Source organism: Canis lupus, chromosome 23 (genome assembly GCF_011100685.1).
Source record: "Canis lupus familiaris isolate Mischka breed German Shepherd chromosome 23, alternate assembly UU_Cfam_GSD_1.0, whole genome shotgun sequence".
In the NCBI taxonomy this organism is placed as follows: domain Eukaryota; kingdom Metazoa; phylum Chordata; class Mammalia; order Carnivora; family Canidae; genus Canis; species Canis lupus.
Window position 1 is genome coordinate 1,738,920 of NC_049244.1, and position 288,358 is coordinate 2,027,277.

The following is a 288,358-nucleotide window of genomic DNA, read 5'->3' on the forward strand; positions in this document are numbered from 1 at the left end:
CCCGGAGAGGTATGGTTGGCATTTGTGTGAGTCACCCAATCCCCCTCCTTGGGACCTTTGCACTTGCATTCCTGCTGCACGTGTAATTCTCTGCCTATCCTATGGCCCCACCTGCACATGGTTTATTCCCTCCCCACTACAGGTCTGTGCCTTCTCTGAACACTAACTCCAAACCCTCAGATCCTCTCATCATCACTGACTACAGAATTATTTACCTGCCCTGGCTTATTTTTCTTAGCACTAAACTAATAAATTTATCATCAATATATCTGTATCCCACACTGGAACATAGACTCTGAGAACAAGAACTTTGTTCACTACTTTATATTCAGTGTCTAGAACAATGCGCAGTATATAGTAGGCACTTCATAAATATTTGCTGAAGGAGTAAAGAGTCATTACAACCCTTCAGAAGTCCATACCGTTGGCCCCATTGTATAGGTAAGGACCTGAAATTAAAAAGGTTTATGACACAGGAAGGTTGTGGATACTGGCGATTTTTGGCATGCAATCCTGTAGCACAGTCCATTACAGATCTGTGTATTTAATAACACTTAGGTAAGTTATGCCTTACTGTAGAGCTGAAAAGGAAATTTCACTTAATTTAAAGATTCAAAGGCTTTGTAGGCCATTCCCATGCTCATTCTCCAGATTACACATCTATTGTATATATATTTGCAAAAGAGAAGGTTTCTAGAGTTAGCTGGAATGAATCCAGTAATATTACCTTTTTAAAAATATTGCTTTGTAAAAGGTAGCCAAGTAAAACAAATCGTTTGTATAGCAGTCATTTCTTTGATAGAATCAAATCTATGCGGTTATGAAAATTTCCGTAATCATGTAGGTAAGATTATGGCTGTGTGAATTTGTGTTAATCTAGGGTATTTTCCCCTTCTGTAGACTTTGTGATTAGAGTTATTTTAAAAGCGTTTTAAAATTACTCCTTGGGCAGCCCAGGTGGCTCAGCGATTTAGTGCCTCCTTCGGCCCAGGGCCTGATCCTGGAGACCCAGGATCGAGTCCCATGTCAGGCTCCCTGCATGGAGCCTGCTTTTCCCTCTGCCTCTCTCTCTCTCTGTGTGTCTCTCATGAATAAATAAGAATCTTAAAAAAAAATAAATAAAATTACTCCTTTAACATCAAAGGTGGTACTGGGAGTTGCAATCTTAAATCTAAAGTCTGACTGGGCAGCCCCGGCGGTGCAGCGGTTTAGCGCTCCCTGCGGCCCAGGGCGTGATCCTGGAGACCGTGGATCGAGTCCCGCGTCGGGCTCCCTGCATGGAGCCTGCTTCTCCCTCTGCCTGTGTCTCTGCCTCTCTCTCTCTTTCTGTGTCACTATAAATAAATAAATAAATAAATAAATAAATAAATAAATAAATAAATAAATAAATAAATAAAACATCTTTAAAAAAATAAATAAAGCTCTTCTTTAAAAAAAAAAAAAGTCAGTAACTTGAGAAGCGGCGTGACCTTGGAAGTTCTGTTGTTGGCTCCCTGGCTGAGTCAGTCCCGGGTGCGAGCCCCCAGGGTCGGCTCAGAGCCTACTCGAAGAAAAAGAAGTTACATATCTTGCTTTCTAATCAGTACCAAGAGTCTTAGAAGCACCACCTGACGATTAATCATGAGAATTAAATGAATGTCACAGCCCCTACCACACAGGAGATACCCAATAAGAGTTGGTTCCCCTTTTCTAGTTAACAAAAACCCACCTGCAAAACTAAAACGAAATGCTATGTCCTAAGATTAAAGCACACCCAGTTTCTGAGCGTTCCTTCTCAACCTCAGAGTGAACCCCCTTGGTCATAAATAAAAATGAATGAATAAATGGAAAAAAGAAGTTGCGAGATAAGCATCCATCGCGAGCTGCGAGTCTGCTCAGACCAGGTGGATCGCAGCCGGGGAGCCGGCCTGGGGCAGTACGCGGCACCCACCCCCCGCCTCCGCCCCTCCTAGAGTGCGGCTGCGCGGCGGCGGCAACTGTCCCTTGGCCGCCGCCGTAGGCCGCGAGGCCCAGAGCGCGTTTCTATTGGTTGGGCGTGTTTGGCGCCAAAGAGCCGGGCGGAGGCGAGTGTCGGCCGCTGTGGGACCGGGAACCGTGGGAGCCCCGGGCGGCGTGCGTGACCCCGGCGACTGTTGGCGTGAGAGCCGGCGGTCGACGTGGGCCTCGGGACCGGAGCGCGTAGGCTATGTTCTGCGAGAAGGCCATGGAACTGGTCCGCGAGCTGCATCGCGCGCCAGAAGGGCAGCTGCCGGCCTTCAATGTGAGGGAGGACGCGGGGAAGCGGGCTAGTCTTGCTGAGGGGCCGGGGCGGGGGCGGGGGCCGGGGCCGGGGCCGGGCCGGGGCCGGGGCCGGGGCCGGGGCCGGGGAGGGGAGGCGACCCTGGGGTTCTGCCCTGTCCCTGCAGACCCGGATGTGGGACTGGATCCTGAGATCTTGGAGGCCGGGTTTTCTCGCGGGGCCTGCTCTGAAGTCGGAAACAGACATTTTGGAACACGGGAAAGCAAGATTTAGCAGGAAAAAGAGAGCACCCCTGTTTTTGCCAGCGAGTTGGTGAATTCTCTGGGTCTGTTTCCCCCCGTGTTTTCCACGCAGAGCAGTACTGCGGGGCTTTGTGTCTGACCGAGCGTTTCTCGGTGCCGGTGACAATCCAGATTTGTTGCGCGCTCGGGCGGGAGCGAGGCCTCTGCGCCAGGCGGGGACCCTGACTGCGTCGTGGGGCCTCGGGCAGTTCCGCAAGCTTTCGGTGCCGGCTTTGTCTTGTGCAAAAAATGGGGAAGCGTGAGGGCTCCTAAGGGCGGCGCAGCCCAGGTTCTCCGGCCTGTGCCCGACAGTAGCGGCGAAGTCCGTGTTTTGTACTTATTTCTACCACGGCTGCTGCTACGACTTGTTACTAATAATATGTGTCTGTTACTTACCCCGACAGGGTACTAAGCACCTGGCCTCTGTTATTGTTATTCTCCTAAGAACCCTTTGAGATTTAAAGCATTTCTTCCAGCCCTGTACACAAAGGCTTGGGGAGATTGAGTATCGTGCCCGTGGCCAGCAAGAAGTGGAACTAAGATTTGAACCCTTGCAGTCCGGCTCCGGATCTGGACTCTAAATTCTACACTTGTCTACCTTCCACAGCATAGGGCAGCGGCTGGGTGGATGCCAGGGCATGTGCTCCCCTGCCAGGGACAGGGGCACAAAGAGTATTAGGATGCACCGTGAGGACACCAGAGAGGTGTACATAGGAGCACAAGGAGGAATACTGGGATGAACCTGGCGTCGAGGAGGGGGCATTTGGCCCACGCCTGGAAGGATGAGATCCCCACCCTGAGAAGGAAGATAGGCATTGCATCCCAAGGATACAGCCGCACAGAGACCCATGGTCACGTAGGAAGGAGTGACTGAGGTGTGCAGAGGCTACAAAGGTGTGTTCTAGGCGGAGGAGCGCCGGGTATTCACGTATAAGGCATTTGGAAGCCAGTAAAGGATTTTAGACAGGGGAGTGTTAGGGAAGGTTTTATGTTTTGAGGATAATGATGGCAGCACGATGCGGAACAGATTGGAAACAAGGAAGAATGGTGGCAGGGAGATGGTTATGGGTGGTTCTGATCGCTCTCAGACCTGCTGTAAGAGCTGGGTGTGATCCAAACTATGTCTGGTCACTGGGCCCACAAATCAGTGTCTGGGTTTCTGAGACAAGGCAAGTAGGACTTACACCTGCTAGAACAGGAGTGGAGATGGGGTGGGTAATGAATGAAAGGGAGAAATCAGAGGGTCTTGGGGGGATTTTCTCTGAGTTACAACATCAGAGTTCAGGAGAAGTGTTTAGGGAAAGGTGAGGTTTTTTTGTTTTTTTTTTTGTTTAAGATTTTATTTATTAGAGACAGAGAGAGAGACAGGCAGGCAGGCAGGCAGGGAGCCCGACGTGGGACTCGATCCCGGGTTTCCAGGATCATGCCCTGGGTTAAAGGCGGCGCTAAACTGCTGAGCCACTGGGGCTGCCCTGAGTTTTGTTTTGAACGTTAAAAAGCGCCTGGTCAAACAGGTCATTTTGCAGATGAGACTGAGCCAAGAGAAATTAAAGATCAATTAAGGGACTGTCTGAACATACAGCATATTGGAGCAGAGCCTCACCTCCGACACAGGTTTCCTAGATTACTGTTCTTTTAGAACAGTTACCTCATTTAAAAAGCTAGGAGACAATAGTGGGAAGTTCAGAGATTCTGGAATGCCAAGGTGTGTAGGCTGTAAAATATGACTCCATACTGCAGTCAGACAGCTGGGCACTTTGAAGGTCATCTAACATAAGAGGAAATAAGCCCAAAGAGGCACAGGCTTGTCAGCAGAAACTGGCCACACCAGCCCTGCAACTGGCTCTTCAGACCCTTAGTCCATCCAGCTCTCTGTTTCACACAAATTTTAAGTGTTGGTTTACCACTTTTGGGAGAGCTGGGGCGGGACTTAGAAGTTATAAAATCACTCCTTTTTCTAGGTCTTAGTTTGGCAGAGCACCTTTTGCACATGCACCTTCTACTGACAGACCCACCTGCCAGCCAGGTGACTGACTCAGTAGCCTGGAAGACTCAGCCTAGGGAGGCTGGCTGCTCTGACACAGCCAAGCAGGGACAGGCCAATCCATCTGATTGATCTGAGGGCTGATAGGCCCATTACCCACATGACTCTTCAAGAATCATTCCTCCCAGGAAGATGATAGTCACTGGATTTAGAGCAGGAACTCTGCCTTGTTCATTCCAGGATCTCTCAAGGTTAGTTGCTGTGTTCAGCAAATTGAAATGATTGTCCACTTTCTATATGCAGAACTGGTAATAGTTTAAGTGAGTTTTTAGGAAAATTACCGTAGGCTCCCAGCCTGACATGGGAATACAAAACAGTGCAATTTTTCACTACAGATTTAAAAAAAAAAATTAAATATGAAATCATTTTTATAAAATTGTCTATTTTTATAGAACTATTTTACACATCTTTTGTATACCTGTAGATCTATTAATCATGCAGGAGTTTCAGCTATTCCTTAAAATATTATTTGCTGATAAAAGAAATATTTAACAATTCTTTTTTTTTTTTAAGATTTTATTTATTTATTCACGAGAGACACACAGAGAGAGGCAGAGACATAGGCAGAGAGAGGTAGCACCAGGCTCCTTGAGGGGACCCCAGTGTAGGACTGGATCCTGAGACTCCAGGATTATGCCCTCAGCTGAAGGCAGACACTTAACCACTGAGCCACCAGGCATCTGTGTGTCTGTCTCTCTTTTTTTTTTTTTTAATATTTTTTTCTTTTATTTTCAATTTATGATAGAGAGAGAGAGAGAGGCAGAGACACAGGCAGAGGGAGAAGCAGGCTCCATGCACCGGGAGCCTGACGTGGGATTCGATCCCGGGTCTCCAGGATCGCACCCTGGGCCAAAGGCAGGCGCCAAACCGCTGCGCCACCCAGGGATCCCTCTCTTTTTTTTTTTTTTTTTAAGATTTTATTTATCTATTTGACAGAGAGCACAAACAGGGGAAGCAGCAGGCAGAGGAAGAAGGAGGAACAGGCTTCCCACAAAACAGGGAGCCCCATGCAGGGCTTGATCTCAGGACCCTGGGATTATAACCCGAGCTCGAGGCAGATGCTTAATCGACTGAGTGACCCAGGCACCCCTATTTAACTGAATTCTAATAAATCAGACTTCTCCATGCTCTCTTTTTAACTACTTAATGAAAGGGAAGACAGAGGTCATGCTTAGGTTTTTTATTGGGAATTATGTATTTTCTTATGTTTGAACAGGGTTAAGTTGTTTTGTAGTTATATTAATAATGCTAAAATGTTTTTGTTAATACATATATGTTGGCCCTAAAAATAGTTGGGTCACTTATCTTTGGATTGCTGACTACCTACTGTGTAATGTTTTTGAACTCCAAAATTTTAATGTTTGTATCCTTCCAAAGGAAAATCTTTAAAAAATTTGTCCAAGATAGGTAGTAGAGAAATTCCTTTGGTCCTTCCATTGTTGCAAACCAAAAGTGTTTTTTTTTTTTTTAATTTTTTTATTTACTTATGATAGTCACAGAGAGAGAGAGAGGCAGAGACACAGGAAGAGATAGAAGCAGGCTCCATGCACCGGGAGCCCGACGTAGGATTCAGTCCCGGGTCTCCAGGATCGCACCCTGGGCCAAAGGCAGGCGCTAAACCGCTGCGCCACCCAGGGATCCCAAGTGTTTGTTTTTTGTAGTAATCTTTTGAGATCTGTTTTCATTAAAGTTATTTACATACTTTTGTCATGCCTTATTGCTTCTATATAGGACTGTTGTGTGGGTTTTTTTGTGGTTAATTTTATTGAGATACTAATTTATAACAACAAAATAAAATTTAGCAGAATGTTTTAATTTTACAACTGTGTACGTCCTTGTAAGCAGCACCACAGTCAAGATTTCTGTCACCCCAAGAATTCCCTTCTCCCTTTCTGTGGCTCCCTACCACCTCCAGCCTTAGGCAACCACAGATGTACTTTCTGTGACTACAGATTATATTTGTCTTTTTGAGGGGGAGGGTCTAGATTCAGTGTGCCAGGAGATGCATACTTTTTCTATAAAGGGCCAGCAGGGATCATACAGTATGTATTCCTTTGTATCTGACTTCTTTTGCTTAGTACGATGTATTTGAGAATATCCTTAATCAGTATGTTGATGGTGTTGTATTGTCCGTACTTCATTCCCTTTTATAATGCTTTTTTTTTTTTTTTTTTTAAGATTTTATTCATTTATTCATGAGAGACACAGAGAAAGAGGCAGAGACACAGGCAGAGGGAGAAGCAGTCTCCATGCAGGGAGCCTGACATGGGACTCGATCCCGGTACTCCAGGATCACGCCCTGGGCTGAAGGCGGTGCTAAACCACTGAGCCACCCAAGGATCCCTATAATGCTTTTTTGGTCTATTTTTTTATTGTAGTAAAATATATATAACATGAAATCTTCCATTTTAACCATTTTTATTTTATTTTTAAAAGATTTTTTTATTTCTTTATCACGAGAGACAGAGAGAGAGGCAGAGGAAGAAGCAGGCTCCATGCAGGGAGCCCGATATGGGACTCAATCCTGGGACTCCAGGATCACGCCCTGAGCCAAAGGCAGCTGCTCAATCGCTGAGCCACCCAGGCACCCATTTTAACTATTTTTAAGTGTACACTTCAGCGCTTTCAATTACATTCATATCCTTGTGCAACCATCACTCTTCTTCGAAAACTTTTTCATCAACCCAGACAGAAACTCTGTAACTATTAAGCAATAGCTCCCTACTTCCCTCTTGCCCCAGCCCCCAGTAACCTCTAATCTACTTTCCATCTCCATGAATTTGCCTATTTTAGATATTTTAGGTAAGTGGAATCACACAATATTTTTCCTTTTGTATATGGTTAACTTCACTTAGAATACTGTTTACAAAGTTCATCCATGTTGTTGCACACTGTACTACATTCCTTTTTCTCTACAGATAATAGCCCTTTGAATGGATATACCATATTTGGTTTATTGGTTCATCAGTTGAGGGATATATGGGTGTTTTCACTTTGGGGCTGCCATAAATAATGCTGCTCTGAACATTTATGTACATAGTTTTTTTTTTTTTAAGATTTATTTATTTATGATAGAGAGAGAGAGAGAGAGAGAGGCAGAGACACAGGAGGAGGGAGAAGCAGGCTGCATGCCGAGAGCCTGACGTGGGACTCGATCCCGGGACTCCAGGATCGCGCCCTGGGCCAAAGGCAGGTGCCAAACCGCTGAGCCACCCAGGGATCCCCCTATGTACATAGTTTTTGAATGAATATGTATTTTCAAGTCTCGAGTGTTTAAGAGTGGAATTGCTGGGTAATATGGTAATTCTATGTTTAACTTTTTGAAGAATCATACTGCTTTTCATAGGGCTGTACCAATATTCCTACCTCTAATGTATGAGAGTTCTAATTTCTCCTCATCCTTACCGACACTTGCTATAGCCACCCCTGTAAGGCATAAATGGATTATTGTTTTTTAATAAGAAATGTAGAGTAGATCAAACGTTGCTATAGACTTGGAGGAATTAATGGATGTGTATCGATATCATTTTATGTGTTCTAGGAGGATGGACTCAGGCAAGTTCTGGAGGAGATGAAAGCTTTATATGAACAAAACCAGTCTGATGTGTAAGTTTTATGAGATTGATATTTTTTAAAAGCTTAAGAAATATGATACTGAAATCAGATAATGTCACATCAGTTTTTAGATACGATTTTTAAAAATTTCTATTTACTTATTTTTTAAAGATTTTATTTATTTGAGAGAGAGAGTGAACATGAATGAGCAGAGAGAGGGAGAAGCAAACTCCCCACTGAGCAGGGAGCCCAATGCGAGGCCTGAGCCAAAGATAGATGCTTAACCGACTGAGCCACTCAGGTGCCCCATGATTTTTTTTTTTAATTCTCTGTGAGCCTGATCATACTGTAGCTATACAGGACTGAAGGGATTTGTGTTGACCACCCTAAATGTATACAGATTCGAATCATGCGTGGTACATAGTAGATGCTCAATAAATATTTGTTATTTGAATGATATCACTTGCAAGGAATTAGAGTGAATCTAGAAGAGATGAGATAGGAGCAAATAAAGATCCTAACAGTGAAACAAAATAGTTTCCACTGCTCACTTTCACTAAGAGCTGCCTTAGTGCATTAAAGGGAGAACATTCAATTTATAGACTTGGTAGGAGCAGCAGTGATTTCCAAGCTTGTGCACGGTTCACCAAGAACCAATGCTAATGGAAGGCTACAGCCTGGTGAATGAGAGAGCTCTAGGTTTAGAGAACATTTGGAGCTGAGCATGGTGGTGGCCCAGTGAAGACAGTGAGCTGTGTGACAGAGTTGATAGGTTCTTATGATTTGGTGAAGAGTAAGACAAAAAGAACCACCAACTCCAGGATCAAAGGTGAGATATTCAGATCTCAGGCTAGAGAGAAGTCTGTCTGTGACGTGAAGTTCCATCTTTGGCCTTGTTAGGTACAGTGTTTTTATCAGTTACTTGGGCATAGAAATCAGTAACGTGCTGGTAAGATCTGGTGGAACACATGAACAATGGGAGCATTTTCCAACTGCGATGTTTAAGAAGAGATACAGAAAAATTTTCACAGATGGAATGAGAACCAGAATTGCAGCCAGTTTACAAAAAGTATAAGGCAGAAGTAAAGTCCTAATCTCAAGTTCCCAAGCAATTTGTTTATTATTTCATGCAATTACAGTACTCATTGACTGTGCTGATAAGTGGCTCTGGTATTTCAGCTGTAAACAACACAGTCAAGATGTCTGCCCCCATGGCCTTCACAGTTCAGTGCAGAAGACAGATGTAAATACAGATACACCAAATTGGGATACATGCCGTGAAGGAAAACAACAGAGTTCCAGGGGAGAGAATAATGAATCAAAGATAGGCTTAGATTGAGGAATCCAGGAGTTCTCTCCAAGGAAGAGACATTACAGCTGAGGTCTAAAGGAGAAGCTGGTTTCAATAAGGCAGTGATTGTAGGCAGAAAGCATCCTAGGTGGAAGGAGCAGCATATGCAAAGGCCCTGAGCTGTGAAGGAGGGTGGATGATCAGGACAATGATAGATAAAGAAGGCCAGTGTGGCTGAAGCTTAGCAAGCAGGCAAAGGGTGACATCAGGTGAGATTTTTAAGCGTGTGGCATGTTTATGTTTTCAAAGGTCACCCTGTATTAAGCTGAGTGAAATAAGCCAATCAGAGAATGACAATTATGGTTTCACTCATATGTAGAATATAAGAAGTAATGGAAGGAACCATAAGGAAAGGGGGGAAGCTGAGTAGGGAAAACTGAGAAGACAACAAACCATGAGAGGCTCCTGACTCTAGGAAACAAACAGTATTGCTGAAGGGGGAGGTGAGTGAGGTGATGGGGTAATGGGCATTGAGGAGGGCACGTGATGTGATGAGCACTAGGCGGTATACTATATGTTGGTAAATTGAATTTAAATAGATAAAAATAGGGGATCCCTGGGTGGCTCAGCGGTTTCGCGCCTGCCTTTGGCCCAGGGCGTGATCCTGGAGTCCCGGGATCGGGTCCCGCGTCGAGCTCCCGGCATGGAGCCTGCTTCTCTCTCTGCCTGTGTCTCTGCCTCTCTCTCTCTCTCTCTCTATGTCTATCATAAATAAAAATAAATCTTAAAAAAATAAAAATAAAAAATAAATAGATAAATATAAAAGATAACCCTGTCTGCTATATGGACAGTAGACAAGGGGGACCAAGAGGAGAGGGAAGCATGCTGGTCAGCCAGTTGATAACCAGGTGATAGCATCCTGGTCTCACAGGTGATAGCAGAGGTGACCTTGACTTAGTTGAAAGTGAACAGATTAAAGACAAATTTATTTAGGAGGTAGCTTAATAGGCCTTAGTCCAGTAAGGGAATGATTTTCCTGTATTTGCTATATTTGTACCATTTGCAAATTTGTGATCCAAAATTCCATGCCCCATCCTCCTAATTCCTTGGTGGGTGATGGAAGGCACTCATTATTACCAGTTTCTGTTAAAATTTGTCAGAAAAGATCTATTCCTTTTTAATTGCTGATGTAAAAAAACGGTTTTTTAGGAAGTCCTTATGTACTTAACAAAATACTCTGATGTTATCTTTGTACTTTTTATTTTTTTAAATATTTTATTTATTTATTCATGAGAGACACACAGAGAGAGAGGCAGAGACACAGGCAGAGGGAGAAACAGGCTCCATGCAGGAAGCCCGACGTAGGACTCGATCCGCGGTCTCCGGGATCACCCTGGACTGAAGGTGGCGCTAAACCGCTGAGCCACCCGGCCTGCCCTGTACTGACTGTTTCTTTATAATCCAGAACACATGGTAAACAATGTGGAGAACAAATCTTTCAGAGAGTGACAAGTGTACACAGCAGATCTAGAAGACTTGATACGACAGGGACATAGATTTTGCCTCTATTTTCAAGGCCTAGAGCAGGCACTGCAGGAAGGAATCCTTTTCATATTCATCCAATTCCTTTTAAAACTCCAAAGTAGAGTTTTCCTCATTCTGTACATCTGTCTTTGTTTTTTTTTTCCCCATCATTTTTGTTTTGGTAAAATATAAATAACATAAAATTTGTCATCTCAGTCATTTTAAGTGTACAGTTCAGTAATATTAAATATGTGCATAATGTTACACAGCTGTAATCACCATTCATTTTCATAATCCTTTATTGTGTAATTCTGAAACTCTTTGCCCATTAATTATACATCTGGTTTTTAAATGTGATACTTGTCTAATACCTAAGAGGATGTGCATTTTATTTTTTTTAATTTTTATTTATTTATGATAGTCAAACAGAGAGATAGAGAGAGAGGCAGAGACATAGGCAGAGGGAGAAGCAGGCTCCATGCACCTAGAGCCCGACTTGGGACTCGATCCCGGGTCTCCAGGATCACGCCCCGGGCCAAAGGCAGGCGCCAAACCGCTGTGCCACCCAGGGATCCCGAGGATGTGCATTTTATAGAGTAAAACCAAAATTTTTCCCTCTCTATGTGAAGAACACTGCAGTATAGGACATGTACATAGTTGAAGATCAATAAATATTTGTGGGATAAATGAAGAACCATTTTGACTCCATTGTAACTCACTTTATTGTAAGGATTTGGAAAAACCTACAAAAGAGTAGTACCATTTCAAATAAAAACATGACATAAGACCATAAACCTGTGAACCATGATGTTAAGTTTGTTTCTTATCCCATCATGATAAAGGAATTCCAAAAAGTAAGTAAGCATAATGCTTATCTTTTGAAAATAATGGAGATTAATCAGTGTGCAAAAATTCAAAATACCAAATGCTTAAACAAAACATTGACAGCATGATCTTAGTAGATTAGTTCACTTTTGGCTTTTGGCTTTTTTATCTTTTAATATACTAGTAAAAGCTCTGATGTGGAGGCAGGTACTATTTGGTTAGATTAACTGGTAATTATAAATAGATACAAACATGCAAATCAGTTGTTAGTTGGTTTTGAAAATTTTCCTTATGCTGAAATACACATATTTGTTCTTTTCTTCTTATATATTCTTACCAGGAATGAAGTAAAGTCAGGTGGACGAAGTGACTTGATACCAACCATCAAATTTCGACACTGCTCTTTGTTGAGGAATCGACGCTGTGCTGTAGCGTATTTGTGAGCTTCTCAGTTTTTGCTTGGTGTGGCAGGAAACAGTGGAGGGCTTTCCATGTAGCTTCCTAATTAACTACTTCAAATGGATGACAGAAATTCTTAGATTTATTTTTCTTACAGAAGCATTCTAAATACTTTTTTTTTCCATTAATTTTTTTTATCATGAAAAATCACTGTATTCATAAAACTAGGGAAAATAATATTATGAGCCCCTATGGAGCCATCATATAGGTTTAACAATTTTTAACATTTTGCTGTATTTGCTTCATCTTGTTTTATTCATCTGTGTTAAACTATTCGAAAACATGATGGGATTTTACCATTGAATATTTTAGTATGCATCTCTAAGAAATAAGGACATTTGGGCCTTTTATCCTGTGACCATGGCACCATTCTCAACCTAGAGAAACCAAGAACCCTTCCCCATACCCATCCAGTCCATACTTAAGTTTCCCCATTGTCCCCAAGGCGTCTCCTAGGGTGATGCAGTCTCATACCTTCTTTATATCCCAGGTATGACCGATTGCTTCGGATCAGAGCGCTCAGATGGGAGTATGGCAGTGTCCTGCCCAACGCTCTACGGTTTCACATGTCTGCCGAAGAAGTAAGCTCGTGCTGTTGTTCCCATTTCTGAATGTGAAAAAATGCTTCTGGCATTGTTCTGAAATGGCATTTATAGTATTACTCTTTGTCTTTAACATCTGTTTTTTTAGCACTTTTTTGGTCTGTATGTATTTAGTATATACTGTGATGAGAATGGAGTAATTCTAAATGCTACATGGAAACCTCTCTCATTAACAAAAAAGTCCCATTATGTTACTTATTAGCGATCCATCAGTAGGAATAAAAAACTGGCATTATTATGTAGGGATTTCCATAAAGAGAGAGAGACTGTTGTGTGTATGGGAGCACATGTGCATTTTTCTAATTAGCGTGAATATCTGTAACAAAACTCTTCATTTTTTGAAACAGCTTTAGAAGAATAGGGACTAATTCTTCTTTAAATGTTAGGTAGAGGGGCAGCCTGGGTGGCTCAGTGGCTCAGTGATTTAGCGCCTTCAGCCCAGGGCATGATCCTGAGGTCCCGGGATCGAGTCCTATGTTGAGCTCCCTGAGTGGAACCTCCTTCTCCCTCTGCCTGTCTCTCTGTCTCTCTGTCTCTCTCGGTCTCTCTCTGTGTCTCTCATGAATAAATAAATAAAATCTTTTTATAAATGGAAAATAAATAAAAATAAAAAATAAATAAAAATAAAAATAAAAATAAATAAATAAATAAATAAATAAATAAATAAATAAATAAATAAATAAATAAATGTTTGGTAGAATTCCCCTGGGAAGCCACTTAGTCCTGGAGATTTTTGATGTCTGTTTCAATTTCCTTGCTGGTTATGGGTCTGTTCAGGTTTTCTATTTCTTCCTGTTCTAGTTTTGGTAGATTCAGTTGTGTTTTTTTTTTTTTTTTTTTAAAGATTTTATTTATTTATCCATGAGAGACACATAGAGAGGCAGAGACACAGGCAGACGGAGAAGCAGGCTCCATGCAGGGAGCCTGATGTGGGACTCGATCCCAGGACTCCAGGATCATGCCCTGACCCAAAGGCGGGAACTCAACCGCTGAGCCACCCAGGAATCCCTGGTACATTCAGTTTTATACATCTCTAGGAATGCATCCATTTCTTCCAGATTGCCTTATTTGTTGGCCAATAGTTGCTCATAATGTGTTCATATAATTGTATTACTTTGGTGTTGGTTGTGTTCTCTCTTTTTTCATTCATTATTATATTAATTTAGGTCCTTTCTTTTTGATAAGTCTGGCCAGGGGTTTATCAATCTTATTCTTTCAAAGAACCAGCTTCTAATTTCATTGATCTGTTCTACTCTTCTTTTGATTTCTATTTCATTTATTTCTGTGCTAATCTTTGTTATTTCTCTTTTCCTGCTGGGTTTAGGCTTTATTTGCTGTTCTTTCTCCAGCTGCTTTAGGTGCCACATTGCGTTGTGTATTTTTCTCATTTCTTAAGTAAGGCCTATATTGCTGTATACTTGCCTCTTAGGACCACCTTTGCTGTATCCCAAAGGATCTGTCTGAACAGTTGTGTTTTCATTTTCATTGGTTTACATAAATTTTTAAAATTCCTCCTTAAATTTCCAGGTTGACCCATTCGTTGTTCAGTAGCATGTTGTTTAACCTCCATGTATTAGAGTTCTTTCCAAATTTCCTCTTGTGTTTGAAAGCATTTTAGTCTGAAAATATGCAGGAAATGGTCCCAGTCTTTTGGTACTGGTTGAGACCTGATTTGTGACCCAGTGTATGATCTATTCTGGAGAATGTTCCATATGCACTCGAGAAGAATGCATATTCTGTTGTTTTATAGAAATGGAAGGAAAACTTCCAAAGTCTATGAGGCCAGCTCTACCTTGATCTCAAAACCAAACAAAGACCCCACCAAAAAGGAGAATTACAGACCAATACCCCTGAAGAGCATGAATGCAAAAATGGAATACTACTCAGACATAGAAAAAAAAAATGACATCTTCTCATTTGCAACATTGTGGATGGAACTAGAGGGTATTATGTTAAGCAAAGTAAGTCAATCAGAGAAACAATTATTCTATGATCTCACTCATGTGGAATTTAAGAAACAAAACTGGGACACCTGGGTGGCTCGGTGGTTTTAGCACCTGCCTTCGGCCCAGTCTGTGACCCTGGAGTTCCTGGATCGAGTCCCATGTCAGGCTCCCTGCATGGAGCTTGCTTCTCCCTCTGTGTCTGTGCCTCTCTCTGTGTCTCTCATGAATAAATAAATAAATAAAACCTTAAAAAAAAAAAAAAAAGAAAACAGGATCGTACGGGTAGGGAGGGAAAACTAAAGCAAGCTAAGATCAGAGAGGAAGACAAACCATAAGAGACTCTTAACAAACAAACTGATAGTTGGTGGAGGGGAGGGGGATGGGAAAATGGACTAATTGGGTGATGGACATTAAGGAGGGCATGTGATGTAATAAGCACTGGGTATTATAGAAGACTGATGAATCACTGAACTCCACCTCTGAAACGTATAATACAGTATGTAATTAATTGAATTTAAATGAAAAAAATTATATCATTTAAAAAAAAACCTCTTCATTTGTCTAGTCACTAAGGCTCAAAGCTAGCCCAGTATTTAAGGACATAGGCCTAGAGTCACATGAACTTGGGTTCCTATGTTGTTTCTGCCACTGTCTAATCTTGGGCAAGTGACTTGAGTTCTCTCTATGCCTGCATTTCCTCATTTACAGAATGAGGATGGTAATACCTACTACAGGCTTGCGATGACTTCGATACTATCTAGAGTTTGACTAAATAAACCTCACAGGCTAAGACTGCCCTTAACTGCAGACACCAACCGCAGGTTTGGGGGTTCCCAGGGCTACCCCCCTTCTAATTCACTGGCTTCAAACTTGAGGGTTCTTGCTATCTTAGGTTTGGAGCTTTGAATCCCTTGAGGTCAGTCAAACTTCCAGAGAGCTAGAGATGGAGCTGTCACATGGATAGTGATTGAGCAATGATCCTTGTGTGATGAACACCTGGTAAAAATTCTGGACACGAAAACTTGTGTGAGCCTCCCTGGTCGATGGTACTTTGTATATATTGTTACACATCATTGTGCCAGGTCAGTGTGTCATGATTCCTTAGGGAGAGGACACTGGAAGTTTCATGTTTGCTTACTGTCAGGGAGCAAGAATATCCTGTCCCCATCAAGGTCCTTTTAGCCAGACTAAGAATCCAATTGACTTGATACTTTTTTTTAAAAAACCTTATTTATTTATTCATTAGAGAGAGTGCGTGCCCTTGCACAGTTGGGAGGAGGGGAGAGGGAGAGAGAGGAAATCTCAAGCAGTCCCTGTGCACAGGGACTGGATCTCACCATCCTGAGATCATGACAGTCAAAATCAAGAGTCAGACCTTTAACTGATTGAGCCACCCTGGTGCCCCAACATGAAACAGACCAACAGGAGAAAATCAAATTTCATCATACAAGGAATCTACACATGGAAATTCCAAAAACGGGCAAAATGATGTGTGTGTGTGTATGTATGTATATATATATACTTTTTTTTTTTTTTTTAATGTAAGCTCTGTCCAATGTGGGGCTTGAACTCAAAACTCTTGAGATCAAGAGTCATATGCTCTACCAGCTGAGCCAGCCAAGTGCCCCAAGGGTTAGAGGTTTAGGACTTCAAAGGAAAGAAAGAGAGGACTTTGAGTAAGCAGGCCTTGCTAGGTTCCTGTCTATCTTGTTTGTGGTATAATGTAGTTGTCTTTGGTGATCACTCTTTTCCTAGAGCAAGTCCTCTAAATTGTTTTAAGGCATTTGTAAGGGAGGTAAAGAGCTTTTCCTGAATCTGCTGGGTTTTGATTGCTTTTTAATTCAAAACAGTCTTTATGCCAAACTGGCCCATCTTGGGGCTACCCTGTAGTACCTTCCCAGATCTCACCCTGTGTCTTCCTTCGATTGGTTCTGATTCTTACCCTTTCACTATGGTAAAATTGTGATTGTAAGTGTATTGCTCTCCAGTTCTGTGAGTCATTCAGGTGCATTATTGAACCCAGGGACACAAGCACATGCACACGCACGTACACATACACACACTTTCTAATGAGGTTATGAAGACATTTTTCTGTGTAGTCTTTTAGGAGCTGTATTGCTGTACCTTTCATGAGAAGATCTATGGTACTGGCATTGATGTCTGTGTATAATGTCAAGTTGCATTTTAAATATAGATATGGAGATGATCCACTACCACTTAATTGAAAAGGTCCTCCTTTCCCCATTGCTCTATGTGTGGTACCACTTTTGTCGTAAATTGAGTGTCAATATATCAGGATTTGGGATAGGGAACTTTCTCTTCTATTCTCTTAATCTATCCTCTCACCAATTCTACACTGTTTTTTTTTTTTTTTTTACACTGTTTTAATTATTGTAACTTTATTGTAAGTCTTGTGTAAGTCTTGCCATCTTGTTCTTTTTTAAGTGTCTCAAATATTTTTGTCCCTTTGCCTTTCCATGTAAATTTTAGACTCAGTCAGGTTCTACTGTTTTTTTTTTTAATTGAGATTAAATTGAATCCATAGGTGAGTTGATATTATTATAATACTGAATCATGAATGTGGTATATCCCTCCATATATTTAGGTCTTCTTTAATATCTCTCAACAATGAAAAAGTAACAGATTTACTGAGATATAATTTCTGTACCATCAAGTTTACACTTCTAAAGTATACAGCTCGGGAAGCCTGGGTAGCCCAGCGGTTTAGCACTGCCTTCGGCCCCGGGTTTGATCCTGGAGACCTGGGATCAAGTCCCACATCGGGCTCCCTGCATGGAGCCTGCTTCTCGCTCTGCCTGTGTCTCTGCCTCTCTCTCTGTGTGTCTCTCATAAATAAATAAAAATCTTAAAAAAAATTTTTTTTAAGTATACAACTCTGGTTTTTTTGTACATTCAGAGTTGTACATCTATTACCATCATCTTATTCCAGAATATTTCATCATTCCCAAAAAAAACCTTGTATCCATTATCAGTTACTCCATATTCTTTCCCCTCTTCCTAGCCCCTGAAAGCTAATAATCTACTTTCTCTGTATATAGATTTTTTTTTTAAGATTTTATTTATTTATTCATGAGACACAGAGAGAGAGAGGCAGAGACACAGGCAGAGGGAGAAGCAGGCTCCATGCAGGGAGCCTGATGTGGGACCCGATCCAGGGACTCTGGGATCATGCCCTGAGCCAAAGGCAGATGCTCAACCACTGAGCCACCCAGATGTCCCTCTCTGTATATATAGATTTACATATTAGATTTTTCATTTAAGTGGAATCACGCAATATGTGGCCTTTTGTGCCTTTCACTTAGCATATTTTTAAAGTTCATCTATGTGTTGACATGTACCAGAACTTCATTGATATATGGCTGAATAATATTGATATATGGCTGAATGATATTCCATTGTACAGATAGACATATCCACTCATCAGTTGATGGACATTTGGGTGTTTTTCTCAGCAGGTTTTATAGTTTTCAGAAAATCTGCCAATGCAGAGTTTGAAGAGATCATAATTCTGAAATGGTGTATTTTTCATGGTTCTGTACCTGGTGGAATATTCCTTAGGTCTGTGATTATGCTAGGATGTAACTTCTGTGAGAATAGAGATTTTTATTCACTTTGTTAAATGATCCATCCTAAATCCCCAGACCAGTGCTGTTCATAGCAGGCAATCAGTAATACTTGATTTAAATGAGTGCATGGTCAGTAATGATCTATGTGGGGAAGTGTGCTGTTTATGAAAGGATGAGTATACAATTTCTGCAAGTTTGTTTTCTTATAACTTTGTCAAATGACCATCTTTATGTTTACAGGTGGAGTGGTTCAATCATTATAAAAAGTCCCTTGCTACTTATATGAGGTCACTGGGAGGAGACGAAGGTTTGGACATCACGCAGGATATGAAACCTCCGAAAAGCCTATATATAGAAGTAAGTATACCGTAAAGACAGATTTTTCGGCCAGCCCTGGTGTTTCAGTGGTTTAGTGCCGCCGTCTCTCTCTTTCTCTCTCTGTCTCTGTCTCTGCCTCTCATGAATAAATAAATAAAATCTTTTAAAACAATAAAAAATAAAGACAGATTTTTCTTGGTGTGCCTGCCTGGCTCAATTGGTAGGGCATGTGGCTCTTAATCTCAGGGTGGTGAATTTGAGCCTTGTGTGGGGTGTAGAGGTTACTTAAAAATAAAATCTTTAGGGCAGCCTGGGTGGCTCAACGGTTTAGCGCCACCTTCAGTCCAGGGCATGATCCTGGGGACCTGGGATTGAGTCCCATGTTGAGCTCCCTGCATGGAGCCTGCTTCTCCCTCTGCCTGTGTCTCTGCCTCTCTCTCTCTCTCTCTCTCTCTCTCTCTCTCTCTCTCTCTCTCCCTCTCTCCCCCTCTCTCCCCCCCATCTCTCATGAATAAATAAAAATAAAATCTTAGAAAAAAAAGAAAAAAGAAAGAAAATGGATTTTTCTTTAATGCATAGATTATGCTTAGAAACTGTTGTCTAAGAGGGAAGAGTATATGAATATATATTAATACACATTAAGAAAGAAAGGAAACATATATCCAAACCAAAAATACTACCTCTAAGGGGTGGTGTGAATAGGGTAGAAGGTTTCTCAGTGTGCATATTTTTAATAGTTGTAAATTTGGAACTATGTAAATATTTTACATATTATTAAAAATTAAAACAAAACGGAAAGCCAGCCCACAGATTTTGAAAGCACAATGAAAGAAATGAACCTATGTTTCAAGTTGGTAGATTAGTCAAACAGGAATTACTTTAAATTACTTTAAAATACATAAATTGATTGTATATACCTAGTAGATACGTCCTAGGGATGAAAAGAGTTACAGAGAAATCTTAACCTGTTTTTAGTAATCATATTATTAGTAATAATATCAGTGATAATAAGAGTAATAATATTACTGTTACTATTACTGTTATTTTGAAACAGTTTATATATTGCTAAATCAAGCAAAAAAGTAGTGGTACCAGGAGCCAAGATTTTCAAAATAAGGGACTAGAGTTTCGAATATTAAAATGAAAAAGTTAAATGAAAGTCCTATATTCCCAAACTGGAGTTTGAAAAATCAGCATGGACTCATGTTGAATCATCTCTCTTTTCAAAAAAGTGTTTTTTAGCTGTGTCCACTAGACAGACCTAGAAACACCAACAGCCCAGAGCCACAAGCATCCAAATTCTGGAGTCTAATGCCATTTCCCACTAAAGAAAACCAGACTTAACTAGAGGGGAGATAAAAGGCTGATTCCAGATCCTAAATAAAAATGCACAAGCTGTGCTTGGAATACTTGTTTTCCTAGAAAGCACAGTGTATTGAGTATTAAGGACTTCAGTGGGGAGTGCCAAGTAAGTGGGAGCAGTGAATCGAATCACATTGGTTATGTCGAAAGCATGAATGCATAATGAGACCAAATAATAACAACGTAAGAAAAATCTTTTTGGTCCCCCTTAGAGAATAATGAGGGATGCAGCTATTCTGAAAAGCAGTGAATAAAAAGTATGGGATCAGGCATCCGTCGGCTTTTACTGTACAAACTGTATCTCAGGGTAACCAAGTTGTTTACAAGGGAAATTTCTTCTTAATAGAAGAATTCCAGCTTACAAATGCAGTAGGAATAAAAGAAGTTAATTAATGCCGTTTTGTAGCCATAACTCATGGAGGCAAATAGATTCTAAAACCAGTAGGTAGGTAAAAAGTTAATGGAGATAATGGTGAGGTTTATGGATGGGTACAGGTAACACCTAGACCTACTGATCAATCTTAACATCCAGAAAGGAACAGTCAGACATTTTGTGCTTCATGAGGTCTTGCAAGAGGAAGTGTATAACACCCTTTGTCAGAAAATCAAACCTGATTTGATGTAGCCTCTAGATGTAACTTCAGTGTATAGGAACATGTTAAGTGATCCCACAAGGACCCAGAAGAAAATCTAGTTTGTGGGAAACTCCCAAAGTACCCATTTTATTTAGCAATACATTGCCAAGGGGAAGGGGGCAAAGGGAGAAAACTACTGCATAGATTAAAAGACATGGAGACCTGTCAGAAATGTGTCTGTGTAGCTTTTGTTGGATTCTGATGTAACATGGCAGCTTTAAAGAAACAAAGGAGGGACTGTGGATACTAACTGGATATTTCATGATAGTAAATAAATTATTAAGATGTGATAACAGTATTACGATTATGTTTCTTAAAAAAGAATCTTATACCTGAAAGTAACATAACACTACCTAGAATTAAAATAAAAACTAAAAAAAAAAAAAAGAAATTCAGTGAAACCAAAAGCTGATTCTTTATGAACAGAGAATAAAATTAATAAACCTCTAAAAAATTAAATATAAGAGATCTTATTTTGTAGAAATAGATACCAAAATATAGTTGAAATGGTGTGTAGGATTTGCTTCAGAATAATCCAGAAGTAGGCTGGCCACATGTTGATACTTGTTGAAGCCAGTTTTGGAGTGTTTGAGATTGCCCATAATTAAAGTCTATATTATTAATAATAATCCTTGATTATTAATGATTCTTAATTAGTATTATTTATTATCAAGAAGCAAAAAGGTGGTAGTAGTGGTGGGATTTTTCTTAAGTGGTATTTCTTGAACTAAGAATACCCTTGGAGGTCATGTTAAGATTCCAGAGGTGTCATAGGACATGAAATTACCTAGGAAGAGTAGAAAACCGGAACTTACTGTTGGGTTGGCTTCACTCATACCAGTGCAAGCCCTGGGGCACCAACTCCTGTCCTGAGTTCCCATGGGACTGGAAGCTTGCCCCTCTGGTGTCCTGTGGCAGCCTGAGAGCCAAAGGCTGTCGGTGATCTTGGCTGGTAACAAGTGGTTACCAGAAGGCTGCCTTCGACCCTTCCCACCTTCAACCAAGAACTTCTCTTGATTCTTATGACGTGTTTGCATCTGTTCTTCCATGATATACTTCTATGTATTCCTGGGAAAGAACTTGAATATTTAAGGAAATTGGATGAATCTTTTTTTTTTTTTTAAGATTTTATTTATTTATTCATGAGAGACACAAAGAGAAAGCGGCAGAGACACCAGCAGAGGGAGAAGCAGGCTCCATCTAGAAAGCCTGATGTGGGACTCGATCCCGGGACTCTGGATTATGCCCTGAGCCAAAGGCAGACAGTCAACCACTGAGCCACCCAGGCATCCCTGGATGAATCTCTTTAAAACAGAAATTGTGGAAACTTACCTGTGTCCTAATCTCAGATACTGATAGTTTATAGAAGAATCTCTAAGAGGCAAATTGGAGTCGATCTAAAGCATTCTCTTTTAGTAAGTACATATTTTGATCAGGATTTGCAGAGGGAACACAGTACGTGACACTGTCTTCCCCCACCAGCTCCCTGAGTCTCCTTGCTGTTGACACGAACATACACATACATTTGGAGATCCTGCCATTCTTCTTCCTCACCATCCAAACAGGACAATCAGTACCTCAGTAAGGAGGCCCAGGCCCAGGTACACAGAGATGGAATAGACAGGCAGAAAGCCTAGTATTTGTACTGTGGGTACTTTTATAACCCCTATTTACTTTATGGTGACTACATATTAAAAATTATTTAGATAAAACACAGTTTTTCTTTTCAGGTGCGGTGTCTAAAAGACTATGGAGAATTTGAAGTTGATGATGGTACTTCAGTCCTATTAAAAAAAAATAGCCAGGTATTTCTCATCTTGAGATACTTTATTTTTTTTATTTATTTTTTTAAAGATTTTATTTATTTATTCATGAGAGACACAGAGAGAGAGAGAGAGAGGTAGAGATACAAGCAGAGGGAGAAGCAGGTTCCACGCAGGGAGCCCGATGTGGGACTCAATCCCGGGACTCCAGAATCACACCCTGGGCCAAAGGCAGGTGCTAAACTGCTGAGCCACCCAGGGATCCCTACATCTTGAGATACTTTAAATCTTATGAGAGTGTTGAATGATAGAGATGCTAGAATCACTAGCAAGATAAATGTTACTTTGTTTATAATATATATAAACACATATAACAAATGCAAGCTATAATAAATAGTTTCCTAAACAAAGGTTGAGCATTTTAAAAGCAAATTTTCAGGGGACCCAAAATCTTTGGTTATTAGAGCAAAATTTCCCTCCCAGGTATTCTCTTAGAAGTAGGATACTAATGAGTAGAAAGCAGATGGTCAAGAAGTGCTCTCATACAAATCTGTATCTCTGGAGGACTCTGCAGGAAGCTGTGGTTCACAAGAACAAAGCTATCCTCATAAAGCAAGATAGAAGAAAACTTCGTCTCAAACACCATGCTATGTTTGAATTTCCTTCTCAAGCTCTATAGCTGATCTCCCCACCAGAGTGCCCAAGTGGGACTGGGGCAGGTAGAAGCCAGCTGAGGCCCTCTTCCTGCTCCAGTGCTAGACAGTTGTCACTCTGTGGACCATGCAGAAGCCTTCCCTTTGAGATGTTTTTAACTTGTCTCTCAGTATTGCCCTACCCTCAATTATAAAAATAGAGGACAGTTTTATATGTCTTTTACCTAGTATATGTTCATCTACTTCTCAAATGTCTGATCACATCTAAAACAAGTTTTCTTTTTTTTAAGGATTTTATTTATTCATGAGAGAGAGGCAGAGACACAGGCAGAGGGAGAAGCAGGTTCCATGCAGGGAACCCGATGTGGGACTTGATGCCTGGACTCCAGGATCATGCCCTGAGCCAACAGCTCAGACACTTAACTGTTGAGCCACCCAGGTGTCCCTACATTTCACATTCTTAAAGCATTTTAAAAATTTATTTAACAAATTAGGGTGTCTTCAACAGCCCTGTGTCTTCCTGATTGGTCAGGAGGGATTTATTTGGTCCTGGGTCCCACAATAGGCCTGTGAGCTGGTGTGGAAGGCCCATTAGGTGCGTAGGGCCGCTGAGCCACAGCACGCCTCCCTGAACAAGTGTGACAATCCCTCATGCTACAGTTCTTCTCTCAGACTATTTGCTCTGAACTTCCTAATATACCATTTTTTGTTTTTAGCCAAGTATGTCCATCTTTTCTTTGAGATTTTTTTGGTTACCTGTGAGCTTGGAAAGTTTTTCTGCCTTGCTGCCTACACTTCCCCCACCCCAGACTTCAGGAAATGCTTCATTTTAAGCCTGTGTGTTTTGAGGGAATCTGACAGGGAGGCTCCTTTAGGTCCCAGAACGAGAGTGGTTTCCTCTTGGGAGGACACAGTTATGAGCAGTAGCTGGGTATCTTCATGCACAGCATATGAACAGCACCCGTGTCACAGATTACAGATACTTTTAATCCTTGAAAAATACAGGAGGAAGGTGGCCACTCTTGTTATGACAAGAATAAATGTTCAGGCTAGTACTAGAGAAGGCTTCATGGAGAAGATGCTCCTTTCTGATCTTCCCAACCAGGTCTTGTCCCACTTGTGACCCACTGCTGCGGAATCTCACCCCTGGGTTTACTGTTCATAAATCCCAAAATGCAGACACTGAGCAAAATTCCTACTGGAGTTAAGCTCAATGGAAGCAAACTGAATTTGTTTATAAAACTCAGAATTCAGTATAGTTTTAAGTGGCTTCAATTTCAGTTGACTGAAGTAGCAAATATCCTTAAGTTTAGCTTTCAGCTACTTAGCTGTTGAAAAATATGTAATCGGTTGCAGCTTTTTAGTGATGCAAAATGTCACTTTAAATTCCTTTCTAATCCTTTCTCCCCATTTCCCCTCAGCATTTCTTACCCCGATGGAAGTGTGAGCAGCTGGTTAGACAGGGAGTTCTGGAGCACGTGCTGTCCTGATCTTGTACTATGGCAGCACAAGGAGGAACCACACCATGGAAAGTTCTACGCGTCCCTCCTGACCTCGCCTCTTTGGCTTTAAAAGTTAAGACATTCTGTAAGATTACCAGAAGTGTGTGGCTGAGGGGTGAGGATTCATCCTCCGCTTTGTAATGAACTGAAAGCTATATCTGTATTTATAATCATAGCATTCTTTCAGTTACTGCAATATGGTTTTTTGACCTTTTTTTTTTTTTAATGAAAGTAAACATCTGTTATGTTTGATTTTCTTTTATTTTTTTTCTCCCCAGTAATGACTTTATTTTTTCAGTGAATGTCTCCAGCCCACAATATAGCATACCGCCTTAAAGTACAAATCCAAGGAAGGTAATACCTTTCTTAAGTTACAAAACTGGCAAATTAATACAGTACTCTTTAATACAATAAAATCCTTTTTTGTTTTTGGAGTCCTGTATTACTTTATTAATAATTTTCACTCCAAAAGTGTCAGTTAAGTACCAAAACAAAACTGTGGTTTATAATGGTGGTTTATAGCAGGACAAGTTATTTTATACAAATTAATATGTCTTTCTTAAAAACTACATAATTTCTCCTTTTATTTATTTACTTTAGAGAAGAAGTGGGTGGGGGGGATGAATCTTACAGGCTCCACACCCTAGTGTGGAGTCTGAGGCGGGGCTCAGTCTCAACAGCCCTGAGATCATGACCTGAGCTGAAATCAAGAGTCAGATGCGCAACCACCTGAGCTATGAGGAAGCTATGCTTCCTTGTAGGGAGCATTCCCTCCGGGTGCCTGGCGGGCTCACTTCCTTGTTCTCAAGGTTGTGAGTTGGAGCCCTACAATGGGTATAGAGATTAAATTGAAATAAGACTTAAAAATAAAGAACATTCCCTCATACAAGTTTGTGAGGTTTACCATAGCTGAGTAATTGTATGTATTCCGGTGGCTCTGCCTTGTAAGAGTTCTGATGAGTGACAAGCTTTAAAATTCTACCTTAAAGATCAATATACCAGTATGATTTCCAGGTACTTTTCAAAAAACATGAAATTTCTGCATAAATACTGGAATCATCAAAATTAGGTGGTCATTTCAAACAATACCACTTTCAGATGGTCCCTTTTATTTAGAAAACCTATACCTCTTTGTTTTGATGAAAAGTCATATAGCTTTTCTAAAGTTTATTTAAAAAAAAAAAACCTACCTACAATATGGTTGTTTTTTAAATTCAGTTAGCCAACATCAATATAGTTTGGGTTTGTTTTTTTTTGTTTGTTTGTTTGTTTGTTTTTTAGATTTTATTTATTCATGAGAGACACAGAGAGAGGCAGAGACACAGGCAGAGGGAAAAGCAGGCTCCCTGCAGGGAGCCCGATGTGGGACTCGATCCCGGGACTCCAGGATCATGCCCTGAGCCAAAGGCAGACACTCAACCATTGAGCCACCCAGGTGTCCTGGAATTTTAAATAATCTCTTGCTGCATAGGGAAAAGGTAGGTCTCTGCATCTTGTGTTGTTTCTGGTGGTGTGTGTTGTACAAACCCGGAAGCTGGGTTCCTGGGATACCCTGGGATACCTGTGATGTTTCCACATCACATGGGCAGATGGAGATGATGGTCTATCCAAGTTTTCAGTGTATGTGTTTTTTTAGAGTGGTAGGCAGCAAAGTTTATTGAGCGATAGTAAAGTCCTAGTACAAAGCTCGTGAAAAAGGAGGGGACCTGAGAGGGTTGCCCCAGTATACGTAACGTTTAATGATCTATTATCTGGCTCTTTGGGAAGGCAGAAAAGGACACTGGATTTTCCCATTTCCAATAAAATTGATCTGGCTCTTGCCTGCAAGTTTGTGGGGTGGGAACCAGCATCATCATGTGGGAGAAGGGAATAGAAATGGGGGCTAAAACAGGAACTTTGTACAGTTTTCACCCCAGATTCACACTGTAAAGTCACATGAAGCTGGTTGGCAAGGTGGGAGGCACCTTCTGTTGTCTGGTGACCTCTGGGCAGTTGGGGCTGGAAAGGCAGAGTGCTCCTGCCTGGTGGGCAGTGGCCTTTCCCCAGCCCCCTCCACGGCCCACAGCCAGTACAGTAATCTGAAAGAGGCATTCTGTGTAAAAGTCCAGATAAGCCCAGGACCTGGCATGTATTAAATGTGCAGTTTCATTTTTACATAGGGGAAATATCTGGTCAAAATTATATAAAGAAATCAAGTTATAGAAAGGCTTTACTTGGGATATGGAGTTGTATGTTTTCATACCTACTGAGGTCTGTAGGTATGAAAGATTATTACAGATTATTTTCATTATTGAAAAGAATTTCTCGATACTTTTTGTGGCCAGATCAGATTTTCATCTAAATCTCTGCAGATAAACAATAAGGAAAACTTCCCAAGTGAATGGGATGGATGATGTTGATATTTTAACTGTGGGTCTGTAGCCACTGCCCTCATTCTACTCCCCAACATGTGGAAACATGCAGCCAGGTGAGCCCTGCAGTCCACAAGAGTCCACTGTGAGGATAAGCGGCTGTGAGGGACGTTGCTGTGTTGCCAGCCCAGCAGCATTCCCAAACTTACATTTAATTTCCTAAATAGAATAGTAAGTATATTCCTTATTTGAAATCAATGTATAGGAGTTGGAAATATGAAATTTTGGATGTTTTATTGATTTATATCAACTGCCTCTCTATTTAGAATTGTGGTTAGAATTTTAAGCATGATTATTCTTTTTGTTTTTTTAAGATTTTATTTATTTATTCATGAGAGACACAGAGAGAAAGAGGCAGAGACCTAGGCAGAGGGAGAAGCAGGCTCCATGCAGGGAGCCCGACGTGGGACTTGATCCCGGGACTCTAGGATCATGCCCTGAGCCGAAGGCACATGCTAAACCGCTGAGCCCCCCAGGGAGCCCCTAAACATGATTATTCTTACATATATGTTTATTATATATGATATATATGCTTATATATATTACATATATGTGCAGTTAGAAAACGTAGGAAGTGAGAAAGTAAGTGCCCCCTTCCCTGGCAAACCTACTACCCAGTGTGTACACTGTTAACTGATCACACACAAAGTCCAATTCCATTTCCTTCTAAGCAGTTTCCTAGTTATGTTCTAGATTTTGTTCCTAATGTGAATGCAATCTTTTTTTTCTATTTTATTTCTTAACCAACTTTGGCTGATACATGTAAAGAGCAGCAAATCATGATGACCTGGCCACATTCTAATATTTATATAACCTCATTTTTCATTTTGATTTTGTTGACCATGTGAACACACACAGAAAAGGTGGGTGTCAAGAGGCCCTCAAAAAAACAAGAACCACCTGCTGACACTGTAATTAATGTTTGAGTTCCAGCATTCAGAGCTGCAAGAAAATAAATTTCTGTTCAAGCCACCCAGTCTGTGATTTTGTTAGGGAAGCCCTAAGCAAACTAATACAGGATGTTAAATAGTTTTTCTTAAAAATTAATTTCCGGGGCAGCCTGGGTGGCTCAGAGGCTTAGCATCGCCTTGGGCCCAGGCCGTGATCCTGGAGACCCGGGATCAAGTCCCATGTCCAACTCCCTGCATGGGGCCTGCTCCTCCCTCTGCCTGTGTCTCTGCCTCTCTCTCTCTCTCTCTCTCTCTCTGTGTGTCTCTCATGAATAAATGAATAAAATAAATAAACCTTGAAAAAAATTAATTTCTATTGATGGACACTGAATTGTACCCAGCCTTTTGCTACTCTAACTGACAAAGCTAATGTAAGTAACCTGGTACATATATCATTTTAAACATGTGGCTTAATCTGTAGGTTAATTATAATTTTTATTGCCTTTGCCAAAATATATAGGAATTCTAATAATTTGTACTATCACCAGAAATGAGTGATGGTAACTGTGCCCTTCCCCATTCCATCCTTGCTAGTAGTGCATTTTTTCCCATTTTGGGCTGTTAGAAAAAAATATGCCAGGCACATCTGTGTACAAGTCTTGAATGGACATATATTTTCTTTTCAGCAAATGATTAGGAGTAGAAGATATATAAATATATTTAACTTTTTTTTAAAGATTTTTATTTCTCTGAGAGAGGGAGAGAGAGAGCAGGGGCGGGGCAGAGGGAGGAGGAGAAGCCGACTCCCTGCTGAGCAGGGAGCCAGATGAGGGGCTCAGTCCCAAGACCCTGAGCTCATGACCTGAGCCAAAGGTAGGCGCTTAACCAGCTGAACCACCCAGGCACCCAAATATATTTTTAACTTTTTAAGAAACTGCTAAATTCTTCCAAGGTGGTTGTCCATTTTGTATTCACACCAGCAATGTATGCATTATTTTTCCACACCCTAGCCAAGCACTTGGTATTGGTTAAGTCTTTTTAATTTTAGCCATTCTAATAGTGTGTGGTGTCTAATGCCATCTCGTTGAGGCTTTAATTTGCATTTCCCTAATGACTAATGTTGACCATCTTGTGATTATTTGGAATCTATCTTCCTCGGTGAATTTTATAAAAATTTGTCCTTTAAAAACAAAAATCTGTGTTTTCTTAGAATTTTGAGCGTTCTTTATATATTCTGAATACAAGTCCTTTATAACTAATGTATGCTTTGCAAATATCTCATTTCTGGCGTCTTTTCATTTTCTTAACAGTATGTTTTAAAGAGCAGACATTTTAGTTTTGATAAAAATCTGATTTATCTATTTTTTCTCTTATGCTTTTGGTGTCATATCTAAAAAAATCTTGTCCCAGCCCAAGGTCACAAAGATTTTCTCCTTCATCTAGAAGTGTTATAGTTTTAGGTTTACCCTTAGGTCTAGGATCCATTTTGAGTTCATTTTTGTATATGGTACAAGGTATTGACCAAGGCTACCCAAGGCTACCAAAGTGGAAGCATGTGGTCATCCTCCTCTTCTAGCATCATTTATTGGAAAGGTTACCCTGCGGCGCCTGGGTGGCTCAATGGTTGAACGTCTGCCTTAGGCCCAGGGCATGATCCCAGTTGGGGGATTGAGTCCCACATCAGGCTCCCTGTGAGGAGCCTGTTTCTACCTCTGCCTAGGTCTCTGACTCTCTCTGTGTCTCTCATGAATAAATAAATAAAATCTTTAAAAAAAAAAAAGTTTTCTACATCTATGGTAATGTTTTCTGTGAAGTTTTACTCCTTCCTCTCTACTATGGAGGACTTGTCTCTCTTTGTTGCCTGATTGCACTGGTTAGAACCTCCAGGAGAGTACTAGATAAAGGTGGTCTACATCTTGTGTCTGATCTTAAGAGGAAAGCATTCCATCTTTTACTGTTAAATATAATATTAGCTTAGTTTTTTGTAGGTGTCCATTATCAGGTTAAGGAAACCTATTCCTAGTTCCCTGAGCATTTTTATCAGAAACAGATAATTGGATTTTGTCATATCCCCCCAATGCATCTACTGAGATATTTGTCTTTTGTTAGTGTGGTGAATTTCAGTGGCTGATTGATTTTCCAGTATTAAACCAACTGTGCATTCGTAGCATAACCCCAATTGGTCATGATGCACTAATACTTTTTTGTAGGATCTGATTTGCTAAAATATTGAGAATTTTTGCATCTGTGTTCATGAGGGATATTGGTCTGTGGTTTTCTTGTCATGTCTAAGGACCATGCAAAGACCCTATCATAGAATGAGTTGGTAAATACTCAATTTTTTGGAAGTTTGTATAGCCTTGGCATTAGTTCCTTCTTAAATGTTCGGTAGAATTCACTTTTAAAACATCTAGGCTAGGAGTTTCTTTTTTGGAAGGTTCAATTTCTTTTATAGATCTAGAGTGATTTATTCCTCCAGGATGAGCTTTGGTCATTTTTGTCTTCTGCATTTTGTCCAAGTTGTTGAAGCTATTTACATAATGTTATTCATAATATTGCCTTATGCTTCTTGTAGATTCTGCAGTGATGTCCCCTGATTCCTAATACTGGTAAATTTTTTTCTCCTTTATCCTGATCATTCTGGCCAGAGGTTTATCAATGTTATTAAAAAAAAAAAAAAAAAAAACAAAAAACCTTTGGCTTCAATGGCCTTGGCTTTTTTCCTGTTTTCTATTGTAGAAGTCAACAAACTTTTTCTGTATCTTAGTCTTTGCAGGCCACATGGTCTCTGATGCTGATCGCAAAAGCAGGCATAGATGGTACATATGCAAATGGGTGTGGCTGTGCCAATCAAACTATTCACAAAAACAGGCCCCCGGGCTCGGCTTAACTTGTAGCCTGCAATTTCCTGTTCTATTCCTCGACTTTTACTGTGGTCTTCATTTTTTTCCTTTCTCCTGCTTACTCTGGGTTTCACTCGTGTTTTTTCTAGTTATTTAAGGTGGAAGCTGAGGTCATTGATTGAGACCTTTTTTCTAATACAGGAATTTAGTGCCAATGAATCTTTCCCTAAGTAATGCTTTAGCTCCACCCCACAATTTGGTATTTTGTGTTTTCATTTTCACTCAGTTCAAAATATCTTCTGATTTCCCCTGATTTCTTATTCGGTTCATGGATTATTTAACTGTATTATTGTTTCCAAATATTTGGGGGATTTCCCGAATAATCATTCTGGTCTTGATTCCAAATTTAATTCCTTTGTGATCAGAGAATATACTTTGTATGATTTAAATCCTTTTAACTTTTTTGCAACTTTTTTAAAGGCCCAGAATATGATCTATCTTGGTAAATATCCTGGTGCACTACTGCTATTGTTGGGTTCTATAAATGTCAGTTGTTTGATAGTGTTGTTCAGGACTACTAGATCCAGTCTCCTTGTTGCTCTAGTCTCAGCCAGAAGCCCACAGTGAATGAAGTGTGCCCTTGATAAATGTATACAGCCATGTAACCCAAACTTTATTGAGACTGTTTTAATAACTAGTAGAACTAGTTCCCACTCATTGGTCTTCTTTTTTCAGTTTTCCCTATTATTCATTTATCTAGCTATACATATAAATTTTAGAACTGTCCAACTGGACAAGGGGTTGATTGGGGCAGGGGATATCCACTTTTATTTTATTGGGGCTATGTTACATCAACCAGTTAGTTTAGAAGAACCAACTTCCTATCCAAGAACTGATCTTCCCACCTATTCTGGTCTTTTTTTTAGTAGGTTCCATGCCCAATGTGAGACTTGAATCACAACCTCTAGATTGAGAGTTGTATGCTTTACCAACTGAAACAGCCAGGTACTCCATTCCAGTCTTCTGTGTCTTTCCATAGTGCTTTAAGGTTCTTCTCATACGAGCACATATAATAAATGTACAGACAGAAGGGGAGTGGCTGCCTCCAGGAAGGGGGAGGAGGTTGAGAGCAACAAACAGCAACAGGGTCTGCACCTGTAGCTATAATGTAGCAGAAAGATTTTAATACATTAATTTTTTTTATTTTAATACATCTAATTCATAGGCACAGGAGTGTTTTTATAAAACTATTTTTCTATTTGAAAGATTTAATAAAAAAAAACTCAGAAGGTAGAACAATTTTAATAGAAAAGTTTTTGTTAATACAGTGACTCTTCATAGTACAGTAGTTTATTCTCATTAACCAAATGACCATAACTTATATATATATTTTGGATATAAAACTATAGTTTTTTTTCTTTACATATAGTACAATTTCCAGTGTGATGACATTTCATTGAGGAAAAGATTGCATTTGCAATACATATAATCGTCCCTGAGTCTACAGACCTACAGTACGCACTCTCTAAACATCCTCCTGTGGTGGAGCAGGGTTGACAGTCACAGCGAGTAGTCCTTCTAGAAGGTCTGTACCAACCCAGATAGAGAATGCTAATGATCTAAACCCAAAGCAGTAATGGTGAAAGGGTGACACTGTCCAGAGCACTGATTTTCCATTTTACTCTCTGCAGCTAAGGTCAGGAGTACAACATTAACGCTGATTTTACCATTTTCTTTTCGCCCTTCTTCAGTGAAAGCTGCCATAATGGGTTTCACCCACTGGTAGCAAAACTGGGAACTTTACCTACAGAAATTACCCAGGACCACTAATAAAAATGTAGACTTTTCCAGCACAACTGTTTCCTGAGCATCTGGCACAACAGACATGTTTCAATGTGTATGAGGTGAACAAACAAAGACTCAGAAACCTCCTATGTCCAGTACACAGCAGATGAACATTAGAAAATTATGGCACCACGGTGGCTTGTTTTTAAAAGATTTCTTTCGAAATGAGCTCCCGGAAAGCAAGCAACCATCACACAGAGAGGGAAGCTGAAGCAAGCATACTGACAAGTCTGTTGAGAGCTCTAACTTTTTCTTCCAGGATGCGGTTTTTCTTCTCCGCACCTCGTAGCTTCTCTTCAGTGACCTGAAGTGCCTTTGTCAGGTGAGCATTTTCCACATAGAGCTCCTTGAGCAGCAAATCCGATTTTGTGTTCTTTTCAAACTAGAAAGGAAAGAACCAGACTTTCCCGTGAATCTACTGCAGAAACACTGCATGGGAACCTGCCTCCCTCCCCCACTTCCACCTGTGCTTAGACCAGCATCAGGTTGTTATACATCTGAGACAAACACTGGGTGTAATGACAATTTGTTACCCTGGCATGAAAGAGGAAATGGAGAATCTGACGAACTATGTGGTAGAGAACATTGAACTCAACTGTGTAAGAGTTGATTTTACCATGAAATGAAGATATAAATAAACCAAAATCACCAACCTTAAAAAGGACTATCCAGCATAATGTCAAAACATAAGACTTGTCATTCTGATTCATCTCAGTGTGCTCAGCAGGCCCACCGAGTGACCCGGGATGCACGGCGGCACCGCATCCACCCTCAAAGCCCTGAGTGCGGAGACCAGTCCCCACAGACATGACAGCCACAGTGATGCAGATACAAGGCCGCTCTAGTTATGAGCCTTTGCTCAAGATACAAGGGCCTTGGGAAGTCAATACTGCATGTATTCATTCAATGTAATGCCAGCGCCTCGAGGTGGCCCTGCCTGCAGGAGACGGAAGCAGACAGACCAGAAACAAATATGGGTGTCGAGGCGAGACAAGTGCTAGGAGGACTGTGTAACCGGGTCTGAGTCCGCCTGTTCGATGTGCAGCAAAGATAATCACTGAGGGAGTGCGTGGCAAGAAAGGAGAGCAAGCTAAATGGGGAGGGAGGGGGAGATGGGAGATGGGAGGGTAAGACCCAGACCTGCCTCCCCCAAGGAGAGGGGTCAGGTTGTTTACACGAGAACAAAAGAGGTCTGGGTGAAAAGTTACAGCTACACGCTTAGCAGTCCTACTAACTCTGGTTACTGGTTTCACTGGGAGGGGACAGAGAGCAGAGGAGGGAGTCCCTACTCTTGTTGGGGTGAAGAGGGAAGGCTTCTCTCTTGACATGTGAACAGAGATCTGAGTAAAGCAGGGAGGAGTGTTGAGGCTGTCCAGGCAAAGAGAGGCTGGCCAGGCTGGGGGGCGGGAATGTCCAGAGGCCTGTGGCTGGGGGTATGGTGCCGGAGGCCACTGACAGGAAGTCAGAGCCGCCACACTGGCTGGGCACCAAGGGGAGGGGACGAGAGCCTTGGAGGCCCTTCTGCCTTGTCCCTGAGAGCTGTGGGAGGGCTGGAGGGTAGAGGAGCCAGCCCCTCAGTCACGCTGGGAAAGCACTGCTGTCATGCCTGCACCGAGAACAGAGCACAGAAGAGGAAGGTGGGACTGTGGTGCAGTGTTCACGTCCCTTCCTAAGGCTGAACTGACGGGCCCTCTGGGGACACGGTGGGGGACACATCTACCACAGCCTCCATGGCTTGGACCTGAGCCAATGGCATGGGTGGGCATATGGGAAGGTGGTGAGGGTGTACAGACAAGCCGTTGCGGGTACTTCTGTAAAGGGGGCAGAGGCAGGGCCAGGCCCCTTAAGCTTGAGGTTCAGGGGGCAGTGAGGGCCCCTGAGGGGAGGGCCTGGGCCCGGGGGCACACACACAGGCACAGGTGGCTGGCTCCCTCCACTATGACGCCTGCTAGCTCTGGGAGCACTGGGCCTGGCGTAGGGCTGTCGATGGGCCTGGACCGCACAGGGCCAGGTGTGCAGGAGCCAAAGGACCCAAGCAGGATGGAGGCTGTGCAGGCAAGAGGAAGCACAGCGAGGGGCCGGCCAGAGAATGACTGTAGGGTCAGGGTCAGGGTCAGCTAAAATGTACAAATCTGGGGGCACTGAGAGTCTGAGACACCAGGCCAGGGCCACCAGAGAAGTCAGTGGACGGTGGGGAGGGAGCTGCAAAGCCAGGAAGATGGTCAATGGGGGGGGAGGACTCCCACTGAGAACAAGAAGGTCACAGGTGTTTCATGCTATTTGGGCTCAGCTCAGGAGCCCTCTAACACACTTGATTACTGTAATAAGCATATTTCTACAGATTTGCACAATTTCTACAGATTCCTTCCAGGTCTGAGGAGAATGCTGTTGGAGCAGCTGGTGTTCAGCAGCTGGTGTTCAGCTGAGCCTCTTGTGCTCCTGCTTGTCTGCCGCCTTCCTCCCCGCCGTCGTGCTGGCTGCTCAGCTGCTGGTTTTTTGCAGCCCAAGGAGATTGTAATCTTTCTGGAGCACAACAGCTAGGGCCTCCTTGTTTGGTCTCTGCTCCCTGTAGCAGCCCACATGTGCCCTTTGTCCCCTAGAGTGGTTCATTCAAGAACACAGATCATACATATCATGCTCTTGCTTAAAGGACTGCTTCTAACTGCAACTAAAATAAAAGCAAACTCCTGACCTGGAAGGAGCCTGTCTGCCAGCCAGTTCACAGGAGCTGCAACTCCGCAGCCCCTGCCTGAGTCCTGCACTTGGGGCCCCACCCAAGGACATGTGCCTGCACCGCTCCTCTGCCGGGATGCCCTCCTCTGAGCTTCCGGCATGTCCCCCAATACACATGGAGACGCAGTGCCTTTTTATGGCCGTCCCATCGACTGGAGGCGCTGAGGCGTTCAGCCCCACACGGGATGGGACAGACACACCCAAGCAGCACCCATCCCTCCCAAAAAGCGAACCTGGTCTCAGCCAGACCCTCCATGGCTGTTCCTGGTGTCTGCTCCCACCTCATCTGAAGAGGGCGGTCCCTGGCCACCCCCACCACTTCCCATCCACCACCATCTATCTCCTCTCCTTCAGGGTGAGCATTTCTCGCCACCTGAGGTCCTTCATCTTGCTACGGTCTGTCTCCATCTCCAGAATGTCAATCTTCCTAGGACAATAAATGCTGTGATGCATAACAGGCGCTCGGCCAGTATCTGCCCAGTGACTGAATGAATGACAGGAGACTGTGTGAATGCCTCTTAAATGTACCCTAAAGAATCCCCAAAACAAAATAAACACAATGTACAAATATAGCATAGGGTGTGTATTTAACAAAATCAATTTTTCTGCTGCTTTTAACTGTTAATTTTCTAAAAAAAAAAAAATCTGTATTTTCAGATTCTCAGAGTTTAGATGGAGCTGCAGGTTGTAGTCAGTGTTCCCTGTGTTCTGTGAGGACAATCTCGCCCCAGAAGAGCTCCTTGAACAACCACAAAAGGAAAAAGTTCAGTGCACGTGGCAGTGACAGATGTCTACCACTGACCTGCTCTTTCAGCTGGGCCACTTTTTCTTGTAGGAGCATTTCCACATTCTTCAGAACTATTCCCACCTCTTCTAGGTGCTCTTTGGTGTCTTTAAGCTCCTTTTCACGTTCCTCCTGCCAAAAGAGGTTACAGATCAACAGTTTACATTCCAGAAAGAATCATCTCAGGCTTGCTTACTTCAGAATGGAAATTACCTAAAATGTGTAAATCTGGGAGGGACTGGGGATAACCCTTCATTTGGAAAGAGAAACAAAGAATGTCCTGCCACAAGCCACAGGGCTGACCGTACTCTTGTAGTTCAAGGGGAATCAGTGGACCGCTTTCCTGGCAATTTCTAATTTGAATTTATTTGAGAGAGAAACAGCAAGAGAGCACGGGGAGGGAGGGACAGGGACAGGGAGCTTGATCCCAGGACCCCGCAATCGTGACCTGAGCCGCAGGCCAATGATCAACCCACTGGGTCACCCAGGCACCCCTGCTTTTCTGGGAACTTAATCAATGGCTCCAAAGTGTGTTTCCCCAAATGTGCTCCTGCGTACTTCTAAAGGATTTCTGGTTAAATTTCCCCATTTTGTCAATATTCTATCATGGCTGGTCTTATCTCCTAACATTTTTGCACAATGCTGGAAGATTATTCTTCCAGAGAATGTGTGCTTCACAACCATCGAATCTTACCTGCCTTTCAAGGCTGGCTCCATTTCTTCCCCATGGAGGCCCCCCAGCCCCAACCTCAGGCTCTGACCTCTGTACCCTCCTGCCTGATGGATGCTTCCTCAGGAACTGCACTGTGACATTTCAGGGGGCACTTTCTCAGTCTTTGACACCCCGATGTACAGTGCACGCGTGCCAGGCTATTCAAGCACTTCAGATGTGCTAACTCGCTGATGCCTCACACGAATGCTCCGAGGTGGGGACCACTGGTACCCACCATTTACAGATGAGGAAACTGAAGCAGAGAGCGGATGAGGAGCTGGTCAGGCTTGCTCAGCTGGGAGGTGTGAGGCCTGGATCCCAACTGTGGTCCTGACCTGAGCCGCACGGTCCTGCTCCCCTTTAAGGCACTGACTGTTTCTAGGTCTCTAGATGCCTAGAGCAGGGCCTGGTGTGTGTGACTCTTCAGTGGACTCCTGTCCCACCACCTCCTCCTCCCTCCTCCTCATCCTCGCTATCCTTAAACATGCCAAGTACGAACCCATCTCAGGGCCTTTGCACATGCTGCTCCTTCCACCTCTCAAGCACTCTCCCCAGGTAAGTGGATGGCTCACTCCCTCAACTCCTCAGGTCTTGGCTCAAGGAACACATTGGTGAGGCCTTCTCTGGCCCCCCATTAAAAACTGCGAGGCGTCCTGCCCTGTAGCACTCAGGGACTCACCACCATCTGACAGGCTATCCTCATGACTCGTTTTCTTTTTTTTTTTTTTTTTTTCATGACTTGTTTGCATTTGTCTTCCTACCACCAGTGGAATGTAGGCTCAGGAGGGCACCGGCTTCTGCCAAATGTGTTCATTTCTGTATCTCCATACCCCAGACCTGTGTGCACCCAATAAACAACTTCTGCAGTCCTCGTGTGGGCCTGTGGGTAGGTTTTTTTCCATTCTGCAAAATGGTTTAAGATTCTCTTTAAATTAGATGCATCGTTTGTAAACTGGAAGTGTTCACGTAAAAACTTAGTTTCTGGCTTTCCTTTGAAATCGGGAGAACTGGCAGATGGGGCCTGCACTCCCCCAGGGTGACATAGGACCTCGCCCACAGCTTTAATCTAGGCCTCTACATCATCACATTTCTGGCACTGTCAGCAGAGGGAGCGTGTGGTCCCTAACCATTAGCCACGTGGCCTCCACAGGCACGCGCAGCCCCTGCTGGAGACGCCCTTCAGGTCAACTGGCTCATCGTTGTCCAAGTGGGTGGGTGACACCCTCCCCAACGGGCTTGCCGCCCCTCCCTCTCGTCCCACGCTGTTCAGACTGGAATTCGGGAACCCCTGGTAGCTGTACGACCCGACCTCTGGGAGCTGGGAGGCAGCTCCTGGCTGAGTGGCCAGATGCCCTACCTCATCACCCCGCGCCCGGGAGGAGGGCCTCAGGGCCTGGTCCCCACTCATCCGCCTCCCCCTCTCCTCCTGCAGGACACACTCCTTAGGGAGCCGCGGAGCTACCTGCCACTCCTCTTGCAGCAGCCGCTGCGGGCCAGCCACACGTCCCGAGGCCCCAGCTGCTGCACCAGCTCCTGCAACTGCGCAGCCTCCCCGGCGTGCGGACACCACGCCACCTTCGCCTCCGGTGGGCTGCGTGCAGCTGCGCCGGGGAGAAGCCCAAGATCACGCCGCCGTGGCGACACAGCAGGCAGGTGACACTCCACGCTCACCGCAGCTAACAGCCGGAGAGCACGCACAGGTCCCTGCCCCTGCGGCCCAGCGCCTCTGCACAGGCGCCCTGAGAGGTGATGCTGCGCCTCCACGGCCCAGGAGGATGGCGCTCTGGCTGGCTGGGTCCATTTAACCACCGCCACTCACGCAGTCATGCATGGTGACTGTCCCTGGGGCAGAGAGCTCACACTCCTGAGACGGGGCCAGGGCCACAGGGGGCAACCAGGACGCGGTGGAGGCCGGAGGGACCCCAGCACCCAGCCCACCAGCCACGGGGCAGAAGGCTTCCCTGCACTGGTGCCGTGCGGGACCATTTTTACTGGACCGTACATAATCCAGCCAGTCCTTCTACGGGACACCACTTAAATCTCTTTGGTTCTGGAGGCTTCCCCTAGAACACACAGGACTTCCTTGGCACCCTCCCTGGCCATGTCAGCCCTCACACACCCCTGTGGCCCCACAGATGGCAGTCTTGACTCTGTCAAGAGTCACACCCAAGGCAAGGGTCAGAGGGATGGGGAGGGTACAGCTCTGGCCACTCAGGGGCAAGAGCAAGCTCGTACTGTGTGGCTATTCCAAGGACAGGGGTCATCCCAGAGCGGCACACCGCACACAGTCTCCAGAACCACTCCCGGGCTCTTCTGGGAAAGTGCCATGTGATGACCAGGTCAGATGACCAGGACACACTCTCAGAGACGCCTAGTCTTCATCCACAGACACTGAAGACTCTTCAGAGGCACGGACGTGAAACAGGTATCTTGTTATTAGCAAAGCTGAGACCCTCACCTCCCCCGTGGACAGGTGAGGGCTGTGCTCCCCACCCCCCCAGTGGACAGGTGAGGGCTGTGTGCCCCCCACTTGCCGTGGACAGGTGAGCTCTGTGCCCTTCCCATGTGGACGGGTGAGGACTGTGTCCTCTCCCCATAGAGAGGCTCTTTGCTCTCCCCCTGAATCCAAGCTGGACCGAAAGAACACGGGGCGGGGTGGGGGGTGGGGGTGATGCTCTGTAATGCTGTGAGCCTGGCAGCTGTTCCTCTAAGGACATCTGGTGGCCTCTCCTGTCAGAGCTTCAGTGCTGTGCTCCGAGTGCCCCCTGCCACCGTGAGGCCAGGTGTGGGTGCTCCTGCTGACAGCACCACTGGGCCCCCATGCACCAACATGAAGGACAGGCTCTGCGACCTGACCCAGCTGTACCTTCAGGTGACACCCGCCCCAATGCCCCTGGACTGCAACAGCAACCCGAGCCACCAGGTGAAGACAGCCAGTGAGCCCACAGCCCTGAAGGAGAAGGGTAAGCAGTGCTACGAGCGGCCCAGTTTGGGGGTGGCTTGATGATACGCTGCAGCTCAGAACCAACATGGGGACCCCCAGGGGTGTGTGAAATGCACAGCACCCTGCTCCCCACACCCTCCCCTGAGCCAGTATCTTCTCCAACTCACTCCCCTGCTGATAGCTGTCTAACCTGCTCTGTCTCTGGACCCTTCTCCTCAAAACCACCCCAGGGGTGTGGGACAGCCCTGGCTGCCCCACGTTGTTCTGCAACCCCTTACCACGGCCTGTCCAGAGGCTCCTTAAGTTCCCTGTAGGCTCTTTTTACTACCCCAGGTGAACTTTCATCAGTGCGGCGGGGGAAGGTCCTCTTCTAAGTCACAAAGGACTCCTGACTTGGGGTCTCCCACCGTTGACAGTGGCTGCCTCCAAGCCTCAGAGAGCTCAAACTGGTCCAGGCAATTTCTGAAGGTTCCTTCCAGACTTAAAGACAGAGGAGGGGCACTCCAGATGCTCAAGCATCCCTGGGAGAATGCTTATTTGCAGCGGGAAGGCTGAGCCCATCCGAGCCCCCAGAAGCACCTCATAAGGCCTGGGGCACGGCACGGGGGGCCAGTTGGGGAGCCTGTGAAGAGGCTCAGATGGGGGAGGTACACAGGTGCCAAGCTCAAGGAAGGATGGTCCTGGGCCTCAGGCTAGGGGCCCCTCCCACACCAAGCTTGGAGACTTCTCCCACGCCCCCCCTTCCCTTTCTGTAGCCGCCAGCCCCCTGAGCCCCCCATCTGAGTCCACACTGGGCCCTGAGGGCACCTCCCGCTGTCAAGCACCTGCCATTCTCACCTCCTGCTTCCCCAGGAAGGACCAGCACCCCTGTCCTGTGTCCCTGCACCTCATGCTCTCAGGGCACCCCAAGGTCCTTGAATGGCCCACCCCACTCATGTCAGACTACAAGCCCTCCACCTCCTCCTCCGTGAGCCCTGAGAACCTGGCCCACTGCGTGCATACATGCTGGGAAAGGGGAGCCGGCAGAAGGCAAGAGCTCCACAGCCACACGTGTGTGCAAGTTCAGGGCTTCTGTGCACACAGCGGCCCATGTGAGAGTAACAGGCATCACGCCTGCTCACCATGGGACCACCACACCCTGGGGCCTTGGATCTGCCATGGCCCTCTCCTCAGAGGCCACCTGCTGCTCTCCGTTGCTCTTCTGTTCTACAGGTGGCACACCCAAGAGCACTGCTCTGCCTCTGGATAGCTTGACCAACCCTGTACGACGCTCGACTTCCGTGCCCAGCTGTGCAACCTCAGGCCAGCCCAATAACCTCTCTGGGCCAGACCAGTCCTGGCAACGTGCTGTCAGTGCCCAACGGCACTGAATTTCTTCCTGGCTGAGACCAAGCCACCGGCCATCATGCACACCCACCTGGTCTTGACTTTCTTCAAGGGTCTCTCTCAGCTGTGACTGTGACAGTCTCAGGCTCTGACATTCCTGATTCATGTGTTCAAGTTCCAGCTCAAGTTTTTGGATTTGCTCACTCTGTTTTTAAAAAATCAATTTCACAAATATAAGAAATCTCCTCAGCATGTTTAATCTCATACATGTTTCACGTAGAAACTTCAGAAATGTGCAGAAAGGCAAAAATTACAACATGTAAATTACCCATCATGCCAGCAGCCTGAGGATCACACCTGACATTGTGGTGTGACCTCAGCCCCTTCTCCACACATGCATTTCTAACAGTAAGACTGCCTTAATGTCATATAGTGTGGTTTCCTCATTATATCTCAAGCATTTCCCCATGACATTATTATCTGAAAATATGATTTTTAGTGACTGCACCATAACTTATTGACTCATTCAGTTTCTTGATGATTCAAGCTGATTCCAATTGTTTTGCTATTCTGAATACCACAGCAATGAAACTACTCCAGCTAAAAGCCCTTCCATGATGCTCAGATAAAATTCTCATACGCAGAATTATGAAGTCAGAGCACACTGACATTCTTAAGGCCCTTGATATATATTTTGCCCAAATGTCCTCCAGAGAGGTCTATCAGTCTACTCTCCTCACATCAGGGTTTAACTCCTTCCTGCTATTTTCTCTAGACAGTGAGGATTTGCAAAAGCTGAAGTCTACTAATTTTCCAGGGTGCATACTTATTAAATCTCCCTCTTTATCTGCGGGGTGAGTCTAGCTCCAAACATTTTAAGGCTGCTCCTGAGGTTTCAGACGACTCACCTGTAGCTCCTCCTGCTGCCCGGCCTCCTCCAGTCTGTGTGTCAACAGCTGAATGGTGACACGGTTCTTCTCATCCTGGGCCTGGTGGATAGAGGCCTCCTCTCCTAACTGGAGGACCTTGTGACTGAGCTGGGATACTTCATCCTTGCATTTCTGACTCTGGAGCAAAATGGGTTAAAATACATGTGACAAAGTTATTTTTTTAAACTGGAAGCTCAATTCAGATCATTCCAGTGGCTCCCCACCAGGGCCAATTTTGTTCCTCAAGGAACATCTGGCTATGTGTGGAGCCAGTGCAGCGCCGGTTCTCACCATGGGGAAGAGCACGGCTCCTGGCTTCTCGTGGTGGGGGAGCCCAGCATCCTCCAACGCAGGACAGACCTGGCCCTCGACGGCCACAGCCAAGGATGGGAAACTTTGCTCCACTGGCTCAAGGAAATGAGACCCATCTGGACCGTGAGAGGTGGTTACATCATGAACATACAAACCACTGCTCTGAAGACCTTTCATATTTTTTTCATTTCTTTCATGGTTATTTCCAATTATTTTAAACTTTTAAAGGAAAAAACCTAATTGAAGTGTATGAAGCTTCTCAAAGTCTTCTATGATCTTTGTCCTTAAACACATAAACATAGCTTTCGGCCAGGGGCACGGGCAGGTGATTAAGGTGTGTATTCCACTTTCTCTGAGTGCGCTGGCGGGCAGATGGTGGGCACACAGGACATGCCCACTGGGTGGACAAGCCAACGCGCACCCCCAGGCTCTCACGGGAAAATGCCAGGGACATTCAGTGTTTGTGGCCTGGCCTCCTCCGAACTGGTTTTCAGTGCCACCAGCACCGCACACACACGCCACTGTCCCCGCGCTGTGCTAACCACCGTTTCATTATCATGTTTTTGAGGATTTGAGAAGCAGATGATGTAACCCTGAAAGTGTTTCAATGTGGATTATCTGTGCTTAGTGAGTCTACATGTTTTTCTCATGATCATTGCTCCTTCTCTCTCCGTGAACAGATTGTCCCCTCGTCCTGTCCTTAAAATCCCAGCAATGAGGGTAAAGAGGTGTTTTCAACACATCATAAGTTCGCAGCCATCGAGTCTGGGATGGAACTCTCTTGTGTTTATTACACTTTATTGTGGTTTCTCAGTTTTGATACATGTTCACCTTGTTCTCCTTGATGTTATTCAGAGCCAGAAATGGAACTTCCCTTCAGTCCATTTTCTTGTGTACCTTAATATTTTGTCTTTGTTTAGAAAGAATTTTAGACTCATACACCAGGTGCAGGGCTGTTACAGAGAACACCTGTGCACCCGCACCCAGGCGCCCCAGCTGCAGTGGTTCCCCGCATGCTTTGTGGGGATGCGCTCAGCAGGTGCATGTGCATGCACGTGTGTACACATACACAGACACAAGGCGCTTTTCTGAGCCATGGCCCTGCACTATGTGTTTCCTAAGGAAGTGAGTGTTCTCACATGACTGTCATGTAGGTCTGGCTTCAGGACACCATGCCACCCGCATCCCAGCTTTGTCAACCAGCCCAGGCATGACCCCTGGAGCACCCCTTCTGCCCCTCAGGCAGTGCCTCAATCTGGCAGGCTCTTAGCCTCCTTAAACCTGGGATGCTTCCGCAGGCTTCGTCTCATAGGACACTGAACATCTTGACAGACACGGCCCCACCCCACCTCTCCCCACCAGCAGTTCCTCATCTGGGACCGGCCTGCTGTTCCCTGTGCTTCGGCTCAGGCGCCGCCGTATGCCCCTTGGGTATCCCACCGAGGGTGTGGAGTGCCCTCTGTCTCTCCGTGTCTGTGTCCATCACCTTTTTAATTCTAACTTGTACTCATCTGGGTTTTAGTGCAGAAGACAAAATGAGATGCTAGCAGTCATCTGGTCACATGTTAAAACAAATGGATGTCTGTGCTACCGGGCCACCTGTGAATCTGAGCAGGCCTCAAGGCCCAGGGTCCAGCTGATAAGCAGCATAAGGAAAAGAAGAGCAGACTGAACAACAGTATCCAGAAACAGTTGGACAGATCCAGAATGTGGGATGGCCAGGTCTCTCCAAAGACACAGCCTTGTGGGGTGGATCAGGGCTTCCAGGTTGTAAAGACTGGAGACACATGGAGGCAGGTAGGCCATATCTTCCAAAGATGGCCTGGATGGATCTCTCAACCCATATCGCCTTCCTGGGCACTCACTCACCCGGAGGAGCAGATGTCTCTGCCTGTCCTCGCGGGATCCGAGCAAGGGTGGCACAGAATGGATTCTGAGAGCAGAAGCCTTGTGCCTGCCATGTGGTCCTCCTGTGCCCCCTTGGGATACTCCATCCAGGAGCCAAGCCCCAAGGGGAGGAGCCCCCAGACGACCTCAGCCCCAGCCTCTGGGTCACCAGCTGCCAGTCTTCCCAGCCCCAGTGACATGGAGCAGAGGCGGGCCACCTGTCCCCATACCCTATCTGAACCCCTGACCTGTGAGGTTCTGTGAGGGCAACAGAGTGGCTGTTTCTTGTCACCAGAAGAGCATCGATAGTTCAATGAGCCACCCTCAACTGTATCGTAGTTCCAAAAAATTTACCATATAAGACATTTCTGAATAGAGGGATGTAAATACGGTCGGAATACTGGATAGTGTCAGATAATTAAGTTTCTTAGGTGTTACGGTAGCACTGTGGTTAGGGAGAAGATGCCGGTGAACTATTTAGAAGCACAGTCTCACTTATCTGTCACTTACTTTCAAATGGGCTTGAAAACACACACAGACACACAGTACAGGGAGATACAAAGACAGGTATAAACTAACCAAAGTACGTACAGTATTAATTCCAACCATCTAACTAAGGTTGTAGTATGATGGCTGACCAGTGTGGGTTATGTCAACTTTTCTATGTGTGTAAAGCTTTTTATATTAAAAAGCTGAGGGAAAGAAAACAAATGGATACCTAGAATGCACTTACAAGTGTGTCCTAGAAATCAGCCCAAAAGGAAAAGGGATGACCCAGGAAAGCCCCTGATGGGTCGTTTCACAGGAAGTTGGTCTGCAGGCAAACGCAGTCTGAACTTTTCATCTTCAATCAGCCCAGGAAGGACCCTCATGAGGGAGAAGGTCCAAGCAAGACCAGCATGCACTCTCCACAGAGGCAGACACCCAGAGCCAGGCCAGATGGTCCCCGCAGCAGAATCCCCCTGGGGCCTGTGTGACACAGGCGGCACCGGGAGAGAAGAGCCGCGGGACTCCCCCTGGGGCCAGCGCGGGGCTGAGAAGCCAGACATGGCAGGTGCCCCCAACACGGCCCACCCCGAGAACGGGGCCTGCATTTGGTAAGGTGGCAGGACAGGAGATGAACACCCACTGTATCTCTGCATCCTAACGGTGAGCATACAGAACCCGAATCAGAAACATAATACTAGTTCTGGCCTCTGGTCTCCCCATTAAGAAAAAGGCCAGGTAAAGCTGAAGTTACCCTCTCTCTAGAATCCATCAGAGAACTGCTGTCACAGGGCAAACCCACACCCTGGAAACTGGTTCAAAGCTCACTGGGAGCAGGGGCCAGAGCCTGAACTGGGGTGGGGGGGTCAGGGGGGTGGGGCGTGCCCCCTAAGGATGAAGGCCAGAGCTGTACCCGGCTGGCCGGCTGATGGGTTAGCAAGTGATGGTCTCAGGGGAGCCCCCAACGTTCCTGAGACACACCAGGTGCTTGCCCTTAACATCAGAGAAAATCCCCTCAGGCCTCTAGCAGGTGGGACTAAGGAATTGCTCTGGACTGAAATGTGACCCCTCCAAATTCCTATGTTGAAGCCCTAAGCCTCCAGTAGGGCTGTGTTTGGAGATGAGGCTTTCAGGAGCTAATGAGGGTTCAGTGAGCTTCCCTGGGGAGGGTCCTAACCTGACAGGACTGTAACCTTCTGAGAAGCAGAGCACCATCTCTCCCTCTGTGTGGCCCCGGGGGAAGGGTCAGGTGAGGACGCAGCAAGCAGGGAGCTGTCTTCAAGTCAGGAAGATGGGAGAGCCAGCCAGCACCTAGTCCTGGCCTCTGGCCTCCAGAACTGCAAGACTATGTATTCCTGTTAAGTCCCGCAGCCAACCGCGTCTTGTTACGGCGCTGAGGAGACCAACACAGTGGCCATTCTGAAGGACACTCAACATAATGTTGTGTCAACATCAATAGCTTGGTTATGATATGTGTTATAGGCTGATTCCTGTCCACCCACAAGTTATATATTGAAGTTCGCACTCCCAGTATCTCAGAATATGACTTTATTTAGACACAGGGTCTTTAAATAGGTGATTAATAGAAAATGACGTCCTATGAGTGGGCCCTAATCTAACATGATAGTGTCCAATTAAGAAGAGATTAGAACATAGACTTGTAAAAAAAACAAACAAAAAAAAAACACAGACGTGTAAGAGGGAAGGCCATGTGAGGACACAGGAAGATGGCCATCTAAAGACAGGCTCAAGAAATTAACCTGCCAACCCTTGACCTTATACCTCTAACCCCAAGAACTATAAGGAAATAAATTTCTGTTGTATAGGCCACTCAGACTGTGGTATTTTGTTATGTCAGCTTTAGTGAACTAATACAGATATTACACTGCAGTTTTATGAAGTGTTACCAGTAGAGGATCCAAAGTCTTTGGGATACAGTAAAGAAGGAAAATTATGGCAATACAGGCCTACCTCAAGAAACAAGAAAACCTCAAATACAAAATCTAACCTTATAGCTAAAAGAACTAGAAAAAGAACAAACAAAACCTAAAACCAATAGAAGGAAGGAAATAATCAAGATTAGAACAAAAATAAATTATGTAGAAACTAAACAAACAAAAAACCAGTAGAACAGATCAGTGAAACCAGGAGCTGGTTCTTTGAAAAATTAATAAATTTGATAAGCTCCTGGCTAATCAAAAAGAAAAGAGAAAGGACCCAAATACATAAAATCACAAATGAGAGGAGAGATGACAATACAATTATGAAAGAATGTTATGAAAAACTCTATGCTAACAAATTGGACAGCCCAGAAGAAATGGATAAATTCCTAGAAACATATAAACTACCAAAACTGAAACAGGAAGCAACAGAAAATTTGAACAGATTGATAACCAGCAAAGAAACTGAATTAGTAATCAAAAATCTCCCAACAAACAAAAGTCCAGAACCAGATGGCTTCACAGGTAAATTCTACCAAACATTTGAAGAAGAGTTAATACCCATTCTCCTCAAACTATTCCAAAAAGTAAAAAAGGAAGGAAAATTTCTAAATTCATTCTATGAGGCCAGTATTACCTGGATACCAAAACCAGATAAAGACACCACCAAAAAAGAGAACTATAGGCCTGTTTCTCTGATGAACACAAATGCAAAGATCCTCAACAAAATACTAGCAAACTGAACCCAATAATACATTAAAATATCATTCACCACAATCAAGTGGGATTTATTTCTGGGTTGCAAGGTGGTTCAAAATTTGCAAATCAATCTACGTAACACATTACATTAATATAAGAAAGGATAAGAACCACGTGATCATTTTATTTTAATTTTTTAAAAGATTTTATTTATTCATGAGAGACAGAGAGAGAGAGAGAGAGGCAGAGACATAGGCAGAGGGAGAAGCAGGTTCCATGTAGGGAGCCCAATGTGGGACTCAATCCTGGGACTCCAGGATCATGCCCTGAGCTGAAGGCAGGCACTTAACAGCTGAGCCACCCAGGCATCCCCCACATGATCATTTTAATAGATACAGAAAAAGCATTTGACAAATTGCAACAGCCATTCATGATTAAAAACCCTCAACAAAGTAGGTTTACAGGGAACGTACCCCAACATAATAAAGGCCATAGATGAAAAACCCACAGCTAGCATCATCCTCAATGAGGGAAACTGAGAGCTTTTTCCCTAAGGTCAGGACCAAGATAGGGATGTCCATTCTTACCAGTGTCATTCAACATAGCACTAGAATTCCTAGCCATAGAAATCAGACAAGAAAGGGCACCTGAGTGGCTCAATCGGTTAAGCATCTGCCTTTGGCTCAGATCACAATCCCAGGGTCCTGAGATGGAGGCCCACATCAGGCTTCCTGCTCAGCAGGGAATCTGGTTCTCCCTTCTGTGCATGCTCACTCACTCTCTCGCACTCTCTCTCTCTCAAATAAATAAATGAATAAATAAAATCTTTTTTAAAAAGTCAAGAAAAAGAAATGAAAGATATCTTAATTGGCAAGGAAGAGGTAAAACTTTCATTATTTGTAGTTAACATGATACTATATATGGAAACCCTAAAAGATTCTACCAAAAACTGCTAGAACTGATAAATGAATTCAGGAAAGTTGAAGGATACAAAACCAACATTCAGAAATCTGTTGCATTTCTATACATTAATAATGAAGCAGCAGAGAGAGACATTAAGGAATCATCCCATTTATAATTACACCAAAAAAAAAATAAGACCCCTAGGAATAAACCCAACCAAAGAAGTAAAAGACCTGTATCTGAAAACTATAAAACACGGATGAAAAAAAAACTGAAGATGACAAAGAAATGGAGACATTCCATGGTCATGGATCGGAAGAACAAATATTGTTAAAAATGTCTATATTGCCCAAAGCAATCTGTCGATCCCTATCAAAATGCCAACAGCATTTTTTTATAAGAAAATACCAATCCTAAAATTTGTATGGAATCACAAAAGACCTTGAATAGCCAAAGTAACTTTGAAAAAGAATAGCTGGAAATAAGGCGACCCGACCCGGTGGCTCAGCAGTTTGGCCCCACCTTCAGCCCAGGGCGTGATCCTGGAGACCCGGGATAGAGTCCTGCGTCATGCTTCCTGCATGGAGCCTGCTTCTCCCTCTGCCTGTGTCTCTGCCTCTCTCTGTGTCTCTCATGAATAAATAAATAAAATCTTAAAAAAAAAAAAAAAAAAAGAAAAGCTGGAAATATCACAATTCAAGACTCCAAGTTATATTACAAAGCTGTAGTAATCAAAACACTATAGTATTGGTACAAAAATAGACACGTAGATCAATGGGACAGAATAGAAAACCCAGAAATAAACCCACAATTATATGGTCAATTAATTTCCCACAAAGCAGGAAAGAATATCCAATGGGAAAAAGTCTCTTTAACAAACGGCATTGGGAAAACTGGACAGCTACATGCAAAAGAATGAAACTGGACCACTTTCTTTCACCATACACAAAATTATACTCAAAGTGGATTAAAGACCTAAATGTGAGACCTGAAGCCACAAAAGTCCTAGAGGAGAGCACAAGCAGTAATGTTTCTGACATTGGCTATAGCAACTTCTTTCTAGATAGGTCTCCTGAGGCATGGAAATATATGCAAAAATAAACTACTAGGATTACATCCAAATAAACAGCTTCTGCAGAGTGAAGGAAACGGTCAACAAAACTAAAATGCAGCCTATGGAATGGGAGAAGATATCTGCAAATCACATATCAGATAAAAGGTTAGTATTCAAAATATAAAGAACTTATAAAACTCAACACTCAAAAAACCAGATATTCCAATTTAAAAATGGCAGACCACATGAATAGACATTTTTCTAAAGAAGACATCTAGGTGGCTGACACATGAAAAAAAACACTCATCATCAGGGAAATACAAATCAAAACTATGAGATACCACCTCACACCTGTCAGAATAGCTAAAATCAAAACACAAGGAACATCAAGTGTGGCGAGGATATGGAGAAAGGAGTACTCCTCATGTACTGTTGGTGAGGATGCACATTCTTCCAAAAATTTTTTGGATGTTCTTTAAAAAGTTAAAAATAGAACTACTCTATGATCCAGTAGTCACCCTACTAGGTATTTACCCACAGAATACAAAAATATTAATCCAAAGGCATACATACACCCCAATGTTTATAGCGGCATTATCTACAATAGCTACATTATGGAAACAGTTCAAGTGTCCATCAACTGATAAATGGATAAAGAAGATGTGAGATATAAATAAAATATTGTTTGGTCATAAAAGAGAAAGAAATCTTGCCATTTGCAATGACATGGATGGAGCCAGAAAGTATAATGCTAAGCAAAATAACTCAATCAGAGAAAGACAAATACCATATGATTTCACTCTTATGTGGAATTTAAAAAATAAATGAGTATTGGGGGAAAAAAGAGAGGTGCAAATCTAGAAGCTCTCAACTACAGAGAGTAAACTCATGACTACCAGAGGGAAGGTGGGCAGGGGGATGGAAATAGGCAATGGGGACTAAGGATTTCCCCTGTCGTGATAAGCACTGGGTGATGTATGGAAGTACAATCACTATACTGTGCACCTGAAACTAATATAGTACTGTGTGTTAACTAAGTGAAATTAAAGTTAAAATAAAAACTTTTAAAAAATGTTACCATTGCAGGAAACTGGTCAAAGCATTTAAAGACTTACTCTATATTTCTTACAACTATATGAGTCTCCAACAATCAATAACATATCAATTAAAAAAAGAATTTAAAAGAAACAAGAATGATGTATCATCCCAGCTTGTGTGTTTTCTTCTTAATAATTCATCCAAAAGCCAGTAAATGAGACTAAGTATGAAAAGCATCTGTATATGGGGGCAAAGAGAGGACCAGTGTGGGGTTAGTGCTGAAACAGAGTGAGAAGGGTGTTTCTGCATGGGGTAAAGGGAGATTAATCAACAGTAAGTAGATCTCCTGAAGATAGAAACCAGACTTCTCACTGCTGGAGATATGAGTTACAAACATGGAAGAGGAGAAACTAGGATCATCCTTATGATATTAGGTGGGAATTGCATACATGGGGTTTGAATTCATGATTTTCAGTAGAGAGATACATAAATAAATATTAATGAAACCATATGCATGTCAGTGTGTATGTATAACAACATATACTTAGCTCTATCCACTGACTGTGCCAGGAAGTCGATGCCCCAGTAGCAGTGGGCACTCCTGGTGCTCAGGTCTTGGCCTCTAAACACCATTCTATATTAAAGGTGACCAGGAGCTCCTTGGGGAAGTAGCTGATTACAGAACTGAGGCAGGGAAAGTATCAGATGAACCTGGAATATCTGGGATACCAGAAAATAAGGGAAATGCTCAAAAAATGATCAGGATCTGGTCTGGAGGACCAAGAAACCACTGTGAAGGGACTCTCATTGGCCAGCTCTGGGACAATTTGAGCACAAGAATAAATACTGATGGTAATGTATTAACCCACTGAATAAAACAGGAACTTAGGATAGTAACATGATGATGGAATGAATAAATAAGCGAACAGAAGAGAAAGCTCTTCTTTACACTAGAATACCAATAAATATAAAAGGAATGGTGATATTAGTTACCAGCTGCCACCATTACAGCAAGAAACAAAGGATGCTAAAACAAGGAGCTGAGAGTTCAACAGGAAACAGGGTATTTACCTAATGCCAAAGTATCTACCCACACAATACTCACCAGTTACAAAGGGAAAAGTAACCTTATTGTAAAGAAGCCTAGTCAGCACCACCTAACCAGGAATCCAAGCCAGCATCACTAGGAATGGGACAAATCATGCCCAAGAGGCATTATCTAAAGGGAACAAAGCTAATTGGGGGGCTTCCTACAAAATAACTGCTTGTAATCTTCAAAACTGCCTATTCCTAAAAACCAAGGACTGACTGAAGGGGCCATGTAATTCTGAAGGTGAGGGGACAGGTAGCAAAGCTCAGTGGGGTGCGGGCTCAGACAGCACTTCTGCATTCACGTTATTGTCCTGACTCTGAGCCAGGGAAGGGGCTGATGGACTGGCAACTCACTCTCAGATCTTTCAGGAAAGTGTTCTGTCCTTCCTTTTTTTAAGTTTGACACTATTTCGAAATAATGAAAAAAGGAGGGCGGTGTTAGCATCATGCAGGTGTCAATACCTGACCTGTTTGTTGAGTTCTTCTACTTCAGAGCAGGTCTTTTCCTTGTCTCTCCTTAAAACCTCGATTTCCTTCCTGTTGAAGAAGCAAAATTTACAGCATCACTGACCAGCCAGTTTCTTTTTCCCTATCATTGCCCTCATAACAGTAGTGGCTCGGGTTTGCAGCCACAGAACAGATTCTCACTCCTGCCCCTGGGAGCCCAGAGCCACCACTCTGTCACTGTTCTCCACCACTGCTGCTTCCTACCCTGTTGGGCACCCGACCCTGAGAACCAGAGGAACACACAGTAAGAACCTCCATGGCATTTCTCAGCTACACACAGCAGTATCTCTCTAGCAAAACGTGATGATTTACACCGAGCAGCATAAATAGGATACAGCAGCCTTGTCTGGGGCTACAGCTGGGGTCTCTTATAAAATGGGTCCTGCCAGCAAACTAAGGAAACAATGGTTTCTAGAGGGGAAAAAACCTTTTAGATTTCAGAACTGCTGTAACGTAATAGCAATCACTTGTTGACCACCTGCTCTGGATGTCATGTTTTAATCATCTTGAACTTCATAGCTGAAAAAAATAAAAAGGGTCAACCAACTGTTCTTGGCTAAGACTATGTTAGTGAGGGATCCCTGGGTGGCACAGCGGTTTAGAGCCTGCCTTTGGCCCAGGGCAAGATCCTGGAGACCCAGGATCGAATCCCACGTCGGGCTCCCAGTGCATGGAGCCTGCTTCTCCCTCTGCCTATGTCTCTGCCTCTCTCTCTCTCTCTCTCTGTGACTATCATAAATAAATAAAAATTTTTAAAAAATGACTATGGTAGTGAAAGCAGAAAGCCCCTCCCCTTCCACACACACAGTGTCTCCTGCCTCAGTGCTCAGGCTCCCACCCCTCTCCCCAGCCCCTTCCCCTAACCCACTGAAATCCATGGGCCAGAAACCAAGTGGAACCAATGATCAGGATATAAAGAAGCAGATTCCAGAAAGGCTCCAGAAGCATCCCTTACTGCTTCAGAAATACCACCCCATGGCATGATGTGGAGCAGCTCCGTAAGGGAAGAAAAGTGCTTATTCAGACTTGAGAGAGAAGTAGCCCAAGCTGGAGCAGCTCATTGTGGTGTTGATCTGCTGCAGAACATACATGCTCTATGTTATACTTAGGAGCCCTGGAAGGAAGGTGGCTGCCTACATCTGGAAGGGGGTCCAAGCTCTCCCCTGCCTGTCAGGGGTGGTGGGTCAGAGGTCAGCATGGCTCACCTCTTTGTGATTTTCTGGAACACAGGGTGGATTTGTCAACACTCCCTGCTTTCCACGGCAATACTTTTGAAGCTCACTGTACAAAGATCAAAAGGTGCTATAGACTGGGGAGTTCAGGTAGGAATCACTGAGCCGGGGTCCTTACCTCTGTGCATCCTTTGTCCTTTCTGCAGCTTCAAGCTCTTGCTGAATCTTTCGCAGCTCATTTTTCAGCCATGAGTTTTCCTCAGAAAGTCTATCCAACTCGATTCTGCATGAAAAATTGGAAAAAAGAAGTAACAGTGGGGACTCCAGGAGCCACTGTACTTGAGGTGGGTCCCTCAATAGGAAAGAGCAAGCATGAACAGTGACTACTGCCACCATATGCAGTTCATGTGAGTCTGGGCTTGCAGGTAAAGTCACGGTGGTCCTGCATTATCCTTGGGTAGCACAGGGCACACTGTTCCTTTTTCTTTATGCACTGCTAACATGCTATGGTTTGTACCTCCCAAGCCACAAGCTACAGAACATAAAGCTTTTTTAGCTTCTAAAACAGTCACACAATCAACAACTCATTCATGTAGTCAGCACCTCGGTTCTGTCTGCTATATGTTGACCTGTTACCACATCTTACAACCACTCACTCAAATAAGTGCTCGCTCGTGGTTGGTATCACACACAATTCTGGCTGTGGGTCCTCAGGTTACTGCAGAGGAGACTCATCTCCCCACCCCTTGCCCTTACCCCCCAGAGAACTCTAGCATAGAGCTAAGAACACAAGGCATCAGAAGACCAAAATACATTTTCCTCTTGAATGAGAGCCACCTGTGTCGTACACTCCAAGGTCAGCACTGAGGAGGAAAAAACTGGGGAGATGCCCCCATCAGTGTAGAGAGAGGCACCTGATGGGTGGTGGGTCCCTCAACAGGAAAGAGCAAGCATGAACAGTGACTACAGGTACCAAGTTGCCTGGAGCCACCTTTGCTTTCCAATAACTTAGCAAGCTCTCCACTTATCTACCACCACTGACATATAACTGATGAGCAATTTGCCAGTAAAGATCACCAATGAGGCAGCCTAAAACCCATGCCTGCTGAGAAATTTATTTTTTAGATTTTATTTATTTGAGAGAGTGAGCGAGCACGAGTGAGGGAGGGGCAGAGGGAGAGGGAGAAACACACTCTCCACTGAGCACAGAGCCTGACGCAGGGCTCAATCCCAGGACCCTGAAATCATGACCTGAGCTGAAGGCAGACGCTTAACCAAGCCACCCAGGTACCCCCAGAGAAATTTATTATTAATAGATGCTAGTCTGACTGACACTTATTCCCCCTCAAAGCACCCTATCTGGCATTAGCTTCTAATTTTTTCAATCTAAAAATACTCAAAGCCACACGATCTTGTTATGTCTATTTAACGTAATATGCTTGAAATACCAAGCATAAGTGTCTTCTTCATAGGAGCATAAATATAACTTCATTTTATCCCACAAGGAACCAAAGAGAATAATAAAGAGAAGTCATTGGAATTTTTAAAGCAGCAAAGATTTCGAGCAGAGGAGTGAAACAAATGAGGTGTTTGGAAACTGCCATTCTGGCTCCAGTAGAAAACAAACTGATTCAGTGCAGTTGTGTGTACTGGGGCAGAGGGAGGGGGTTCCCACTTCCAGCTTCCTGGACCTTAGATAAGCTGACAGGGGTCCCACCCCACCAAGCAACCAGAGCTGTATGAGGCTCATTATACAATGGGAGATTGTCCTCATAGAAGGTAATGGAAACCTCTAAGGGCCCCCTAACAAAACAAAAAACTAGAAGCTGAAGCCCCAGCTGTGAGCATTAAGCCACACAAAGATAGGGTTACCCCGAGGCCAATGCCTATGTCAGCACTGTCATCAGCAGCGTGGGAAAACCACACTGTGGACACCTACATAAAGCCAGTGCCCCAGGAAGAGGTTAAAGTGGTCCCAGATTAGTAGGCTCCCAATTTTAGGCAAATGCAGTATCCACCCTTTCTTCAGAAAGCATCCTCTACTACAACTCCTGAGATTCCCAGAGATTAACATCATGTAAACATGAGCTCACAACCAAAGATCACCACAACATAAACAGAAAAAAACCACCTCTGAGGGGCAGCAGAAGCAAAACAGCAGAATTCGATCCCACGGGAACCTCAGATATTGGAATTATCAGACACAAACTAAGGATAAAATTGTAAAATGTTTATATAAATAAAGATGAAAATAAAAAATAAACAAGCAACAAGAAACTATCAAAAATAATCAGACCAAACGAGAAAACAGCATATTTGGAAATGAAAAGGGAAAAAAATAAAAAGGCAATGTCAAAATAAAACCTCACTGAATGGGTTAAATGACAGATTTAGACAGAGCTGAAGGAAGAATTACTGACCTGGAACACAGAGGTAGGAAAAAAAGTACCCAGAATGTGACAAGAGAGAAAACAAGATAAAAGATATGGAAAAGAAGAAATGGAGGAAGAGTGAAAAGATCAAATTTCATATCTAATTATAGAGTGAGAGAAAAAGCAACATCTTAAAAATAATGGCTGAGAATTTTTCATAAGACAAATTCAATGGGTACAATCTTTTTTTTTTTTTTTTTTAATTCCTGAGAACACACACAGAGAGAGGCAGAGACACAGGCAGAGGGAGAAGCAGGCTCCATGCAGGGAGCCCAACACGAGACTCGATCCTGGGTCTCCAGGATCACACCCTGGGCCAAAGGCGGTGCCAAACCGCTGAGCCACTGGGGCTGCCCTTTCTTTTTCTTTAAAGATTTTATTTATTTGTTCATGAGACACACACAGAGAGAGGCAGAGAAGCAGGAGAGGGAGAAGGAGAAGCAGGCTCCCTGCAGGGAGAGGAGCCTGATGCAGGACTTGATCCCAGGATCCAGGTGCCCCGGGTACGATGTTTTTCTAAGTAGGATGAGTAGAAAGAAAACCACACCTATGCCCTATGACCTGACAATTCCATTCTTAGGTACAGTAATGTACCTAAGATGTAAATGCTCCAAAAGACATGGATAAGAACTTTCTGAGCAGTATGATTTGTGATGACCCAAACTAAACACTACTCAAAGGCCCATCCACAAGTGAATGAGGAAACTGTGGCATATTCACACAACAGAACACTCCACAGCAATGAACCTTGAGTGATCCTGAATCACCCAGGTGGGCCCAATGTAACCACAGGGTCCTTAAATGGGGAAGAGGGAGGGAGGGAGGGGAGTGGGTGTCAGAGTGACGTGGTGTCAGGGGGACCTGATCAGTCCTCACTGGCTTTAAAGATGGAAGGGGGCCAGAAACAAGGAATGCAAGCAGCCCACAGAGGCTGGAGAAGGCAACAATAGCAATTCTCTTCTAGAGCCACTAAAAAGGAAGGCAACCCTGCCAACATTTTAATTTTAGTCCAGTCATAATCATTCCAGACTCTTTTTTTTTAAGATTTTTACTTATTTATTATGATAGTCACACAGTGAGAGAGAGAGAGAGAGAGAGAGAGGCAGAGACACAGGCAGAGGGAGAAGCGGGCTCCATGCAGGGGGCCTAATGTGGGACTCGATCCCGGGTCTCCAGGATCGCGCCCTGGGCCAAAGGCAGGCGCTAAACCGCTGTGCTACCCAGGGATCCCTCATTCCAGACTTCTAAAGTCCAAAACTGTAAAATCATAATTGTGCTGTTTTAAGTACTAGTGGTAGTTACAGCAGCAATAGGAAACTAATATACATACAGAGCAACAACTAGACAAAGTAGACTACCCAATGTCAATAGTGGAATCTTTTTTTAAGATTTATTTGAGAGACAGGGAGAGTATGTGTGGCAAGTGGAAGGAGAGATAGAGGGAGAGAGAACCCTCAGGCTCCCTGAGGAGCATGGAGCCAGACACGGTACTTGATCCCAGGACCCTGAGATCATGATCTGAGCCAAAACCAAGAGTCAGACACTTACCTGACTGAGCCACCCAGGCGCCCCAACAGTGGACTCTTGAAGATACTGAATATGTCCAAAGAGCAGAGAACCACTCTTTAATCTAGATTTCTGTTCCTAAGCACACTGTATCTTTTAAAACTGAAGGAAATTTTGAGACATTTTCAGATAAAAACTGAGGGAGTTTATTCCAAAGAGAGTTTCACTGAAGGAACTTCTAAAGACTACACGTCAGAAAGAAAGAAAATGGTCCTATAAAGAAGGCATGAGCTACAAGAAATAATCTAATGAAGGGGAAAATAAGACACCCACATTGAGGGTTATTCTGTGAAGCACCTGGTCTGGATTCTTCAAAAACAACGTCCAAATTCCTAGAAACACACAACCTAACAAAACTGGCTCATGAAGAAATAAAAAATCTGATCAGACCTGTGACTAGTATGGAGATTGAATGAGTTAAACAACTCCTAACAGAAAAAGCCCAGGAGCAGATGGCTTTCCTGGTAAATGCTACTAAACATTTTATTTTAATTTTTTTTAAAGATTGATTGATTTGAGAAAGAAAAAGAGAGAAAGCATATCCATGTGAGCCTGGTGGTGGAGGGGGTGTTGTGCAGAAGGAGAGGGAGAAACGGTCTTAAGCAGACTCCCCACTGAGCATGGAGCCCAACATGGGGCTTGATCCCACAACCCTGAGATCATGACCTGAGCTGAAACCTAGAGAGTTGGATGCTCAATCAACTGTGCCACCCAAATGAATCACCCAGGTGGGCCCTGAATCACCCAGGTGGGCCCTACCAAACATTTAAAGAGCAAATACCAACCCCTCTCAAACTCTTACAGGAAAACTATAGACAATATCCTTTACCAATATTGATGCTAAAATTCTTACAAAATACTAGCAATAATTATTATTCAGTAGGTACATAATTTCTGCTTGCAGTGATGAGAAAGTTTTAGAAGTAGAAAGTGGTGACGGTTACACGTTGTGCATGTTAAATGCCACTAAATTATGGGGTTAAAATGGTCAGTTTTACATTTTGTATACTTTGCCATGATAACAAGAAAAGTCTATCTATTGACAGAGAAACTAATTTAAAAAGACTGAAAACAGGGGCTCCTGGGTGGCTCAGCCAGTTAATCATCTGCCTTTGGCTCAGGTCATGATCCCAGGGCCCTGGAATGGAGCCCCGAGTCCTGCTCCCTGCTCTCTGGGGAATCTGCTTCTCCCTCTCCTTCTGCCCCTCCCACTTGTGCACCCCTTGCTCTGCTCTCCCTCTCAAATAAATAAAATCTTTTTTAAAAAATAAAAAATAAACAGACTGATACACTCAAAGGATATTAAATGCATAACATGATCCTTGATTAGATTCAGGGTGCATGAGTAATCTATAAAGAACATACTGAAACAACTGGGAAAATCTGGACGTGGAATGCAAATTAAAATAGCAGTGCATTCAAGTTAAATTTCCTATGTGTGATAATAATACTGTGAACATGCAGGAGAACGTCCTTGTTCTTAGAAAATAACATGCTGCAATATTTAGCAGTAAAGTGTCATAATGCCTGCAATTATCTCCAAGGATTCAGAAAAAATTTTAAAAGTGTGTGGATTTTTGTATAGAGCAAAATAGCAATAGGAGAGGTAACCTAAACGTGGATGAATGCGGCCATGTGGGTGTTCAGATCACTTGTGTTCTCTAAGCTAGTGACAGAGACTCTTTCACAATCCAAATCTGGTCGTGTCACTCTACACTTTGCTTATTCCTTGATAAAGACACAAATCTTCACCATGGCCTTTAGGATCCTGCAAGTCTGAGCTACAGCTAGTGTGGATCTGGAGGGCAGCTATGCTCACCACCATACCACCAATGCCGGCTCTGGTCCCATGTGCCACAAGGCCAATACACAAGGAATGGTGACCAAGGGTTCCCTGGCTGGTGCTGAGGACAGGCCTGCCCTTATAGAGCAGGAGCTGGGGGCCCAGCTTGGGGTGAGGGATGTCATTGGGCTCAGGAGATAGCTGCATATTGCTGAGCCCAGAAACTCCTTCTGGTGGCAGATCTTGTGTGAACCGGCCTCTCGAGGGATCGGAGGCGTTCCTCTCTCTTTGCACAATTCTTCCCCTGGAGACATAGCTCCTTGGTCTCCCCTCCTCTGGGGGCTCCTTCCTGAACTCTTTACCTATCACACTCTCCACAGGCTCCTCAAGTGTAACTCAATCCTGTCTTCCCCCTCTCTTGGTCAGTGACATTTCTGGGGAGTCCTGATTGTACCTCCCCCACAGGCTGAGAGCTGTAGGCATCTGTCCTATACCTGCTGAAACCCCTCGCTGTGCTGCCACAGAGAAGACGTCCCCACAGAGACTGTCAGGTGAGCGAAGACCCCGCTGAGACCACAGCGTCAACAGGCCGGGAGTCAGACTCAGGGTGCTGGGCTACTTCTGTGCCTAAGGCTCCTCTGTGTCTGGGGCCTGCCACAGACTCATGCACAGAACAGGTCCCCAACGGGGTGTCCAGAGACTGGCTAGGGAGCAGCCAGGATAGTGAGTGCAGGCTCTATGTCCATTTCGTGCTCCATATCCCTCTGGGCCCACTGTACCCTCTGGACGTCATGGATGTCAGGCCACCACAAACAAGGTGCTGTGTGGTTCAGGGACACCAAAGAGGAGGCAGGAACTTCAAGTGATGTCTATATGGTGATAAACAGCCCCTTCAGGACAGGCAGCTCTGGGGGGTGAGGAGGTCTGGGGCTGAGGGGCTTCTAGCTATGCCAACGTTTTTTCTTAAGCTGGGTGATGCCTTGACATGTATTCCTTTTGATTTAACATCAATCCCATACAATCCTTTTCTCAGTGAAGCTACCCGCCCATGATCACCCAGATAGCAGGAGCTGGTGCCTGAGCTGGAATGTAGGTCTTACCACACACCTGTGATCACTCTCCAGGACAGAACTGTGTCTGCTGGGAGCCAGCATCACCTACTTGACAAGTGACACAATACCTCACAGAACTTCCATCTCCACAGGAAGTGGGCCCCACACAGATGTGCTGGGTCGGGGTTCGTGGGAACAAACGACCCTGCAGAGAGCACTGACCATATCCCCTGGTGTGTAAGTACCCATAACATCTCCCAGGGCAGCCTTCCATTTCCTGAGGAGGCAGAAACACACCTAAGGCCATGTGCTACAGCATCTGGAAAGGGCTAGTTTCTAGAATTCCGGGATTCTGAGAAAGAACATGTGCCAGCCAAAGTCCCCAGGGGATCCTGGGAAGGAAGAGGGCCTGGATGCACTCTCTGTACTTGGTCTACAGAATAACAACTCCAGGCCACCTCCTTACCCTGTGGCTTCCCCTGAAGACATCAACTGCAGGGGACCTGGAACCACACTAGGCACTCACACCCCACCCCGAGCCCCCAGGAGGTGCCTGGGCTCGGTAGCCTCCTCTGTTACTCGGCTCAGAAAAGGGCAGTACCTACCTAGCCCATGTGCTGGGGGGGCAAAGTAGTGGGACCTGCTGCAAATCAGCAGGAAGAAGTCCCAGGAGACCCAGAACTGAAGAGGGCTCCAAGCACAGTCTGTGTTCTTGTGAGACCAGCACAAACTTCCTAAGGGTGAGACCCGGGGACACCAGGGCCAGCTGAGCTGCCCAGCATGGCCCAGCTCTGCCCTCACCCACTCACTGGGCACCTGGTGACCTGTGGGATGCCCGGGTTCAGGGCCAGGCTGATGAGCCTGGCACAGGCATGAGGGTTACATAACCCTCATCAGCAGCTGTGACGAGGCCCATGCAGGAGAGCCAGAGGTGATAGATTAGAGGGTGCAGCCTGGCATTCTAAGAATGGGTAGAAACCAAACCTGTTGTTCTCTCTTGACTCTGCTTCTTTCTCAAGAGTCCAAACGACATCTTCCAGCTGCAGAAGTTTGGTTTTCATGTGGTCCTTCTCTCTCTGCAGGCCCGAGTCGGCCTCTTCCTCCTGCAGGGCCTCACGCTGGTCCTGCCCGGCTGCCTGGGGGCCAGTGAGGTGGGTTTGGGAGATCAAGGTGCCCACCGTGGCCTTGCCCCTGTGGTCCTGTAGCCCCTGCTCCAGGACTCTCTCCCCACATTGGGCCTCCCCTTGGCTCCCTGCAGGGGCCAGCCCCCAACTCAGCTTCCCAGCTCTCTCAAAAATGGCTGGCCACCTCTCGGTCTCTCCTCTGCCCGATGTCGGGGACTGAGCTGGTGAGGCATTTCCCTCTGTCCCCCGGAGCAGCTCCCAGGTTTCAGTCTGGCTCCGACCAGCTGAGCCACCCACCGGAGGCACTAGCTCCTCCAGGACTACTCTCCTGTCCAGCTCACATGGGTGTACCTCGGCCCACCTGTCTGGGGGAGCAGAAGCCACCTCCTCAGCATTGAGCACACCATGACCATCCTCTCTGAGGCCAAGGCCCTCCAAGGGCCCTCTGTGGGCCAGGGCAGGGGTTAGGGCTGGGCTCTGCCTGCCATCCACATGGCCCTGGTGCTGGTCTGGTCCATCCCTGCACCCGGCTTGCCCGCGGCCTTGCCCATCACCAGGTCCCAGCCAGGCTGGTAGCTGCTCCCTCCTGCCTGCACAGAGGGGCATGGGCCCCACTGTACCCTCCTGCTCACAACCTGCCACCGCTGGCTGGTCCCTCAGGCAGGCCTGAAGCATGTCTGTTTCCCATACAAGGCTTCCCATTTGCTTCCTACAGGCGAGCTCCCGCTTTTCCTTCTCTAGGGTGGAGGACTTGCAAAGCCGCACCTGTTCCTTGCCCACTGGCTCCTGCAGCTTCAGTTTCTGACTTCCATAGCGCAGGAGGGTCTCCTTCCCCCTGCCCTCTCTCCGCTCCTTCTCCAGATCATGCTGTTCTGTCACTTCGTGGACTTGCAGCAGGGATGTCTGCAGCACCTCTTCCTTCTCCTGCTGAGGCTGTAGCACCAAGTCCTTATAGTTGGCAGCCTGCTGGGCTTCCGTCTGCAAGAGCTCGTAGTTCAGCACAGCTTTGGCCTCTTTCCTACAGAAACAGAGCACGTCACAGGCGCTGTGGGCGCAGCTCCAGGCTTCGTCCTCCCCTCCTTCCCCCCCACCCCTCCCCCCCGCATTGGGAAGGCCTCCTCATGGGCTCCTCTTGTCCTGACTGCAGACCTCCTTTCTACCTGGCCTGCTCTGTCCCCTTACCTCCCATGTGCCCCAGGGCCCCATCCGTGCCCTGGCACCCTCTGTAGAGGGTCTACTGGAGGATCTGCCCTCAGTGGGATTGGCTTCTACATACAGAAGTTGACGTGAAACCATTCACACAACTGCCAGGTCTAAGTTGATCATAACTAAGTAGGATAACAATGCAGGACTGCGTCACACAGGCACACATCCAGGGCTCAGTAAGCACGTGTGGCCAGTGGCTGCCGACAGGACAGAGAGGACACAGGATATGTCTCCATCACAAGGAGTACTAAGGACAGTGCTGGTCTAAAACTGTAGTGAGGTGTGTGAATCTCATTCATCGTTAAAGCCGCCCTTGAAAGTTTGGTAAGTTGCTGGGCCCTGGGCCTTCACAGCCCTGGGAGAAATGAGTCCCAGCCGAGCTGAGGGCACTAAAGTTGTGTTCTCTGCTCCTGGTTGGCACTGGCCTGAGGACAGGACACACGACCAGATGTGGCTTTAGCTCCAGCTGAGAAGGGACTGTGAACAGCGAGCAGATCCTCCACATGGATGGACGCTGGTGCAAGGGTCTACCCCACATTGGCCCATCTGCTGCCAGGGGTGTCTACAGGGACTTGGGTCGAGCCCCTTATCGCACAGCTCTGGGGTTTAGGAGAAAATAGCTTAGAGCTCAGAGGAAGCACATGACTTAACAATGACCATTTTTCTAGGTCTAGGAGAGTGATTATTCCCGTCAGCCCCCCGGCACCTGGGGCCCCTTCACTGGTGTCATCTGGGGCTTCGGGAGGTGGGAGCACCCACAGACTCAAAGGGCAGTCCAGTTCTTTCGCAGCACATCCTATATACCATAGGGCTACCCCCAATAATCGAGCCAAAGGGGAGCATGCACCCCACCTAGGCTGGAGGGCATGGCCTCCACATAAAGGATGCCCACATCCTACAATCAGGGGATGACTGAGGCCACACACACTTGGCTCCAACACTGAACCCCAGCAAGCCCTACACAACCCCTCTGCAAGGAGCACAGGTGCAGAGGGCCCCTGCACTGAGTCATCCACTCAGCCCGGGGCCAACACGTGCTGGCTGTGGACACCCCCTCCTGGGCTGGCTGGTCTGAGGCTCCCCACAGCACATGAAGGGGGGCCAACTGACCGGCACCATGGTCACTCACTCCACTAAGTTGGACCCACTCGACAAGGAATGGACACAGGTATTTCTCATGTAAGTCAGACGCCATTGAACACAGAATGCCATATTCCAGTTTTCCAAATAAACCTTTCCTCTCCTTTGCACATACATTTTGTTCTTTTCAAGAACCTCAATGAACCAAATTTGTCTTTCCCATCCCCATTTAAGGGCTTTAGACCTTTCATCCATCCATCTGCTCATGTGCCACAATACCACATCCTAAAAAATCAGAATAAGATATTAAATGAATACTGACTGCCCTTGGCCATCAGGCAAGCATGACGCAGAATTCAACAAGGAATTTTAACTCCTAGGGTCTAGTTAACACATTTTTAATACAAAGGAACAATCCTTACACAATGACCTGCTCTCTTTTTTTGGGGGGAGGATTTTATTTATTATTTAGAGAGAGAGTGAGAGAGCATGCATGGAGGGGTGGGGCAGAGGGAAAGGAAGACAGAGAAGCTGAAGCAGACTCTGCACTGAGCATGGAGCCCAAAACAGGGCTCAATCCCATGACCCCAAGACCATATCTGAGCAGAAACCAAGATCCAACACTTAACCAACTGAGCCACCCAGGCCCCTGACCTGTTCTTTCAATGCTCACCCACCTGCCCCAAGAACAAGTACCCCATGAGCAGGCACTGCTGAGCAGTTTGCCTGACACAATCTCAAATCTGAGTTCTTGGCAAGAAACCTCAGACGTGAGATCCTGACCTGACTTGCTGCAGCTCATTCCAGTGCCTCTGGCGCGGCTCCTGCTCCGGTGGGCCCTGCTCCGGGGCCAGCCGCCCAACCAGGCCAGACAGCGTGTGCACGCAGCATTGCCCCAACCCTGCCTGCTCTGGTAGTGGGCCACGGGTGTCCTGCTGAAGCTGGTCCTGCAGGCCTCGGATGAACTCCTGAGACTTCCCAAGCAGCACCTCCAGGTCGGCTCTCCGGCACTCCAGCACGCGGACCTCAAGCCTGAAAGCCTGTTGCAACTCCTCCCTCTCCTTTGCGAAGTCCCTTCTCATCGCCTCCATTTCCTTTTCATAGGAATTTACCTGAAAAAAGAAATGTGAGCACTGTCAATCAGGAGGTCCTGAAAATGACTTTACTGGACAACAGAACACAGAAATACCAGACTTCCAGGCACAACACCCAAAGAACAGCCCAGACCCAATGAAGTACATAGCCTGTGAAAGGGAAGAGCCACGCTAAGGACAGTGGAGCTTCTCTGGGTCCCCAGTGTGGCCTCAGGCTTCCATAACCTTCACATGGGTCCCAGGAGGCAGAACCAGCAGGTGGGGAATGGAGGCTGGGGTCACACTGGGCCCACACTGGGCCAGGTGCCTGGCCAGGCCACCTGCAGGGCAGAGGGTGGGGCAACTGAGAGAACTGGGGAGGGGAGTCTTTGTGAGACCAGAGGCTGGCTCTGGACATCCTCAAGCATCTCCCCCACACCACTCCGGGTACTGCTACTGCAGGAGTTTCCAGCTACTGCATCCCAGGAACTCAAGGCACAAGTACATGACAGGCAATCCCATCTTGCTGCTACTCTTACACCTGACAACAGATCCTGAAAACAAGTTGTGGCCATGTTGCTTAACAAAACCCCATCAGGATCTCCTAATGGAGCAGAAGACAAGTTCATCTAAGAAGACAGACTCAGCCAGGGCCTGGCCACGAGGCCATGGAGTACCTGACAAAGGGCAATCCTGGGGTCGTATCAGCTTAGAATGCAGCCAGGAGTTGATGATTCCCTGATGGCAGAGTGGGCAGGGAGCGCTGGCCTCAATGTGACCCTGGTGACACATGAGGACACATAACCCCATTTCTTCCCTTTATGGGTCATTCCTTATCTCCTGCCTCCTTCCAAAGAGGGTGTGAGGCAGAATGCTCATTTTATTTACATTTCTCCACAATCTTCTATCTCCCTGAGTGGGCTTCTTAAAAGGGGCACAGGATCTAGTGCACACGTGTGCATGTGGAAACAGGCACAGTGGAACGAAGCTTTCAAGCATGCAGCAGGGAGCTCCTCTGTGACCCGGTGGCCGCCCTCACTCCCCCTGACCTTGGTCTCCAGCTGGATCTGGAGGGCTTGGTAGTGCTCCTTCACCTGCTCCATCATGATCTCCGTTTCTAAATTTACTGGAATGGAATCACCAATGAATGAGATGCCTGCAAATAAGGAGAGGTTCCTGTTGCCGTCCAACCCAAGATGCCATGGGCCCGTTCCCAGCCCTCCCGTCTGACATTGGCCGGCACCGAGTATTTAATCTTCCTCCACCTCACCCCTGGCCCCCCACGGCCCCCCACGGCCCTTTGTGGAAGAGGAATGCATTGCTGGCAGAGAGCCGGCCCTTGGGGGTTCCCATGCACAATCTATTACGCTGAGCCCTCAAGGTTGGAGCTCTTTGGGAATCAGCACTCCCAGTCTTCGCCAGAACACAAATTACTCAGAGATACACCCCAGAGGCTCCCTGCAAGATGTCAGGCCCCCAGATTCCCTAAAAGAGGCCACATGCTCATGACCCCTGAATTCTGTTCCCCGACAACACCAGACACATAAACTGTGAAGACAGGGGAACAAGTGTGGTGCTTTATGACGAGGCACTACGGGCCTTAGTTCTTCAACCTTTTTATTTTAACTCTGCCCTTTTCCTGGAGGCTCTGTTACCTACTATTACATGATAATAACATGGGGTTTCAACAAATGAGTTAGGCATAAATAGAGAGCAAAAGTTCTGACAGCTCACGAGACAGAGGATGTGGGTGACCCCACTGACAATGTCAGGTGTCCTTGCAGCTCATTTTGCGAGGAGCTCGTGGAGACCCAAGTGCCTGAGCACCCCCAGAGCACCAGGTGTTCCCAGCACCATGCCCAGCGGTCAGCTTAGGATGCGAATTCAGACATAGCTCAGGTGTTCTCTATGTGGGTCTGGGGCTGGGCAAGTGAAGGGAGATGACACAGCCCTTAACAATTTGCTATGAAAAAAATCAACAGAGTGAGGGCCGTGTGGCCGAGAGAAGTCACGATAAGCACTTCAAGAAAGAAAGCAGCCCCTGCTGCCCTGTAACCTGGAGCTGCGGCCTGGTTCTGGCCGAGCAGACCCAGGTGAACGGGCGCCGGTGGGAGAGCTCCAGCTGGAGCACGGACGGCACGGCCGTCATCATCCACACAGCCCTTCTACCAAAACTCCCAGGCAGCAGACAGACCCCTCCTTCTGTGAAGTGACTGGTGGAACCTCTGTGGTCAGATGGGGGAATGGTGGGAGACAAAGGTGAAGGGCAAGGGCCCTGGAAAGGGAGATCAGTGATGACATAAAGCCCGGGGCACCTTCTGGTGCCACAGCCCAAGGTCTTCTGGACAACAGCCATCCCAGGTACAGGTCCCTAGCTCTGCTACTCCCTGGGCTAGGAGTCCGTAGTCTTGACAAGAGTCCCACCTCCTCCAGGGACAAAGGGAGGTTAACAATCATCTCCCTTTGGCCAGGCTATCCACCTCATCTGGGAATGTGATACCATCCAGTGTGCTGGCCCTACGCCAACACGTCCAACTGAGGACAGTCAGGACTGCCGCTGTCGGAAGTCATGAGACTCCACTAAAGATGCTGTGGGGGTCCCCTTAAGGGACTGAGCAAGTTGGACTCAGCACACAGAAAGCCTCACTTGGTTCCCATGTTGGCTCTCTTAGGTAAAAACTTTATTCTTTTTTAAAAAAAAGACTTTATTTTATTTTATCTGAGAGAGAGAGAGAGGGATGCCTGGGTGGGTCAGCGGTTGAGCGTCTGTCTTCGGCTCAGGGTGTGATCCCGGGGTCCTGGGATGGAATTCTGCATCGGGTTCCCTGCAGGGAGCCTGCTTCTTCCTCTGCTGGTGTCTCTGCCTCTCTCTCTCTGTGTCTCTCATGAATAAATAAAATCTTTTAAAAAAACAAGAGAGAGAGAGAGAGAGAACAGGGGAGGGGCAATGGGAGAGGGAGAGAAACTCAAGCAGACTCTGTGCTAAGGGCAGAGCCCAACGCAGGGCTCAATCTCATGATCCTGAGATCATGGCCTGAACCGAAATCAAGAGTCTTAATCGAGTGAGCCACCAAGGTGTCCCCCCCCTTTTTCCTGTTTTATTAAGTAAACAGGTTTAGGACAATATGGGAGCTCTAAGAGGCTGACTCTGCCATGATATATGGTCAGTAGAGGCGGTTAGGTGGCTGGGAGCCACACAGTCCCAGTGGCCCCCTGACAGGCCCCCCACCAGCAGTGAGCATGGAGCTGCATGGGGAGCCGCATGCAGCATGTGAACCTGCATAGTGCTCACCCTACACAACTGCCAGGAGAGGTGGCTACCAGCCAAACCCACCCTGTCCTGGAAGGACCATGGAAACCTGAAAGACAGCTGTGTCATCTGGACCCCACCCTCCAATTCTGGTCTCTAAAAGCAGCCAATAACACTTACACAGAGGGTATTGGGGCCTGCTGGAGTTTGTCCTGAACCTCAGAGGCTGAAGAACTGAGGAGCGTGAAGCCCCGGTCTTTCTCAAGTAATTCCTTCAGCGTCAGTTCTGTGCACAGTGGGGTGGAGTGGGCCCTCCAGGGTGCCCCAGCCCCTTTCACACTATGCAGGCAGTAAATACCAGCTTTGTCTGCAAGAGCCCACATGAGGCCTCTGTGAGCATCAGGAGTCCCTGACACATTTTAGACATTTGTCCTCCCTCTCTGACCTGTCACAGACCCAAGACCAGACCTGATGATCTGAGCGAGGCTGGGAGACCACCGCCCTGCTCACTCACAGCCCTCCCTTCCCTAGATGACTACATCTGACCCATGCTGAACGCTCACCCTAGGGAATCTCTGGATCCTCTCCTGCGACCCAAGACCCACTAGGACATGCCTCTCCTGAGGTCACTACAAGGTCATCCTAACCTTCCCATTCTACCCAAATGGCAGAACCTCACCCTCTTGTACCTCCCTTGGGGCTCTGGGTATTATCCCTGACTTGGGGTTACAGGCCATTCTCCCATGGGTGGTGGGCTGAAGGGCATGTGATCCTTTGGAAGCCTGACATGCCATGCCTAGGCCAGGGGGGAAGCTTGGGCTGTGAGGGCAGACAGACCCCCATGGCCACCGGCCTCTGGTCCCCCAGAGTGGGAGCGCACAATCTGTCACCTCCCAGGACTGGGCTCCTACCTGCTGGGCCGTGTCCAGGGAGCAGCTGTTCCTCTGGCTGTGCATGGGGCCGGCCATGCCAACTTGAGGGCAGCTGTGCCCGCAGGCCTTCCAGTGCAGCCAGCAGCTCGTCGTTGCGGTCCTGCAGGTCCTGCAGAGTAGAGCCAGACACCCCTGCAGCCACTGCGGCCACCTGAGGAGCCATGGGGAGCAGAGCAGTGGAGCCAACCCCCCAAGTGGGCAGCCAGGTGTCAGGTCCTGCCTTCCAGCATACCACACTCAACCTGCATTCTAGTTTCCTAATGACCCATGAACCAAACCAAAGCAATGCTCTTGACTTGCTAATGCCCTGTGCCACTTTCAACCACCCGATATACGGAAGGGGCGGTCTCTCTCTCTCTCTCTCTCTTTCTCCCCCCTCTCTCACACACACACACATGCACACAGAGTGGAGTAGAAACTGAGAAGAAACATAGAGAATACAGAGAACCATCAACATCTGAAACCCCAGGTGCTCTGTGTAAGAGCACAGTGGTGCTGTGCCGTGGGTGTGATGCAGCAAGTCTTGGGATGTGTCCCGGGATTCTGTCCTCTGCACAGGGTTTTTTCTACAGCTACTAAGCCCAGAGGGTACCAGGTGCTTTGGACCAAGGGCCACAGAGCAAAGATGAGGACATCAAACAGAGAGGACAGTGTCTGGGTGAGCACGCACACAGGGGGAAGTGGGGGGATTTGGGGAAGGGTCTCATCTGCAACCAGTGTACTTCTGTTCACACTTGAATGAAACATCCCCACAAGCACCCCCCATCACCTGATTTTTAAAGGGCTAGGAAGTGTAGAGTTTATAGCCATTTTCTCTGATGGTTTCACAGCTGTGTGTGTTGCCACGTCCACTCACAACTTTGCATCTATGTCCTCCTTCCCTGGAGCCCCACCAGGCCTATGGCTGCCCCGGCCTGCAGGATGGTACAAGTAACGCCACACCTTCCAACAGTGCAGCTCTCAGCCAGTTTCTCCTTGTGGGACATTCCCTCTCGGGGAAGCCCAAGCTAGCCAAGGCCACAGGGAGAGGACTCAGGGCCCAGCCCCTGGTACATCAAGGCTCCACAACCCTCTCTGGTGTTTGAATCCTATTTGAGTGTCCCCTCTGGGCAGCTCCCATTGAATAGACCTAATCTTCCCAAAACTGTTCCTGAAGGCCAGTGCCTGGGCTATGATGGCATCTCCCCCTGGAGAAGGTCCCTCTTGTTGGCAGCCTCACTGCACAGATCTTATAAACAGCATAGATTCACACAGGATCACTGCATCTCACTCAAAAACTCCTAGACAAATGTATAAGTTTGCCCATGGAGGGAGCAGTTCTATCTAGGGAGAATGGGCTGGGCCAGAATGTTAGAGCTTCGGGACAAGTCTGCAAAGCAGAGCATGCTCCTCCTAGTTCCTACACAGCCTGTGGTCACTGCTGCTCTAACCCTGGGGTGTCCAAGGAGACAGCACTCACCACACAGGCCACCGAGCATCTCAGGTGCAGTTACTGTGAACTGAGGTGTGCAGCAGCCTAAAGTCTACACTGATGCTAAAAGACTAGATTCCAAAAAAAGGCTATAAAATATCTCATTAAAAATTTGCTTATATTGATTATATATTGAAATGGTAACAATGTGGATATATTGAATTAAAATGTTATTAAAATTAATGTCACCGATTTTTTAAACGAATTTATTTATTTATTTATTTATTTATTTATTTATTTATTTATTTATTTATTTATTTATTTATGAGAGACACAGGCAGAGGGAGAAGCAGGCTCCCTGCAGGGAGCCTGATGGGGGACTAGATCCCAGGACCCTGAGAGCACACCCTGAGCAGAAGTCAGACACGCTCAACTGCTGAGCCACCCAGGTGCACAATCACCTATTTCTTTTTACATTTTTTTAAAAAAAGACTTTATTTATTCATGAGAGACAAAGAGAGATACGCAGAAACATAAGCAGAGGGAGAAGGAGGGGAGCCCCATGCAGGACTCAATTCCAGAACCCCAGGATCATGCCCTGAACCAAAAGGCATACAGTCAACTGCTGAGCCACCCAGGCGTCCCTCTTTTTACATTTCTTAATGTGCCTATGGGAAAACTTAAAATTACATGTGTACTTTGTATTGGGTATTTTGAAAATTTACACATATCCCACAAATTCAGCAATGCCAAAAAAGCAGGTTCTCTTAGGTGCGATCTATGTTGGGCAGACTTCTCTGCTCCCTGGACACATCAGGGAGCATGTCTAGTTCTAACTGATGAGGGTGACATGCACCATCCTGGACGAGCCATGGGTCCTCACTCTACACAAGGGGTGCCTGGTGGGGCTGGGGAGCCAGGTACTGTGTATTTTCACAGGGACTCATATTTCGTTGGGGTGCCTGTGGGTGCCAAGGAAAGGCAACCAGTCTGAGAGGAGAGTGGGATTTCACCAGCAGCACTGGGAAGCATCAGAGAGGAAGGTGATGCCAGTAGGCTGGCGGGGGCCACAAGCAAGGCCTGAGCGAGCACACACATAAAGGGGGATGAAGAACCACCTGGAGCTGGGCAATGGTGGGGACATCTGTTAGGGGTTAGGCTGCTTGGGCTGCTATAACCAAATACCACAGACAGGACTTATCATAACAGAAATTTAGTTCTTGTAGTTCTGGAGATTAGAAATGCACAATTAAGGTGCCAACAGACTGTGTCTGCTGAGGGCTTGCTGGTTCATGGACGGCAGTCTTTCCTGTGTCCTCACGTGATGGAACAGATGGGGGAGGTCTCTGGGGTACTTTATATAAAGTACTAATACCTTATGCTGGGCTCTACACTCATGACCTAATCATTTTCCAAAGGCACTGCCTCCTAACACTATCACATTGTGGGAACAGACTTCAACATGTGAATTTAGAGACATACAAAAGCATTCCATCTGTAATTGTGGAAATGCAGAGAGGGAAAATCTGCATTTGGAGTTTCCGAACAAGGACATGCTCCTCCATTACAGTGTCTACCCAAGGCAATGGCAGAAACATGAAGCCACAGAAAACTCTGATTAACATTTTACATTCCCCTTTAACCAAAGGCAGCCTCAGCAAGAAAATTGAGACAGAGAGCTGAAAGAGATGACAAAAAGTTAAAATGATAAGTAGGAAGAGGATTCTGCAACAAGGGAAAGCATGGTTTCCTGGCTAACAAATATCTTGGTCACAAATTACAGGAAAACACAGAGCAGAGACCTTGGAAAGGGTCAGTGATACCCTGCGGGGAAGGCCAAAGGCTATCTCTACCTCTACCTCTGAAGGCTGAGTGTAAAACACGGTCAGCCCAGAGGCAGTGATGCTCTAGTAGCAAACAGCAGAGAAGCAGGATTTCTCTGGCTCACAGGAGACCTCCAAGCGTCAAATGATAGATGTGGAATGGGTGCTAGGCTTGGGACATCATCATTTTGCAACTATCATGGTAAAGATTGAAGTGCATTCTAAATCCAAGGAAAATTCTGATGAAGAGCAGAATGTTTACGTGGTCTTTATATGTCTCCCCACTGACCACTTATTAGTTGTATGAGAGAAAAAAACCCCAGTAATTATACAGGGGGAAATCAGGCAACACCTTGACCAGCTGACCAAAAATTAGCATCACCTGTGCTGTCCATCTAAGAACACATAATAATCTCAATTTAATCCAAAGAAGTATCAGAAAAACACAAAATAAGAATGTTTAAAAGTATCACTTTAAAAATACCCATGTCAGAGACAAGGGCTGTGGGAATGTGCCATAGTCTGGATGTGCCCTCCCCCTAACCCCAACTCCCATGTTAAATTTTAACAGCTAAGGTGAAGGGGGGGGGGGGTGCCACTGGGAAGAAATCAGATCCTGAGGGTGGAGCCTCAAGAACAGGATCACAGTCCTTGTGTTAGAGACCCCAGGGAACTCCCGGGGAAGCCAGCTTTCCAGCAGCCCCTGGAAGGGAGCTCGCACCAGACACCAGGCCAGTCCTGACCCCAGGAGCTCAGGAAATTTGTAGCAGAAGCTTCTTCCAAACTGTCCAGAACTAAACTGTCTAGGAGCCAAACTCCTAGAGCCTTCTGCCTCCAGGTCAATCTCACCTTTTAGAAACACACTAACAAACTGCTGAAAAGGAAACAGAAACATCTGAAGAAGCCTGAGTGCAAATGACTCAGAAAGTGCCAGCAGTGACTGCCAGTTACCCCCGCCTCATTGTAATGTGAAAATCACCCTCTGAATATTCATCCCCAGCTTGGCTCTGTTTTCATTACTCCCCACCATCTCCCTGTTCCTACAAATACAGTGACCCCGTGAGGCCACCCTGCCGCTGGAGTAGTCTCTGTCTCTAACTCACCACTTGGGTTGGAGAACTGTGGGAACTACTCTCTTGTTTATAAGCCCAGGGTCTATGTCGTTTTCTTTTCTTCTTTTCTTTTTTTCTTTTTTTTGTATTTCTATATACTTGTAATGAGCAATCTAAAGGAATTTTTTATTTATTTTTCCCCTTTTTAATTTTTTTAGCTTTAAATTGTCCACACAAGTTTATTTTTTTTAGAATTATAAATTTATTTTTTATTGGTGTTCAATTTGCCAATATATAGAAACACCCAGTGCTCATCTCATCAAGTGTCCCCCTCAGTGCCCATCACCCAGTCACCCCCACCCCCCGCCCTCCTCCCCTTCCACCACCCCTAGTTCGTTTCCCAGAGTTAGGAGTCTTCATGTTCTGCCTCCGTTTCTGATATTTCCCAACATTTCTTCTCCCTTCCCTTATATTCCCTTTCACTATTATTTATATTCCCCAAATGAATGAGAACATACAATGTTTGTCCTTCTCCGACTGACTTACTTCACTCAGCATAATACCCTCTAGTTCCATCCACGTGGAAGCAAATGGTGGGTATTTGTCATTTCTAATGGCTGAGGAATATTCCATTGTGTACATAAACCACATCTTCTTTATCCATTCATCTTTCAATGGGCACCAAGGCCACTTCCACAGTTTGGTTATTGTGGACATTGCTGCTATAAACATCCGGGTGCAGGTGTCCCAGCGTTTCACTACATCTGTATCTTTGGGGTAAATCCCCAACAATGCAACTGCTGGGTCGTAGGGCAGGTCTATTTTTAACTCTTTGAGGAACCTCCACACATGGCCCAATGTTTCAGCTTGAAAGACCTTACACAGACATGACAACAAAAGACAACCTCTGACCCGACACTAGATCCTGTACTACAGGGGTCAGGGTTAACCTAACAAAACTGAAAGACCACCAACAGGTTAAGGTTTTGTATCACCGGGTGTCATCAAGTTACTAAGTGTGCCACAGTCAGGCAGACCGGGAAGCTGGGTCTTCAGGAAGAAAAGCCCAGACTTTTGGCTTTCGTACATTTCTGTGGTGTAAGTAACTCCCACCACAGCTGATCTGAAGCTATCAAAAGTTTAACAAGAAGCCAGCAAAATTCTGAACACTCAACAATCAATCAACTCTGGTGCCTGCTCTTCGGATCACACTGACCAACTATGGATATGGCATCCCCCTCGGGTGTTCAGAAAATAACTGTGTACACATTCATATCCATCCACGGCACACTGAGTGAGCAAGTATGCAAAGAGTACACGTAGAATCAAACATAAACAACAGGTGAATATGGGTATAGTGTATCCAGGTGTCCCTGCCACTGTTTTCACTTTTGTAACTCATGTATTAGAAACTATTTTCTAGGGGCACCTGGGTGGCTCAGTGGTTGAGCATCTGCCTTTGGCTCAGGGCATGATCCCAGGGTCCTGGGATTGAGTCCCGCACCAGGCTCCCTGTGGGAAGCTTGCTTTTCCTTCTGCTTATGTCTCTGCCTCTTTGTGTCTCTCATGAATAAATAAATAAAATCTTAAAAAAATTTATTCATGAGAGACAGAGAGAGGTAGAGACACAGGCAGAGGGAGAAGCAGGCTCCATGCAGGGAGCCCGATGTGGGACCAATCCCAGGTCTCCAGGATCACGCCCTGGACTGAAGGCGGCTTTAAACCACTGAGTTACCTAGGCTGCCCAATAAACAAAATCTAAAAAAAAAAAAAAAAAAATCTTTAAAAAATCATTTTCCAATAAAAATATCTTTTTTTTATGCTCTAAATGTAAGTTTGAAACAACCAAAAAATATTCAAAAAATGTAAAGGCAGGGGATCCCCCTGGGTGGCTCAGTGGTTTGGCGCCTGCCTTTGGCCCAGGGCTTGATCCTGGAGTCCTGGAATCGAGTCCCATGTTGGGCTGCCTGTGTCTCTGACTCTCTCTCTCTCTCTCTGTGTCTCTCATGAATAAATAAATCAAATCTTAAGAAAAAAAAATGGAAAGGCCAATTTCTAAATACATGGATTAACTAACACTAACCTGTACAATATTTCTGACGTTTCAAAAAGTCAAACTTCAAGAACTAGAAGTGAAATGAGTCATAGTTCTTTAAGTAACAGAGTTCTGTGAAAGAAAGACGGGGTTTATGCATGTTTGAAAGCTCCAGTGCACTAAGGTAATTGTTCACTGATGGTTAGTTATAGGCTCTAAATCAAGGTGACAAGCTTAAACGGAGGGAGGAAACACAACATGTCACTGCAATCCAACCAGCATGACAGACCCTAACCCTGGCCCGGCACACACCCAGTAGGAGGCAGGCAGGAGGGTGACATAGCTGACCACACACAGGATTTTTAAGGGCACCCTGGTGTCCAGGGTTTGGAGCAGAGGAAAGAGCACTGGGCAGGAAGAAGCAGGTCACGTCCACTCCAGAACAGCACGGGCTCACCTTGATCCTCTGGTGTTGCCAAAGCCACGTGCAGCAGGAACAAAATGAATTCTGACTTCAATTTGGAGGGAAATCATTAAGAAGTGAATTGGTAACAGACCCTTCATATCACGCAATAATGTCTCCTCTGTTGAGGTCCTGGATAACTTTAAGAGTGTAATAGGGTCGTGATACGTTCCAGCATCCCTGGCATTGTATTTCATCACCCGTGCCCTGCTCTGTGGTGTGTCTACCTGAATAAGGCCCTTGGTGGGTCTCCCAGCATGGAACTTTGGAAACACTGAAGGGATCTCAGGACAGGTGCCAGTCTAGCAACCGTGGCCAGCCCCTTGTGGAACTTGAGATCTGGAGGCCCCATCAGTAGAACATGGGCCCAGATCAGAGGCTCCACCTGCCCTGCTCATAAAAGATGCTCCTGCCAACCCACGCTGTACTACTCTCCGTGTGGAGTCCAGGAATGTGGTTTGCCAAGAATGACAGGCCACTTCCAGGCAGGGGGGCAACGTATGGGGCCTGCATACCCACTGCTCAGGTCTGCAGGTCACCAGTCGGACCCTGATGACCTGCACCACCCATCTGTGTCACGGGCTCCACACTCCACTCTTAGTAGGCATGGCTGGAAGAGGGCTATGTGGCCTTCTGGCACAGCCCCCAGCACCAGTGCCCTTGCTGCAAAGGGGACTCAGGGTGTGGGGCGAGGGGCATGAGGGCCCTATGCACCCAAGACAAAAGCGACAGCCCCAATGCAAGACAAAGGCATGTGATGGCTCAGGATGGCAAGGAGGCTGGGTGGGGTACGTACCCGGCACTTGAGCTCATACTCCTTTAGGACCTCTGCAAACCGCTCCTCCTGGGCCAGGAGTTCTATGCTCTGTGGCTCCAGCTAAAAGTCAAACCCGCACAGGAAAATGACAGACAGAACCTCAGACCAGGTAGAATGTGTGCTATCACCCTTCATGCTCCTTCCACTGGGCTCAGCACCTCCAGGTATAGCCTTCCACCCCTCCTCCTCCTCCCTCCTCTCGTTTAAAAGATCTCAAGGCGAAAGGATGCTCTGAATTTATAGAGGGTGGTCCTACTCCGAACTGGAGCTTGGGGTGCATTCCTTCCTGCCTTGGCTGCCTGGGATGCTCCCTGCCTGGACCTCTCCATGCTCACCTATCCTCTGTGCCCCTCGCCACTGAGAACCCATCACTGGGGTCTGTGCAGCTGGCACTGGCTGGCCTTGGCCCCATCACTACAAGATCAGCAGGCATGGTGGCACTAGAGCATACCAGCACCCCCGCACTGGCATAAAGAGGAAGAAAACAGAACGGAAGGCACCCTGATGATTTGCTCTGCATTCTGGAATTGTAAAATTTAGAAAACAACATATTCACTCACCTATGTAATCTTTTTCAGGTCCCTGACACCTTTTACCCCGTGCCCAGAGACTAAGAATCAGCAGAAGGACTTGCCTTGTCCTTCAACACAAAGTCCAGGTCATTCTGCAGTTTCAAGACTAGCTTCTCTGATTCTGAAAGCTTTTCCACAACTTCAACAATCTCCTTCTGTAATCGACTGTTTTCCTACAAGACACAAACCAGCAGTTTTCTGGGCTTTGGGAGTGGAGGACAGAGCTGGGGGCAGCCGGTCTCCCCTCTGGGTCAGAGACTTATTCCCAGCAGCACTCATACGCAAGGAAGAAACTCCTGCCAATGCAGCCTGACTGGTGCTCACTGCCCTGGCACCTGCAGGGGAGGCTGTGCTGGGGACCAACCTGCGGAGCGCCTCACTAGTGCTGGTCACTTCCCCCAGCGCACCTTCTTTTCCTGCCCTGAACGCTCAGGAAGTCCATGAGTAACACAAGAAGAGGCTGGGGGCAATCCTTTCTGAGCCACTGTCTAAATGAGGGATTTGAAACGGCACAGAGCTCAGATGTCCCCTGGAGGAGGAAGGCAGTGCCCAGAGACACAGGAAACCAGTGAGAAGAGCAGTGAGGACACAGGGCAAGGACTCGGCTTCTCCCCCAGGGAGGCAAGAAACAGGCAGATGTGGAAAGAATCTGCAGGCTCCATGTTAGAAGCAGAGGAGGAAGGCAGGAGCACAGGAGGAATTGGGGGACACCTCACTGGATGGAACCAAATGTAGGGTGGCTGGGGGTCGCAGGACACTCACCAAAGCCCAAAAACCCTGTGAGCTTCAGGCTACACAGTCAGGACTCCAGCAGGCTGGGATGTAAGCTTTGGTCTTTTGCTGACCTCACAGATGCTCTGGTCTCCGGGGGTTGGGGGCAGGGGCACAGCAAAGCCCCAAACACCTATTTGGGGCTGACCATCCCTGACCACTGTCCCCTTGAGCCAGAGCAGAGAATAGGAGCCCCACGGGTCTTGACCTGCCCTGCTGCCCCCATGACCAGAGAGAAGGAAGGGGCAATGCCTCTGGTGGAAAAGCCAGAGACGTTTCTGCTTTGGCTGAGAAGTGTGCTATCTCTGTGACTGCAGCAAACACTTCTTGGTTGGAAATCCCAGGCATTTTCTGACCATGGAAATGTAAACTTAAGGTTTCTAGAAGGTATTCAGTCCCTGACTAGGAAAATGTGGGGTCTGGGAGGATGAACCCTTAGGCAACCTCATCTCTGTCATTCAGTGTAGAACAGCCTGGGGAGACACTGCTCCCCACCTACCTTCTGGGCCAGGGTCAGCTTTTCCCGGAGGCTGGCCTCCTCGGCCTGCAGGCGCTCCAGGTCCTTCTCCAGCACAGCTCTCTGCCGGCAGGTCTGCTCCCAGAACAGCTCCCGTTCCCTCTCCACCTCGGACCTCAGGAGGCTCAACCTTTCCCGGTACCCATGCTCCAGGTGCCTGTGAGGCACACATTGAACATGCCATGTTGGGTTGCAAGGGGCCCCCCAGACCCACACTGACCCCCACCTCTCCAGGGACATCTCCTGGACAACACGGCCTTTCTTCCCTGGAACCTTCCTGCCCATGGCAGTTGGCTACACTGTCTGGGACTCAATTGTTCCTGCTGGACATATGGGGTCACTGAACCTCAGCTAAACAGCACAGGGGCCCTCCTTTAAATTCCCCCTACCCTGGGCCTGACAGTGGGCACCCCCACTGTCCAGGGCCGGGGGAGGTGACAAGGGAAGCCAGTAGGTCCTGGAGCCTCTGGAGTGAGCTAGCCAATGCTCTCTGGGGGTAGACCTCTCTGATGCCCTCTGCCTTCCGGCTACCTCCACACCAGGACAGCCATCAAATGCCCCAGGTAACCAAATGTGCACCAAAGCAAGCCTCTTGTGCAGGACACAGGCAACATAAAACCTATGGACAGTGCTCCCAAAGCCATCAGAGGAGAAGGTAGGAGGCATTCCCCCCACCCTCAGTTTCTTCCTTACTCTTTTGTAAGAACCATTTATATCAGCAGAAAAAAGTGCCAAATCTTAGTTTTATCACTGAAACAGATACTTAGCAGGATTTCTCAAACCAAGTCTCTCTAGTATGAAGATGGGCACAACTCTTGCTTCATTCAGCAGAGGGCTTGGCAATGTTAATAATTCAGCAGAGAACACTGGGGGCTCATCCCCCAGCCCCCTCCACACAATCTGGACTTTCCCATCTCAGAACTTCAAGGAAAGAACACCCGGCAGGAAAGGAGATAGAGAAAGGACAGCTGTTACTTAGGGGAAAACAGTCAGATGAATCTAGCTAATGTAACACTCCACAAACCTTGGGGTAGTTTTGAAAACACCTATTTGGGGCAGCCCCGGTGGCACAGCGGTTTGGCGCCGCCTACAGCCTGGGGTGTGATCCTGGAGACCTGGGATCGAGTCCCACATCGGGCTCCCTGCATGGAGCCTGCCTGCTTCTCCCTCTGCCTCTCTCTCTGTGTTTATGAATAAATAAATAAAATCTTAAAAAAAAAAAAACAACACCTATTTGTATCACTCCATTCTTTAAAAACTTTCAAAATATCCAACAAAAGGAAAATGGAGGGAAGCCTTGGGGGCTCAGGGGTTGAGCGTCTGCCTTCGACTCGGGATGATCCTGAAGTCCTGGGATCCAGTCACATCAGGTTCCCTGCATGGAGCCTGCTTCTCCCTCTGCTTGTGTGTCTGCCTCTCTGTGTCTCTCATGAATACATAAATAAAATCTTAAAAAAAAAAAAAAGGAAAATGGATAAATAAAATGTGGCAGACGCACATAATGGGATGCTCTGCAAGTCATCACAAAAGCATATGTGCTACAATACACAATACAATGCAAAATAATACAATTATTTTCCAAATAATTATGTGCATGGAAAAAAAAAGTGAAGGACATAAAAACATCAGAAGTGATAACATCTGGGTGAAATTTCTGCTTTTATTTTTATTTTTACTTGTATTTTCCACAATGAACTGGTATCACTTATTACTCTTGTAATAAGAAAAACCTAATACAGCCATAAAAGCTATTTCTAGAAACTCCTGCTAATGCTCCATTACTCATGGGGCCTTCGTGTCTCCCTTGGCCAGATTCTCAGACCAAGATAAGCCTTTCAAGTTTGTGATTCTCTGACCCCAAGAAAGACATCATAAAATTCTTCCCATGTGCTTGGGAGAGAATCAAGCATAACATGCCGTGACTGAAGCAAATCAATTCTGTTACCTAAATTGGTTATCTAAAACCAACTTACATTTAGCTCTCAGACACAGTTCCTTAAAAAGGAGTTTTCTCCCTTGAGCCAAGGGCTGGTAGGTAGGTGGCAGTGCAGGGCCAACAGGAAGATCGTCTGGGACTCAGGCAGCTCCAGGTCTAGAGGCCTGTGTGGGCCCTCTAACCCCAGGGTCCCAATGAGGCTGCCACCCACAGTCTTAGAGGCACCACAATCAGTGTGGCTCCTGCTCAGGTAGGATCCCAAGCCTGCGAAGTCAGTGGTGAGTCTAACAGACCCACGCTGTTGGGAGAGCCACGAGGAGGCAGGGGAAGCACCGAGAAAGGAAACAATGTGCTAGCAACCACTCTGTTGGCTTCTTCCAAGGTTCCTTCAGTTCCTAATTTTTAATCATAGTCTCACTCTGTGGAAACCCATGCTGACTCTGTTTTGTGAGGTCAGGGAATCAAGGAGACCATATCAAGTGAGCAAAATCATACACGGATAGCTTCAAGAGCCAACAGATGAAACACTCTAGCTCCACCAGCAGGAACTGGCTCAGCAAGAAGAGGTCAATGGGGAGGCTTGTTGCTGGATGCTACCAGGGAATCAGCTGAATGCAGACTGTGGATTGCTGACAGGAGCAGAAATAAGTTATTTTGTAACTAAATGCTCCTCTGTGATCAACATCATCCATGTTCCACACTGAGATAAGGGTGGCTCAGCACATCCACACAAAAGTCAAGGTGTCAGGGCCGGTCTTCCCACCCTAGGCACCATGGCCTTACCAACACCTCCATACAGTTTGACCCTGTTTGTTTATTTCCTCAGGTTTGACTGGAAACATATTTTTTACAGATTTTATATATTTGACAGGGAGAGCTCACAAGCGAGCACAAGCAGGGAGAGGGGCAGGGGGAGGGGGAAGGGGGAAAAGCTGGCTCCCCGCTGAGGCCTGAGCTGAAGGTAAATGCTCAACCAACTGAGCCACCCAGGCGCCTGAGATCGGAAATATTCTTGAAAATTAATGTTTTGGTTTCCTGAATATTACCATTATTCCATGAGAGTCTTTCATACAGGAATAGTGGAAGTGAGTACATACGTGTGCACTCACACAGCCACACACACTCTCACTCTTTCACACTAGGCCCCCTGACGCCATTTCTTGCATACTTCTTCTCCACACCAGGCAGAGGGAGGTGTAGACTTCCGCTGCTGAGCAGACCAGGATCTCAGCCTGCTGCATCTGACCTTTCCCAGTCACCACCAGTAAGGAAAGGGCATCTCAGGCCTTTGGGATTCCAGAGGCCTGTAGACTCAGATATGTAGCTCTATTTGGCCCAGAGCCTGTGCCCCCATAGACCAATAGGGACAGCCAATACCTTCCCTTGAAACCTCTAGTACACGGGTCCTATGAGAGGGTGAGCCAGTGGGGCCCTGGGGTGCTGACCTAGCACAGCGGGATGTGCCTCCAGGTGACCCCAGCTTGGGAAGGCGACAAGCTCTCTACCCTGCAGAGTTCCTCCTGCCTAATGTTTCGTCTTCTTACACTCTCAATACATAGCATACCAGGGCCTTATGCTCTCAGAGGCAGCATGAGATAAGGAGAGGACACCTGGCTTCAAATTTTGGGCCACGCTGGTTGTGTGACTATGGGCAAGCTACTGTACTGCTGCCAAGCTTGTTTCTTTAGCTGAAAAATTAGGCTAAATAGCCAAGTATTTGCGTAAAACCACAGTTGGTAAGTCAGGATGCCTGGCACATAATAGGGGCACTGCCACTCAACAGTCTCACAGGCTGGATAGAAGCTCCTGCCTAAGGGCCGACTAGCTCTGCAACCCCCAGACCTCTGGCTGCTTCATGAAGGGCCCGGCATCCCTGGTGAACATGGCTCTTAGGCTTCAATGTCACTGCTTAGGTCGACACAATCAACAGGCTCTATGTAGCCATGAAACCCTCCATCCCCTGTGGCCGTGCTGCAGACCCGTGGAGCCCCAGGAAAGCTGGCTGCACCCTGGGGTGCCTCCAGTCCCTCCCACGGTGAGTCACGAGGTCCTGCGGTGAGGGCTTTGTAACTATAACCACGACAGTCCCCACACAGGGCAGGAGCAAGGCTTTCTTGGGATGGTGCTCAGAAACCTGCAGTAAGGCAGATGGAGCAGGGAAAAGGTCCCCGTGAAGGCCTTTCCACTGCCCAGGGCCATGCAAGAGGGGACTTCATGTACCGCAGGCCACAATACCCACAAACTGCTGGCAGGGCTGGTGCAAGAGACATGTTAGCTTCACGTGCCACAACCACACACGACAGTGAGAGGAACATTCGGAGGCACAGGAATGAGACGGCCTGTTACAAGCTCAGTCCTCTGCCCACTGAAACCATGTATACTACCTGGAGTATTGCTTCTCTTGCTCACACATTTTGCGGAGGTCCCACATGGCTAACCTGCAGGCATGACAGGTGCACACATACTGACTGGCGCCCTCTTGTGCAAAGGATGGCCTGTCACCATTCCCATTTCACAGATGAGGAACCTCAAGGGCTCCGTCCACCCAAGATCACAGGAGGGCTGGTGAGGGAGGACGAGGAGGGAAGGCTGGAGCCTCCCTGTGCCCCTGCCACTGCTACTACCAAGAGCTGAGTAGAGCACACTGGACTTTCCACAGTGCACACCTTTTGCTATCTTTGAGGGGATACTCCAGGTGACAAAAGTTTCCAGAAAGTGAAGAACCAGGTGAGCTCTGTGAGGGAAGCCTAACATAGAGTGTTCCCCACAATGGGATGGAAAGCCTCTCTGCACGCCCCAGCCTAGGAGGTCCTCGGGGGCCAGATTTCTTCACATTTGGCTAATAAGCCAGAGGGGTAGGTTCTGTGTCCATAAAAGGTCAGACCCCTCCCTCTGATGTCCAGCCACCAGCCCGACCAATGGAGCAGCCCATTCCCCAGGGCTCTGCTTGGCCCATCATACCTCACGAAGGCACTGCCTGCAGTGGACCGGCACACACAGAGCTGGATGCTCCCGCACATGTCCCCGCATCACAGAGAGCATAGCTACTTGTTTAAATGCACCCCTCCCCCTTCTTTCAAGGAGGGACATCCCCAGACGTGCTCCTTCTAGACTTCTACTGGCTCAGGTGAAGCAGGAGGGCCTCGGCTCCACCAAGTTCATGACCCCAGCCTTGGCTAGAAGCAGCCCTGCACCCACCGCCACCTCCCTTAGCCAAGGCTGGGGAATTACTGCCCAGCTGCCAAGGAGCTGCAACTATGGGCTTGGGTACGACCCTAGGACCTACTGGATTTTCTTCTCTGTGAGCTGCTCTAGGGCAGAGTGACAGTCATCCATCTCTTGCACAAACTCCAGGTTCCTCTTCTCAGCTCTCTCCAGGTCCTGCCTCGCCTTGTCTCGCTCTCTTGCCATCTGCTCCACTTGCCCCCTGTCACAGGAAGGAGACAGGGTCAGATGGGGACACCTGCCCCGTGTCTGCATGAATGATAAAAGGGGCTGCATTAACTGGGTGCCATGCTCTGACCTCACTGCCACCAGCAGCTATCTCCTAAAGATGATTTCCAGAATTACCATGCCCCTTTTACAGATGCACATACGACAGAGAAGCTACATGACCTGCCAAGGAAGGTTTCCAGAAAGTTTCTGAACCAAGAAGTCTGAAACAGTGTGCCAGACTTCCAGATGGCCCAGAACAAGTGAGAATTTATCCATGCCCCTTCCTGTCTCCTCTCCCAGGAATCTCTAGCACCTAATCTGGGACTGGATACCTGAAGGGGAGAAGGCTGGCCACCCATATCCTGCCTGGTCATCCCCCACTACCTGCAGCCTGGCATCTAGGTGAGTCACCCAGAGCAGGCCCCACCGAGGCTCTGCACACAGCCCCAGCACCTACTATTCTGGTGACCATTTCTCCCCCTGAAGGAGACAGAGCTTATCTCCTTCCATCCTCCCAAGACACAGTCTTTCTGGGGTCCTATTTGCTGAGCTGCCTCTGGTCAGAAGGCTTAGCCATCATGATTTCTTTCCTGTAGCTTTGGAACATCAATAAACACAAAAATGATCTTTACGCTCATCTGCTGAGCAGATAGATGACCCAAGTACTCAGTACTTGAAAGCCGAACCCAACTAAAATGGTCTGCATTCTCAGCACCCTGTCACTTTGCTCTTGGGGGTCACATTGAGGAACATTTTCTTCTGCTCTCCTGCCAGTTGCCCCAGCCCACGAGCCCTCAACATGCTCTTGGAGCACACCCCTGCCACTTGGAGGATTTCTGCCTCTGCACCCAAGAGCCCCAGTGTCAGCAAGATGTGTCAGGTCCAAATGCCCGCTGGGAACCTTGCTAAAGGGGCTAAGGGAAGACCCTGATATCAGTTTGTAAGCTTCTCACCAAATATAAAGACAAGCCAGTAACTCTGAAATTCTGTGGCTGTAAAAGCCCAAACCACAGCTACTGAACAGGCCACTGGGTCCTGAAACCCCACTCAAACCACACACATGGGGATGTCATTCCAGGCCCAGGGAACACTCTGCTCTTTCCCTGTCCCCACAAAAGTGCCCACCAAAAGAATAGCCAGTGGCAAAGGTGGTGTCAAACCCCTGCCCCCAGGGCAGGGTTCCCCTCCTGGCAGCCTGGCCAGCTGTACCCACCCCCCTACCCAACCACCCTGGGCTCTTACTGGCGGAAGCTCAGCTCCTGGCGGTAGCAGGCCAGGGCCGCCTGCTGAGTGGCACCACCAACCATCATAAGCTCATTCTCAAGGGCCCAGGTCAGCTCCAAGAGGTTCACCTTCTCGTCCACACTGAAGTCAAGACTCTGGAAACAACAAAGCCCATCAGGCAGGAAAGGATGTGTGACTTCTCCAAACACTTCCTGGCTTTCCTAAGAATCGGCAAGGCCCAGACCCATATTGTCCTGTAGGCAGCACCTGCCCTCTGTCTGCCCCTGCTCATGGGATTCTGGCCTTACCTCCCCGATCATCCCTGACAAGGCAAAGTTCTCCCCCCACCCCTCACCAGGGTGGATGTGGCCCAGGAGGGACTGAGACCCTCTTCCTGGAAAAGGAATTGACACAGAAGGGGCACGTTCCAGGCAGAGGACATCAAGGGAACTGATGGGAGGCCCGGGAAGAGGCCTTTCTCCCTGTGAAGCAAGACTGTACAGAGCCTGCTGGCCTTGGCTGCTGCATGAGAAGACCTGACCAGAGGTCAGTGTCACTGAGAAGGGAGCAGAGGACAGATGGAAGAGCCCTGGTGATACCCCTGGGACACCTGCTCCCGAGTGCCTGCCCCAGTGAGCCCCTATGTCCCCTCTGCTTAAACCATTTAGAGTTGAGTTTTTATCATTTCAAATTAATAGAATCTCTGTGAAATATGTGTACAGATGGGTGGAAAAACAATCCAACAGATGAGCCACAGCCCAGCACTGCACAGAACACAGCGTTCTTGTCCCCTCAGGGTTTTGAAAATAAGAGAATAGAACAATTTATATGTATTATACCACAGTGACAATAAACCAGGTAGACCCCTCCGCTCAGCTGACAGTAACAAACACTTTGCTACATTTGCTTTTCTAGTGCTGAGTGTTCTTGACCTCTGCTTCTTTCCATGATGTCAAAAAAATCAACACTTAGGCTCCAGTCCAGAGGCAGGCAGGACACACATCAGGGCTCGCAGAGAAAAGCCACAGCATTCCCAGCTCACATGTGGGAATGAGGCCTGCTCCCTTCTAGAACTTATAAAATGGAGACTCAAATTCCCACGGCTCCCCCACGTCCCAGAGCACTTCTGAAGAGACAGGACATTAGGGTGAAGGTCTGGAGGGACTGGGAAGCTCAAGCTGTTTCTCCACAAGTACTGACGGCTCAGCAGTCATGGCACCAGCCAGAGGACACATACAACAGGTCACAGTAGCAGCTTCCTGATCAAGAAAGGAGTCCTCAGGGCAGCCCGGGTGACTCAGCGGTTTAGCACCGCCTTCAGCCCAGGGCCTGATCCTGGAGACCCGGGATCGAGTCCCATGTCAGGCTCCCCGCATGGAGCCTGCTTCTCCCTCAGCCTGTGTCTCTGCCTCTCTCTCTCCCTCTCTATGTGTCTGTCATGAATAAATAAATAAAATCTTTAAAAAAAAAAAAAAGAAAGAAAGAAAAAGAAAGGAGTCCTCAAAACTACATGGCTTGGGCAGGAGCCTGCTTCCAGCCAGCTCCATGCCCCTTGCCTCTTGGCATCCACATCCAGGTATTCCCCTTCTACACCCAGCAGGGCCAATCTGGGTGACCCCACAGGACACCAAGGAGGTGACAGCACATGCCTTCCGAGGCTGGGGCTTGGAAGACATGACCTCCTCCCCGCTCTCTCTTAGGCCCCGCTGATCAATGAGTGCTCTAGGGAAGCCACTGCCCAAACATCCCTAGGAAAGGGCCATGCGCAAGACATGGTGGCCTCCTGCTACAGTGAGCATCAGCCTGCTGACTTGAAGTTCAGCCCGCCAGACCCTCACAATACATGTGCCAAACCTAGGGGGAAACCCTGGGCTAGAATCACCTACTACACAGTTCCCAAATTCCTGACCCACAGAAGCTGCTCCAGCGGGAATGCTCAGTGTGCTTAAAGGTATAATTCAGTTGGTGATTTGTTGAGGAGGGACAGACAACCAATCCCAGGCCTCTTCACAGAGCGTTCTCAAGGGCCTACATAAAGAAGCCCCCTGAAATGGCCAGGAGTCGTCTTGAGAAGCTGGGATTGGATGCGACCGTGTCCAGGCTGAGGGCTCACCCAGCTGGGTGCTTCCTTCTCCAGAGAAAGGCCTTTCCTTTTCAGGCACAGTGTGCTTGGTGCTCCTGCTGGGGCAGTGGCCTGTGGTCCTGATCACCAAGGTAATATGACAAAGCCTATCAGGAGTCAAAACATGTAACTTCAGGAATCTAGCCTATGAAGAAACACCAACACAGGAGCAGATGTGATGTAAGTATATATTTTAAATGCCAATATTTAGAACAGAAAAAATTTACATGTAAAGCTGAAATATCTAAAAATACATTTCTGTGTAGGGAAGGGCTCCCAGAACTGCCACTAAACCGTCAGGTTGCCACCCTGAAGAATGGGAGTAAAAAGGGGCAGGCTTTTATTCTTTTATATTTTCCTATACAGTTCACACTTTTTTTTTCTACAACACAAAGTGAACTTTGGAGATGAAGCAGATCAGTCCAGCTCACCGCATGCACTTCCAGCAGTGTGTTCTTCTCTAACCCTTGATCGGCCCCCGTGCATACCTGCCTAGGCCACCCTGGAGCAAGCTCCTTCCAAAGCATAAGGGTCTGGCCATGTGTCCCTGGGCCCGTGTCCCTGGGAGGTTAGACGGGCCCTGCATGAAGACAGCCTTGTGGGCCGGCCCAGCAAAGAGCATGCAGAAACTTGGGAGGAGGCAGCAGGACAGGGTGGCCCTCCATGGCCCTGAGCGCACGTTGGAGAGAGGATGTGGGCAGGTCAGGCTTATGCAGGGAGAGGAACAGCTCGGCCAGGCCAGCAGGTGGCTCTGATAAAATCCAGGTTCCCTGTGGAGCTTGGCCTCAACAACATGGAAACACTCAGACTACTGGGATGGTGACATCCAGTATCTCCATCACAAGGAAAGCAATTTCTTGCCCTTCTCTGGGACTGACCTCCCTCCTTCAGGCACACAGAACATCTCTAAGGCTAGCAGTGCACTGAGGGAAATGTCTACTATGCCAAAACCTACTTTCAGATGGATTTGCTTCAGACTGTTCTACCTCTTATTTATGATCTTAAGTTAAAATCTCCTATATTTTAATAGCAAGAAATAAAGAAGAAACAGGCCTTTCCTTCATGGGGTTCTCCGCAGAGAGCACAGGCCCTGTGTGCCTGGGATTCTCTGTCCAGCCTCTGAGAGGGAGGGCAGAGGGCCCCACGGTTCCCCACCACCCCAAGCTGCCTGGACACTCCCCCAGGGGCCACTGCGAGTGACCAGTTCCAGACCTGCAAGATCTCCCTGCCGTTCTGAATCCCCTCCTGGGCCCACAGAGCAATGAGCTGCTCGGGAAATGCACAGCCAGTGCCGTCATCAATGCTGCCTAAGAGGCGCAGGCCTGAGCACACGGACACCAGGGACGATGTTGTGGTCGTTTGGCAGCCGCCCTCCTCCAGGACCTGTGTGAGGGGAAAGCAAAGATGCCTGTGAGCCCGTGGGCCTCTTGTTCATGCCTCAGATTTTCCGGCTGTCTGGTTGAGGCCTGAGAAGAACAGCTCACACAGTGACCGTCGGCCCCTTGCCCACATCCTCATGGCTTCACCAGTGACGTGGTGGTCTGAACCCAGGCCTCCAGACACCTGGCCTGAGGCCTGCTTTCCTACCGTCCACAGAGGCCTTGCCAAGGAACACATCCTAGCACCCGTGTGGCCCAACTGGTCAGCACAAGCTGCTTAGTGGGAGACATGAAGGGGTCTTAAACTCTCTCCCCTGATTCGGAAATGGTGTGCACCTGGCTTCTCAAAGGAAGAGCTGGGGAAGGCGCATGCCAGCGCTAGGAAATCCAGCCTGGGGAAAGAAATCCAAGATGGGCTTGAAAAGAAGAGGTGGAATGGCCCAGTCATGCATCTCCCCAGCCTTCAGAGATGCATCTCACAGCTGACAAAATTGGAGAGTTTTATTTTTTTAAAGATTTATTTTAATTTTTTAAAAAAGATTTTATTTATTTATTTGAGAGACAGTGAGCAAGAGAGAGAGCATGAGTCGGGGGAGGAGCAGAGAGAGAAGCAGGCTCCCCGCTGATCAGGGAGTTTGATGTGGGGCTGGATGCCAGGACCCTGAGATCGTGACCTGAGCCGAAGGCAGACACTTAACTGACTGAGCCACCCATGTGTCTCTATTTGTTTTAAAGAGAAACGGGGTGGGGGGCACACAGAGGGAGAGGCAGAGAGAAAAGCAGACTCCCCATTCAGCACAGAGCCCACGAGGGGCTGGATCTCACAACCCTGAGATCCAGACCTGAGCTGAAATAAAGAGTCAGATGCTCAACCAAATGACCCAACTAGGTGCCCCAGAATTGGGGAGTTAAGATGGGGGAAGAAAATCTCTTGGGCTTAGGGGCTATAAGAATCTGTCGAGCAAAACTGTTTTCTGCCCCAGGGAGCACAAGCAGTTGTTGTCTGGGGCGACAGGAATGAGGAGCAGCAGCCCCTTCTTTCTGGTCACCAGAGTTCCCATCACACTCCAGGGTTCCCCTCCTTGCTGGCCTCTTCTCAACTCTCCTCTTGCTATTTCCGAACATTCCAAGCTTGTCTCATTGCCTGAAACATTTTCCTCCCACACGTCCATAGCTGTGCTTTCCAGGGCTCTGCTCTAACAGCCCCTCCTAGCCCACCATATCCTCTCCACACACTCACATCCTCAGCAGCGCTCACAGGACCATAAGCCCTCATCTGTTCTCAGCTGTGTCTCTCCATAAACACTCAGGAATTGGGTGCTCACTAAGGCATCCTAGGTACTTTACAGCTCTACAAAGTAGGCATTTGATCCTGTTTACAAAAAGGGAGAGGGCAGCTCAAGACTGGCTGGCAACGTGGCGGCTGTGTGGAGAAGCTCAGATACCCAAATGCACCCTGACCATCCTTGTCTCCCTCACCCGTTTCCTTCATGAGGACTGTGAGCTCAAGAACAGGTGTGTCATGGCGACCTAGCAGGAGAAGGTGGGAGCTAGGCCACACACCTGAGGGCCAGCACCACCATGCCATGCCGGAGTCCACACATGGATGCAATGTCCTCTGCCCACAGCCGTGTTGGCTCAGGGCGCTTCCCAAGCAGCACCTCTGACTAAAGATGGGTGCTGCCCGGCCTCATTGCTGCGTCCCATGGCTCAGAGCCCTGTTCAGCTGTGCATCCTCAGCGGGACTCAGGTACAGGGGCACCTCCACTATAGAAGAGGCACAATCCTTCTACTGGTGCCAAGCATGACTTGTTTGGGACTTCATCATGGCCTCTGACCTTATGTGGCCTGACACCTTCCTTTAACATTCCTAGTTTCCTCTCTGTCCATGCTCATCAGGTTCAGATTCAGAGACTGGACTCTCAGATCACCCAGCCTAGCAGAGAACAATGTTCCCAGTCCTGCACCACTATCCACAAACTACGCCATCAGCCATGTCAGCAGAAAAGCATCGGCAAGATTCCCCCAGAGAATGGTGCCCTGTGGTGGAAAACAGAGGTTCTTCTGTCCCGGCATGGAGAAAAAACAAATGCGATCACAATTAAATAACTGCCTAAAATCTGCACTGCTCCATCTGCAGAGACCTGGTATTTGTACAAGAGAGAAAACTGAGGAATACAGGACAGGGAAAGCACAGGGTGAGGAGGACCTGGAGAACCACTCCTAGGGAAGGTACAGAGTGTTTTCACAGCACCACAGCGAGGATGAAAGCAGCCTCTCCTGCACTAGGATAGGCCATGAGGAGACAACCGAGAAACTGCATGTAATCCTCATAAAATCCCTATGAGGTAGGAGCCCATCTTATAGATGAAGAGTCTGAGGCCCAGAGAAGGCAAGTAACTCAATCAGGGGCACACACCTGGGGAGGGGCAGTGTCAGATCAGCCCCAGACCTGTGTGGTTCTAGAATCTAAGCCACGTGCACTCATATGTGTGCACACCCCCACCGATGTCCAGGTCTGTGCAGATGCTGAAGGCCACTGCTACTGCTGTGGTTCAAGGCCTGATCATCCCACTTTACCTGGTAATGAGACCAGGACATGCTTGGTTTGCTGAGGGTGGAAGATCCTGGAAGTGAAGTAGGCCCATGATTGAACAGGCCAAGCTGGAATTCCTCGAGACTCACTCGGCCGTCTCCATCTTGATCCAGTTTGTTAAACAGATCTTCCAGTTCCTAGACAAAAGCCACCACACCTGTCCTGAGGCCACAGATGTTCTCCCCAAGCAGGGCAGTCTGTTCACCCTTACCAAATTCAAACGGTCTGGGACACCCCTGACCTCCCCCAGCTGCAGCCTATGACCTCTACATGCCTGCTCAGTTTTCACTCCACTGTAAACAGGTGCCACCTGCACTTCTCAATTCCACAAACATCCATTCAGAGTCTACCTGCCAGGAACTTGGTGGATGGTAGGAGGAAGACACAAATATAGAAGGTGCCCTTGGCCCTCAGTGGTTCAGGTACTACTAGCAAGGACAGCAGGCTAAAGGGGATTTTAGTAGGGTAAGGGGGAGCTTCCCCATCATCACTGCCCCCCAACTCTCCTTGGCCCCCACAGGAGGAAGGAAGGGGTGAATACAGCCACTGGGGAGTGCAGCCTGCCTCGGAGAGCAGGGTATCTGGGCTGGGCGCACAAACTGGGCAACTCTAGGTGGGGGAAGGGTCACGGTGAAGATGCTCAGACACCGGTGGGAAGGCTACTCGTGATCCGTGTGGGTGCAGCCCTTAGCAGCAGCACTGGGAGTTAGGAAAGGACTACTACACACCAGAAAGCGGCACAACCACATCAGTGTCTGTTTTTGTTTTTTTGTTTTTTTTTCCACATCAGTGTCTGAAGGGTGAAGGGACTCTCCAGACCCAACACCAGCCTGACCCCACAAAGAGCCCATCCTTGAATGTGGTCTGCCTTGGCCCCTCTCACCTCCTTCTCCAGGCCCTGGAGCCCAATGCTCTGGCAAACAATGGCCAGCTCCTGCTCGTTGAGGTGGCCGCTACTGCCAACGCCCAGCTCTTCCCATATGCCCCGGACCCGGCTCTCGGGCGTGTCCAAAGAGAGGCTGCTGGGCTTGTGGAGGCACTCGAAGACCTCGGAACCCCAAGCTGGCAGCTGGCCTGAAGCAGGGAGAGTGACAGGTAAATCCCATGCTCCAGGTGGAAGCAGCTGGGGGAACACAACAATGCTGGCAATTCACTCTGAAATCAGATGGACACACTTGAGTAGCAAAGCATCAAAGGTGGAATCTAGGTGACGGGTACACGGTGTTCACAGTGTGATTCTTTCATCTTCATTCTATGTTTACAACTTTTCATAGTAAAATGTCAGTGCAGGGGAATCTCTGGTCCACATGGGGAAAAGCTTTTTCTGAAGGGAACTTCCTAAAGTCAGACCACAGAAAGCATGTATGAGGGCTGCATTATTTGTATTTACCCAAAAAACCCCAACAACAAAAAGACTAGTTTTTAAAAAATCAATTTCTAGAAACTTGTTTCTGAGCTTTGCCAGAGAACGTGTGGACATTGGGGGTATCCATGAAAAGCCATCCATGGATGTGCCACACTTCAAGCCAAACCTCCCCTCCATGGCCAGTCCATACTGGCCTGTGTGCTCACCAACAACACTGTATTGGGTTGAAGATCCCTTCTTTGAGGTCTCTTCTAGCTTCAAGTGTCTGAAATTTCTAAGTAAAAACATAAAAGCACCTCTAATGCTAGGGTTTATTTCTCAGGGATGGCGGGGGAGGTAAATAAATCCTCTGAAGTGTGATGTGAGTTTCAGGCACTACCCTCAGTTCTAATCCAGTGGGAAGGTTTCCGTTCAAGGCGAGAAAGAACCTGTGGGCAAAGACCCAAACCTGCCACAAAACCTTCTCGGAGAGTCCTTCCTTTCTCGCCCTAGATTTAGACATTGAGGCCACAGTAGTTAAGATGCAATGGCGTGGGGAGCACTTGGCTGGCTCAGTGGTTAAGCGTCTGCCTTCAGCTCAGGTCATTATCCAGAAGCCCTGGGATCGAGTCCCACATCAGGCTCCCCGCAGGAAGCCTGCTTCTCCCTCTGCCTATGTTTCTGCTTCTGTGGGTCTCTCATGAATAAATAAAATCTTTAAAAAAATAATGGTTTTTTTTTTCTGTTTTTTTTGTTTTGTTTTTTTAAAGATGCAATTGCGTGGCTGCTCTTCATGCTCCATGTGCTTCATCCAGCAGCCCAAGTGGGCACTCAGGTCAGTGCCCCTGATAGCCACTGAGGTAAACAATGATCGATGGCCCTTGTCTTGACTACAATCTAAAGCATGCTCAAGTGCCGACTACTGATTTTTTACTGCAGCAGAAATTCAAGGTCAATTCTGGTCTCTCCCTCCAAGTCAAGTGTTCTGTACTTGTTGTGCTGTGACACACTCACTGTAGGAGGCATCATTAAAAGCCCCTCAGACTCACATGTGGGCACACCAGGATCTGCTTATATACACCTGCTGCTGCCTTCTGGTTGCTCTTGCGAGGCTTCCAAGGGTCAGGACCATGTTGGGCATTTCATCTAGGCAGGGCTGCTGACAGTTGCCGAGACTGCTTGCACACAGCAGGAAGAGGATGTGCCCAGGCCTGGCACACCAAGCCAAGGCCCTGCCTGCCTGGGGTCACACTGGTCCTTACAGACCATGAGAACCATACAGCCATCCTGATCACTTGGCCAGGGCCCTCTGTCCAAGAGCCTGACCTCAGGAGATGCTACAGATCAAGTGACCACCTCCCAGCTGGAACTACTTCTGGAACAGGGACCCACCAGAGACACCACCCACACCACATGCTTCTCGGGAAATTGCACATGGCTGGCTCACTGACCATGACCCAGTTCCCTGAACTTCAAAACACTGGTCAAAGGTAAGGAAGGAGCACCAACCATGAAGCTGTGGCTTTACCTCGTGCTTCAAACAACTCATTCTGAGGTTCTTTAGCACTTTCAGCTTCTTCGTCTGACTTGAGACTCTGGGAAAAAGAAAAGAGAAAAATGAATTCCCCAGATTATGTGGCAGTGACTAGAGAGCTCCAAGAACAGACAGCAGGGTATTTTTGGGACTGGGTAGGGACTGAGGAAGAGGAACAACAGTGGGTAAGATGCAGCTCGAGGGAAAGCCCACACCTGCAGGTGGCCTCTGCACCCCAGCTGAGGGCCCTAGCATAGAGCTGCTCCCTCTCACAGACCAAACACCACGGTATAGAAACAGGGACATGTGGGGACGCCTGGGTGGCTCAGTGGTTGAGTATCTGCCTTCGACTCAGGAAATGATCCCAGGGTCCCAGGATTGAGCCCCGCATCAGGCTCCCCATGGGGAGTCTGCTTTTCCCTCTGCCTCTGCTTCTCTTTTTATGTCTGGCATGAATAAATTTTAAAAACCTTAAAAAACAAACAAACAAACAGGGACATGTGAGGCTCCTCCACATAAACTAAGTCATCAGTAGTTCACACAAAAACACAATCCAGCACTTGTACCCTAATAGGAGAGAAAAAGACTTCCCAGTCAACATCTCTTTGTGACGCTGGCTTTAGACACCAGCACTGGAGACGAGTGGCTGTGGAGCACAGTCAACCTTCCATCACACGACATCATCTTGACTCAACTTAATGATCCTCACCTCTCTGCACCCCGTCCCTTACCAGTTCAGAAAACAGCTGGATGGACAGTGGTTTTCTCCATCCCTCCAAGAGCTCCAGAGACAGCATGCATAGCAAGCAGCTGCCACCTCAGGGCCCTTTGCCAGCTGTACCCTGCAGAGGGCAGGCCACCAAGAAACACTTGACTCAAGCAAAAACCTCGTGTTTTTGTGGTCATGTCAGCCAACTACAAAGTCAAAGTCTGCTTCTGACAGAAGCTGCGTATTCCATGACTGATTCTGGAAGGAATGCCAAGTTGACCAAGACTCAGTGCCCTTCATAGCCAGTACTGAAGTGAGAATAGAATCTGGGAGTGGTGCTACATCCCATTTTTCTAATGCATTCAGCCCAAATGACAACCCTAAAAACAGCATTTTTCCCATGTTGTAGTTCCAGGGATCAAAGATGGTTTTAATAAGCAAAACAGTACTACAGAGACAGTGCAGAGTCCTCAGATCTCCATCTCTGAGGACCAAAGTTAAAGAGGATAAAAAAGTGAACACCTGGGGTTTGTCATCTAGACATAGAGCATCCCTGAACAAAGGGACTCTAGGATATAACCAAATGTTGAACATACACAGATTAATGTGAGAGGCCCAGAGCTGTCCTATTGAAAAGAAGTCCCCATGACAAAGTCCTACCTGACAAAGTAGACATCACAGAGAGAGCAGGAACCTTCTGGAATGCCTGGAAACTAGGTCTAAGGAATCCATGGTTAACTTGAAAACTGTGGATCTGCCCCATGGATATTTCCTGACGTAAAGGCTGTCAGGCTCCAGCAGCCCGTCTCTGGGGTCAGTCTCAGCAGCAGTGAACAACTGAGGACACAGAGGCCTGATATCCTCCCCCAAGGCCCCAGGAGCTGTCTGGCACATCTTCGCCAAATTCTAAGTGTGTGGGCCTTGGTATGTTCTAAGTATTCAAGGCAAGTGGGACTGCGGGCTTGGTACTTCCCAACTCCTAACCTTGCAGGGGCATCTTCCCTTTCCCTCACTCCCATGAAACCATGAAACCAGTCTTCTCGCCGTGCTGGGGGAAAGCTGATGGTGGTAAGCAGGGGAGGGAAAGAAACAAGTGATTTGGGCACAAATTCTCCACTGCCCCAATGTCTGAAGGAGTACACCCACTGGCCAGAATTTCCCTGCAGATAATCAGACCCAGAGATACTTTAGAACAAAATGTCATTCCCCAAAGTGTACCCATGCTTCTGGTGACTTGAGATGCCCAGGAATGCCCACCTGCCCCTTACATCCTCTTGTAGTCATGTCACAACGACGAAGCAAAACGGTGACCTGGAGTCAGAAAGGGGAACCTGACCCACCTCCACACTTTCCAGGGATGCAGAGCGACGGAGCGGGCCTCTCCTGCTGGTCCAGGGCTGCTGTTCTGGTAAACATTTGACTCCTGTTGCAGAGCCACATGGCTTGGGCTCGGGCCGGCTCCAGCGACCATACCACTTACAGCCGCTCACATACTTTGGCGGGACAGCACGAGAAGTGGCTGGAAAGAAAATGGGAGGTTTGGTGGGGAGGTCCGAGCATGCTGTGGCAACTTGTTTCAAGATGCAGAGTGCGCCTCTTACAAATGCACACAGAGAATGTCTGGAAGAACACAGAGAACAGTTACCAGTGGTCAATCTCTTCTTCCTAATCCTCAGGGGACTGAGAAACCCAGGCTGGGAGACAGGGACTTTCTACTCTAAATCTATGTGCCATTCAAATTTTTTTCAGCATATTTAGTTTTGGTTTAGGTAATAAAAGACTACTACTAATACAAAAAGACTAGTTTATATTATAAAAGACTAATATTAATAGATTTTAATGCAAAGAAAAAATCCTCCAATAATCCAGCAACATACTGCTCTAGAGAACAGAAGGTCACTTCCCATCCTGCTCACTTCAGGACCCCATCTGGACAGGATGTCAGGGCAGTTTGGGCGTGGACCTCAGACACAGTCCAGGAGGCTCAAACTTGGCAGGTCTGAAGTCTGGGGCAGAGAGGCAGGTATGGGTTTTAGTCCGGGATTCACAAGAATCCCTTAAACCTTAACAGCCCCGTGTACTTCCTTCTTCCCTCCTTACCTATCCACTCCTGGACAGAGCCCACAGGGACCTCTCAGGTAGAGAAGAAATGACATTGTCTCTGTGCGCAATGTGGGTGGGTGGGAGAGAGCCTGGGGAGAGCCTTGTGGGCAGAGGCCAGGACAGGACACAGGTTCAGAGGCAAATAACCAGAATGGGCAGCTTGGAGAGAAAGGCATAGGGTCCAATGAAGCAAGGCCAGTCTGGGGAAATTGAGAGGCACCGCACTGAGGGGAACCATGCTCCGTCAGGCTGAGTACCACATCATTCCTTTCTTCCCTGCCCCAAACGGTCAGGCCATAGCCCCTGCCCTTGGAACCATAACAGAGGAGGAGGCCGGGTTCAGCTTGGCCAACTGGAAGCACAGTAATGCCAGTGACAGACAGACACTGGGGTCAATGGAGGAGTACGCCAAGTTCCACATGGATGTACAGACGGTGACGGCTGACAACATGCAGGGTGAATATAGCCCTTTTCTCACCTCACTGGGACACTCAGAGGTAATCATGGGCACTATACCGATCTCCCTGGGGCAACAGGCATGGGATGTGCTCTAGAGGAGAGCAAAGTGTCCAAGTCAGCAGATGGAAAACAGGACAACCTGTAAGCACACCCAGCAGCATTCAGAAGAGGAAAGTACAAACACAGCAAAAGGCTCCCACCAGACAGCTGCCAAAGGGCAAGTGAGGCCCAGTGAGTACAGGCTCTGATCTGAGCATGCTTTCTGCTTACAGAGAGGCTGCAGGCCAGAGAATGTGGGTGGGGGAAGAATCTTCCTTCCACCTAGAGGTGCTTTAGGAAGAGGGAAAGGCCTATCAGGCAGGAAGTGGGAAGCCAGCAAGCATTTAGGAAACCAAGTACTGAAAACTCAGAGGGGCTCTGATGGCCTTAAGCTGGCAGGAGGGAGGAGTCTCAGGCCACACATCCGGCCATTTAATTAAGGAAAGCTTTGAAATCCAAAAGAAAAGAAAAAGCCAAAGAAAATTAAAAAGAATACAATTGGTGGGGAAAAAAACACAATTCCTGGAATAGCTCCTTGTCTCTTTGGAAGCTCTTGTCTCAGTGCATGTCCACAGATCCAGTTTTAAGTGTAGAAGTTCCATGCATTCTCTAGCATGGAGGGGGCATGTACAGTGTCAGCCGCCACCACCTTTCCATTCCTGTACACAATCACGGGCCACATTCCCAAATCCTGTGTTACTAAAGGTCAGTGGTGCTCTTCATTTGTTGAAGAAGAAAAGTGTCAGACAAAGCAACAGTGAATGCCCCAAGGGTCCTGTAAATGGTTCCCACCCCTGGTATGCTCCTCCCACAGCAGGGCTCTCTGCCCTATACCCAGATACTCTGCAACCTGCAGCAGCCAGTGGAAGGAGCGGGTTCTAACAGGGGCTTGGGGCTTACAACTGGAAAATTGTGACTCAAATTGGTCATCACTTACTAGCTGTGGGATCTTGGACAAATAAATCCCTTCACACATCAGGCCTCAGTTCCTCATCTAAATAATGGGTATGATATAACGCCACAGATGGCTGGGAGATTGGCACATTGAAGACAATCAATGTGAGCTCTCATCCTTTTCACTTTTCCACTCCTCTGCCTCAAGCCCTCCCACAGTTATCCCAGTCATCGTCACACACCTGCTCCAGAACAAGATCTGCGTGGCAAGAGCCTGCTGTGGGGCTGAGGGAAGGAGCTCCCGCCTCGATCTGCTCATCAATACCATACCTCCAACCTCAGACCCACTGCCCCAGGCCCCATGTCACTCACCCGCCCAGTGCTCGTCGGAGATAGCCAAGATGGGTCTGAACCATGTCATTCACAGCCTCAAGTCTGACGGAGCAGTCACTAATGACAAAGTCTATCAGCATCTTCTGACCCTCACCCCACAATCTACATGCTCTCCAAACCCTCCCTCCACCTCCTGACCATTACTGAAGCCAGGGGGCAATGCCCTCAGGATGCCACTTCCCCTGGGACATGCTATGTTTGTCCCACCAGCTTCACTCCCGTAAGAGAAGTCTTATTGGGCCAATCAGCACAATACAACATCACCATCTGACAGAAGATACAGTGGGGTCTGTCTCTGGCTGGCAATATCCTACTAACCTCAGTGGTCTAGATACACCTGTGTCTGCACTGTGCTTTCAATTCCTGAAACTTCAGCTGCTCTACACCAATTTTATCTTGTCAACAGTGCATGCTGTAAGGACAGCACATAGTATTATTTGACACTTAGGATACTGTAATTTATAATAAATATATATTTGGTCTTTATCTCATCCCTGGGCCAGTGATCCTAGAACCCTTGAAATTTCCTAAGTGACAAGAGCAACCAAACCTGAGTTTATGTTAATGAAGTGACTTCTGGAAAGCTCTTAGGGATGGGGGCTGGGTGCCCAGGGACCTAACCATGTGATTAGTGGGTTAGAACCTATAGCGCCATTCTGACCTCTGGGGAAAGCGGAAAGGCTGGAGATTGAGTTCAATCACCAAGAGCCAATGATTTGATCAGTCATGCCTACGTAATGGAAGCCTGCATAAAAACCTAACAGGACAGGGATCCCTGGGTGGCGCAGTGGTTTAGCGCCTGCCTTTGGCCCAGGGCGGGATCCTGGAGACCCGGGATCGAATCCCACGTCGGGCTCCCGGTGCATGGAGCCTGCTTCTCCCTCTGCCTGTGTCTCTGCCTCTCTCTCTCTCTCTCTCTCTGTGACTATCATAAATAAATAAAAATTAAAAAAAAAAAAAAAAAAAAACCTAACAGGACAGGGTTCAGAGAGCTTCTAGGGTGAACACAGAGAGATTGGGGGATTGTGGCAAGCCTGGAGAGGGCACGGAAGCTCTGCACCTTTCCCCATACCTTGCCCTGTGGCCCTCTTCCACCTGGCTGTTTCTGAGTTACATCCTTTTATAATGAACTGATGATATGCATAAACTGTTTTCCTGAGTTCTAGGATCTCCTCCTGCAAATTCACTGAACCTCAGAAAGGGGCTATGGCACCTCTGATTCATAGCCAGTCAGAAGCATAGGTGACAACCTGGACCCATGACTGGCATCAGACATGAGGACCATATTGTGGGACTGAGGCCTTAGCCAGTGGAATCTGGGGCCAGCCCCAGGTAGGCAATGTCAGGACTGAGCTACAGTGGAGGACACCCAGATGGTGCTGGAGACTTGTCTGCTGTGCAACAGACTGACACATTTGGTCACCAGAAGTGCCAGCAGTATTCAGGGCACAGAGTGTAAAGGAAAACAATAGAGCTTCTCCTTTCCAACACTAGTGTACAAATAAGGAAACAAAGAAGAAGAAACCCAATGTCTTGTTCCAGTCCACATAGGTGGGCAGTAAGGGAACGAAGTTATAATTTCATTCTCAGACCTGCTACATTCTTCAATCTGAATATCACACTCCAGAAGATAACAGAAAAATAATGAAACAAACACTTGAGGCGAGCAAGGAAATCCTTACTTGATTCCAAAGAACTACTGTCTTCGTCTGAGGGGCCAGCACCAGCATTTGATGACAGCAATGCCACAAAACCTTCTTTAAATTCCTCAAAGTTAACCTGGTGAATGTAAGAAAAGAGAGGTCAACACTACTTTCAACAGATCACATATATAAATACCTTAGCCTTCTGTTTTTATTTTCAGATGGAAACATCTTATTGTTGCCTTTCCTGCTGAGCATATTCATTTCGTTTTTTCTAATATCACTTAAGATTTTTTTTACATAGAAGACTGTAGTAAGAAAAGTAAAAGTGAGTCACAAACTAATCACCAAAAAACCCTATTACCAAGTTTAATAATTAGAAAATAGTAACCAAAAGGGGGAGCTGATGATCATAAAACATTAATATACATAAAGAAAATATCCAGGCTATCACTACCCCACCAAGAAATGGAATACTGCCAGCACCTTAGAGGCTCCTCTACCATGGCTCGTTTCCTAATTAAATCCCCTGCCCCCCTACTCTGACTTTTACAGTATTAACATCTTTGCTTTTAGATCTCATTTGTAGGCATCCCTGATGAATATGGTTTAGTTTTACCTCTTTTCAAATTTGATCTAAATGGAATCATATGTATATATTTTTATATCCTGCTTCTTAGACTCAATATTACTTCTGTAATATTCATTCAAGCTGCCATGAATAATGCATTTTCCCTGCTGTATACTATTCCATCATTTACCTGTGCAAAAATTCATTAATCCATTCTCCTACTGATGGATATTCCCATTGTTTCCAGTGGCTGGCTCAAAGCAGGGAGCCCAAAGCAGGGCTTTATCAGGACTCTGGGATTATAACTTGAGCCAAATGCAGACACTCAACCAACTGAATCAGCCAGGCATCCCAAAAACTTTAACTATTTAGTCTACTGACATTTAATATAATTACTGATATATTTGGACTTAAATCTACTATTCTATTGTACACTTTCAATTGGACTTGCTTGTGTTTTTCTCCCTGATTTCCTCTTTTTGGGTTTACTTTTTTTTTTTTTTTTAGGACTTCATCTTCCTATTACTAAGTGAGAAATTATGTTGTCTATTTCCTTTCTCTGGCTTATCCTAAAAACTACAATGCATATCCTCAGCTTATCAAAGTTTACTATTAGTTAATACTTTTTTACCCTCTTCCGTGAGAACTCGAAGCCTATGTAACACTTTCATTTACTACGCTCCCAATTTTCATATATTGTCATATATTTTAACTCACTCTATTTTAAACCCATACAAAATATTATATATTTTACATAAATCAATGTTCATTGAGAATTATTCAAATACTTACTGCTTTTTCATTTGTTCTTATATTTCTGACCTTCTGCCTAGGATAATTTTCTATTTGAAGTACATCTTTTATTTTTTTTTTAATTTTTATTTATTTATGATAGTCACACAGAGAGAGAGAGAGGCAGAGACATAGGCAGAGGGAGAAGCAGGCTCCATGCACCGGGAGCCCGACGTGGGACTTGATCCCGGGTCTCCAGGATCGTGCCCTGGGCCAAAGGCAGGCGCCAAACCGCTGCGCCACCCAGGGATCCCTGAAGTACATCTTTTAGAATTTCATTTTTCTTAAGTATGCTGGTGCTAAATTCTTTTTGAGTATCTGAAATGTTTTTACTTCACTTTCAATAAACTTTTTTCAAGCAGATAAACAAGGTATTAGAAGAATAGTGGAGGGGCCACCTGGGTGGCTCAGTCAGTTGGGCATCTGCCTTCGGCTCAGGTTGGGATCCCAGGGTTCTGAGATCAAGCCCCACATTGGGCTCCCTGCTGGGAGGAAGGCTGCTTCTCCCTCTCCCCCTTGCTAGTGCTCTCTCTTGCTATCTCTCTCTTTCTCTCTAAATAAATAAATAATCTTTTAAAAAAAAGAATGGGGAAATGACCAAGATATCCATAAATAGAATGGCTAAATAAATGATAATATAGTCAGACAATGAAATATGATGATGAAAAAAAAAAAACACTGAGAGACAACAAGGTGAAGTGTATTTCACAGATAGGTTGAGTAAAGGAAGTCAGAGAGTATGTACTGAGCAGGTACTGTGTATTTCCATTCTATAAAGATCAGAAACAGGCAAAACAAATCTATAGTGTTAGTGTCAGGACAGCGGTAGCCTGAGAGACAGAGGGACTGCAAGGCACATGGGGAGGGATTAAGGATGCTGGTTACCCAGATGTGCTCTGTATGGGATAGTCATTGCGCATACACTTCTGATACATGCTCTTTTCTTTATGGATTCTTCAGTAAACGTCATGCAGAAAAAAGTCAACAAGAGGGCTTAGATGGGTCAAAAGGTCACCAGGAAGTGCTAGAAAAGCAGGTTTGGGGCTGTAGGTCCAAGCATGCTTCTCAAATCTGGCACAGAATTTGAATGAGCAAACCTTTGTTGCTGCCACTGAGCACTAAATGCAGCTGTTTGTCTGGGATACACATATTATCATGACCTGACATTGGATTATTTGTGCATTTGTTTATATTTTTCTTCCCAATTAGCATGTGATGCCACTGCTGGCAAACAGTAAATACTCAACACACTTATTGGATGTCTTGGCCTCTGTATCTTTTCATAACTGAGCAGAATTCATCTTCTTGCAGATGCAGTCTTTCACCTTTACTCTTAAAGGATCTTTTTGCTGAGCATGGAATTCAGGTTGGCAGATGTTTTTCTATTAGCAAATTGGAGATACTTTCCACTAGTTTCTGGCTTGTACTGTTACATCTGAGGAAGTAGCTGTCAATGTAGGGCTCATTACAGGACACATCTATTTTCATAGGACAGCTTTTAAACATTAAACTTTCCATTTTGAGATAATTATAGATTCACACACAGCTGTAGGAAAAATGCAGGGATCTTGTATACCCATCTCTGGCTGCTTTTCTGATGATCTCTCTAAGTTCACTTTCAGTTTCACAATAATATGGCCAGCTGTAGATTTCTTTGTATTTACGCTACTTGGAATTCAGCAGGCTTTGGCAATCCCAAATCTGTTCTACAAATTTTTTTAGCTATTCATAAAGCCCTACCCCATTCACTTCTTTCTTCCTAGGATTCCAAATAAAGAGATGTTGGAAGGTTGAACCTTCTCACTCTTCCTTCTGTTATATTTTCATGCTACATTCTGGATAATTCCAGTTAATGAATGCTCTCCTTTGCTGTGTCTAATTTGCCTACTAACTATTAAACTCTTACATTAGGTTCTGATTTTGGCAATCACACTTTTCAGTTCTTAAAGTTTTATTTGGTTCTTTGTTCAGATTTGTTATATCACTTTTTAGAGTTCCCTCTTTCCTATAGGTATGTTCAAGCTTTTAAAAAGAATCTCTCCTCACATGGTTAGTAACCACAATTTTTATATTTTGTTGTTTTTTTTTTTTAATTTTTTTTTTAACTTTTTATTTATTTATGATAGGCACACAGTGAGAGAGAGAGAGGCAGAGACACAGGCAGAGGGAGAAGCAGGCTCCATGCACCGGGAGCCTGACGTGGGATTCGATCCCGGATATCCAGGACCGCGCCCTGGGCCAAAGGCAGGCGCCAAACCGCTGCGCCACCCAGGGATCCCTATATTTTGTTTACAGTAATCCCAGCACCTTGCAAGCTGTGTGCATCTGCTTCTGTTGCCTGTTGTTTCTCCTGGTTCTTGCTCATCCTAACTTATTTGTGTGCTAGTTATCCTTGACTGTATGCTGCTTATTGTATTTAAATATAACATGGGAACAATTACAGATCTTGAATAATGGCATTTCTCAAGAGAGGACTTTTATTTGCTTTTGGCAAATGGTTGACAGTACCACCTGGGCAGGACCACCTTCAGCTAAGTGAGGTTCATCTAGACCACTGAGAGGATACAAGCTCAGGCAGCAAAAGGCACAATGGCTGATTCCTATCATCCCTTAAATTGGGGGCTAATTTATCAGATTCTCTACCTCGGGTGAACCTGGGTTTTGACACAGATTTTCCTGGCCCTCTAAGATCCCAAAGACCACATCAATTTCACAGTTTTTCGGCACAAATGGGGTTTTGTTTGCTGAGCTGAACCTCTCTCAGTGTGTGATTTATCAGATTTTTAGGCTGGTAATTCCTCACTGACTTATTTGCCCTTTACCATTTTCAGATCTTTATTTTTATGATTTTGTTCAGCTTTTTTAGTAGCCCTCACTGGAAGGTTGGCCTGAGTTTGCTAACTTGCCACTACCAAGGATGTCTGAAGCCTTCTTACTTTTCTAGGACTGGATAAATTTCATCAGAGAGATCTATCAGAATATATTTAACCAATCTCATATTGAAAATGCTGTTTCTAAAAAAAAAAAAAAGAAAGAAAGAAAAAGAAAAAGAAAAAGAAAAAGAAAAAGAAAAAGAAAAAGAAAAAGAAAAAGAAAAAGAAAAAGAAAAAAAAAAAAAAAAGAAAAAGAAAATGCTGTTTCTGGGATCCCTGGGTGGCTCAGCAGTTTAGCGCCTGCCTTCGGCCTGGACCCACATCAGGCTCCCTGAATGGAGCTTACTTCTCCCTCTGCCTGTGTCTCTGTCTCTCTCTCTCATGAATAAATAAAGAAAATCTTTAAAAAAATAAAATAAAATGCTGTTTCTAATCTTTTGCTACTTGAATCAATGCTGTCTTGCATATATTTCATTTCATATGAAGACAGACATTATATTTTTTGATTATCACATTCCTAGCTTCTGCATATTACCCAGCACATACTAAGTGCTCAAAAATACTTGTCAAATACATGGAAGCAAAATGAAATGACAATTTTGCTTGATCTAATCTTTTGTGTCTTTGATAACACTTAACAGTTGACTTCCTTCCAACCATCGAATAGTAGTGGTATCTGATGGCCAAGTGTGTTGCCATTTTATCTGGTATTATTCTCACTGAGCTTGTGTTTCTGTGTTTTCTTTCTTCATAGTTCAAGAAAAGGGGAAGAACAAACCCACAGGACTCAGGTGCTTCACCAAAAAGGACACACCATTATCTCTGTATAATCTTGTACTCACTTATCACAAATAAAGAGGCTGGACCCTGCGATTGAGAATCACTTTCAACTTTAAAATTATTTTCAGTAGCACTAATGTTAATAATTATTTTTTCAAGTATATGCACCTCTATATTTATTCCAACATTATTTACAACAGCAAAGATACAGAAGCAGCTCCAGCGTCAACAGATGAACAGATAAGGGAAACGTGTATAGATAAACAAAGGAATAGTGCTCAGTCATAAGAAAGGATGAAATTTACTTATCTGTGACAACATGGATGAACAAGAGGGTATCCTGCTAAATGAAGTAAGTCACAAAAAGACAAATGCCATACGATTTCATTTATAGTCAACTAAAAAAATAGAATCTAAAAAATAAAACAAATGAAAAAACAAACAAAAAGCAAAAACAGACCCATAAATATAGAGAACAAATTGACTGATAGTTGCCAAAGGGGAAGGTAATGGGAGATGGGCAAAATGTTGAAGGGGAGTGGGAAATATAGGCTTCCAGTTATGGAATAAGAAGTCATGAGGATAAAAGTCACAGCATAGAGAATAGAGTCGATGGTACTGTAGTAATGTATGGTGACAGATGGTAGCCATGCCCATGGTGAGCATAGCATAACATATACACCTGTCCAATTACTACCTTGTGCACCTAAAACTAATGCAACATTGTATGTCAACTATTTCAATTTAAAAAATAATTATTTTTTGAGAGTAAAATTCTCTTTCTGACGAAATTTAAAAAACTAAAGATCCTTGCCACTGATCATAACACAGAATTCAATGGAAATTTCCCACACGCCACAGAAATCTTAGGCCACATTAATTTCTAGCTTGAAACCAGATCTTGATAATGTTTCTTTAACAAGAAATATGAATTAAAAATGAGCATACCCTCAACACCTTAAAACATTACCTTTTAATTCAAATTATTATTATTTATAATATCGTTCATTTTTATAACTGAAGTATCAATGACTAACATTTACATGGTGTCATATATGCTAGTTACTACAAGGAAACTGGAAATGTGCTAAACTAAACAGCCAATCAATTCTCCAGGAAAAAGGATTTCTCTTGATTTTCTTTGAAAAATTCCTGAAATCTCCACTATTTGGTTTCTGTTGTAGAAAATGGTGACAACTATCTGGATATTTCTGGCTTGACACCAGCTTCCTTTAAAACCTCTACAGAACATTTCATGTAAATGCTGGCTGTGTGAGCCCTGTCCTGTCTATAGGACGAAGCAGAGAAGCAATAGAAGCTCGGAAAGCAGAACTAATCCACCATCATCACCATGGTGGGACCCAACAGGCGTTGGCTGGTGCGGGCTCTGCTCTTAAAATGTTACAGAGGGGGAAGTAGGGACAACTTCAGGTCAGGCTTAGGAGCACTAATAGAAGCAGAGCTATTTTTTTAATTTACCCAACACATGACTTGCTTTTTGGAAACAGAAATCATGGCTGTAAGAGACAGGGTTGGGACAGACAGAAAGATGAACGAACATGCACAGGGTTTTGCCAGAAGCCACCGTTCATCAGAGAAGGTCAGGCTCCTGCCATTGCTTATGAGTGAGAGTCTCTCCTTCTAACATATTTCCCTATAAATGTGTGGAGAAACCTCTAGCCTCCCACAAGGATTACAATTCAGAGGAACTGCTTTTCAGGATACATGTGATGTGGGGGAAGCCAGAAATCTCAAACCCAAGTTCATTTTTCTCTTTACTGATGTTCCAGTATGAACCTTTTTCTTCCTATCATAATTTGCTGTTTCTAAATGTTATAGCACTTCTACACATACAAAGGGTAAAGTGGGGTGAGACTCAGGAATGATGTGATCTGTTCAGTCAGCAGAACCTGCCATCTGAATGTGAACCCAAGTTATTCTTTTGGTTTTGAATTTTCTAAACTGTCAAAAATAATCAAGAAAACCAGATCATCTGTTATACTGCTTGAATAACCAGAGCATTGATTTTCACAAATGTGCCTTTTGTTCCTCTAGGTCCAAATACAATCCCAGGTGATATCAAGACAGGCCACAACATATCAGGGTGCCTGGGTGGCTCAGCGATTTGGGTGTTCAACTCTTGATTCCGGCTCACGTCATGATCTCCGGGTCATGAGACAGGGCTCTGTCAGGAGTCTGTGCTCAGCATGGAGTCTGCCCGTACCTCCCCCCTGCTCCTCCCCCTACTCACACACTCACAAATATATAAAAATAAAATCTTAAAAAAAAAAAAAAAGAGGGGCTCCAATATTATCAAAAATACACCTGATTCGGGGCTCCTGGGTGGCACTGTCGGGTAAGTGGCCAACTCTTGGTTTCTGCTCAGATCCTGATCTCAGGGTCATGAGATCAAGCCCTGCATCAGCTCTGTGCTCAGCAAAGAGTCGGCTTGACTCTCTCTCTCCCTCTCCCTTTGCTCCTCCCCCCAAATAAATAAATCTCTAAAAAAAAAAAAAAGAAAGAAAGAAGAAAAGAAAATACACCTGAATCTTAAATCCATTTAAAAAAAATCAGGAATAGAATAAAAAGAAACAGAGAAAGGGTGTGGCCAGATTAACTGAGGCAGAGCTCCCGAAGAGGGAGTAACGGTATCCTGGTATCCTACTGACAGTCATGGGGAACACAGGACAGTCGGTGCTCTGGGAAGTGACAAGAGGTAGATTTCATCTGGACTGCCAGCAGTGAGAGTTTTTTTCTTGTTTCTCTTCATTTGTTTTTCCAAGACAAACAAGAGCCACTTCAGGAAAATCTGCAGTCTGGGTTTTTAAAATAATTTTATTGATTTCTTTGGAATGAAATGCTCTTTCTTCAAAGTTAAGATGACCAACACTGGGGACGCCTGGGTGGCTCAATGGTTGGGCGTCTGCTTTTAGCCCAGAGTGTGATCGCAGAGTCCTGGGATCAAGTTCTGCTTCAGGCTCCTTGCATGGAGCCTGCTTCTCCTCCTTCTGCCTATGTCTGTGCCACTCTCTGTCTTTCATGAATGAGTAAATAAAAATCTTAAAAAAAAAAAAAAAAAAAAGATGACCAACAGTGTTTTTATCACCAACAGGTTAACATCTAGAACATTTAAGAAGTAGGGACAAGGTGGGAGGTGCTTTTTAATGTTTCCATCAGGAAAGCACATTGTGGTCTAGGTTCTAGATCACCATTCTAGATGACCTTCAATTCCTAAAAAAGTATCTGTTATAGAATGATCAGAAAAAAAAAGATAAATATAAAACAGAGAACTAAAACCATCCAAAGCTTCACTACCTAAAAGAATAATTATGAATATTTTAGCAAATATACATCCTAATCTTTCTCTATACATATACAAGTATGGCAGGAAAGGAGCAAAAACAGTACTTTCTATCTGGCCTAGATGAAATCACGGGACACCTATGGACACAGGTATCCTTTCCTCCTGCAACAGTGCTGTGCAGCTGTTGTCAGGTGCTAGAACGAATTCCAAGCTATGCAATTTTACCAAACAGTCTGCCCTCAAAGTACCTAGAGGTTGCCTGTCTCTCAGTGACCCAGGTGTCAACTGCCTACAGATTCTTGTGTTTTTGTGAACCACATGCCACCCACCCACACCAACCTGCCACCCCATCCCTGACACCCAACAAATCACACAAATGACTTTCTGGGAAAACCAAACCAAACCAAACCTCTGGGATTTACTATGCCTCAAAACAAAACCATCTGAAAGAGACTCTTGCTTCAACATAGGAGTTCCCCAGAAGGAAAAGCCATGTTCCGGTTCCTAGTAACACTCCTTTGGCATGTGTCTTTAGTCAACTGATACTTCCCAAGTGCTTGCAGCTAACTATTGTACTCTGTGCTTTTCTTTACAAGAATGAAGTCAAATACCCACCCTGGCAAAGTGGTCATTTCCAAGAAGTGTTTGCAGAAGGATGGGCAGCTGCTTTTCCAGATGAAGCTTAAGGCAGAGCTGGGTCAGTTCCTCCCGGTCCAGAAAGCCCGTCCCCGTGCTGTCACAGCTGCTGTACACTTCCCTGAGCTGCGAAACATAGTGGTTCTCTTCTTCTTCGTCCATCCCATAGCAAGCTGGACATGCCAGGGGAAAAAAGAAACAAGAGTACACTCAAATTGCCACACCTCAAACATTCTTCCACTGCTTTGATGAGCCCCAGCAGGGTGGCCCAGGCGCAGGACAAGCACTGGGCACGTGGGTGCTCTCTTTTGTAGGAGAGCCCAGAAGCATGTGACCAGGGAGCCAGTCAGAAAAGCCAGAATTTCTTGGTTCTGTAAGAAAGTATCTATTATAGGGGCACCTGGGTGGCTTGATGGTTAAGCATTCGATTCTTGATTTCAACTCGGGTCATGATCTCAGGGTCATGGGATCGAGCCCCACATCAGGTACCCTGCTCATTGAGGAGTCTGCTTTTACCTCTGCCCCTCTCCCACCCCCTCTTTTAAATAAATAAATCTTTTTAAAAACTAAAAAATATCTATTATAGAATAATCAGTAAAAAGAGATAAATATAAAATAGAGACCTAAAATAATCCAAAGCTTCACTACCTAAAAGAATAATTATGAATGTTTTGGCAAATATACATTCTAATTTTTCTCTATACATATACAAGTATAGCATTTTTCCCTTCCTAGTATTCAGTTACAAATACTAAAAAGGAAAAATGTTAATAAGTTTTGCCAAATAAAAGTACTTATAATAAAAAATATGAAAACTCCAATAAAATATACAGAGGATGTTAATTAATCACAAAAGAAGAAAGATATATGGTTAATAACCATCTAAAAATGTTCAAATTAAAACAAAGATACCATTTGTCACTGTGAAATTATCAAGAGTAACCCCCCCACCCATGCTAGCTTAAGCTGTCATACGAAGGGGGCTCTCATATATTGCTGGAGAAAATGACACGTAAATGTCTTTCAGACATTCCCAACTTGTCACACTTACCAAGAAATTTTCAAACAATTGTATTATCTGATCTACTTATTTCATGCACACAAAATTCCTTACAGAAATTCCTTATACTTCAGGAAACGGAGCTATGGACAAAGATATAAGAAAAATAAAATGTCCAACAAAAGAAAATAGCTTGCTAAGTTACAGCATAATTATATGGCAGAAGATTCAATAGGTTTAAAAAACACATTTTTGAAGAATATTTAACAGCACAGGAAATGCAGTTGATAAAATGTAAAGCCGGGGTACAAACTTTATAATAATGATAGCTAGTATACATCCTAGTAGTTCACATACAGCAGTTCAACAACAATGGAGAATTCCTGTGGGTCAGCCTGTTATAGACACAGGACCACAGACAACTCTGAAAACAGAAAATATAGTGAGTAAGCAAACATGGAAAATAATCAAGCTCATTAATAATCTAATAATTAATTCATAAACATGAAACAATGAAATAACATCTCACTAATAAGAGACAGCACAATAAATGCCAAGTAAATAAAGATATAATCCTTTTTTAAGACAGCAAGCACACAGGTGGGGGGAGAGGGTGGGGGAATCTTCAGCAGGCTCCACACCCAGTGCAGAGTCTGATGTGGGGCTCAATCTTATGACCCTGAGATCATGGCCTGAGCTGCAATCAAGAGTCAGACCCTTAACTAAGACATCCAAGAAAGATACATTTTTTCTTGTTGGTGGTTATTTGTCCACCATCACCCACATGGGTGTGTAGGTTGCCATCAGCACAAAAACTGTATGAGGGGTTGAAATCTATTCACATTGATCCTCCAACTCCCAGAATATCATCTTACTCAGGAAAACAACAGAATCAATGACATTTAAAAAGCTTTGAATAGAATTGAATAGAATCTAACTTTGAATAGAATAGAATCTTCATTGTGATATTTCAGTGTGGTCTTTTAAGGTCAACTTCCTCCCCTGAGCTCCTGACTGAACACTTGCTGATCAGGTGTAAAGACGACCAGCATCCACTCTGAGGATGCACACACCGGCTCATGGCTTCAGGTTGGATGCAGGAGCAAAAGATAACAAGCCTGCCCTATCCACTCATCATATGCGTGCACTTCTCACGTGGAGAAAGGGCAAGGAGAAGGAGCTGGGAACACCTGCCCCCATCTCTGGCAGGGATGACAACAGAGACAACATTGAGAAACACAGATACATAGGTAGAAACATGAAGGATAAATCAGAAAACTAAATACCCTTCCTAACTTGACATCTGTCAAGTTTCTCATCCAAGGTGAGTCCCCAACCCAAGTTGGGAGCTGCATCCTTTTGTACACAAGAGCCACCTGTGGTGAGCTTCATACAGGTACTGGTATTTGCCACTGCCAATTTCTGGTACGCCGGAAGTAGATGGACAGAACATAACAGTAAGAAAGACGAGTGGCAAAATTCAGTAGGTGGAAGAGTGTGGAGCAACCCAGGTGAGGAGTGACTAGGGGACCCCTGGCAACTGCAGAACCTACCATACCCACACCTCCCGACGCCGATGGTCTCCGCACCCCAAGCTCCTCCTGGCGCCCTGTTCACTAACACCACTCCTCCCTCTCCTCCACCGCCTCTGCCAATCATGAACAAATCCTCCATTTCTTCTATTTTACCTTTAATTGTAACCAATTCAAGCAATTAAAAGTATATAAAGAAAAAACAAAGCAAAACAAAACTCCAACCCCATTACCAGAGGTAAGCACTGCTTGGACTCTAGACTCTGAGATTATTCCCAAGTCCATGAGGTGGATGAACACACAGACTTGTGTACATACATAATACACACAGATATGCATGTTTTTACATAAGTGTAACACCATACATATTACTTTAAAACTTTTAAAACATACATGATATCTGAGACTACTCCATGCCTTCTTCATTTAAAAAAATACCTATATGCTCTTGCACGCATATGTGCAGAGATCTAAGGAATGTTTTAGAAACAGGGGGATGTCTCTAGGGTTTTCTCTTACAAAATCTTTGTGAATCCTGCAGGGGCTAAACCAAGCCACGTTCTGTGGAGCACGCCTGGGTGTGCAGGGGTGTCCCTGGAGAAGGCAGGCTTGGCTGTTTTTCCCAGCCATAGGCCAGCCCTGCATCCATGCCACCCCGGGGGGCCAGGCTCTCCCTCCACCACTGGAATTTCAGGTCTCTGTGGAGATGCATGAAGCTTTCCCTCTCTACACAAAAGAGGGAAGAAAGTCCCACATCACAGGCCTGAGGTGCCATGGCTGCCCACGGAGGTGTCGCCTGTGCATGCAGGGTGCACAGGTGGTGAAATCTCCCCAGTGAGATGGGGGTCCGCTGCCTGCCACATCTCAAAGCCTCCCTGAAACAACGACAGGTACAAAGAAATAGGTACTGAGACTGCAGGCACCAGAGAGGCAACAAGACTTAAAAAGAAGGGTGGTGGCTCCTTCCTCATCACCACTCATCTGCAATGTCTCCAGGCCCCACCAAGTCGGGGCTGTCTCTGGAGGCCCATGCTGCTTCTGGCTCATTTACTCTGTGACCACAGATGCACATCGTTTGGGCTGGGTAGGGATTTCCACAAAACAGGAGGGGCTTCCACATGACCACAAAGACCAAAGAACTAGTGGGCCAGCGGGGCCTGGTCTCAGGGGAGCAGTGCCAACTCACTGGGGCCTCATACGGCATCCCCCTCAGACCCCCATCCTCACGGCAGAATGTCCAGCACACCTACAATCAGTCGCTGGTGGGAGGCTGCAAAGAAAACCTGACCTCGGGAGAATGCTAACAGATTCAGGTTCTGAAAACAGGGACAGACCGACCCCTCCTAGAAGACTGAGTGCCCAAAGCACAACAAACAGAAAGCAGAACAAACAGCCACCTCTGTCTCCAACGAGGCAGGGGGGAGAGCACCTGGCAGTCTTTAGGGCCTCCCCCACATGCCAGGTTATGATTCAGTCTCTGAGAGCCTTTCTGAGAGGCCACGTGTCTTCCGAGGGGCTACACATCAGTAATAGTAACAGTCCGTGAGTGAAAAGCAGGGCCCTAGGGGATGGGAGGAAAATCAAGAAAATGTAGATGGGAAACAGGCCAAATGCTCAGGCCACCAGCTTGCCATCTAGTGACCTGAGGCAGTGCCTGGCACTGTCTTCCCAAGCTCCACACCCCACCTGCCCTCAGGGCCCCAGGGTGGACATGCTTCGCACCTCCACCCCCAGAGCAGACTGCAGCACACAACAGCTCGAATGCCAGACAGGTTCTGGGTGTGTATTTTTATGCTAGACATTCTATAATGAGCTCATTTAAGCAAGAGCAATACATGAGCTATTTCAAAGAGAAGGTCCCCAGCGTCACGGGTCCACTTAACCCAGAACTGCCGCATCCTGGACTCCCCCAGTACAGGTCGGGTCTAGGCGAGGGTGGGTGGAACAGGGGAAGAGTGGGGAGCACACTCAAGAGCATTCACCTAGGAGATGGGGGCATTCCCTGGGAGCCCAGTCAGTTTGAGAACCTTCCCAATACCTGCACTGTCACAGAGGAGATATCAGGAAATAAAGGCCCAGCAAACCCTCAAGTGTTCCCACATCACACTGGAGCTGCTCAACATGTGGCATCCCTGTCTGATCTTGTGCCCCAGGATTCCAGAACTGGGCAGGATTCAGGTGTGGAGGCTGGAGGGTAAAGGGCTCCAGAGGGGCCCTCCACGGAGCAATGACAAGCCAGTCCCCCTGTTGAGAGAACTTACCGGTCTGCCTGCATGCTGCCATGAAAGGGATGACACAGGAGTGCCCACACATTTAACCCCATGTCACCTGGGTTTAACACTTCACTCTGCTCAATACACAGTTGAGTTCTTGGCCATTCAGAGACACTCCTTTCCTCTCTTTTCCCTCATCCCTGTTAATCTGAGACACTGCCTCAAGAGGGCAGGTGCTTCATCTATCAGCCATGCAAGTACAGGCAAGTGGTGGGACTCAGGCACAGCAGCTCTACAAGTCAGGCAAAAAAGATCTTTCGGTCACAATCTGCTAAAACATTTATAACCCCCACCCAAGACAATGTTCAGCCATGTTTTCAAAACAAGGGGAAAAGGAGGTTGCCTCTATTGACTGTGGAATTCATCCTCCTCCCACCCCAGGACATGGGAGGGATCTTTCTGTAGCTTCTGCAAACCCACAGAACAAGCCTCAGTGGTGAAACAGTTGGCAACACTGGCCAGAAAGGCTTGGAAGAACTCCAACCCTTCACTGGAAAGCATGGCCCAGGCATGGGTCAGCACAGAAGAGTCCTGCAGATTCACATGGTTTCCCCTGCATTTAGGGATCTCAGAAAAGGGCTCGAGTGACAAGACGAAAAACTCTCAACACCACAGAATTATGGAAGTTTTAGAGAAGTAGTGGAGAAGCCTAAATGAGGGCCTCAAAATTCTGATGTTCACATACAACCCCTGCCTTTTGTTGGAGTCTGGAGGTGGTGATTTGGGAGGTGGTGCTTATAGAAGGGGAGACCCAAGACATGCATATATCCACAAGCCCTGCTCCCCACAAACAAGGAGAAACTAATATCCACAGAGAGATATAGGAAAATCATTAAAGTTATCAAAGAAAAAAAAACTGCTAGATAAAAGAATGACTAATGACACCAAGGGAGGTTTCTGGGACACTGACATATTATAGTTGCAATAAAAAGTCCACTGGCAAGACTGGAAGATACACAAGGAAATCTTCCATAAAGCATATCTAAATAGTAAGATGAGACCACATGACGAGGAAAAGACAGTCTCTTCTATAAATGATGTTGCAAAAGCTGGATATCCACATGCAAAAGAATGAAGTTTGACCCTTACCTTACACATACACAAAAACCTAACTCACAATGAATTCAAGATCTTAATTTATTAAGATCCAAAACTATAAAATTCTTAAAAGAAAACACAGGGGATAAATTTCATGATGTTCGATTTGGGAATAGTTTCTTACATATGACTCCATGGGCATAGGCAACAAAAGCAAAAACAGGCAAATGGTACTATATCAAATTTAAGAATTTCTGCACATCAAAGAAAAAAACCAACCTATGAAAAGGCAACCTGTGTAGTAAATGGGAGAAAATAATTGTTAACCATATCTGATTGAAAGTTAACAACCAGAACAGATACAGAATTCCTACAACTCAATAACAAAAAACCAAGTGACTCCATTTAAAAAATGGGCAGTGAACTCCAGATATTTCTCCAAAGAAGATATACAAATGGCCGACAGATGGTCAACCATATGAAAAGGTGCTCAACATCTCTCATCATTAGAGAAATGCAAATAAAAACCATGATAACTTACTGTATTACACCTATTAGGATGGCCATTATAAGTAACAGAATAGAAAACGAGTGTTGGTGAGGATGTGGAGAAACTACACAGCATTGTTAGTGAGCAAGTAAGATGGTGCTGCCACAATGGAAACCCGTATGAAGGGTCCTCAAAATTCTAAAAGTAGAAACCATGTCATCCAGCAATTCCACTTCCAGGTATATATCCAAAGGAACTGAGAGCAAGATCTCAGAGATATGTGCACACTCAGGTTCACTGCAGCATCATCCACAACAGCCAGGAAGCGGAAGAGTCCAGATGTCCTTTGACAAAGGACTACAAAACTGTGGTATATCCATAAAATGGAATATTATTTAGCCTTAAAAAAGGAAACCCTAGGGCAGCCTGGGTGGCTCAGCAGTTTAGCGCCACCTTCAGCCCAGGGTGTGATCCTGGGTCCTGGGATCGAGTCCCACGTTGGGCTCCCTGCATGGAGCCTGCTTCTCCCTCTGCCTGTGTCTCTGCCTCTCTCTCTCTCTCTCTCCTCTCTGTGTATTCTCATGAATAAATAAATAAATAAAATCTTAAAAAAAAAAAAAAAAAAGGAAGGCAATCCAGGGCACCTGAGTGGCCCAGTTGGTTAAGGGTTTGCCTTCAGCTCTGGTCATGATCTTAGGGTCTGGGAATCGAGCCCCATGTCGGGCTCCCTGCTCGGCAGGGAGTCTGCTTCTCCCTCTTACTCTCCCTCTGTGGTCTCTCCCTCCTTCTCTCTCAAATAAATAACATGTAAAACAAAAACAAAAACAAAACAAAACCCTGCCACATGTTGCAGAATGGCTGGCCCCTGAGGATGTGATAGTGAATGAACTCCGCCAGCCCCCAAAGGATAAAGTGTATGATGCCCCTTACATACATGTGTAATCCAACCATAGAGACAGAAAGTAGAGTGGTAGTTGCCAGTGGCTGCGGGGAGGAGGAGCTGTTCCGCGAGTAGAGTTCAGAGTCACAAGAAGTAAAAGTTCTCCAGATCTGTTACACAATAATATATTGTTAACAGTACTGAAGTGTATATTCAAAAATGATTGTGGACAAATTTTATATTATATATTTTAACAATTAAAATAGAAAAATAAGAAAAAGTTTTTACAAAGAAAAATAATTCAAAATTTGGTGGCTTACTTTCTGAAATTGCCTGGCTCTGTTCCATGGTACTTTTACCTAGATTTTTCCTTCCTTAACAAATATTAACCCCAAAGCTCTAAGCATCCTCTAAAAGTCCAGATAAGGGAACCAGTTGAAGGGAAGGGGAATTACTGGGATAATACAAGACTTTTCCAAGTAGACAGATAGCAAAGTCCTGTCGTGTAGGACAACAAATAACAACAAATTAAAAAACCCACACCCCCCCCCAAAAAAAAACCCACACCCAAGAAATTTCTGAACAAACAAGTCTTCAAAGCATCTAGGGGAGAAAGGGCACTCCCACACTCATAGCTCTGGGCAGCAGAAGCAGCATGTGTCACTGGCAGCCAAGACCAAGAGCCGTCATGAAACCAGGCCCCGACATCCCAAGCAAAGATCACTTTCAACCTCATCTGGTAGCTACCGAACATGTACTTCAGCAAAATGAGGGATTAACTGAGATAGAAGGAGAGGCAGGATCTAGGACCCACCTGTCCAGCACTGCCCACCAATGATACCCTGCTTGCTCCCAGGGGGCCCCGGGCTACTCACTTGCTGAGTACAGGCCTCACAGCAGAGTGGCTGTTATAAATAATAAACAGTCCCCAGGGTCCAAGAGCCTCTTCAGTTTCTTCTTCATCCAAATGGAATTAATCTTCCTTTGCATCCTACATGTGCATAAAATATTTGCACAGCAAAACCACCTGAAAACCTGGCCCCATTCAGTAGCTGACTGCAGACCTGGGGACAATATTCCAGATAATGAGGAACACCTGGTTTCTCAAGGGTTCATTCTTTTGAAACTAGAATCTGTAGAATCTCAATTATTCTAAAGCTATAAAGCTTAATTTAAAATTAGAGCATAGGGGCACCTGGGGGGCTCAGTCAGTGAAGCATCTGCCTTGGGCTGAGTCCTCATCCCAGGGTCCTGGGATCAAGCCCCACATCAGGGTCCCTACTCAGTGCCGGGCCGGGGGGGAGGGGAGTCTGCTTCTCCCTGAGGCCCTCCCCCCACAGCTTGTGCTCTTTCTCTCTCAAATAAATAAAATATTTAAAATACGAGCATAAACTTTGCTAGTGAAACAAAATGCTGTTTTTACCTCAGGAAGAGAAACCTGCCCCCAAACACACTGGATGATGTGTGGAGACAGACACCCTTGGCCGGCACTTTGCAGGACAACTCAGCCCTCTGGAGGCCAGAAGGGCACAGTGCTGGCATTTAATAGACTCAACAGCGATGAGGGAATTTAATCTGTGCCCCTAGAAGCTCGCTGAGCACTGAGGATAGAGAAGGGAATGGTGGCGTCCCGGAAGCAGCCAGTGCACTGATGCTGGAGGGCGCAGAGGATTGCACTGTGCCAGGAAATACATCCAAACAAGGCCCGGCCCCCCTGCCCCGAGAAAACCCGCTCACCCAGAATGGGGAACCAGGGGGAGCCATTCTAGAAGGGTTCATTCTTTGTCCGGAAAGATGTTACAATCCTGATAAAATATTCAAGCCTGTCCTTGGGTTCCAGTGGAGTAGACCTCAGTACTTTAAATAGCCCTGCAATTTTCAATCAACCTTCATGCTGGGGCAGTTCCAAGCTTCTAGGATTAGTTTCAGCATTAACTGTTTTTGTGGCTTTTTCTTGTTTTTCCAAATTTTATTGACTTTGCCTACATGGGTCCTGAATATCTCAGCAAAGGTTTGAGAAGCTATCTTTTTTATCAAAGGTATTTCCCAGTCCCAACAATGTAAAGAAGATACTTAATTTAAGTGACAATTATTATATTTCTTTTCTGACAGAGCAGATACACTAAAAGCTATAAGGATATCAAATTCTACAGCTGTCCTAAAACACCAGTTTTTGGGGGGCCTCCTAAAGAAGACACTGTGGAGTATGGTGATGGCAGACCCTAGTGTCAGCATCTCCAGACAAGAAGGCAATGTAACCCCAGAACCCTTAAAGATTGGACTGATGTAGCCATAAGCCATGGAATGCCTAGAGCCACCGGAAGCTGAAACAGGCAAGGATCAAATTCTGCCCTAGAATCTGCAGAAAGTGACCCTGTCCACATCTTTGGACTTCTGACCTCTGTAAGTATAGAAGAATAAATTTATGTTGTATTAAGCTGCACAGTTTGTGGCTATTTGTATACAGCCCCAGGAAAATAACACAACATCCCATCTCTTAGTACAGTTAAATGACAGTACTCCCTAAACTGGTCTACAGATTCACAACCCCTACCAATGTTCGAGCTGGCTTCGTTAAAGAAATTGACAAGCTGATCTTAAAATTCATATGGAAATAGGGATCCCTGGGTGGTGCAGCGGTTTGGCGCCTGCCTTTGGCCCAGGGCGCGATCCTGGAGACCCGGGATCGAATCCCACGTCGGGCTCCCGGTGCATGGAGCCTGCTTCTCCCTCTGCCTGTGTCTCTGCCTCTCTCTCTCTGTGTGACTATCATAAATAAATAAAAATTTAAAAAAAAAAGGAAATAAAAGGGACCCAGAATAGCCAAAACAATCTTAGAAAAGAACAGAAAGTTGGAGGACTCACACTGCCCAATTTCAAAACTTACCACAAGGGCACAGCAGCCAAGACAACATGGTATTGGCAAACAGACAAGCAGACCAAAGGAATAATATTTACAAGCAAGAAATAAGACCTCACGTTCATAGTCAATTGATTTTAACAAAGGAGTCAAAACAATATGGGGAAATGACAAGTCTTTTCAACATATGACTCTGAGAACTGGATAGCCACATGCAAAAGAATGACGTGGAATCCCTATCTCACATTACATACAAAAACCAACCTAAAATGGATTATAGACCCAAATGTAGAAAGACAGAAGAAACAGGAGTAAATCTTCTAAAGGAGTAAATGACCTTTGATTAGGCAATGTCGTATCTTTGATTGGACAGAACAAAGGCACAACCAACAAAACAAAAAAACAGGTAAACCAGGCTTCACCAAAATGAAAATCTGTTGTATGGTAAAGGTCATTATCAAGAAAATGAAGAGAAAGAAAGAAAACATTGGCAAATTCTGTATCTGATAAGGGTCTCGGGTTTAGAATACATAAAGAACTCTCACAGCTTTATGATAAAAGCACAAAAAATCCAATGTAAAAAGGGGCAAAACTACAACCCAGAAATTGCACTGCTGGGAATTTACCCCAAAGACACAGATGCAGTGAAATGCCAGGACACCTGCACCCCGATGTTTCTAGCAGCAATGTCCACAATAGCCAAACTGTGGAAGGAGCCTTGGTGCCCATCGAAAGACGAATGGATAAAGAAGATGTGGTCTATGTATACAATGGAATATTACTCAGCCATTAGAAATGATAAATACCCACCATTTGCTTCGAGGTGGATGGAACTGGAGGGTATTATGCTGAGTGAAATAAGTCAATCGGAGAAGGACAAACATTATATGTTCTCATTCATTTGGGGAATATAAAAAATAGTGAAAGGGAATAATGGGGAAAGGAGAAAAAATGAGTGGGGAAATATCAGAAAGGGAAACAGAACATGAGAGACTCCTAACTCTGGGAAATGAACAAGGGGTGGTAGAAAGGGAGGTGGGCGGGGAGTAGGGGTGACTGGGTGATGGGTACTGAGAGGGGCACTTGATGGGATGAGCACTGGGTGTTATTCTATATGTTGGCAAATTGAACACCAATAAAAAATAAATTAAAATAAATTTTAAAAAGATCTCAGTCATATTAGCTCTTGATCGCATGAGATCTCAGTTACAGAAATGGTATGTGCTTAGGTGGGTACATTAATAAAATAAAAATAAATAAAAAATAAAAAATAAAAAGGGGCAAAAGATCTGAATAGATATTTCTCCAAAGAAGAGATACAAATGACCAAAGATGCTCAACCTCTTTAGCCATCAGAGAAATGCAAATAAACACCACCACTAGTTAGAGCATCTATGCTGGCCATTATAAAAAAGATGTGTAATGATAAGTGCTAATAAGGACATGGAGAAATTGGAACACAAGAATCTTAAAAGCAGCAAGGTATCCTCACTAAGATTGACAGCTCCCTCCTCATCAGAAACCATGGACCAGAAGGCAGCAAGATGACATATTCGAAACAAAAAGGATACCAACCAAGAATTCTATATCCAGTAAAAAAAAAAAAAAAATCCTTAAAAATGAAGGAGAGGGCAGCCCGCGTGGCTCAGCGGTTTAGCGCCATCTTCAACCCAGGGCATGATCCTGGAGACCCAGGATGGAGTCCCACATCGGGCTCCCTGCATGGAGCCTGCTTCTCCCTCTGCCTCTGTCTCTGCCTCTCTCTGTGTGTGTGTCTCTCATGAATAAATAAATAAAATCTTAAAAAAAAAAAAAAAAGTAGAGGGAGCAGGAGAAACAGACTCCCCGCTGAGCAGGAAGCGGGTGCGGGGCTCCACACCAGTCCCCCTGGGACCATGACCTGAGCTGAAGGCAGATGCTTAATGGACTGAGCCACCCAGGTATCTGGTAAATTTGAATTTTTAAATCTAAGAAGGCTTAGCACCAAGATTCACTCTAGTTTCTCCTGCATATAGACTCTTACTGAATGTTTTATGAGTTAAAACATGGGATTGAATAACTTTGTTATTCAATCCAAATTTCCCCTGGATAAACCACTTTTTTACTTTGCCTGTAATCTTCAATCTGAAGATAATGTTCAGAATATCAGAGTCAGAAGGGGGGCCCACAGAGCACCACTCAATCATCCCATTTTACAGATGAGGAACTGATAACATATAGATGGACAGACTTTCTCAAGAGGCTGAAGCACATGGGCACAGCATACAAGGACACAACCAAAGGTGCAAAGGTAATCATTTCTAAGGCACCACCTTCCTTACCATTCAAAGTGTACAGGCAGCTTCCCTATCTTAGCCTCCAACTGAGACCCTCTATTCACTATAAATCCCTGCTGGTGCTTTTTACTGTATACTCAATGGCCATCGTTCTGATTTCCCACTATCCTCTCCTGTCTTTAGACTTTGATGGCTATCAAAAGGCATCAAATGGCTAAAATCAGGTGGCTGTTGCTGTTCATACCAACTGGTCAAAGCTCCTTATGCACACTTCTGTCCATTTCGGTTTCAATGACACCATGTTGGTAGCTTAAAATCTGCTCTAGTGGGAGTATTTACACCATGCCAGTTGGCAAATACTACCCCCCAGGTTTTCTGGGGAAGGAGGCGGTTGTTAAAGCTTTATCAGTATACCACACAACTGGCTAAAATATAAAAGACTGATCATATTACATTCTAGTAAAAATATGGAGCAACTGAAATGCTTGATTCTTGCGAACAGGGGTGTAACTGGCATAAGAATTTAAAAAAATATATGTTCAAAATTACCTACCAAAGCTAAATACACACATACGTCCAATGACATGGAAATCCAACTCCCAGGTATATACTTGACAGAAATGCATGGACATGCATTCTCAGGCAGCATTATTCATAGTAGCCAAAACTAGAAGAAACCCAAATATTGATCAAAAGTAAAAGTAAATAATTTGTGGCCTATTCTGGAAAACCATTAAGCAAAGCTAAGGAATGAATGACATGACAACCTGAATCTCACAAACATAATGAAAGAAGCCAGACATATTATATGACTTCACTTACATTAAACTCAGAAGCAGAAAAAAAAAATTACTCTGTAGTGTTAGAAGTTAAGATAAACAGCAGAGAGAAAGTGTTGAATAGGAGTACACATGAGCAGGCATTCAGTAATATTCCATTTTTTGACGGTGCATTTACTCTGTGACAGTTCATTATTATCTGTGCACTTTTCTTATGTATATTACACTTCAAGTTCAGTTAAGAGGAAAAAAATTTTTTTAAAGATTTTATTTATTCATGAGAGACAGAGAGAGAGAGAGGCAGAGACACAGGCAGAGGGAGAAGCAGGCTCCATGCAGGGAACTGGATGTGGGACTTGATCCCTGGTCTCCAGGATTACACCCCGGGCTGAAGGCGGCACTAAACCGCTAGGCCACAGGGGCTGCCCAAGAGGAAAATGTTAAATGCTGATGTGAACCATAGTGTGGCAAGTCCCTGGTGCTTTGTGGTGAATTCCCTGTTGGCATGACAAGGCTTGAAGAAAGACATTCCCCAAAGGAGTAAATTAAATAAATGGACTAAATTAGAAAGAAGGCCCAGAAAACATTCAGGAAAATAAAGTAAAAGAAACCTACAAACTATCCCCCACCACTTTTATTGCCCCTCCCCAAAACAATACCGAAAATTATCTTTTAGATAATTTGGTTCCTTCACATGCCCCAGGGTGTTTTGCCAACAGGACAAAGGACAAAGGACAAAAGACAAAGGACAGGTAAGACCTAAAACTTCGAACTGGACAAACACATTCACTCCTCATTCAGCTTAAAACTTGCTTCTTTAAGGCACTTCAGAGTAGAACACTAACCAAAAAAGTGAGGAGGAAAACATTTAACAAGTCATTTAAAAGCAAATAATATTTTAGTGGCGATCTTCATGAAGAAATAAAAAGAATAAAAATGACTTAGAAATATTCTAAATTCAACAGAATGCTATGGGCTTGTCCCTAAGTCTAAAAACCCAAAAGCTCTTCAGGAATCTGTAACAGTTGGGGATATTAAAAAGCCTGCATGTGAGGAACAGCGTATTTGAGGACCATATCCATCAGCTAGTTCAGGCTGTTCTATCAAAATACCACAGACTAGGTAGCTTACAAACGACAGAAATTTATGGCTCACAGCTCTGCAGGGTAGGGAACCCAAGACCAAGGCACAGCACGGACATGTTTGGGGGGCCCATCCACTTCCTGGTTCACGGGCTGGGGCCTTCAGGCCGCGTCCTCACATGGTCAAAGGAACATGGGAGCTCTCGGGGCGTCTTTCTCAAGGGTACTAATTCCACTCATGGGGGCTCCACTCTCATGACCTCAGCACCTCCCAAAGGCCCCACATCCTAGTATCATCACATCGGAGGGGAGAGGAGGATTTCAACATACAAATATGCAGACCATGGCAGTATCTTCAAAGTTCAACTTTAGAACTTCCTAGAGATACTAAAGATAATTTCTTTAGCCATCACCATATGTGAATTAGACCATATTAAAAAATAAACAAAAGAACCAAAAACAGCTTACAAAGTAAAGAGGCCAGGATATTATTGTGGGCTGAATTTTTGTGTGCCCCACAAATCTGTAAGTTGAAGCCGTAACCCCCAGTGTGGCTGTACTGGGGGATGGGACCTCGAAGGAAATAATTAAGGTAATATGGGGTCATATGGGTAAAGCACTGATGTGAAGAATTAATGTCCTTATGAGAAGAGACACCAGAGAGCTTGCTCTGTCTGCAGGCTCATGCAAAGATGAGCCAGTGTAAGCACAGGGTAACAAGAGCTAGCTGCAACCCAACAGGAGAGTTCTCAGCAGAAACCAACCCTACTGACACTTTGCTGCTCTCAGACCTCTCTCCAAAACAGTGAGAAAATAAACTTCTGTTGTGTGCCTTCTATAGCAGTTAGTTCTGGAAGCCCAGGCAGAACAGCACAGATGTAACAGTTTTTAAGAATATATATTCATCCTTTATGTATGGAAGAAAATAATGTAAAAGATTTTATGAAGAAGGATTTATGCAACAAACGGTTGTTAAGCCCCTTCTATGTGACAGGTTCCACATGCTGCTCTCCTGAAACCAGTTTTAGCAGCAGGATCCTACTGCCAAAATTCCAAGCCAGAAATAAATGTAAATGAGGGCGTTGAACATGCAATTTGACTTAACGAAGAACCTGGTGCAAAGATGACACTGGCAGCAGTGGGAGAATCTAGCCATGTTCGGGCAGGGAACCTGGTCAAGGCAACGTGGAAGTGGACCCTGTGGTCCAGTAATGTTCAGTTTGTGCTAGGGTGAGAGAGTGGTTGGGCATGAAAATATAGCCAATCGAGAGAAAAAAATCTGACTTGTGAACTGGTAAGATGCTTGACTTAATCCAGGTGAATCATCAATCTTAAAAATCCATGAAGTTAAAAAAAAATAAAAATCCATGAAGTTAAACGCAGGAAAACCACCAGACAAGCAGAAACTGCTAATAGTAACAGGTATTTGTGAAAATATTTGTAAAAATAAGACAAAGTTGAACTTCTGAGTATTTTTTCCCTCATGTGGAGCCTGTTTTTGAAATGTGTGCTTTTTATACCTATCATGATGGAACTAAGTTCCAGAATAAGGTGAAGTGTAACACTACCCGCCAATGTCTTCTGCAAAGACCCACAAGGGAGCAGGCTGGAGTGGCAATCTAGTGCCACACATGTCTTAGCTCTGTCTGTGATGGAACTTCATTTAATACTGTCATACCAAGAGGTCAACTGTCTACATCAAGAATGGGGAGGGACAATGCAGATGACATGGAAGACAAAGGTTCCCCAGTGAACCCATACCCGCAGTCCACTGATTTCTTCTTAAATTTTTGATAGTCTTCATAATCTAACAAGGATCAACTCTGCTAGAGTTTTGCATCTCATTGCTACATTTGTTGCAAATATTTTTAAAGGATTCAAATTTATTAGCAAATGCCTTACTATCCGAAGGAAAACTATTCACTAATCTGCCTGTTTATAAAATTAATAATGAAAAATTAATAACCTTTGCTTCTACAGGCAGATAGTAACCAATTACTAGATATAATGAAGAAAGATCCAGGGACGCCTGGGTAACTCTGAGATTGAGTGTCTGCCTTCAGCTCAGGGCATGATCCTGGGGTACTGGGATGGAGTCCCACATCGGGTTCCCTGCAGAGAGCCTGCTTCTCCCTCTGCCTGTGTCTCTGCTTCTGTGTCTCCTATGAATAAATAAAAAAACTTTAAAAAAAGGATCCTATTTATACTATAATAAAGACACAAAAAATAAGCTTAAGAAATGTATCAGACCTGGACACACCAGGGAGATTAGCAGAAACATCCATAGATAGCTTGGTCAGAATATAAAAGAGAACTGGAAAAAAATAAAATAAAATAAAAAACTAATAATAAATTTTTTTTAAAAAAAGAGAGAACTGGGTCCCAACTGATACATTAAAAATGTACAAACCTGAACAACCATCTCAGTACTCACTGGAAGGAGTAACAAGCAGGGCCTCACTGGGCTGAGGATGAAACCCCTGAGCGGTCTCAGAAGACAGATAATGCAGACCAAATTCATTCTCATTACTCATTTACCTTAAACTAGCCCCAATAATCAAGAATAAAACTGGAAAAATAACACATTAAAAGAAACAAAAATCTTGGGATGCCTGGGTGGCTCAACGGTTGAGTGTCTGCCTTTGGCTCAGGTCATGGTTCTGGGGTCCTGGGGCAAGTTCTGCATCGGGCTCCCCACAGGGAGCCTGCTTCTCCCTCTACCTATGTCTCTGCCTCTCTCTGTGTGTCTCTCATGAATAAATAAAATCTTTAAAAAAAATCTGATCCTAAAGACACATAAAATAAAAAGAAAAGCCATTTATAAGAACCCCAATGCTATTTTGCATAAAATAATTATGTTACTTTGGAGAAACTGAAATTTGATGAAATCTATTTCCTCATCTTTATAATAATTTTCACAGTTGTAATACTTTATGAATGATGTCATTTTGTCAGGTGTATAACTATGTATTCTGTATCACAAAATAAAATTGTGCTTGTTTTATTATCACATTAAAACAGAATTTTCCTCAAAAACATAAGATCTGCATTAATAAACTTTAGTGTTCCTGAAAGCCACACACAAAAGACTTTAACAAATGGAAAGATGTACCATGTTCTTGCATAAGGAGGCGCATTATTTAGTACTTAGTCTCCTCTGAATAAACATTAAATGTTTATTCAATAAAAATACCAATGGGGGTATTTTGGGGATATAAACAAGTTAATTCTAAGGTTCAAATATATAAGCAGAATAGCCAGGATATTTCTGAAGAGAAGAATAAGAGAGGAGTAAACTTTTGAAATGTTAAAACAGTTACAAAGCTATAGTAATTTAAACGACGTAATACTAGCCTAAGTCTAGAGAAATAGAGCCACTGAACAGAAATGGAACAGAATATGCCTAAAAAATAGATCAAGATATATACATCATCTGATAAAAGTGACATTGTATATCAAAGAAGAAAACAATTTATCAAGAAAGGGCTGCTGAAAAAATTGATCAGCCATATGTAAGAAAATAAATTTGGATACCTATGTCATTCTTTTCAGCAAAGTAAATTCCAGAAGAACCAGAAATTTAAACCAAGAAAAACTCAAACTTTAAAAGAACTAGAATAAAACATGGATTCTGCATCATCCTTATAAGAAGAGTGTTAAGTCTGACTACATAAAAGTCAAAATTTCCATGTGGCACAGAATAGTCAGAAGATAAATGGCAAACAAAAATTTTAACGCAAGTCACAGGCAAAAGGCTAATTTCCTTAATAAAGGAATATCAATAATGAAAAAGACTTACATCCTAAGTAATCTAGCAAAGGATCTAGATTACATACAAATTCAAACAGCTCTTCAACATGTGAGGAGATGCTGAACTGAACTCACTGAGAGAAATGCAAACTGAAAGTATAATGATGACACATGACTTGTCAGACTATGTATTACTTTGCAGGGGGCTCCACATCAATGTACCACAAACTAACTGTCTTAAGCAACTGAACTTTCTTTTCCCACAGTTCTGGAGGCTGGACACCCAAGATGGAGGAAAAGGCAGAGCTGCTGCCATGTAAGGACTCTGTCCTTGGCTTGCCGATAGCCTCCTCGCTCTATCTTAATATGGTCTCCCTTTGTGTATGTCTGTGTCCTTATCTCCTGTTCTTAAAAGGACACCAGTCATACTGGACCAACACTTGACCTTATTTTACATTCATTAGCTCAGTGGGGCTTCAACATATGAACGGTGGGGGGTGGGAGGTGCACACAGCTCAGCTCATGATGGCCCACTACTGAAAACAGAACTCTAGACTGTGCTGATGGAAATATAAACTGTGGCAGTCTCCACACATAGCAGTTCATCAGTTTCAATATTTTAACATATATTTCATCAAAGAAGATACATGAATGGATAAAAAGCACAAGAAAAGATGTTCAACATCTTTAATTATTAGGGAAATAAAAATGAAAATGGCAGTCTCATACCACTTGATACCACCAAAATGGCTAACCTCAGGGCAGCCCAGGTGGCTCAGCGGTTTAGCGCTGCCTTCAGTCCAGGGCCTGATCCTGGAGACCTGGGATTGAGTCCCACATTGGGCTCCCTGCATGGAGCCTGCTTCTCCCTCTGCCTGTGTCTCTGACTCTCTCTCTCTGTGTCTCTCATGAATAAATAAATAAAATCTTTTAAAAAAAATAGCTAAAATCAAAAATACAGACAATAACAATGGAGAGAATGTGGAGAGGTTGGAACCCTCATACACTACTAGTAGGTATCTAAAATGGAACAGCCACTTTGGAAGACCATTTGCAAAAGATTAAACATAGTTACTATATGACTCAGCAATTCTACTCCTAGGCACAAACACAAGAGAAATGAAAACAAATGTATAGACAAAAACTTGCATGAAAACTTGCACATGAATGTTCGTTCACAGCAGCATTATCCTGGGAACAAAATATCAAACCAACTCAAGTGCTGAATCATCAGTTGATTGCAGAATTAGTCCGCAATAAAAAGGAATGAAGTACTGATTCGTTACAACACAGATTAACTGCAAAATCATTATGCTAAGTGAAAAAGCCAGATACAAAAGACCACAGATTATATGATTCATTCAGACACAATGTCCAGAATAAGCAAATCTATAGGGACTGAAAATAGATTAACTGTTGTCTAGGCCTAGGGGAGGTAAGGAATGGAGGATGAGGAGAATGGGGAATAACAGAAATACAGGTTATTTTGGGGTGTATTTTTGGATGTAAATGTCCTAAAATTTGACTGTAACAATGATTGTACAACCCCATAAAGATACTAAAAACTACTGAATTATATACTTTCAATGGGTGAACTTTATGGAATTAAACGGTCTATCAATAGAGCTGTTGAAAATTTAAAATAACAGGAAATATCTCATAAAATATATAGAACCAAAAGAGAAATGCCAATGCTCTTCCTATGTAAAGAGCACTTACAAACCACATCCACATTTTAAAAACAAGCAAAGTATGACAAATTATTTTTAGAAGAATGCAAGTATCCAAAACACACAGGAAAATATGCTCATTATTAATAATCAGTGTTATTTCCCCATGATATCTTCCTTGACCCTTGGAGTAAGAATCTGCTCCTTGCTCTATGATTCTATAGCAGTGCATATACCACAGTGATGGAAAACTACATGCTTATGCATCTCTCTCTGTGGTTCTGCGGTCTGTGTACTCTCTCAAGGAGAGCAAGGATCACATTTTGCTCATTTATACGCTTTTTGTTCCAGCTGCCAAGCTCTGTGTATGGTAAATATCCATGAACACAGGTACAGGTATACAAGCTCCTTTTACATTCTTGAACTGAAAAGTGATATAAGGTTTCAAAAGGGTGCTTTAAACAGTCATCAATATTTCCATTTGTCCCCAGCCTCTCCTTTTCTTTTTTTTTAAGATTTTATTTATTTATTCATGACAGAGAGAGAGAGAGAGAAGAGACAGGCAGAAGGAGAAGCAGGCTCCATGCAGCGAGCCCGACGTGGAACTCGATCCAGGGTCTCTAGGATCACACCCCAGGCTGAAGGCAGCGCTAAACCGCTGGGCCACCAGGGCTGCCCCCAGCCTCTCCTTTTAATTGGAAGTTTCATTCAATCTTGGATTCAAGATGCCTCCTCTCCAAGGATCTCTCTAAAAGCAAGAAGGAGGTGGGGATTAAAAGCTGGGAGTTATTCTCTGATAACTGCCCCTATTTTAGAATAGCAACCCTTCCCCTGGCCTCTCCTGCTAGGTTCCTCCCTTTGAGAGGGGCAGCTCAAGGGCACCCAGCACCGTTTCCATCTGGATCCAGCCCTAAAGCAGGTACACTTTTCTCTTTTCCCACAGCATTTCTACTTCCCCTCTTAACCTTAAGTCCTGGCTGACGCTGACTGACCAACCCTGGGCATGAGTTGCCCAGGGCGGTTTCCCTTTCTCCCAGAACAAACACTTCAATCCTCCTTTGGGATTACAGCCATCTCCGCTAGAGGGTACCTGATCTGGCCTGGCCACAGTGCATCTACCGCAAGGGCATACGTTGGGACAGCTGTGAGATTCACACCAGCCCAGAGCCACCTGGGCTCAGGTGTTTTGCAATTCCTCAGGTGGCCAGGATGGTAGGTTTGGTCATGAAGCAGTCACGCAGCTTTAGTCAAAGTACTTACAACTCTCTGGGCCTAGGCTTTTCAAGATATCAAACAAGGAGGATAAACCTCATGGCCTAAAGCACTTCATGCTCTGAAATTCTGGTTCTCTTAGGCTTAACACATGTTCTGGGCTCCACTCACCACTGAGCTTCACAAAAGTGCTGAGAGTGAAGTCACGGGGATGCCAGGCAGGCTGGTCCTAGATGCAGAGATGTGATCACGCTTGAGTGTGTGGGACCGCGGTTGACACAGGCATCCAGGGACACACCTTGTCACCCAGAATCACCCAGGATCCAGCTGTGCCATGGATGTTGCCTGTCTGTGGACTTTGCACAGCGTATGTGTGGCTCTTACTGAATTCTCAATTAGCGTCTAGAGTCTCACTTTCCTTCTCCCTCTCCTGCTCAGTGCTGGGGAAAAGGAGATACATTTTTTTTCCTTTTACATCCATATGAAGGCTGGCAGAAACTCCCATGCATCATTAGAAACAAATTAACTATGTAACCAGAGGTAGTGGAGCATAGTGTGTGGTGGCCAAAGAGATTCCTATCTTAAATGTTAGTAAGAAAAACCCACTAATTCTTGGGAGCTCCATAATCGACATTTCCATTCAACTCAGTTTGTGTCATTCCTTCCAACCAACTTCACAATGTCCTAAACACACAGAATTTTAAAAATTTATCTTCCTGGGAAAAGTCAAAATTTAGGTCAACTTCAGAACTCAACAGATAGGATCCCTGGGTGGCACAGCGGTTTGGCGCCTGCCTTTGGCCCAGGGCGCGATCCTGGGGACCCGGGATCGAATCCACGTCGGGCTCCCGGTGCATGGAGCCTGCTTCTCCCTCTGCCTGTGTCTCTGCCCCTCTCTCTCTCTCTCTCTCTGTGTGACTATCATAAATAAATAAAAAATTAAAAAAAAAAAAAGAACTCAACAGATAATATTTATAAGATTCATAAGGTTAGCTTGCAATACACTCGCCAACTGCAAATACACTTCCAAAGAAGGAAAACTTTAGAGTCAAAGATTACGGTAACATGGGTCAGTAAGTAAACTGAAGCTAAGAGAACAATGAAAGAGAACATATAGAATATTCAATACAAATCTAACAGTATTCATGTCTCTTTTACAAATCCTTTGGCTCTTATCACATTTACTTTTATTATTTTTTAAGATTTTATTTATTTATTCATGAGACAGAGAGAGAGAGAGAGAGGCAGAGACACAGGTACAGGGAGAAGCAGGCTCTATGCAGGGAGCCCAACATGGGACTCGATCCCGGGCCTCCAGGACCAGGCCCTGGGCGGAAGGCAGAGCTAAACCACTGGGCCACCGGGCTGCCCCACATTTACTTAAAAAAAAAAAAAAAAAAAAGGAACTTGCCCCTAACAGGTATAGAAAAATGAATGCAGAAAGCTACTTCCCTCAGGTCTCTTTTCCTTTCCTCCTACCCTCCACTCAAGTTAAAAATCTACTGAAAGAAGTAGCACGCATAAGCCTCAGGGTGTCCCAAGCTGACCGCATCTTTACCCTATCAAACACTGGGGTGCATTCCAGAGTTTTTGCTGCAAGACAGACCGGCACAATATAGACATGTCATTCCATCTCCTGTGAGATTTATGAAGAGGCCATGAGGACACCATGTCTGGCAGAGGCCTTCAGATTGGAGTAAACTCGGGCAGGTCTAGAAGCATCCTGTCGGGAGGCTGGGAGGCTCTGATGAGGGGAATGATGCCTCCCTGGAGAGATCCACGCTCCAGGCTCCACCCAGGTGAAAGAAGCCAGAGAGGGAATAAGCAGGTTATAGGAAAAGGAGACACAGGAGAGAACTTCAAATGACAGATCTGAGAAGGGTCCATCTTGTCACTATGCCATTCTGGAAGGCTATTTGCACAAAGAATGCAGTAACGCGTGACTTAACCTCTAAAGAGAGCCCATCCCAAACCAACCACTTTCCCATGTGGCTTCATATCAGCCCTATGCCAATTCATCCTCTGGTGTCTGTGGGTGAGGATGTAGCCTGGGGGACCTTGATAATTGATATTAGGCCTTCCCAGTGAAGACACCACACTCTTTCCATTACCACACTAGTCCTGAAAGTTACCTTCAATCCTTGTTTTATACAAGAACCCGAACTAGCTCAAAAGCATTCTAGGAAGAGAAGCGTATGATCTCAGGCAAAAGTTGGAGAAATGGCATTTTAAACAGAGCCACACACAGAAACAGCCGTTGGCATCCTGACTTCTCCTAGCATCTGTGCCCCTAACCAATGGCTTGAGGCCAGTATCTGGAAGGGCATTTTCTGACTTCCCTTATTGCTAAAGACAACTTTGAAGAAAAGAATCATAATTCCCAGGGTAAAAAGTATTTTCCTCCAAGGTTCAACAGAGGTACAAACTGCCCTGAAAGAAACACAGCTAGGTTAGGTCACAAGTAAAGTCCAGATAAAACCTCATCCTTTTAAAGAAAAACACATAGTCCTGCATCCCTGATTATGTGAGCCTGGGTGGACAGACTGTCCTTCAAACATCTCCCCGCACAGGAAAGACAACGAAGAAGGAAAGAGCATCATGGTGTGACATCACACACATGCGAGAAGACAGGACTGAGAATGATCAGTATCACTACCACTGAGGCAGCAGGACGATATTCCATACCAACTGCCACCAAGACAAACAGGAAGACTTTCCCTGGGGTTTTGCAGTTCGTAACTCGCCCCCAGAAAGCAATAAAAACTACAAATAATCTAAGAGCAAAGCCTCTAACCTGAGCAGCAAAGGTGGACTCCAGAAGCAAATATAGGGCAGGGCCACAGGACAGAGCCTCTGCAGGGAGAGCTGAGTGTGAATTCCCTCTTTGATGTGAGTTCAAGAAAGGGCAGGAGCCCAGCAGAGATGGTGAGTTGTGTCCAGGTAGCAGTTGGGGGAGTGGGCTCAGGAAGGAGCTGTGTGCCAGAGAACCCTGTGAACTAAGGCCCTAAAGAGAGACGCAAAAGATGAGAGTCCAGCTGTTGCCGGAGTGGACACAACCCACACCTCATTAACATATAATTCCCTGGAAAGCTGAAACAACCCCAGCGTGCCCTCTGAATGCATCAAGATGAAATTTCTGCCACCCAGCAGAATGTGGGCTCAAGAAAGATACCATGGGGCATTACAGACAAAGTAACATTCCTCACACACCTGAGTTGAGGTTTTAAGTTACAAAACATGTGGCCACCTCTGCAGCAGCATGGGAGGGGCACATGCGGGGGAGGGGAGGGAGGGGCAAGAGGGAGGAGGCATTCTTCCTTGTGTACAGCAAGCAGGACTGATGTCATGTGGTATTAACATTTCAGGTCACAACAGTGCTAACTTTAAAACTAAGAATTCAAGCAAGTCTATCCCACTTTGGGGGTGAAATTTGAACACAAAATTTGAAGGTGTATCTTCTTATCTTTCTGAAGCTCAGAGGACTTATTAAAAGTCCATGACTTGAGGTCTTTTGCCAACTTTGGAAAATCCTCAGCCAATGTCTCTTCAAATATTGCTTCTGCCCTATTCTCTCTCCTCTCCTTCCAGGACTCCATTTAGGGATCCTTAGACCTTCTCATGGTGTCGCTGGGGCCACTTGACCCCATGACGCTATAAAAAATTCTGTTCAGCCTCCCATGTGACTCCTCCAGAATGCACAGACAATACCTACAATGAAGCAGCCCCAAATGCCAGATTCACATTCTGAAGTTTCTAGCTCCTCCAGAGCCTGGCGTCTTAATTCTTATTGCCTCATGAGTTCTCCGAGGTCTTCAAGCAAATGGCTAAGAATGGTTTATCCAGCTTTTCTACTTGAATACAGGAGGATGCTAAATTACCCAGTCCATCATGACTACACTAAGTATTTCATAGCCCTACAAGAAAACATTACCACTGCTTTTTATAGTCAAGGCCCATTTGCCTTTATCTGCATATCTACTACTTTTTTGTTTTTTACTCTTCTTGCATGCCTGACTTTCCATCTTAAATTAGCACTTAGAGCTTCCCTGACTGTGTCCACTTTTGGCAAACTCCCAGTTCTTATCTATTTGAAATTTCTTCATTTTACCTTCATTCTCGAAGTGTATTTGCACAGGGCAATAGATTTCTCGTAACACAGTGAAGATCGTACTATCTTCTGTTCGTTTGCTACTGTTGAAACATCAACCATCAGTCTATCTCCTATCCTCTACAGTGATTTCTCTCTTCCTCTGGCTGCTTTTAAGAATCTCTATTTTAGTGTGTGTGGTTTTTTTTTATCATTTCACTTTGATGTACTTTTTAATTTGTGCTGCCTAGGATTCACTAATTTTGAGTCTGTGGGCTGATGTACCATTAGTTCTGGAAAATTCTCAGTCAGTATTTCTTTAATTATTGTCTCTTTCCTGCTCTCAAATTAAAATGTGTTAGCACTTCTCACTCTAGTGATTATCACTTAATCTGTTACTTTTTTATCTCTCCATGCTGCATCCTGCACAATTTTTTCTTACTTATCTTCCAGGTTACTAATTCTTTCTTTAGCTCTGTATAATCTTCTGTTAAGCATGTCCATCGATGTCCTAAATACAATCATTGTAATTCTAAGTTCTAGGATTTCAACAGTGTTATTTTCTAATTTGCTATGTTTCTTTTTATCACTTTTCTAAGTAATTACATACATATTTTTCTTAGCTTCTATACTTCTCATTATAATTAGGATAGTTGTTTTAAAGTCTCTATCTTGATCATCCTAATATCTCACACATTTGGGCTTCTGTTTCTATGGTCTTTTGTTTCTGCAGGTCCTGGCTCATATATCCTCTTTCTTTGTGTGTCTGATTATATGTGATTATCTGCAGACACTGGATGTGAAAATTTACTTGGGAGTATTATTTTTGACACATAGATAATTAAGTCTTCCTTTGGAGAAAATTTTCTATTTGCTTTCACCAGTAGTTGTCTGAGAGCAGTACCAATCTGAGACCATCTCATTCTACATTCAAAATTTCAAATTCTTTGAGCCACAGGAAGTTACACTATAAGCCACTGCAAGAAAATGGAACACCTCCACTTCATTCTCCAGCACGAAATGAGGGATGGTCTGGTTCAAATGACTTAGAAACAGAAGACCTGCCTAGACTTCTCTTCACTGAATAACATATCTTGGAGTACTCTATATGGGTATGGACAAATATACTAAAATGCAAATGTAAATATCATTCTACTATAGAAAAAGCTTCTTCATTCTTTGCTAAATGTGCATGTACCACATTTGCTTTACCAATTTCCTACTAATTCCTACTAATTATTTCTAATCCTCTGCTATTATAAACAATACTACAGTGAATAATCTTATATGTAGGTCATTGCACACATGTACTAGAATGTCTGAAAAGTTACTAGAAACGATGGAAACACGTTTCTAGTAATGTGTAAGTAAGATCCAGTAACGTGTAAGTAAGATCTAGTAACGTGTAGTAAGATCCAAAGGATCTGGATATTTATAATTTTTATAGATAAGGCCAATGCCCTCCCTAGAGGTTGTACCCATTTAAACTCCACCAGCAGTTTGTGTCCTCACACCATCATCAACATAGTACTACAGGTATTTTTATTTATATTTTGGGTTTATTTTTTAAGAATTTCTAAAATTATATGACATGTATATATAACTGCACCTTTTCTTTCAACTATCAATATAACATGAATGATTACCCAAGTAGGTAAATAGAGCTCTAACACATTTTTTCCCAAGTATAATTGATACTGAAGAATAAATATTCAAAGATAAAAGTACACAAATCATATAAATGTATGGCTCAAGGAATATTTACATAAAGAACACAACCATATTACTATCATCCAGAATAAGAAAAATACATTGACAGAGGGTCCCGTCATTTTCCATAAATCTAATAAACTGATTCTAGTACCCATTTGTAACAAAGGTCTGGGATAGGTCTCCCACACCTCCAACCAATTCTCTAACTCCAATGGCATATGCCAGAATTCTACTCAATTCTAACACTCTTTGCCCAAAGGTAACAGGAGAAGAGCTCAGTCCTACAAGACTGTCCCTGTCGGGGACAAATGTAGCAAGTCCAGGTTATCACCTGTACTTCTGACAGTCCAGTTATGGAATGGAAGTTCTAACGACACCCCCTTTGGATTCAATCAATTCAGGTTCATTTAATTATAAGTGGCTCACATTTTACTTACTAGATCATCACTTTATCCCAAAAGACATACTCAGGAACAACCAGATGAAGAAGAGGCACAGGGCAACATAAAGGTATCTCCTGCTCTTCAAAAGTTCAAGTCATGTCACTACACTTTTGTGAAAGACCTACCTTAATACCTGTTTTCACTAACAGAAAGAAATCTGAGGTTTTTTCTTTTACAATAAAAGGCATAAAGCAAAATAACATCAGTTTGTTCTGCAGCACACTGTTATAGAGGCAGAGCGTACCCAGAGCATGGAGGTGGCACAGCCAAGGTCCATCCCTGGGAACCACAGTCAGCATCTGAGCATCAAAATATTACAGGTTTGAACTATGTCTGTAAGCATCTTGTGCTTTATCTCAATTTATTTTGTGCATCCGCTAGCAAGATGTATCCTAAGGTATTAGAAAAGTCTGAGGGAGATTATGTTTTACATCAAGGAGCGCTCAAGGTTTTTTTTCCATATAAATTAATGGTAATTACTCCTTTGCTTCACACTATTTCAGCTTACAAAAGGTTTCAAAGGAACGCTCTATGTTTGGATAACAGGGGAAACCTGTGTGTGGAAAGGGCATGATCTTCCATGCCCTGTCCTGGTGCACCGCTCCCCCTGAATTGGAAAGCTCTCCAAACCCTCTCCTTTGGGTTTTCATGGAGGCATCATTACATAGGCATCACTGATTAAATCACTGGCCGGCCACAGGAGACTGACCTCAATCTCCAGCCCCTCACCTCCCAGAGGTTGGGGTGTGGAAATGAAAGTTCCAACCCTCTAATCACAGGTTGGGTCTCTAGGCAATCAGCCCCCATCCTTAAGTTGGTTCCAAAAGTCACTTCATTAACATAAGAAGACAAACTTTAATAGCTCTCATCACTTAGGAAATTTCAAAGTTTTAGGAGCTCTGTGCCAGAAACTAGATAGAGACCAAATATGTATTTCTTTTTATACATCATAATATCACAAGTAACAATTATTCTGACATCATAGAGGTGTTTTTCCAACAACTCTATGATGCATAATTTACAGGCCATAAAATTTCCTACAGGTGTTTTAAAAACATTTTTTTCCAGTATCACTATGATAACCCAGGATTATCACATTTTTCTTAGAAACCACAAAGTGTATTGTCATGAAGTGGATCAGGTTTCCAGATAAAAATTATTCTGTAATTAGAGTTAAAACCTTAATCAACAAAACAGGGGATCCCTGGGTGGCGCAGCGGTTTGGCGCCTGCCTTTGGCCCAGGGCGCGATCCTGGAGACCCGGGATCGAATCCCACGTCGGGCTCCCGGTGCATGGAGCCTGCTTCTCCCTCTGCCTGTGTCTCTGCCTCTCTCTCTCTCTCCCTCTCTCTGTGTGACTATCATAAATAAATTTTTAAAAATTAAAAAAAAATAATAATGGTGTTAAAAAAAAAAACAAAAACACTTCTGTTTCATATGAACCATAGCTCTGACGTCATAATATGAAACAAAAATAAACATCTAGATGTATATTAAAACTGTATCACAGATATTATACAATATAGATCAATACCTGACTTGAAGAGATTTCAATATACTATATTGAATATATATATACTATACTATAAAGTCTCACATAACACAAAGTTTATTTAAAATCAATAGGGAACAAAAAGCTCCTACCATACCAGCCCTTCTCCAGAGAACAGTCATGAACTCTGGACAAACACGAGAACAACTTCCGAGGACAGACACTTAACAGCACCAAGAGCAGGCAGATACTGGAAGCTGCAATGGACACTGGGAGTATTTCCATTCTCTAGCTTCTTGGCAGAGAGAAGCCCCATCCACAATGAGCAGCAGCTAAAACTTGGGGAAAAAAAACAGTTCTGACAGCCAGCAGAGGTTGAGGCAAGCACAGCAAGTGCAAAAATGAACAAGGAATCCTAAAAAGGCATACATCAGAGAATGAAAGACCCAAATTCTGAATAAATGTTGCCCAAGATTTGGGTAACTGATCAGCTCAGCCAAGAATAAAAGAACTAAAATGAGATTTGAACCTGTGAAAGGTAAAATAAAATGAGTCACTTATGTCAAGGGGTTCTTAAATCCAAGCGCTCACAGAGTGGAACCATGAACTTCTGAACTGGGCCAAAAAAGACAAATATTCCAAGGACTCCCTAGGAACATCTGCAACTTGCTACAGTACAGGCTTTTGCCTTACTTAGCTCTCTAGTGAGAGCCTTAGCAACCAATCATACTCAACTAAGATTCATTCCTCCATGAGCACCAATAGAAATTCTTTGTAAACAACATATACAAATATTCCCTTTGGTTCTTAAATCCCCTGACTTTTGTTCCCTAATGAGATACAATCTGGGGTTGCTACCCAAGAGGCAATTCAAAGACTCTAAATAATGCTTTCATTTTATCTCTGTTCTGCCTCTTTCCTCTGTCAAAAAGCTACTGCCCAAGAGACAGTTTTCAGTTTGAGTCCAACCAAGCTGAGTGCCCACTAAAACAAATACAAATCAATACTCTTCAGAGGAAGATCACAGAACTTTTATTCTCTAAAACAGAACTACAGTGTCCAGAATACAATCCAAATTTTTCCACAAAAGTGAAGAACCAGGAAAAAGTAAGCCATTCTCAAGGGAAACCACAACCAGAATAACCCCAAGATGAATCAGATGTTGGAATTAGCAGCTTGAAAACCTCTGCCAGTACCACAATACCAAGGATGTAAAAGAAAATATTCTGATGAAGGCACATTTTGTAAACTCAGCAAAGAAACAGAAACTGTAAAACAGCTATATAGAAACTCAAAAAAAAAAAAGAAAAAAGAAAAGAAACTCAAGAAGTGAAAAACACAGTATCTGAAATTTTAAAATTCACATGAAGGGCTTAGCATCAGAATGTAGGTAAGAGTAGGTAAACTTTAAAGATATGTGAATAGAAACCATCCAATTTTAAGAAAGGAGAAAAGGGAATGTTAAAAGATTAGCCTTGGGACTACTGAGAATTTCCCAAGGGTCTAGTGTGCATCCCAGAAGAAGAGAAAGAGAACCAGGCAGAAAAACAGTCTGAAAGCACACGGCATAAATTGTCCCAAATTTGGTTAAAACAATAAAAAATTACACATTCAAGAAATTCAATAAACCTCATTTAGGATAAGTGTTAATAAAGGCAAACTAGTCAAAGTGATGAAAATCACTGGGACACCTAGGTGGGTCAGCGATTGAGTGTCTGCCTTCAGCTCAGGGTGTGATTCCGGTCCCGGGATCCAGTTCCACACAGGCTCCCCGCAAGGAGCCTGCTTCTCCCTCTGCCTGTGTCTCTACCTCTCTCTGTGTGTCTCTCATGAATAAATAAATAAAATTAATTTTTTTTTAAATATGGAACGCTTCACGAATTTGCGTGTCATCCTTGCGCAGGGGCCATGCTAATCTTCTCTGTATCGTTCCAATTTTAGTATACGTGCTGCCGAAGCGAGCACAAATAAAATTAAATTTAAAAAGAAAAAAGAAAATCTTGTAGTCACCAGGAGAACAACATATTACATATAAAGAAACATTCAAATAACTGCTGACTTATCAGAAAGAATGGACTCCAAAGGACTGCAAACCATCTGTAAAGTGCATAAAAACAACAACAAGAGCTATAATTCTATACACCAGAAATATCCTCAGGGCAGCCCGGGTGGCTCGGAGGTTTAGTTCCCCCTTCAGCCCAGGGCCTGATCCTGGAGACCTGGGATCAAGTCCCATGTCAGGCTCCCTGCATGGAGCCTGCTTCTTCCTCTGCCTTGTGTCTCTGCGTCTCTCTCTCTCTCTCTTGCTGTGTCTCTCATGAATAAAAAAAATCTTAAAAACAAAACAAAATAAAAATATCCTCTAAGAATAAAGGTAAAATAAGGCACCTGGGTGGCTCAGTTGGTTAGGGGACTTCCTTCAGCTCAGGTCTGATCCCAGGGCCCTGGGAGGGCTCCCTGCTCAGTGGGTCTGCTGCTGCTCCCTCTCCCTCTCCCTGTGGCTCATGCTTTCTAATAAACAAATAAATAATATTAAAAAAAATAGAATGAAGGTAAAATATATACATTTTCAGACTAAAGAAAAAAATAAACCTGAGAAAAGTACCAGTAGGCCTGTTATAAAAGAAACGCTAAATCTGGGCAGCCCGGGTGGCTCAGCAGTTTAGTGCCGCCTTCAGCCCAGGGCGCGATCCTGGAGATCTGGGATTGAGTCCCGCATCGGGCTCCCTGCATGGAGCCTGCTTGTGTCTCTGCCTTGTGTCTCTGCCTCTCTCTCTCTCTTTCTGTCTCTCATGAATAAATAAAATCTTGAAAGAAAGAAAGAAAAGAAAAGAAAAGAAAAGAAAAGAAAAGAAAAGAAAAGAAAAGAAAAGAAAAGAAAAGAAAAGAAAAGGTTAAATCCTAAAGGAAAATCCTTAGCTAAAGCAAAATTATAATAGATGTTAATTTAGATTTTCAGGATGGAATAAATAGCACTCAAAAGTAAGTATCTGAGTAAGATAAGACAAAAAAGCTTTAATTTTGAAAAAAAATACAACTATTTAAAGTAAAAAAAAAATCTATATCCATCTGGGGCACCTGTGGTTCAGTCAGTTAAGCTTCCGACTCTTGGTTTTGGCTCAGGCACGATGTCAGAGTCCTGAGATCGAGCCGCACATCCAGCTAGGTGCTCAGTGCCACATCTGCTTGTTCCTCTCCCTCTGCTCCTCCCCCACTCTCTCGATCTCTCTCTTGAATAAACAAATACTTAAAAAATTATAACACTATCTTACAGGGCTTAAAAACATACAAAGATGTAATGCATATGCCATCTATATCACAAAAGGTAGGTAGGATCAATGTGTACATTTGCAGATTTCCACATTACACGTCAAGTGGCAGAATTACCTCTAAATAGTATAAAAAGTCAAGAACATATATTGTTATCCCCCAGAGAAAACTCTTAAAACAATGCAAAATATAGCAAAAAAAAGTCAAGAGATAAATTAATACAAAATTCTAAGAGGCATCCAAATTATTCAAAAGGAGAGAGGAAAGCAGAAAGAGGACAAAATCAGAGATGACACACAGAAGCAGAAGGTAATGGTGACTTAAGTCCATGATACGGATTACTAAATTAAATGTTAATGGAGTCAACAGGCCAGTTAAAAGGCAGAAATTGTCAGAATGAATTTTATAAAAACAAAACCTAGTAAGCTGTCCCCAAAAGATGCACTATAATAAAAAGACACCAACAGATTAAAAGGAAATGGTTCTGAAAGAAATCAGAGACTAAATGAATGAAGAGATATTCCATGTTCATGGATAAGAAGACTAAATATTGCTAAATATTAGTTCTTCCCAACTAGACCTATAGATTTAATATACTCCCAATCAAAATCCCAGCAAGCCATTTTGAGGCTATCAACAAACTGATTCCAAAGTTTATATGGAAGAGCAAATGACATACAATAGCCAAGAAAACACTGAAGAAGAACCAAGTCAAAGGAATACATTACTCCACTTCAAGAATTTCTACAAAGCTACAGTAATCGAGACAGTATGGCATTGATTACAGAAGACAGAAATAGGCCTAGGGGTCAGAAAAGAGCTCAGAAATGGAACCACACAAATACTGTTAACTCGTCTTTGACAAAAGAGCAAAGGCAAATAGTGGAGAAAGCATAATTTTTCAACAAATGGTGCTGAAACAACTGGACATGCAAGAAAAAATTCCTCTTTCTAGATAAAGACTTTAAAATCTTTCACAAAAATTAACTCAAAGTGAATCACAACCTAAATGTAAAATGCGCTCATAAAACTCCTAGAAGATAGCACAGGAAAGAACCTAGCGGACTTTGGGTCTTGCACTAACTTTGTTACAACATCAAAGGCACAATCCATGGAAAAAATGACTGGTAAGCCAGACTTAGCTAAAATTGAAACATCTGTTCTGTGAAAGATACTCCAAAGAGAATGAGAAGACACAAACTGGGAGAAAATATTTGCAAAAAGATGTATCTGATAAAGTACTATCTACTATTCAAATGATACAAAGAGCTCTTAAAACTCAACACTAAGAAAATGAATTAACCCATTATAAAATGGGCCAAAAGATATCAACACAGCCATCACCAAAGAAGATACACAAATGGCAAAAAAGCATATGAAAACATACTCAACATCCTATGTCATTAAGAATTGCAAATTAAAATGAAATTCTACTACACATCTATTAGAATGGCCAAAATCCAAAATGCTGACAATACAAAATGCAGGCCAGGAGGTACAGCAACAGGAACACTCCTTCACTGATAGTGGGAATGCAACATGGGACAGCCTCTCTGGAAGACAGCTTGGCAGTTTCCTACAAAACTAGAAACTGAAATATTCTTACCCCTGTACTCCTTGGTATTTATCCAAATGAATGAAAAATTAAAGTCCACACAGAAGCCAGCAAACAAGCACTTATAGCAACTTTATGCATAATTGCCAAAACTTGGTAGTGACCAGGGCTAAAAAGCGATGAGCTATCACCATGAAAAGATAGGGAGGAATCCTTTTTTTTTTTTTTTTAATTTTTATTTATTTATGATAGTCACACAGAGAGAGAGAGAGAGAGGCAGAGACATAGGCAGAGGGAGAAGCAGGCTCCATGCACCGGGAGCCCGACGTGGGATTCGATCCCGGGTTTTTGGTTTTTTTTTTTGTTTTTTTGTTTTTTTGTTTTTTTTTTAAAGATTTTATTTATTTATTCATGATAGTCACAAAGAGGCAGAGAGGCAGAGACACAGGCAGAGGGAGAAGCAGGCTCCATGCTGGGAGCCCGATGTGGGATTCGATCCCGGGTCTCCAGGATCGTGCCCCGGGCCAAAGGCAGGCGCCAAACCACTGCGCCACCCAGGGATCCCTGTTTTTTTTTTTTTTTTTTGATAGGGAGGAATCCTAAAAGCATATTGAAGTGAAGGAAAACAACACGAAAATGCTATACAATGTAATTCCAACTGTATGATGTTCTGGACAAGATAAAATTGTGGAGACAATAAAAAGATCAGTGGTTGCCAGGGGTGGGGATGAGAGGAACTGAACAAAGCACTGAAGATTTAAGGCACTGAAACTATTCTATATGATATCATTACACATTTTCTTTCTTTTTTTAAAAAAAGATTTTATTTATTTGAGACAGAGAGAGACAGCACAAGTGGGGTGGAGGGTCAGAGGGAGAGAGAGAAGCAGGCTCCCTGCTGAGCAGGGACCCAACACGGGGCTCAATCCCAGGACCCCAAGATCATGACCTGAGCCAAAGGCAGTTGCTTAACCCACTGAGTCACCCAAGTGCCCCCATTATACATTTTCAGAACGTATAGGATATAAAACACAGAGAATGAATCCTAATGTAAACTATGGACTCTGGGTGAAAACTGTGCATCAGCATAAGAAGTGTGCCACACTTGGAGGGATGCTGATAACAGAGGAGGCTGTGTGTCTGGTATTTGCTATTCAACTTTGCTGTAAACCTACAACTGTTCTAAAAAACAAAGTATATTAAATATTAAATAAGATAAAATAAAATAAAATGGTTAGATGAAATCCTGATGTGCGCTCCAATATTTATAAATCTTGAAAGCATGATGCCAAGGGAAAGAAGCCATTCACAAAAGACCACATACACCATGTTTCCATTTCTATGAAATGTCCAGAATAGGCAAATCTGTAGAGACAAAAAGTAAATTAGTGGTTGCCTAGGGCTGATGGGGGGGGAGGGGTGTTGGAAAGAATGGGGAGTGACTGCTAACGTGGGTTTCTTTTGAGGTGATGACACAGTTCTAAATTTTTTGTGGTAATGGTTGCACAACTCTGAGAATATTCTAAAAACCACTGAATTATACATGTTAAATGGGTGAATTATATGGTATGTAAATTGTATCTCAACAAGGCTATATTTTTTAAAAGTGGCTGGAACCCCTGCCATACTATAAACATATGAGTGCTAAAGAGGCTATACTAATAGATTTCCAGAGGTACAGTATTACCAAAGATAGACTTTTCATTTTAATAATTAAGGAGGAAAACATATCATAAATATTTAAGTGCCTAACAGCAGACTCTCAAAATACACAAATGAGACCTCAAATACACTGAATGAGAAAAAGAACTAAGCAAGTCCACAATCACGGTTGGAAATTTTAACGCTTGGCAGCCCAGGTGGCTCAGCGGTTTAGTGCCTGCCTTCGGCCCAGGGCATGATCCTAGAGTCCCGGAATCAAGTCCCACGTCAGGCTCCCTGCATGGAGCCTGCTTCTCCCTCTGCCTGTGTCTCTGCCTCTCTCTCTCTCTGTCTCTCATTAATAAATAAATAAAATCTTAAAAAAAAAAAAAAAAAGCGGGCAGCGCCAGTGGCCTAGCAGTTTAGCACCGCCTTCGGCCTGGGGTGTGATCCTGGAAACCCAGGATTGAGTCTCATGTTGGGCTCCCTGCATGGCGCCTGCTTCTCCCTCTGCCTTGTGTCTCTGCCTCTCTCTCTGGGTCTGTCATAAATAAATTAAAAAAAAAAAAAGGAAAATTTTAACGCTAGTTTTTTGGCAGCTGATAGAACTAGATCCAAAAAAAAGAATTAATAAAAAAATTTTTTTAATTTAAAAAATAAAAAAATTTAAAAAAAGAATTAATAAAGACATGATCTAAATGACACCATCCACCAACTTGTCTAAAAATAAATATGCCAGTGTAATAAGCAATTGTTAAGCATTTAATAATATATATATGTATATTTCATCTCCTTGAAACATACAAGGGTTTTTATTAGCACTCAAGTCTTCTTAAAGAAGCTGAGCAAGATCATTTGTCCTGATGTCTTTCTCCTTTTAAACATACTTTACCAAGCATGGAGATTCATTCAAAACCATTCCATTCTTCCCAAAGCACAGTGACCTTACTCTTTCCTCTTAGTTTTTAAAATTTTCTACTCAATAGAACCAAGATTTTTTTTTTTTAAGATTTTATTTATTTTTTTAAAAGTAATTTCTACACCCAACAAAGGGCTCAAATTCACAACTCCGAGATCAAGAGTTGCACACTTGACTCGCACGGTCTACTGACTGGGCCAGCCAGGCACCCCACCAAGGTGGTTACTGATGAGAAGTTCAAGTTCTCTTTAGAAATGTGTGTAGGGCCAACCATGAGTCATTAGTCAAAAGTGCAGAATATCCAAGTACAATTTTTTTTTAGTACTGTCAACAAAACTCAGTAAGAAGTGGATGAAAGCCATGTCCCCAAACACAAAGCAGCAGACACCTAGAAAGTCCTTTATTCATTTCCTAATACCCAGCAACAGAGGAAAGACCTAAGTCTGCATCTTCTGCTTTTCCCAGGAGGCTATTCTGTGGCCTTATGAAATTCTCCAGGGTTTTATGTGTTTTGTAAAACTGTTACTTTTCAGTGATTGCCTGCAAGGTTCTGTCTGTCTCAAGAGACCTGTAAGAGCCTGTTCAACATAAGTAAGTGATTATCCATCCTATGAGCCCATCCATGATGCCAGAAAGGGCAGGGACAGCATGGGGAGGCAGCTGCAAATCCAGGAGCCTCATTCATGGGAACAAAGCCTTATTGGAGGCTGAGCTCCTCCACCCTAAGGATCCAGGGACCCAGAGCACGTTCACTCCCATCAAACTACCCCAGGTAATACAGTGTGCTCAGCTTGGCCGTGGGAGCAGAAGGAAGATCAGGATTAAGCCAAAACTACAGAGAGTACTTTAAAAGGGAGGAGGTGCCTGGTACCTCTACATAAGCCAACTCCACAGTAAGTCAGCACTAGTTTATTTTTTAAAAGTTACAAAATAGGGATGCCTGCAGGGAGCCTGCTTCTCCCTCTGTCTACGTCTCTGCCTCTCTCTGTGTGTCTCTCATGAATAAATAAAATCTTTTTTTTTAATAAATAAAATCTTTAAAAAAGTTACAAAGTAAATTGCAAAACAATATTTTTTTCATTCAACAAATATTTATTGAGTACTATTATGCGCCAGGCATCAAAACATAACCTTGGGATACTGCAATAAAATAAGACAAAATCTTTCACCTTGTACAGCTTACATTCTAGTGGGGGCAGACACATACAATAAACATGCAAATAATAAATGGTGATAAGTAGTATGAAGAGAAAGAGAACAGGAGTGAGTTGGGCACCTTAAGTAGGGTGAACCGGGAAAGAGTCTCTGAGAAAGTGACTCTTCTGCACATATGAAGGTACCCACCAATGGTCTGTACACACATGCTTCAGAACCAGCTAAACATGCCTCAAATGATTTCAGGGAGTCCCTGAGCCCCCAAGGGTTCCCCTGCGTGCTTATAAAGCCTGAAATTTCCTTAATGGGAAAGGAAAAAAATCTATTTATTACCATAATACCCAAGAGAAATATCTGACGATTTCAAAAAAGCTAGCACTCAATGCCCCAGTGTCACCTCATGGAAGAAGAGGGCTGATGATGGGCTTTGCTCAGTCACAGGAGAGCATAAAGTCCAAGAAGACTGAGGTCACCAAGTCAGGAGGAAGAGCCAAAAAGGACAGATTTGACAGGCAAGCTTCTTGGACTATCCTCATCCAGTACCCCGACCAGTGTAAGGTATGAACTTATGGAATTTTTGTCCTGAAGCTAAAACACAGGCCATTCCAATACACTAATTTTACGAAGTTTATTCAGAATATTTTAACAATGATTCAACACCCTGGAGATTCACCAATTATGGCAGCACTATGCAGAATCCTTGCTCTCCACACTGTCCACACTAAGGTGGGAGATAAAGCTATGAACAGGGCTTCCCAAACTCTAGTCTTACACGTTCTCGACGTCATAGTTTTCTCTGTGAAGGTAAATTACTTTTTCAATCTGTAATCACCTTTCAACTGAGTTCTGCCTCAAAAATTCAGTGCTAGCACTAGCATTTGAGTTATGAATGAGTTAGTGCCAAGCAGTTCTATTCTAGTTTCCTGGCTAATACGGAAAGACCAGAGGCAAACTTAATTCATATTATGCAGTTTGAACACCAAGTAACATCATAGCCCACTGTGTGAGTCAGAAGACATAAGCAACCACCTGGTGCCTGGTGGTGGAGGCCTGCGGACCAGCAGGGCTTGAGGGGATGGGGGTGGAGGCCCACAGGAGGGCAGGGGTGGGGGTGAAGGCAGTCAGGGACAGTGGCAGCAAACCATGGCAGAGACATGTCAAACCAAGAGCACCAATACCATAGCAGTCAGGATATAGTCATGTGTACTGTGGAGATTTTGTTCTGGCAGATGACATTATTTATTATAGAAAATTAATAGGGATCCCCGGGTGGCGCCGCGGTTTGGCGCCTGCCTTTGGCCCAGGGCGCGATCCTGGAGACCCGGGATCGAATCCCACGTGGGGCTCCCGGTGCATGGAGCCTGCTTCTCCCTCTGCCTATGTCTCTGCCTCTCTCTCTCTCTCTCTGTGACTATCATAAATAAATAAAAATTAAAAAAAAAAAGAAAATTAATATTAATTTGATTCTAATAGTTTTATTATACTTAAATAGTAACTATATTTTGATTGCACAATTGTGTAAAAGATACGAAATCTATTCCACAAATTTACTTATGTGAAAAATGTCTTTTTTTAAGTTAAACTTGGTTCTGGGTCTACCCCACTAAAATGGAAAGAAAGCCAATCTCTATTACTGGGATTCCCAGATCCTTACTTCAGGTTGTGCAAAAGTTAGGACATCCGTGGAGGTCCTTTCTAATACTCTCATCAAACAAAAGTCCAGGACTAAATGGCTTCAAAGGCAATTCTACCAAACATTTAAAGAAAAGTTAATACCCATTCTTATTAAGCTATTCCAAAAAATAGAAGGAAAACTTCTATGAGGTCAGCAGTACCCTGATACCAAAACCAGGTAAAGACACAACCAAAATAGAGAACTGTACAACAGTTTCTCTGATGAACACAGATGCAAAATTCCTCAACAAAATACTAGCAAACCAAATCCAACAATATATCAAAAGAATCATTCACCATGATCAACTGGGATTTATTCCAGAAATGCAAGGATAGCTCAATATTTACAAATCAATCAATGAGACATACCACATCAATGAGAAAGGATAAAAACCATATGATCATTTCAATAGATGCTGAAAAAGCATCTGACAAAACATAACATCCATTCATGATAAAAACTCTCAACAAAGTAGGCCTAAAGGGAACATACTCTAACATGATAAAGGCCATATATGAAAAATCCACAACTAGCATCATCCTCAATGGAGGATAACCGAGAACTTAAGGTCAGGAACAAGACAGAGATGTCCACTCTCCACTTTTATCCAACACAGCACTGGAAGTCCTAGCTGCAGCAATCAGACAAGAAAAAGAAATAAAAGTAGCATCCAAATCAGTAAGGAAAAAGTAAAACTTTCAGTATTGGCAGATGATATGATACTGTATATAGAAAACCTGAAAGACTCCACCAAAAAACTACTAAGAACTGATTAATGAATTCAGGAAAGTCACAGGATACAAAATCAATCTTCAGAAATGTGTAGCATTCTTATATACTAATAATAAAGCAGCAGAAAGAGATATTAAGAAAATAATCCCATTTACTATTACACCAAAAATAATAAAATATCTAGGAATAAACCTCACCAAAGAAGTGAAAGACCTATACTCTGAAAACTATTAAACATTGATAAAAGAAATTGAAATCAACACAAAGAGATGAAAAGGCATTCCACTCTCATGATTAGAAGAATATTGTTAAAATGTCTACACTACCCAAAGCAATCCACATATTTAGTGCAGTCTCTATCAAAATACCAACAGCATTTTTCACAAGAAAATACCAACCCTAAAATTTGTATGGAATCACAAAAGACCCCGAATAACCAAATCAATCTCGAAAAAGAAAAAAGTGGAGGTATCGTAATTCCAGACTTCTATATTACAAAGTTGTGGTAATCAAAACAGTATGGTATTGGCACAAAAATGACACACAGACCAATAGAGCAGAATAGGAAACCCAGAAATAAACCCACAATTATATGGTCAATTAATCTTCCACAAAACAAGAAAGGATATCCAACTGGAAAAAGACAGTCTCTTCAACAAATGGCATTGGGAAAACTGGACAGCTATATACAACAATGAAAGTGGGCCACTTTTTTTCATAATACACAAAATTATACTTAAAATGGATTAAAGACCTAAATGTGAGACCTGAAACCACAAAAATCCTAGAAAAGAGCACAGGCAGTAATTTCTCTGACATTAGCTGCAGCAACGTTTCTCTAGATATGTATCTTAGGGCAAGGGAAATAAAAACAAAATAAACTATTGAGACTACATCAAAATAAAAAGCTTCTGCACAGCAAAGGAAATAATCAACAAAACTAAAAGGCAACCTATTAATGGGAGAAGATATTTGCAAATGACATATCCAATAAAGGGTTACTATCCAAAACATATAAAAAACTAATACAAATCAACACCCCTCAAAAAAACCAAAAAGTCCAACTTAAAATGGGCAGAAGCAAGGTTATGAGGGGGGAATAACTAACTCTCATGTATTTTTGACTTCCTATGTGGCAGATGTCCTCTAGCAAAAGGAACCTAAAATTTGTAAAGGATCAACTTGTCTTAAGTCAGTAGGCAGCTCATGACCCTGGAAGTCAGGTGGCCTTCATATATCTGTGCCAAAATGGGCACAGGAATTTTTGCTGAGCCAAGGCCTGGGGGCTGGCATCGTGTTCCATCAGCTGTTAACCTCACCCTCTGAGAGCCTGTAATTCCCCAGAATCTTCAACAAACAGGCTGAAAACCTCTTCTCTAGGAGCCTACAGTACCCTATTCCTTTCCTAGTTTTCAGGGATCTCTCTCATGATGTTTAATGCCCATTACCAAAATATTCACTGTCTAGTCTCCCTAACAGATGGAGAAGGAAGCAGCTGTCTATGAATGACGATGGCAAAATTTCTCTCAGATATGAAAATGAAAGAAACAGATTGTCAAGTAAAGATAAACTAAGAAGATTTGTCACCAACAGACCTGTTCTAAAATAAATGACTAAAGAAAACTCTTCTGATGGAAGGGAAATGATACCAGAGGGAAAATGGAATTTTAGGAATTAAGGAGGAGCAATAGAAATGTCAAATAGCTATTTGAGAGTAAAAGACTTTTTCTTCTCTTGAGTTCTTTACAACAGGTTATGATAGCACAAAGCAAAAACATAACACTGCAGCAATCTTCAATGTTATAAAGATGTAACATATAAGTAAAGGAACCTATGTGGTAGTATGGTTTCTATGTTCTACCTGAAGTGGCATCATTTTCTTTCTTTCTTTCTTCCTTTCCTCTTTTCCTTTCCTTTCCTTTCTCCCTTCCCTCCTTTTCCTTCCTTTCCTTTCTCTCCCTCCCTTTCTTTCTTTATTTCCTTCCTTCCTTCTTCCTTTCCTCCCTCCCTCCTTCTTTCTTTCCTTCTCAGAGGAGCAAAGGAAGAAGAAGAGAGAGAATCTTAAGCAGGTTCCATGCTCAGTGCAGAGCCTGATGCAGGGCTCAATATCATGACCTGAGTCAAAAATCAAGAGTTGGACATATAACCAACTAAGCTATCCAGGCACCCCACATCATTCTTTTTTTTTTTTTTAAGATTTTATTTATTAGAGAGAGAGAGTGGGAGGGGGGGAACAGACGAGGAGGGAGAGGATGAGAGAGGGAAGGGAAAAGAATCTCAAGCAGACTTCACAGGCTCATCAGCACATGGAGCCCAACTCAGGGCTCGATCTCATGACACCGGATCATGACCTGAGCCAAAACCAAGAGTCAGATGCTCAACTGGCTGAGCCACGCAGGTGCCTTGCATCTTATTTCTAAGTGGACAGAAAAGTTAAATATGAATACTGTAATTCCCTAGAACTACTACTAAAACAACTATACAGAGATACATAATTAAAAATCTCAACAGATTAAAATAAAGTACTAAAAAACATTCAAGCAATCCAGGAAAGGGAGAAAAATAAAAACATAGGGATCAATTATATGTCAACTGTACTTCAGTACATATACACACAACACAGGACAGAGAGAATACAAATAATAAAATGATTGAAATAATCCAAACATATTAATAGTTACATTAAATGTAAATGGTCTAAACACACTGATAAACAGGAACTATTGGATTGAAATTTTTTTAAGAAGACCCAAAAACATGTTCTCTATAAGAAATCCACTTCCAATATAAGTAGAAGGATGCTATTTTTTTTAATGTGGAGTAAATTAATATCAGGAGAAAGCAGTCTTTGGAGTAAGGAAAATTACCAGTAATAAAGAGGAACATTCACTAATGATTTCAAAATGTCCATTCACCAAGAAGACATAACAAACCTAAATGTAAATACAGTAGTTCTCCCTTATCCACAGTTTCACTTTTCCAGGGTATCAGCCGAGGTCTGAAAGTAGATGATCTTGCTGACCTGTGGTAAGAAGGTCAACAGTAAGCTAACACTACATCAAAATGCCTATTTTATCTCTTCTCGTCACAAGGGCAAGTACAGCTCAGTAAGACATTTTGAGAAAAAGAGATAATATTCACATAAGACAGTATGTTTTTATAATTGCTCTATTTGGTTATTAACGTTCTTAATCAATCTCTTATTGTACCTCATTTTAAGTTAAACTTTATCATAGGTATACACATACATAAAGGAAAAAAACAGTACATACAGGGTTCGGTCTGATCCACAGCTTCAGGCATCCACTGGGGGTCTTGGAAAGTATCCCCCACAGATAAAAGGAGACTACCAAATACCTAAAAACAGGCCAACAAAGCTCGAAGGAAAAACTGACAAAACTAACTTCTTATATCAGTTCCAACATATGAAGAGCACCAGTCCACTCCACAAGAAAAAAGGCTGAACAAAATGAAAATAAGCAGGCTGTTTTGAGTCCATCAGAATGAGGTCACAGGGAAAACTACTACCCTAAAAACCAGAGACAGATCTGGGCATACAGAGAACCACAGCTTTGCTGGAACAGAACCCTCCAGAGCCCTTGACTGGTTAAACGTATAAACAGTAACGACAAGTGCTGGAGGCAGACTGTGGAAAGTGGAGTTTGGAACTCCTGGGCAGAGTCCTGAAGAAAGGGGGGAAAACACACTTTCATCAGTTGTTCCTCCAGCAGGCCCCACCTGCTTCTCATGGTGTAGACTGTAGGGAAAGAAAATCCCTCAGGCTTTGGACAGAAGTGAGATTAAAACTAACCATTTTGAAATGCACCCAGAGAAAAGTCACTGTCTTGAAAACTCTCCCATACCAAAGGCCCTCCCACAAGGAAAACTACTTTATCAAAGCCTTATCTCACCCAGGGGAAGGATGACAACTGGGGCCGCCACTAACCTGTCTCATGATAGGGAGGAGAAACAAAACAAAAAAAACCCAAAGGCTGAGAAAGTCTTTCCAAAGGTACACTCCAAGGCACACTCCAAGAAAGTCTTTCCAAAGGCACACTCCAAGGCCAACAAAACACTGAGACTTGACTCACAGGACTGCAGAATGCTTTCCGTGCCCAACAGCTCATCACATCAACAGGGCTCCAGTATCACAGCAATGGATTACAACTGAGAAACTTAAGATGCGGACTCCATTTCAGATGGAATTTCTGGGGAAACTAAAAAATGGTAGACAGATTTAAAAAAAAAAAAAAAAAAAGCACACCTGAAGAGAATCTGAAGCCTCTGACATCTACAACTACAGCAAACATCAAACACTAAACACAGCCTAAGTCCGACCCAGATACACAAAACCTCACACTAAAGGTCTTTTTACTTCAATCCTATTCCCCCAGGTGTCAAGTCCCACTTTTAACAAAAAGTACATAGTGTGGGGCTCCTGGGTGGCTCTATCGGTTAAGCATCCAACTCCTGGTTTTGGCTCAGGTCATGATCTTTGGATCTTGAGATCAAGCCTCGAGTCAGACTCCCCACACTTGGCATGAAGTCTACTGAAGTTTTTCCCTCATCCTCTATTCTTCCCCTTACTCTCTCTAACAAATAAATCCTTTTTTTTTTTTTTAATTACAAGGTGTGCTAATAGCAAGAAATGTGGAGGCTGAGAAAAATTAAGGCCATCCCACCTAAAGTTTAGCATTAGCACAAGTACAGCCATCTTAGGCCCCTGTGAATAAGAGCTGAACTTTATGGGAAAAACTGCAGAATGTCCTCAATGTCCTGGGCAGGTAATCCCATATCAGAAAGACAACAGAGCTCAGAATTGCCCTCAGCAGAGAATCCCATATCAAAAAGACAGCAGAGCCCACGCCCTGGTAGAAAGCCCCATCTTAGAATGAGAACAGAGCTCAATGCCCTTGAAAGCCCCATATCAAAATGTAAACAGAACTTGAGAAATTCTTCCATCCCTTCTGAAAATCCCCTAGACCAGCCTATAAAAAACCCAGCTGTAACCCACTTCGGGGTCCAAGTCCCTGCTCCGCTGTGTCGGGTATACTTGGACCCAAGCTCGAGCTTGCTAATAAACCCTCGTGCACTTGCATTGGTGTCGGCTCCTTGGTGGTTTCTCGGATTCGCGATCTTGGGCACAACAGAAAAAAAAAATACAGTCCAAGGAGACAAGGTAAAAATGAACTCAATTCAGATATGGAAAAGATTTCACAATGATCAGGAATTTACAATAACTATTATTAATATGCTAGGAGCTCTAACGTAAGAATGGACAACCTATAAAAACAGGGAATATAAACAGAGAGATGAAAACTCTAATAAAGAATCAACAGGAAATCCCAGGAATCAAAATACTATAAAAGAAATGAGGAATGCTTTTGACACACTCACCAGTACACTGAAATACGTGCATAATTGGAATATGAGAAAGAGAAGGAACACAGAAAGGAGAGGGAACATTTGAAGTACTAATTTGTGAGAATTTTCCAAAATTCATGGCAGATCCCAAACCACATATCCAGGAGGCTCAGAGGACCCCAACCAAAATAAATACCCAGAAAAACCTACACCTATACATATATTCAAAATACAGGAAACCAAAGACAAATCATGAAAAAAATCCAGAGGGGAAAAAATACCTTACCTATTGTTGAAAAGAAACCACAGACTCAAAATGGTGGCAGTTGGGCCAAGTCACCAAACCAGGTTTCAATACCTAACTTAATTGCACTTTCAACCTGCTCCAGAAAAGAAGTCTTATCTGGTCATAACTTTCTGATCAGCACCCAAGGCAATCTGTCCCATGGGCCTTTGCCACCCCCCAAAGGAAGATGAGGTAATCCACCTTCCCCCTGCATTTCCTCTAAGGGAAGGTGACCTTGCCTGAAACAATCCTCTCTTTCTTTTTTGCTAGTAACTTTCTTGCCCCATCCTCTTTCCTATAAAAAATCTATTTTGTACAACTCCTCTGAGCTCCTCTCTACTTGCTAGATAGGATGCTGCCTCAATTCATAAATTTCTTAATAGAGCCAATTATATCTTCTAATACACTCAACTGGATATTTGTTCTTTAACCCTATAGAGAAGCAAAGTAAAGAATTACATCCAACTTCTCCAAAACCAATCAAGAATAAATGAAGGTAAATAAAAACTCCTTTTTTCTTATTAACTGATTTCATAGATAACTGTTCAAACTCAACGTAGCAACAACCTACTGGGTGATTACAGCTTATGGATAAATGAAACAAATGACAGCAATATTATAAGGAATGGGGGGGAAGGAATTGGTAATATTCTGTCCTGAGGTGCTTTTCACTATCTGTAAAGTGCTACAGTTATCTGAAAGTGGACACAGATTACAACTAACCCTTGGACAATTACATTTGAACTGCATGGGTCCACTTATATACAGATTTTTAAAAATAAATATAGTACTGTAAATGTGTATTCTCTCCCTTATGATTTTTTCTTAAAAGAATTTTTGCTTAAAAAAAAAAAAAAGAATTTTTGCTTTATTTTTGTATTTTTTAATTTTATTTTTAAAATTTTTTATTTAAATTCAATTAACATATAATGTATTATTGGTTTCAGAGGCAGAAGTCAGTAATTCATCAGTCTTATATAACACCCAGTCCTCATTACATCACCCAGTTACCCTGGTCCCCCAGACACCCCCACCAGCAAACTTCAGGTTGTTTCCTATGATAAAGAGTCTCTTATGGTTTGTCTCCCTCTCTGATTTCATCTTGTTTTATTTTTTCCTCTCTTCCTCCAATATCCTTTGTTTTGGCTCTTAAATTCTACATAAGATCATATGATAATTATCTTCCTCTGATCTTATTTTGCTTTGCATAATATCCTACAGTTCCATCCACATTGTTTCAAATGGCAAGATTTCTTTTTTTTTTTTTTTAATTTATTTATGATAGTCACACAGAGAGAGAGAGAGGCAGAGACACAGGCAGAGGGAGAAGCAGGCTCCATGTAGGGAGCCTGATGGGGGACTCGATCCCAGGACTCCAGGATCACACCCTGGGCGGAAGGCAGGCGCCAAACCGCTGAGCCGCCCGGAGATCCCCTAGTCAACTCTTATTATGGGTAAGGTGTCCAATCAATACCAGGCCATTAGTTAAGTTTTTGGGGACTCAAAAGTTAACACACAGTTTCAACTGCTGCAGGGCAGGCCCCTACCCTTCAACATTGTTCAAAGGCTGCCTGTAGTTGTAATCGTATATTGCAAACTCCAGAGCTACCATTAAAATTCTTTTCAGGGCAGCCCCGGTGGCGTAGCGGTTTAGCGCCGCTTGCAGCCCATGGCGTGATCCTGGAGTCCCTGCATCAAGCTCCCTGCATGGAGCCTGCTTCTCCCTCTGTCTGTGTGTCTCTGCCTCTCTCTGTGTCTCTCATGAATAAATAAATAAAATCTTAAAAAAAAAAAAAAAACTGCAAGGAGAAACAGACACATCCACTGTTTTATTTTGTTTTTCTTTAAGATTTTATACCATTTTTTATGAATTGGAAAACACAATATAATTATCAATTCTCCTTAAACTGAGCTACAGATTTAACCTAATTTCAACAGAAACCCCAGCAGAATTGATAGACAAGTAGGTTTTTTTTAAATTTTATTTATTTATTCATGACAGACACACACAAACACAGAGAGAGAGAGGCAGAGACACACGCAGAGGGAGAAGCAGGCTCCATGCAGGGAGCCCGATGTGGGACTCGATCCCAGGACTCCAGGATCCCACCCTGGGCTGAAGGCAGCGATAAACCACTGAGTCACCCAGGCTACCCGACAAGTAGGTTTTAAAATGCACACGGAAAGGCAAAGAACTAGAACAGCAAAGGATTTCAACAAAAAAAGAATGGAACTGGAGAATCCACCTTACCTATTTTAAGAGTTACGTTAAGGCTAGTATCCAAGATCTATGAAGAATTTATCAAACCCAACAGCAAATAATACAGTCAAGAAATGGGCAGAAGACACAAACAGACATTTCTCCAGAAAAGATATACAAATCGCCAAGAAGCACATGAAGAAATGCTCCGCATCACTTGCCATCAGGGAAATACAAATCAAAACCACAATGAGATACCACCTCACACCAGTGAGAATGGGGAAAATTAACAGGACAAGAAACAACAAATGTTGGAGATGATGTGGAGAAAGGGGAACCCTCTTGCACTGTTGGTGGGAATGTCAACTGGTACAGCCACTCTGGAAAACTGTGTGGATGTTCCTCAAGGAGTTAAAAATAAAGCTACCCTATGACCCAGCAATTGCACTACTAGGTATTTACCCCAAAGATACAGATGTAGTGAAATGACAGGACAAAAAAAAAAAAAAAAAAGAACTGACAGGACACCTGCAACCCCCATGTTCATAGCAGCAATGTCCACAATAGCCAAACTGTGGAAAGATCCCAGAGGTCCACAAACAGATGAATGGATAAAGAAGATGTGGCGCGCACGTGCACACACACACACACACACACACAGAGGAATATTACTCGGCCATCAAAAAGGATGAAATTGGGCACGCCCGGTGGCGTAGCGGTTTAGCGCTGCCTGCAGCCTGGGGTGTGATCCTGGAGACCCAGGATCAAGTCCCGCGTCGGGCTCCCTGCATGGAGCCCGCTTCTCCCTCTGACTGTGTCTCTGCCTGTCAGTTTCTCTCTCTCTCTGAATAAATAAATTAAAAAAAAAAAAACTTATTAAAAAAAAAAAAAAAAAGGATGAAATTTTAACATTTACATTGACCTGGATGGAACCGGAAGGTATTATGCTGAGTGAAATAAGTCAGTCAGAGAAACACAATTATCATATGGTTTCACTCATGTGGAATATAAGAAACAGTGCAGAGGATCATAAAGGAAGGGAGTGAAAACGGAACAGGAAGAAATCAGAGAGAGATAAACCATAGGAGGCTGTTAACTGTAGGAAATAAAGGGTGGGTTGCTGGAGGGAAGGTAAGGGAATGGGGTAATCAGGTGACAGGCATTAAGGAGGGCACATGATGTGATAAGAACTGGCTATTATATGCAACTGATGAATAAATGAACTCTACATCTGAAACTAATGATGTTGGCTAATTGACTTTAAATTAAAAAAAGAAAAAAAGTTACTTTAAAGCTCTAGTATCGAGAGAGTGGTACTAGTAAAGGGATAAACACATACACACATACATAAATGAACCAGATTACAGAGGATCCATTAACAGACTCATAAATACAGCCCTTTGATCTGACAAAATTGCAAAAAAATTCAATAAAGAATAGCCTCTTCAATTAATGGTATTGGAACAATCAAATATCTACATGCAAAGAAAAAACAGCCCTTCAATGTAAACCTCATACCTAGTACAAAACTTAATTCAAAAATTTTAATTTCTTTTAAAGTTTGTTTATTTGAGAAAGAGAAAGAAAGTGCATGCACACAAAGCACAAGCAAGTGGTAGGGAGGGGAAGAGGGAAAGGGAGAAGCGACTCCCCACTGCACAGGGAACTGGACCGGGCTCATCAATCCCAGGATCATGACCTGAGCAGAAGGCAGATGCTCAACTGACTGAGCCATCCAGGCGCCCCTTAACTCAAAATTTATCATCACACTAAACACAAAAATGTAAAAGTACAGCACTATTAGAAAAAAACACAGGGGATCCCTGGGTGGCTCAGCGGTTTAGCGCCTGCCTTTGGCCCAGGGCGTGATCCTGGAGTCCCGGGATCAAGTCCCACATCAGGTTCCCGGCATGGAGGCTGCTTCTCCCTCCTCCTGTGTCTCTGCCCCCCCCCCCCTCTCTCTGTCTCAAACAAATAAATAAATAAGTTAATAAGTTTAAAAAAAAAAGAAAAAACACAGAGGGAAATCTTAATGGCCTGAACTTTTTAAAATAAGACACAAAAAGTAAAATCTATACAAGACACATCAATAAATTGGATTGCAGCAAAATTAAAACTTTTTGCTGTAAGGTTCTGCTCAGAGAATGAAAAGACAAGTCGCCAACCACAAATGCAAACCACATATCCCACAATGAGTTTGCATAGAGAATATATAAGAACTATCAAAACTGAACAGTTAGAAACAACCCAATTAAAAAAAAAAAAAAAAAAAGCTTGGAAAACATTAGAACTGACACACTTCCAAAGAAAACACATGGATGGAAATAAGCACAGGAGAAGATGTTCAACATCATTCACCATTAGGAAAATCCAAATTAAAACAGTAATGAGCGAGGCCTGGGTGGCTCATTCAGTTAAGTGTCTGCCTTTGGCCTCAGGTCATGAACCCAGGCTTCCAAGATGCAGCTCCATGTTGGTCTCTCTGCTCAGCAGAAAGTCTGTATTTCCCTCTCTCTCTCTCTCTCTCTTTCTCTTTAAAATAAATAAGAAAAAAAAAACTGTAATGAGATACCACTACACGTCTGTTAAAATAGCTAACATTAAAAAAATTTTTTTTAAGATTTTATTTATTTATTCATGAGAGACAGAGAGAGAGAGAGAGGCAGAGGGAGAAGCAGGCTCCATGCAGGGAACTCGATGCGGGACTCGATCCCGGAACTCCAGGATCACACCCTGGGCCGAAGGCAGGCACTAAACCGCCGAGCCATCTAGGGATCCCCCTAACATTAAAATTTTTAAGAAATTCCAGTATCAGCAACTGGCAAGGTGAACAAATGAAACTGTCATACATTGCTGCTAGAAATGCAAAATGGTAAAGTCACTCTGGAAAGAAAGCAGTTCCAAATTAAACAGCCTTACTGTATGACTCAGCAACCCCATACCTCAGTATTTACCCTAGAAAAAGCAAAAACATGTTCACGCAAAATCTGTATGACACATGTTTGTAGCGTCTGTATACACAACTGTAAAAACTGGACACTATCCTAACATCCTCCAACTGGTGAATGGATTGACATCCATCCTCACCCTGAATGCTACTGATTAATAAAAGGAACACAAAGACTGAGAGAAAGAAGCCAGTTTGGACAGGATACATGTTGTAAGATTCCATTAATGTGACATTCTGGGAAAGGGTCAGCAAACAGGTGGGCAGGATTAAGGACCACAAAGGGGCAGCAAGTGTGTGTTTTGGGGGATGAAACTGTTCTGTTCTCATTGTCGTGATGATTACAAATTTATACCTGTTTCAACTTCCAGAACTGTACACACTAGACATACACACTTATGAGTCAATTTTAGCACATCTAATATTTTTTAAGGAGAGGGACATCCTTTTCCAAAAACCTGTGCCTTTAGCTCTCCAACATAAAGGTCTCTGAATGCAAGAGAACACCAAGTAGATGTCAGCTGCTGTCTTGGAATGAAAAGAAAAAAAAAAGAAAGAAAAAGAAAAACAGAATAAAACATGTATTCTATTTCAGTTAATTATCCTGCTGCAGGTTTATAAATGCTAAGGCATTTATACCTAGGTTTTATTGAACAAAATAATTTCAGTTCACAAACTCTGAGAGTCTGAGATCATTAACTTCCCAAAGGGTCTCAATCTCACTCCAATCTGAGCAGCAATGGTGTGGAATGCTGGTCTGGGAAGCTGCAATCTCCCTCCCATCCCACAGCAGCAGCCCATATCTTGGACAAATGGAGGTAGGTGGGTCACCTCCTCCCGGGAGGCCACTGCGAGGGAGAGGGGAGATGTGAGTGCAGATAGATCTCGAGAGAGACAAACAGGTACTGATGACTAGTAACCTAGATTTCTCTCTGAAGTAAAAGGCGAGTGTTGGCACTAGGGCAAGCACGGAGGCATGCAGAACGGGCGGACTCTTTCCTGAATGCTGTTGTACAAAACGCATCCGGGAATGTGAGCTCCCACAACCCTTATCATTTGAGAAATATTACTGGTCACAGAACCACCCAGAGTTTTATCATTAGCCAGGTGGACCATTTGATTCTCTATCAAATGCTAGAAATTCCAGAAGAGAATTCATATGCACACTTTTTGTATTTTCTATAATGTTTGAGAAGCTGAGCAAGTGGATGTTACCTGCATGCTACTGTGCAACCTCATAGCTGACACATTATTAGCAAATACGGACCAGGAGGTGAGTAAAAGGAGGAAGCCCGCTGCTTGCTTCAGCATTCTCACTCTGGGAAGAACAATACTGTCAAGAAATCCAGGAAAGGAGACTGACTACCTAACTGCAGAATCTTGCTTTTCATTACAAAAAAAATAAGCAAACATTTAATAGGCATAATCTTCCTGGTCAGTAAAGAAACCCAAATTAAAACAACTTAAGAGGTTTTCACACCAGGGCATGGGTGACGTGATTCCATACATCTGGCATGCCAGGATGGAGGGCAGGCCTTGCCACAGCCCCTGCACAGAGGAGCCAGTGGGGAAGATATGACTGGAGACCCAAATGCACACTTACCCACCAGCAATATGAGTGGGTAGTGGTAGGCAGAGCAGGGCTGCAGGAAAAAAGGAAGATGTGTACATTTTATACCAACAGAGAAACAATACAGGAAGACTGCAATTCTTCATAGAATGCTTACCTGAAAGTATCTAATTGCTCAGAACAAAATCAAAAACCTAACAAAAGGGAAACACCTCAGCACACCATGGTTTATAGAAACAGACAAGCCTGTAAACTCCAACACACAAACACCTGTCAGTTTATTTTTTTTTTAAGATTTTATTTATTTATTCATAGACACAGAGAGAGAGGGGCAGAGACACAGGGAGAAGCAGGCTCCATGCAGGGAGCCCGATGTGGGACTCGATCCTGGGTCTCCAGGATCACACCCCAGGCTGCAGGCCGCACCAAACCGCTGCGCCACCGGGGCTGCCCAACACCTGTCAGTTTAAAAAAAGACCCAAAATTACTGCAGTGGTGACATCCCAATCAAAGAATGTGTCAGACGGGGGGAGGGGAAGGAAGAGGCGGAAAAACCCTGAACAAAACAGAAGGCCAGCACATGCTCCCATTTTAAGTCCACAAAATACACACCACAGGAAATGAGCACACAACTTGGAGGGTAATAGGGTCTTGATTAATAAGGTTTTTTTTTTTTCCTTTAAGTACCGAATTTATTATTTTTTGGAGTATTTGCATATTTTGCCCTTATGACATTTCTTTTTGTGGGATGATTGTTGTTATTTATTTTTATTTCAGTCAAGTGACCTTTAAAGGTTGAAGGAGAAAAATAAGAAGGGCACTATGAGATTTTCTTAACCCTCTACTCCCAGCTGTGTAAGTTCTGCACAGGAAGGAGGTCTCTACCTCTGACCCCTCAGTAAGTTGCTTGCTTTTGCCAAATAGTCTTTGGATAATACAAAACTAGTATTTCTTGAGCTCATCATATGATGGGCACATTCCTAAACACCTAGGAATTTATTAGCCTTGTGAGGGAGGCACCACTGTTATCCCATACTGAAGGCGAGGATACTGAAGCACAGAAAGGTTAAGTATTTGCCCTAAGTCACAGAGCTAGTAAACGAACACATATTGAGGTCTAATTCCACAGTCAGAACTACCAACCTTTACATTCTGCCTCATGTCTACTAATAATATCCAAATATACAAAGTTTTGAATATTAAAAAAAGTTTTTCCATGCCTAAGTGCAGGACTCTGAAATCCAGAATATATGGGGAAATGTCTCTTCCAGTTCTAAACCAAACCTAATGTTACATAAGAATTTTATATTAGTAAATCTAATCATAAGGAAAGAACATTAACTTGCATAGTCCCCCAAATTACAAAGCAATACTTCAACCAAACATTCCCTGTCCCAATCCATTTCTAGTTATCTGCTATGAAACAGTGAGATATCTTCTCTTCACCAGAACCAGGGTGTAATTTTTGTTGCATATTGGCTATAAAGAATATAAGAGAATAAAATAAAATAAAATAAAATAATACAACCAATAAGATTTACTTAGAAAACCGTTAACAATCCCCCCCGCCCACCCACCAGCATTATTGTCCCACTTTTCACATCTAAAATTCCAGCCACATAATCAAGAGCAAAAGGCACATGTTGGTCTTCTCTGTTCTTTACACATATTTAAAAGTCCACAGAATCCAGCAGTGGACTGAAGATTTTGTATTTCTATTTCTAAAGAATGAGCCTGCTGTGAAGGTCAGTGTCAACAGCAACTACTCCATGGCCATAAAAGCAGATTCAGAATTGCCAAGAACTAATTAATAAATGAATGAATGAATGAATGAATGAATGAATGAATGAGGAAAGAAAGAAAGAAGAAAGAAAGAAAGAAAGAAAGAAAGAAAGAAAGAAAGAAAGAAAGAAAGAAAGAAAGAAAGAAAGAAAGAAAAAATAAGAATTGCCAAGAACTACTCGTCTTCAATGCAGATAAAACAAGACAGCCCAAGAAACAGGCCCTGGGGAAATCACTGTGTTTTGCTATTGCAGCTGCTTGAAGTCCATGCCAAACAAAATAAACTAAAATAAAATGCTGTAAACCCGGGCTGATGCAAAATAACACTTGGGACGGAACCCTTTGCACACCTGACACATGTGGGGCTCAGGAGCTGATGAGACTTGATGCTCTGCTACAGAAAACTCCAACACTGTAGTGACTGGTGGCCCCGGTGCAGAGGAGCTCAGGAACACCAGGCCGCTGGCACCTGGCAGCCCCTGGTGAGCATCCAATGCCCAACTCAACCTGCTCCTGACTCACCCCAGAACTGGACAGAAATCTAGGAGCAAGCGCTGGGAGTCAAGAAACAAGAGCCTGGCCACACACCTGTCCCCACAGGGCGTCTGCTTAACAGGACTCAGCTCCTTGAATGATTCTAGTTAAGTGTTTAAAAAGCTCTCCCATTTCAAGTCACAGAATTTGAGTTTTATTCTACCTTAAGTTGCCTGGTCCATTATCTTAACAGATTTGGGAAGGCCGTTCTTACTCAACAAATAGGGAAAATGAGGCACGGACATTTAGAGTACAAAGACGCTTCAAGAAACTGGCCGCACTAGAACTAGTACGTGCCATGAGGTGAGACTGGGTGAGGGCCTCCCACTGACCCATCTCCTCACACAAAGGGGACAGTTCCCTACGCACCGGAAGCCATGGGGTCATTCCTAGGCCATCACTGGCTAAAAATCAGGTTTCTGCTCCCTGAGTCAGGAAACACAAAGGAGGAGCAGTTCTGAGCGCTGGAAGCGAAGACAGGAGTCCAGCTGGAATGTGTTGAGTTTGAAACATCTGTAAGGACCGATGGGGAATGAGCAAAGGCAGCTGGACGTCTGGCCTACTATGAAGCACAACGGAACAAAAAAGCTGTACACACAAAACTACTGGAAGGATTGTCCTCTTTTTCTCCTAACCTCTTCAGACAACAAAGTCAGAGAAAATACCACACTTCATCAAACCCAGGGTATCAATGATTCTAAAACCAATAACTTAAAAACAAAACCCTGCTATCAAAATCTGACACAATACTAAGGCAGCAAGGATTGCAAGATGCATCCCACATTCAGAGACATTATAACAAGAAAAAAAAGGTATTTAGATTGCAGTGAATACATAATAAACATTTTTGTGACTTTTTATTCTGATATAATTTCTAGTTTATAGAAAAGTTGCAAGAACGGTACAAAGAATTCCCTAATACCCTTTACCCAGGGAGCTCCACCAGTTGTTCTCACTTTGCCCCATTTATCATGCAATAGGCATAAATAATATAATAGATAATATATATATATATATAAAGGATATAATAGATACCATTTTCTACCTCCTTCCTTCTTTGATTGTTTCATACTTTGTGCCCACCATCTCTAAATATCAGCATGTGCTTACCAAACTCAAGGACACAGTGACAGTAGAATGGAAAGATCAAACTCAGGCAATGTGAACCTGATATCATAATACTATTGTCTATTCTATCATTCACATTCAAATTCTGTCCATTGTCCCAATAATGTCTTTTATAGCTTTCCTGCCCCCTTCCTGGCCCCATTCCAGGGTCAAGTAGTGTATACAAGTGTCAGGTCCCTTTAGTTCCTCACTCTTCGTGTTTCCTGACCTTGAAAGTTTTGCAGAGTACAGAGGCCAGTTAGTTACTCTGTAGAACATCACACAAATGGAGTTTGTCTAATGTCTCCACACAGAGAGTCAGGTTATGGCAGCAATGCCCCCAGGGTGAGGTGGGTGAGGTAGCCCTTCTCAGTCCCCTCATCTAGGAGGCACAGTGAAGTCTCTTTACAGGTGATATTCACTTTGATCGTTAGTTAGGATGGCATGCACAACAGGGCAATTAGCTTTTATAAGAATGTGAATTATGAGAATTTTTTTAAAAGATTTTATTTATTTAGAGGTGCCTAGGTGGCTCAGTTAAGTATATGCCTTCGGCTCAGGTCATGATCTCAGGGTCCTGGGATTGAGCTCCATGTGGGGCTAACTGCTCAGTGGGGAGCATGCTTCTCCCTCTCCCTCGGCCCCTCCCCACTGCTCATTCTCTCTCTCTCAAATGAATAAATCTTTTTTAAAAAGATTTTACTTATTTATTTAGTTAGAGAAAGAGAGAGCATGTACATGGGGGAGGGGGAGGAAGGAGAGAGAATGTCAAGCAAACTGTCGGCTGAGCAGAGTTTCAGTGCTGGGGAGTCAAGCACTGAACTGACTGGGCTGAACCAATATTTAGGGGCCCAGGCTGCTCCTTTTCACATATTGTCATGTTGATGGTAGCTGTCTTACCACTGGAGGAAGAGGGAGGTTGGCTTCTGTGACTCTCTAAGAATGAGGAGTAACACACCCAGTGGCCTCTGTGTCATTGGCTTCTGGGCCATTGAACCAGCTGGAAGGGGACTACCCCACCTTGGTCTGTGATAGACCCCACACTTCCTGGCTGCTACTCTGTGGAAGCAGGGTGCATGGGGGCTACGGAGGTCAGGCTTTGGGTACCTGGTCACTGGAGGGCTTATGTGGCTCCCCACACAGTAGACTGTATCCCCTAGGCCCTCTGTATGGCTTGTGCACTGGCCGTGCTGGTGTCAGAAATGGAGCCCTGGTCTCTAGGTGATTTGTTTTTATTTACTTTTTTAATTTTTTAGACCTAATTTTTTTGATGATTTGTTTCAAAATTGTGCACTCACTGTGTGCCAGCCTCTGTTCTCTGCTTTCAGTAAACTCTTCCATGTAGTCCTCATAACAGTGTGCTGAGCTGGGGCATGCTCTTATCCCCATCCTGAAAACAGGGGGTTATGCTCAGAATCACATGGCCCTGAAGGGTGCACCAGGATCTGGATAGGCTCTTTGCAGATTCTCTGCCTCCTAGCATGTGAGATTTCTACTATATGTCACTGCCTCAGCGACTAGATCATTTCTGTACATTTAAAAGAAAGTCAAGAATTTTCAGTGCTGATACAAAACTGTGACTTACACAATTTGTCTAGATGTATGAGGCGAGTGAGAAGGGAATTGGCAACTCAAATTCCATGTGTTAAGAGTTCTGCTTTGCATTGGTGGGCATCATGTGTGTGCCCAAGGAAATAACATTAAACGGTTAAGTCTGATATTGGGATTGGGACTGTAGCTTCTGTCAGCCACCACGTGGTCCTGCCAGAGCAACCTCCTGGGAATGTCATTCACACTGGGGCATGTTGGGTCTCCCTCAGGGTCACAGATGGCATCAGACCAAACATAAGAACCAACATCAACTAATGTAATGAAATGGTCACTGATTTGGGGTTTAGTTTAAATGGCACAGGAATTTCATAAACAGTTACACATTATTTAAAAATCAATAGAATGGTCTGCTCAGTCAGACTTTGAGAGCAGGTTGCCATGCCCCAGGGAGTGCTCAAGGTATCCAGAACATCTTCACCTGCCCACCACAGGTGGCCTGAGGAGGGAGGAGCTAGGACTGCTGGACCATATGGCCTCCAGGAGTCCTTCTTAACTCAGGCTTTGCCAGGCCTGCTCTGTGGCAAAAGTGTGGCTTTAAAATTAAGCAGTTCTTGATGCATTTTAAATTCTTTTTGAACTTTTATTATTTCAAACTATACATATGAAGTAAGACTTTGATGTCTGTAGATGTTACTACTTAAAATTCTCATAATTATTTGGGGCACCTGGGTGGCTTGGTCAGTTGAACATCTGACTCTTGATTTTGGCTCAGGTCATGATCTTGGCATCCTGGGATTGAACACTCCCAGTTCAGCCACTGGAACAATCCCTTCTTCCAGGACTTCCCTATCTGTTTAAGCCAAGACTGAGTTGGGTTTTCCATCATTGGAAACATCCCAACTGATAGACATCCCAACTGATGGACATCCACAAATGTAAAATTCTTAACTGAAAACTTAAAAAACTAGACATTGTGAAGAATGATTTCCCTTCAGATCTTTAACAATAACTAATGACCACTTTGACAAACTCCAACACACCAAAATCTTAACTTATTAAACAAAGCAGATCCCAAAGCAAAATAACTGGGTTATAAGAGCCTGTGTCGGGGATCCCTGGGTGGCTCAGCGGTTTGGCGCCTGCCTTTGGCCCAGGGCACGATCATGGAGTCCCGGGATCGAGTCCCGCATTGGGCTCCCGGCATGGAGCCTGCTTCTCCCTCTGCCTGTGTCTCTGCCTCTCTCCTCTCTCTCTCTCTCTCTCTCTCTCTCTATCATAAATAAGTAAATAAATTAAAAAAAAAAAAGAGCCTGTGTCACATCATAAAAGGATCTGCCAGTTTCCTCTCATGTAACACAAAATAAGTCAATGTACAAAAGCTGATATATGCCAGCGCTTCTCACACTTGAGTCTATTAGAATTACCTAGAGGCCACTGGTTTATTTGAGAAGCAAATGATTTCAACTTAAGGAAGACTGTATTGGTACAACAAGCCATTCTGTCTTGAAGTTTAAGGAAGGACAATCTGAGGTTGAGAGAGACATATATCACCAGGCAGCACCAGCTGGGTGCTCTTTCATCAAGATTTTATTTTATTTTCTTTAAAGATTTACTCATTTGAGAGAAAGAGAGGGAGAAAGGAAGAGAGGGCACAGAGACCATGCCAGCACAAACAGGGGAGAAAGGAGCCCCTTTCATCAAGATTTTAAAAACACAGGACGCCTGGGTGGCTCAGTGGTTGAGCATCTGCCTTTGGCTCAGGGCATGATCCCGGGGTCCTGGGATCGAGTCCCACATCAGGCTCCCTGCATGGAGCCTGTTTTCCCCTCTGCCTATGTCTCTGCCTCTGTGTGTGTGTCTCTCATGAATAAATAAATAAAATCTTTAACACACACAGACACACCAACATCCAAAGGGCTTCTCCATTCCTGGGTTCACAGAAAGAAACATTCAGAATCCTTTGGTGGAAGTCTCAGAAGGCTCAAGGTTACCCCAAGGATGGGCAAAGGAAAAGCCCTCCAAATAGCTGCAGGTGGAATGTGACCCAAAGTTTTTGCCTCCTGCGTGTGACTAACCAAATCTCTGGCCAGGAGCCTGAATTCTTAATTTGCACTTGAAGCCAAGGACTCAGCTCAGCCCAAATCTAAAGTCTAGCTACAGCCATGACCACTCAGCCTTTTACAGAATAACCACGGAATCGAGAGCAAAGTGGCTGTGGCTCTGGAGTTGCCCCTGCAGGTCAGAGGGCTCTGGAGTTGCCCCTGCAGGTCAGAGGGCACTCCTGCCCCTCCAGCCAGGAGCGACACCATGCCCCTGACTACGCCTCTCAAACTTCTAGTTCAAGGTGAGGCCAGGACATTGTGTTTCTGCTTCCTTATTCTAGGCCTTCCCTCAGTCAGGGAAGGAGAGTTCTAGCAGCCACCTTTTCCTGGTAAAATCTCAAAGGTAAACGTCCAAGGTAAAAAGAATATGGTCAGAGGGATCTCTCACATATCCAAATCTCAAATCCCACGTGTGCCATCTTCCCCCAAAAAAGGACCCTCCACCAACCAGCACTCAAAGCCACTTACCATTAAAAGGCAGGATCTGAATACTTTGAATACTTACAGTTAGAGCTCTGCAACTCTTCTGTTAGTCTATTTTCTACCACCAAATGTTCATAAGGACTAAGGATGGGAACAAAGGACACACACTACCAGGAAGGGATTTCCAACATGCTGTTGGCAAATGACTGTGTCAGTTCCCCCATCCCTGAGCAGCCCTATAAAACACAATGTATAGAGATAAGTAAGAGGGATAAACAGTTTTACATCAAAGATTATATAAAGTCCTCAATTTTCAAAACGTTGAGACCCTAACTTTTCCTCTATAAAATGTTTCTAATTTGGTGGTGTTAAATGTTATCTGATGTTCAGTTTCTTCCGAGAAGGCTTGTTATTCTCTCATTCTGCAAATATCATTATCCCATATTTTTTATTGAATCTGAAATACGTAAGACCCATTTTTATTTGCCAGTATAGACGAGTTCAATGTGTAATAGTCTAGGCCACTAACAGTCGATGTATAAGTGAAATAGAAAAGGGACAGCACGGGGATCCCTGGGTGGCGCAGCGGTTTGGCGCCTGCCTTTGGCCCAGGGCGGGATCCTGGAGACCCGGGATCGAATCCCACATCGGGCTCCCGGTGCACGGAGCCTGCTTCTCCCTCTGCCTGTGTCTCTGCCTCTCTCTCTCTCTCCGTGACTATCATAAATAAATAAAAAATTAAAAAAAAAAAAAAAAAGAAAAGGGACAGCACGGACAAGACGCCTGATCTAACTGCCTCAGCACTTTTCTTTTAATATCCACAAACTCTGACACACAGTTCATAAATCTCTGAGGCAGCTTAGTGTTCTGTTCAACAGACCAATTTTAACTATCTTTAACTTTCTACTTTGAAACGTATTCTAAGTCCAACAGGGAAAACCTGGGGATCTCAGTAACAGTTCCAAGAAAAGCTCGCGGTCACCTGTAGCCCGTCCTTCCTGCTGACCGCGCTGACGGCATCACTTGACCTTCTCCAGGCTCCGCGGCGGTGCCCGGGGCGCCCCCGCCCCCGCCCCGCCCCCGCCCCGCCGCGGGACCGCGTGGCCTCGGTGTGGAACACCCGAAGAGATCAGACCGACTCCTGCGTGGGCTTCGAGGCGGAGCCCGCGAACGAGAGGAGCAACCAGTGCAGCACCTAAACCCTGCAGCAGGCCTTGAGTCCCGGACAGTGAAGTGTCATTTCAGACAAATTCTCCAAGTGCAAACCCGTGATAAGCCGAAGGATGTAACCCCTGTGCGGAGTCGGAGCCCCGCAGGCGAAGGGCAAGGCCGCAATCCCGGCGCCCCGCCCCGCCCCGCCCCGCCCGGAGGAAGGTCCGCGGACCCCGCGCTCGCCCCGAAGCCGACCGCACGCAGCCGTCCAGGCCCGCGGCGAGGCCCAGCGGAGGAACCGCAGCGACGGCGGGACCCGGCTTCCAGAGGCGCGGGGGCAGTCGGATTCCCGCGGGACGCGTGCCTCGGGAGTGACCGGCCCGCCCCGCCCCAGCCTCCCCGGGGGGCGGGAACGGCGGCCCGCACGTCGGGCTTCCTGCTCCGGGGCCCCGCGCCCCCGCCCCGCGCCCCCGCCCCGCGCCAGGGCGGATGCGGCCGTGTCGGGGGCTCGCCCCACGGTCCCGCCGCGCCCACAGTCGCAGGGCCTCGGGCCCCCTCGCCCCCACCCGCCGACGGCCTGGGGCGCAGCCTTTCCTGTCGCGCCGCACCCGGCCCCACGCGCGGCGGAGGGCAGAGCCCCGGGGCCGCTCACCTGGGCGGCGGGCGCCGACGATCTTCCGCGCGGGCCACGGGGCAGGCCCAGGGCGCCGGCGCACGCACCCGGCCCTCGTCCCGCCCACCGCTCTTTGTGTCTGGAGGCCCCGGCGCCGCGCTCCCGCAGCCTCCAGGCCGCCGCCCCCTGGTCCTCTCCGGCCGCGACGGGGCGTGCCACCCGAGGGGGGGCGGGGGCGGGGCGAGCGGGCGGGGCGAGCGGGCGGGGCGAGCGGGCGGGGCGAGCGGTCGGGGCGAGCGGGGCCCGGGGCGGGGGCGTGCCACCCGAGGGGGCGGGGCGGGGCGAGCGGGCCGGGGCGAGCGGCGGGGCGAGCGGGCGGGGCGGGGCGGGCCACCCGAGTGGCGGGGCGGGGGCGAGCGGGGCGGGGCGAGCGGGCGGGGCGAGCGGGCGGGCGAGCGGGGGCGGGGGGGCGAGCGGGCGGGGCGAGCGGGCGGGCGGTGCGCCACCCGAGGGGCGGGGGGCCAGGGACCCGAGGGGGCGGGGCGGGGCGAGCGGGGCGGGGCGAGCGGGCGGGCGAGCGGGCGGGGCGAGCGGGCGGGGCGAGCGGGCGGGGCGAGCGGGCGGGGCGGGGCGGCCACCCGAGGGGGCGGGGCGAGCGGGGCGGGCGGGCGGGGTGCGGCGGGCGGGGGCAGGGCCTGGGCGCCTCGCCAGACGCCAGGGCCTACCCCGACGGTTTCAGCGCCAGCTTCTGCGTGAGGTTTGGCTGTTCACAGCCCGTACTCCAGCTCATCTTCTGGGAACAACCCGAGGAGGCAAGCCAGGTAGTAATACTCAGTTGAGGAAACGGGAAGACACAACAAAACTTAAGGTTCTTGTCTTCCCATCATACAGAAAATCATTTATTGAGCACACGTACTAGTGCTAGGCATCGTCCCAGGGCTTGAGAATGGAGCAGTAACATGCTGGCAGGGTTGGCAAAAGGAAATAATAAAATGGAATAGAAAAAATAATAAAATAAAATAAAATAAAATAAAATAAAATAAAATATAAATAAATAAATAAATATAAAATATAAAATAAAAAAAATAAAATCCCTGCCCCTCCTGGAGTTTATACACCAGGAGACAAATTAAAAGCTCAAATGAAATACACAAAAGATACTTATAAATGATACTTAGATACTTATAAATGCCAAAGAAAAACAAATTAAGAGAGGAGCTTGAGAAGTGCAGGAGGTTGGGCCAGGCAAGGCCAGAGGAAGTGACATTGTAAGTGAAGGCCCGAAGGGAATGAGAGAGGGAGACAGGCAGCTAACCCGGGAACGTGGGCCAGGCCTTGAGTCTAGAGGATGCCCCATGAGTTTCTTTGTGGCCAGGAAGAGTGTGGTGTGTGAGGCCAGGTTGAAGTGAGAGAGAGGCAGAGAGGCATGTCGGGCAGTGCTGCCCCTTGGGAGGATTTGGCTTCTTCTCTGAGACTCGTAGAGGGACTTGTTGGACGTAAAGTTGTTCTGGTCACTGGGTGAGGGCGAGTTGGGGGAGAGCCAGCAAAGGTTGAAGTAGGGAGACCATTTAAGAAGTGATGGCAGAAATGGGCTGAGAGGTGAAAGTGGCTTGGACCAGGGTGAGGGGGAACAGTGGTTAGATGCAGGATGTGTGGTATTAGGGACAGTCCTGCAGACAAGAAGTACCCCTAATTGGAGGCAGGTTGTGGGAGTGGCTACAAGGGTGACTACAAGATTTTGGCTGAAGCAACAAGTTATTCATTTTGTGCGGAGTTCCTTCCATGCTCACCTCATTTTAATACAACAATCCCAGGCCATAGTTGTAAAATTGTCATTTTACAGAGGGGAGAAATAAACTTAAGTGATTAAATAACATATACTGCGATCCATATATCTCCCAGGTACCGACATCTGACCCCAGAACTTGCATATCCTCTGCCAGCCCTGGCTGCTGATCAGAGACCTGCAGCTGATACCCCTTCTCCCTCCTCCCTTCAGTGTTCTCAATACCCCCACTGTCCTTCCAGTCATCAAAATAAGAGGCTTGTCTTCATTCCTTTCTTCATGGCTTCAGGGCATGAGCCAGCTGCACTCTGAGTCCCTGTCCTGTGGCTTCTCTGACTATTCCTTCCCAATGATCCCTTGTGGTCCTCCTTTCCTCTGCCCTAGGTATTTTCATTCACAAGGGTCCCAGTCTTGGCTCCCTGCTCTCTTTGCCTGTTCTCTGGGTGCTCCTGCTGTCCCCCATCTTAAGTCACCAACCTCGTGCTGATTGAATGGTATTCCTCAGTATTTCTAGTCTGTTCTCATTCTGGCCCTTACTCTCTTTCTCTGTTATTTATAAAAAATATATATATATATTCTAGTGATTTTCCTTTAAAAAAAATATTTTATTTGACACAGAGACAGCACAAACCGGGGGAAGGAACAGAGGGAGAGGAGGAAGCAGACTCCCCACTGAGCGGGGAGCCTGACATGGGGCTCCATCTCTTCACCCTGGGATCATGACCTGAGCCAAAGGCAGATACCTAACTGACTGAGCCTCCCAGGTGCTGGTCTCTTTCTCTCTTACAGCCCCAAACATCTAACTGCCAACTGAATATTCTACTTCCATCTCTGACAAGCAGTTCAAATTCAGTCAAGTTTCAAACTGAAAGACTTATTTTTCCCCTAAAATATGCTTCTTCTTATGGATTCCCCATTTGGTAAAGGTCACAGCCCTTCTATCTCCTCCTTGAATTGACTCAGTTGCTGAGTGCTGTAGATTCCTGTGTGTTTTCCCTCTCTCTCTCTCTCTCCCGACCCCATCATCCAAGCCATGCCTTCCTGGTCAGGCCCTCTGAATGCCTCCCCAGGACTCCTAAAGCACTAAAGCCTGCTATCTGTACTTGTGCTTGTCACCTCTGTATCCCAGCCAGACATGCTTTCTAAAACATACACCTGTGTTGTCTCTGTTCTACATAAAGCCCTTCAAGGCTTCCTGGTGAAATTGTTTAGCTGGTCCTCTCTTCTGAACCTGCCACTTTTCCAGCCCACCCACCCCAGCCCCAGTCCATTCTCATCTAGACTTCAGGCCAGTGGGGCCTTTCTCAGTTCTCTGAAAATGAAACAGACCATGGGCTGTCTTTTTCCCAAGATTTTGCAAACCCCCTAGTTAACCTCTCAGTCAGCTTCAGCACTCAACACAGGAACCTACCTCCCCCACCACCATTCATTTGCTCCCTTTCCTCTCTTCCCTGGACACTCATGTTCACTCATGTTCAACTCTATCCAATCTCTGTGACTCTTTACTCTGATAATCTCTTTACTAATTCGCTCTTTTCTGCTAGTTTTTGAGCTCCTATGAGCAAGGGCTGTCTTTTTTTCTCTGTTGCCCATGCCTAGAATCCAGCAAGTGTTATTTGTGACGGCTAAAAGATAGAGTGGGCTATGCTGGACCTGTACCATCTCCCTCTTTGACCTTGTTAATGATGCTTCTCTACCCCTTAGTTCCATCCTTTCACCCCTGATGTAGAAAGGCAAGTCTTACCAGCATGACAATACATCAGAATGGTGAAATGAGCTACACTGTGATCTAGCGTGAGGAAGGTGTCAGTGTATATATTTTATAGGGACTCCACTTTAAAGGATGTGAGGATCTGAGGAAATGTGACTAGTGGGGAGGAGGCAGGATAAAAGCTAGGCTCTGGAGAAACAGGGTAGGAAAAGGAGGAGGGGAAACAAGGACAAGTGAAAATTGCGACTGCCTGCAAATAGCAAACCCCACACATAGTGAAAGACAACCAGAGACTAGTGAGTGATGCTCACAGCATGCTGTGGGCTATGAGGTTTTCCTGACTTGCTCTGAGTGAGGTTGGAGCCCTTCTGATGTGCCTGTGACCCTTCCCAGCCAGTGAGAGTCACAGTGGTGGGCCACACCATTGCAGAAATGGACTAGCTGTGGGATGCATAGCCAAGATCCTGACCAATTCTTTATGATACTAAGTTCCCAGGGGTACCTGTTGAAATAGCAATGAAGAGTCTTTATTCAGAATGACCATGTGCCCAGGTAACCATTCTATAACTCTAAGGAGAAAAAAAAGTGAATAATAGGGGTCAACTCACAGTCTTCAACACAATTGTATAAAAATACTCAGGTCTCTTGTTTTAAGTCTCACAGCCATTAAAATTATTTTCCTTAAAATAAATAAGTAAATATAAAAAAGAATAAAATCATTTTCCTTTTCTTTTTAGCTTTATTTATTTATTCATGATAGGCACACAGAGAAAGGCAAAGACACAGGCAGAGTGAGAAGCAAGCTTCATGCAGGGAGCCCGATGTGGATTTGAGCCGGGACTCCAGGATCACGCTCTGGGCCAAAGGCAGTTGCTTAACCTCTGAGCCACCTAGGGAATCCCCATTTTTCTTGTTTCTTAAGAATGGCCTGTATTGCTATATACTTCCCTCCTAGGACCACCTTTGCTACATCCCAAAGGTTCTGAACTGTCATGTTTTCATTTTCATTTGCTTCTATGAATATTTTAAAATTCTTCCTTGATTTTCTGGTTGACATACTCATTCTTTAGCAGAATGCTCTTTAACCTCCATATATTTGTGTTCCTTCCAAATTTTCTCATGTGTTTGAGTTCAAGTTTTAAAGCATTGTGGTCTCAAAATATGCAGGAATAATCTCAATCTTTGGTACCAGTTGAAACCTGTTTTGTGACCCAGTATGTGGTCTATTCTGGAGAATGCTCCATGTACATTTGAGAAAAATGTGTATTCTATTGCTTTGGAATGAAATGCTCTGAATATATCTGTGAAGTTTATCTGGTCCAATTTGTCATTCAAAGCTCTATTTCTTGGGTGACCTGCTTAGATTATCTATCTATTGCTGCAAGTGGGGTGTTAAATTCTCCTACTATTATTGTATTCTTATCAATATGTTTCTTTAATTTTGTTATTAATTGGTTTATATATTTCACTGCTCCCAAGTTAAGGGCATAAATGTTTCTTGTTGGATAGACCCTTTATGATATAGTGTCCTTCTTCATCCCTTACTACAATCTTTGGTTTAAAATCTAAAATGTCTGATGTAAATGTTGACACCCTAGCTTTCTTTTGATGTCTATTAGCATGATAAGTGATTCTCCACACCTTCACTTTCAATGCAGTTGTCTTTGGGTCTAAAATCAGTCTCTTAGGGGCTCCTGGGTGGCTCAGGGGTTAAGTGTCTGTCTTTGGCTCAAGTCAGGATCCTGGGATCCTGGAATCAAGTCCCGCATTGGGCTCTCTGCTCAGTGGGAAGGCTACTTCTCCCTCTCCCTCTGCCCCTACTATTGCTTGTTCTCTGTCTTTCAAATAAATAAAATCTTTAAAGATAAAATAAAATAAAATGTCTTTTATAGACAGCATGTGGATGAGTCTTCCTTTTTTATCCAATCTGATACCCTGTGTCTTTTGATTGGATCATTTAGTCCATTTACATTCAGAGTAACTATTGAATGATATGAATTTAGTGTCATTGTAATACCTGTAAAGTTACTGTTTGCGTAGATTGTCTCTGTTCCTTTCTGGTCTTTGTTACTTTGGGGCTCTCTCTTAACTCAAAGGATCCCCTGTAATGTTTCTTGCAGGGCTGGTTTAGTGATCACAAATTCTTTTAGTTTCTGTTTGTCTTGGAAGCTCTTTATCTCTCTTTCAATTCTGAATGACAGTCTAGCTGGATAAAGTATTCTTCACTGCATGTTTTTCTCGTTTAGTATCCTGAATATATTATGCCAGCCCTTTCTGGCCTGCCAGGTCTCTGTGATATGTCTGCTGCAAGTCTGGTGTTCTTTCCCTTGTAGGTTAAGAACCTCTTGTCTCCAGCTGCTTTCAGATCTCTCTATCTCTGAAATTTGCAAGCTTCACTATTATATGTTAGGGTGTTAATCTATTTTTACTCATTATGGGAGGAGTTCTACCTCTTGGACTTGAATGCCTGTTTCCTTCCTCAGATTAGAAAAGTTCTCAGCTATGTTTTTCTTATATATACCTTGTGGCTATCTCTCTCTTCTTCCTCTGGGGCCCCAGTTATTCTAATACTGTTTCACTTTATGGTAATCGCTGACTTTTCCAAGCCTCCCCTTGTGATCCAGTAGCTATTTTTCTCTTTTCCTCATCTTGCTTACTTTCCATCATTTTGTTTTCTGTGTCACTGAGTCTTCTGCCTCATTTACCATAGCAATTAGAGTAGCCATTTTAGATTACATCACAGTTAAAGCATTTTAAAATTTGCCTCATTAGATTTCAGTTATCTTATTTCTGCCCTAAGGGATTCTCTAGCATTATTTATGCTTTTTTCAAGCCCAGCTACTATCTTTATAATTGTAATTCTGAATTCTAGGTCCAACATTTTACTTATATCCACGTTGATTAAATCTATGGCAGAGAGTATTACCTCTGGTTCTTTCTTTTTTGTGATTTTCTCCTAGTCATTTTGTCTGGAGAAGAATGGATGAACGAGGAAACAAAATCACACATATACACACACACACACACACACACACACACACACAATTTTGGGATCTAGTATCTGTTAGATTATATTCCTCTCCTATCTTTTCATTTTTGGTTTCTGATCTCTTTGGATTTGTCTAGTGTATATTTCACTGGGGTTGTGGTTGATATCTTTCATTTTATAGATATATTCTTCATTTTTGGCTAAAAATGTAAATGTAAAAATGAAAATTTAAAAGATTTGATAAAATGAGAAATTAGTTGAGGGATGCCTGGGTGACTTAACAGTTGAGCGTCTGCCTTCTGCCCAGGGTGTGATCCTCAGGTCCCTGCATCAAGTCCTGCATTGGAGTCCCTGCAAGGGGCTTGCTTCTCCCTCTGCCTGTGTCTCTGTCTCTCTCTCTCTCTCATAAATAAATAAATAAAATATTTTTAAAAATAGCTAGTTGAAAAGGAAAAAAAAAGAAAAATATTTTTAAACTGAAAGACTAAAAACGTGAGGAAAAAAACCTTGAATTCTATATACTGTTTTGCCCTAGCACAGGAGTTTTTCAGTTCTGTGTGATCTGTAAACCTGGCATTAGCCTGATGTTCCTGCTGGTCTTCTGGGGGAGGGGCTTGTTGTACTGTTTCTCAAGTGTCTTTGCCTTGGTGGAGTTGTACTGCCCTTACAAAGGGGCTGAGCTCAACGTTAGCTGTTTCAGGTTGCTCTATGTGACTTTTGTTCCCTGAAGGCTTTCCGTGCTGCTTTAGAGTATGAAAAAAAAATTAAAATGGCAAGACTGTTATTTCCAGCCCCCACAACCCCTACTCTTCAGTGCACCCTCAGGGAAAAGCAGTCAGTCACTTTTCTGTGCGCCAAACTCTGCAGACTCCTATAGTATGCACCCAGGCCAATCTTCCTGGGGGAGGGAGTATTGTCTCACTGTAATTCTTCTGATGCTTGCTAGGTCCCTGCTTGGAGAGTGGTTGCTGATGGTGCCATGGTTTCCAGTTTGTGACAACAGCGAGCTGAGAGCCCTCTCTGGGACTCCCTAATTGTAGCCAGCTTCCCTGCTTCAATGCTTGGGAACTGTGCTGCACTCATGTGCCCCTGTTCTTTCTGTGACCCCAGGGATCCTGAAACCACACTGTCCCACTTAGGATTCTGCTCCACTTTGCCCCTTGAACACCTTTCAGGCAGGAATGTCACTTACCAGAGCAGACTTCTAAAAGTTCCAATTTTGCACTCTGCTGCTCTGTCACTTTCCAGTGCCTTATACAGGCTCCCTCCCCCGTGGTTTATCTTCCCTTTAGATTCCTTTAGATTCACTTCTCTCCATTTCCTACCTTGGAAAAAGTGGCCACTTTTCTATCTGTAGAATTACAGCAACTCTTTTCTTAGCTCTCAGGTTGAATTCACAGGTGTTCAGATGCTTTGATAGGTATCTAGCTGAATTCAAGTGACCAGATGAAATGAGGGTCCCCTACTCTTCCACCATCTTCCCTCCTTCCCCTATTGACAATTGTTAACTAAGGGGTAGAATATCCATTACTTGGGGCAGGAAGCAGGGTTTCCTGCTTTTTCTTCCTATTTTGGTCAGGGGGTTCCTGTCATAGCACCCACCATCTTGATCCTATCTTGACCCAGCTTCTTGTGAAGTGCTGCTAGGACAGGCCTTGGACCTTCCCAGTAGCTGGCCATGACTTCGTTCTTGCTGGCTTCTGGGCATCCTATTAGAACCTAACCAACTAAAAAAAAACAAAAAACAAAAAAAACAAAAAAAACAAAAAACAAAACAAAAAAGAACCTAACCAACTGCCTCCTTTAACAGAACCTGTCTCACGGCTACAATTAAAAAATACAAGCTATAAGGGATGCCTGGGTGGCTCAGTGGTTGAGCATCTGCCTTTGGCTTGGGTTGTGATCCGAGGGTCCTGGGATCGAGTCCCACATCAGGCTCCCTGCAGGGAGCCTGCTTCTCCCTCTGCCTGTGTGTGTGTGTCTCTCTCTCTGTGTCTCTCGTGAATAAATAAAATCTTAAAAATAAAATAAAACCTATACTATCTTTATTTGTATCTATCTGTATGTTTATGTATATCTATATATGCATGTGTTAGATGTGTGTTATTTTTTCTACCTTCAGGTGGAATTACGAAAATTAATTTATAAAGAACTCTATTTATTTATTTATTTTTAAAGAACTCATGCAATTCTTTTTTTTTTTTTTAAAGATTTTATTTACTGGGGATCCCTGGGTGGCTCAGTGGTTTGGCGCCTGCCTTTGGCCCAGGGTGCGATCCTGGGGTCCTGGGATCGGGTCCCGCAATGGGCTCCCGGCGTGGGGCCTGCTTCTCCCTCTGCCTGTGTCTCTGCCTCTCTCTCTCTCTGTCTATCATAAATAAATAAGATCTTTTAAAAAAAGATCTTATTTATTTATTCATGAGAGAGAGAGAGAGAGGCAGAGGGGAAAAGCAGGCTCCATGCAGGGAGCCTGACATGGGACTCTATCCTGTGTCTCCAGGATCAGGAGATGTTATCTCTTACAGGATCAAGTTATCTCTGACAGAATTTGTCAGCAATAAAGATAATGTGACGGTTGTTTAATGTCTCATGAAATTTTTATGACTAATCTAAACATAATTATGACTAATCTAAACATAATTGTTAAGAACAAGTAAATTACAAAGATGTAAGTCAGATAAAGTTTATAAACTTTTCAGGGCACCTGAGTGGCTCAGTTGGTTGAGTGTCTGACTCTTGATGTTGGCTTGGGTTATGATCTCAGGGTTGTAGGATTGAGCCCTGTGTAGGACTCCCTGCTCAAGTCTGCTTGAGGATTCTCTCTCCCTCTTCTTGTGCCCCTCCCCTCATTCTCTGTTTCTCTTTTAAGTAAATAAATAAACAAATAAAATATATATTCTTAGGTTTATCAACTTTTTTTAAAAAAGATTTATTTATTTGTTCATGAGAGACAGAGGCAGAGACACAGGCAGAGGGAGAAGCAGGCTCCGTACAGGGAGCCCGATGTAGGACTTGATCCCAGGACCCCCAGGATCATGTCCCAAGCTGAAGGCAGGTGCTCAACCGCTGAGCCATCCAGGCGTCCCAAGTTTATAAACCTTTTAACAATAATTATGCTTTTGGTATGTCTACTTAAAAATATAGTTTCCAAAATATTTTTTAAATTTAAATTTAATTTGCCAACATATAGTCTAACACCCAGTGCTTATCCCATCAAGTGCCCTCCTCAGTGCTCATCACCCAGTCACCCCATCCCCCCCCATCCACCTCCCCTTCTACAACCCTTTGTTTCCCAGAGTTAGGAGTCTCTCATGGTTTGTCTCCCTCTCTAATTCTTCCCACTTGATTCCCCTACTTTCCCTTATAATCCCTCTCACTATTTCTTATATTCCCCATATGAGTGAAACCATATGATGATTGTCCTTCTCCAATTGACTTATTTCACTCAGCATAATACTCTCCAGTTTCATTAGTTTCCAAAATCTTTTTGGTAACTTGAAACCTTAAAGTTATTCTAAGCTAAATGATGGATATTCATTGAGTATATAGATCACTTCTAAATAAGATAAAATACTGAAACATTAGTTACTGAACATCACTCATTTTTGGCTTATTACAGAAGAACTGAAGATATTTGAGTCTATTACTAAATATTTTATGTGCTGCATTGAAAAACTCACTGGGTAGAAGAATGTACTTCCAGAAATCATAAAATGTATTCATAAACTTGTCAATTCATAGAATGCTAGTGTAACAAACAACCCACAATTCCTTTGTCTTAGTTTTCACTAGAAATTAAGGATTCTAAGTATTACAAATTCTAATCAATATATGTAATTAAAACTACTTAGAAATAATAAGTGTTAAAGGAAACAAACATTTGTGAAAAGTAAGTAAGGAAAGTAGAATGTGTTTTTGGGTGAGAAGTATGGGGACATCTGGTGGGCTAAGTTGGTGAAGGAAGTGACTCTTCACCTTGGGGTTGTGAGTTCAAGCCTCATGTTAGCTCTAGAGATTATTATTATTTTTTTAATGGTATGAGATATGAGAATGTATTTTTGTTAAGGAAAAAAATTAATTTTGTCTGAAAGTAAAATGGTTATTTCAGAATTAGGAAGAGCAAAATATAAGACAAAGCCTAAATGGTTATAAATGGATATATGTGGTTCATGGAAAATGCATCTTAGGAAAGTCATTTTTTAAATTTGTTAAAGATTTTTTTTTATTTATTTGAGAGAGGGAGGAAGGGAGGGAGAAAGGGAGAGAGAGAGAGAGAGAGAGAGAACACAAGTGAGAAAGGGGCAGAGGGAGAGGGAGAAGCAGGCCTCCTGCTGAGCAGGGAGCTCAACCCAGGGCTCTACCGGGAGCTCGACCTGGGGCTCGATCTGGGGCTCCACCAGGGGCTCAATTGGGGGACCCTGTGATCATGACCTGAACTGAAGGCAGACACTTAACCAGCTGAGCCACGCAGTCGCCCCTTAGGAAAATTATTTTGTGTGGTCAAACTGGCTGAGATTGGAATGAATTTATTCAAGTTCTTAAAGAATGGATTTTAAAGATCAAAAGTACACTGGTGCAAAATTAGAATTTGTTTTTTTTTCAGGGCACCTGGGTGGCAGTCAGTGAATCATCTGACTCTTGATTTTTGCTCAGGTCATGATCTCAGGAATCTAGCTTCCTGCACTGAGCATGGAACCTGCTTAAGATTCTCTCTCTCCTTCTCCCTCTGCTCTTTCCCGTGAGAAAAAAAAAAAAAAAAGAAATGGTTTTCTCTTTGTTAAAAGGACAAAGTGTTCTTGGACTATTGGTATTAACTTACTAAGAGATTGTAAAAGGTTTTCCTTGCCTTTTGGGTAATCTACCTGGAAAGCAAAGTTTTTTTGTTTTGTCAAAATTTCCTACACTTCGTCTTTATTCGTTCTTCGGTTATTTGGGAGAACTGAATCCTTTCAAAATTAAAAGAGTTGGGACGCCCAGGTGGCTCAGAGGTTTAGTGCCTGCCTTTGGCCCAGAGCATGATCCAGGAGTCCTGGGATCGAGTCCCATGTCCTGCATTGGGCTCCCTGCATGGAGCCTGCTTCTTCCTCTGCCTGTGTCTCTGCCTCTCTGTGTGTGTCTCTCATGAATAAATAAATAATAAAAATATTTTAAAAAATTAAAAGAGTTAGGTTTAACTCACAACTATGTAACCTTATGTTACATAGCCTTTAAAATCTATTATTACTTTGGTTAAATAGGTCATTAGCTATTATTTCATAATGATCTGTGATTCTATCTAATCAAATGTTCAAAGATTTTGACATTTTTGACAATTTTCCCAAATTAAATTCTACATGCCATCCTTTTGACCTCTAATTAACTTTGAGATGTCTCAGAGAGTCCTTGGAAAATCTCAAAGGATTTGTAACATGTTAAACTAATTAAGTTTATTTGATATGTTAAGTTACATGAGAAACACTATCAAATAAGAAATGATGCTCTACCTTCTTAGATTATATCTGTATGGGTATGTGTTAATATAAGTGTTCTAGAAATTGTATGAAATTCCTAGAAATCTGATATGTTTTGGTATAAATAATGTTATTAGTCATATTTAATTATCTTAAAATGTATATTATAGAGATAACCAAATTTCCTTGTCAATTCTATTATAACAAAGTCTCATCAGATCTTTAACCATGGTCATTTTTAACTCTTTCATCATTTACAGACGGTTGTTTTACTCTGATGCCTTTGCAAAATTGCTTTATCTTCAAAGAGGCTCTTGGAAAGGAACCTACCAAGTTCTTTTGAACACTAATACTGCTGCCAAATTTTAAGGTGTTAAATCTTGGGTGCATATTTCCTACCTAAAGAAGAGTACACTTGCCATTTGGTCTCATGCTAATGTTGGAGATCTCAAAATCAGATTGCTCAGGAAGAGAAGCAGCTGGCACCACCAGGTAGACCGATCCCTCCCAAGATCTATCAACAACAGTTCTTTCCATTTCTCCTCCCATCTCTTGACCATCTTTTTTTTTTTTTTAAGATTATTTATTTGAACACCGATAAAAAATTAATTTATTTAAAAAAAGATTATTTATTTATTTTTTCATGAGACAAGCAGGCCCCATGCTGGGAGCCCGATGTGGGACTCGATCCCGGGACTCCAGGATCACGCCCTGGGCCGAAGGCAGGAGCCAAACCGCTGAGCTACCCAGGGATCCCCTTTGGCAGATGTCTCCTACCTTGTTTGGGAGTTAGTGGCAATGAAATCAGGTTAGAAATTTATTACTTACTCTAAGGAAAATGTCAGGACCTACCTCTGAAGCCACAGCTGCCCAGCAAAGATCATTGGGTTTGCTTACTAAAGTTGTCTTAGACAAGAAAGTAGCTCCTGATGCTTTCCTTGCTGAGCAGGGAGGTGTTCATTCTGTAGCTAATACCTCTTGTGCTTGGATAAGTAGTTCTGGGGAAGTTGAGATACAACTGGATGAAATAGTTAAACAAGCCACTGGCTTGGGCAGATTAAACCTAACCCTGGGTCATTCTGTGACCTGTTTGATTTGCCTGGTTTGGGTCATGACCTTGACTTTGGAATGCACTCCAAACTTTGGGTCTTCGTTCTTCTTTTTACCTCCTTCTTCTTCTCCTCCACCTCCTCCTCTCTTCCTACTCCTTCTCCTCCTTCTTCATATTCTGGTTTGTTTGTTTGTTTGTTTGTTTGTTTGTTTGTTTGTTTAAGACAGAGAGAGAGAGAGAGAGAGAGAGAGAGGCAGAGACACAGGCAGAGGGAGAAGCAGGCTCTCTATGGGGAGCCCGATGCAGGACTTCATCCCAGGACCCAGAGATCACGACCTGAGCTGAAGGCAGATGCTCAACCACTGAGCCACCCAGGCATCCCTTGTTTTTATTTTTAAGTAATCTCTACACCCAACATGGTGCTCAAATTCACAGCCCCAAGATCAAGAGTTACATGCTTCACCGATTGAGACACCCCTGGGTATTATTCTTCTTATACTCATCATTGTAGTCTTTGTGGTGCACTATATTCTCTCAAATATCTTTTTTTTTAAGATTGTATTTATTTATTCATGAGACACACACACACACACACACACACACACACACACACAGATAGGCAGAGACACAGGCAGAGGGAGAAGCAGGCTTCATGCAGGGAGCCCGATGCAGGACTTGATCCTGGGACCCCAGGATCATGCCCTGAGCCAAAAGCAGACGCTTAACTGCTGAGCCAACCAGGCATCCCTCTCTCAAAGATCTTGAATACATGTCCACAAGGGTTGGCTAGCTGACGGGTGATCTCACAGAAATTGGAACTCCAAACAAAACGTGAAGAAAATGCCATCTTTAAGGATATGAGCCCAACTTTTTGACCTGTGAACTACACAAAGACCAAAGCAGATGACAAAAGTAGTGCTTTAGCCTAAATATTTGATCACACCTCTCAGTAAGCTTAGAGTCTGATCAAAAGTGGAGAACTGTTAAAATAACCAGATTAGACCCAGGGCAGAGTCACTCATGGTAAATCCCATGTCAGCAAACCAAAACGTAATTAAATTTCTATGCTGGGCTCTCCAGAGAAGGAAGGTTTAGATTAGCCAGTCATTGCTTGTCTGCTCAGCACAAGTTACCTGACTTAGCTCCAAGACTCCCCTTTGCTCCAGGTAAGTAAAGTAACCCTGCCTTAACCAACAGGCAAATAACTAGTGTAACTAGAAAATATCTCACCTTATACAGCTCTTTGGAACTCCTTTCTATCTGCTAGATTGTATGCTGCCAAATTCATGAATCACCAAATACAGCCAGTAAGATCTTTAAAATTTACTCAGTTGAATTTTGTTCTTCCAACAAATGATTTTAGTTCATTGAGAAAAGAATAGAGGAGGTAATTGAGAAATGAAGAAAATAATACCTTGCTATGGGATTTTTTGGTTTTGATACTGGAATTTCCTGATTTGGAATAAAATTCCCCTTTAAAAACATGGGTCATCAAAGATACAGATGCAGTGAAATGGCAGGACACCTGCACCCCAATGTTTCTAGCAGCAATGTCCACAATAGCCAAACTGTGGAAGGAGCCTCGGTGTCCATCGAAAGATGAATGGATAAAGAAGGTGTGGTCTATGTATACAATGGAATATTCCTCAGCCATTAGAAACGATGAATACCCACCATTTGCTTCTACGTGGATGGAACTGGAGGGTATTATGCTGAGTGAAGTAAGTCAATCGGAGAAGGACAAACATTATATGGTCTCATTCATTTGGGGAACAAAAAAAATAGTGAAAGGGAATAAAGGGGAAAGGAGAGAAAATGGGTGGGAAATATCAGTGAGGGTGACAGAACATGAGAAACTCCTAACTCTGGGAAACGAACAAGGGGTCGTGGAAAGGGTGGTGGGTGGGGAGTTGGGGTGACTGGGTGACGGGCACTGAGGGGGGTACTTGACAGGATGAGCACTGGGTGTTATGCTATATGTTGGCAAACCGAACTCCAATAAAAAAAAAATACCAAAAAACAAACAAACAAACAAAAAAACCATGGGTCATTGCCTGTAGTCAAGATTCTTTATGGGCCTGGGACCCAGGGCTGATTCTGGCCCCTGCAGAGGATTCATATTGTACCTGAAATTCTGTGAAGAACCAAGCCCCAAGGGTTCACTGGACAGAACATCGAGAAGCTGCCCAGGGTTTGGGGGCTATTGTCTGGGCCGGAATCACTGGGAGCCTGCAATCCTATTCATGTAGGGGCTTTAACAGCAAAGGGGATATACTGAGAGGTTCCATGAGCCATCACACATCCTTTGGGCCTGTGAGCTCCATGAAAGCAGGTCTGGCCTTTTTGTTTCCCCACTATAGATTCAGTGCCTGGAGCATCCTACTACACGCACACACATGCACACACACACACACACACACACACACACACAGTAATTAACATGTGGGGTATATATGTGTCCTGCTCAAATATCTGTTGGCTGAATGACAAAATGCAACCAAGTCTTGCAAAGGCATCACAGCTCTTTCCTCTTGTATTAGTTTGCTCAGGCCGCCATAACAAAATACCACAGACTAGTGGCTCAGGTAACAGGAATTTATTGTCTCACAGTTCTGGAGCTGGAGGTCATTTAAAGTTTGGCAGGTTTGGTTTCTTCTGAGGCCTCTCTCCTTGACTTGCTGGCTACAGTTTTCTCCTTGTGACGGCACATGGCCTTTCCTCTCTGTGCACATCTCCGGTGTCTCTTCCTCTTGTTATAAGGACACCAGTCCTATTGGGTTAAGGCCTCCCACACTTTCAACCTCATTTAACCTTAGTTACCCTTTAAAGACACTACCTTCAAATGCAGTTATTTTAGGAGTTAAGGCCTCAACATATGAATTTGGGAGTGGGACACAATTTAGTCCACAATACCCCTCCTCACTGTCCTTCCCCTATGGACCCACTGCCTTCTCTTTCTTCCCTCTCCACAGACCCATTTTCTCCTTTTCTATGGCTTGAACTCATTTGCCCTTGTAGAAGGGTCACTCAACAAAAGTGGAATGTGCTGAGTTCACAAGGCAGGAACCTGTGGCTTTGTCTCAGACCTGTTTTGTTTGGCTTGATGATGGGGCCTTCCTTTGGGTCACCCCTCCTGGTTTTGCCATAGTCCAAAGCACTTCCATCCCCTCATGCTGGCCCCCTTGGCTCGTCCTTAGGTGAGTCTGACGCCCATGTGCACATTAGAGAGGAACTCCCAACCAGGGCCTCTGAGTCCCAAAGTGTATGAAGATTCCAGTTCACACAGCTGGGCTCACTTGGTGGCTGCCAACTGACAGCCAGAGGAGTCAGAGATGAGGTCAAGGAGAGGAACTCCTTTAAGAAGGAGCTTTGGAAAAAAAAGTGAAGGAGCTTTGGTGGTTTGGAGGAAAGTATTGGCAGAGAAATAATTGGTCCACATCTTTTTTTTTTTTTTAAGATTTCATTTATTTATTCATAGAGACACACCCAGAGAGAGAGAGAGAGAGAGAGAGAGAGAGAGAGAGAGGCAGAGACACAGGCAGAGGGAGAAGCAGGCTCCATGCGGGAGCCTGACATGGGACTCGATCCCAGGTCTCCAGGATCACACCCCAGGCTGCAGGCAGCGCTAAACCACTGCGCCACTGGGGCTGCCCTGGTCCACATCTTAAATGAAATTACCAGCCTTTGTCTTTCACCCAAGCATATTTTAACCCCAATTAAGGGGTCTGCTTTTCACATAGTTATTTGCTCACCACTACACATACATACCCTATTAACACAACACTCATACACACACTCATTAAGCATATATGCAAACCCCACTAGGCATACCCCATGCTACCTACACACCCCACAACACACAGTTCCACTACAGACACCACATTAAGCACACGAATACTCTACTCACACCCACACATGTAATCCCACTCCTCACACACATGACCCCACTACATATACACCCAACCATTAACACATAATTCTACTAAATACCTCTCACTACACGTATGTCCCACTACTCACATGCACCCATTAATCATATACATATACACACATACACTAATAAGCGCCCAATACACGTACAACTTCACATTTATATACCATAGTACTCAGCACACATAGTACTCACACACACACCTCTACACAAACTCTCACTACTTACAATCTCAGTGTATACACACAAACCCCCTATACATGCACCCCATTACACACACCCCACTACTTGCATGCACGCAGCCCATTTTGCACACTCCCAAACACAAAGCCTTGCACACTCCCCCACACAACATTCTCAAGGGCTCCCCAGCACTCAGAGACCTCACTATGCACACACATATACACCCCCTTCTACAGATATGCACACATATCCAACTACACATACCCAACCTACTTAAAACATACACCTCTACAAGCACTCACACACATATATTTTTTCCCTCTCAATCCACACCACCGTACTCACAGCTGCTCACCCACCCATTACACACATGCACACAAATCCATAAACACATATACATAAGCTTCACTACCTCCTTTTCTACCATGTGGATGACAATTTTCTGCATTCTCCAAAGCCTCATATTCACAGCCTGCTTTTGACTGCCCATCATACCTGTCCAAATTTCATTTCTTACCATCCCTGCTCAGACCCCTTTCTCCAAACAGGCTGATCACTTTCCTTTTTTGCAGACCTAGAACCCCTCCTGATTGCTTAGTATTCGCTGTCTGGCACTTAGTAGGAGTCCAGTAAGTTTCTGTTACAATGAATTCTCTCTCTGCAAATGTTTTTTCCCTTCTTTGCCCAGATATGTTGCTTCCTTCACTATCTAGCCTAAGATTCATGGCCACTGCACAGTAGCTCCCTTACTGATGTTCTTCTAGGAAGTGTTCATCAATTTTATACCATACTCCCTCTTGCTTATGTACCAGGATGTCTAAACCGAACCTGTGATCTAAGCAGCAGATGTCAGATACCAAACTTAGTGTGAGGCTCCCTAGTAGTGTTCATGGTAGTTAATCCGATGCTTGTTTCCTGACATTTGAGCTATCTCACCCATTTTACAAATATAGAGAAAGTGGAGCCAGAGGTGGAAGGGTTTGGTAGAGGAACTATCCCCTTAATGTCAAACCTGGAGAGTGAGATGCAGTGGTAAAACTCAGAGGGGTGACACAATTTCCTGCAGAAAGTATGTAAGTTCAAGGGGCTGTGGCAGGGGACCCAGAGACAGCAGAGGGCTGTGGGTGGGTATAACCTGCTTCTCACTGACAGTGGGGCAAGGACATGTCAGAAAGGCTGACGTGGGACCAGTTAGAGCCCTTCCCAGGAGCACTGCCTGGGAGAGGAAGAGGATGTCACTGGTGAAAGTGGTGAAAGTGGAGAGATCTGCTAGAGAAGCAGGGGTGAAGGGGTAGCCTACTGGAAAAGGGGACAAGAAGCAGCAGCTGCAGGAATCCAGTGGGAGTTCTGAAAAGCCCCCGTGAGTTCCCACAAGGTAGTCAGGTGTGAAAGCCTGTTGCACCTTCAGGCTGTAGAGCCAACTCAGGACAGCAGCAGGCTCTAACCAAGTGAGAACCTCCCTGTCCACCCCCCTACACCTCCCCTCTGCTCAGGAGATGAGTGCATATTGCATCCCACAGAGAGGATCCACTTACACATGTTTGTGACTTAAAGTGATCATAGGACTATTTCCTAGGAATGAACAGTAAAGCCTGGAGGAGTTTTCATCTAGTCTTCATCCACTGGCAGGGAGAAAGCTTCCTCTAGCTGTGTCAATATTAAAGGAACAATAGGTGACAGAAAAGTTTCATTTTGATTACATCCCAGTGTCATCCTTGTTTGGCACACTGGTTACACCTGTATTTTCTATTAAGTTCCTTAATTTTAATATCTGTTTGTGTTCCAAATGCTATCCTTACTTTTCTTTAACCTGCCATGCTATCGGGGTTGTCTGGGTGGCTCAGGCAGTTAAAATGTCGGGCTCTTGGTTTTGGCCAAGGTCATGATCTTGGGGTCTTGGGATGGAGCCCTGTGTTGGGCTCCCTGCTCAGCGCGGATTCTGCTTGTGATTCTCTCCCTCTTTCTCTGCCCCTCCCCCCATACATGTTCTCTTTCTCTAAAATAAATCTTAAAAAAAAAAAAACAAACAAACCCTGCCACAATAACTAGTACTTCACTGGGGAGTTAATGTGTGGGTGCAAGCTGAGAATTTGGTAGCCCTGGAAAGAGTAGAACTGAGTGTGGCTAGGTTTTCACATGACGGGACCTTGCACAGGTTATTTCACCAGCATCACTGTGCAGCATACCCACTGCTCTTATGTTGGCTCCATGTTGTTTATCATTCTTACTGGGAGGAGTCAACCCATCAAATTCCCACAAAGTTTGGTTATTCCAAGTAATTAAATCTAGTAACAGAGTTGTTTTCAGGGGAGAACTGTCCCATTTTTACTGACATCTGCTAGACATTCAGTGAAGCACTGAATGTGTGTGTGGTTTTCGAAGTATATCTTATGGTTATTTGTTAAATTTTCATGCACAGATTTCAAGCTTAGGAGATATGCAAAAAGATTATATATACATCTCTATTAGGAACTTGGCAAGTAGAATATGGGTGATATATGGCAACAAATAAACCATAATAAAACTTAACTTTTAAATCACTTACAATTGTATAATTTAGGGGTATGTAGTACATTCACAATCAAACTATCACCACTATCTAGTTCCAGAATATTTTTGTCATTCCATAAAGAGACTCTGTACTCATTAAGCAGTCACCTGTTTTCACCTTCCAGTAAAATGTAAACATAATTTCTGTAAGCTGTTTTATCATCTTATCCATAAAGGTCAGGGTGACATTTCAGAAGAAAAATCTTCCAAGAAATCCAGTGGAAATAACTATATTGTCATATATGTCATATATTTGAAGACTGATTAAAAATATGGTTTAACTCTGGCTAAATTTTAACCCTATTGCTAGAAGTTAATTTTTTTACGATTTTATTTATTCATGAGAGACAGAGAGAGAGAGAGAGAGAGAGAGAGAGGCAGAGACACAGGCAGAGGGAGAAGCAGGCTCCATGCAGGGAGCCTGACATGGTACTCGGTCCTGGGTCTCCAGGATCACGCCCTGGACTGAAGGCACCCTAAACCACTAAGCCACCTGGGCTGCCCTAGAAGTTAATTTTTTAAAAGCATAAATCAAATGTACCTCATTCAGAAGGATTTTAACTGCAAAGAAATCTAAGAGACTATAACTTTTAAGTGATCATAGGAACAGAGTTGTCAGTCAAAACAAGTATCTATGTCCAAGCAATATTGAAAATTTAGGAACACAGAACAATGAGACCCACAATCACAAGACAAGCCAAAGGATGTCAGACACAAGAATAAAGAAAAAGGGAGTCAGGGGAGAGATGTTAAAAAAATAAGCTGCATATAGAATTCAAAACAAAACTGAAAAGAAGAAAAAAGGCTGTAGGCATGCAGTGAATCTCCACTTCAAATAGACATTTCTTAATAGTGACTATGGAGCACACGACTGGCTTTGTGGTCTTGACCTACATTAAACAGGAAATAGAACATCTTCCATACTGTTATACAAGGAAATATACATCTAATATAGTTTCTACTCCAAACTTAACTAAACCATAGTAAAGGAATACACATGCATAAGTCAGGAAAACAGGCATCAACAAAATTTTGAAAGCTGGAAAATATGTGGACAAGTGGCCAGTAATTTAGTAGATCCAGGAAAGCTGAGTCTGGACCAGCAGTGTGAGGAGCTGAGAAACCATGAGGTAGATTCATCCAAACATTTAGGAACCAACACTACCAGATACCTCAGGCCTGAAGGAGGATGGTGGGGAGTTGGATTAAGGAGGATGGGGTAAAAGGTATTCAAAATACAATCCCTGCCCCCACCAACCTTAAGTCCTACTTCAACATAAGTCAAGATGCTACTGTGGAGAGTAAAACAGAAGATATCTCTACTGGGGGTGTCACATAATTGGGCTCAATGGCAACCAGAAACATATTAAGTAACCATATGAATACCTTTTCCCCACCTCCCTTCCACGCAGTTCCTAGGTGCTGACATCAGACCTCTACCCTTCAGTCAGGAGAAGAAACCAGACCAACCAAAAGCAAAGAAGAGCTTAAAACAATGGTCTCAGGGGTTCTCCAACTCACAGCCTACCCAGATACCCAACAGTAAAAGAGCCTCCAAGTTGACAAGCCCCGTCCACCTGTGCAGAGCTTCCAGTCAGCAGCATCATCCCTACTCTTATTCATGAATACTAAGGATTTCTGGGAATGTGAGGAAAGCTTTTAATGTGAGCAAAGAGATCTAAATAAACAGATTAGAGCAACTTAGAAAAATAGTGGATTCTGTGGCTTTTCCAAAAACTTAATTTTCTGAGAGATAACATTCCACTCAAAACAAAAAAAAAATATTACTAAAAAGGAACAATAAGAAAACAAAACAAAGCTCTCAGAAATTAAAAGAATAGTAATAGGGTTAGAAAATCAATAGGACTGGAAGATATAGTTGAAGAAACCCCCCTTATCCCAAAGTGGAACAAAATAACATATGGGAAAATAGGAGAGAAAAGATTAAACAAAGCAGGTCATTAGAGGAGGTCCATCATCTGAATAGTAGGAGTTCCAGAAAATGAGAGCAGGAAAAGAACAGTGGGGAAGCAATTTGCAATGAAGTAATTACATTTTCAGAACTGAATAACATTAAGATTTTGATCAGAAGGGTTCAGAGTGCCAAGCAGATAGAATGAAAACAGAGCATCACCATGGATCACTGGGGGAAAACTACACTTCTAAGACCTTCAAGAAAGAAAAAAGTCTGGTCACATAAATATGGCTAGAAGACCACAGAGCAATGCCTCTAAATTCCAAATGAAAATGATACCAGACTGCATGCTGTTAACTGTCAATAATGGGAGAAGGGTAAAGGCACTTTCAGACATTTAAAATCTTAAACATTTTACCTCTCACACACATTTAGAGAACCTACTCAGGGAGGATGCCACCAAAAAGAGGGAACAAATGAAACAAGGGAACATGCAGGACAAAACCAGGAAACCCAATATAAGAGGTAAAGGGAGTCACTAGGATGGTGACATGCAGCAAGTGGAAGGAAACTCATCATAGTGTAGCGGGGCAAGGGCTCCATGACTATGCTGACCTTCTCCGCAAAGTGAATGATAGGCACAGGGAAAGTCAATGGAACCATCACTTTTATTGCTGAATGTTAATGATAGTGGATGGCAGAGACTATCATGGTATACGTTCCTAACATGAATGATTTAAACAGAAGCTTTAGACTCTTTTCTTCAAAATCTTATTTATTTATTGATGAGAGACACAGAGAGAGAGGCAGAGACACAGGCAGAGGGAGAAGCAGGTTCCTCTCAGGGAGCCTGATGACCTGCCTGATGACCTCCATCCTGGGACCCTGGGATCATGCCCCGGGCTGAAGGCAGACGTTCATCCGCTGAGCCACCCCGGCATCCCTAGGACTCTCTTTTTCAATCAATATCTTAGCAAGAGCATTTTCCCCCCTAAAACTGAAAAGCAGAAATAAACTTGCCTAAATTGAGGAATTCTGTATAGTCATACATAACTATATATGCAGATACACAGGAAATTGCTCACAGCAGTGGCCTATAGGAGTGATGGACCTCTTGGAAAGAGATGCGACTTTGCCATTCACCTTTTCATTTTTTTGACTTATGTGCCACAAATAGTTAATTGTTCAATTATATTCTCTAATTTAAAGATGGACTGAAAAAAAACTGATCATGTACAGCAAGTAGTTTTATAAAACTTGCCTCAGGTTTAATTAAGTATATAAAACTGTATTTAATATATATTAATATGTTCACTATAAATAAATGTGCTTAATGGATAGTGATGGAAACTGTTTCTTACTGTAGGTGACAAAGAAATTTGAAAGTGCTAAACCAAGTACCTTTGCAACCATAAAAACCCTTTTCTATAATACATACTGAACATCCACTGGGTCCTGGTTACTACCGTATCTAAGATGTTTGTGCACCAGAGGGTTGGAAGTGTATATGGAATCAGAAAACATCCATCTTTGTTTTAGTATTCCAGGTGCAGTGTCCATTTGTGTCTACTTTAGGCCTTCCTCTATAACTAGTGCTTTGGAGAACCCCTGGACAATTGAGAATTTAGGGCTTTGTAGAGCATACTATTATGGAAAACTGAAAAAAAAAGGGGGGGGTATATTATTACATCATTTTTTTAAATCTTGAGGAATAGTATTCTAAAAACAAAAACATTATTAATAAAATCACAGGTCTATTCCAAGATTTCTTAAAATCTTCTGTAACATTCCACTAGGAAGGTAGAAAACCACCAGTTTTTCTCTAAGGAAGGATGCAAATGGAATGCAATATTGCATTACTGCACATACTGAATACAAACTGGAAGGACAAGGAAACAAACCACAGCCGCCTCCCCATAACTTTTGCTGAAGAACTGCTCACTTGACATTGTAGCATTGTAGGAACTATCTTGCTGAGATCTGTCACTACGATCTAGAAGCAAGGGACCTTCTCTGGTTAGCATACTGAATGCGACATTGCCTACATCCATCCTGTGGGATAGCTAGAAGGACAAACCCTAGGCATCATGCATCTATTAGAAAAATCATACACATAATTTTCCTGCCAAGATCATCCAATTTAATAATTTTTAAATAGCTAAATTATAATCAAGGTCACATGGGCACCATACCTGTAACTATACACATACATACCCTGTTCACAAATGGTTAGCTTTATAGCAACAACATTCTGGGACAGTCAAGGGTACAATCACAGTTTTAAAAATTAAGAGTGAAAAGTAAACACAACAGGACATTTGCACAATAGCAGAGAATCCTGTTCTTGGCAGTGAACAGGAAATGACTGGCTAAAGAAATAAGAATAGGCATAATCTAGAACCTAAGTATTATAATCAGAGGAGTTATAGCTATACATATTCTAACAGCCTAATATTTTACCTTAGTAGCTTCTTATACAAAAGTTAAAAAAAAAAAACCTGCCAAAAACCAACCCAAATTATTCTTTTTCCTTAACCATTTTACTCCAAGTTGGTGAAGTCATGAGACTGTCTAGCTTAATGGCCTAGAAAAAGTTTTCTAGTTGCAAGATGTTCTTAGTCATTAATTAATAAGCTTAAACACTGAGTTGGATATAGAAATTGGAAACAGGATATATTTCCTAAAATTTGCAAAATAGGAGATGTAAGGCAGATGGTAACACCAAAAGCCACTTAAATTATATTAAAATGGCACCCTGAAATTATTCATAGCAAAACGTAATTTCCTATTAGTTTTCATCATACAGGTCAAGTTATTCAGTCAATAAAGAATTTATGGAAGAGCAGCATAGTTATGCTGTACCTCTGAGGTACCCACACAAGGAAAATGACTTTTGGTGCCATGTGACTTCTACTTATCACCAGCCAGGAAGTCTAGTCCCTTGGACCCATTGTGTACCTGGGAAAAGATTGTAAAAATACTTCTGTAAGAGGTAAAGACTAATAATAATCTATAAGTGCACTCTAGAAAGATGCGAAAATGTCATGGAGAAGGAGCACCATATGCTGATTTTAACAGCTTTTTTACTGGAGAAATTTATTTGTCATGTATACACCATAGGAAAATTATCCCCCCTCCCCTCAAAAAAGGTCATGCAGAAAAACGATTCATAAAAGAATGTATACATTCAAAGTAGACAAAAATATGGTAGATGTTTTTAAAAAGAAAATATGCAAAATAATTTCACTATGGAATGCCTTGATTGGCATGTGACTTAGCACTTATTTCCTATTATCCAGATCCAATTGTTCTGATAAATCTCTATTATATATCTGTTTTAGAATATCTAGAATATCTATTTTAAAAATATATCTATTTTTAAGACAGAACATAAAACCTGTATTTGTGCATCCATGTATAAGCTATCTTGTCTGATATCTTCATGGATCCAAGATGCTAAAAGATTAATAAAATAATTTTTCAAAAACCTCAAGTCACAGATTAACAAATAATAGATTTCCTCAAGTTTTCTGAATTACACTACTAATAACTAGTAAGTTGTATTTATTAATGTGCTCTGGATTTTCAGATATAAATGCCAGTCAGTGGTTGGCTGGCTATTAAACTGTAAGTAAAATTATTCTTAGAACTGGGTCTTAATACATGGAATGCCTTAACTTTTCTTAGTTCAAAACCTGTATTTGACCCTAAAATACATAATCATGCCCTTTTCTATGCTTTAAGTTGACATACTGACTGTACGATCTATACTTTGTAAGACAGCAGGTAACTCTAGCACAGATGAAACTATATAATGTGGCATGGGGGAAGACTTCAGTGGCATTATTCCATTTTTATTTATCCAGACTGTTGCTTTCAGCCCTGCATTGAGGCCTCCTTGTATATCGGTTTCTAGTGTGTCACCAACCATCACACAGTCCCCAGGCTGTAGTCCAAGGAGATCACAGCAATGATAAAATATGGAAGGTGCTGGTTTCTCTTCTTTCTGCTCTCCACCTATAACGATAGCATCAAAATAGGACTGGCAGGCACAAGCCTCAATCTTCTCCCTCTGGGTCTGTCGGTCTCCATTTGTTAATAAAAGCAGGCGGACTTCTTTCCGAAGTTCAGTGAGCATGGCTTTGACATCTTCTGCTAGTATCATATGCTGTAAACGTGTAGATTTCCACAGGAAATAACATTCTTCAGCCAATTTCCTATTGGCTGCACCACCCTTCGTTTCAAGGATTGCTTCCTCCCAGTGTAAAGTCCTTAGGTCAGTAATGCATGTACTGGAAGGATGAAAACATTCCTTGCTGAGTTTAACTTGAACTTTGTCACAGATGGTTTTAGCCTCTTCTTTGTAGTGGTATTTTGATTGTAAAAGCTTTATCACCTAAATAAAGGAAAACAACTCCATTAACACACTTTGGGTGACTATAAGTATAGTCATGCCCTGAGAAGCTATTTTGCTATAATCCCAAAGTAGAGATTCCAACTCCATGTGTCTGCCCTAAGGCAGCTTTATTACCACACCATTTCTGGTGGGAATTGGTCTTGTGTTTAAATTTTAAAGAATACCAGAGGGAAGATCTCCCAATCATGTTATACAACTCATATATATATATATTTTTTTTAATATTTTATTTATTTATTCATGAGAGACAAAGAGAGAGAGGCAGAGACTCAGGCAGAGGGAGAAGCAGGCTCCATGCAGAAAGCCCAATGTGGGACTTGATCCCAGGACCTCAGGATCAGGCCCTGGGCCGAAGGCAGAGCTAAACCAATGAGCTGCCCAGGCTTCCCCATATTTTTTTTTTTTAAGATTTTATTTATTTATTCCTGACAGACACACACAGAGGCAGAGACACAGGCAGAGGGAGAAGCAGGCTCCCTGCGGGGAGCCTGATGTGGGACTTGATCCTGGGACTCTGGGATCATGCCCTGAGCCAAAGGCAGATGCTCAATGTCAGAGCCACCCAGACATCCCTCATTCATATTTTTGACCAATTTCTATTCTAAGAAGTGTCTTCAGATATAGTTCATAAAACTTTCATTTGGCAGTCCACCACCATTCATTCTGGTTATGAAGAAACAGAAACAAAACAGGTTTAAATTCAGTAAAACATTTTAAATTCCTCACAACCATCATTTAGGGTCTTCCCAGAAATAATGCTGGTTCATCCAACCTTTTCTTATCTTTTTGTATTTTGAGGCCTAAACTCATTACCATATAAAATGAGACTAATTCTATACTTTTAAAAATATGTGGGCAGCCCGGGTGGCTCAGCAGTTTAGCGCTGACTTCAGCTCTGAGAGTGATCCTGGAGACCCCGGATTGAGTCCCACGTCCAGCTCCCTGCATGGAGCCTGCTTCTCCCTCTGCCTGTGTCTCTGCCTTTCTCTCTGTCTCTCATGAATAAATAAATAAATAATCTTAAAAAGGGGGGGGGGAGGGGCAAGATGGCGGAAGAGTAGGGACCGCAAATCACCTGTCCCCACCAAATTACCTAGATAACCTTCAAATCATCCTGAAAATCTACGAATTCGGCCTGAGATTTAAAGAGAGAACAGCTGGAATGCTACAGTGAGAAGAGTTCGCGCTTCTATCAAGGTAGGAAGACGGGGAAAAAGAAATAAAGAAGCAAAAGGCCTCCAAGGGGGAGGGGCCCGCGAGGAGCTGGACTGAGGCCGGGGCGAGTGTCCCCAGGACAGGAGAGCCCCGTCCCGGAGGAGCAGGAGCTGCACCGACCTTCCTGGGCGGAAAGACGCCCGCAGGGAGTTAGAGCAGGACCCAGGAGGGCGGGGATGCCCTCGGGCTCCCGGGGACACTAACAGACACCTGCGCCCCGGGAGAGTGCGCCGAGCTCCCTAAGGGCTGCAGCGCGCACGGCGGGACCCGGAGCAGCTCGGGGGGGCTCGGGGGCGGCTCCGCGGAGGGGGCTGCGGGGCGGGAGCAGCTCGGGGGGCTCGGGGGCGGCTCCCCGGAGGGGGCTGCGGGGCGGAAGCGCGAATCCAGCAGCGCAGGCCCCGGAGGCACAGGGCGCCGGGACACAGCCCAGGAGCCGGCCTCCCCCGGGACAGGCAGAGGCCCGGAGGGCCCAGGACAGCAAGGACGCTCCTGCCCGAGCTGAGCAGATCAGCGGCCCCGCCGGGAGCCTCCAGGTCCTGCAGACTGAGAGCTCCGGAGCTACTGCGGGGGCTGACTCCAGGTTTCCAGAGCTGGCCCCGCCACCGGGGTTGTTCCTCCTGGGGCCTCACGGGGTAAACAACCCCCACTGAGCCCTGCACCAGGCAGGGGGCAGGGCAGCTCCCCCAAGTGGTAACACCTGAAAATCAGCACAACAGGCCCCTCCCCCAGAAGACCAGCTGGACGGACAAGATCCAGGGGAAGTCAATGGACTTAAAGTATACAGAATCAGAAGATACTCCCCCGTGTTTGTTTTTTGCTTTTTGATTTGTTTGCTTCCCCCACCCTTTTTTCCTTTCTTTTTCTTTCTCTTTTTCTTCTCTTATTTTCTTTTTTCTTTTGCTCTTTTCTCTCCTTCTTTCTCTCCTCTCGTTTTCTCCTTTTCCCAAAACAACTTGTTTTTTGCATTCTGCACTGAGCAAAATGACTAGAAGGAAAAACTCACCTCAAAAGAAAGAATCAGACACAGTCCTCTCTCCCACAGAGTTACAAAATCTGGATTACAATTCAATGTCAGAAAGCCAATTCAGAAGCACTATTATACAGCTACTGGTGGCTCTAGAAAAAAGCATAAAGGACTCAAGAGACTTCATGACTGCAGAATTTAGATCCAATCAGGCAGAAATTAAAAGTCAACTGAATGAGACGCAATCCAAACTAGAAGTCCTAACGACGAGGGTTAACGAGGTGGAAGAACGAGTGAGTGACATAGAAGACAAGTTGATGGCAAAGAGGGAAACTGAGGAAAAAAGAGACAAACAATTAAAAGACCATGAAGATAGATTAAGGGAAATAAACGACAGCCTGAGGAAGATTGGGATTCCCGAGGGTGCCGAAAGGGACAGAGGGCCAGAATATGTATTTGAACAAATCATAGCTGAAAACTTTCCTAACCTGGGAAGGGAAACAGGCATTCATATCCAGGAAATAGAGAGATCCCCCCTCCTTAAAATCAATAAAAACCGTTCAACACCTCGACATTTAATAGTGAAGCTTGCAAATTCCAAAGATAAAGAGAAGATCCTTAAAGCAGCAAGAGACAAGAAATCCCTGACTTTTATGGGGAGGAGTATTAGGGTAACAGCAGACCTCTCCACAGAGACCTGGCAGGCCAGAAAGGGCTGGCAGGATATATTCAGGGTCCTAAATGAGAAGAACATGCAAACAAGAATACTTTATGCAGCAAGGCTCTCACTCAAAATGGAAGGAGAGATAAAGAGCTTCCAAGACAGGCAGGAACTGAAAAAGAATATGTGACCTCCAAACCAGCTCTGCAAGAAATTTTAAGGGGGACTCTTAAAATTCCCCTTTGAGAAGAAGTCCAGTGGAACAATCCACAAAAACAAGGATTGAATAGATATCATGATGACACTAAACTCATATCTGTCAATAGTAACTCTGAACGTGAATGGGCTTAATGACCCCATCAAAAGGCGCAGGGTTTCAGACTGGATAAAAAAGCAGGACCCATCTATTTGCTGTCTACAAGAGACTCATTTTAGACAGAAGGACACCTACAGCCTGAAAATAAAAGGTTGGAGAACCATTTACCATTCGAATGGTCCTCAAAAGAAAGCAGGGGTAGCCATCCTTATATCAGATAAACTAAAATTTACCCTGAAGACTGTAGTGAGAGATGAAGAGGGACACTATATCATACTTAAAGGATCTATCCAAGAAGAGGACTTAACAGTCCTCAATATATATGCCCCGAAAGTGGGAGCTGCCAAATATATCAATTAATAACCAAAGTAAAGAAATACTTAGATAATAATACACTTATACTTGGTGACTTCAATCTAGCTCTTTCTATACTTGATAGGTCTTCTAAGCACAACATCTCCAAAGAAAGGAGAGCTTTAAATGATACACTGGACCAGATGGATTTCACAGATATCTACAGAACTTTACATCCAAACTCAACTGAATACACATTCTTCTCAAGTGCACATGGAACTTTCTTCAGAATAGACCACATACTGGGTCACAAATCGGGTCTGAACCGATACCAAAAGATTGGGATCGTCCCCTGCATATTCTCAGACCATAATGCCTTGAAATTAGAACTAAATCACAACAAGAAGTTTGGAAGGACTTCAAACACGTGGAGGTTAAGGACCATCCTGCTAAAAGATGAAAGGGTCAACCAGGAAATTAAGGAAGAATTAAATAGATTCATGGAAACTAATGAGAATGAAGATACAACCGTTCAAAATCTTTGGGATGCAGCAAAAGCAGTCCTGAGGGGGAAATACATCACAATACAAGCATCCATTCAAAAACTGGAAAGAACTCAAATACAAAAGCTAACCTTACACCTGAAGGAGTTAGAGAAAAAACAGCAAAAAAAAAAAAAAAAAAAAAAAAAAAAAAAAAAACAGCAAATAGATCCTACAGCCAGCAGAAGAAGAGAGTTAATAAAGATTCGAGCAGAACTCAACAAAATCAAGACCAGAACTGTGGAACAGATCAACAAAACCAGAAGTTGGTTCTTTGAAAGAATTTTTTTAAAAATTTATTTATGATAGTCACACACACAGAGAGAGAGAGAGAGAGAGAGAGGCAGAGACACAGGCAGAGGGAGAAGCAGGCTCCATGCACCGGGAGCCCGACGTGGGATTCGATCCCGGGTCTCCAGGATTGCGCCCTGGGCCAAAGGCAGGCGCTAAACCACTGCGCCACCCAGGGATCCCTGAAAGAATTAATAAGATACATAAACCATTAGCCAGCCTTATTAAAAAGAAGAGAGAGAAGACTCAAATTAATAAAATCATGAATGAGAAAGGAGAGATCACTACCAACACCAAGGAAATACAAACGATTTTAAAAACATATTATGAACAGCTATACGCCAATAAATTAGGCAATCTGGAAGAAATGGACGCATTCCTGGAAAGCCACAAATTACCAAAACTGGAACAGGAAGAAATAGAAAACCTAAACAGGGTAATAACCAGGGAGGAAATTGAAGCAGTCATCAAAAACCTCCCAAGACACAAAAGTCCAGGGCCAGATGGCTTCCCAGGGGAATTCTATCAAACGTTTAAAGAAGAAACCATACCTATTCTACTAAAGCTGTTTGGAAAGATAGAAAGAGATGGAGTACTTCCAAATTCGTTCTATGAGGCCAGGATCACCTTAATTCCAAAACCAGACAAAGACCCCACCAAAAAGGAGAATTCCAGACCAATATCCCTGATGAACATGGATGCAAAAATTCTCAACAAGATACTAGCCAATAGGATCCAAGAGTACATTAAGAAAATTATTCACCATGACCAAGTAGGATTTATCCCTGGGACACAAGGCTGGTTCAACACTCGTAAAACAATCAATGTGATTCATCATATCAACAAGAGAAAAACCAAGAGCCATATGATCCTCTCACTAGATGCAGAAAAAGCATTTGACAAAATACAGCATCCATTGCTGATCAAAACACTTCAGAGCGTAGGGATAGAGGGAACATTCCTCGACATCTTAAAAGCCATCTATGAAAAGCCCACAGCAAATATTCTCAATGGGGAAGCACTGGGAGCCTTTCCCCTAAGATCAGGAACAAGACAGGGATGTCCACTCTCCCCACTGCTATTCAACATAGTACTGGAAGCCCTAGCCTCAGCAATCAGACAACAAAAAGACATTAAAGGCACTCAAATTGGCAAAGAAGAAGTCAAACTCTCCCTCTTCGCCGATGACATGATACTCTACATAGAAAACCCAAAAGCCTCCACCCCAAGATTGCTTGAATTCATATAGCAATTTGGTAGCATGGCAGGATACAGAATCAATGCCCAGAAGTCAGTGGCATTTCTATACACTAACAATGAGACTGAAGAAAGAGAAATTAAGGAGTCAATCCCATTTACAATTGCACCCAAAAGCATAAGATACCTAGGAATAAACCTAACCAAAGAGGTAAAGGATCTATACCCTAAACACTATAGAACACTTCTGAAAGAAATTGAGGAAGACACAGAGATGGAAAAATATTCCATGCTCATGGATTGGCAGAATTAATATTGTGAAAATGTCAATGATACCCAGGGCAATTTACACGTTTAATGCAATCCCTATCAAAATACCATGGACTTTCCTCAGAGAGTTAGAACAAATTATTTTAAGATTTGTGTGGAATCAGAAAAGACCCCGAATAGCAGGGGAATTTTAAAAAAGAAAACCATATCTGGGGGCATCACAATGCCAGATTTCAGGCTGTACTACAAAGCTGTGGTCATCAAGACAGTGTGGTACTGGCACAAAAACAGACACAGAGATCAATGGAACAGAATAGAGAACCCAGAAGTGAACCCTGAACTTTATGGTCAACTAATATTCGATAAAGGAGGAAAGACTATCCATTGGAAGAAAGACAATCTCTTCAATAAATGGTGCTGGGAAAATGGGACATCCACATGCAGAAGAATGAAACTAGACCACTCTCTTTCACCATACACAAAGATAAACTCAAAATGGAGGAAAGATCTAAATGTGAGACAAGATTCCATCAAAATCCTAGAGAAGAACACAGGCAACACCCTTTTTGAACTCGGCCACAGTAACTTCTTGCAAGATACATCCACGAAGGCAAAAGAAACAAAAGCAAAAATGAACTATTGGGACTTCAGCAAGATAAGAAGCTTTTGCACAGCAAAGGATACAGTCAACAAAACTAAAAGACAACCTACAGAATGGGAGAAGATATTTGCAAATGACATATCAGATAAAGGCTAGTTTCCAAGATCTATAAAGAACTTATTAAACTCAACACCAAAGAAACAAACAATCCAATCATGAAATGGGCAAAAGACATGAACAGAAATGTCACAGAGGAAGACATAGACATGGCCAACACGCACATGAGAAAATGCTCTGCATCACTTGCCATCAGGGAAATTCAAATAACCACAATGAGATCCCACCTCACCCCAGTGAGAATGGGGAAAATTAACAAGGCAGGAATCCACAAATGTTGGAGAGGATGCAGAGAAAAGGGAACCCTCTTACACTGTTGGTGGGAATGTGAACTGGTGCAGCCACTCTGGAAAACTGTGTGGAGGTTCCTCAAAGAGTTAAAAATAGACCTGCCCTATGACCCAGCAATTGCACTGTTGAGGATTTACCCCAAAGACACAGATGCAATGAAACGCCGGGACACCTGCACCCCAATGTTTATAGCAGCAATGTCCACAATAGCTAAACTGTGGAAGGAGCCTCGGTGTCCATCGAAAGATGAATGGATAAAGAAGATGTGGTCTATGTATACAATGGAATATTACTCAGACATTAGAAACAACAAATACCCACCATCTGCTTCAACATGGATGGAACTGGAGGGTATTATGCTGAGTGAAGTAAGTCAATCGGAGAAGGACAGACCTTATATGTTCTCATTCATTTGGGGAACATAAATAATAGTGAAAGGGAATATAAGGGAAGGGAGAAGAAATGTGTGGGAAATATCAGAAAGGGAGACAGAACATAGAGACTCCTAACTCTGGGAAACGAACTAGGGGTAGTGGAAGGGGAGGAGGGCGGGGGTGAATGGGTGACGGGCACTGAGGGGGGCACTTGAGGGGATGAGCACTGGGTGTTATTCTGTATGTTGGTAAATTGAACCCCAATAAAAAATAAATTTATTAAAAAAAAAACCACATGTATTCAGTTCTAATAGAATCCAATATGTTCCGTGATTTCAGCAGTTTAACAACCCAGTGCTTCTTCCAAACCTACTTTTCCAGATAAAAAACTTCAAGGAGTTCTTTTTTTTTTTTTTTTTTAAGATCTTATTTATTTACTCATAGAGACAGAGAGAGAGAGGCAGAGACACAGGCAGAGGGAGAAGCAGGCTCCATGCAAGGAGCCCGACGTGGGACTCGATCCCGGGTCTCCAGGATCACGCCCCGGGCTGCAGGCGGCGCTAAACCGCTGCACCACCGGGGCTGCCCAAGGAGTTCTGAGTCATCCTTTGTTACACTGATTCTGAATCCCTCATCAGATTACATGCTCCCTCTCATATTCCCACAACTTTTTATCTTGGCTTTTATTACGTTAGGTTCTTTTCCATTTGGCCTGTCTTCTAACATCTGCGACCCTAATGTGGTGAGCATTGTGCCTAATGCTCACATATATTATATCTAACCTTTCCATGACTCTGCAAGGGACTTACCTGCCTTTTTGAGATGAGGAAATGGAAAATAAGAACTAAGTAACTTGCCTGAGCTGGAATTTAAATCCACACTTGCCTACTTCCAAAGCACACATGCTTGCCTTTACGCTATTGTATTAGGCAACGGAGGCTGGGTTTGTTGCCCTCATAACATTTAGTGGGGAAAATAAGCAGGTGTGCAACCACCATAAATGCTGGGTTGAGTGGTATGACAGTCATGTAAACAACAGCAGAAAGAAAATGTAAAAAGCAAGTCATTCCACAGGGTACCAGATTAAGACTTGGCAGAGAAAGTAACACTTAAACCAAAGTGTTACCAAGTCTATAAGGTAGGTATGGGAGGAGGATGTAATGATTCTAGACAGAAGGAATAGCATGAACAAAGATATAGAGCTTAGAATTTTGAGAACTGGGAAAGGTGACTTCCCAGTGAGAAGCTGAGTTCAAGCTGAAATGTAAGACATGTGAGGGAGGATCCTAAAAGAGGATCCTATTAGATGAGGCTGGAGAGCCTGTTTGCAACTGGTTAGTAAAGGGCCTTCAATCTCAGGCTGCTACAGATGCTACCCAAATCCCCTTGGCATACACTATTTCCACACATGCCAATGGCTTCATACTGTTAAGTAAGTCATTGGGCTTCTCAGTCTAAGGGCTTTATTTGACCATAGGAGCACCCATGCACACAAATGGGTGAAGTAGTGCCCTGGTAGCAGGCCTCAACCAACAAGGGGCAGAAATTGGTAGGTTAATATCCCAGCTTCCTTTCTTTCTTTCTTTCTTTCTTTCTTTCTTTCTTTCTTTCTTTCTTTTTTTTAAGATTTATTTGTTTGAGAGAAAGAGAGAGAGAGAGACAGAGAGAGAACAATGCAGGTAGAGAGGCAGAGGGAGAGAGAGAAACAGACACACTGCTGAGCAGGGAGCCCAACATAGAGCTCAATCCCAGAACCCTGGGATCATGACCTGAGCCCAAGGCAGACACTTAACTGATTGAGCCACCAAGGTGACCCAATATCCCAGCTTTCTTATCCCTTGGGAGGGAAAGCTGAAGCATGCTCTGCATGCTGTCTACCAGAGTTCCCCAACTGTTCATTCCAGCAACCTGCTCATTTATTAGATTCTCTACCTTCCTCATATGAGTCCACCACTATTCTATGGCACTTCCAAGGATCACCTCCCAAATGGACTACCTGCATTTGAAGTCCCTGTCTTAGGGACATCTGGGGAAAGTTGACAATGCCAAGACAATTTTGGATCTTTGGATGATGAGTGCAGTGCGCATAGCTGGGACTAAAAACTGTCTGCTGAGGTCCAACAAGTTAAAACGTGTTTTAAACTATATAGGGAACAATGCTACTCATACCAGACACTCAATTTACCTACTGAAGAGAAGAAAGAGATTAAAAGACACATTTTTCTTCCTTTAAATAGAAGAATCACATAAGAAGTAAAAGAAATATTGTTTAGGTTATTTGTGCTCATAAAAAAATGCAATAGTTAAGAAAAGTCTTATTAATTCAAGAAAAATATAATATCCCTAAGAATTTTAGAGGAAGGCAAAGTTAAATTTCAATTAACAAACCAGGTTTTTACAGCCTTCATGCTAATGTCACCATCTTTTCTAACAATGTCAGTTGAATTTCTTGAGCTATGATAGAAGGGTGACTGTAAAGTTTTAGCAAACCTATTGCTATACAATAAAAGAACACAGGCCTCTCTAGAAGTCCACAGGCCTCTCTAGAAGTCCACAGTGCTTAAGCTTAAATAGGTGCTAGCTCATAGTTAGCAGAGAGTGCTCAATAAATGTTCAAATTCCTATTACTACAATTAGCAATTCATTTTACATGTCCTTAGGGCTCTGAAAAAACAAAATCAGTTCACCTTTCAGGGGCATTTGTAAATCTATAGCATACCACTGTCAAGTTTTGAAATTTCTTCCCATTATGTCCTCTGAATTAACTTTCCCATTTTTTTCACATAGCAACTGATTATAAATTCATTTGGGGCCACACATAATATTTAACTTTAACATGTTTTGGGAAAGGAACACCTGAGTGGCTCAGCGGTTGAGCATCTGCCTTAAGCTTAGGGCATGACCCCAGAGTCCTGAGATCGAGTCCCACATTGGACTCCTTGCATGGAGTCTGCTTCTCCCTCTGCCTATGTCTCTGGTTCTCTCTCTCTCTATGTCTGGGTCTCTCTCTCTCTCATGAATAAATAAATAAAATATTAAAAAATATTTTTGGAAAAAGCTTACCAGTCATTTACATATTATTAAAACAGAAATAACACCTATTCAATCACTATGTTGTACACCTGAAACTAGTGTAACACTATTGTGTGTCAACTATACTTCAATAGAAACAAAAAACACCTAAGTAGAATTAGTTCATATTATTACTAGTATAAACATTGCATTGAGAAAATGGGAGTTTTGATTGAATTGGGGGTGGAGGAAAATGATCTCTAACTTGGAGGCGTGATGACATTTTGTGCAAGGGACAAGGCGGGCTTGAAAAGGATTCTGAATACAATTAAGCCCACCAAGGACCTAGAGGTCTGAAGAAAGGGGCCCTAAGAAAGTAAAGGGGGGGGAGCCAGCCCAGGTGGCTTAGCGGTTTAGAGCTGCCTTCAGGCCGGAGTGTGATCCTGGAGACCTGGGACTGAGTCCCATGTCAGGCTCCTTGCATGGAAGCCTGCTTCTCCTTCTGTCTGTGTCTCTGCCTCTCTCTGTGTCTCTCATGAATAAATAAAATCTATTAAAAAAAAAAAAGTGAAGGGGACAGGGGGTATCAATTTGTAGATATAAGAGAAACTGAAGCTTCTGCTTCAAAACTCTATTTAAGTCTCATCTTAACCCATACAAAAAAAGGAAACTGTAGCCTTCTAACCTGCTCTCTGGACCCTATCATCAGAACTTAAACCCTTTTGAAGGCTAGTATGGGAACTATATAATACAATAACACTATGACATGATATCAAGTGGCTGAATTCCAAATAAACCTGAGTTAACAATACATGTTCACAGGGGCACATGGGTGGCTCAGTCGGTTGGGCACCTGACTTTTGATTTAGGCTCAGCTCGTGATCTTGAGGTCCTGGGATCAAGCCCCACATTGGGCTCTGCACTTGGTCTCAGGTCTGCCTGGGATTCCCTCTCCCTGCCCATCCCCCTGCTTGTGCTCACTCTAAAATAAATTAAAATAAAATCTTAAAAAAAATACATGCTCACAAAATATGATTGCCTCCACACATACAGCCTAACAATTCAAGCAGCCCTCCTGTTAGTTTTAGTCCAAGTCTTTCTTCAAACATCATCTACTCTAAGTGACCTACCTGACCAACCTATTTAAAATAAACTGCAATTCATTCTCCTCTCTTTTCCGAACATACTTACGAATAATAATACATTTGATGTATTATGTTCCCAGTCAACCACCACTAGAAAGTAAACTCAGAAATGCAGAAATCTTTTCTGCTCTGTTCACTGAGAAACTCCAAATTTGTGTGGACAGCTTCCTCTTGGGTAGTGACAATGAAAGAAAGGCCTGAAGAGGGTAGAAAGAAATAAGTTTCCCAGAAGATTAAAAAAAAAACAACTAAACAGATGTATATAGTCAGTATATGACTCCTTCTTCCCAAGCCCAAGGCAATGTCTAGACCTTTCTTCCCTTTCTCCTTTCATAAATCAGAGTATATATGAAAGCTGGTATGTTACTTTTGAATATTCCAACATTTACGGATGGCGTTGTATTCTTATGTGACAAAGCACTCCTTGTAGAGTCAAAAGCACACAACTCAATTCTGCTCATTTAATAGGATGTTTATAAAGAGGTGGCAACAGAACCAAGTCTGAAGACCTGGATTTTTATCCATCTGTACATTCATTATTCATTCAATATTTACCATGGATCAGATGAATATGACTAACATAGTTTATTTCTTCTTAAGAAGCTATTAAGTTGCAGGCATCTGAGTTGCAGAAATTAACTGTAGTATCTTTTGATATTGTATCTTGAACAAAATACAGTGTTGGTATAAACTAGGGAGAAATACAATCTGACCTTTTTTCAGGAATGTGGAAGATGAACTGGACAGAGTGAGCTTGGAGACACTATCAGAGCAATAGTCTAGGAGACAGACAAGTCCACCTTTAAGATGAGGGGCGGGGGGATATGCAGGAGAGGACACACTGGGTGACAGGGTGGATAGTACAATTCATCATGTATACATTTGGATGCTATATACTTCCTATGCATTAAACTAAGTCTGATAAGGACACTGAGGACTAATATCACCTTTCAAATTTTTATTTTATTTTTAAATTTTTTTTCAAAAAAAATTTTTTTTAATTTATTTATGATAGTCACAGAGAGAGAGAGAGAGAGAGAGAGGCGCAGAGGGAGAAGCAGGCTCCATGCACCGGGAGCCCGACGTGGGATTCGATCCCGGGTCTCCAGGATTGCGCCCTGGGCCAAAGGCAGGCGCCAAACCGCTGCACCACCCAGGGATCCCTACCTTTCAAATTTTTAAATAAGGATTTAAGATTTCCAGTGGTTAGGTAACTGTTCAGGCACTTTCAGCTGTGATTCAAGCTGTGTTCATGCCTGATTTTAAAGCATGAATTCTTAGCCTATAGTATGATTTGGCCTAAACCAAGAATTTAATTGCAATATTGTGCAAGAACACACAAGTAAATATATACTATTGGCAGCTAGAGACACTGGAGGAAATATAGCACAGGGTGGTGACCCTCATGTCAAGAGTATGAAAATGAAAGGGACAGTCCATAGTATGGAATGCCACAGCAAAGTCATTAGAACAGACTTAAAATATCCATTGATTCTGGCAATTTGGGAAGTGCCTAATGACCTGGCAAGACTATTTCGTTAAGTAGCACGAAGAAATGTTATATGTCAAGAGATAAAAGAATAAATAAAAGTAGAGATGTGGAGATAATGTATATAGATTTCTTTTGAAAAACATGACTGTCAATACAAAGACAGACGCATAGATCAAAATAGAATAGAACAGAGAATCCAAAAATGGACCCTCAACTCTATGGTTAATCTTCCACAGAGCAGGAAAGAACGTCCAATGGAAAAAAGACATCTCTTCAACAAACAGTGTTGGGAAAATTGGACAGCCACATGCAGAAGAATGAAACTGGACCATTCTCTTACACCATACACAAAAATATACTCAAAATGAATGAAAGACTTATGTTAGACAGGAATCCATCAAAGTCCTGGAGAAAGGGCAGCCCAGGTGGCTCGGTGGTTTGGCGCCACCTTCAGCCAGGGGTGTGATCCTGGAGACCCGGGATCGAGTCCCACATTGGGCTCCCTGCGTGCAGCCTGCTTCTCCCTCTGCCTGTGTCTGTGCCTCTCTCTCTCTCTCTCTGTGTGTGTCTTGTGAATAAAATCTTAAAAAAAAAATCCTAGAGAAGAACACAGGCAGTAACCTCTTTGACCTTGGCCTCTTTGACTTCTTGCTATACGTGTCTCCAGAGGCAAGGGAAACAAAAGCAAAAATGAACAACTGGGATTTCATCAAAATAAAAACCTTCTGCACAGCAAAAGAAACCGTCAACAAAACTAAAATGTAACCTATGGAATGGGAGAAGATATCTGCAAATGACATATCAGATAAAGGGCTAGTTTCCAAGATCTATAAAGAACTTATCGGGATCCCTGGGTGGCGCAGCGGTTTAGTGCCTGCCTTTGGCCCAGGGCGCGATCCTGGAGACCCGGGATCAAATCCCACGTCGGGCTCCCAGTGCATGGAGCCTGCTTCTCCCTCTGCCTGTGTCTCTGCCTCTCTCTCTCTCTCTGTGACTATCACAAATAAATAAAAATTTTAAAAAAAAAAAAGAACTTATCAAACTCAACATCCAAGAAACAAACAATCCAGTCAAGAAACGGGCAGAAAACATAGACTCCTCTCCAAAGAAAATGGTCAACAGACCCATGAAGAAATGCTCCACATCACTTGGCATCAGAGAAATACAAATCAAAACCACAATGAGATACCACTTTACACCAGTGAGAATGGCTAAAACTAACAACTCAGGGAACGAGAGATGTTGGCGAGGATGTGGAGAAAGGGGAATTCTCCGACAATGTTGGTGGGGATGCAAACTGGTGCAGCCACTCTGGAAAACAGAGGTTCCTCAAGAAGTTAAAAACAGAGCTACCCTAAGACCCAGCAATTGCACTACACGGTATTTATCCAAATAATTCAGAGTGATTTGAAGGGGCACATACACCCCAATGTTTAAAGCAGCAATGCCCACAGTAGCCAAAATATGGAAGGAGCCCAGCTGTCCATTGACAGATGAATGAATAAAGAAGATGTGGTATATACGTAAAATGGAGTATTACTCAGTCATCAAAAAATGGTATCTTGACATTTGCAATGACACAGATGGAGCTAGAAGGTATTATGCTAAGCGAAATAAGTCAGAGAAAGACAAATACCACATGATTTCATGATTTGTGGAATTTAAGAAACAAAACAGATGAACATAGGGGAAGTGAAAGAAAATAAGATTAAAAAAAAAAAAAGTGTGGGAGGCAAACCATGAGAGACTTAACTCTAGAGAGCAATCCTGGAGGGGAGGTGGGTTGGAAAATGGGGTAATGAGTAATGGGCATGAAGGAGGACATTTGATGTAATAAGCACTGGGTATTGGGCAGCCTGGGTGGCTCAGCGGTTTAGCCCAGGGCATGATCCTGGAGAACTGGGATCAAGTCCTGTGTCGGTCTCCCTGCATGGAGCCTGCTTCTCCCTTTGCCTGTGTCTCTACCTCTCTGTCTGTTTCTCATGAATAAATAAAATCTTAAAAAAAAAAAGCACTGGGTATTATATGCAACTGATGAATCACTAAATTCTACCCCTGAAACTAATAAAACATTATATACTAATAAAACATTATATACTAAGTAACTTGAATTTAAATTAAAAACAAAAAAACAAAAAAACAAGGCCGGAAGAGAAACAGGTATCATCTAGTGAAGGAAGAAGGGCTCAAGGGAGGCATTCTTTTCTTTTTTTTTAAAGATTTATTTATTTATTCATTCATGATAGACAGAGAGAGAGAGAGGCAGAGACACAGGCAGAGGGAGAAGCAGGCTCCATGCGGGGAGCCCGACGTGGGACTCGATCCCGGGACTCCAGGATCACGCCCTGGGCTGAAGGCGGCGCTAAACCGCTGAGCCACCCAGGGATCCCCTGAGGCATTCTTTTTTATTTTTTAAATGTGGGACAGACCTGAATATGCAGGAGTGGAAGGTATCAAGACAGAGGATGAAGGTGCAGGGAGTCAAAACCTGAGGCACCTGCATGGCTCAGTAAGGTAAGCATCAAGCCTCTTGACATGGGCTTAGGTCTTGATCTCACCATCCTGAGGTTGGGCCACAGTCCAGCCCCACCTTTGGGGGGGGGGGGGGTTTAAAAAAAAAAAAAGATCCAGGGAGTCAAAACCTAATTAGTGAAGCAGAAAGTGGTTGGGACTCCCAGAGTTCAAGTATGAGCTTCTGAAACGGTGTTTTTCCCATTTGATAATCCTTGGTTTTCTCCCTAGAGCTGAAGGCAGAAGCAAGCCACCAGGGGTGGATTTGGGGCTGGACGAGATCTGAGGCAGCATTTGTGGGTGTATAAAGAAGAGAATGCTGCTGAACAATGCCCCATGAAAGAGATGCTCTTGGCAAGCACGGACTAAGAACGTCAGTCACTTAGGAAACCTAGGGTCACACTTAGAGCAGGGAGACTGAATTTCTGCGGAGAAAACTCTCTTAAGTCAACTAAGTGGGATCCCTGGGTGGCGCAGCGGTTTGGCGCCTGCCTTTGGCCCAGGGCGCGATCCTGGAGACCCGGGATCGAATCCCACGTCGGGCTCCCGGTGCATGGAGCCTGCTTCTCCCTCTGCCTGTGTCTCTGCCTCTTTCTCTCTCTGTGACTATCATAAATAAAAATTAAAAAAAAAAAAAGTCAACTAAGTGCAGGCTTGCCGCAGACGGCTGTGTAACTTCTGGGGTTTCCTCCACGATGAACCCAAGCCCACCGAGCGTGGGGACTACCATCCCCGGGGGTCAAGCGCGGAGAGCCTGGCGTTGTGTGTGGGCAGGATGAGCAACAGCGTTCCCGGTCCCGCAGCCTGGCCACAACTTCCAGACCCCGCTTCTCAGAGCCCGGGGAGCCCCAGGGCGTTAGGGAAGGCGGCAGCCGCAGCGGGCACCACCGCCTGCAGCCCGGCCCACCTGCCCTCCCGGCACCGGAAGCCTCTCCAAGGACAGAAGGCAGTGCCTCCGGGGCCACCTGGCAGTGGAAAGGTCGGGGTGGGAGGCCAGCGAGGGTCAGGAAAGCGCGGATGCGGGGCGGGCGCGGACCGCGGGAGTCGGGAAGTTACCTCCAGCATGCCTCTTCTGCTTGCCGCGGCCGTGTCGATGAGGGTGTTATCCAGGTCGAAGAAAACGGCTCGCACCCGGTTCAGCACCATTCCGCCAGCCGGAGGCTCAGGGCGCCGACCTGCCGCAGCCCGCGCCGCCCCCGCCCCCGCCGCCCGCCGCCCGCCGCCCGCCGCCCGCCGCCCGCCGCCCGCGTGAGGAGGTCCCCGCGGCCCGGAAGACGCGGGCGGAGCCGTGAAGTCACCTGACCCTCCGGCGCTGCGGGGGGACTCCCGCGAGATGTCTTACTATTGGAGCGTCGGACAGTAGCAGATGTCGCGAGACTCCGGGATCCAAGTCCGTCCGGGGCGACCGAGTAGTCTCCGTCTGTGGGCGAGTAGTTGGTCACCTTAGCGGTGTGAGGGTGGACGGTGGTTAGTAGCGCGGCCTCCTTGCCATGCTCTTTCTGCTTAGGTCTCTTTTCCTGGCGTGAGGAGAGTGCTTGGGCGAGGTTTTCTGTGTGCTCTGGCGCCTGGGAAGGAGGCTGAGAACCAGCTGGCTGCTCGGTCAGGCTGTGGGGGCGCGGGGCGGGGGGCGGGGGGCGCCGAGGGCCGCCCCCAGCCGGGCGTGAGTGTGCGTGTCCGGGGCCCCGCGTCCCGTCAGCAGCAGGGACGCCAGTGCAGTGCGGAGGGGCGGTACTGACCTGCGGCTTTGAGCTGCTGCACTACGGCCGGAGCTCTCACCACTAGCCTGCATTCCTGAAGACCCGTGTTTCACGGCTGTGCCTGCAAAAACCGAGGGCTTTGTAGGATCTGCTGATGTGTTGTCCACTTAGATTGCTCTTCCTGAAGGTTTGGATTTCCAGGTTTTAGGATACCTCACAAATGGGTGGTTTTCAAGTATAGCAAGGGGCTGGAGGACCTAATCTGTTAATCTCCAGAATGGCAGTAACAACTGCTTTCTAATCTGAGCAGAACAAAAATGTTGAGATTAATCTCTAAGCTTCTAAATTGTCTCTATTGGGTAACTTTACTGAAATGTAGATATGTGGTCATCTTCAGTGACCAGAAATTGTTTATCATATAGGATGGGGCTGCAGGCCAAATCTACCACCAGAATTTGGTTGGCTCTGTGATCAAAGAGTGGTTTACATTTTTACAAGTGATTGGAGGAAGTCATCAGGGAACTATAAATTGAAACACTGGTAAGAAAGGCTAAAATTTAACAGCTCAGGGAATAAGAGATGTTGGCGAGGTTGCAGAGAGAATGTAACCCTCTTCCGTTGTTGATGGGGGTGCAAACTGGTGCAGCCACTCTGGAAAACAGTCTGAAGGATCCTCAAGAAGTTAAAAATAGGGATCCCTGGGTGGCGCAGCGGTTTGGCGCCTGCCTTTGGCCCAGGGCGCGATCCTGGAGACCGGGGATCGAATCCCACCTCGGGCTCCCGGTGCATGGAGCCTGCTTCTCCCTCTGCCTGTGTCTCTGCCTCTCTCTCTCTCTCTCTCTCTCTCTCTCTCTCTCTGTGACTATCATAAATAAATAAAAATTTAAAAAATTTAAAAAAAAAGAAGTTAAAAATAGAGCTACTCTAGGACCCAGCAATTGCACTACTGGGGATTTATTCAAAGAATACAAAGAGAGTGATTTGAAGGAGCACATACACCCCAATGTTTAGACCAGCAAAGCCCTCAGTAGCCAAAATATGGAAGGAGCCCAGCTGTCCATTGAAAGATGAATGGATGAAGATGTGGTATATATGTACAATGGAGTATTACTCAGCCATCAATGGAGTTGCAGTACTGAAACTGCTATTCATTTTATTCTTTAGGTTGATTTTATTTTATTTATTTATTTATTTATTTTTTTAAAGATTTTATTTATTTATTCATGATAGTCACAGAGAGAGAGAGAGAGGCAGAGACACAGGCAGAGGGAGAAGCAGGCTCCATGCACCGGGAGCCCGACGTGGGATTCGATCCCGGGTCTCCAGGATCGCGCCCTGGGCCAAAGGCAGGCGCCAAACCGCTGCGCCACCCAGGGATCCCTAGGTTGATTTTATTGATAGATTCTTCTGTTAATTTCAATTCTGTATATTTTCTTAATCATTAAAATTGATTATTGAAGGATACATTATATCCTTAACCTGTGTTTTCATTTACTAGACTTTCCTCTTCTTTTGTTACTGTTGGTTGGTTGGATCTTTTTTTTTTGTAGATTTTATTTATTTTATCATGAGAGACACACAGAGAGAGAAAGAGAGAGGTAGAGACACAGGCAGAGGGAGAAGCAGGCCCCATCACAGGGAACCTGATGTGGGACTCAGTTCCAGGACTCCAGGATCACGCCCTGGGCCAAAGGCAGGCACTAAACCGCTGAGCCACCCAGGGATCCCCATGGTTGGTTGGATCTAAGTCAAACATTTATTTGTCTGATTGTGAAAAACAGAATTTGGATTCTCCTACCTCTGTGGTCAAAATCCTGTGCAGAGTAAAATGCTAATGTGTCCCAGAGACCAGCAAGGTTTGTTATTCTTCATTTGGAGGCATTGATAGCCTTGATAACAGAGGAGGTTCCACTGCCTGTGATAAGCTAGGTCCTGCATTTCTGCAGCCTCATTCCCTTCCCTCCCTCAGCCCACCAAGGCTGTCCTGGCCTGTCCTTCAGAGGTCTCCATGTGCTGCACACAACTCCTTCTGGTGAGCAGTTTGTATTAGTTTCTCAAGTACAGTGCCTGTCCTAGGATCCCACATTCTATTCCCCTACTAGGAGGAAGTAGCACCTTTTTTGCAGTTAAAATAACAATAGTTTCTCCTTATCCATGTTCTAAGACCCCCCCAATACCCCATGCCTGAACTGTGGACAGTACTGAACCATATATATACTATGTTTTTTCCTACACATACATATCTATGATAAAGTTTAATTTATAAATCAGGCGCAGTATGAAGTTAACAACAATAATTAATAATAAAACAATAATTATAGCAATGTACTATAATAAAAGTTACATGAATGCATGGTCTCTCTCAAGATCTCTTATTGTTTTATACTCACCCTTGTTGTGATGATAGGAGATGATAAAAATAACCATGGGATAAAGTGAAATGACGTGAGTGATGTAGGCATTGTGATGTACAGTTAGGCTACTATTGACCTGACAGTGCATCAGAAGGAGGATCATCTGCTTCCAGACTGTGGTGGACCTTAGGTAAACCAAAGAAAGTGAAAATGGGGATGTTCGCAACTACAGACACAGAGGGTGATCTATGATTCTGTTTCTCTCCCACTGTACCGTCCAACCCTGTAGGGTTCGAGACCTGGGTCAGTTTACTCACCATTGTATCCTCAGAGCACTCTACAAAGAACATAGTAGGTCCTCAATAAGTATATATATTTAACTGAGTGGCAGCTTCATCAGCTCCCCTCAATCCAGACCAGGATCTGACTGGATCCATTTCATCTCTTCACCTTAACTGCTGAGGACAGAGATGACCAAAGTGGAGAGTACATAGGGGGAGGGAGGGGTTAAAAATGGAGTTGGGAAAAGCTAAACTTTCAGAAGCTACAGAGGGGAGAAGAGTCTCAGAGACATATATAAGAACAATGACCTCCCGTGCCAGACCACTGATTTAGAAGAACTTAGCTCTGAAGCTTTGTATTAAAATTCCAGTATGTGTGGGTGTGTTTATCCATCTTCTTCCCCATCTAGACTGCAAACATGCTGCTAAAAACTCAGTGATGATGTGACCTAAACCCAAACCCGACTTAAAATATTTTATGCTTCTACTCAGTTCATCATGTCTAACTGGCAACTCCCCCCACTTGCCAGCCCTTGAATCTGCAGCCACACGGACTTTCTCTGCACCCCACTACTTCATATTCCTGTCTCCTGCACACAGCTGATACCCACCGCTAGGTATACTCCCTCACTGTAGTCCCTCCTCCAGTTGACTACTTCCCTCTCCTTCAAATCTGAACCTAGGCTCCAGCAGTTGTGGGATTTTTTTTTTCCCCTGGCTGTTCCTCATAAGCACAGAAACACACCCAGGCTGCAGGTTATGTGGCCCCCTCTTTCCCTGACAGCATTTAGCACCCTGTAATTTATCTACTTGTTTACCTGTTCCATGACTGAAGAGCTCCACCTTTACTGAATCCCCAGGGCTCAGTCTAGGAACTCAAAAAACATTTATTGAGTAAGATGAAAATTTTGAATTAACGTATATAACAAAACTTACCATTTTATTTTTAAGAGTGTAGTTCTGTGGTATTAAGTATATTCACATTGTTCTACGACCATTCCCTCTAACCAACTCCAAAACTTTTTGATCTTTCCTAATTGAAACTCAATAAACAGTAACTTCCCATTCCTTCTTTCCACCAGCCCAAGGCAACCATTATTCTACTTTTTGTCTCATGAATTTGACTAGATACCTCATAGAAGTGGAATCATCCAGTATTTGACCTTTTGTCAAATGGTTTATTTGATATTTAATCAATATCATTAAATCATAATCATTAATAATCAAATATCATTAAATATATGGTTTATTTAATATTCTCAAGGTTAATCCATGTTATATTGTAGAATGAATCAAAATTTCCTTTTACAAGCTGAATGTGTATGTATACCATGTTTTATCAATTCATGTATCCATCAGTGGACATTTGGGTTACTTACAACTTTTGTCTGTAGTGAATAATGCTGATATAGACATAGGTGTAAAAATAACTCATTTAGGCCCTGCTTTCAATTTTTTTATGTATATATCCAAAGGTGGCATTGCTGGATCATCTGGTAATTCTGTGTTCAGAATTACTTCACATCAACTGTCCTCTACATCAGCTGCATGAATTCTGTTTTTCACCACCAAAACACAAGATTCCAATTTCTCCACATCCTCACCAACATTTATTTTTTGCCCATTTCCCTATTATTTATTTTTAATTCCTTATTTATTTCTAAAAATTTTATTTATTCATGAAAGACACACAGAGAGAGGCAGAGACATAGGCAGAGAGAGAAGCAGGCTCCATGTAGGGAGCATGATGTGGGGACTCAACCTGGGACTCCAGGATCATACCCTGGGTCGAAGGCAGACGCTCAACTGCTGAGCCACCCAGGCGTCCCTTAATTTCTTATTTAAATTCAATTTTTTTAATTTCAATTTTTTTGAGGTTTTATTTATTTATTTATTTTTATAAAAATTTATTTTTTATTGGTGTTCAATTTGCCAACATACAGAATAACACCCAGTGCTCATCCCCTCAAGTGCCCCCCTCAGTGCCTGTCACCCATTCACCCCCACCCCCCGCCCTCCTCCCCTTCCACCACCCCTAGTTCGTTTCCCAGAGTTAGGAGTCTCTATGTTCTGTCTCCCTTTCTGATATTTCCCACACATTTCTTCTCCCTTCCCTTATATTCCCTTTCACTATTATTTATATTCCCCAAATGAATGAGAACATACACTGTTTATCCTTCTCCGATTGACTTACTTCACTCAGCATAATACCCTCCAGTTCCAGCCATGTCGAAGCAAATGGTGGGTATTTGTCGTTTCTAATGGTTGAGTAATATTCCATTGTATACATAGACCACATCTTCTTTATCCATTCATCTTTCGATGGACACCGAGGCTCCTTCCACAGTTTGGCTATTGTGGACATTGCTGCTAGAAACATCGGGGTGCAGGTGTCCCGGCATTTCATTGCATCTGTATCTTTGGGGTAAATCCCCAGCAGGCCAATTGCTGGGTCATAGGGCAGGTCTTTTTTTAACTCTTTGAGGAACCTCCACACAGTTTTCCAGAGTGGCTGCACCAGTTCACATTCCCACCAACAGTGGAAGAGGGTTCCCCTTTTCTCCGCATCCTCTCCAACATTTGTGGTTTCCTGCCTTGTTAATGTTCCCCATTCTCACTGGGGTGAGGTGGTATCTCATTGTGGTTTGGATTTGTATTTCCCTGATGGCCAGTGATGCAGAGCATTTTCTCATGTGCTTGTTGGCCATGTCTATGTCTTCCTCTGTGAGATTTCTGTTCATGTCTTTTGCCCATTTCATGATTGGATTGTTTGTTTCTTTGCTGTTGAGTTTAAGAAGTTCTTTATAGATCTTGGAAACTAGCCCTTTGTCTGATACGTCATTTGCAAATATCTTCTCCCATTCTGTAGGTTGTCTTTGAGTTTTGTTGACTGTATCCTTTGCTGTGCAAAAGCTTTCTTATCTTGATGAAGTCCCAATAGTTCATTTTTGTTTTTGTTTCTTTTGCCTTCGTGGATGTATCTTGCAAGAAGTTACTGTGGCTGAGCAAAAGAAACTCAGCCACAGTAATTTCAATTTTTTAAATTAAATTTGCCAACAAATAGTATAATACCCAATGCTCATCCCATCAAGTGCCCTCCTCAGTGCTCGTCACCCAGCTACCCCATCACCCTACCCACCTCCCCTTCTGCAACCCTTTGTTTCCCAGAGTTAGGAGTCACTCATGGCTGTCTCCCTCTCTAATTCCCCCCCCCTCAGTTTCCCTCCTTTCACTTCTAATAATCCCTTTCACTATTTCTTATATTCCCTGTGAAACCGTATGATCATTGTGCTTCTCTCATGGACTTATTTCACTCAGCATAATACCCTGCAGTTCCATCCACATCAAAGAAAACGGTGGGTATTCATCCTTTCTGATGGCTGAGTAATATTCCATCGTATATATAGACCACATCTTTTTTTTTTAAGATTTTATTTATTTATTCATGAGAGACACACAGAGAGAGAGACAGAGACAGAGACACAGAGAGGCAGAGACACAGGCAGAGGGAGAAGCAGGCTCCACGCAGGGAGCCCGACATGGGACGTGATCCCAGTCCTCCAGGATCAGGCCCTGGGCTGAAGGCAGCGCCAAACCGCTGAGCCTCCTGGGCTGCCTGACTACATCTTCTTTATCCATTCATCTGTCAAAGGACAATGTGACTCCTTCCACAGTTTGGCTATTGTGGACATTGCTGCTATGAATATTGGGGTGTAGGTGTTTTCACTACATCAGTATTTTTGGGGTAAATACCCAGTAGTACAATTGCTGGGTTATAAGTTAGCTCTATTTTTAACTTCTTGAGGAACCTCCACAATGTTTTCCAGAGTGGCTGTACCAGTTTGCATTCCCACCAACAGTGCAAGAAGGTTCCCTTTTATCCTCTCCAACATTTGTTGCTTCCTGTCTTGTTAATTTTAGCTGTTTTCACTGGTGTGAGGTGGTATCTCATTGTGGTTTTGATTTGTATTTCCCTGATGGCAAGTGATGTGGAGCATTTTTTCATGTGCTTCTTGGCCATGTGTATGTCTTCTTTGATGAAATTTCTGTTCATGACTTCTGGCCATTGCATGACTGGATTGTTTGTTTCTTGGGTGTTGAGTTTGATAAGTTCTTTATGGATCTTGGATACTAGCCCTTTATCTGATATGTCATTTGCAAATATCTTCTCCCATTCCATAGGCTGTCTTTTAGTTTTGTTGATTGCTTTCTTTTCTGTGCAGAAGCTTTTTATCCTGATGAAGTCCCAATAGTTCATTTTTTCTTTTGTTTCCCTTACCTCCAGTGATGTGTCTAGTAAGAAGTTGCTGTGGCTGAGGTCAAAGAGGTTGCTGTCCGTGTTCTGTAGGATTTTGGTGGTTTCCTGTGCCACTCCATTTTGATTTATTTTTGTGTATCATGTAAGAAAGTGGTCCAGTTTCATTCTTCTGCATGTTTCTGTCCAGTTTTCCCACCAGCATTTGTTGAAGACTGTCTTTTTAAAATTAGGTATTCTTTCATCTTTGTTGAAAATTAGTTGGACATATAGTTGTGGGTCCATTTCTGAGTCTTCTACTCTATTCCATTGATCTATGTGTGTCTGTTTTTGTGCCAGTACCATACTGTCTTCATGACTACAGCTTTGTACTATAGCTGGATGTCTGGAATTGTTATATCACCAGCTTTGGTTTTCTTTTCAACTTGCTTTGGCTATTCAGGATGTTTTGTGGCTCCATATAAATTTTAGGATTGTTTGTTATAGCTCTGTGAAAAATTCTGGTCATAGTTTTACAGGGATTGTGTTAAATGTGTAGATTACTTAGGGTAATATAGACATTTTAACAATGTTTCTTCTTTCCATCCATGAGCATGGGATGCTTTCTCATTTCTTTGTGTCCTCTTCAATTTCTTGCATGAGTGTTCTTTTTTTTTATTTTTTTATTTATTTATGAGAGACACAGAGAGAGAGACCGAAGGAGAGGGAGAAGTAGGTTCCCTGCAGGGAACCCGATGTGGTACCTGATGCCAGGACCCTGGGATCACAACCTGAGCCGAAGGCAGATGCTCAACCACTGAGCCACCCAGGTGTCATGCTTCCACCAGTGTTCTATAGTTTTTCAGATTCCAGATCTTTTACTTCTTTTGTTATGTTTATTCTTGGTATCTTATGTTTTTTGGTGCAGTTGTAAAAGGGATCAATTCCTTGATTTCTTTTTCTGCTGTTTTGTTTTTGGTGTATAGAAATAACAGATTTCTGTACATTGATTTTATATCCTGTGACTTTGCTGAATTCCTGTATAAATGCTAGCAAGTTTTTGGTTTTCTGGCATAGGGTATCATGAAGTATGTGAAGAATGAATGTTTGACTTCTTTCTTGCTGACTTGAGTGCTTTTACTTTTTTTGTTGTCTGATTGCTGGAAGCTAATACTTCCAGTACTATGTTAAATAGTAATGACAAGAGTGGACATCCCTGTCTCAATTCTGACCATAAAGAGAAGCTCTTATTTTTTTTCCCCATTGAGGCTGATATTAGTTGTAAGTCTTTCATATATAGCTTTTATGATGTTGAGGTATGTTCCATCTATCCCTACTCTGTTGAGGGTTTTTATTAAGAATGGATGCTGTAAAAAAAAAAAAAAAAAAAAAGAATGGATGCTGTACTCTGCCAAACACTTTCTCTCAAACTATTGACAGGATCATATGGTTCTCATCTTTTCTTTAATTAATGTGGTATATCATGTTGATTGATTTGTGGACACTGAACCATTACTGCAGCCCAGAAATTAATCCCACTTGATCATGGTGAGTAATTCTTTTAGTGTACTTTTAGATTCAGTTAGTTAGTATCTTGTTGAGAATTTTTGCATCCATATTCATCAGGGATATTGGCCTGTAGTTCTCTTTAAGTAGATATGTCTAGTTTTGGAATCAGGATAATGCTTGTAATTGTAGAATGAGTTTTGGAGTTTTGCTTCCATTTCTATTTTTTGAAACAGTTTGAGAAGAATAGGTATTAATTCTTCTTTAAATGTTTGGTAAAATACCCCTGGTAATAAAGCCATCTGGACCTGGACTGTTGTTTGTTGGGAGATTTTTTTTTTTATATTACTGATTGACTTTTTTTTTTTTCTGATAATGGGTTCAAATTTTCTCTCTCTTCTTGTTTCAGTTTTGACAGTTTCTGTGTTCCTAGGAATTTGTCTGTTTCTTCCAGATTGCCGAGTTTGCTGGCATATAATTTTTCATAATATCCTCTTATCATTGTTTGTATTTCTGTGGTGTTGGCTGTGATCTATTTCATTCATGATTTTATTTATTTGGGTCCTTTCTGTTCTCTTTTTCATAAGTCTGGCTACAGGTTTCTCCATTTTCTTAATTCTTTCAAAGCACCAACCCTTGGTTTCATTGATCTGTTCTACTGTTTCTTTTGTTTCTATATCCTTATTTCTGCTCTAATCTTTATTATTTCCCTTCTTCTGCTTGCCGTAGGCTGTATGTGCTGTTCCTTTCTGGTTCCTTAAGGTGTAAGATTAGTTTGTGTATTTGAGATTTTTCTGGCTTTTTGATGTAGGCCTGTATTGCAATATACTTCTCTCTTAGGACCACCTTAGTTGCATCCCAAAGTTTTGGGCTGTTGTGTTTTCATTTTCTTTTGCTTCCATGTATTTAAAAACTTTTTTTCCTCTTTAATTTCCTGGGTAACTCATTCATTATTTAGTAGGATGTTCTTTAACCTCCATATATCTGTAGTCCTCCCAAATTATTATTATTATCATTATTATTACTATGCTTGACTTCAAGTTTCATAGCATTGTCTGAAAATATGCAGAGAATGATCTCAAGTTTTTGTATTTATTGAGGACTGGTCAGTGACCCAGTATGTGATCTATTCTGGAAAATGTTCCATGTGCAATTGAAACAAATGTGTATTCTAGTGCTTTAGAATGAAATTCCCTGAATATATCTGTGAAGTCCATCTGGTCCAGTATGTCATTCGAAACCATTGTTTTCTTGATCTTCTGCTTAGATGATCTATCCATTGCTGTGGGTGGGGTGCTAAGGACCCTACTATTATTGTGTTACTATCAGTTGAGTTTTTTTATGCTTGTTATTAATTGATTTACACATTTGAGTGCTCCAAGGTGAGAGCATAAATATTTACAATCGTTAGATCTTCTTGATGTATAGACTCTTAATTATGATTTAATGCCCTTCATCTCTTGTTACTGTCTTTGGATTAAAAACTACTTTATCTGATAGATATATGGATAGTCTGACATTCTTTTGGCATCCGTTAACATATAGATAGTGCTCTACCTTATCATTTTCAATCTGCAGATGTCTTTAGATCAAATTAGTCTCTTGTAGGCAGTATATAGATGAATCTTTTTTTTGTATCCATTCTGATACCGCATGTTTTCAATTAGAGCATTTAATCTATTTACATTCAGAGTGATTATTTATAGATATGAATTTAATGCCATTGTGTTATCTGTAAAATTGGTGTTTGTGAGTTTTGTTCTCTGCTCCTTTCTAGTCTTTGCTGATTTTGATCTTTTATATGTCCTCACTCAAAGAGTCCCCTTTAATATTTCTTTCAGGGCTTTTTTCATGGTCATGAACTCCTTTAGGTTATGTTTGTCTGGGAAACTCTATCTCTTCTATTCTGAATGACAGCTTTGCTGGATAGAGTATGCTTGGATGCAGATTTTCCCCATTGAGCATGTATCCTGCCATTCTCTTCTGGCCTCCCAAGTTTCTGTAGACAGATCTGCTGTGAACCTGATCTGTTTTTCCCTTGTATGTTAAGGATTCCCCCTCCCCCGCCCCTCTTGTTGCTTTCTGGGTTCTTTCCTTGTATGTGTATCTTATGAATTTGACTATGATAGGTCTTGGTGATGGCTGGCTTTTGTGGAATTAAATGGCAAGTATCTATGCTTCTTGGGTTTCATTGTCTGTGTCTTTCTCCAGATTAGGGAAATTTTCAGCTATAATTTGCTCAAAGAAACCTGCTCCTTTTTCTTTCTCTTTTTCGGAGATTCCTGTGTTACAAATAGTATTATGCTTTAAGGAGTTGCTCAGTTCCTTAGGTGTACATTTACAATCCAGTATTTTATTTTCCTCTTTTTTTTTCAGCTTCATTGTTTTCCATAATTTTAACTTCTATATCAGTGAGTCATTCCTCTGATTCATCTATCCTCATTGTCTTGGCATCCATTCAGGTTTGAGTTAGTTATAGCATTTACATTTTGGCCTGACTAGTTTTTTAGTTCTTTTATCTCTGCAATAAGGGATTCTCTAGTGTTTTCTTTGTTTTTCTCAAGCCCAGCTAGTATCCTTATAATTAATTGTTTTAAAATCTAGTTTAGATATATTACTTATAACTGTATTGATTAAATCCCTAGCCATTACTTCTTCCTGTTCTGTTTTTTGGGGTGAATTCCTCTAAATTACCATTTTGTCTGGGTTATTGTGTTTTGGTTTTTTTTGTTTGTTTGTTTTTGATGGTAAAGCCTGTTTTATTCCTGCTCCTGAGAGTAATGGCTGTATTGAGACTTGTCAAAGGGAAAAAAGGAAGCTAGAGCCTAGGCATATTTTGGTGTGCTTGTCAAAACAAGCTAGATCATAAATAAATAAATAAATAAATAAATAAATAAATAAATAAATAAATAAAATATAGTAAGCTTGATCCTACTTCCTCTAGAGATGAAGCTTTGCAGCACTCTATAATCAGTAGACTTGGTGAGTGTGAGAAATTTGTACTGGTCTTCTGGGGGTGAGGCCTTCTTGCTGATTCTCAGGTGAACTATCCCTATTGTAGAAGCATCTGCAGGGGCCGAGGGGGCAGGGCTTGGTGTATGCTGCTTAGGCCAGCACTGGGTGGTGCTATATTTCATACTGAAGTCAGTGAGTGCTGATATATTGGGGGTGGACTTGGGGAAGAGGTGTAGAAATGGTGTGCCAGGCTCTCTGGTCCTCAGAGCAGGAAGTTGTTTTGAAGAATGTTCTATGTGCACATTAAAAGAATGCATATTGTGCTGTTTTAAGATGGAATGTTCTGTATATATGTGTCAGGTCCATCTGGTCTGCTGTGTTATAGAAAGCCACTGTTTCCTTGTTGATTTTCTGTCTGGATATTCTATCTATGGATATATGTGGGGTGTTAAATTTCTCCACTATGATTGTGTTACTATTATTGTCTTCCATTATGTCTGTTAATGGCTGCTTTATGTATTTAGGTGTTCTCAGGTTGGGTGCATAAACATGTACAATTGTTATAAACTTTAATTGGACTGCTCACTTTATCATTATGTAATGTCCTTTTTGTCCCTTGTTGCACATCACCTTTGTGCTATTTTATTCAATATAAGTATTTCTATCCTAGCTTTCTTTTCAACTCCACTTGTATGGTAAAGGTTTTTCCGTCCATTCACTTTCAATCTGCATGCGTCTTTAGGTCTGAAATGAGTCTCTTATAGGGAGCATAGAGCTGGGTCTTGATTTTTATCCATTCAGTAACCCCGTGTCTTTTGATTGGAACATTTTATTCATTTACTTTTAAGGCAATTATTGACACATATGTACTTATTGTCATTTTGTTACTTGTGTTACAGTTGTTTTTGTAGTTCTTCTCTGTTCCTTTAGTCTCTTGCTCTTTTCACTTATGGTTTGATGGAATTCTTTACTGCTATACTTTGATTCCTTTTCTTTATTTTCTGTGTCCATTATAGGTATTTGATTTGTGGTTACCTGTAAGTTCATACATAACATCTGTCTGTATATGTACAGCTGTCTATACTGTTAATAGTCACTTAAGATTGAATTCATTCCAGAAGCACTACATTTTTATTCTCCCTCCTACATTTTCTGTATATTATGTCCTACTTTACAGCCTTTTATTTTGTGTATCCACTGACTGATTTTTGTAGATATAACTGATTGTTACTGCTTTTGTGCTTTAACTGGTCCATACTGGTTGTATAAGTGATTGATCTACTACTTTTATTATATATTTGCATTGACTTGTGAAATGTTTTTCCCTTTCATCAATTTCTTCCTCCTAATATGGTATTTTCTTTTAACTTCAACAATTTCCTTTGACATTTCTTACCAGGCTGGTTTAGTGGTGATGAATGCCTTTAACTTCTGTTCATCTGGGATATTCTGTATTTCTCCTATTCTGAATAGTAACCTTGCAGGATAGAGTATTCTTGGTTACAGTATCTTAAATATATCCTACTACTTCCTTTTGGCCTGAAGAATTTCTTTTTTTCTTTTTTTTTTAAAAAAAGATTTTATTTATTTATTCATGAGAGACACACACGGAGAGAGAGGAAGAGACACAGGCAGAGGGAGAAGAAGGCTCCATGCAGGGAGACAGATGTGGGACTCAATCCCGGGTCTCCAGGATCAGGCCCCTGGCTGAAGGAGGCGCTAAACCGCTAAGCCACCCGGGCTGGGCTGCCCCTGGCCTGAAGAATTTCTGCTGAAAACTCATCTGATAACCTTATGGCTTTGCCCTTGTGTATATCTGTTTCCTTTTTCCTTGGTGCTTTCAAAATACTCTCTTTATCTTGATGAAGTCCCAATAGTTCATTTTTGCTTTTGTTTCTTTTGCCTTCGTGGATGTATCTTGCAAGAAGTTACTGAGGCCGAGTTCAAAAAGGGTGTTGCCTGTGTTCTCCTCTAGGATTTTGATGGAATCTTGTCTCACATTTAGATCTTTCATCCATTTTGAGTTTATCTTTGTGTATGGTGCAAGAGAGTGGTCTAGTTTCATTCTGCTGCATGTGGATGTCCAATTTTCCCAGCACCATTTATTGAAAAGACTGTCTTTCTTCCAGTGGATCGTCTTTCCTCCTTTATCAAATATTAATTGACCATAAAATTGAGGGTCCACTTCTGGATTCTCTATTCTGTTCCATTGATCTATGTGTCTGTTTTTGTGCCAGTACCATACTGTCTTGATGATCACAGCTTTGTAATATGGCTTGCCTTTCAGAATTGTGAGGCCACAATCTTTGTTTTCTTTTTCAACTTTCCTTTGGCTATTTGAGGTCTTCTGGTTCCATACAAGTTTTAGGATTATTTGTTCCAGCTCTGGGAAAAATATTAATGTCTTTCAGCCTTCTTATTGGAGTACCTTCTCATTGCCTCCTAGGTTAACCCCAGGAGATATTACTACAATGAAAGCTTCAGCAAGTTGTCCTTCTGGCCTCCTTCATCTCCATCTGGGACAGTGCTCCCAGACTACTAGGTGTCCCCAATTCAAGCTTGCCTGGAGGACATTCACCTAAGCCTACTGTGTGCCAGGCCTGTTCAAGACATCAGGGCACAACAGGGGTGAAGCAGCAGGGAGGTCCTCATTCTCATATGGCTGACAGAATAGTAAAAATTAAGTTAAACATACACAAAGTCAGGTATTGATATGTACCATGAGGAACAATAAAGTCAGGAAGGAAGTGTGAGCAAATTGCTGAATGCATTTAGGGAGCAGACAAGTACAGTGGAAAGATATTTCAGTCTGGAAGAACAAGTGCAAAGGCCCTGAAGCCAAGGTACATGTTGATAGTCTTATTTTATGGTTTGGATTCTTAGCTTTGCCTGGAGTCATATTTTGCTTTTATGCGTAATGCTAGGTTTCACTTCTGAGGTAATTAAGCTGAACCTGGTCATCAATTTGTTGATTTCAGGAAATTCTACAAGAGTAATTCAAAGTAGAAACAGAAGTGATTTGGGACTAGTCAGCACATGTTTATTGAAGGGCCTCCCTGGTCTCAGCATTGTTAGGAATGAGGAGGCTGTGAATGAACATGATGGGTCTCCATCTTGATGATTCCTGTCAATGAACTTCTTCCACATCCTCAGTCCCCTTCCAGTCTCAGGTGGGTTATGACCTCTGACCTTGATGGTCTTGGTTCCCTGTGTTCATCTCCTTCCAGCCTTCTCTGTCTCTGTTTATCCCAAACTTCTCAAAGTCTGGGTCCCACACTGACCTACTCCCTTGCATCATCTCTTGCTGAAGTCCCTCTCTTTGAGGGAATCCCCTAATAGCCCCACCATCATGCCCTGAGAAAGCCTCTTCTACATATCCTCCAATGTATCCCCTGCCATGATTCCACTTCTGAAGGACCCCCTGTCATTCTCTCCTTCCCTGCCCCCGCCACCAGGCTGTGCCTCAACCTACCCCCGAAGGCCCCTTGAGGGTTGCACAGTTACACATGGGGACACTGAGGGCACACAGGCATTGTTGATGAAAATGACAAGCAGTACCCCAGAGCAGAAGACAAGCAATTGCTCCCTGAGCAGCTGGAACTCATGCTGTTGTGGCTATAAGATGCCAGTAAAGAAGGTGAGACCAACATTGGGCTGCAGTCCCTTCCCACCTGTCCCTCATGTGCCCCTGTCTTCATGCCTCAGCCTGAGTGTACTGTTCCTCTTCCTTATGTGTTAGAGATACAACCATTCATTCACTTACTTGCTCATTCATTTGTCTTGTATTTGGCTACTGTTGAGTGCCAGGCTTTGGGTAGATGGTCACTCATTCTGGAAGTTCTAGGTTAGATGTCACCCCTTCCTTGAAGTACTTCTCGAACCCCATACTTTCTCCCTGCACCCTCACATCTGTGAGCTCCAAGTGTTGTGTTCACACTTTAATGACCTCTCCAGCCTGTGAACTCTGTGAAGACCCTTGGCCATTGCAGAAAGGGGCTCAGAACAATGCAAAGATGGTTTAATGATGAATAAGTGAAATGATTAAACACAGGCAGGTCAAGTTCACCAAAGATAGGATTCTTCTCCCACCCTCCCTCTCTTCCTCCAAGATCAGGTGCCCCAGGGTTCTGTTCTAATCCTCGCCTCTCTGGAAACTTTAATCTTTGTTTACACTTTGAAGACAGCTTAGGCCTGTATCCTTCAGTAGTATGAAACCTAATTTCCACTTGAAGGGCAGCCATTCCTCTGTTGTGTCTGAGGCAACACAAGACAACATGGAAGCTCAGTTTATTGGCAGGGAGATATCTCAGTGGCTGGGCCATGGGGCAGCAGGAAGTGGGGAAACAGGACCAGTTGGACGCTGAGCTCACCACCTCCTTTCTCCTGACCACATCCTTTTATATTTAACCAAGTAGACTGTAACTATCTGAGGATCAACCTGTCTCCTAGATAGGAGATCTATTCTTCAGGGACAGCTTTAAGAGCCACCACACCTAAGGTTTCGACTCTGTGTGTGAATTAGGACAAATCACTGGTGCCTTTGGAACTCCTGTTCCTAACCCTAAGTGAATCAGGCAGTGATGCTCTGCTAGAGCGGCTGCTGGAGGTGGAGCTTGAGCAGGTGCCTGGCACTGGTCACTATAAGACATTGCAGTTGCTGTGATACCCTGTTACTGCTGTCCCTGAGATCCCGCCTACTCCATAGCCATGTGTGTTGAATGCCTGGGTGGAGAGATGCCAGAGTGAGTAAGAGAAGGGCAGGTGCTTCCAGGGTAACATTGAAATACAAGGGACTTGACTTTCCTCCCTCGTGACATCCAGCTGTACCAGATCTGATGCCACTGGCCACACACTCTGAGCTTGCACAATCTCCTGGGAACTCTGTGGACAGTTTATTGGCTTGGACCACAGAATGATGGAGGTTATGTCAATAGCAGCTTAGCAACAGAGGTCAGGAGACCCCAGGGCTTTTCAAAACACGTTCGTGATTGGAGCCTGACATGGCATAGCTACACAGCATTGACTGTTGGGGTGCCCAGCCTTGGATGGGTCATCCCATCCTGAAGGCACCCAATTGCTTCTGATCTCTCAAGCTAAGTAGGCTGGACATGGTTGGTCCTCGGTTCAGAGTAGACTAGGAATATCAGTTGCTATGGGCTTTAGCAGTCTGTTTCTTCTCTCATCCCTTTCTCCACATGCCATTGCCACAACACTTCCCCTACTCCCCAGCCATCAGGGCGTCTGTCCATTGCTGGAGCCCTGGTAGGGGTGGGTGGCTTCAGGAGTTCTGAAAAAGTACACATGGCTGACTGGTGCCTTCTGGGTTTGCTGAGAGTTGAAGGTTGCTAGGGCAAGTTAGACTTGGCTGGAAGGCAGTGCTCAATGCCATGGAAATGTATCATGAAAAGGTTGTGAGGGCAAATTTTATAGATTTGTAGAAAATAAATTATGATGTGAAGTGTAAAAAGCCAAACCTAAATGTCCACGAATCATAAAATTCTTTTTTCTTGAAATATACTAAATAGGCAACTCCATAGAGACACAAAGCACACTGGTCATCACCAAGGAATGGGGAGAGTGAAATGGAAAGTGACTACTAAAGGGGTTAGTGGGTTTCTTTCTGAGGTGAAGTGTTCTGGATTGGGGAAAGATGATGCCTGCACAACTTTCTGAAGACATAAATCACTGAATTGTATCCTTTTCAAAGGGTGAATTTTATGGTATGTGAATTATATCTTAGCTGTAAACACTGTGGTTAATCAGTAAAAAATCTCTTTAGAGCTTTAACAGGAGCAAGGCTTTTTATCCTGAGTAATTTTTGCTTCCCATTCTACTAACCTCTGTAGACTTCAACAAAGACCTCCAAATGAGAAAGAGCACTGTGTATTCAGAGACAACTGTATGCAGCAAGTGAGTCCGCTATCATATTTGCTTTGGCAGACTCAGAGACAGGAGGAGGAGCAGGAAAGCTTTGTGGTACAAGAAAAGGAAAGCATGCCTTCATCCCAGGTAGTGCTGTGCTATGAGGAAGCTGGAGATGGGTTGACTATAAGCATCCTAGCTGATTGCTTAGGGGAACATATTTGACTTTCCCCGTTTGGTTCTTAGTTGAAAGAAGGATTAAAAATGAGGAAGTTATCAGGCATTGACCAAGTCCTGAGAGGTTGGGATCTGGATTTCTGGGCTGGTTGCTTCAGATTTTGTGTGAGAGCATATGTGTGGGCTGCAGGGAGAAGATCCTTGGCCTTCAGAGGATTCAAACTCTGCATACCCAAACCTCTACTTCATCATCTTTAATCAGTCAAACTCTGTGGAATGAAAAACTTGATTCATATTTCTGTCATTGACTGCAAACAATATTACCATTAAAATAATGAAGAGTAAGTATAACAATGGTAATTTGCATTGCCACAAACAAACCTCAGGAATTTCTACCTTCCTAATGTCTATCATATACTGGACTTCAGTGACAGGCAAACAATTGTTAAATCATTCTATTTTCTATTCAACCCCATGACCATCTGGTGGACCTTCTGGGAATAGGCAACAGGTGACAGCCAGCTGTTGAGAAGGTCACTAGTTAGGATCCCAGGACACCACCAGGAGACATCACTCATGCAGATGGCCTCCCTAAGTAGCCCTCTAGCAGCAATCCCAGATATGCTCTCATGAACATTTCTCAGTGAGGTCCAGAGGAAACTATAAACAGCTGACAGGTAACCCATCACTTCTTGTGAAAATGGCACTCAGATGGCTCTCAGACCCAAGGTGATGAGAGTGGAACACCAGGTGACTGGACCAAGGACTTCAAACCCTCATTGATGGTAATACAGGGAAGCTTCTCACATCAGCCATTTGGAGAGGGTCCCCAGCTACTTAGTGGGGACTTTTAATAATTGTGACATTCTAATGAGTATATATGGGAGGATCCACTTGTATTTGGGAGGCCTCCTGGTGCCCTCCATGCACATCCATGAGAGATCCCCACTACCAAGCAAGGTTTGGAAAAATTAGAAAAGGAAAAACCACCACTGGGGTGCACAATGAAGTGCAGAGGACACGAACACTGTCTCCTCTTTGCACCCAGCACTCCCACTAGGTCCCTATGGGCAAAGGGGCACTGGAGCACACCAGTTGATCCTTTCTTGTCACTTCAGTGACTCTGGAGCACAGTGCTGGCCTGTACCCTTCTCCAGAGCCACTCCTGGGGAAGTGGATGGTGTGCCAACACTCTGGCACCCCAGCAATGATCCTGGTAGTGCACAGGGCTCCTGGAGTACTGTTTCCCTTTCTGCACTGAAATCCCATCTATTGCCCATTTCCCTGGAGTTCTGGAGGAAGAAGATATATAAGTGTCCACCAGATATCCCTGACACCTGAACAGTCATCAGCTGAAAAGACATGGATCATTTCTGCTTGAGCCTTGGATCTCCAACCTGGGCCCATGAGAGGTGTTTTGCATCCAGTGTGGCCATGGGTGCCTCTGCTATGAGCCTCTTGGCCTGCAGGGCAGATCCTGGCAGAAGGAAACAGACTTGGAACAGTTTATCAGCAGGGCCTAGGAGCTATCATTTACTGGAGTGATGGCTATTGAGAAGGGTAGAGCCTCCTCACAGAATTCTCATGGCTACAGGGTTTGCTTCCAAGCTCCGGAGGAATATGAAAATTTTCCTGGTGCTGTGGAGAGGACAGCCCTTCACAGTGTTCTCACAGTAAGAGTAATAGTTCCCAGGCTCCCAGTGGCCTTGTGAAATATGTAGGGGTGTGGGCAGGCATGGACTGTAAATTTGGAACCATGAATCATATTTAGTCCATAATTCCAGCCTGCACATCTCTCTTACATTCTTAAAAACCTCCTAGAAGGGCAGCCCCGGTAGCGCAGCAGTTTAGCTCCACCTGCAGCCTGGGGTGTGATCCTGGAGACTCGGGATCGAGTCCCACGTCAGGCTTCCTGTATGGAGCCTGCTTCTCCCTCTGCCTGTGTCTCTGCCCCTCTCTCTCTGTCTCTATGAATAAATAAAATCTTAAAAAAAAGAAATAAAAATAAAAACTTCCTAGAAGCCACAAAGGAAAGATCAATAAGCTTGACCACATAGAGTGTAAGCAAGTTGATCTTTACATGTCCAACAAGAAAAGTCAATAGCAATAACTAATGTGGGATCATTTGCAAATACATATACAATAAAAACAGTAATATCAGCATCACATATTATAATAATAGAACATGCACTTTTTATTTGAATTCAATTAATTAACATATAATGCATTATTAGTTTCAGAGGTAAAGTTCAGTGACTCATCACTTGTATATAACACCCAGTTCTTGTTACATCACGTGTCCTTCTTCCTGCCTATCACCCAGTTACCCCATCCCTCCACATCTCCTCTCCAGCCGCCCTCAGTTTGTTTCCCCTAGTTAAGAGACTCTCATGGTTCGTCTCCCTCTCTGATGGCATCTTGTTTTATTTTTCCCTCTCTTCCTCTATGTTCCTCTGGTTTGTTTCTTCATTTCCACATGAGTGAAATTATATGGTAATTGTCTTTCTCTGACGGACTTATTTTGCTTAGCACAATATCCTCTAGTTCCATCCATATTATTGCTAATGGCAAGATTTCATTTTTCATGGCTGAGTAATATTCCATTATAAATACATACCACATCTTCTTTATCCATTCATCTGTCAATGGACATCTGGGCTCTTTCCATAGTCTGGCTATTGTGGAAATTGCTGCTATAAACATTGGGGTGCAGGGGCCCCTTCAGACACCACATTTGTATGTTTAGGATATATACTTAATACTGCAATTTCTGGGTCCTAAGGAAGCTCTATTTTTAACTTTTTGAGGGACCTCCATACTGTTTTCCAGAGTGTCTGTACCAGCTTGCATTCCCACCAGCAGTGTAGTAGGATTCCCCTTTCTCCTCATCCTAGTCAACATTGATTTTTTGCTGACTTGTTCATTTTAACCATTCTGATTGGTGTGAGATGGTATCTCATTGTGGTTTTGATTTGTATTTCCCTGAGCTGAGGAAATGTCTGTTCATGTCTTCTGCCCATTTTTTGACCGGATTATTTGTTCTTTGGGTGTTGAGTTTGAAATATTCTTTATAGATTTTGGATACTAACCCTTTATCAAAACAGAACATTTGTAAAAAAAAAAAAAAAAAAAGTCATGAAGAGGGACCAGGTAAGTAAATTCTAGCATATCAACACAACGCAGTGCTATCCATTTGTGTTGTGGTTTGTTTATATTATTATAAGATACATTTATAGCTTCTTTTTTTTAAAAAGATTTTAAAAATCTATTTATGACAGACACACAGAGAGAGGCAGGCTCCATGCAGGGAGCCTGATGTGGGACTCAATCCCGGGACTCCAGAATCATGCCTTGAGCCAAAGGCAGATACTCAACCACTGAGTCACATTTATAGATTTATAGATTCTGACAGAGAAAGATGTTGATAATAAACTTTTAAAGGAAAACAGCAAGTGGCAGAAATCCAAGATGTAAAAAGAAAAGAAAAGTACATGGAAGTTTTTAAACTTATGCAGAAAGGCAAGGAATTGGAATAGCTTAAACAATTGTGAAAAACAAGAATAAAGTCTTCCCTGTATCCTGGTGTCAGTAGCCACAAAGGAGATTATCTTCAGAGACATTTATGAGCCACACCTCCTGCTTTCTGCTGCCTCCTGCTATATTCTCCTGGCAGGTAGCTGGCATGCCAGCCCCTCTCTGCTCCTCTGAGACCCTAGCCAAACTGGGAGCCAGTAGGACCCTGACTTTATAGGCCAAGCTTCCTGTGTCCTCAGCCTTTCACCTCATAGCCTTTCCCCCTAGCAATTCACTTACCTGCCCCAATCCTTCCAGCCTGGGGCTGCTTTTCCAGACCTACCCCAGTGCAGTCCTTCACCCCAAGAACTTTGGGCTGTGTTCCCAAAGAAAGTTGAATCCTTTGTAGAACAGGGAGGAAGCAAGAGTCAATGACTCATTGCACCTGGACCCACTGTACACACTTTGTGGCCATTCAACTACTAAAAACACAAGACTGACAGGCATCTCTAGTTTGCATGGTCGTTACCATTACTCTCTGGAAACATCGGGGCACAATCACAACTCTAGGGGTGCCAGGAAGAGAGGGGAAAGATACACATACACACACCCATCCTGGAGGCTAATTGGTACTCTTGCCAGGACAGGCAGGGGTGAGAGAAGAAAAGAGACCCTTGATGCCACTTGTTGGGTCCCAGCTGGATCAGACAGATTTTGGCTGTCTTACTGGTGTGACTTTGGGGAGCTGGAGCCTGTAGCTTCATCGCCTGTCATTTTCTGACCAACACCCTGCATCCTGTTCTGTCTGCCCTACTCCTCCTTAGCATGGAGTTCCAAATTAAGAAAATGATACTCTGCGTACATGGTGTTTGATTTTCAAAATTAAATAAAAGTGAAGAACACAGTGGGAGATTGAGGTGTTGTGAATAAGTTTGGTAAGGGGATATTGCTTATCCTTTTTGAAGCTATCAAGATGTTCAAGTATAGAGTATATAAAAACATTTGAATGTTTAACATTAGGGAAAATAAATGACTCCTCATTGCTCTCTCTTGCTCAGTCCCACAGTCCTCCCAGCGCCATAACCTGGACTCACCTGATGAAACACCTACCTTTGCACTGGTCTAGATACTTCTCTCACTTATCTCTGCCTTTTCTTTTCACCACATGCCTAAGGCCCCTGCACTCCCTAAATGATACGAAGGACTTGTTTGTCCCCTGAACCTAAGGACTGGAGAAACAAAAGAAATAAAAGAGAAGAGAAAAGAGAAGAGAAGAGAACCTTTCCCATTTGTTCTGTGAAGTCACTCTACTCATGGAAGCTGGAACAGTGAGTGTAAATGTTGGCAGGAGATTCTTTCCACAGCAGACCTGACCACAGCAGACCAGCAGACCTGACCTAACATGGTGAATATAACTAGCATCAGTATTTCCTGAGTGCACTTTTAACACCCAAGCCAAAATGAGAAACCTGGCTATTTGGCCAAGATGGCTCAGTTCAGCAACGAAGTCAAGTCCCTACTTACCTGTTATTTCATTGTCAGGAACTCAGCCACCACCTGTCCTATGTATTCTCATCCAGGAACAGTTTGAAAACCGGGTTGATAAAACTGGGGAAAGGGAAAGAAGCCACGAGAATCCAGAAGTTGGAAGCATCACTGGACACACCAGGCAGGAATCCCCCACCAATCACCTGGGGATGATGCTCTCTCGGCCCAACCCACAGGGGTGCACTGACAGGGTGAGCCCCCAAGTCTCCTGGGGTCCAAAGGAAGGGAGCAATGGTTGCTCTGCACTTTAAGGAGATATTATCCTGATCTCATAGATGACAATATGAAAATCATGCAGTTTTATACTTGAAGTAGACTTTCTGCTCACAGTTATTATTTCATTAGTTTTAATTTTCAGGATGAAACATAAAGTCCGAGGAAACCCTCAGCATAATCACTTGGGGACTCATGTTTCCACAGCAAAGACACCAGTCCTGAACTTCTCCTTTCAGAATTCTTGGGTAACTGCACCAGCATTTGTTCTCCAGCATGCATGTCAGCACTTTAGAGCTCGAAACCTCCCTGCTGTGCCCTGTTCCCACTCTCTGGATGCACCTGCCATCTGTTAGCATGGCTTCTCTATATGTGGGATTCAAGCAATACCAGAGCTTCTACCCTCGCTCTGCTTTCCATCACCCTGGACATGTGCCAGTCCTCTTTAGATCTATTTAATGGTTAGTGGAACAACCCAAGAACTCATGTCATGCTGGAGGGTCCGTGACTCTCATCACATGAGGCCAGCTATGACAACTCCTTGCACAGGACCGAAGCTGGAGTTCAGACTTTATGAGTCCAATGTTGGTACCACAATCCCCATAGGGTAAATAGAGTCACCAAATACAGACTAAAGTTTAAATTGCAGGGAAACTGGGTGATGTTCACCTAGCCTCCTAGTACAATGGTAGTTGGAGGTCTGTCCTACTAATCCTCATTACCAGAATCATTCTTCACTCCATGATTGATGTGTAGGAAAGTACTTGTATACTGTGAAAAACTACCCAAATCAATGGTCATGATTAACTGCACTGCACAGACAAATACTGATAATGTATTAGGAAGATGATGAATCACATTTCTGTGATCTTGAGATCTGTAAAAGAGAAAACATTTCAGGCATGATAAAGAATCTGCGACTTGGATTTACACGTATGCACTTATTGAATCCTCACATAAGCCTGCTACTCATGGAGTACTTACAATTTAACAAGAGACAAGAGCTAGGGTCAGTAAGCTTTATTTAAAGGACAGTATGAGGTGTCTAGAAAATGACAGAGCTACAACTTAAGTTTAGCTCTGCCTGTCTCTGAACCTCCAACCCCTAGCCATGCTGATCTTTTTTTTTTTTTTATAAGAGTGGTTCATTTTTTTAAATTTTATTTTTATTTATTCATGAGAGAGAGAGAGGCAGAGACACAGGCAGAGGGAGAAGCAGGCTCCATGCAGGGAGCCCAACGTGGGACTCTATCCCGGGACTCCAGGATCGCCCTGGGCCGAAGGCCGCGCTAAACCGCTGAGCCACCCGGACTGCTCGCCATATGCTGATCTTGAGGGCTAGATGTCAGACCCAGATTTTTCCCGAATGTGTCACCTCTCAGGTCACACCCAGAGACTCCGGCCTCTTATCACACCCTCCTCTCCAACCTCTTCACAGCTGACCCCCACATGCAGTTTCTCTCAACCCAGGGGACTCTCTGGGGGAACTGACCCAACCCTGTAAGTCAGCACCTCTCCTCAGTTCCGAATCAGTCTCCTCCATGAGGATAACCCTCAGCCTTTCTGACTTCTAAGCACCTCCATCCCAGACAACAAGAATATCTCCCCTGCTATGGCTGCAGCTATCCTATCCTTAACTGTGTTTTATAAATATCTGGCAACCCCATAGGCCTTGATAGTTAATCATTCTTCCTGCTTTGTAACATTTTGGACATTCCCCTTGTCTTTTGAATCTAGGAAATGCTCATCTATCTCCTTACCTCAGAAGGGCTCCTGTCCTATCTCACACTTGAAGAAGTCCATCTGAAGCAAGGCTGCAGCTCCCTGCCATGATGCTACATATTCCTGCATCTCTCCTCACTAGTGACTACTTTCCTGTTTAAATTCAAAGTCAATGGGGCGCCTAGGGGGCTCAGTGGTTGAGTGCCTGCCTTCAACTCAGGATATGATCCTGTGATCCTGGGATCTAGTCCCGCATTGGGCTCCCTGCAAGGAGCCCGCTTCTCCCTCTATGACTCTGCCTCTCTCCGTGTGTCTCATGAATAAATAAAATCTTAAAAAGAAATTCAAAATCAAGTCTATGCCTGGATTAAGTTCAGGTTCTCAAAGGTATCCCCTTCTTTCTTGCTCTCTGGAAAACTAATTATTGACTAGTAAGTAACTGCCAAACTGCATCGTATTTTTTAAAATTTTAATCTTTATTGAACAATTTTCCAGAGGGAGGGGCAAGGTGGTGGAAGAGTAGGGTCCCCAAGTCACCTGTCCCCACCAAATTACCTAGATAACCTTCAAATCATCCTGAATATCTACGAATTCGGCCTGAGATTTAAAGAGAGACCAGCTGGAATGCTACAGTGAGAAGAGTTCGCGCTTCTATCAAGGTAGGAAGACGGGGAAAAAGAAATAAAGAAGCAAAAGGCCTCCAAGGGGGAGGGGCCCGCGAGGAGCTGGACTGAGGCCGGGGCGAGTGTCCCCAGGACAGGAGAGCCCCGTCCCGGAGGAGCAGGAGCTGCACCGACCTTCCCGGGCGGAAAGGGGCTCGCGGGGAGGTGGAGCAGGACCCAGGAGGGCGGGGATGCCCTCGGGCTCCGGGGACACTAACAGACACCTGCGCCCCGGGAGAGTGCGCCGAGCTCCCTAAGGGCTGCAGCGCGCACGGGGGACCCGGAGCAGCTCGGGGGGCTCGGGGGCGGCTCCGCGGAGGGGGCTACAGGGCAGGAGCAGCTCGGAGGGGCTCGGGGGCGGCTCCGCGGAGGGGGCTGCGGGGCGGGAGCGAATCCAACAGCGCAGGCCCCGGAGCACAGGGCGCCGGGACACAGCCCAGGATCCGGCCTCCCCCCGGGACAGGCAGAGGCCGGGAGGGCCCAGGACAGCGAGGACGCTCCTGCCCGGAGCTGAGCAGATCAGCGGCCCCGCCCGGAGCTTCCAGGCCCTGCAGACGGAGAGCTCCGGAGTTCCTGCCGGAGCTGAATCCAGGGCTCCAGAGCTGGCCCCGCCACCGGGGTTGTTCCTCCTGGGGCCTCACGGGGTAAACAGCCCCCACTGAGCCCTGCACCAGGCAGGGGGCTGAGCAGCTCCCCCAAATGCTAACACCTGAAAATCAGCACAACAGGCCCCTCCCCCAGAAGACCAGCTAGAGGGATGGGGGAAAAACAAATTATTGACCAAGCAGCACTGGAAAGTTCCAGGGGAAGTCAAGGGATTTACAGTATACAGAATCAGAGGATACTCCCCCTTGTTTTTTTTTTGTTTTGTTTTGTTTTTTTTTGTTTTTTTTTGTGTGTGTGTTTTTGTCGTTTGTTTTTTGCTTTTTGACTTCCTTTTGCTTCTCCCCCTTTTTTCTTTTTTCTCTTTTTCTTCTCTTCTTTTTTCTTTTTTCTCTTTTTTTCTTTTTCTTTCCTTCTTTCTCTTCTTTCTTTTTCTCCTTTTCTCAATACAACTTGTTTTTGGCCACTCTGCACTGAGCAAAATGACTAGAAGGAAAACCTCACCTCAAAAGAAAGAATCAGAAACAATCCTCCCTCCCACAGTTACAAAATCTGGATTACAATTCAATGTTAGAAAGCCAATTCAGAAGCACTATTATACAGCTACTGGTGGCTCTAGAAAAAAGCATAAAGGACTCAAGAGACTTCATGACTGCAGAATTTAGATCTAATCAGGCAGAAATTAAAAATCAATTGAATGAACAATTTTCCAATTTTTTTGACAGAGCAAATTGAAAAAAAATGGAATCTTTGATGACAGAGGCTCAGTCAACTTATGTAGGGTTAGTGGCATGTCCAATAGCCTACCATGTAGAACCTAGCAGGATTCTGAGATTGTATACATTACCTTAAGAGATACAAGACCAGATTGAATCTAAATGGGCCCCAAAATTGATTGTAGAATCAAACTGATCAAATGTTTTATCGGAGGCCTACCATGAGCACTCCATTTAAAGTAGCAGCCCCCACTCCATTCCCCAAATATCTTGTCACCTGCTTTAGTTTAATTCATAGCTCTTATTATTACCACTTGACATATTTTTATATATTCTGCCTGCACATTGTTCTTCTCTCTCTACTAGAGTATAATGCCTATAAGAGCTGAGACTCTCAGTATTGAATCCTCAGCACCTACAATGTAGGAACTCAATACATATTTATTAATTGAATAAATAAATAGAAATTAGCTTTCCTGTAACTTTATTCTTTCTTCTAAGAACTAAAAACAGAAGCCCTGTTCAATATAACTAAGATCTAAAAAAAAAAAAAATTTAAGATCTAGCTACTCAACACCAACACTGCCCCAATAGGACAAAGAACACAGGGACGAAAGGGCCAAAGGGCATGGGGACCAGAACAGACCCCAAACATAACTGAGGCAATCCACTATCTCTTCACAAATAGAGAACAAATTCCAGTGATGGGCAACACCATGAAGCCAATACCTACTGTCACATCCTTAGCAGAGCTCAGTGAAAGAGCAAATAACAACTACAATGCAATGTGGGAAATCCATACAATTCTAGAATATCTTCAAGTAACCTCCTTTATTTAGAAACTCCAGGCTTTCTCCCAATCCAGCCATATAATCCCCTTCAGTCTCCATTCTAGAAATACAACCCACTTACCTCTTCCTCAACTGGTAAATCACAAGAGATTTCAGTGTCTGGGTGACAAGGGCCAAATCCAGGTGTACTCTGTGAGCATTTTGAAACAGCCCTCCACCCCCACCACCACCAAATTCCAGACTTGTCCTTGGATGGTCTCCACCAGTATCAGCAGACTGTAGTCCAATAGCCAAGAAGAGCTATTTCATGTATTTCTTCCAGTTTCCAGGTGTTTGTGGTGAGGATAAGCCCTACACCAGTTACTGCTTCATGGAGGGTTTTAGAATGATCTGTTGATGTATCTGATTCCCATTCTGGACTATGAGCTCCCAAAGACATCTAGGCCATGTTGGGCCCTGTGCCCAGTGCCAGATCGATTGTAATATTCATCGTGAAATCTTTATGTTGACTCAACACCAAAGACCACCACCATGAATTCCTCCTGTCCTTATACACATGCAACATGCTACTCCTCTCAGAGGTGGGGACTGTGCCTCCATCCTCAGGAATACAGGCTGCCTTGTGACTGCTTTGACAGTGACACAAATGACACTGGACCAGTTCTGGGCTTGCTTTTAAGAAATCTGGCAGCTTCCACTTTCTCTTGTAACTACTGTTCTTGGGCTGCTGTCCATGGAAGCCCAGGCTGTGCTGAGAGAAGGCTGAGCCACATAGAGAAGTGATGCTCACACTTTGTTTCACTGACCACCGGAGCTCCCAGGAAACCAGCAGCTTCACCTGCCAGCCTTGTGAGGTAACCTAGTGGAGTCTTCAGTTGATGCAGCCACAGATGTCTTCTGCCTGCAGGAGCATGAGAAACTCTAAGCGAGAACCAGCTAGCTGAGCCCAGACTACTCATAGAACCATGTGAGATGATAATGTTGTTTGTAATCATGAGTTTGAGGATTACTTCCTCATTATTACATAATAACCCCTTCTGACTATAATAATCTCTTGAAAGAAAAATCTAATTTTAAAAAGGAGTGTAAATTCTGTTAACAAATTTCAACTGACTAAATTTTAAAGATGTTGGCTTTATGCAAGGATTCATGAATTAGGCAGCATCCTGTCTAGCAGATACAAAGGAGCTCAAGTGTCCAGAACCTGGTGGGAGTAGTTAGAACTTGGTGGGACTAGGATGGTACACAAAGTAAAAAGAGGGTTGATTACTGCAAGGTTATTTTCCATTAGAGGAAGCAGGGTCTATCATGCAGGTTACCTAACTAGTGCTCCTGAGGTAATTCCTGAGTAGCTGGTTAAGATTCCATGTCTAGAACAGCCAAAATGGTAAATAAGTCAATTCTCAGTTTGGTGATGTGGGGCTTAACATAAACCACTCCATTCTGAGCCTGTAGTCTTGTTTTCAACAGTCCCTTGAGGTCAATATCTATCAATGTCATTGTTAGTTCCTTGTGTTTACTGGCACATTTATTCCCCCAAGTGCTTATTGAGTAGGTAGCATGTGCCAGGCCCATGTTGAGGGTAGGCATTCAGCTTCTAAGGTCCCAATCTCTGATGTTCCAGAGGCACAGACAACTTCCATACATGAAAACACAAACAGGGCCATTTCAAGTAGTGGTAAGAGTTGTTCATTCCTTGTTCCTGAGCCCCTATTATGTGGCTGGCACTGACCTAGGCTGCAGGCACATCAATGAGTAAGACACACAAACCGCCCTGCTGCTCCTGTGGAGCTGACACCATGCAGGGGAGACTAAAACAAGCATCACCCAGCATGGTGAAAGGGGTCAGTGTCTGGAGACAAAAGCAGGGCTCAGAGGTATAGTGGGAGCTGCTATGGGAGAGAGAGGAGCAGCCATGGGAAAAGAGATATGCAGGGCCTCATAACCACCCGAAGACCTGTCCTCTGCATGAGGGGAGCCACAGCCAGGTTCAGAGAAGGAAGACCAGCCCTGAGTTCTATGAAGGAGGTAACTCCTAGGGAGACTTGGGGCAAACAGGCTGCCTCTGTAGATCACGCAGGCAGGGAAGACTTCTCTGAGGAGGTAGCATATGAGCTGAGCCTTTGTACTGACCATGTATCTAGCTTCCATGAACTTGAGGCCTTACTGTCTGCATATATGCACTTACTGTTCTGGACACACATGTTCTGGAGGATCCTATGTCATGCCCAAAGTTACCATGGCCTACTGCTTGCCCATTTCTCTCCTGCCAGAAATGCTTCTCAAACACATTCAATCATCCATATCCCACACTTCCAGGTGCCCACTCTATGGCTCTCACACTCTGGGCCATGTGCCCTCTGGCCTAATCACCCAGGGCCACATACCAGACAGCAGGGGAAGCCTCTATGCACCAAAGACCACAGAACCAACTCCAACTAGCCAATCTTGAGACTGCTAACTACGCCTTGCCCAGTTCTTCTAGAGGAAACCACAATAAAGGATCTTGTCCACAAATTATAAGCTTTATCATAATTAACCATTTATATTTCTATAAAGGTGTGTTTTAGGGAATTTAAAACAACCACAGAAAGAGAGCTGGTTTGGTCTCAGTTAAATGAGCATTTGGTAGGAGGAATGAAGCATGGACAGCAATCACTCAAGTATACACTAGAGACTCCTGGTAAGGAAAATTGAGAACAGAAAGAAGGGATGGTAAAGAGAGATGTCGCTGAGCAGGTGACATGTGAGTCATATCTTGGTAAGAGAATGACACTGATGTCAGCCTGGAAGGAGGTCTATGTGAAAGCACAGAGTGCAGGGAGTTTGGGAGCATAGCTAAGGGCTGAGGAGCCCATTTTCTAAAAATATTTATTTATTTATTTATTTATTTATTTATTTATTTATTTATTTATGATAGACATAGAGAGGGAGAGAGAGAGGCAGAGACACAGGAGGAGGGAGAAGCAGGCTCCATGCCCAGAGCCCCACGTGGGACTCGATCCCAGGACTCCAGGATCACGCCCTGGGTCAAAGGCAGGTGCTAAACCACTGAGCCACCCAGGGATCCCTGTGGAGCCCATTTTAACTGGACATTGTGATGTCAGGGATAATGAGCATGAGGTCAATCCTTCACTCTATGTGGATTTCTTGAGTATTGATGATGTACAATGGATTTTCCTAGGGCACCAGCTGTGAAAACCACATAAAAAATTCATCTTGTTTGGTTTTCATTCACGTGAAGGGTGGCAGAGGGTAAACAAAGGAATCTGCAAATGTTATTGCATTTTAGAAACAGAAAGAGAAGTCAGGAAGGCAAACTGAGAGTAGGGAAGGAGCTACATATTAAAATGGATTAATATACTAAGAAGGTGACACTCCTCCAGAGACCTTAAGAAGGAATGGATATGACCCAGCCTAGCCCAGCAGAGGAAGACGCTGAAGGAAGAGGAGCAACATGTGCGAAGCCTGAGGACAGGGACTTGCCTGGTCGTCCCAGCAGCAGTGGGACGTCCTGAGGCAGAGTGAGGTGAGTGACAGGAGGGGAACAGGGGTAAAGGCAGATGAAGTGGGGCCCCTCTGTGTAGGGTCACGGAGGCCACTGAGTGAGACACCACCCAGTGGAGCATTCTGAGCAGAAGAGGGACATGATCCACAGTTTATATGAGTGACTCAGGCAGCTCTGTTGAAACCAGGCTTTGTGCATCAAGGCAAGAGGAGATGAAGAGGCCTTGTCACAAGAACGTTGCAATAATTCAGGCTAATCAAGAGGAGGTTTCAGACCAGACTGGTGCAATGGAGTGGTGATAAGAGTTATGACACTGGATATGTTTTGCTGATAGACCTGACAGGGTTTGGCCACAGTTTGGATGTAGGATGTGAAATCATTGGTCACCCCACACTGGCTTCAAGGCTCCTGTCCTGTCAGGAAGGATGGACATGCTATTAGCAGAGAGGGAATAAACAAAAGTAGGTAGACAGGGGGAGACTTTGCAGAAGAGGTGTTCAGCTTTAGGAATGTTGAGACTGCGCTATCTATTAGACTGCCTTTGGGTACATGCTGAATAAGAATCAGGAGGTCTGCCATAGTGGTACAGGTGGAGATAGGAATTTCAGAGTGGAAATGGGGCCACGATAGACCAGAAGAATCAAAAAACATCACCATAGAGGTTGCCTGAGTGAAAGAGAGGGCAAAGAAGAGATCTGTGATCCCCTGAATCATGATACCTAAGGATCCTAAAATTACTTATTTGCACATTTAGGTTAAAGGTTTGCAGGATGCTGGGGTTGAGTGTGAAGATTTAGGTATTGCTTCTGAGTGCCCCTAACACAGTGCTTTATGCTGCAGAGAAGAGCAGGCAATGACCACCTGGGAGAAGCAATACCTGTGTTTTCTCAACCATGGTCATTCTCCTCCAGCACACCCATGAGGAACACAGCCTAACATGCCCTTATCTTGGGGCCCCTGATGCTCTAAAAACACCCCAGGGCTCCATCTCTTTCAATCAGCTCCTGTCTTTGAGATTCCCAGAGTGCTTGCAGATAGTCTCCTGGGTCTTTATTCATATTATCTACATAATTGTACATGGTGCTGAAGGAAGTGATTAACTCTTATGTGAATACAGATGGAGCTCAGCATAATACTTTACAGTAACATAAGTGCTAATATCACTTTTCTCTCTCTTCCTAGTCCATCCACTTGATTTCAGGGCTCTTTTCTCAGTCCCTGCAAAAAGGAAAGAGACAGAAGCCTCCTGTTCTCATCCTTCCAGAACCTTCTTTTGTTGGACTTGCTAGCTCCCTTTACTCCTCACTCCCCACACCTGCTCCTGCCTTCACTGTTCTTCTCACCACCCTGGTTCCCTTTCATGCAGATGCTGAACACAATGCTCCCACTGCCATCAGCCCACTCCCTCTCCACCCTCCCATCTCCGTATGTGCTCACTGGGGTCACCAAGTCTCTCCTGCTCACACTCTCCAGGGCCACTCTGTACTCTGTGGGACATGCAAATTCTGGAAACTGAGAGGGAATGTTACCCCAGTGTGCTCCCTCCTCCTCTCTCACAAATGAGAAAGGAAATGGGTCCATGTACCCTAAACTACTCAGCATCCCAGCCAGACCTGCAGCTGCATCCTCAAATCCCAAACATTGGGATTCTTGGGGCAAAGTATATGGAAATCCAAGTCCATTAGAATGTGGGAAGAGTCTAGAGATGCCTGGGTTGCTCAGCAGTTGAATGTTTGCCTTTGGCTCAGGTTGTGATCCCAGGGTTCTGGTATCGAGTCCCACTTCAGGCTCCCTGAGAGGAACCTGCTGCTTTCTCTGCCTGTGTCTCTGCCTCTCTCTCTGTGTCTCTCATGAATAAATAAATAAAATCTTGAAAAAATATAGGAAGAGTTTGAATGGGTTCTCTTCAGTTGAATCATGTTTTTTAAAAATTTTATTTATTTATGAGAGAAGGAGAGAGAGAGAGAGAGAGAGAGGCAGAGACACAGGCAGAGGGAGAAGCAGCTTCCTCGCAGGGAGCCTGATGTGGCTTGATCCTGAGAGTCCAAGATCACAACCTAAGCCAAAGGTAGACGCTCAATCGTTGAGCCACCCAACGGTTGAGCATTCTCCCTAGTTGGATCATGTTGGCAGCTATTTCCATCATGATGCCAAGTTTAAGAAGAAAGCATTTCTCTGTGAGAGATTTATAAATTCATAATTTATAATTGAAGGAAGGAAGATACATGGGCTTGTGTTTTTGAGACAGTGTTGGGCTTCTTCAGCATGATCCATCACCCTTCAGGGAAGCAAAGAGCTGGAAGGAACCAAATAGCCTTGACCTCCTTCACTGCTAAACTTCAAGGCTAAGAAGAAAAGTGATCACCAGGTGCTTTGTACATAATCCATCAGTAATTACAAGCATTTGCATTGCTTTATGGGAGAAGTGTAAAAGTCTCTAGGGGCATAGAAGTTATGCATCTTAATGTATGAATGGAGGATAAGATTCCTTGATGGAGCAACATTTAAGGTAGACCTTGGGCTTCAATGTCTTATCATCATTCTGTAAGGCCTGCTAAATGTGTTTACTTTCCAGGCAGCACATAGTGCTGGAGGCAGGAGTCCAGCCTATGTTGACCTTGCCCTTGGCCCTGTGTGGAAAGACAGCATGTCCTGTATCACAGACTTTGGAGCAGTAATTCTACTAGTGGCAATGTTTTAAACTGGTATATGCATGTGGAAATTTCAAAACCTTGCTGCAATTTATTTAGCATTCCTCTCTCATTGTGAAACGTGCTTTAAATCAGCAACACTCTCTTCTTTATACTATCATGTTCACTTGTGCTTGGGTTGAAGGCTGGGCACATACCTTCCATGGCAAGTTCTCATGGCCACAGGATCAAAATGGGTGTGATTAGGTGTAGAATTAGGAGCCAGAGCACACATATAATCCGAGTGTTGCTTATCTAAAATATGTTTAGAAAAGCATTGGTTATGTTTTTACCCAGGCCACTGGTGAACATATTCTTTTTTCTTCATTACTTAGAATAATCCATTCTTTCACATGTAGAGAGACAAGGCAAAATGTTCAGGGAATTCACACAAACCTGTCTGTTGAGGGTTTTAAGTGCATACAAACTGGAAGAAATTTTATTTCTTTGCTCTGGAAGTGTCTGGGAGCTCAGTAATAGGAGAATGAGTGGAGATGGTGTTTCAAATCAAGAAGGAATCTTCTTGGGATACCTGGGTGGCTCAGCGATTAAGCGCCTGCCTTCAGCCCAGGGCGTGATCCTGGAGTCCTGGGATCAAGTCCCACATCGGGCTCCCTGCATGGAGCCTGCTTCTCCCTCTGCCTGTGTCTTTGCCTATCTCTCTCTCTCTCTCTCTCTCTCTCTCTCTCTCTCTCTCTCTCTTTTATCCTATGCAGATAGAATCTGACAATGCACAATAGCGATGCTATATGCATTTTCCTTGTTTGGGGCCATGTTGAGTGAAATTCTATAATCAACTGACATTTGAAACAAAAGGTAATAAAAATGACAGCACCAGTTGCAACATGTAGAGTAGTGAGCATTCTCATTCACAGAAACTTTTCTCCCCTGAAAAGTAACTTTGTATTTGCTGAATGGACTTGAGAGAACTGCCATGCAATGTCAAGCCTTTTCCATAGGTGTCCTCTTTAATTTGGGGGAATCCAAAGACGAAAAGGAAAAATGACTATTTTAAAATGTTAGAATGTCCATATTTCAAATCTTCCGTATGTGATTTTCTTTAGGATGACTGATTAGTGAACAACTACAATGGGGTATTTGCCTACGATTGATTTCAGTCTCCCAGTACAGTACAAAATCTTACAGAAGATATGATCAGTACGGTAGCAGACTGTGAGCATCCTTGGGGAAGAACTGGTTTTCAATGAAGTGAGTCGAAATTTAGCTGAACCTCAAAGATACAGGAGGGGTCGGGACCCCTGTCATTACAACATAGCATACATTTTAGGGTTTACCCTTTTTTATTATTTTTTTAATTTTTAAAAAATTTTTATTTACTTATGATAGGCACACAGTGAGAGAGAGAGGCAGAGACACAGGCAGAGGGAGAAGCAGGCTCCATGCACCGGGAGCCCGACGTGGGATTCGATCCTGAATCTTCAGGATCGCGCCCTGGGCCAAAGGCAGGCGCCAAACCGCTGCGCCACCCAGGGATCCCGGTTTACCTTTTTTTAGACTAATGCTTTCACACTGAATAGGCTTCCCTTGGTAAGAAAGCCAAGGTCCATTTTCTCATTTCTTTGCTCCTCCTCTACTCTGCCTCCCTTTGTCCACCAGGGAGGAAGGCCCAGCGGCAGTTCAGTGCATACTGACTCATCCCACGTGCACACTCCCACAGTGTCTACATCCAGCAAAGCTCCCTGACTAGTTGCTGAGCACCATCACTGGGGCCCTGGCAGTTCCATGTATCCTCCTAGCTCCCACTGAGGACCTGACAGAAGATCTTCTTTGGACGGCAGAAGTAGAAGCCCCAGCCCCCTCCAAGGTAAACTCATTTGTCTGAGACATTTTTTTTCTCCTTCAATAGAATTAAGCTATGAAATTATGAGTCTGGACATCTCAGATGATATATAGAATTATCTCAGTGCAGAGAGTTTCAAGTAAGACTGTGTTAATACCTGATACCTGGTACAATAGGGTATTTGATGAATGACAAGATCAGTTACAAACTGTACGGTAGTGAGCATTTTCCCCAATGTTTGTCCTTGAAAGTGAATTTTCCCTGATCAAAATGGACTTGCAACATCTTGCGTGAAATGCTCGAGCTTTTTTCATGTCCTCTATGTTTTGTTCCAGGGCCATTGACTCAACCACTGGTTCCCATTTGGCTTCCTTTTTTTTTTTTTTTTTTTTTAATTTTTATTTATTTACGATAGTCACACACACACAGAGAGAGAGAGAGGCAGAGACACAGGCTCCATGCACCGGGAGCCCGACGTGGGATTCGATCCCAGGTCTCCAGGATCGCGCCCTGGGCCAAAGGCAGGCGCCAAACCGCTGCGCCACCCACGGATCCCCCCCATTTGGCTTCCTAAAGAGAACCAAAGACCTGTGTAAACACTGTATATTGTGATACATTCCTCACATTTATTCTCTAATTGCAGGTGGATGCAGCAAGGAAGGACAATGTTCCTTTTTTTTTTTTTTTTAATCATCACCCACTTTCTCAGGGATAATGTAAATAATGAAAGGTGAGAAATTCTTCTCTGCTTCAGTCTGCAGAACCACAATGATTCTGGGTTTCTGCTGGGAATGGATATTGAGATGTAATGAGAGAAACTCTCCTGTAAGAAACTATGACACCTGCACACCAATGTTCATGGCAGCAATGTCCACAATAGCCCAAATGTGGAAGAAGCCACGACGTCCTTCGACAGATAAATGGATAAAGAAGATGTGAGATATATATATGTGTGTATATATATATATATATATATATACACACACACACATACACACAATGAAATACCACTCAGCCACCATAAAGGTCGAATACCCACCATTTGTTTCAGCATGGCTGGAACTGGAGGGCATTATGCTGAGTGAAACAAGTCAATCGGAGAAGGAGAATAATCATATGGTTTCACATATGGTTTCTTATATATGAGGAATATAAGAAATAGTGAAAGGGATTATAAGGGAAAGGAGGGGAACTGACTGGGGAAAAATTAGAGAGGGAGACAAACCATGAGAGACTCCTAACTGGGAAACAAACAAATGGTTGTAGAAGGACAGGTAGGTGGGGAGATGGGGTAACTGGGTGATGGGCACTAAGGAGGGCATGTGGTGGGATGAACATTGGGTTTTATATGTTGGCAAATTGAATTTAAATATTTTTTAAAATGTGCCCATGTGTGTTTATTTGGGGGTTCTTTATGCTGATCCATTGTTCTCCCTGCCAGTTTTTATGGCAGTATCATATTTGTTAGAGTATTGTAGCTTCAATTGCATTTGAAGTCAGGAAGAGTGGAGCTTCCACTTTTTTCTCATGCTTGAGTTTGTTTTGGCTGTGTGAGGTCCATAAGTATTTTAGCATTATCTGTTCTGTTTCTATAAAATGACATTGGGATTTTGGTAGGTGTTGTATTGAGCTGTACATTTCTGCTTCTAAGACCTGGTGTCCCAGGACCTCATAGAGTACCTGACATATGTGCATGGGCCCAGGAAATACCTGCAAATGAATGATCCCATCAGGCCAGCATACTAGTCAGCAAGGAACGAGGGACGGGTAATTATGTCTTCTTCATCTTTGGATCCTACAGCTCTACTATCGAGGGTGCTAGCCACTAGCCTATATCTCTCTGTGTATAACTAACTTCATTCAATCACTAATTAGCTCTATTGGGGATCCCTGGGTGGCACAGCGGTTTAGCGCCTGCCTTTGGCCCAGGGCGTGATCCTGGAGACCCGGGATCGAATCCCACGTCGGGCTCCCGGTGCATGGAGCCTGCTTCTCCCTCTGCCTGTGTCTCTGCCTCTCTCTCTCTCTCTCTCTCACTGTGTGCCTATCATAAATAAATTTAAAAAATTAAAAAAATAATTAGCTCTATTAATTATAATGAAAGAAAACACCAAATTGCTCAGTCACACTAGACACATTTCACATGTATGCATAAGAGTTAGAATTGGGCTGCTAAGTTTGGTTGTGAAAGCTATAATAGGCTTGTAAACTGAGAGTGTGAACAGTGATTCCCATGGCAGCTCTTATCACAATTCAGATATGCAACTGTGATCAATGTCTTATTGAAGGACTCCAATTCCACCAAGCCCAACAAATTTCTGAAAACACACAGAAAAAATCAGGGAGGTGCTGTATGACCCACCACAACCTCAACTAGAGTAGGAGGAATGGGCTTCTCTCTCCAATAACAGGATTGCTCATGTTTATGTGTCTATAGATTTTATTGTGGAGAGCCTCCAGGATCCCAGGAGTGAGGGAGAAGACTTTCCAGGTAGGGAACAGCACTCAGGTGGGAAACAATGGGAGAGGGTTCCAGGTAACAGTTCGGTTGTATCTGATGATCTGGAGACTATGAAGATGCACATGAAGTCAGAACAGGGAAATATGTGTAGAAGTCGGATTTGCTCATTTCATATTTGAATGACATATCAAAAGGAATTGCGCCTGTAGGCTTTGAGTGTGCTGCCTTTGAAAAAGTGTATCCTTGCTTTGCTCTCTAAACTATCGTTCCCATGAAACCTGCACACACACACACCTTTACAATTGCCAAATGTCAAGTCTTGGTTTTCTTTGCTTGGCGGTTCTTGGAAATTGTGCATGAGAGATTGGGGGACATTTCTCTTAATGATTTATCATGAATGGATTCTGGGAGGGACACAACAACTCTTACAGGCACCTGACCCAGAGACTAAGTTCTAATGTGGTACATGAGAGGTAACTCCCTCCCATTCAACTTCTAGGACATGTGACATCATGTTTCTGTCCTGCTTGCTCCTCCTTAAAGACCACTCCCACACCTAGATATGTAAAGAATATTCCCTCTGGCATTCTGCATATGCTCCAGTGTCCTTTCCCAGACTCCACACCTCACCCATCAGATGGGCAAATATGCTTCCATTCGAGGGAAGACTGTGTAGCTGCACTGCAGATGCTCCATGGCTAGCAGGAATTCTAGAGGACTGTGTGAGGAACTGCTGGTCCTGTTGCAGACACTTGTACTCACAGCCTCACTGAGCTGTCACCTGGCATTAACCAGACTCAGGGCAGAGACTCTGGCCAGTGGGTCTAAGGGTCACTGCTTCTCTTAGAACCAAGTGCTTCAGCCATATGGTGTTGGTCTTGCCCTCATCACATTCTTGTCACGACCACCCTGTGATCCTTAGGCAAGCCCAGTCCTTTCATTCCCATGGTCGGGGCACTGACCCTGGCAGGTACTTTATGTGGTCACATGGCCGTACATTTACCAGGGGCTCACTGAGACACTAAGAGAAATTGGACAAATTACCATCCTCTAGTTTTCCCTCACCCTCTGTAACAGTTCTAGGAATTTGAAGGGGTTGCTTAAGGTGAAAATGTCTCCTGAGTATGGTCATCTCAGGCTCAGAACAGACACTGGCTATGTGGAGGTGGTTGGCACTTTCTCCCTCAAGGTCCTCAGCAATCCCTGACCCAGGACAGCTGCTCCCTACACAAGAGGAACCCGTGGATTTAGTGGGTGGGTGCCAGCACACATATTGTCTTTCCTCTGATGCTTCCATATTCCACAGCAATGTGATTTGTGGAGGTTGACAGTAGAAAGGAAATGAAGCATATTTAGAAGAGGAAGTGGAACCAGGAAAGGAGCCAGGAGGCAGGAAGGTAATATCAGTCACAGACTGTCGTGGAGACAGTGATCTCCTGCAGGAGGGACAGAAGGGCACAGGCATCCATCCCTGTCATTGAGAGAATGTGACTCTGGAAAAGCAGGTCAGAGAGCAAAGACCCACTCCCTCCCCTGTAGACATGAGGAAGTGGAGCCTGGGGGAGGACTCAGAGCTGAGGACGAATCATTCAGAATTCAGGGTACCTCATCCCTGGAGCAGCAGGGGCTGGGTTCTCACCTCCACTAACTCTGCAGTTTCCCTTCCCATGGCCACCCCCACATCGTCACTGCCATATCCCCTCGAAGACTACTTTGCAGATTCCTCATCCTAGTGCCCCTCCCCACACCGGCCTGCCCATCATTGCTGCTGGCACTTCTAGCACCTCTGCACCAGCACACCTGTATTGTATTCTTACATTAATGCCTTTTTTTTTTTTTTTTTTTTTGGTATTTCTCGGCTATACTCTTTTTCTGTGAGTTTTTTCAAGTGGTCATAAATTTCTAAAAGTCTTTCAGTAAAACTTAATGAAAGAAAAAAGAAAACCACATAAAAGTGGACCCATTCAAACCGGTGCTATTCAAGGGTCAACTGTATTTTGAAGGCACGGGCAACATGATTTGCTAATAAATTGGTTGTTAGTTAAAGATGACTCTATATTCACTGATCTGAGCAACCAAAGTTTGCCTTTTAGAAAGAGAGTAGACTGAAAGAGGAATGGTTCTGAGGAGAAGGATCAAGTTTTGTTTTGAATGTATTAAGTGAAAGATGCCAACTAGACAAGAGGAAATGTCAGAGACAGATGGAATAAGAGCATACCAGGAGCTTTCTCTTAGCTCACATAGGTAGCACAACAACACTGCCACATTTTTTTTTTAACACTGCACATTTTAAGGAGGAGACTGAGAAACAGAGATTCAGAGAAATAATAAGACTTACACAAGTTTGTACCCACTGGTGCTGGATGTAGGATTGAAGTCCATGACGCTTTGGCCACTACATCAGGAAACTCTTAAGAAAAATATTTGTGTACATTAGGACAGTTACGATCAACTTATTCTTGATTTTACTGTATTATTTTGGGGAGAGGTCATTAATTCTGATTCAAGCTGTTAACTCCACATTTGCTCCCAGGAAATAATGATTATTCATTAGTATTCTAGCACAGTTCTCAAATTTTAGAAAACATAAGACGCACTTGGACCCATTTTAAAAATAAAATTCCAGTGTCCCTTATTCAACTTGTTGCCTTTATCTACAAGCATATTTTTTTTTCTGACAAAAATCTATTCATCCAATCCAAAATGAAACAATCAGGATATTTTGAGGGTCACAATTACCTAAATATTCAACAATTTCCATCTTTATCATGACATCTGAAAACCAAAGAAACTCCAACTCATATTTGGGTAAATGAAGTCAATATCCAATTATTCAGGTCTTACCTTGTTGGTCAAAATGGCGGTAATGCAATGCTTTCCTCTGGGAATTCACAATGTATTTTGAGGACATTTCTCTAAGGTTATTAGAAAGGATCAAAAGATACTTCAGGTGATATATGTACCCCTATGTTTATTGTAGCATTATTTACAATAGCCAAGATATGGAAGCAACCTGTGTTCATTGATAGATGAATGGATAAAGATATGCTATATATATCTTCTTGTTTGGGACAGGGCTGGTAAAGTACACCTTTACCTCTCCCCCATTCTTTATAATGTGTGGTTTCATATAAAGCATTCAGATGCCTTAAAAGCAGGTCTATACCTCATCCTACTGGGTGCTGTGCATACATTAGTGGGAAGATTGCTGTGGTTCCATAAGGAATACCTACATTTTCCTATCCTAAGTCAAATACTTGCACCATTAGTTACTTGGAGCCAGTTTGACATGACATTTCCCCTTTGCACAGCTAGGACAAGTGCTTCCACAAGGCCCTACCAGGCTAGAACATGTCCTGATATTAGGGTCAGGTTATTTTTTTTCCCCATGAAGCAAAAGCAACTTGTGGTTACTCACAATTTGTCCCTAACATCTAGAGGTTTTCCTGAATGTATCCTTTGTGGTACTCCAGGAGGTCAATGCCTTGACAGAAATGTCTCCCAACATAGAATAATACTCAGTAACTTTTTAGTACCCATAATCTCTTACCTTTCTTACTAGATTTAAAAGCTGAATAATTAGGATTGGGGATATAGAGTATAGCTGTGGAATATTTTTTTTCTGTCCATAAGAGCTAAGAGAGTAAATGTCCAGCTCCTACTACCTTTACCATCATATTTGACCACTTGAACTATCTCCGGGGTATAAATTCAGTCTGATGTTTAAAAAATAAAGTTGAGTCCTTCATGCCAATGTTTAACAATCCAATAAAAATGATTTCTGGATATATATTACCAAAATTTACACAGAGGGAGAAACCTAAAGAGTATAACCATTGAATAAATCAAAGTGTTGCTAAAGCTACATCTTACCCAATTCCCTCCCATGTGAAAAAGGATCTGGCCACTATTTTTAGCCTTTAATGAGTAATTCCCAAGTTATACAAACTCTTTCAGAAAATAAAAGAGAAATACACTCTCTAAATACATTTTGGAAAGCCAGCAAAACCTTAGTAAATTCAATCTAGTTCTCCAATTAAAAAAAAAAAAATCACCACACACAAATGGATTTTATTCCAGGACTTCTAGGAAATTTCAATTACCTGGAAACTTCTCAAAAAACTATGAATTACAAAAATAAAGGACGTGACCCATAAAATTATATCAAGATTTTTTTAAAAACTTAATTAGAACTTATCAACTGTAAGTATAATGATAATTGCTATAGTGGGTACTATGGGCCAAGTACTGTTCTAAATACCTAACACTTAGGTACTAATTTTATCCTAACAGGCATAGCTCTACTTTACAGATGGAAGAACTGACACACAAGGGAGCTAAATAACTTGCCTAGGGCCATACAACTAGAAAAGTAGTTGGAGCCAAGATTTGAATTAGGGTACTAGGCACAAAGTCAGTGTTCTTAACTACTGTATTATCTTGCTTTTTCTAAAAACAGGAATAGAGGGGTGTCTGGTTGGCTTACGCAGTAAAGCATGTCATTCTCATTCCTGAGGTCATGAGTTCAAGCCCCACATATGCATGGAGCCTACTTAAAAAATAATAAATAAACAAACAAACAAATAAAAACAGGAATAGAAGGAAACTTCCTAAACACAATAGAGTATTTATCAAAAACCAACAATGAAGTACCAGTTGTGAGATGTCTAAGAATACATGTAGAAGATATCAACGAGGACCCTCTCTGTGATATCCTATGATGAGACACCACTTCTGTCTTTAGAAGCCTCTAGTCTAGTCTGACTAGGGTGGGGAAGGGGATATCAAACCCAGTTTAAGGATGGTCCAACTGGAGACCAGAGTTTTAAAATTTTATTTATTAAACAACTACTATATGAAAATTATTATTTATGTACTAAGAGAACAGATACCATAACTAACCTGAAAAAGCCTACGACAGGTTGATATGAAAATACACACATACACATTAAGTTCAGAATAACTGACAAGGTAATTTGATAATAGTTGCATACTGTAGCAACAACTATTTGGAGGGACTGAGATCAAATGAACAGAAGTTTAACAGGGATGAAGAAGCATGTCAAGACGGTCTTTCAGAGATGAGAGGGATCTGGAAGAATCTAACAAACATTAGATCCCACCTTTTTTTAAGGTAGGGAACACAAGTGAGGTTGGTCTGGATTAGAATGGAAGTGTAAAAACTATATAGGGGAGGGCCTCAGCCAAGAAAAAGGAAAGGATCCATCTTGCAATATGACTTGTGTAAGTGATAAAACAGAGGGGGTGGAGGAGAATAAGAAACTAATTTCTGTCCTTGAAAGCACACAATCTGATGATAGGATGCACAATCAGCAATAGGTTAGATTTTTCACAAATTAAAAGAATGGGGGTGGGGGAGAAAGAGTGGGGCAAAATAATTTAAAAAAACTTCCAGTACATGAAATGTGTAATGTTTACTTCCCTAACAGTGGAAACAATTACACATGAGGATTCCCACCCTCCCACCTTCATGGCTCACCAGAAAGCATGTAAAGAATGGTACATTCTGATGAGCAGTTTTAAGAGATCACAGTAAACATCCTTCTTATAAAAAAAGCTTAACTCAAAGTCCCTTGGAAAATTACATCTTAAGAAACTGAGCGAGCCAGACCTGAGTGCTTCTCTCCAGTGTGAGTTCGCTGGTGGTGATTAAAAGTGGAACGCTGACTGAAAGCTTTCCCACACTCAATACATTCATAGGGCTTCTCTCCAGTGTGAACTCTCTGATGCACAATGAGTTGTGAGCTGTCACTGAAGGCTTTCCCACAATCACTACATTTATACGGTTTCTCACCAGTATGGGTTCTCTGATGTACCATGAGGCTAGAGCTATAACTGAAGACCTTCCCACACGCATTACATTCATACGGCTTCTCACCAGTGTGGATTCTCTGGTGGATAATGAGGTGTGAGTTTTGGTTGAAGGATTTTCCACACTCCTTGCATTTATATGGCTTTTCGCCTGTGTGAAGTCTCTGATGTCGAATAAGACATTTACTCAGACTGAATGCCTTACCACACTCATTACATTCAAAAGGTTTTTCTCCAGTATGAATTCGCTCATGGTCAACAAGTTGAGAATTCTGATTAAAAGCTTTCCCACACTCACTACATTTGTATGGTTTTTCTCCAGTGTGGAGGCTCTGATGTCGAATAAGACATTTACTCCGACTGAAGGCCTTGCCACATTCATTACACTCATAAGGTTTCTCCCCAGTGTGGATCCTCTGATGGTCAATAAGATTTCTGTTAGAACAGAAAGCTTTCCCACACTCACTACACCTGTAAGGTTTTTTACCAGTGTGAAGTACCTGATGACGGACAAGATTTTTACTCCGAATGAAGGCCTCACCACACTCACTGCATTCATAAGGTTTCTCCCCAGTATGGGTTCTCTGATGGTCAATCAGTTGGGAACTCTGAGTGAAAGCTTTTGCACATTCATTACATTTATATGGTTTCTCACCATTATGGAGTCTCTGGTGTTGAATAAGATGGGAGCTATGCCGGTAAGTATTTCCACATTCTCTGCACTCATAGGGCTTTTCACCCGTGTGGGTTCTGAGATGAACGATGAGCTGAGAGGTCTGCCTGAAGGTCTTACCACATTCACTACATGCATAGGGTTTCTCTCCTGTGTGGATTCTCTGATGCCCAATGAGGTGTGAACTCCGATTGAAAGCTTTACCACATTCATCACATTGATATAATTTCTGTCCCTTCAGTACTCTTTGATGTGCTGCAGCACTAGGGGACAGGTGTGGATGCTTCCCAAGTTCTTTATATTCATCACATCCACCTTTTGTGGATTTATCTTTGTCCTCATGTGTTATTTTGAAGAAAGCATTTTCCAGTCTGCTCCCTTCTTCATCTGAGGGTTGCCCTTCCAGCTTCTCTGAAGTACCTTCACAGGCAGCTCCTGCCTCTGGTTCCCCAGAAACTACTGCACAGAGCCCTCTTGACGTCCCATCAGATGACTCTGGTCCCTTAGAAACTGCCAGCTTCACAGGCAACTCTGAACACCGCATCCTAGTGTCACCTGCGGCCAAAAGAGAAGAAAACAACTTTTACACATTTCTTGTCCTACTGAGGAAACAGAGTCATCAGGAGTCTACGTACCTGAAAAAAACCTTCACATCAGGAGATGACACATTTTGAACAGGAGAAAAATGGGAAATAGCTCAAGCTTCTCTTCATGGACAGAAAGATGAAGAGGGGAAAGACAGTCAGTAGGGGAGGGTGGAAGAAGGGCTGTCAGGACACAGCCCATTAATTGTTCTAGTTAATTATCCAGTTAAAAGACAACCAGAAGGCAAGAGAGCAGACTGTAAAGGTGGTGTGACCTCACAGGAGTCACCTAGTAAAATGATGAACTATATAACGTCCTTTCCAACAAGATGCTGTAAGTTTCCATGGTTCCCAGTAAAAATATTGAGGAGAGGAGTGGCAAATACCTCAAATCAAAGATGACAAACAGTATGGGCAAACACATTCAGGGAAAAAAAACGTATCAAAAGAAGTGATTCTCACATGTGAGAAGATTCAGGTGACAAGATTCAGAGAAGCCACAGGCTCAGAAATGCTGGGGGAAAGTACTGGAAGGGACAGCAGAGCTCTAAAGGGGGGATCCTCTAGTCTCTGGAGCAATGGACTGGTAGAAGTCATACTGCAAGGACTGCATTCCTATAAAAATTAAGAAAGGGACTGATAATTTGAAATATGAATCAAAACATGTCTTTGGTATCTTGATAATGTGGAATCATAGAAAACTGAACAGCTAAATATTTCCTTTAGAATTTGGAAATGGTGGAAGAAGCAAGCGATCAGTCACGTCTAAACACAAAACTGTTGGTTCCTTTTAATCGTATCTTAACCAGGGCAAGCCGTCGTGGCATTTCAGCACACAGAAAGTCACAGGTATCACTGCCTCTCTGACTCCTGAGCCCACCACCCTCTGCCATGTTGGCTACTGTCCTAGACCTGCCAACCAGAGAACCTGTCCTGAAAACACTCCCTTCCAGGAAGCTGTCCTTGCTCTGTGCCAAGTAACTGGTCTCAATACCAGTCAGTCAATACCACGACTGACTAGACCAGGGCACGAGGCCCAAGTGTAGCTTCTCTAATATGTTACACCTCAGCCTCTGCTGCGGCCAGGAGCAAAGTTCTGCCCAAACAGAGATGACACTTAGTGGCTGAACCACCCTTAGAGTCCCTCTCTAAGTAAATTCTGAGCTGGAAATAGGGCAAAAGAAAGAAAACTAAAACAAGTAGGAGATCTAAGCTGAAATGACGCATGGAGAGAAGCCCAGCCATCAGGAGCCATTGCATGCAGAAACTGTGGCAGCGGAAAGTCTAATAATGCAGCGGCTATGAGGGGACAAAAGATTCAGAGTGAAGAAAATGAGTAGCAGTGGGAGGACAAAAGAGATACGCAGGGAGCAACTGCCTGACATTCCCTGGCATAAAAATTATTTGCTGTTGCTGCTGAGGGCCCTGTTTCCCAAAGGATGCTCTAGCTGGTGGGTTTTGTTTGATCAGGGTTTCCATTCCTTCAGCCTTACTGGAAGTAACACAGTAATGTTATACACACACAGTAATAATGTGAGCGGCTCCCTATTCCTTACAACTACAACTTCTAAATAAACCACCTTAGGCCAATTAATAATGAAGTAAAGACAATGCTGATAACTTAAGGCTGAGCGATGGGCACAGAGAGGTTCATTACACTATCCTCTCCGCTCTGTCTCATGTTGGCAACTTTTCACAATAAAAATTTAACAAGCAAACAAACAAACAAAAAAGAATGTAGCAAAGAAAATGTAAAGAAAGGAATGCAGACTACACTACTGGGGAACAGAAATCATTACCCAATGAGGCCACGCTGCAATAATTTCCCGGCATGATGCTCCGGTACACGGCTCTCTGACCGACTGCCGGACCTTTCCACTTCCTCTCAGTATAGTCCACAGACAGGAACTCGTACGCTGCAGACACCTGGAATGACAAGCTTCTATCGCTCAGGGATATTATATTCCCAGCCTGAAGACAGACACATCAGGGTATCAAGAGCCCAGGGTGGGGGCCTGGTGGGTAAAGGGTTGATAGGGGACAGAAGCTGGGATGACATATCTAAAAGGACAAGTCCAGGCCCAGACAGAGTCCATGAACTCAGCAGGCAGGACCTAATTCCAGAGGAAGTCATTAGGCAGGGAAACCGCAGGAGTAGTCTCAGAATTGGCCAGAGCCCTGAAGATGAGCGCTAGCTATGCCCAGGCCACAGACTTGGGAACTCATGGAAGACAGAGTCCAGCTCACCTGGGGCCTGACCATCTGAAGCACAGCTGCTGCTGCCTGGTCTCCTGACTTCCCAGCTTGGGAAAGGGCAGGCACCTGCGAAGCACACGGACCTGAGGGAGGAAAGAGAGCTGTGAGAACAAGCCCTGCCTCGGCTCCAATAGGGTCTGTGTCCCAGTGAGTGGGTTCAAGAGAACCCAGGCAGCTCCACACACTGCCTCTCATCCCTCTTCCATACAGGCGTTATTCTGAGTGTGCTGTGAATTTTCCATGCAGGTGTTATTCTCAGGGTGCAGAGGGTCCCTGGTCAAACAGAAATGGCCATTCCTCCCAGCCCTCCCTCACTTCAAATTCTCTGAAGGAAGCTATACTTCTGCCCACTTTCTCTCCCTGTGGCTTCCCTGGTGTCAGGCCAGCCTGATGTGCCCCTCACGTTTCTGGCCCCTCATTACTGATTTCTTTCCCTTCCTTCTCATTATGGACATTGCAGGCACTCAGGCCTCACAGCATCCCTTTTTGCTGTCACAGATCTCATTGACTCGCAATGCCCTAATGCTGCCTGCCTTCCCAGTTCCTAGCTCTCTTCTAGACCCCTATTACAGGCTTCCAGCTACCTACCGGACATCTCATTTGGGTGTCCCTCATCACCTGAAATTCAGAGTCAAATATGGATATTCTTGCCACTCTCCCTTCCTGAATCCAAATATTGGCCAAACTCTGTAATTTTCAATCCTCTTCATTGTTCCATGGATTCTTTCTCCACAACATGTTTCACGTCTGTCCATTTCTATTCCATTCAGCATTGCTCAGGCAATGATGACCTCACATCTGTTTTGGCACACTACCTTCTTACTGAGGCTCCCAGCCTCTTGTCTCACCATTCAATCCACAGTGGTCCCATGAGTCACATCAATTCTCCCAAAATATTGTTTCTAACACATGAGCCCCTCTCCAGCAAAATTTTCTAGCTTTAACCACAAAGGCCTGTAGAAGCAGACCCTGCACTTCCCAAAACACTTCCTCCTCATCCACCTTAGCGGGTTCCAAGGAACCCTAGAGTCTTTGTTTGTATCCTCTGCCCTGGTGCCTACCAGTTCTCCCCACCCCGCTTCAATTTGCTCCCCAATTTTTCACTGTCATGCTACCTCATCCATGAAGTCTCTGCTACCCAACCAGCCCATAATAATGTTTACAATGTCCATATTGGACATCATTTTCATGGCATCTGATATCTGGGGACAGATATCGCTCACTGTATCTTACAATGACGCCTCTTGCAGGTATGAGTGACTCTCTGTGAACTAGGTAATAAGCTCTTTGAAAGCAGTGACTGTGTACAATATATCTCTGGTCCCCAAAGTGCCTTATCCATGACATGTGTTTGACAAAAACTTGCTAAATACATGAATGATTAGAGAATAAGCAAAAGGAACAGACAAAGTCACCAGGAACGGAAGACAGAGGGCGGGGCAATGAGGGATTGCAAAAGGGTAGGTCAGGGATAAAGGAAAGGTGACTTGAGGAGAATAAGACTTGAGGCCAGAGCTGGGGAGTTGAGTACCAGAGTGCCCACTGGGGAAGAGATGTGACCCTGGGTCATGAGGAGGCTCCAGGCGGGCTCTAGAGGCTGAACCCTCACTGAAGGGTGAGGTAGGAAGAGATTCTTCTGTTGTACCCAGGGCTGTTGTCTCCTCCAAATGCATTTCCTGTTCCTGTGCAGGAGCTGAATCCTAAAGATAGGAATCACAATTGGATTCAAAAGAGTATCCTTCAAGGTTTGGAACCCAAAACCTCTAAAAAAAACACCCCCAAAAAGAAGCCAGGGAAAAGAACAGCCAATGTCCTAGCCCCACCAGTATAGCCTACTAGGGAAAAAATAGTTAAAGCAGAATCTATAGCTTGCAATCTTGCTTGCTATCCCTCTGTTGAACCTCTTGGTAGGAACCTGAAGACCAGATTATATAACCATTTCCACTTTGTCAATTCTTTAGACACAAATTTACTTATGGAGAACAATCTAGAAAAAGGAGCCAAGAGAGCATTCTATGCACTCCCTGTGACCTTAGCCTATAGAACAGACCAATCAGAAGTACGTAGGAAATAAATGAAAGGTATACATACCTATACATGCACATATGATACTACTGAGGCTGAAAGCAGAAGAACCCAGAATAGTGGCTGACAAACCTCAAGAGAGCTTTTCTAATTTTTCTCAGTGAATGTGTTTCCTCTTCAGAGAAGCCATTCCTAACCACGCTGACAAAGGGTAGTCTCGCTCTCAAATTACCTGATTACATATTCTATATGCTTTAACCCTTAAATTATCTATTTATACCTTTATTGTCTATTTCTCTCCCCAGTGAAAATATAAACTTTTCTGAGGGTAAGACCTTTGTCTTGATCACTCACTCCTAGAACAATGCTTGGCCCAATGCTGGTGTTCAGTTAATATTCGCTGACTGATTTTCTCTTGATAATTTTTTACCCTCTTGATACTTACTACTAGGTTTTAGAGTTATCTGCAAATCCAGTTTTCAATATGTACTATCCCTCCAAAATAACATATATAAAAAAGTCAATTAAAATCAGGTAACACCAAAAAAATAAATAAATAAATAAATAAAATCAGGTAACACCAATCTTCAGAGACCTTGAGAATACCTCAAAGCACAGGCATTTCTAATCCTTGCTTGTTGTCATCAAACCAGCTCCTCACAATCTCATAGTTACTTTTTCACCAGCATTCGGAGCTGAAAACCTAAAATACCATCTAAATGAATCACGTTTATCGGCTTATTTGCTTGCACTGGCACATACATAATACAGCATAAAATGAAAGGAAGTTCTTCCCAAACCCTAATGGATTTGCCCCGTTGGGTTACATCTGCTGAGATGTGAGGAGATTCTCTTCTTTACTGTATATCTCTCCAGCATAGTCCTAGAACCAGAAGTCTCCCTGGAGTCTCCACTGGACAGTTTCTATAAATGGGAGTTACAGCTCTTAAATACAGCTCTGTGGGTACTGGAAGATAGATCTTAACTACATCATGATAATACAAACTTGAAATTCACCAACAATTAAATGCTGGTTCAGTTCTGTTCATTACCTAGGACTCAGACTCCTAGGCTTTTTTTTTTTTTTTTTTTAAGATTTATTTAAAAAAAAAAAAGATTTATTTATTCATGAGACACACACACACACACACACACACACACACACACACACACACACACAGAGGCAGAGACACAAGCAGGAGAAGCAGGCTGCATGCAGAGAGCCTGATATGGGACTCAATCCGGGGTCTCCAGGATCACACCGGGCTGAAGGCAGCGCTAAACCGCTGAGCCACCAGGGCTGCCTTTCTTTTCTTTGTAGGCAAGAAAACCCCATTCCAATTTTCATTCCTATATGGCATTCCACAGCAAGATAGTAGGGAAAAACTAGTGGCTTAGAACCTAGGGAGCTGGAAAATTCTGATTCCTACACTTGGTAGGGATCAACAAAAACCGTAATTCAGTTAGAGCTCAGGGACAGAGAGAACATTCACTAATTCTGCCATCTTAGATGAATCAACCTCTCTGCGCTTGTATCACTTGTCAAATGGAGGTATGATTACTCTGCATAATCTGTAAGCCATATTTCAGCCCTGCTAGAAGCTGAAATAAGATACAGAAAATAAAAGCATTTAATACACATTGCATGATTCTGCAGCCCAGCAGGGATTACTCTACAGTCCTTTCCAGCCTCACTCCTGCTGAGCGGAATGACTCTGATCTGCAGTGATACTCCCTAATCTCCTCTGGCAAACTGCCATGTAAAAGATTGTTTATTCATTTAGCCATAAATACATTTTCCTTGCCTGTGCTCAGTCCCATCTCATGTCTTCCACATCAGAAAACTTAAGCTCGCAATAATGGCAGAATAAGAAATGGAAGTCCCAAGACCCTACTCCTAAGCAGGAGCCAAGAGTGTTCAGCTGCCCTGTCAACTATTAGTCACTTTCTTAAGTCTGTGACTTAGTCACCTGTTTCTGAGGCTCCCTGGACAAAAGATTAAGTTTTAATGGAGGGGGCATTCTCTTCAGCTAAAGCAAACAAAGGTGGGAAACAAAGAAATTTTTCTTCCACCCTCCTCAGTAAACGGCACTCAAAACAATTTCTTCAGCTACTTGTTAAATCTAATCGCTCTCTAGACCCTGGTGATGGCTGATTTATTCCTGTATTTACTTTTGTATATGAAGAAATAATGGTTGACAATGGATTTAATGCCAAATAAGCTGGTACTCTTGGAAAAAGGAGTAGCCCTCAGACTCCAATCAACTGGAACTGATTCCCTAGGCATAAATATTTTAACTATGTTTCTTAAGCTATGGATAAAATGATATGCTGGGTACTTGGGAAATGTAATATACTAGTTTTCCCTGGTAAAGCTCAAAGGAGTAAAAGAAGAGGGGACCCTAATCCACTCTGCTTGGTTAATTACAAGAAAGCAATTTTAGACTCCTCAGATAGAAATGACTTATCCATGTGTGATGGTCAATTTAGCACTAATCTGGGTGTTATGACCGTATTTTGTACAAGTGATCAAAATCCATATTTAGTTTACTCTAAGTAAAGATTATCCTAGATCATCTGGATAAGCCTGACTCAATCAGTTATAAAACGTTGAAATCAGAGCTGAAAGTTTCACGAAAAAGTAATTCTGCACGTTGACAGCACCTTCAGCCTATGCCTGCATTCTGGTTGACCTTTCCTGATGGCCTGCTCTACAGAGCTGCGCCACCAGCTCTCATAACCACATAAGCCACTCTGTAGTAACAATATAAATATATACACAAATATAAATATATAACATATAATTTCCTACAGGTTTTGCTTCTTTGGCTAATCCCTGACTGATACGTCTGGCCATAGAACTAGTTAGCCCTGTGGTCCTAGAAGCCAGATTTCCCCGTTATCTTACGGCTGACTTTCCAACTTTTCCTCTAATTTGAATTACCTTGGCTTTAAATTTGAGAAAACTCTATGAAACAGGGTAAACTAAAATTAAGATTAAAGAAAAGAGAGAGAGAGAGTGAGAGAGACCCCAGTTGAGTTAGAAAAGAAACAAATGATTATGAGGCCCTGAAATGTCCCCTCTTAAAAAGAACCTAAAATGCAGGAAGAGAAATAACAGACTCTGCAAAGTCCGAGGAAGTAATGAGAACTTTTCAAATGAAGGCCCATGTTATCAACATACCCAGAAATCTACTTCTCCCTACCACACTCCCCCATTCTAACCAGTATGTAGATCTTCTATCTGCTGGGAGTACTGTGTAGATCTCCAGGTTGAAGGGAGGCTCATGACACAGTATTTCACAACATGATGCACAGAGCTTGTTTGGGATCTGTATTTTTGTTTACGGCCTGAAGCACAAAACTATTTCCTCTCTACCCATGTAACTGGCTCAGGAATCCTAAGGGCAAACCAGCCTAGAGCCTAGGGAATGGAGAATGACTATTCTCAGGCTAATCCAAGCACTAGAGAATGGTTCCAGATGGCATTCTAGACTCATCCGCTCACCTCTCTTGGTCCACTGAGGTGTCTCTGAAAATCCTCCACCACAGCCACAGCCTCTTCACCACTCTCAGGGTGATGTAGCTGCACCCAGGTCCGTAACTCTCCAGGTAGGATGCTCAGGAACTGCTCCAGCACGAGCAGCTCCAGGATCTGCTCCTTGGTGTGTACCTCTGGCATCAGCCACCAGCGGCAGAGCTCCCGGAGCCGGCTCAGTGCCTCCTGTGGCCCAGACATCTCATGGTAACATAGCTGTCTAAAGTGCAGCCGGAAAATTTCACAGACAGATGGGTGGTTCTTTTGGAGACTACAGCCCTGACCCCAGGTCTGGCTCCCTGGCTCTTGCTTCATGGTCTGGCGGCCCTCCTGTTTCTGGAAAACAGCACCCCTAGGGATGAGGCCTAAAGTTCCCTTGCCTTGGGTGGCCATTGGGACCTCAAAGGGAAACTTGTTTCAGCTGCAGTTTGTCCAATTAAAATGATGCTTTGTACTTCAGGTCTCAGGAACTGTTTTCAGAGTTGGGGGCACAGGGCGATGGGGGTGTCACCTACAGAAATATCAAGACAGAAATTAGAATCCCAGAGTGTGGAGTCCTAGACTAATGACAGACCATCCACAGTTAAAAACCAAAGCTCCAGTAATGTCTGGGTGGCTCAGTCAGTTAAGCATCTGACTCTTGGTTTCCACTCAGGTGATGATGTCAGGGTCATGAGTTGAGCCCCACGTGGGGCTTGGCAATTAGCATAGTCTGCTTAGGATCCTTTCTCTCTCCCACTGCCCCTCCCCCCACTCACATGTGTGCACACGCTTGCTCTTTCTCAAAGAAATAAATCTTTTAAAAAACCCAAAATCAAAAAAACCCAAAGCTCCAGGGGGAAAAAATGAGGCACAATCAGGGCAGTCTCTAAGCATCTCTCTAAGGGATGTCCCTCCTTAAACCTTCAGTGTCTTCCATAACCCAAAATGATAAAACCTAAATGTCTATACCTAGCATTCATAGCCCTTTACCAGTTGGGCCTTGGGCTCTGTTCTAGACACATACCTTACCACTCTCCCCAGGTACCCAGGCCAGAGAGGCTGCAATGATCTCCAAATGAGCAATATGCAAGATGATCCAAAGGGTATATAAGAACACATGAAATTGTTACTTAACTCATATTTAGTTTATGTTTTATAAAGGGTATTGAAATTTGTAAAACAGTACCTATATTTAATTTACAAGTACACCTATGATGGAAGTTAACGCTGAAAGCTCTTCTACTCTTCTCCATTGTGACAGAGATGCACAACCGAGTTTGGGACTAAAGCTCTGGAGACACAGCTAGAAGCCACTCATACTCTAGCCCTGTTTGGATATTTCTTTTTCAACTTTTGACAAGCTTCTACTCACCTGTCAAGACCCAAAACAAATACCATTTTCTCCTGAATGTTTGCTTTCCCGATTGCCCCGTGTAGGAAGAAAGCTAGTAACCTCCCTCTCTGTACTTCTCACTAAAACATCGTTGTTTTAACTAGTTTATGCAGAACGTACCACTCACACCCTCATGGTAGACAGCCACTGAAGGAAAGGAACCCAATGGAGCAAATAAATGCCAGACCTTTTCTACTCAACCACCTCCCACAGAAAACCTTCCTGATCTCTCCCCGCTCCCTGCAGTTATTGCCTCAGTGAGCCCACAGTACCTTTCTCATCCAAACCTCTACTAGAACACCTCTCACACTGTTTTTGTGGTTCACACTGCATCTCCATTTTGTAGAAGGACTCAAAGTGCAGGCCTGATTCCCCATCTTTTTCTGTAAGTGTGTGTACAGGGCACACAGAGGTACACATCTGGTAAACGAATGAATGTGGTTCATTTGGCTGACACCGAAGTGGGAGAAAACTTTCTTCCCGTTTACATACTGAACTCTGAGAATCAGCACCTTGGCGGTAGCTGGGGCATCTATGCTAGTCACCACGCACTTCAGTAACCTTGGTAAGCTACTTCTCTCTAGGTTTCAATTTCTGTAAAAACAAAACAAAACTAAAATAACTGTTAATTGTGCTCTGAGATCCCACACCTGTACAAAGTTTGATCATTTTCCTACTTCCGTAACAGTTCGGAACGCTCAGGGCTACTCTCACCACCTGCACTTTCGGGTCTCCAAGTGACACTTCACACGTCTGACATTTCAAGACTCTGCCTGACCCCCTTCTGATGCTTCGTATGGTCTCTCAGGGCAAGGTGGGGAAAATCCCCATCTACATTTTGCGTTAAACCAGGGCTTCTGCGGCGCCGCTCACCTGGCCACGTGTGCCTTTTCCCCGCTGTACCGGCAGGTGCAGGCTCCCGGCCAGGCACCGGGTCCGGGGCGCGGGACGGAGCGGCGGCTGTGGCGCGTCCCCAGCCCGGGCGGCACCTCCCTCCCACCCCGGTCCGCTCACCCGGGTGCAGTCGCCTCGGGCCTGGGCGCGGAACGCAGTCGGAGCCCGCAGACGCCAAAACAATGGCCGGGCCGGAAGCGTGAGCAGGGCGCACTTCCGGCCCCTCCAGGATCCCGGAAATCCCTGCGGCGAAGGGCGGTGCGCGCTTCCCTGCGGGCGGGCGCCGGGACCGCCGCCTCCACCCCACACCCCACACCCCACACCCCCCGCCCGGCTCCCGGCTCCCGGCTCCCGGCTCCCGGCGGGCGCCGCGCAGTACGAGGGGGCGGAGTCTCCGGTGAGCTCGCCCGCCGCGCACGTGCCCCTCGCGGACGGCGTCCCGGCCTGCGCCGCCCCCGCGCCCCGGCCCTGCCGCTGCCGCCCGACTTCAGAGACGTTTCTGTCGTCTGAAAAACGCTTCACAGGCTGTGAACGCTGGCGGGGGTAACCTGCAGACAAGACCCTACGGGGCAAGGGCCTGGGAAATCCGGAGGCTTCCCGTGTTGTTGCTGTGCGTGTGATGCCCAGGGCAGTTTCTCCCGACCTGAGTAAGCAAGGGGCATCTCCGTCTTACTAAGGAAGACACAGGCCCGGGACTGCTCCTTTGGCCAATGGATGTGGCTGCTGTTTCCTAGAGGTAAGCCCTGGACCTCTGGCCAAGGAAAGGCCCCGACGGAGTGCCGAGGTGCAGATAAAAACTGCAAAAGTATACGGACAACATAACCTTGTTGCACTTGTCTAGTATCTGGGTGGCAGGAGTCACCCAGGTGCTCTCCACCTGGAAGAATGGTTTGCACACAGAAGCAGTTCTTGGAGTTAGACGTGGGGGGCCTCAGGGACCCTCACAGTCCTGCTGCCTGGAAGCCCATGTCAGGCGTGGAGACCAGCGAGACCAGCAGGCCTCCGAGCTTCCTGAACAGAACTGGAAGTCGCTCCAAGGCCCGAAGACCACGAGGGAATCGCTCCCGGCGCATCTCTAGTTCACGAACCTTCCCAAGCCCCTGCTGGTGGCGGGGCAGCTGGGCAGGGGTGGGCTGTGTTGTTGTGTGTGCCTCGTTCCCCTGCAGGGGGGAGCTGCTGTCTGCGGCTGCCTCCGCCCGTAGTTGGAGCTTGTATTGACCTTCACTGGTGACGTAGTTGAGACCAGCCCAGAGAGCGGTGGGGACCTTCCGCTGATCTCAGTGCATCAGCGACCCTGCTTGGTTGGAACGCTGGCGTCCGCCTCCACACCTAGTACCCTCCCGACTTGCCACGCTTCCTTCCCGGGGCTTCTACCCTAGGAGTTTTAGGAGAGCAGGTACCATACCCCCTGTACTCCGTTTGGCTAAATCCCCGCTCTGGGCCTGTCGTTGAGACCCCAACCCTCTCACCCGATCTCCAGCTCTGCCTCTGGTCCTTCCGGCTGCAAATTTGCAAACTGGAAAGAGCATTTCCAGGCTGTCCGACGCGCAAGTCCCAGCCACCATAGTTGTTAGTGAGGACTCACGGACTGCACGAAGGATCCTTAGACTCGTTAGTCTAGCCACCATCTTCTTATTTTACAGGTGGGGAAATGGGGCCACAGGACGATAGAAGCCAAGATCTGCCTTTCATTCCAGAGACCTCTTTCTGAGCCAATTTCCATGACTTTGATTCTCTGGAAGCACCATTTTGGTCTTGGAAAGAATAAACTTGACACTGATGGTTGTAATCTTTCAGTTTCTGGGTTTGTTGGATCTCAGATTTGAAATCCAAGTTCTTCTAAAAGCGTCTCAAACATAGACTAGATTTCTTTCCAGCCTTGTAAGTATGACAGACCTGAGCTCTGTACTTAACTGCATAGAATTTGTTATCTTGGACAAGTTATGTATCCAGTGAGTCTTAAGTCTCTTCATTTGTGAAATGGAAAAAAAAAAAAAAAAAAAACCCATGCCTGTTGACACCTCCCAGTTGGGAGGATTAAGTGAGGTAAGTCGGGAGCTTTGACATGTCCTAATAAGCACTATATAAACATAAGGAAGACAACTAAGTAAAAACTTTGCATTTTAGAAGGGAGATAAGAGAGTAAGAGTAGACCTTGAAAATGTCACGGCAGATATGGGTGACTGGCAAAATGCAGTATTTTATAGCCAACATAAAATTCAGAGAGCCAAGGGAGGGATTGATTTTGAAAGAGATCATAGCCTCAAAGGGAATAGCATTGAATTGAGCCTTGAAGTAGGACTTGGACAGGTTTTGGGGAAGAGAGGACAATATGGTCAAATATCAAGATATATGTATTTTTGGGAAGGGGTAATCATTTCAGTTCAAGTTATTTCCTTTTGTAAGCTGTAGGAAATAAAAAACAGTGATGTGATTTCTAGTTTTGATGTATAAAATCTCTGTGCCCCCAAACCACCATACCTCCTGATGATCCTGTTGTGACACCACTTTAGAGAACAGGTGATACTTAACATTCCTTATTGCTACTTAAAAAATGGAAAGAGAGCCAGGAAGAAGCTGAACCCTGATATTCTAGGGAATTTGTAAATTCCCTCCACATCTGAGGCCTCTAGGAATGCCTCCATCTGACTTTGTAGCTCTTTCTTAGCTAAGCATACATCTTTTCTAAGAGTAGCTAGTGCATTACCCTATACCCCAATAACATCAATGTTCTGCACACTAGTGTTTCTACAGATTAAGCATGCAGAATGCCCTAAATGAGTAGATGTTTCCTCTTAGAGGAGACATTATGGAAGGGCCAAGCTGTTTCTCCCCCATTTACAGGAGTATATTTTCCTCCTCTCTTTCATAGTAGGGCCTGAAACAATCCTGTCCTTAGGGGTTTCTCACCTATAATGAGTTAAGCCTGCACCAATTCTCTGTCATTTCTAGTTCCTTCCACTCTCCAGAAATGGATAGAGCCTGAGAGGAAGGTTCTCAATGAAGAAATCTGATACCTCTCTAAGAACTTTTTAGGGTTAGAAGGGGCTTGTTTTCCAGTCATTTCCAGTCATAGGGATGCACAATAAAGTTTGGAGAGTAAAGCTCTAGTAGAAATTTCTCAATTTCAAAATGTCAGTTATATTTTGGAATTTGGCTTATGTTTGCTCTTTGCTTCTAGGACTAAAATAAATGTTAAAAAAATAAAATAAATGTAGATATTCTCTCTCTAGAAGAGAAACAAGTTTGGATTTTTCTAGACCGCTTTTCAGAATTTTGTTTCATCTCATTAATCCTGATCACATACTTGAGTTCCAAGCAATTTCACACTGCTGTGATGTCTTCTAATTTCAAAACTCATAGCAGATGCTAACCACTAAACATCTCTGGAAACACTGTCTAAAAAATGAACTTATAGCTGGCTTCCCCACCTATGTCTTTGGATTTTTTTCCTCTAGTCTACATTACTTCAAGCAATTTCTGAAATGTCAACTTCATTGAAGTCAAGCTATTATTACATATACATATCTATTATATCCCAATAGATTGATGCAGAAGCAGATATAAGATTCTTGCCATCTTCTATTAAACAGTCTTTAGTCAACTAATCCAGCAGTTACCACTTTAGTTTACTTAAGTCCAAAATCTCTGATAAGTGCACCTAGAGCAGTAAATTCAGTCCAATCTAAAATTAGCCTGTATATTTTTTGGATCCAATTTATAGGGTTCTCATATAATCCCAGGTAGATAATACCCACTTAGGAAAGATGTATATTCTTAAATCTCTAATCGTTCTCTCATAGGACTCTGCTGAAGGCAATAAGAAGAGCAAATACCAAAATTCTGAGTCTTTCCTGTAATTTCCTCTAATGTTTTGTTTTGTTTTGTTTTGTTTGTTTTTGTTTTTTTTTGTTTTTTGTTTTTTTCCTCTAATGTTATAGCTTTAGTCAGCATGTGGTCTGCAGTGCAGTGGACTACACGTGACTGAATGAATGCTTTTCCACTGTATAACCAGGGTCACCAGCAGTGTTCTACTATAATGGCGTTTCTCAATCCTAATCTTTTTGAATCAGATAACTCTTTGTTGTAGGGAGCTGTCTTAGCCATGTAGGATTTTAGTAGAATTCCTGGCCTCTACCCATTTAGAAGTCAGTAGCATCCCATCCAGTTGTGACAATAAAAAATGTCTACAGATGTCCTCTGGGGAATACTACAAGTTCCAAATTCTGTATCAATGAATAATGCTTTGAGCAGTAATGGAAACCTCAAAAACAGCAGCTTTAGCAAATTAGTATATTTTTCTCGATACCAAGAACATTGCATCTACATTGCAAGTAGGACTGAAGGGAAAGGTCAAATTATCTCCCCAGAAGGCTTTTAAAAAGTTTTGTGATAAAAGTCAACTTCAGGGACCCCTGGATAGCTCAGCGGTTGAGCGTCACCTTCGGCTCAGGGCATGATCCCAGTTCCAGGGATTGAGACCCACATCAGGCTCCCTGCAGGGAGCCTGCTTCTCCCTCTGCCTAGGTCTCTGCCTCTATCTGTGTCTCTCATGAATAAATAAATAAAATATTTTTTTTAAAAAAAGAGACAATTTCGCCCAAAACTTTCTCTTACATATTAGAACTAAACATATGGCCACCCTTAGTTCGCTTAGAAGGCTGAATATTTTCAGTTTCTTGCCTCTACATCAGCAGCTCTGTCCAATAAAATGTACTATGATGATGGAAATTTTCTATATTCTAAGAATATGATAGACACCAACCATTTGTGGTAACTGAACATTTGAAATGTAGCTAGGTAGTATGACTGAGGAAATTTCAAATTTTCTTTGATTTAAATTACTTTAAATAGGTGTATATGGCTAGTGGCTACCCAATTGGACAGCTACAACTCAAAGTAGTCAAGAAGAAAAGGATGAATAGGTAAGAAAAGTAAGCCAACCTAGAATATCTGCCCCAGGGCTACTCTTACTTCCTTGAGCATCCCCTCAACCTAGACGTCAGTGATAACATACTCTCAGTTCACCTTCTTTGACACACCCTGCCTAGTATATAGCATCAAACAATTACTGGGCTCTCAATATGGACCAAACTCTTCCTTCATCCACTCCATAAATGTCAGTGTTCCCTGGAGTTTTCCTGACCCTCTTTTCGTGTCACTTTTCACGCTTTCCTTCTTTGAATTAGCTCATTGTTTCACCTACCTCCCACAAACCGATGACTTCCAAATCTAAATATCTACTACAGTGAACTCCAACTTCATACATCTGTCTCCCTACTTGTTTCTACCTAGATGTCTCATGGCATCTCAAACTCAGCCTATCTTGAGTGATTACTGATGGCACAAATATTTCTTTTGCACCATGCCAGTCAGTGGGTTAGCTGTGAGGAATAAAGATACAAATAGTCTAGACTTGAGTCCTTTTGATGCTTAGAGGTTAGCAGGCATAATAGGTAGGTTTTCTCTACTGAACTGGCTTCTACTCTTCATTTGGTTCTATTCATTCTCACCCAAGTGCAGAGTTTTTTCCCATTTCACAATGTCATTCTTCTAGATTAGTGGTTTTCAAACTCATTAGTCTTAGAAATCTTTGACACTCTGAAAATGTTCAGGACCCTAAAGAGCTGTGTTTGTGGGGTTTTATCTCTTGAGGTTTACTTATTAGATGTAAAAGTGAGACACTTAAAAATATTTATTCATTTATTTAGTGATTATATAAACCTATCACATGTTAATATTTACATTACTTACATTTTTTATGAAAAATAACTACTTTCTAAAACAAAATAGGGGATCCCTGGGTGGCGCAGTGGTTTAGCACCTGCCTTTGGCCCAGGGCGCGATCCTGGAGACCCGGGATCGAAACCCACGTCGGGCTCCCGGTGCATGGAGCCTGCTTCTCCCTCTGCCTATGTCTCTGCCTCTCTCTCTCTCTCTCTCTGTGTGACTATCATAAATAAATAAAAAATTTAAAAAAATAAATAAATAAAAAATAAAACAAAATAGAAGAATGGCATTGTTATACATTTTTCTAACTCTTTAAAGACTGATTTAATAGAAGATGTCTAGGTTTTCATATATGTTCCTACATTCAGTCTGTTGGACTATGACAGATATGTATATATCTTCTGCACACTCCACTGTATACTCAAAATGAGAGTAAAGGAGGTATATGTTGGCAAATCGAACTCCAATAAAAAATATACAAAAAAAAAGAGAGTAAAGGAGGAGAGTGACATTATTATTGTTGTTGTTATTATTATTGTTATAAAGATAATTTGGACTTTGTGGACCTCTTGAAGGTGTCCTAGGAATCCCAGGAATCCCCAGACCATACTCTGAGAAGTGCTTGTTCTTTAGACCACCAGGACCATTGTCTTGTCTTAGGATGCTTACAAATGACCTATGTGAAAAGGTGGTTTGGATAGGCTGTGCATGCCTCAGGTCATACATCATGTCTCTCCTACTGTTTGAACAAGGTTAATCTGTAGGCAGCTGTTGAAAAAAGACCCTTGACAGATGGCTCCTGGCCACAGCAGTGGGGACTTGAATTTCGAGGGAGTGGTCTTGAGTCACTGGTAACAATGATATATGCACAATTAGAAGCTGGTACACTCCACATATGTGCTTCCCTCCTCTCCTTATGGTCTCTCCAGTTCCAGAAGGACACATCAAACTCCTCCTGCTTTATGCTTCTTCATTTCACTTGCGACCCTATGTTTCTTCCCTGTCCCAGCCCTAAAATAATTTTATATTACCCCCCCCTTTCTTTTAATATGACATGTATGGAAAACCATTAACCTTTGCTCTTTGACTGGGTTTTGTTAATCAACATCTTGATTTTCAAGACTACCATCTCTGATGTGCAGTTTCAAGTATCTTATTCAGATGTCAAAACTAAATTTCATTTCATTCTCTTTGCATCCCTGTTGTAACAATTCTATATTCTCCCCAAATTGCCTCTGACTGCCAAGGGGAGAGATATATAAATGGGGGTAAAATGGTCACTTTGGGGGGTGTGGTATAAAAATCATGTCAATTGACATCAAGTGAGGGGATCCCTGAGTGGGTCAGTGTTTGGCACCTGCCTTCAGCCCAGGATGTGACCCTGGAGTCCTGGGATCGAGTACTGCATCAGGCTCCATGCATGGAGCCTGCTTCTCCCTCTGCCTGTGTCTCTGCCTTTCTCTCTGTGTGTCTCTTATGAATAAATAAATAAAATATTTTAAAAAATTGACATCAAGTGATTATCTTACCAGACAGGGAGTTGCAAACCTCACATCCCTGTCCTCATAAACAGGCTTCTCTTGGATTCCCCAGTCTAATAAACAGCCTTACTGTTGAACAGTGGCAATGATGAGAATGGAAGTTAAATCCTCAATCATTCATTCATATTCTCATTTAGCATGAGAGCACTTACTATATGTTGGAGAGAGTGGTGGTGAGAAAAATGCAGGCTTTGTTCTTTTATAACTTACCTTTTAGTGAAAGGCACAAACGCTAATCTAAGTTATTAAAAATGCTTCAAAAAGAATGAACAGATTATGAGATTGAGGATGTGATGGCGTTGTTGGAGTGTTCTCTAGTATACCCTACAGCTTCCTGTAGTCCCTGGAATGTTGCTTGGTACCCGTGGTCATGTGTGGAATGAAAGAACAAAAAAGACAGATTACTTCCTCTAAGCAAGGCTTAGTGCATGGATCTCTTAGGCTAAAGTTTTTTTCCCTTCTTCACTTCTTCACCTCTGCAAAAGCTTTTTTCTTTTCTGACTTCCCATCCACAGAAACCTCCAGGTGTCTTGAATGGGCTTCCAAACTTAAAGGTATACATGATTTTCAAAACTATAGAAAGGAAAGGGTTTATGACTCTGGAGTCTGGAACAATACTCCTGAGTCCAGGAGTGGTGAAAAGGTAAGACCTTGTTGACTTTTGGGAACTAATCTACCACTGTCCATGTGGGATTTTTGAAAATATGTGGCCAAAGGTCACTCACTGAAGGTTCCTGATGGTTTCCATGTAGGTGGAATAAGAGGGGAATCTAGATGCTCTGGATAGGTGGAAGAAGAGGAGGTTTGGTGTTAAACCCTCTTTCTGGGAAAATTTCTCTAGTTCCAAGGTCATGAGAAAAATTACCACCTCAATCTGATGCTGGCACTTAAGGAATAAGTTAGATCTTTCCATCATGCTCTCTGAACCATAGCACTTTGCGCACAAATGGCAGTGTTCAGACTATATGATAATGTCACCAACTCTGAAATGATTCTAGTAAACAAGGACAGTCAACAAGGCTGTCCAGCCTACACTGACAGGGCACAAGCTGGACTTGGAGGTTGCCAGGAATGTAGCACTGATGTTATATCCCCAGAGTGCTTTCTTCCTGAGGGGGAACCGTGATGCATCTTTGGGGGACCATTTCTCAGCTCTATAGCTCCTAACTGTAACAGTTCCTAATTGTGCGGTCTGGAGCATGTGGCTTTACCTATCTGAGCCTCAGTTACTTCTATCTATAAAATGGTGGTAGCTATCTCTAGGTGGCTCTGTGGGAAAAAAAAAAAAAGGGATAACAGCCCTAAGAAACTCAACACAATGCATAGTAAGATTATATGGCAGATCTCTTCACTTTCCCTTGTATCTTCAGGGAGATGAATTCCATGCTAACTTTCCTCAGGTATTAGGATGAATGTAGAAACCATGACACCTTAGCTCAGGAACAAGCTGATAAAATCTTGGAGCTCAAAGACCAGAGAGCCCCGAAGATCTCCCAGCTTCCTAGAGAGGGAGAGCAATGTTATTAATAGGCTGTCATGATGATATGTATGAGTGGTGGTTGGGCTGCCACTAAATCTGGAGAAGTTGGCCTGGTGGTGGTTCGGGGGGCTGAGGCATTGTTGTGGTGGCTTGGGGGTGAATGGTTCAAGCCCAACTGAGAAAGCTGCAGAGGGAGGGTCAGGTAAGAGCTCAGAGTGAGGGGGAGAGGGAGGAAGATCTCCTTTTGGAACACATTTGCAGCTGATCATTTGGGGTGGGGGAATGGCCAGGTTGGTCAATTAGACATTAATTGGTATCTACCAGGCCTATTGGAAGAGAATGTCTATTAAGACCAAATCCTGGAAGATGGTGTCCTCCTCCATCAACGGGCTAGCCAGGGCCAATGGGAGAAGTGAATTTCGTCCCAAGCAGCCAAAGCCAGAGAACGGAGATGAATCAGAACTCCTCACTGTTCCTGATGGTTGGAAGGAACCGGCTTTTTCTAAAGAGGACAATCCCAGAGGACTCTTGGAAGAGAGCAGTTTTGCAACTTTGTTCCCAAAATATAGAGTCTTACTTGGAAGAGTGCTGGCCTTAGGTACAGAAAGCCTTGAATGAACATCACATTAATGCAACCCTGGACCTGATCGAGGGCAGTATGACTGTTTGTACAACAAAGAAGGCTTTCGATCCATATATCATAATTAGGGCCAGAGACCTAATAAAACTTTTGGCAAGAAGTGTTTCATTTGAATAGGCAGTACGAATTCTTCAGGATGATATTGCATGTGACATCATGAAAATAGGTTCTTTAGTAACAAATAAAGAAAGATTTGTAAAAAGAAGACAATATCTCATTGGTCCCAAAGGATCTAGATTAAAGGCTTTGGAACTCTTAACAAATTGTTATATTATGGTTCAGGGAAACACGGTTTCAGTCATTGGACCTTTTAGTGGCTTAAAAGAGGTTTGAAAAGTAGTCCTAGATACTATGAAGAATATTCATCCAATTTATAACATTAAAACCTTAATGACTAAACGAGAGTTGGCAAAAGATTCTGAATTAAGATCACAAAGTTGGGAAAGATTCTTGCCACAGTTCAAGCACAAAAATGTGAATAAACGCAAGGAACTAAAGAAGAAAACTGTCAAGAAAGAGTACACAGGGATCCCTGGGTGGCGCAGCGGTTTGGCACCTGCCTTTGGCCCAGGGCGCAATCCTGGAGACCCGGGATCGAATCCCACGTCGGGCTCCCGGTGCATGGAGCCTGCTTCTCCCCCTGCCTGTGTCTCTGCTTCTCTCTCTCTCTGTGACTATCATAAATAAATAAAAATTAAAAATAAATAAATAAATTTAAAAAAAAAAAAAGAAAAGAAAGAGTACACACCATTCCCACCACCACAGCCAGAGAGTCAAATTGATAAAGAATTGGCTAGTGGTGAATATTTTCTGAAGGCAAGTCAAAAGTAGCGTTAGAAAATGGAAGGCTAAACAAGCAGAAGCTCTCAGTAAGAGAAAAGAGGAAAGAAACAAAGCTTTTATTCCACCTAAGGAAAAACTAGTTGTGAAACCAAAGGAAGCTTCTACTGAAAATAAAATTGATGTGGCTGCCATCAAGGAAAAGATTAAGGAAGCAAAGAATAAGAAACTGGGAGCTCTTGCAGCTGAAGAAGTTAAGCTTAAAATGGAAACAGATGAAAAAAAGAAGAAAAAGTAACATTAAAAAAAAGTCCCTGAACGAGAACTCATTAAGCTATCTCCTTTTGTAAAGGATTTTGAAATACTAGGGCTTTAATAGCCTATGTGAGAAGGAATACTCTGATTACATTTTCTGAGTTTGTGTCATTCTTCAAAATTGTGTTTATATAAATAGCTGTTCTTTATTAAAAAAAAAAAAAAAGACCAAATCCCTGGTCTTAATCACAAAAATATAGCCTACCCTCAGAGGAAAAGCAGTGAACATTTTGGATTATCCCTAGGGAAGATGGTCTCCAATTGCAATGATACCATAAGGAAAATAACTCAAAGTGTTGGGTCCATTGATGCCTTTTTTTTAGCTGCTTTGTAAGTTCGCAGACAGAGGTACCCCTTGTTGGAGTCAAGAGAGAAAACAAAGGAAAATGAAGTTTGGAGTTTGTAGAAGTGCTTAAAGCCAACCTGCTCCAATCTGGAGGGCATGCAGAACTGCTGCTGCTGCTGCTGAATTTAGTGCAAGTGACAAGGATAGGATGCTGACTTATGTTGCCTGTCTATTGCAGTGATCAGCATAGCTGCCTTAGAGATACTGTGGAAAGGGGACCAGCCACCACCTACTCTCCGATAGGAACATCATGTACATTGGCCGAGGACAAGAGTTCTGTCTAATAGCCCACTGTCCAGCCCCAGGGTTGCCATTTCTCAGGAAGAATGGGAAGCGAACCGGGGTCAGCAGCACCCTCACTGCCATGGCCTACCCCTTGGGTGGGCATTGGTTCCTCCAGAGAATTTGATTTGGCAGTTACTGCATTTCTTTTACATCATTTTCTTTGCTACCCAAATAGTACTTATTCATTGTAGAAATATAAGAAAATGTAAATAAAATAAGAAATTAAAAAGATAATCTGCCAATCTTTTCGTCTACTTCTTATAGTTTTTTTTTCTTAAACTCTATCCTCAATGTGGGGCTTGAACTCATGACCCCTGAGATTAAGAGTCACATGCTCTACCAACTGAGCGGGCTAGGTACCCTTCTTTCTTATGTTTTTCTTGTTGTTGTTGTTAATGCATAGACAGAAACACACAATTTTTTTTTCCTTACAAAACCAATGGTAGAGAAAATAGAGCTGTGCAAGTGAATTTAGGTCAGATTTTCCAACCCCTTGATTGCATAGTAGCCCCTGTTACAGGGAGAGAATTCAGCCTGGCGTGTTATCCCATGCCATCCAGTGAACCCGGCCCTGCACAGATCACAGATCTTGTCATTCTGTGTGACAGAAAAAGGCTGGCAGGCAGTTTTAGCTGTAGAAGGTGATTGGCTATGTATAGCAGTTTATTTCTTTTAAGATATTATGTATTTATTCATGAGAGACACAGAGAGAGAGGCAGAGACACAGGCAGAGGGAGAAGCAGGCTCCTGGCAGGGAGCCCAACACGGGATCTGATCCCAGGACCCCAGACCCTGGGATCACAACCTGAGCCAAAGGCAGACGCTCAACCATTGAGCCACCCAGGTGCCCCAGGACTTTATTTTTTTAGGGCCAAGCAGCTATGTTTCTTGGAATAACGCTATATCTAATCCTGATGCTATGAAACTTCCAGTCATCCTTCTATCTTGTACATATTTAATCCCTTTGAATAGATTGTCTAAATCCTCAGAAATATACTAAAAGGGGCACCTGGGTAGCTCAGTGGCTGAGTGTCTGCCTTTGGCTCAGGTCGTGATCCCGGGATCCTGGGATCGAGTTCTGCATAGGGCTCCCCACGGGGAAACTGCTTCTCCCTCTGCCTGTATCTCTGTCTCTCTCTGTGTGTCTCTCATGAATAAATTAAAAAAATCTTTTTTTAAAAAAGAAAAATACTAAAAGATTTTCTGGTTTTGGGGGGAAATGAAGAAATATATAATCCCTTTTGTAAAAGTAATATGTGTTAATTTTTTTTAAATTCAGAAACATAGATTGTAAAGCTCCCATTAACCTAAATTTGGGTTAAAACGCTTTTTTGTACAACAATAAAAAATAAAAAAATAAAAAGTTTTTTTGTTGTTTTGATGTTTGCTTGATATCTTTCTAAGGGAGCTACGTTGGTGTCCTCCTCTGATTATTTATTTCTGTTTGTAGATCCATCAGTATTTTCCTTATATATACATATTTTTTATTAGTTTCAGAGATAGAATTTAGTGATTTATCAGTTGCATATAACACCCAGTGCTCATTATATCATGTGCCCTCCTTAATGCCCATCACCCAATTATCCCTTCCATCTACCCACTTCCCCTCCAGCAACCCTAAGTTTGCTTTCTTGAGTTCAGCATCTCTTATGGTTTGCCTCTCTCTCAATTTTCATCTGTTTTATGCTTTATATGTTTTTTTCTTTATTTTTTAAAAAAGATTTTATTTATTTATTCATGAGAGACACAGAGATAGAGAGAGAGAGGCAGAGACACAGGAAAAGGGAGAAGCAGGTTCCATATAAGGAGTCCGACGTGGGACTTGATCCGGGACTCCAGGATCATGCCCTGGGCTGAAGGCAGTGTTTTATGCCTTATATGTTTTAAAGCTGTGCTGGTAGGTGCAGAGGTGCTTGTAAATTTATGACAATCATTCATATATTTATTGAGTATTTACTCTATGCCAGACACCATCTAGGATACTGAGAACATGATCAGGGGCAATATAAGCCTCTTGGTGGACAGAAAAAGACATAATTATATAAGAAAATCTCAGAAAATATTTTCTAAGTGCTATGCAGAGAAATAAATAGGATGATTGAAGGAAAATCCACAGCTCTCTGTTTGCATCATATTTCAATATTTCACTGACTAAACTTAGTAGTATAGAATCTTCAGCAGTTTATTTCTGTAGGTAACATACAGGTTTCCAATTACAGTAATTCTTATACTCATATATCAACAGACATTAAAAAATTCATCCTCCTTTCTGAGAAGGTACCGTGTAAACTGAAAATTAGATGAAAAAAGGCTGTTATATCCTTCAAGATGTGGAAGGGGAGCATTCCAGCCAGAGGGAAGAGTTGCTACAAAGGCTCCAAGGTGAAGTATAACTGATTTGGTTGATCGGGTAATAAACAGAAGGGAGGCCATTATAACTGGCTAAAAGTGACAGTATCAGGGACATTGTCAGAAGTGGACAGGGGCCAGGTTAAGGCATGTGTGTGCTGGGGGAATATCGATTATGGGGTCAGGTGGAAAATCGGGGAGGTCAAGTAGGGCACGATTGCAGGAGTGCATTTCAGAGAAGACAGACCGGGACCAGGGGCAAGGTGCTTTGGAGTCAGAAGGAAGTGGGTGGGTTTGAGATATATTTTGGAAATGGTTTAGACTGAGATTTGAGGGGAGTAGAGAAAAAAGGAGGAATTGAGGATAACTTCTAGGTTTCCTGACTTGGTTGTTCCTTTTTATCAATGTGAAATGTTTTATTTTGTACCTTGTATATGCTTAACCTTGGAGTTTATTTTGTCATATCCATATTTTCACAACCAGCTTTTTTGGTTAGAATTTGCTTGGTATATCTTTTTCTATTATTCTTTTTAACGTTTTCTATTGATTTGGTTTTATGTGGGTCTCTTTTAAGTCTCTCTCCTTCTCCCTCTCTTCCCCTTTCTGCCTTTTAATAAAGGGAACATAAGGCAGCATGTGGGTGGCTCAGTCAATTGAGTGTCCTACTCTTGATTTTGGCTCAGGTCATAATTTCAGGGTCATGGGGCTCAATCCTACATCAGGCTTATTGATCAACAGGGAGTCTGCTGGAGATTCTCTGTCTCCCTCTGTCCTGTCCCCTTCTCTCTCTGTCTCTCCTCTCAAATTATTAAATAAATTTTTTTTTAAGAAATGGGAACATAATGTGCTTACATATATTAAGATCAGCTGATCTGTTTGGACTTGTGCTACCACATTCGTGTCTTTTATACCCTATACTTTCTCCTACATTCCTCCTTTCCTACTTTTTGATGTAGTAAAGATTGAGTGGGAAAACTAAAAATAGGTAAGCTTAGTAGGAAATTAGTGCAGTAGATTAAATACAAGACAATTACTGTCTAGACTGGAGTGGTGTGAAGCAAAGGAAGGGAGGATGTAAGAGACATTCTCAAGGAGTAATCTGTGGGAAGGAGAGGGGGAATCAAAGTTGTGAGAGGTAGCTGTGAGAATGCTAACATTGGAACTGTGGTGTGAGGAAAGAAAGTTGGTTTTATGGGAAAAGAAGATGAATATTAGACATTGACCTTAGGGTGCTGAGGGATATGCAAGGAAATGTTCAGAAAGTAAGGAAAAGTATGGGGGAGGCTTAAAAATGGGCTTCCATTTTTCAGGGACCTATGGGAGTATATGTAGAAGCCAATATCTTACTTTCCCATATACCAAATCCACCAAAAATGATATTGGCCAGCAAAAATATTTTTATATAGTCAAGTTAAAAATCAAAAATATTTGCGGAAAATAGATGCAGGAGCAGCTAAGGCCCTGTACCAAGTGAAAACAAAGAACATGTGATAAATTGCCACTATGGGCCCCAATCATAGGATGAGCAAGGGATGGCATCCATGCTGTGAATTTGCCATTTTTTATTATTGATTGTTTATTATTATTTTTAGAGGGGGAGAAAGAAAGAGAGAGGTGGGAGAGGGCAGGAGAGGGAGAGAAAATCTTAACCAGACCCCATGCCCAGGACAGAGCCTGACTCAGGACTCAGTTTTGACCCTGAGATCATGACCTGAGCTGAAATTAAGAGTCAGACACTTAATCTACTGAGCTACCCAGGTACCCCTGAATTTGCCATTTTTTACATTATTGTATCTTGTATACAAATAGTCATTTTACAACCAAACACTTCCAGAACAGGGTGTCTGTTTATCTCTGACCATTTATAATGGGCATGTGAAATAAATCCTTATGGAATAAAATTGAAATGGTTAAAAGAACTATTTCTGTTTATTTTTCATGCATAACGTTTCCAATCTTCAGTTCTCCGTTCTCATCAGATCTCAATATTTCACTGGCTGGGAATTAGTAGTACCTGAATCTTCAGAAGTTTATAAAGGTAACATAAAGAAGGAGGAGTTACTATGGCAGAGGAATAGGGAACCCTAAATTCATCTGGTCTCTGGAATTCAGCTATACGGTTATAAAATCATTCTGAACACCTGAGAAATCAATCAGAGAGCTGAGAAAAGAAATGTTGCAATTATACTAATAGAAAAGTGACCACTTTTTGGAAGGTAGGAGGTATGGAGACTTGAATCCAGGGTAATATATTGGAGGATATGGCTGAGGGGAGGGAGCCAGCTTAAGGAGGCACGTCCTGATGTGGTCTCAGGATCTCCGGGGTCACAAGAAGTGCGGCATAGGAACAGGGAAGCCAGCTGAAAACAATGAATCTAGGTGCCTGCTTTCTGCTCTGTTTGCAATAAACTGTGAACCACTTCATGGTCACACAACTGCTCTCCTGGCAGGGGCCCAGCAAAAGGCAAAAGCATGGTGAGACACCCCTCTCCTTCTCTGGGAAGGGTGCTACAAGACTGCACCACAGGAGTTTGTAAAATTTGAGACTTGAAACTCAGTCATATGCCTGAGATAAAAATGCTCAGTCACAGGCTGGGTGAACACAGAGTTTGGACTGATGCCAAGGAAACAAGAGTGATTGACTACTTTTCTGTGAGGGCTCATTGAAGAGTGTGTGGTGTGAACTTTCAGCTCCAAGGCTAGAGAGTGGAGCATGGCCATTTTCATTCTGCTCATCAGTGTCAAAAGCCTTCAGGGAGTAAAACAGTGCCACATAGTGGAATCCAAAGCCATTTACACTGATCCGGACCCCCTGGCAAAGGAGGTGCATTTATTTCCACAAGGGGAGGGGCATCAGAGAATCAGCACAACAAGCCTCTGCCCCAGAAGACCAGAAGGAACTGGCTAGCACCAAGTTTACTGATCAGAAATGACTGCAAACTTCAGCTCTCCGGAAAAACAAATAGTAGCATTTGTGGTTTTTATTGTCTTTAGGTCTTTCAGTTTTATTTTTCAGCTTTTTTTTTTTTTAACTTTTTCAATTCTTTTTTAATCTTTATATATATGTTATAAATATATATGTGTGTATATATATATATACATATATACACATACACATTTATTTTTGGTTTCCTTTCCTTTCCTTTTATTTTTGTATATAAGTTTTTCTTTCTTTCATATTTAGGGATCTAGTTTCTTTTACCAACCAGACGAAAATACACCCAGGGATCTAGTTTTTTATTTTGTTTCTTGTTTCATTTCTTTCTTATTTTGTTTTGTTTCTGTTTTCTTCTGTTTTTTTTTTTCTGTTTTTATTGTTGTTATTGTTGTCTATTCTCTCTCTTTCTTCTTTCCTTTCTGTACAAAATGAAGAAATGGAGAAATTCACTCCAAAAGAAAGAACAGGAGGTAGTACTCACTGCCAGGGATTTAATCAATACAGATATAAGTAAGATATAAGTAAGATGTCTGTAGATTTTAAAGACATCTTTAAAATCTAAGAGTAGATTTTAAAATAATGATTATAAAGATACTAGCAGGATGGGGATCCCTGGGTGGCTCAGTGGTTTAGTGCCTGCCTTTGACCCAGGGCGTGATCCTGGAGTCCTGGGATCGAGTCCCACATCGGGCTCCTGTCATGGAGCCTGCTTCTCCCTCTGCCTGTGTCTCTGCCCACCCCCATGTCTATCATGAATAAATAAATAAATAAAATCTTTTAAAAAAAGATACTATCAGGAGTTGAAAAAAGTACAGAAGACACTAAAGAATCCCTTATTTATTTACTTATTTTTTAAAAAATTTTTTAGTTATTTATGATAGTCATCACAGAGAGAGAGAGAGAGAGGGAGGCAGAGACACAGGCAGAGGGAGAAGCAGGCTCCATGCACCGGGAGCCCAACATGGGATTTGATCCCAGGTCTCCAGGATCGTGCCCTGAGCCAAAGGCAGGTGCCAAACTGCTGAGCCACCCAGGGATCCCTAGAATCCCTTATTTAGAAGTGAAAGAACTAAAATCTAATCAGGCCAAAAGAAAAAAATGCTATTACAGAGATGCAGTTCCAAATGGAGGCTCTAACAGCAAGAATAAATGAAGCAGAAGAGAGAGTCAGTGATATAGAAGATAAAATGATGAAAAATAAGGGAGCTGAAAAGAAAAGAGAAAGACAAATAGTGGATCATGAAAGGAGACTTAGAGAACTCAGCAAATCTATAAAGTGAAATAATATCCAGATATAGGGTCCCATAAGTTGAGGAAAGAGAGAAAGAAGCAGAAGGTTTATTTGAACAAAATGTAACTGAGAACTTCCCAAATTTGGGGAAAGTAACAGGCATTCAAGTCCAGGAGACACGGAGAAACCCCCTTGAAATCAATAAAACTAGGTTAACATCTTGACAATAATACTGAAGCTTGCAAATTTCAAAGATAAAGAGAAAATGCTGAAAGCACCTGCGGGGGGGGGGGGGGGAAGAGCTTAACCTACAAAGGTAGAAACATAAGGCTGGCAGTAGACCTGTCCACAGAGACCTGGCTGCCAAAAAGGACAGGTATGATATATTCAACATACTAAATAGAAAAAATATGCAGCCAAGAATACATTATCGAGCAAGGTGGTCGGTCATTCAGAATAGAAGAAGAGAGAAAGAGTTTCCAATACAAAAAAAAAAAAAAAAAAAAAAGCTAAAAGAGTTTGGGAACACAGCCCTACGAGAAATATTAAAGGGGATCACTTGAGCAAAGAGACAGCCCAAAAGTAAGAAAGACCAGAAAGGAACAGAGACAATCTACAGAAACAGCATCTTTACAGATAATACAATGGCACTAAATCTTTCAATAATTACTCTAAATGTAAATGGACTAACTGATCAATCAAAAGACAGAGTATCAGAGTGGATAAAAAAATAAGACCAATTCACACGCTATCAGAATGGATAAAAAAACAAGACCAATTGATGTGCTATCTATAAGAGACTCATTTTAGACCAAAAGATTGAAAGTGAGGGGATGGAGAACAATTTATCATGATAATGGATATCAAAAGAAAGCTGGAGTATCCATCTGTATATCAGAAAAATTAGATTTTAAGCCAAGGAGTATAATAAGAGATGAAGAAGGACACTCTATCATAATAAAAGGGTCTATCCAATAAGAAGATCTAATAATTATAAATATTCATGCCCCTAACTTGGGAGCAACCAATTCTATAAACCAATTAATAACAAAATTAAAGAAACTCACTGGTAATAAAATAAAAGTAGGGGACTTTAGCACCTCACTCACAGCAATGGACAGATCATCTAACAGAAGATCAACAAAGAATCAAGAGCCTTGAGTGACACCTTGGATCAGATGGACTTTACGAATTTTCAGAGCATTTCATCCTAAGGCAGCAGAATACACATTCTTTTCAAGTGCACATGGAACATTCTCCAGAATAGAACACATATTGGGTCACAAATCAGATCTCAACTGATACAAAAAGATTGAGATTAAGCATGCATATTTTAGACCACAATGCCATAAACCTTGAAGCCAACCACAAGAAAAAGTTTGGAAGGAAGACAAACACATGGAGGTTAAAATGACATAATACTAAAGAATGAATGGGTCAGGGATACCTGAGTGGCTCAGTGGTTTATTATTTTTTTTAAAGATTTTATTTATTTATTCATGATAGTCACAGAGAGAGAGAGAGAGAGAGAGGCAGAGACACAGGCAGAGGGAGAAGCAGGCTCCATGCACCGGGAGCCCAACGTGGGATTCGATCCTGGGTCTCCAGGATCGCGCCCTGGGCCAAAGGCAGGCACCAAACCACTGCGCCACCCAGGGATCCCCGGCTCAGTGGTTTAGTGTCTGCCTTTGGCTCAGGGCATGATCCCAGGGTCCTGAGACTGAGTCCTGCATCAAGCTCTGACAGGGTGCCTGCTTCTCTCTTTGCCTATGTCTCTGCCTCTCTCTCTGTGTGTCTCTCATGAATAAATAAATAAAATCTAAAAAAAAAAAAGAAAAAAGAATGAATGGGTCAACCAGGAAATTAAGAAGAATTTAAAAAAATACATGGAAGCAAATGAAAATGAATACAGAACAGTTTAGAACCTTTGGGATGCAGCATAGATGGTCCTAAGAGGGAATTATATGGAAAACAGGCCTTTCTCCAGAAACAAGAAAATTCTCAAATACCAGCTTAATTTTAGACCTAATGGAGCTGGAAAAAGAGCAGCAAATAAGGCCTAAACCAAGCAGGACAAGAGAAATAATAATGATTAGAACAGAAATCAGTGAAATAGAAACCAAAAGAACAGTAGAACAGATCAACAAATCTAGGAGCTTGTTTTTTGAAAAAATTAATAAAATCGATAAGCCCCTAGCCAGACTTATCAAAAAGAAGAGAGAAAGAGATTTAATTTATCAAATAAATAAAATCACAAGTGAAAAAGGAGATGTCACAAACAACACTGAACTAATACAAACAATTAGAATATTAATAGCAATTATATGCCAACAAATTAGACACTCTGCAAAAGTGGATACATTCTTAGAAACATATAAACTACCAAAACTGAAGCAGGAGGAAAGAGAAAACCTGGACAGATCCGTAACCAGCAAAGAATTGGAGCAATATCCCTAATTCATGTGATGTAATGAGCAATGGATGTTATATATAACTGATGAATGAATGATCTCGACATCTGAAATGAATGATAAACTATATTTAACTAATTGAATTTAAATAAAATAAGTAAAAAAAAAAAGACATTGAAGAACAAATCAAAAATCTCCCAAAAAAAACAAGAGTCCAGGGCCATTTGTCCTCCCTGCAGAATTCTAGCAAACATTTAAAGAAAAATTAATACCTATTCTGAAGCTGTTTCAAAAAATTGAAAAGAAAGGCAAACTTCCAAACTCATCTATGAGGCCAGCATTACCTTGATCCCCAAAACAAAGACCCCACCAAAAAGGAAAATTACAAATGAATATCCCTAATGAACATGGATGCAAAATTCTCACCAAGATACCAGCTAATAGAATCCAACAACATGGGATCCCTGGGTGGCGCAGCGGTTTGGCGCCTGCCTTTGGCCCGGGGCGCGATCCTGGAGACCTGGGATCGAGTCCCACGTCGGGCTCCCGGTGCATGGAGCCTGCTTCTCCCTCTGCCTGTGTCTCTGCCTC

The 288,358-nt window shown here is 43.8% G+C and overlaps 4 protein-coding genes, 2 long non-coding RNA genes, 2 other non-coding genes and 1 pseudogene across 23 annotated transcripts; 5 read left to right on the forward strand and 4 right to left on the reverse strand.

Annotated features, from left to right (window-relative positions):
* Positions 1-2,026: 2,026 nt before the first annotated feature.
* On the forward strand, positions 2,027-41,326 carry GINS1 (GINS complex subunit 1). Of its 10 annotated transcripts, none has more exons than XR_005376773.1 (10): positions 2,030-2,260; positions 8,106-8,170; positions 12,100-12,198; positions 12,709-12,799; positions 18,594-18,710; positions 32,835-32,897; positions 37,572-37,690; positions 38,237-39,229; positions 39,542-39,767; positions 40,961-41,326. XR_005376773.1 is itself a non-coding variant. In XM_038570242.1 (9 exons), exons 4-9 carry the CDS (start codon positions 8,136-8,138, stop codon positions 24,572-24,574), a joined length of 486 nt encoding a protein of 161 aa, XP_038426170.1. In that variant the 5' UTR covers positions 2,119-2,260; positions 2,406-2,564; positions 3,128-3,414; positions 8,106-8,135; the 3' UTR covers positions 24,575-25,020. The 10 variants fall into 10 exon arrangements, 7 of the variants coding, with proteins under 7 accessions (XP_038426169.1, XP_038426173.1, XP_038426168.1 ...); XR_005376771.1 differs by having other exon boundaries at positions 39,677-39,767; XR_005376772.1 differs by lacking the exon at positions 37,572-37,690 and having other exon boundaries at positions 39,677-39,767.
* NINL (ninein like) lies at positions 32,014-170,142 on the reverse strand. 6 transcript variants are annotated; one of them, XM_038570235.1, is made up of 25 exons: positions 170,014-170,122; positions 168,292-168,445; positions 108,799-108,992; positions 99,903-99,999; positions 95,673-95,851; positions 93,618-93,684; positions 91,628-91,818; positions 90,729-90,881; positions 87,982-88,152; positions 84,666-84,802; positions 83,275-83,415; positions 78,035-78,209; positions 76,827-76,937; positions 76,172-76,252; positions 68,571-68,700; positions 65,459-65,565; positions 64,120-64,448; positions 61,816-62,068; positions 60,911-61,062; positions 53,272-53,376; positions 51,882-51,951; positions 41,983-42,141; positions 41,166-41,279; positions 36,111-36,224; positions 32,014-32,957 (listed from the first exon to the last, which is right to left on the reverse strand). In XM_038570235.1, the coding sequence occupies exons 3-25, from the start codon at positions 108,979-108,981 to the stop codon at positions 32,766-32,768; spliced, it is 3,411 nt and encodes a 1,136-aa protein (XP_038426163.1). In that variant the 5' UTR covers positions 108,982-108,992; positions 168,292-168,445; positions 170,014-170,122; the 3' UTR covers positions 32,014-32,765. The 6 variants fall into 6 exon arrangements, 5 of the variants coding, with proteins under 5 accessions (XP_038426163.1, XP_038426164.1, XP_038426162.1 ...); XM_038570236.1 differs by lacking the exon at positions 168,292-168,445 and having other exon boundaries at positions 65,459-65,535; positions 170,014-170,142; XM_038570234.1 differs by lacking the exon at positions 168,292-168,445 and having other exon boundaries at positions 170,014-170,142.
* LOC119865478 lies at positions 139,255-139,361 on the reverse strand. Its single transcript, XR_005377307.1, has one exon. It is a non-coding gene; the product is annotated as a U6 spliceosomal RNA (small nuclear RNA).
* A 515-nt stretch (positions 170,143-170,657) lies between the features above and the next one.
* LOC111091864 lies at positions 170,658-192,842 on the forward strand. Its single transcript, XR_005376774.1, has 3 exons — positions 170,658-170,795; positions 182,171-182,402; positions 191,038-192,842. It is a non-coding gene; the product is annotated as an uncharacterized LOC111091864 (long non-coding RNA).
* Positions 192,843-193,657: 815 nt separating this feature from the next.
* On the reverse strand, positions 193,658-212,456 carry NANP (N-acetylneuraminic acid phosphatase). Its single transcript, XM_038570246.1, has 2 exons — positions 212,307-212,456; positions 193,658-195,936 (listed from the first exon to the last, which is right to left on the reverse strand). The coding sequence occupies exons 1-2, from the start codon at positions 212,394-212,396 to the stop codon at positions 195,280-195,282; spliced, it is 747 nt and encodes a 248-aa protein (XP_038426174.1). The 5' UTR covers positions 212,397-212,456; the 3' UTR covers positions 193,658-195,279.
* Positions 212,457-212,583: 127 nt separating this feature from the next.
* On the forward strand, positions 212,584-237,603 carry LOC119865334. The gene is made up of 3 exons (XR_005376673.1): positions 212,584-212,717; positions 235,004-235,838; positions 237,328-237,603. It is a non-coding gene; the product is annotated as an uncharacterized LOC119865334 (long non-coding RNA).
* MIR8807 (microRNA mir-8807) lies at positions 212,735-212,847 on the forward strand. The gene has a single exon (NR_128747.1). It is a non-coding gene; the product is annotated as a microRNA mir-8807 (primary transcript).
* Positions 237,604-254,451: 16,848 nt separating the features above from the next.
* Positions 254,452-267,989, reverse strand: ZKSCAN7 (zinc finger with KRAB and SCAN domains 7). Of its 2 annotated transcripts, none has more exons than XM_038570247.1 (6): positions 267,842-267,989; positions 265,423-265,963; positions 261,421-261,589; positions 259,881-259,972; positions 259,433-259,559; positions 254,452-257,604 (listed from the first exon to the last, which is right to left on the reverse strand). In XM_038570247.1, the coding sequence occupies exons 2-6, from the start codon at positions 265,843-265,845 to the stop codon at positions 256,154-256,156; spliced, it is 2,262 nt and encodes a 753-aa protein (XP_038426175.1). In that variant the 5' UTR covers positions 265,846-265,963; positions 267,842-267,989; the 3' UTR covers positions 254,452-256,153. The 2 variants fall into 2 exon arrangements, with proteins under 2 accessions (XP_038426175.1, XP_038426176.1); XM_038570248.1 differs by lacking the exon at positions 267,842-267,989 and adding an exon at positions 267,701-267,835.
* Positions 267,990-268,140: 151 nt separating this feature from the next.
* LOC100686940 lies at positions 268,141-279,577 on the forward strand (annotated as a pseudogene).
* Positions 279,578-288,358: the final 8,781 nt, after the last annotated feature.

Bases quoted from the DNA above. Each gene is read 5' to 3' on its own strand.
- GINS1 (XM_038570239.1), top strand. From the start codon at position 2,186: ATGTTCTGCGAGAAGGCCATGGAACTGGTCCGCGAGCTGCATCGCGCG. The intron at 2,261-8,105 runs GTGAGGGAGGAC...TATGTGTTCTAG, and splicing joins GGCAGCTGCCGGCCTTCAAT to GAGGATGGACTCAGGCAAGT. The intron at 22,474-24,505 runs GTATTTCTCATC...ATTTCCCCTCAG, and splicing joins TATTAAAAAAAAATAGCCAG to CATTTCTTACCCCGATGGAA.
- NINL (XM_038570234.1), bottom strand. From the start codon at position 108,981: ATGGACGAAGAAGAAGAGAACCACTATGTTTCGCAGCTCAGGGAAGTG. The intron at 90,882-91,627 runs GTGAGAGGGGCC...GCTTTTGTCTAG, and splicing joins TCCAGGGCCTGGAGAAGGAG to GAACTGGAAGATCTGTTTAA. The intron at 36,225-41,165 runs GTGGGTGTGCAT...CTCTTTTGGCAG, and splicing joins TTGAAGAAAGTCAAGACCAG to GAGGAACGTGAAAAGGAGCT.
- NANP (XM_038570246.1), bottom strand. From the start codon at position 212,396: ATGGTGCTGAACCGGGTGCGAGCCGTTTTCTTCGACCTGGATAACACC. The intron at 195,937-212,306 runs GTAACTTCCCGA...TCCTTTATTTAG, and splicing joins GCAGAAGAGGCATGCTGGAG to GTGATAAAGCTTTTACAATC.
- ZKSCAN7 (XM_038570247.1), bottom strand. From the start codon at position 265,845: ATGGCCACCCAAGGCAAGGGAACTTTAGGCCTCATCCCTAGGGGTGCT. The intron at 261,590-265,422 runs GTGAGCGGATGA...TCCTATCTTTAG, and splicing joins ACCTCAGTGGACCAAGAGAG to GATTCAGCTCCTGCACAGGA. The intron at 257,605-259,432 runs GTAATGATTTCT...TTTTGGCCGCAG, and splicing joins TTGCAGCGTGGCCTCATTGG to GTGACACTAGGATGCGGTGT.